The sequence below is a fragment of the Sinohyriopsis cumingii genome, chromosome 13 (genome assembly GCF_028554795.1).
Source record: "Sinohyriopsis cumingii isolate HCF-2022 chromosome 13, ASM2855479v2, whole genome shotgun sequence".
NCBI lineage: Eukaryota > Metazoa > Mollusca > Bivalvia > Unionida > Unionidae > Sinohyriopsis > Sinohyriopsis cumingii.
Window position 1 is genome coordinate 26,559,278 of NC_142973.1, and position 265,125 is coordinate 26,824,402.

Below are 265,125 nucleotides of genomic sequence, written 5' to 3' on the forward strand. Positions count from 1 at the left end.
CTTAAGGAACAGATCTATAGAGCATTGTTCAAGTTCGAACTTAATTAATTCCAACAATTTATTCCACACTATCTGAGGGTCTGTTTTAGCACTAAGAAATGGGGTGGGGCACTCATCTCCATTTGATAAAATGGGGGGGATGTTTCAAAACTTATGAAGAATTTAATGAAGAAATAAAGGTAGCTCACGAAAATATAATTTGCATAATTTGCACATTTTTGGGAAAAATAATGCAAATCTTACAGTTGCATATTTTGGAATAGACACTATCCCCATACAAAATGCTACACTCACATCTACCTACCTACCTGGGGGCCCTGAGTGGCCGAGAGGTCTAAAGTGCTCTCCGTTACGGATCACTGCCATCTCACCTCTGTCTGCGTGGGTTCAAGTCTCGGATTCAGCCTATGTCGGTATGTGATAAAGCTTGCCAGTAGCTTCTCGTGGGTCGGTGGTTCTTTCCGGGGTTTTTCCGGGTTCTTCCTCCACCATTAAAACTGGCCGCCATGTATAGTCTATCGTTTGCAGAAAAATGGCATTAAACCCTAAAACAACAACAACCTACCTACCTTCCTACCTACGCTTTAGATCATTTTCATGTATATAATAGCTTCATATTTAATATACTTTCCTAGTATATGACAGCTATATTTCAGATCAAATTTATTGTATTTTCTTAACAAAGAGACCTGCTGTTATGTAATAATGAAAACAACTGATTGCAATATTATTTAAAGAGGAAGAGTCATCATTCACACACATACACACATCTTAGTCTACAGATGGGAAGACATAGATATCTTCACCAAATGAATTGGTATTTTGTGTTCTATACTGAAGTGACTGTTGAGACAAGGGTAAGATCTCGAGTTTGTGTTTTGCATTCTTTGATCTTACAGGTATGTAAAAGATCTCTGATTTATCGTGATCAGAATGCATCTGTTTGTCTTGCAGAATCTCGGAGTTTTTGGTCCATTAAAATGCAAAGAAATATATGCCTTGGACAAGCTGCAGAAGCAAGCCGATGTTATCGAGAGCCTGATCAAAATAGCCAAGAGTTCTTCAGCTGAATTTGACCTTCTTTCAGGTAAGATCTAGCAAGTTTGTTCTGTGGGTAGATGTTTCACTTTCACTTTCCTATGGGTAGATGTTTCACTTTCACTTTCCTATGGGTAGATGTTTCACTTTTATTCCAATGGGTAGATGTTTCACTTTTATTCCAGACTGTTTATGAACAGGTAAGTTCTTTTCCATATCCATCTGTTTATCTCCTACATGTTGCTTTTTTTTTTTTGGGGGGGTGGCCTGCCTTGTGCCTTGGAAGACCAATATTAACAATGTTATATTGCCAGTCTCCAGTTGTCTGCAGTAAGCTTTAATCTCATCATGGGCTGTTTGTGAATTATTACTTAACTTTACCTTAAATAATAGGCTCTTTGTAGCTTCTGTCTTGGGTAGATTTTCCCTGTATAATGTGTACAAAATGAAATTTTTATTAGGCTAAAGTTGAACATATAAATGCACAATGCCTGTAGTAGTAGTAATAGGGCATTTGAAGTCACCTGTTTGCTACTCTTCCAGATAACATACATGTTCTTTCAATCATTTGGTTCCCAGATTCAGAAATTTAGTGAACAAGCAAGATCTTAAGAAGAAAAAAACAGATGATTGCTGGCAAGTTCCAACAGCCTTCATTTAACAAAGCGTTTAAATTCTATTATCAGTTACTAGTTTCCAAGACAACTTATATTCTGTCCATGAAGCAAAGTTTTGAAAAAAACAAAGACCAAAGAACTTACTTATAAAAACATAAGTGTTACTGGAAGATTTAGACTTGTGTTACCTGTTAGTAAGAAAACAAAAACAGTTAAGAATTATATAACATTACATAAGTGAGAACACTCTAAATCAGCTATATTTTTGTGAGAATGAATTCATTTGCAAGAAAACATTAAATAATTTTTGCATTTGTTTCCTGCAGTGATGTCCAGTCTTAGCAGTGACAAGAGCCTGCGCGAGTTTTGGGTGAAGTGTACAGACCACACATCTCTTTACATTTACCCAGACAGACTGGTTACTGCCTTAGAGCGCAAATATGGAACCATGTTTATGGACAAATATAATCTGGACCCAGTCAGAGGTACATGCACATAAAAGATAACAGTGATATGTGTTTTTAGGAATATGTTCAGATAACTAGAAGGAAAGGAGAGTGGTAGTCGAAGGTATTAATAGGGTACAGAAAATATTTTTGTAGAATCATGTGAAATATACTTTTAGAAGTTTAATAGACTAAGATTTGTATTCTTTGTCTGTGATGTAATGTTTTTTGATATACATATGATGTAATGTTTTTTTCTGACATTTTATAGTCATAAAGAAAGTTTGCATAATTTTATTTTTGCATAGACAAGAAATGGGTGTTGAGAAACTGTTGCAAATTCTAGTATGGCTGGCTTTTATGTAACTGAATTGAGGAGAAATCTTTCATGGAATAACAAAATTTATGCTTCATCATCACATAAGGGTGAAATCCTGTATATTATGAACTCTTTAATGGAATCGTTTTGTCACCATTTATTTTGTCTTAGTTTTGTAGTTTTGTATCAGACCATAAAAATGCCACATAGTGTCTTCTTTACTCCAGTTTGCCAGCACTTGGTTGCACGGATCCTGAACATTCCTGTGTTTAATCCCAATGAGCGTCGTTCAGCCTGGATTGTAACACTTCACCAATTTATACTGTACTTCGAAGAAGAAGGGGGTCTGAAGCATGTGGAAGATGTTGCTGATGAAAGCAAGTTCTATGTCTTTTCCTTACCTCCCAATTTCCTCCTACCCTCTCTCCCTTCTCTTCTCCTTAAAGGTTTAAATAATCTTTGGCTGCCTTGTATATTAGACCAGATATTTGAAGAAAAAAAAGAAATTTGTTTGCTTACATGTGCTCCACAGACATTAATGAAGGTTAAATTTTATCATAAAAATGTATGTTACAGAAACCTAAGGTAACAGTAATTTTATGAAATATTTATACCTGCAGGACTAGGACAAAACTTGATACATTACTTTAGTTTGGTTCATTGGCCTATTTTACACTACTTTCTATATTTTAATGTGTGTTTCATTGGCTTATTTTGTGCAACCTTCTTTTATTTTCAGTGAGATTGATGGATCGGTTGACATCAGGGAACCCTGACAGTGTAATCAAGGCCATCTTGACCCTAAGGGACCAGCTGCCATCTGCCCCTTGTCTAAAAGTAATAGGGACATTGCTGATTGGCAGGGATAAAGATGTGGAGCAGTGTGCAAGTGAGTTTGAAAGTTTCTACATACCTCATTTGGTGGATGATCCATTACCAGTGTTTTTCCTTTCATATGACCATCCATCTTGGAATGGTGATGAACATCACATAGATCTAGTTAATATTTATTAGTCCTTTTAACAACATAATTTCATATATGTGGCCAGTTTTCTTTGGAAGTTTGCTTGTGTATCATACTGTATTAAAAGGGACTTCTATATCTTGCTGTATTAGCAGGGACTTCTATATCTTGCTGTATTAACAGGGACTTCTATATAATGATGTATTAACAGACTTCTATATCATGATGTATTAGCAGAGATCTTATCATGCTGTATTAGCAGGGACTTCTGTATCATGATGTATTATGAGGGACTTGTGTATCATGCTGTATTTGCAGGGACTTGTTTGTCATCTGGATACTTTTGGTTGATTGAGAATACTGTGGATCTAGTTGATTCAAGTTAACCTTATTTAGTGTTGGAAAAAGTTACTTCCCTTTGAAAGCTTGATTTGTCAGTAAAGATGCACAAACAAAATAATGACTTTCAACTGTAACATCAGGATGGAAAAAAAAAAGTTAATGCCTAATCACTAAGTTTATAACACATGTTTTTAGGCAAATTTCTGTGTTGATTGTTCTGGCTTGTTTGTGTCCTTGTTATGCCCCCACCCAAGAAGCATGCAATTATCTATAAGGCTGTCCACATGTGTGTGTATGTGTGCATGCATGCATGTCATTTTACAGCTTTTGGTTAAAGTGTTTTTTCCAGCACTTACTGGTCAGTATGCTCTTACCTGCTTCCAATCATATTTGGAATATAAAATCATTACATACTCCCTATCTCTCAACCCCACACTGGCCCCTGAGTGGGACCATGGGGTCAGTAATTACAATTAGAATACATTTTGATTATAATTTTGTATAAAATTTATTTTTCATCACATTCCTGAATCCCATACCAATGCTATTCCTGCCCTTGGTGTTCACCCCTCAGTGTTCTCATAGAACCAAGAATTATATGTAACAGGGACACATTTTGGATAAGGTTTTCATCATTGCACCTATATCCTTCACTCCATGTCAAGTTCACTTCTTATTTGGAATATAACATTGTTACATATATATATGCCACTCATAATACTGAGTTCTGACCTTGCCAGGGGCCATGGGATAAAAAATTCAAAATAGAGAAACAATTTGGTCAACATGTACATCTCCTTGACCCTTTACCCAATTTATTTAATAGTCGAATTATAATATCACTTTATCCCCTTGTTTTTGTTTACTACTGCCTCTGTGTTCATACATTGGATCAACAATTAAAACAAAGACACAATATTTTGTATACAATTTTTCACAGAATTTTTTTGGGTTACTTGTGCTTCCATAGCTAGTTAACTTCATTCTGAAATGTAAAATCATCACAGCCTACCACTTCTACCACTGTTTCTAGTTGTGGCCACGTGATCTGTATTTAGGACATCTTTTGGTCATACTTTGGATTCCATCTCTTATAGCCCAACCTCGATTGAGGTGTAGATATAGAACCACACTAATGCACGACATCCAAGCTAACCTAACAACTTGCTTACCTCCTACCGCAGAACAGCTCGATAACTGCCTGCGTTCATTGCTTGACAAACATGCCCCAGCTACCAAATGCAGAGTATCAGTTCAAAAGTGTTCTCCATGGTGTAGCAGTGTTAGAGACCTGCTTCGCAATGCTAAAAGAGACCGCCGTAAAGCTGAGAGGCTCTGGCTTTCCACCAGACTCACTATTCATAAGCAAATCTATGAAGCCGCTAAGAAGAATGTTTCAAATATAGTCCATGCGGCGAAATCAGCCCACTACACTACTAAGATCATGGAAAGTTCCAGGTGCAAAGAGCTCTACGAGATTACTAACAAGCTAATGTCAAGGAATAAATCTACACCACTTCCAACTACCTTCTCTCCAGTCGACCTTCCGGACATGTTTGCAAATTTCTTCAGTGACAAAGTACAAACCATTAGAGATAAGCTTGACACCACAATTTCAATTGACTCGTCGTCACCATACAGTTGGGATACAGAATTTGAGCGGCAACCATTAGCAGCATTTGAACCCATCTCCATGGATTTCGTACGTTCAGTCCTGATGAAGAGTGCACCAAAGTCATGTGAACTTGATCCAATTCCAACATCATTGCTGCTTGAGTGCTTAGATCCAGTATTGCCTTCACTAACTGATGTTATTAATACCTCTCTCTCATCTGGGGAATTCCCATCATTTTTCAAAACTGCCATTGTAAAGCCTTTGCTGAAGAAACCAACACTAGACCATAACGATTTAAAGAACTACCGCCCAGTTTCTAATCTCCGATTCATATCAAAAATCTTAGAAAAGGTTGTTCTATCCCAGCTTATATCTCATCTAAATTCAAACAGTCTTTTTAGCAATGTCCAATCTGCATATTGCCCTTGCCACAGTACTGAAACTACTCTGCTAAAAGTAGTTAATGACATTCTCTCTGCATTGGATAGCGGAAAGATTAGTCCTCACCCTCTTTGATTTGTCTGCAGCATTTGACACAACAGACCATGATATATTACTTCACCGTCTCCAGCATGTATTTGGCATTCATGATACAGCCTTACTGTGGTTCAAGTCCTACTTGGTCAACAGGACACAAATTGTATCTGCAAACGGAATACACTCCAGCCCAGTTGATGTATGTTGTGGTGTTCCACAGGGGCCTGTTCTTGGACCTGTTCTCTTCATTCTGTACACTCAGTCGCTCTCAAGTGTCATAGATCATCATCCAGTTTCTCACCAATTGTACGCTGATGACACCCAAATATACAAATCTAGCCACCCAACTGAAGTTGATGCTACCATCCAAGGTGTAGATAGGTGCATTTCTGATGTGAAATCATGGATGACATGTAACAAGCTGCAGATGAATGATGATAAAACTGAGGCCATTCTGATCACAACACAAAGACTTTCTCATTCAAATCCTTTACCTCAAACAATAAATATCAGCAACACCAACATTAAATTCACACAATCAGTACGAAACCTAGGTGTTACTCTGGACAGTACTCTCACGTTGCACCAACATGTCATGAACATATGCAAGGCTGCATATCTTGAGCTGAGACGCATCAGCTCAATTCGCAAATATCTTTCAGTTGATGCCACTAAAACACTTCTGTGTTCATTAATACTTTCAAGACTGGGCTGTTGTAACTCAATTCTGTCTGGTTCATCTCAATATCTGCTCCAGAAACTTCAAAAAGTTCAAAACACAGCTGCTCGGATCATACTTACAGTACCACGATCAGAGCACACCTCCCCGCTGCTCTGTACCCTACACTGGCTATCCATTTGATCCAGAATCAAACACAAAATTTGTTCTCTGTGCTACGTTTCACTGTCGGACTCTAGCCCAACATACCTATCTGACCTCACCCATGTGTACACACCAGCAAGATACTTACGCTCCTCTTCTGACAATCATATACTCATTATTCCCATTTTGAAAACAAAGTCATATGGACAGCGTTCTTTTGCATACCAGGGCCCAGTAATGTGGAATGAATTGCCCATTGAACTTAGACACAAAGACACAGTAATCACATTCAAGAGGGCCCTCAAAACTCAATTATTTTGACTGCAAGAACAAACTTAAAAGACTGAATAATGTTTCCTACCTTAAATATTCTCAGCATGTTTTTTAATGTTTTCTAATTTCATGGTGTTCGTTCTTGTAATCATTACATTATGTTTGTTTTTTTTATCTTATATGCGTTGTCTAATGTTGTAAAGCACTTAGAGCTTCTAAAGATTAGGCGCTATACAAAGTCCTCATTATTATTATTATTATATGAATTAATTGTCTCTGTCCATTCTTCTGTCCAGCACTCATTAGTGCATCTACTTTAGTAGTTCTTGATGGATTGTCATAAAACTTGATAAATATTATGGTTATTACCCACTTATAAGACAGTTTCATTAACGCAACTAATAGACCAGGGTTTCACGGGCCATTTTGTGATATGTATCCCATTAAAATAATTTTTATCATTTTATACAAGTCCTTAATACAATTTCATGATAGTATCATATACACAAATAAACACAGGTAGGTGTATAATGTAATGTTCATAGGACTCTTGTATATCATTTTTTTGCATCCAGTTGATTTTCGTCTAAACAACTTTTCCCATTTTTCAGTCTCCTACTTGAATCTGATACAGAAAAAGAAAGAGAACAGAGAGAAGGTAAACTTTCTGCTATTCCATCTATAAGAATATTTGGATTTTTATGTCATCACTACTTCCATTTGGATTACTTGTTTGGGTCTTGTCTCCCCAGGGAAGTGTGTGTTCATTATACTATAAAACCACTTGACAGAGAAATATAAAACCTAGGCATATCTTTATTTTTGTGTTGATGACATGATGATGATTTTCATTTTACCTGAAGGACATTTACATTTTATCAGAAAACAATTTCTTAAATGCTTTTAGTACAATCATTAAAAAACATTTTGTTATAACGTTGTACAGATAAATTACTTTTCTAAAGTACCAAAGTATAAACAGTTTTGTTTTATTTTATTTATATTAATACATCTACAATATGGCAGAGAATATTATTTTGAGATGTTGTCCAACAAGTTTGTTTCCTCATATTAACTAGAGTCATCTACCATCTACAGTTACCACAATTTCTGGATGGCTTGCACTTGGGGTAAGAAAGAATCCTATCAGTTTGGCATCAAAAGGTCAAAGGACAAGGTCTCTAACTGAAAGTTCAAATGGTTTCTGTACAGTAAGACATTGTGCACCATCTACAGTTACCAGACTGTGCATCTCTTACATTCAGGGTAAGGAAGAGCCTTGTCAATCTGTGGGTTGAAAGATCAGGGTCACAGTGACTAAAATAAGAAAACTGGTTTCCATACAATAACATGAGCCGACCACCATGTACAATTAACAAATTTTGTGGATGACTTGCACTTGTTTTTTTTATATAAAAAAGCAAGCTTATCAATTTCTGAGTAAAAAGGTAAAAAGTCAAACTCAATGACTGAAAGAATAAAAACAGTTTCAGCACAAGAACTCAAGTTCTTCATCATTCACAAGATGGATGGCATGCAGTTGGGTTTGGAAGAAGTCTTTTGATATGGGGATCAAAAAGGTTATAACAACTGTGACTGAAATAAGAAAAATGAGTTTGTCTTGCATAAAAAGTAAGATTAGTTCTACACCACACACCTGGACCAGATTTTTTTGCATGGCTTGTACCTGGGGTAAAGAAGAAGCCTACTGATTTTGTGGTTGAAAGGTCAGATGCCAGGGTCACTTTGAAGGGGAAAAAAGGTTAGTTATACACCACAGGAATGAACCAAACTCTGTGGATGACTTGCACTTGGGCTATTGAAGAAGCCTATTGATTTTTTTATTATTTTATTAAGAAAATAGTTTCTGCACAAAAATATAACTTGTCAACCGTGTACCTTCTCCAAAGTTAGTGGATGACATACATTGGGTAAGAAAGAAGCTTAATAATTTTGAGGTCAAGAGGTCAAAGATAAAGGTCACTGTGATGGAAAGAAAAGATTTTTTCACGTAATACTTAGTCCTGGATCTCATACTTTTTCCAAAGTTTATGGATGTCTTACACTTAGGAATTGGAAGGCCACATGATCTTATGGATAAAATTTCAAAGTTCAGGGTTATGGCTTAAAGAAAAATGGATTTTACAGAACAGTTTTTGTTTTGCTGTAAGGTCCATGATCAGAAGTGTGGATGGCTTACACTTACTGTAATAAAGAAGCCTGTATATTCTGGAGTCTTAATACTAAGTGGTCATGATCATGGCAAGACAAAAAGAAAATAAAGGTTCTACATATTAAGTTTAGAATGATTAGTGTCGATTAAACATAGTGTGGGTTTATTATGTGCCATGCACATTACTCTGTACTGCAGTGTATTAATAGTTTTTCTTTCTTCCTGATTTATGTTCTTAATGTTTAGCTCTACTAGTTATAGACCAGAAGAGCTTATGGGATGGCATGTTGTGTTGTTCATCTTGCATCTGTCCATTAACACAAGTTTGTTATTACTGCATCTCCTAAACCACTTGGAGGATTGTCATGAAACTTTACATGCACATTTATCCCAGTGTCCATTTGGCCATAATTTTTTTAAATGCTGCAGCTTTTGTAGCCAATGTGACTGCCACAGTGGTCATCTTGATAATGTTACTGCTACTGCTTTTGGTCATGTCAAGATGAGGATTTCACTTTTTATTAAAAAAAACACAAGGTCTGCTTGACCATAAATGAAACATGGTACAGTTTGTTGAATAATATGGCCGCCACTGCAGCCATCTGGAAAGTCTCCTTATTGGTGCTCCTTCTGAATAGAAAGTCATGCCAGCATGGCGTTTTCACCAGACAACTTATGATGTCTGCTTGATCCCAAATGGTGTCAATCTAATGTCCATTATGGCTGCCGTGAAAATATTAATGTTACTCCTCCTAGATGGATTGCGAGAGCAAGGTGGGTTTTTCACCTCAAGACTTTCTTATGGTGTCTGGCTGTCCAAAATGAAAATGGCACTGCTTTGATATCCATCAAGGCCTCAACAGCCATCTTGATAATCTTGTTATAGCTAGACGTCCTTGATAGATATTAATGTGGGGTTTTCACCAAAAGAATTTATCATCAAAATTAACTCTAGCACCATTTTCACATCCAATATGGCCACCACATCAGCCATCTTCAAAGTCTCATTATTTCTACTCCTCCTAAATGGAAAGTTATAGATATCAAACATTTTCATCAGGAAACATGGTGTCTGATTGATCCTGAATGAAAATGATTTGACATCTAGTAGGACCATCGTGATGTCCATCTTGGAGATCTTGTTTCGGCTACTCCTCTTGAATATACGGCTATACTAGTGTGTGGTTTTTACAGAAAGACTTCTTAAGATAACTAGTTGGTCCCAAACAAAACTGGTGCATCAGTATATGTTGTCCTCATGGATGTCCAGCTTGAAATTGTTAAAGCTTCTTCTGAATGCGTTGACAATACTGCCAATTTGACATCCAGAATGGCTGCCACAGCAGCCAGTATGAAAGTCTGGTTCATTTTCAGGAATATTAGAGATGATTTCATCACACACCAATTATGCAAAAGAAATGCTCTAACTTGGATTCGTGGAAATTATTTTGGGACAATAGAATGTCAGTGCTTCAAAAAATCTCAATGTGAGAAAGTAGTGGTTAGGTAAAGAGCTCTGTTCATTGTACATTTTGTTACAAATTGCCATTGTAGAATCATCCATTACCATCATTAACTATCTGATTTCCAGTCATGATTGATGCATACTATTCATAATTGATGTGTAACATAATCATTGAATTGCAGGCCTTGGTAGTATAACATAGTGTATTGCAGGCCTTGGTAGTTCAACAAAATCATTTTATTACAGACCTTGGTAGTGTAACATAATCATTGTATTGCAGACCTTGTTAGTGTAACATAGTGTATTGCAGGCCTTGGTAGTGATACATACTCATTGTATTGCAGGCCTTGGTACCATAACATAACCATTGTAACGCAGACCTTGTTTGTGTAATATAATCATTGTATTTCAGGCATTGGTCATGTAACGTAATCATTGTATTGCAGGCCTTGGTTGTGTAACATAATCATTGTATTGCAGGCCTTGGTAGTGTAACATAATCATTGTATTGCAGGCTTTGGTTGTGTAACATAATCATTGTATTGCAGGCCTTGGTAGTGTAACATAATCAGTGTATTTCAGACCTTGTTTGTCTAATATAATCATTGTATTTCAGGCATTGGTAGTGTAACATAATCATTGTATTGCAGGCCTTGGTTGTGTAATATAATCATTGTATTGCAAGCCTTGGTAGTGTAACATAATCGTTGTGTTGCAGGCCTTGGTAGTGTAACATAATCATTGTATTGCAGGCCTTGGTAATGTAACATAATCAGTGTATTTCAGACCTTGTTTGTCTAATATAATCATTGTATTTCAGGCATTGGTAGTGTAACATAATCATTGTATTGCAGGCCTTGGTTGTGTAATATAATCATTGTATTGCAAGCCTTGGTAGTGTAACATAATCGTTGTATTGCAGACACTTGGTAGTGTAACATAATCATTGTATTCAGACCTTGGTATTGTAACATAATCATTGTATTTCAGGCCTTGGTAGTGTTTGTTGAAGGGCTTGAGGACAAATCAGAAGAAATCCGCAGTGGTGCTTGTGCAACTCTGGCAGTTCTGGAGGTAATGCAAGCACTCATTTATCCAAACATTGTTTCTTAATTTATATTAGTAGAAGCATATAATAATAATAATAATAATAATAATAAATAGAGCCATTGGTGATGAAGTAGGCAGAACCCTTTAGTAGTATATTGTCAATCCATCTGGATGTCATATTTTTTACATTTTATCTTTTTTTTTTATTGAAATTTAGAACTGTTCAGGAATAATAACATTTTACCTTTTTATTTATTTATCTTGTAGGATTACATGCTTGTGTTTATTTGGAAGTATTTATCTTCCTAAAATTTTTCTGCAGTTGATTATCTTCACATTTATAATAACTTGTAAAAGTCAGTGTATAACCGTTATGGTGCTAATATAATTTTTAACCCATTACTTAAAGACAGACAGACTGACTGGCTGGCTGTCAGCATTTGGGTTTTTGCAAAGTAACTTTACTGGGAATTGCTTGATTTTAACCAAATTTTGTATGCATCTTTATGGTGATGTACATTCAAAAGAGTTGAATTTCCATCTTCTGTGTCATTATTATGGGGAGTTATGTCCCTTTTGCCTGTCCTTTCATTTCTTTAATGGAACTTTAAGGATTAATAGATGTGAACCAGATATTTTCATCAGCACTATGATGACAAGACCTTGAATGAGTTCAGTTTTCAGTATTCTTTGTGTTTAAAGGAATTATGTCCCCTGATTGCCCATCCTGACTTTGGCATCCACACAGTAATTTTACAAAATGGTTTGTTGGATTTTGGACCAATAGGCAGCTCTGTATTAATGAGACTTGAATGAGTTGGATTTCTAGCATTCATTAATATCATTTACAGTAGTTATGCTCCTTGGTTGCACCTTCTACTTATATTGGTTTCTGCAGCTTAACTTTACCAAGGTTTTGTTAGATTTCAGCCAGAGTCAGTTTGTGGGTTTTCTTTTGTTGATTATAATTTGAATGTGTTCAGTGTCAAGCATTTCATTTCATATTAGTAAAAGTTATGTCTCCTGATTGCCTGTTCTAATTATAGATTTCTGCAGTATAAATTTACCAAAGATTGATGGATTTCAGCCAAGTTTGGTATTTATATTTATGTTGATAAGACCTTGAATGAGTTCAGTTTCCAGCATTCCATGACATTATAGCCAGAAGATATATCTCCTGATAACATATGCCTATCTTTGGACAGGTGCTATGCCCCCTGATAACTTAGGCCTATCTTTGGACAGGTGATATGCCTTCTGATAACATAGGCCCATCTTTGGACAGGTGCTATGCCTCCCGATAACATAGGCCTATCTTTGGACAGGTGCTATGCCTCCTGATAACATAGGCCTATCTTTGGACAGGAGCTATGCCTCCTGATAACATAGGCCTATCTTTGGACAGGTGCTATGCCTTCTGATGACATATGCCTATCTTTGGACAGATGCTATGCCTCCTGATAACATAGGCCTATCTTTGGACAGGTGCTATTTCTCCTGATGACATAAGCCTATCTTTATACATTTATATGGTAAATTTATACTGCGGAAATCTATAAAAATGCCTCCTGATTACTTATGCCCCTGCATTTGATTCCAGTATCTTTTCTTTACTAAGCTTACCTGTAACAGAACCAGGACATGAAACCAGTAGATTTACAAAATTTTAATCTGTAGATTGGCTTCTAAACCAGTAGGTTTTTTGATTGACATATATTTTACATGTTTTTAGGGGACTTGAATAAAAAACAAATCAGCTGCCCTGTAACATTCTTCTAAAATCATCTTGAACAATGCAATAACATTTAAATAATACAAAAACTTGAAATACTAACTCAAATGTTTGTTTCAAAATCAGTCTTTTGGTAGGTCTGTCCATTTTATCTCACCTTTGCCAAAGGTCAGCTGATTTTTATTCAAAGACTCAAAAGCCATCATGGACCAACTTGGATCCCATGGATAATTTAGTCCTGTTGCAGGTAGAATTACATGTATGACAAAGTATTGTTAGATTTCCACCAGATTTAGCATGTCTCTATACAGATGTAATTTTTTATCTTCATTTGACTGATATGTAGCTCAAGGGAACTCTACAAAAACCACTTTTTGCATAACTAAGCAAGAAGAAAGGACTCAAAAATGAAAATTGATTTATTTGAAATCTGCATCTATGATCAGGACTTTTAGGTATTCCAAAGGGATATAAGCAAAATTCTTATTGAAGACTGTTGGTTGGGATCCTGATGGGACATAGACATCAAGGTGAGATCTCACCAGTATCTGGTTGAAATAATGGAAATATAGTGGAGCTGAGAAACTTCGTGTGCTTCGGCTCTTTACTTTTTGTTTTTGGCCGTTAAGGATTGCAATATTGCAAGCAAGAGACAGAACATAATACACAAGTCAGTGTGAGTTCTTTGTATGATGCCAAACGTTAAGATAATATTTGTCCTTATGGACAACAACGTAAGCTCTGGCCTCAGTAGCAGTGATGACGTTTTGGAAAATTATGGATTCTTCCTGAATGCCGTTGTGGTTGTTTTGTTTTTTTCAGGCGTCAGAGAGTTGTGATCTGCTGGTGTATGTGTTCCAGACTGACACCTCTGCCCAGGTTCAGAGCCGAGCTAAGGAAGCTTTGTTATCATTAGGTGAGTTGGATTGATGAGGTAATAAAGTTACCAAAATTTCAACACAAGTGTGTGAATATTATTTTACATGGAAACAGGAAATTAGGATGACATTGAAGCTCATCAGTAAATATGTGTAACGGTTGTACAATTTTGATTCATTCCCTTTGGTCAGAGCTATTTGGGATGGTAAAACAATTTGCATACATGCATCACAAGGGTGGGAGACATCAGTGTTGTATATTTTCCTCCATTATGCTTCAACATAGAAAAATAACTTCACTGTCAACTTGCTTGTTGGATAGACATGTAAATGTGGCTTATAAATTACAGAAGGATTGAGGTTGGTATGGTTCATTCCCAAGGGACCTGCAGTTACATACTAACATGGTAGGACACTGGGACAACAATCCACAGCATATTTATACTGTACCAGTTTGGTCAAAAGGAAAACAAAACTTACTTACTGAATTTACATTTCTCTATCCCAGCATACCTCATGGAAGTGAAGCAGCTGCTAAAACCTGTCTATACATGGAATTTGCTACTATGTATATTTTTTGTCTTACTATTGTGTATATCTTGTGCCTTACTGCTGTCTAGATCTTGTCTCTTACCACTGTGTATATCTTGTGTTTTACTACTGTCTAGATCTCGTGTCTCTTGCTACTATTTATATTTTGTGTCTTACTACTGTGTATATCTTGTGCCTTACTACTGTCTAGATCTCATGTCTTACCAGTGTGTATATCTTGTATCTTACTACTGTGTATATCTTCTATTGTACTGTGCATATCTTGTGTCATACAGCTGCATACATCCCATGTCTTACCACTGTGAAAATCTTGTGTTTTACTACCATGTATATCTTGTGTCTTACCACTGTTTATCTTGTGTTTTACTGCTGTGTATATCTAGTGTCATGTTACAGTGTATATCATCTGTCATATTACTGTGTATATCTTGTCTCTTACTACTGCATATATCTCATGTCTTACTACTGTGTTTATCTTGTGTCTTACTAATATGTATATCTTGTGTTTTACTACTGTGTATATCTTGTTTTGTACTACTACTGTATATATCTTGTGTCTTACTACATCTTATGTCTTAATACTGTGTATATCTCATGGCTTACTACTTTGCACATCTCATGTCTTACTTGTATATCTCTTGTCTTACTGTTGTGTATACATACATGTGACAGAACCAGTATTTCAAGCCAGTAGATTTACAAATTTAATCAATAGATTGGCTTCTAAACCAGTAGATTGTTAACAGCATAAATGTTGCCTTCTTCAAGCGGATGGAAAACAATATGTATTATCTTCATAGTAATACAACAACAAGTTTTGAACGTAACAGTGTTAGAATAACAATTAAGAAGAGCCAATGTATTGTCAATTAATGAAAAAGGAGGAGTTGTTTCTCTTGTAGTTCACTGTAAAGTTTTTTTTAATAACATCCAATAGTATTTTTAGCTTCCCTTACAAGGTTACTGTCTGGTGACGACTGATGACATTCACTTCTATTATTGAGCTTCATACTTAACAGGCTGTCAGGTTCTCTTGTCCAGATTTCCCACTTGAGCACTTTGTATTTTGTGAAGAATGAAGAATATCCTCTCAGTATCAGCATTAGAATGTAGAACATTAGCTGAGCCTGAAACCCACACAGACAGAGGTGGGATGGCAGTGATTGGTAAGGCAAGTGCTTTAAACCCCTTGGCTACCTGGGTCTAATGTTGTAATGGCAGGACAACAAAGTTCAGCCTGTTTGGAAGCTTAAGCTTCATTTTTCCTGTTACTGGGTTTGTATTGCTGCTTACTGATTTCCAATGGTTCTCCAAGTTATTTATGTTCACAGAGGAAGTTCCTAAAATGCATTTAAGATGCATTTCTGAGTCATATCCTCAAGGGCTTCTCTTCATGGCTCTGATCCGGAAATCTTTTGGCAGGTTTCAGTACAGTAAATGAACAAAATTTAGATTGATTTAGACTTGAATAACCAGATCGAAATGCATGATGAATTTATACTTTTATGAATAATTTATCTCAATTTCAAAATTGATTATCTTGTAATATACTATTAACTAGGGGCCCCGAGTTGTCTAAAGCGCTCACTATTATGGATCACTGCCATGTCACCTCCGTCTGCGTGGGTTCGACTCTCAGACTCGGGCAATGTGGGTATATGAAAAAGCCTGCCATTAGCTTCTCGTGGGTCGGTGGTTCTTTCGGGGGTTTTCCCAGGTTCTTCCTCCACCATTTATACTGGCCACCATGTATCGCATATCTTGTGCTGAAAAATAGCATTAAACTCTACAACAACAATAACTACGGTATTTTTTTTTTCTCAATGGATTTAACTTAATTTATATGGAAATACAAAAGATGAATACCTTTGAGATACATAAGGAAACTCGGGACCATTGCAACTCACCTGCACACACTTAAACTCCAATATCCAAGTGCTGTTTAACTTGCAGTATTTCTTAACCAGTGGTTACTTAGCATGGGAGAAGCAAATGTTTCAGCATTTTGCCATGAATTGAAAAAAAAGTTTCAAGAGCTGCTTTAAATATGCCTCTAAAATCATCTTGAACAATACAGTAACAATTACACATGACAGAGGGCTCTGAGTGGCCGAGTGGTCTAAAGCACTCACCATTATGGATCACTGCCATTTCACCTCTGTCTGCATGAGTTCGATCTCAAGTTCAACCAATGTGGGTATGTAAGAAAGCTTGCCAGTAGCTTCTCATGGGTTGGTGGTTCTTTCTGGGGGTTTTCCTGGGTTCTTCCTCCACCATTAATGCTGGCCACAATGTATAACCTATCTTGTGCTGAAAAATGGCGTTTAACCCTACAACAACAATGACTCCAACCTGTATAGGTATGGGGGTTGAACAACTAAACATGACAGACTATCAAACTACTTACGTGTGTCTGCTGAAATAATTACTTATGGTTAATCTCTCAATCAAATTTCCCTTCCAATGGTTGGCCAATTTTTGTCAAAGGCTCAGAAGACTTCATGACTACCTTTTATTCCTTTATTACTTATAACACCTGAAAAGAATCCCACATTTGGCTGTAAACTTCCCATTTTCTAACTACAAGGTAATCATTTAACAGCTTGTTGTGTATACATGTTGGCTGTTATTAAACAATTCTAATCTTATTTCTCTGCCACACATGAAAGATTCACAGAAGCACTTGTATTGGTGGAACATTTCAGGACCCCAGTAGACTGGTCCTTGCTGGTTTCTCTAATGTGTTGATAGAACTTTTGATTTTAACTGTAAAACAGTATGTGCATTAGACTGCCTAAAATGATATCTTTGGCCTACTGGTAATAGAATCTTATGTATGTATATATCTTCTGTCGCACTATCATGCGTATCACATGTGTCACTCATATGTATTTCTTATGTCTTACTACTATGTCTCTGTATTACTATTGTGTGTGTCTTGTCTTACTGCTCTGGATATCTTCTGTGTATATTATGTCTTGCTATTGTGTTTATATTTACTGTCTTGCTATTGTGTATATCTCATGTCATACTACTGTGTACATCTTATATCCTACTACTTTTGTATATCTCATGTCTTGCTGTTGTGTATATCTCATATCTTAGTAAATGTGTTAATTATTCTCAAAATTCAATTGTACATGCACTTTTCAGCATGACTACATTGGAAGAGATAGTTCACCTCCAAAGTGGAAAGCTTCAAACATGAAGAAAGGGAGCTAACTCCTCTGTGTACATTCACTGGGGTTAGAGTAGATTTTTATAATGTCAACAATGGGCATGTTGGTATGAGTTTAAACAGTTCAAAATTCAGCCAGATTAAAAAAAAAATTTATGTACATAGTGTCTGTATTGCATCTAATATGGTGATTGAGATGTAGAACATAATGGATAGGATCTGATAATATCCATCTTTTAGCATTGGGGATATTGTTATTATTTTTGGTTCTCTGTCTTGGAAGAGACCACGTGAATGTCCAAGAATTTCAGTCACTGTGACATTTTTATGCTGATACCATATTCCTTGGAAGGGCATAAATTGTTACCAATGTCCAAGCATTGTATCATCTTTGCCCAGCATTAGTTTTGTTTCATGTCAATAACATTTGAATTTTGTTTCAGATCAATAACTTCTGAATTTGTTTCTGGTCAATACACTTTTGAAGTCCATAATGGATTGAAACTAATTTTTGCCGGAGGATTTATATTTTTTAAAGAAAGTACCACAAATTAAATATATGAAGGAGTTATGACCTGTGTTTTACTTAAAACTGGCCTTTCATATTGAAAAGAGCTTTCTTCATTGTTGGGGGGTTTGATGTTTGATGAGCACATTTCTGGTTTCATATATTTTTGGGATTAGGTATATGCAGTCATATACACAAAACAGAATGCAGATTTTAGAGTATAGCTGAATGACCAGAGTCCAGGAAATCAGGAGTGCAGGGAGTTGTATAAATAATAATCCTGTTTTTCAGTAGGCACTATGAAATGAAAGGCATCAGATTTATGGTGGAACTAAATACTAGACTGGTTTACTTCACAGCCAATTCATGCTAGAGATATCATTATTCACAGATTTAATTGATAAAAGAAAGATAGGAACTGTAACATGTTTAGTACTGCACTGTCAGTTTGCTTTCTTAAGAAGTGCAAGCTATATATAAACAGCTTTAGTCCCAAACAACATACATTAACATAAATTTTAAGTCCAGCCATTCGTCTTGGAAATACTCCTAGATTACTATAATTTGATTAGTAGATTGACATAGATGGTTTTTACTCAGTATAAGAGTTATTTCCCTTTGTAAGCAAAGGATTTGGTCAAAATGGATGACTAATAAAGTTAAGCAGGTTATTTCTGGCAAATTATCTGTTTATAAAAATGTAAACCTTGAATATATTTGACAGACCATTCAGATGGAAAAATCAATAGGATCTTTGGCAATCATTTATGTTCAGATATATAATTGTATATTGCAGTTTACCAGAAGAGCAGTTTTCAATCCTTAACTTAAAGACTGAAGCACAGTAGCATTACCCACACACTTTTCTCATGTATCACTACCTTCCCATATATATATATATATATATATATATATATATATATATATATATATATATATATATATATATATACACACATCAGTATCCTCTCCCACCCCAAGGGTCTGCAACCAGGGATAAAACAATTATGCACATCTGAGACCACTCCCATACATGTAGGATACCTGACTTGTTCTTACCTCCTGAAACATGATTTTCAAATAGAGTGCATACCCCTGCTATTGTCTGTTGACATTGAAATCCATTTTTATCACATGTATTGACTACCTCCCTGTGAGAAACAAGCATTCTATTTCAACCTAATTAAGGACCACTCTGGTGGCCTAGAGGTTAGAGTGTCCGCCTCAGATGCGGGAGGTCGTGGGTTCGAACCCCGGTCGAGTCATACCAAAGACTTACAAAAATGGTACTAACAGCTGCCTCGCTTGGCACTCAGCATTAAGAGGTTAGTGTTAGGACTGGTCAGCCTGGTGTCAGGATAATGTGACTGGGTGGGACATCATGCTACATGTCTGCGGCATGATCCCCAGTGCTAGGCATCACTATAAACTGCCACACTGCAGACATCGTAGCGAAATGACTGAAAAATTGTTAAAGCTACGTTACAAATTCAAATCACACACACTGTTATCAATGGCTAATATGTAGCACTGATATCAATGGTTGATATATGGCACTTATTTCAATGATTTTTGTATGGCGCTGATATTAAAGATTTATATATGGCACTGATATCAGAGGTTAATATATGGTCACAGGGATTTATTTGGAAACTTTATAATTGATTTTTTTAAAAGCATTTGATCTTTATGAATATTCAATTCAAGATGAGCAAAAGTGTATCATTGTAGTGACTTAAAAATAGCTTGCTTCATACTTGAATGACAGATTTCAGAAAGTGACTTTAAATGGACATGTATCTGAAAATAAATTGATAAAACTATTGAATCACAGATATATCTAATCTGATCTCTTCTGTTATTTTCATAAATGACCTTCCCCACAAGATTTGAAATCCTCTATTGACCTTCCCCACAAGATTGGAAATCCTCTAATAACCTTACCCACAAGATTGGAAATCCTCTATTGACCTTTCCCCACAAGATTGGAAATCTTCTAATGACCTTACCCACAAGATTGGAAATCCTCTAATGACCTTCCCCACAAGATTGGAAATCCTCTATTGACCTTCCCCACAAGATTGGAAATCCTCTATTGACCTTCCCCACAAGATTGGAAATCCTCTATTGACCTTCCCCACAAGATTGGAAATCCTCTAATGACCTTCCCCACAAGATTGGAAATCCTCTATTGACCTTCCCCACAAGATTGGAAATCCTCTAATGACCTTCCCCACAAGATTGGAAATCCTCTATCATCCGCTGATGTATAGGCTACTTTCTCAAACACAGCTGCAAAACTGAATTTGAAAAACAAAATTTGAATCACACAAAACAGGCTTGAAATATGGCATAAGGAAAATGGCAAGGTAGTAAATACAGATAAAACTTAGGTTTCAATAATAACAACACAGCCAATATGTTGCCAGTTAAAATACAAGTGAAGTTATCCTTTTCTATGATAATTAAAAACTTTTAGTGGTTTCCAAGGACAAAGTTCTTAATATTCCTATATTAACATTTATACGATTTACATGTGTAGTTTACCAGTCTGAGTCTGTAATTTCTTTGTTCATGTGTGTGTGTGTGTATGCATGCATGCATGCATCTGTGTGTGTGTGCATGCATACAGCTGTGTGTGGTCATTGTTGTGTTTATGGGATATTCAACATTAATACACACACATAATGATATCCAAAAATTTGAAGTCTCTCTCTTAAATGGCATAAGATGAGTTGGACAATGCATACATGTCCATACTGGCAACTTAACATTATTTCCAACATTTCTTCAAAAGGCATGTGGATTATTATTAATATCAAGGCAAGGTTGGGGGTGGGGCAGCCTTAACTGACTTTGTGGACCTAACAGATTACAAAAGCATTTTTTTTTTAATTGTCACCCAATGAGATAATAAAAATTTGCCCTCTGATAAAAAGAATAGAGGAATCAGCAGAAAGAGCAGACTCCAAAAGATAGGTAGGGTACATCCTCAGACTATCGTAAAAGTCATACAGTTCATGTATGCATTCATCACCAGTTATTTCAGTGATGGGTATCATTATATAAAATTTGATGCTACATGATTTTTAAATGGCAATTATTCACGTTATTTGGGTCCTCATGCATATTCCTTTGGAATATCATTTTTCACAAGCCCCAAGAAGTTCCTATGGCAAAATCTGTGTTTATGTACATGGTCATTTTTGGACAATATCAAACTGAAGGTGTGATCTAGTACAATCTGGATTGAATGTCATGCGCTGTGATGTCACAATGAAATTTACTAACGTTGATAAACAAATTCATACTTCCATATATTGTGATGATTGGCTCAACATGCTCTTTTCTTGACCAAGTTTAGTACCTGGCCACCATTGTAGAAGTCCATAGAGACTGATATTTTGGACTGGAAGTTTAGTACCTGGCCGCCATTGTAGAAGTCCATAGAGACGGATATTTTGGACTAGAAGTTTAGTACCTGGCTGCCATTGTAGAAGTCCATAGAGACTGATATTTTGGACTGGAAGTTTAGTACCTGGCCACCATTGTTGAAGTCCATAGAGACTGATATTTTGGACTGGAAGTTTAGTACCTGGCCACCATTGTTGAAGTCCATAGAGACTGATATTTTGGACTAGAAGTTTAGTACCTGGCCACCGTTGTAGAAATCCATAGAGACTGATATTTTGGACTGGAAGTTTAGTACCTGGCCACCATTGTTGAAGTCCATAGAGACTGATATTTTGGACTAGAAGTTTAGTACCTGGCCACCGTCGTAGAAATCCATAGAGATGGATATTTTGGACTGGAAGTTTAGTACCTGGCCACCATTGTAGAAGTCCATAGAGATTGATATTTTGGACTGGAAGTTTAGTACCTGGCCACCATTGTAGAAGTCCATAGACTTTTATTTTAGACTGGAAGTTTAGTACCTGGCCACCATTGTAGAAGTCCATAGAGATTGATATTTTGGACTGGAAGTTTAGTACCTGGCCACCATTGTAGAAGTCCATAGAGACGTATATTTTGGACTGGAAGTTTAGTACCTGGCCACCATTGTAGAAATCCATAGAGACTGATATTTTGGACTGGAAGTTTAGTACCTGGCCACCATTGTAGAAGTCCATAGAGACGGATATTTTGGACTGGAAGTTTAGTACCTGGCCACCATTGTAGAAGTCCATAGAGACGGATATTTTGGACTGGAAGTTTAGTACCTGGCCACCATTGTAGAAGTCCATAGAGATTAATATTTTGGACTGGAAGTTTAGTACCTGGCCACCATTGTAGAAGTCCATAGAGACATATTTTGGACTGGAAGTTTAGTACCTGGCCACCATTGTAGAAGTCCATAGAGATGGATATTTTGGACTGGAAGTTTTGTACCTGGCCACCATTGTAGAAGTCCATAGAGATTGATATTTTGGACTGGAAGTTTATTCATGCAGAGCATTCAGTAATCTAGACTTTTGTTAAACAAAATTAGTGTTATATTTTAAAACAACAATTTATATTTAATTTAAGATGAGTAAATGCTCATACATTGTATGACATTTACTATATACATAGCTCTATATTTGTTTTTAATTTTACCCAAAATATTAAGTCTTGTCTCCACACCTGCAAATTAATCATTTCAAAAAACAGATGTTACAACAGGTTACGTTAGATAAGACACATGTAACGGATAAACGACTTGTCTGTCCCTAACAGACTAGTAACTTGTCCATCCTTTCATCTTTACACAGTTGCATCCTCAACATCACTCCAAGCCATGTGCCTAAAGAGTCACACAAAACCTCCCCTTCTTCTTCCTCCCCACCCCCTTCTCTCTGTCTTTAATTCTCAAATGGTTGGACAAGGTGTTTTATTTTTATTTTTATTTTTTTATACCTTTTACAGGTGCAGAAGGCAGGAGGGCATTTGAAGAGTCTCAACTGAGTCGCCATGGTTTCCAAGGCCTCCAGGTGTATAAGTAATCAACATCCTACAAGTTGTGGACGAGAATGTCAAAGATCAGATGACTTTAAGAGTTGTTGGGTTTTTACCATTTTCAAATTGGACTTTCTGGTTCTGTATTTTTATTACAAGAAGTGGCAGAGGCATGATTGAAATTATTTTGCCTTCACCAGTATCATACAAGCCATGTTACACTCATGAATGCAAAGTTACCCAATTACACTCGACTGTGGGAGCAGTTTCTAGTGAAATAATCCTGTAATTGTTTCTGATAGGATCTGTGCAGAAGGGCATACTTGAATGAAGTCAGGCAATATACATTTATGCTTCATTCTTTATTATTAATGCACTTGTCTAAGAGATAATTGCATAGATCACTTATACATGTATCATGTAATTAACACACCTTGAATGTACATGTGCAACAACTTACAAAATTACTGTGAAATAATCACAAGTAACTGTCAAACTTTCTCTGCTTATTTTATATGTAAGATAATTTAATTATTTAGCAAGTGAAATAACTTTCCCTCTCTTGAATGTTCCTGTATGATATGTGTCATTAAGTAAACTCATTGGATTAGGGCTGTTCTGAAATTAGCTTTTCAGGATAGCCAATGGTATGAGAATATTCAACAGCAAAAAAAAATCGCAAAGGTATTTGCCTATAGTTCCATAAAAAAATTGAATTGAGGCAGGTATTCATGATGTAAAAACAATTCAGAAGGCAGGTATTCAGGATGTATAACAGTTTAAAACCTGTTTTTTTTTATTATTTTAAAAATGAAAAATAAGAAAAGTAAATGAAAATGTGTGTGGATGTTTGGAGTCAAAAATGGTCATTCCTGGTACACTATAAATCTTGATTATAGGGAGACAAGGCTTTTTTATATAGTGTTTGTTAAGACTGCTTATTAGCAAGGATACATCGGTCGCACTCTAAATAGAAATTCAGGGTAAGGAGTTGTGAACCTGCTGGTCTAAAAGCTTGGGAATCAAATTTTAAATGTGAAGGGTCAGACTATAAACATTAGGAGTCAGATACATTAATAACATTTCAGTAATGTTTATATCAAAATATACAGAATAAAAACTATCGGAGAAAAGAATTTAGTATTATTTTATGTAATGCAATATGGGCTTCTTATTCCATATCTGCATGTCATAGGAGCATTTTTAGCAATATTCACTAAACTTGTGCCCTCCCTGTTTTTAGTCAATTCTGCAGGTGTGTGAGATTAAAAGAAACTAAATGAAACACTGTGTATGAATATCAGTGTGTAATGTATGGGGGGGGGGACTTCTCTGCAAATGAAGACTGTCTAGTGAGGGAATCGGGGAGGCTAGAATTGAAATTAACTGTCATTTTATTAACTCTTTGAATTGAATAATAATAAAACAAATACTTCTCAGACTTTGTGAAAATATAAGACTTTTCTCTTTTTTGATGTTCTAAGTTGCTTTGTAACTGCATAAACATCTTAGATACGAAGCTGACAAAATAGATACCTGGAAATCCTCACTTCATAAAGTGGTAAGATGAAATATTGGAAAGAAAACATTTCTCTACTATTAAACCCCACTGAGATTGGTATGTTTGTGTTTGTACAGAAGAAGAACGGAATTCAACTCACTCCTGGAAAGTTGACATGTGATTTATGCAGTATTCTCATTGATGTGTTGATGTAAATAGCTTATAAATAATTGCATTACTGTATATACTTGCTGATAAGTCTAGTCCAGCTTTAAACTGCACAGACCCAGATCTGCCATCACATAATGCACCAGGAGATCTGGGTCTGTGCAGTTTGTTAGGTGTAATTAGTAGATCAAACAACGTAAACCCTGGTCTGCTGGCGCATTATGCTACAGCAGATCAGGATCTTTATTGTTTGCAGTTTGCCTTGGCTTATAAGTGAGTATAGATGGTACTTGGTTTAAAAGCATTGTTACTATTGAGAGACAATATTTTGGATTGCTCTAGATAAATGACATGAATGTTGACTTAGTGTGCAGGAAACCATACAGCGGAGGTAGGGAAAGATAGGTGGCATCCCCAGGCAAGGCAGACTTCACTTGGTATTCTCAGCATATTTAAAGAAAAATTATGCATGTGAGTCACTGTAACCTGAATCTCTTCTTATGGTGGACCTTTAAATTTGACTTATTGCTTGATTGATTAGGTTTCAGGTGCATATACTGTACTAATTGGCTGGTACTCCACCCAATTGCTTTTGTTTAACTCCTCAAGGCACATGTGATCATTGAAGTTTGACATAACATAACATAACCGTGTCACTCATTTGATTTAAATAAACATTCATGGTTTCAGATATAGGCTTAACTCATGATCATCAGTAACCCTTTTTGAATATATGATGTTAAAACAAGCTTTGACAGGTGTATTACATACAGAGTGAAAGCTAAGGCATGTAGTGGATGGTCACCACCTTGAAAATGTGCCTGTCATTGTAGCTCCCTTTTAGAAAAAAATGGGCATCAGACTTGACTTTCATGCCTATTTGATCCAGACTCATAAATTATTGCATTTAACTGAAATTTGAAGTATGCCGTAAAAGGTGTGTACCCAGACATACCAGAACTATGGTCTTGTCTGCATGAGCAGAAAGCTGTGTCTTGATAACACATTCAAAAACAAGATGGTGGTCTGTAGAATAATTGTAGTCACCTAGTAATGAACTGAAGCTCAGATTCCTAAAACTTTGACAGTATGTAACGTTAATAGGAGTAAAGCTCGAATCATAGATCTTTCAGATTAAAATTTGACATGTCGGCTTGACCGCAAAATTTGCATGACATAGGTACACCCTAAATAGGGGCCCCAGGTGGCTAAGTAGCCTCAAGCACTCGCCTTTAACTTTTACTGTTATCTCAACTCTGTCCACCTGGATTTAAGTCCTGGGCTCAGACATATGGATATGTGAGAAAACTGCCAGAAGCTTCCCATGGGTTAGTGGTTCTTACTGGAAAATTTTGTCAGGTTCGTACTGCACCAATTATACTGGCTGACATGTATGGCCTATCTTGTGCTGAGAAATGGCGTTAGATCCCAAAACAACAACATCCAAAGTATGATCTTGGATTTTTCAGATTGAGGTTCCGTTTTGGGCTACAAGATTTTGATGCATTATGATATAGTACTTTGAATTAATAACTGGTTTATGAGCATGCGTTTCTTCCATTCACAAGTTGATTAAATAATGCATTGGAGTTCATATTAATATTGGGAATCAGTTCAAATTTCATGATGTATCAAAACTTTATTAGTAATTGAATAATAATAAATAAAAATAAGAGTTATTTTCCCACATGACTTCTTACCCAGTCTTTCTGCTGATAAGTTTGCATGATACTTCCCAACACAATCTAAATTTTAAAAAAATAAGTTGATACTGTTTAAAACATTGGCAGTATTTTATGGCCTTTGGAGTCATGCTTGCCTAAAGAAATTTTTTTTTTTCAGTAGGAAAATGCAATGCTTGTAACAAAATAGTATATTGGCTGTAAAATTATAGAAATTTCAGTATTTACCAAAATATTTGGTGCTAATACTCTTTTAAAGGATCAGCTTTCACTTCCTTTTCTGCGGCTGACGGCCTAACTGATACATGGGGTGTCACCATATTTGTGGGCTCTTAGTGAAAGCACCAATTGCTTTCACCTGTGGTGTTACTTTGTCCCCTCTGGTTACATGACATATTGATGGTCAGAATGAAGTTTTAGTACATGTAAAAAAGTTTGAACTTTATTTGACACATTCAGATTTCATGTTAAAATGTTCACATCGTAAAAGTATCCTGGAGTATCTTGATAAAATAGTGAGTTTACGTACTGGATCAGTAATAAACTTTACAAAGTAGGGTTGGCAGCCTTGTAAACTGGTTCCTCATGTATCCATAATCTGAATTCATGTTCATTATTTAAAATACAATTTAACATCGCTGTATTTATGATTCTTGTATTCATTGCTTCAAAAGAAAAACATGGCTACAGTGAATCGGTAAACCAATGTGACATGATAGACCAGATGGACCTAGCTAAGTCGGGACTGTATCTAGCATTGTGACTCTCTTAGTCAATACTGATGATGTGAAAGTTTGAAATTAATGAGTCGTATCTTTGTTGTTGTTATTGTAGGGTTTAACGCCATTTTCAACACAAGATAGGCTATACATGGTGGCCAGTATAATTGGTGGAGGAAGAACCCTGGAAAACCCCGGGAAGAACCACCAACCCACGAGAAGCTACTGGCAGGCTTTCTCACATACCAACATTACGTGTCTTTGTAATTGCTAAGTGGATTTAAACAGAATTTTGTGTGTACTTCCATTCACTTGGTATATTATTTCAAGGCACATAAAGACATCATTTTTTTTTTCTTCAGCTTGTAAAAGATTTAAATACATGTAGATATTTCCAAATAATTTTTGCCTGTCTTATAATGAATTTCAAGAAAACTATGCAATTTATTTACTTATAGTTTAGACTTTTGTTCATTTTTGGGACAGGAGAGTTTTTGCTACTACAGGATATGGGTACAACAAAGACATTAAAATTAAATGTTGCATTGAACAAGCCAATACTCGTTTAGAATAAAACTGTAAAAAAAAAAAATACTCCAATACTCCTTTGGAATAATACTGTAAACAAATACAAACCAATACACCTTTAGAATAAAACTACACAAATGCAAGCCAACACACCTTTCAAATAAAACTGAGCAAACACAAGCCAATACTTAAAAAATAATACTGTAAGAAACACAAACCAATACACTTTTAAAATAAAACTGTAGACAAATACAAACCAGTATACCTTCAGAATAAAACTGTAAACAAACACAAACCAATACACCTTTAGAAAAAAAATGGAAACAAAAAAACCAATACACCTTTAGAATAAAGCAGTAAACACACAAACCAAAACAACTTTAGAATAAAAATGGAAACAAACACAAACGAATGCACCTTTAAAATAAAACTGTAAACAAACACATCTTTAGAATAAAACTGTAAACAATACAAGCCAAGACATTTAGTTTTTACTTACTGATATTTCATGTGTTAGCAATGTTATAATGCTATTCAGTACAAGACAAAAGTGAGACTTGATGAAAATTGGGTGCCATTGTTACTAGCACTGATGTTTTTGCAGTGTATTCAGGAGTTGTGTTTTGTGGTTGCCTGATTATGTACAATAATAAGCATGCAGTCTGTTCACATAAATCATTTTTTGGTCAGTATGGTTTTTCTGTGAAGATACAAAATATGGGTTGGAAATATGATTTTTGGTCAGCATGGTTTTTCTTTGAAGAGACAAACATGAGTTGGAAAAGGTAAAACATGGCATGTTTGGTATGTAGCAGTTGATCGCAATAAAAAAGAAGAAAAATTGTAGGCAAATTTGCAATTTTTTTAAAGATCCAGAAATGTTTCATCATCATAAATTTATAAATGCAACCTGTAGCGTTTATTACACTTTTCAAAGCATATTTTCAGAACATGGAGATAATTTGCATATTGAATGGATGAAATTAGTAAAAATTCATTTTAAAAACGTTACCTGGTTTCTTTCAACTTCATTGTAAATATACCAGTATTCTATCATTGTTTTTCATACAAAAGTTTTCCATACTTTTTTTATATAACCTTTTAGCACAAAAATTTTCCATCTTTTTTAATGCCTCACAGATCAAAGGTATCTAGCATTCGGGTAGTCCATTTGTGGGTGTGTCGTGGACAGTGTTGGTTAATGTTTATCCCAGTATTTGTAACTCAGTAACTGCTTACCTGAATTTGTTCATATGTGGATTATGATTCTCATCTCCCCACAGTACCACTCCTGGCCCTGCAATTTGGCCCTGTTTGGGGCCGTGGGGTCAAAAATAGTAATGGGGTCATATTGGTTGAAGTATTTTGCAACACTTGTAGTTCAGTAAACCCTTCCCTGATTCACTTTGTATTTGGCAAATAATTTTATTACATGTTCCTGTTTTCTCAGTACCGCTCTTGCCTCTGACTGGGGTAACAGGGTCAAGAATTATAAGGGTGATAAATTGTGGTTAAAATTTATGGGTGACATTTATATTATTCTTTGCTTATTTTACCTTAACCCCTTACTCAACTCATTTAATATTTTTGGAATATAACATTTTCACGTGTTCCCTTTTTATAAGTATTACAGTATATACTTGAGTCAAGTCAGACTACAGACAACAAAGATTCTGATCTGCCTTTGCATAATTCACCTGCAGACCACATTCAATCTTGTTTGTTCTTCTATTGATTCTAATAAACTGCACAGACCCAGATCTGCCAGTGCATTATGATATTATCACATGGTGCCTAGCCCTCACTACGAGTCCTGCTCCCATGTTCTACCCTTGGGCAAGAACTATTCTGGAGACATTTTTTGGTTTCTTAAAAAGAAATTTACTAGTACTTCCATGTCATTGTTGTTTTCCTAATATTTTAATAAATCTCACACCTATTTCACATTTGGGATTTTATATGATACAATATTTCCTTCTTAACTGATTGTTGCTCCTTGGGTTATGTTCCTGGCTTGGTCCCATGGGTCGAGAGGTGGGACACTTTTTGTTATTAATTTGTGTTATTAGTTTATTTCAATATAGCTTCAACCATTTGAATGCATATTTAGAATATAACATGATCACAAACGTATCTGTCAAAATGTACTACCCAACCTCATGGCTACACATACTTACCTGTCAAATTGTACCACTCCAGCTAATGGACATCATCACATACCTGTCAAATTGTACCACTCCATCTTGTGGACATTATCATCAACCTGTCAAATTGTACCACTCCATTTCATAGACATCACATACCTGTCAAATTGTACCACTCCAGCTCATAGACATCATCACATACCTGTCAAATTGTACCACTCCAGCTCATAGACATCATCACATACCTGTCAAATTGTACCACTCCCGCTCATAGACATCATCACATACCTGTCATATTGTTCCTCACATGCTTATGGACTACATTCTTGGATGGGGCCACAACTTATATTTCATATTTCTTTGTACATTGTGGACTGTATATGGATTATCATAAGAAAATCATAATTGTTTACTCCCAACAGCATTCCTGTCCTCGAGTCAAATCCCTCATCTGAGGCCCAGTCGGTTATGCCTTTGTTGATCAACAGTTCTTCATTTTCTTAAAACACATTTCTTGTTTCTTTTTAAATGTTATGTTACGAGAGTAAAATTGAAAATAAAATGCCAAATAATTTTTCTTGCCCTGGTAGTAGACTTAATAGGATTTTTGTAATTATTTGTTACGTTGTCATTTAATTTACTGAATATTATGCTAGTAAAGCATATTCATCAATCAACCTCAATCAACCATTTTATCAGAGTATTCACAAATATATTCAGTGTGGTCTTCATTCATTCTTTTATATTCACAGAAAGGTCGTATAAGATTATTAATTTCCAATGTGAACATCTTTTTTATTTGAGCATAAATCAAATGGAAACCGGTCATAACTTCATACAGTAGCTTAGTGATTATGCATGTAATGTTTGAATCTTTTTTTGTGCACTAAAAGAAAAAGTTTTGCCCTGTTTATTGTAGTCCAGCCTCATATTTTTCAACTAGAGCTGTTAGTGATAGATGCATTGCAAAGGTTCCCATTCGTTTCAGTTTGCTCAGCTTGACCTTCAGCATTGAAACTTATGCTTTGGAACTAAAGTTAGGAGAAGGGGCAATCGGGGGCAAACTCTTGCATGATGACATTGAATGTTCAAAATGTAGATTATTCAAGGTCATGTCTGTACACAAGGGCATGATACATTTAGTTGAAATCCAGCAGGTAAATTAAAATTATTCAAGGTCATGCTTTTACCAAAGGGCATGATAAATTTAGTTGAAATCCAACATGTAAATTATTAACTGTCATGTCTGTGCTAAGGGCATGATAAATTTAGTTGAAATCCAACAGGTAAATTGTTCAAGGTCATGTCTGTACAACTGAGGACAAGCAGTCAAGGGCCATAACTCTTTCATAATATGGAATGCTGCAAATTAAACCCGTTCAAGGTCTTGTCAGTATAAAACTCAAATACCAGATTTGTTTAAAAACCAAGAAACCATGGTAAAGTTAAGCTGCAGTAACAAAACTCATGAGAACAGGCAGACATGGGGCATGCCTCTTTTAAAATGATGAGGATCAAACTCACCCATGTTCTCAACAATTTAAAGCCAGAATCAAAATTTTGGTTAATAAATACAACTCGTTGGGTAGTTAGGAGTGGTCAGCAGGAAAGGCAATCAGTAACATCGTGAAATGCTGGAGACCTAAATTATTCAGGGTCTCCTCAGTATAAAATCGCTCATCCGATTTGGTTGAAATTTAACTTACATTGTGCTGTAGAAACCAAGGTGATGAGGATAACCAATCATGTGGCACAAGTCCTAAAAATGACATTGTGAAATCAAAGTCTTCCAAGGTCTCATTAATAAAAAAATATTTGACAAGTATTTTCATATTGATGAGAACAAAAATTTCAGCTTTTCATGATATCATTTAAAGGAGCTATGGCTTTGATTTTTCAAACTGCTAAATGGGTTACTGCAGCGAAAGTTAATAATTGTTTAATTTCAAGCAAATTTAGCATGCTATTTTACAATGAGAGGACATTGAATTAAATTGTTTTCTAGCATTTCACAACATATACAGGAGTTGTGCACCCCCTGCCAGTTATCTGTTTCCCTGACGTTGGTTTCTGCACCATTACTTTATATATATAAAAAAATTCTTTTTTATCAAGATTTGGCATGCAGATTTATGGTGATGAGTCCTTGAAAGGAATTAAATTTCCTAGCATTCTATATTAGTTAAAGAGTTATGTCCCTTATTTTACCTCTCCTCTGACTGGTTTCTGCAGCATTAGTTTTGCTTGGATTCCTGGATTTCAGTCATATTTTACCAAGAGCTTTATGCTGATTAGACATTAATTGAGCTGGTTTTTAGCATTTGGCATGATCTTTCAGAGCATTTGCAGCCTATGAATATCCTTTCTTCACACTTAGTTTCCCAACTCAAGTTCCTCCATTTAGGGCGCTTCTAAGCGAATTATTGCTGGTGAACCCTTTGCATTGGACCGATTGCCAGTAGCTGTAGTTTTAAATATCAGCTTAATTTTTTTTAACAGTCCAGAATCATGAATACAGTCAAACCTGTCAATAGCAGCCACCTATATTAAAAGGTCAGTGTCCTTTGTGCACAGTAGACCTCTGAATGCAAGTTCACCTTTTCGAATTGTTCCAAACATCATTATCTTTATTATTATTTTGTCTGTTATTATTATTAGTAAAATTTTCATTATTATTATTATTATTATTATTATTAGGTGATTGACATGAATTCCTGTTCAAAGAATTCACATTATTAAAATGTATAGTTCAGAATGTTTTATATGAAAGATTTGTTGCTGAACCTAAAAGAGTAATCTAATGATTTTGTGCCTGTAAACATTTTCATTTTGTACATGGATCGATATTTAATGAAGATCAGGTATGTACATTGTAATTATCTGTTCATTTTTCTTGGACCACAATGCATTTAGTGCATGCAGATTTATGCAGACTTTTTCATACTATTGTAGACCTTTAGTTCATGGTTTTTTCTATTTTTTTGCGTAACAATAATTACAACCCACTTGTCAGAGATGAGCCATGGTTTCAATTTGAATTTGTGCTTTATAAAGAGAACATACAAAGAGCTTGCCACAATCTTGATCCCCAAATCATTATAATTATATATTGTTGAATAGGTCAAATTTTACAAAGTGAATTCAAGTTAAAAGTTGTTCTCTGTTACTCTTTTAGGACACGTTTAGTACAGTAATGGATAAACACACACCCACACACAAACCTTATCACTTGGGTAGTTATCTCAAGAAAGAATTTCTTGTATTGTTGGGCTTTATTCTAATTCATAAAATAATAACAAGAAGATGGACAATTTAAAGTTATACTGACAGATTGACATGAATGCAGTGAACACAGGAAATAAAGGCATGTCTTCACCAAAGTAATGACCATCTTGGTGTGGAAAAAACCCATTTCATTGCACAGTTAATACCTATGCAGTAAGAAATCACTGATTGGTTTGGAAACACTTGTAAGTGACCTCTAAAAAGCGGGTATCTGTTTAGATGACGTCCGGTTTATTTTGTTGAGATTAAACATTATCTAGCTTAGAGTACTTCAGACTATCAGTAATTCATTTTGTTGGAGATTAAGATGGCAGAAAGGATGCAAAATCACCTTTTAATTTTAAAATTTAACACGTGAACCTTTCTGTTCTTAAAAAGAAGTTGGAACAAGTCTGTTTCCTCACAGACATGGCAACAATTCTGTCAGGAAAATTAAAGATTTTATTACTAGAATGGTTGTGTAAGTTACACACCCTCACAAAAAATGTAATTGTGGCCTTTGGTTAAATTTTACTGGCTTAGGCATTGGTGTTCAGCTTCTGGCCACATAAGCCTTGTACATGCAAGATGTGTATGTGCATGAAGATTATATTGGTGATGTAGTTTGATGAGCACTGCTTCCTGATTACAAAAGTAGATCATCGTTCATATTTTATACTTAAGTGACTTTACTGAAATTTCTGCTTGATGTTCATATTATTGACGTCCGAAATCGAAGTCCTTGACAAACATGCCAAAACTATGCATATTAATTACTTAAGATTTGACAGGAAACGAGCTGCAGTGAACATGGACAATTATACGTTTTGCAAAAGCACGGATTAACATTTCCATGAAAATGTACAACTTTAGTTCAAATCATGGTCAAGACATATTTTAAATTGACTTTAGCAAGTCATCATAATAAAATAAAGCAAAGGGGACACGTGTTTGGAACAGTTTTGCTAGATTCTTAACATGTCCGCCCAGCTGGTTGAAGTAAGTACAGTATCCAAAATTGGGTATGCCTTGTAACAATAGCAAACATTTTGACGGTCAAGGTCACTTTAGTCTGAATTTATGTTCTGCATGATAATTAATGTTTACGCTCGCTGCTGAAGACTCCAAAAAGCTTTGTAGAAGTGAGTCATATTACCACTGATTAGACTCTGTAACAATTGCTTCATACTTCTGTCTTCGCCAGCCATTCATTTGTACTGACTAGTCAATCATTCTGTAAGATATTATGAAACTTTAAAATGTATCTTGTTCGTTATAACAAATGTATTGAACTTTGATTTATTAAACAATTAAAAACAAGGATTGTGACATTTTATTTGTTACATTGATCGAGTACATTTTGTTAATGCAGAATAACTCGTTGTCCACCACTTAACAGTATAAAACTTTGTGTATGGCTTACACTTTGAGTAAGAACGAACTTTATCTACACTGGGGTCAAAAGGGTTTAGGTCAAGGTCACTGAAAGAAGAAATATGGTTTCTGCACAGTAACCAAACTTTGTGGATTCTCAATAATTGCACTTGGAGTTTATCAACGAACAGATAAATATAATTATAGAGGGAAAAAATGACTTATTTTTGCAGGTACATGGAGTTTAGTGTACAAATAATAGCACTTCATCTAATTTGGGTATAGTACTGGGTACACAAAAAATTGGACTTATTAATGTAAGTGTTTGTTACAACCTTGAAAAATATAGGCTGTTTTGATATGAAACTTTTAAAGATTAACTTCCCAATTAATTTGTCTCTCCTCCACCCCGCAGTGAGACACTAATGCTGTAAAATGGATAGGGTGGAATTACAGGTTTTGGACACCTATCCCATCCTATACGGGTTTAGTCATATTACATATAGACGCAAAATTCATTCAGTGTGGTGTAAACTGAGCCGACAAAAACACCTGGAAATACATGGGAAATAATATTGTTGCCATATGTGACTTTTCTCCTTTAACTTCATCCCTTATGTCTTCAGTTTACTTTGTGAAAAGACGTCGTGTGTGAGCACTTGATATACCACCCATCCCGGGCTTCCAGCCTGATTTTGACCGCTCCGGTGGCCAAGTGGTTAGAGCGTCCGCCCCGTATGCCGGAGGTCGCGGGTTCGAACCCCGGTCGAGTCATATCAAAGACTTATAAAAATGGCACTTACAACTGCCTCGCTAGGCGCTCAGCATAAAGAGGTTATTGTTATGACTAGTCGGCCTAGTGTCAGGATAATGTGACTGAGTGGGACATCATGCTACATGTCTGCGGCATGATGCCCCCAGTGCTAGACATCACTATAAACTGCCACACTGCAGACATCGTAGCGATATGACTGAAAAATTGTTTAAACTACGTTAAAAAGCCAAATCACACACACACACACACCAGCCTGATTTTAAACGTGTCGTTTCCCAGAGTGGTGTCGAAATCTAATGATGCGTGTGGATTAACTGGGTTATAAAAATGTAAAAACAACAGTAGTGAAGTGGGATACCCTAGCGTCAATGGGAATTAGCATTACAGAACCCCTTGGGACAATCTGGCGTCAATGGAAAATTAACATGGAGAAAAATCGTGGGACAATCTAGCGTCAAGGGGAATTTAACATGGGAATAAATCGTGGGACAATCTAGCGTCAAGGGAAATTTAACATGGGAATAAATCGTGGGACTGTCTAGCATCAAGGGGAATTGAATATGGGATTTTTTTTTTTTTTAAATTTTTTTAAATTTAAAAATTTAAATTTAAATTTAAAAAAAAAGGGGGGTAGGCAATGGAAAGGCTATCTCTTTTCGAGAAATATGGCTGGCCCTGAAAAGGGCCTTTGGGTTTTCTTCTTCTTCTTCTAATTTCTTCTTTTTCTCCACCAAGTTCTTATTTTATCTCCTACACTCTTCTTCCCTTTCTTTTTTTTCTTCTCCTCCTCTTCTTTCTTCTCTTCCTCCTCTTCTTTCTTCCTCTTTTCATTTTCTTCTTCTTTTTCAATTTTTTCGTTCCATTTGCGTATTCTTATTCTTTCCTCTTCATCCTCCTTCTCCTCCTTTATCTCTTTCATGACACCACTAATCTTGTCCTTTGCTTTTCTTAAGTTATTAATTTCCATCTTTACACGATGGGGACTATAGGAATAATGGTCTTCAACGAGTCTTATTAGCATCTGTTCCATTATTCCTAAGTTGTCTAAAACGTCTTGCAAGGTTTGTATTTTGTCCATTTGGTTTGACGCCATCTTCTTTTTATTCTTTGCAGAATGGTTTGAACAACGAACACTGTGGGTTCTTATAGTGAAAGCGCGGACGTGAAGGAAAACATCCCCTAAAAACATAAAATTCATCTTACCTAGATCATGACCTAACATCGCGCGTACGTGAAGGAAAACATCCCCTACTTTCTCATTTCATATAATATAACCACAACTATACTCTCTACATACGCTAAGAATCAATAAATAAACCCATAATCTACTATTCGCACAAACTTACTTCAGCATTTACAAACACAAACACACAAACTTACTTCAACATTTACAAACACAAACACACAAACACATACACTTCCACTATTAATAAAGAGTTAGTGTTTATATTCACACTACTCTACCTACACACATTGGCAAATCGATCGTTATTTCTTTTCTAGAGTATTGGGTAGCCCTGAAAAGGGCTGTTTTGTTTGGAACTTCATGGACACCTGGTTAATGGTGGCACCTTCCAGGCCTGGCGCCACATACACATCTTATCCCCCAGTTACTTTTTACCTTTTGGGGGGAGAGAGCAGAGGCAGGATATGTCGCTTCAGAATCCCAATTTTCGCTCTCTGGGATTCTGAAATTTTTTCTTCTCTCCTTTTCCTCCTCCTCTTCTTTGTATCTTCTCTCCTCCTCTTTGTATCTTCTTTCCTCTTCTTCTTTATATCTTCTCTCCTCCTCTTCTTTGTTTCTTCTTTCCTCCTCTCTTATCCTTCCCTCCTCGACAATGGCTTCCGCGGCCAGTTCATTTAATATGCGCCTGGCATATTCCAGATGCACATGAAGTTTCAACAGTTTCTCCAGTCTCGTGTTCATTTTTTGGTGTTGATCAATCAACAAGGGTAGCTGGACTGCCGAACGAGTTTCAATTTATACTGAAAGCGCGGACGTGAAGGAAAACATCCCCTAAAAACATAAAATTCATCTTACCTAGATCATGACCAAGAAACAACAACAACGCGCGGACCTAAAAGAAACACTCACTCACTTTTTTATGCTACCCATCACTATTGTAAAATTTTTTATAAATCACTTCAATAGACTATCCACATAAGCAAAGCAATCCAATCTAACCCCAAATATACACCTCAAACACCAAAAAGACATAATTTTAATCTACTATCCACACCAACCTACTTTATCACTTACAAACACAAACACACAAACACACAAACACATACCCTCACATTTTTTAATAATGAGTTTGTGTTTATTTTCTCACTACTCTACCTTCACACATTGGCAAATCGATCGTTATTTCTTTTCTAGAGTATTGTGTAGCCCTGAAAAGGGCTGTTTTTTTTTTGTTTTGCTATGGCATTCTTTTTTAGTTTCTAAGAATGCGATGTCCTCTGAGGATAGACTTTCTGGCGATAGGTCTGCTTCTTCGGAAAGAGAAGAAGAACTCTTTGGTGTCGATACGACAATCGACAAAGCCTCTGTCAGCTTCAGGTTGTTGCTGCTGCTGTTGCTGTTGTTGCTGTTGTTGCTGCTGTTGCTGCTGTCTCTGAAGTCTGTACTTCTCTGTCCATTCTTCTTTTTCCCTGTTCATTTCTTCTCTGAAGAGCTCTTCTATCAGGTCTTCAGTGATTTTTAACATTCTCACATTCTCTATTTCTTCTGGCTTCGGTATCAGACTGTGTCTGACCCTATGCAGATTCACGTAGGCTTCGTTGAGCTTAGCTAGTTTGGAGCACATCTTCGTAGGAGGATGAGTCGACAATGGATGGTTAGACTGGAAACAACCCCGGTTCTTAAAGTCAAAGCGCGGACGTGAAGGAAAACATCCCCACACGGTTTTCGAGCCGCAACGTTTAGTGAGTGTCATGAGAGGGATAGTAAGAAATCAAAGAGCATCAATCCAACATTCTTCTAGCTAAACAAAAGACAAAGACATTTTTTCAAAACACAACATTTTTTATTCAAAAATCACTTAACACTAAACAACAACTCTAACATTTTTTAACAATAATCCAACAATATAACATCAAACAATTTTTTTCAAATCACTAACATTTTTTCTCAATGGACAATCTACTTTAAACAGGGCTGACAACGTTGTGAATTAAATTGTGATTTCCACCGTTGGAAATCATTAGGCCATTGATGGACACTACGTTTCCTAGCTTGAGACAAAAGATAAGCCTAATGGTCACAAAACCATCGATCTACTTTCACAACGTTTCTAGCAGAAGAACGAGGATCAAAATGAGTCACTAAATGTTCTAAGGAATAGCCCAGGCTGCGATGATGCAGAAAATACACACAGTACTGTCCACACACCAAGGAATCTGTGCCTTGTAATTTCACGTTATTGAATCGGGTGGTTTGAGCATTTCTTCCCATAAAGTCGATGATATCGTCTTCCAGAGGGGGCAATCCGTACGAATCGAAATATTCCACACATCCTTCTTGAGGAAAGTAGACGGCTACCCAGTGGGTTCCTGGGAGATGACTGTCGTCCGTGTTGATCACGTAAGCTTGATGGTCTTTAGGTTTGCGATGAGGGAGTTCATCTTTAGCACAGACGACTGGATTCCAAGAAGCCGTATACGAACTGTGGTTCAAAAGGTAATAAAGTTCCCAGGTATCCATTGATTTGTGTGTGCTTTTTTTCTTCTTCACAGGTAATAATATGTCGTCAATTCGATCCTGACTTTTTGCTTGAAAATGTCTGACGAATAAACGGTTATTCGTTCTGTTTCCTCACTCTGATTCAGGAGAGCTTGGATACGATGGATCTCTTGAGTGGTTAATGGTGGACAAGAATGTTCACGCAAGTCTTTATACCACTGGTGCAACACGTCTTTGTTCGAGATGAGACTCCAAGCTTCGTCCAGATACTCGTCCAATTTTTCTTCTTGACTTAACATCAGGCATTTATCGTGTTGAATTTGACTGGGATGATCGTTTTGACATCCATAGCAATTTTTCTTGATCAATTCCGTCATTTTATCGACCAAGTGTTTGGCAAAACAGGAGACTAAATGGGCTTCTTGTTCTGGCCATCTCGACTTCATTATGATCACTTCTTCTTCCACAGTCTCCTCACATTTCATGTCCAAAGTTTCTCCACTAGGTAAAGAGGGATAACAGTCTTCCATGACTTCTAGTAATCTAGAATGACTTCTCTCAAACTGTTGATTTCTATGGTATTGTCAAATTCTGCATACAGGATGACGTTCACTGTGTGATCTGGAGGTGGATTTGCAAACTGAAGTTCCACACGAATCTGGCCTGATTTTATAGGGTGGAAATGTCCCTCGTCGCTGCCTTGGTCTGGAGTGAAATTAAAACCCCACAAAGCATAGCCTCCTGCATAATCGTCGTACGAAATACCGTGACTGGTGTTGGTTCCTAACTGTCCCGTGGCTTCGTACAGGGACAAGTACGATCTCAAATAATTCTTTGCGACACCAAAGTTGGGCTCAAAGGGTCGGGTACACAAGGTCTTGCCGTCGCGACTGACTTCGATCTTGGACACATTGTAATGTTGAAACTCAAAAGGATTTTGATCGTGGGTTCCGTTGAAGGCTGAATTCCTGACGATACCAACAATCAAACGTTTGGGTAACTGTCCTTGGAACAGATGATCTTCGATCATAGATCGCTGTCCAGCAGGAATGGTGAACGTTTTCACTTCTACGCGTCGTATCGGATACTTGGCAGTCGTTCTGCTCAACGTCTGACTGACGTCGTTTCCCACTTTAGGTAACACTTCCACACGACGCACGTAAAGTCGGGCTTCTTGAATGATAGTTTTGTATTCGTTGGCATGGGCCATCAAATGGAAAGTGGCACTGCTACGATTCAGTCTCAGACGGATATCCACCCCGTTGAGCAAATACTTTTCTTGTAACCACATGTCCAAATGCAAACGATCCATCAGTTCTAAACTTCGCCCTTGCAGAATTTTCTTACGACGGTCGTTAAACCCCACATTGTGAGGATTGTCATCTTCTGTCAGGACTGTGTCGCTAAACGTGCCTACACCTGCTGTGTCAGGTTTCCATACCACGCAAGCATCCAGATGAGTATTCTTGGCTTCTTTTCCGTACGTCAAGAGATTTTCCAAGTAGGCACGATATGGGTAAGTATCCATGCTGCTGCTGACCAGTTTGTTATTCAAGTACAAGTCCACTTCGCTAAATAAGGAATGCATGAAATTGTTGACAGGAGCTACTCTAGCATCGCCTCCTGGATTGGTGTTGTCCGTTTTGATCACTTTCACTTTCAAATACAGGTAACTGCTATTCAGATCGATGTAATCTTCGGGTTGTCCTTTGATTTCAAACTCGATGGGAGCTGATTCCGTCAAAGAGGAGACGGGATGAAATTCCACCCACTGGGATTCTTGCATGGTCATCATGGTGGGGGGCATGGCAAACAGGTCCAGTTCCGTCTTGGAACAAGCGCAAGACTCTCGGTGCATCATTTTTTTTCTCTTTCTCAATAATCGAAAACGTCTAAGTCTCGAACGGTTCTTCTTTTCTTGGCCTTTCTCGCTTGAAGTCTGGTGAAAGGGTGTTTTCTTCGTCGTCTCTTTCTGCCTTGTCCTTGCTGAATGCCTGACTCGGTAGCGTGCAGGGCATTTATAGGTGTGTCTCGTCGGCCCAAAATGTCTTTACCCGTTTGCAGCAAGACATTTTTGCCTGCCCTCATGAAGGCTTCTTTAGGGTTTTGTTTGTCGATGATGACATTTTGGAGAAATTCTTTGCCTTGCGTCAGTGCCGCATCTTTCAAGGCGTGCAATCCGCGTGTCACCATCGGTTTCAACACCGGAGCCACCGAACGAAAGGCCGATTTCAGCATGTCTCCTAAACCGTGTCCTCGCTGTCGAGCAACCCCTCGGTACACTGGATACATGACTTACTTACGAATCGTGAGAGAACCGTTTTCGAAAATGGAGTTTCACCGTGACTTTTCCTTTGGTGAATGGAATATTTTGTCCCAAATCTCCTTTTATAGTAATGTTGACCGTGTCCAAATACGACTTGCTGACAGGCAAATAGTGAGGATGGACAAATTCGCGGTGGACGTGATAAGTGTTTCCACCTTCCTCGTCAGCGTTCGTGGCAGAATCCACTTTGAAAGGAATGACACGCAGTAACGGTACAGAGGTGTGTCCCACCACGTTATACTCCACCACATCGGAGTACACAAACATCAAATTCAGTCCTTGGTTCAGTTCTACCGGGGCACGAAATAACTTGCTAAAAGACTCGTTGTCGTAAACGATGGGTGATTCGTTTTTCTTCATCATGGTCATTCTCATGTCCATGTCTCCGCCCAACATGTCAAACAATTCAGGACAAAATAAAATGGACAGGATTTTACTCCCGTCAAATTTCATCAAGAAGCGACGAGCTGTTTTGTGGTATTCCATGGTGACACTTTTTTTGACACTTTCCAAAGCTTTCAGAAACACGACATTAAACCTGGAGGTAATGGTGCTCACCAAATGTTGACCACTAAAATAATACCCTGGGGGAATGAACAAGTGATAGGTGGTGTACTTTTGATTTTTTCTGCCAGGGGTTTTCTTGTCATATTTGCCATAGGTATCCAAGTACTGTTGCAATTGTTCGTCATGAACTTCCACATCAAAAACATTTTGATTGGGAAGGACATTGAGGACTTGGGTCGGGTGAATCATTTCCACTAAAGCCACTTCCCAATGGGCTTCGTGATCTAAGGGGATGGTCTGAGGTAATTTGGCCGTGTAACAGCACAACGTGTTGTGGGGAAACACCTCCATGGAACTGTCACTGGGTAAGGTTAAGTAAAATTGGTTTTGGTGACTCATAATTCCAGAGTTCTGTGGCTGTCCGACGAGGGGTTAGTGGATGTCAGAGGCGTGTCTCCGCCCAAAATGGGGTTCTGGTTGTGGTTGTTGTTGGAGTGGTGACTGGCACTGGCGCTGGACACAACGTTCCCGTTCGAGGAGAATTTCAGGGAGGGATTGGGAAGCAGGTAACCGATGCAACTGCTCAATAAAATGGTCCACAATTGTTTGTCTCCTTGTTGCAAACTCAAATTGGCGATGGCTGCCCCGATGACACAATACACCACGAAGATTTGGCAGAAAAAGACGATTTGCGTTTTAGGCACACGTTCTCCACACCACACCCACAAGGGTTGTTTTTGTAAATCTTGCACAGAAGAACTGGGTCAAGAAGGAGTGGTCGACGTAGCTGCGTCTGTTGAGTGAAAGGGCATGATGGTCACTTCTTCTTTTTATAGTCGATGACTTGCGAAGCGTCGATCCAAGAATCGAAACTGGGTGGATATCCTTTCCAACGTACTTTGACTTCTTTGACACGTCGTTTGCCCACTTTACGGGTTCTGCGTTCGAGAATGCTTTCGATGTCGTACACGTCGTCTTCTTTTTTGGTGACACGTTGTAACTCGGGCAAATAAAACGTTCCTTTGAGTACTTCTCCGTTCATGTCTTCCAATTTATAGACGGCAGGATGACGACCATGCACTCGTCCAGTGACGCGAAACAATTCGGTCGTCCAGTTAGGTAAGTAACCTTTGTCGAAAGTGCGTTTGGTTTTGCCAATGCGCACCCAATCTCCTACGGCCAACTCTCCACTTTTCTTGGGGATAGCCCTCGTCGGGGACGTACCAAACAGGCGCTCAAACACCAACACTTCGTTGTCGGGAGTCACGTCTTGCGGGGCACGTCCATTGCTTCGATGGTAAGATTGGTTGTACGCTTGCACCAGGTGCGGTAAAATGTCGATGTACTTCAGAGTGTGGTGATGCGTAAAATATTTCCACATGCGTTCTTTCAAAGTGCGTTGAAAACGTTCCACGATGCTGGCTTTGGTTTCGGGATTCTCGGTGGTAAAAAAATGAATGTCACGTTTCTTTAATTCTTTTTGGAAAGCTTGGTTCAGAAATTCGGTACCTTTGTCCGTTTGCCATCGAAGAGGGTGACGACCACTTTGTTTCAACACCCGTTGCAGGGCTCGCACTAACTCGCTGCTCGATTTGGAAGTCAAGGGCACGACCCAGGCAAATTTGGAAAAGACGTCGATGACACAAAACAAATATTTGTAGCCACGATTGTAGCTGGCCAAATGTGAGACATCGGCTAAATCGGCTTGCCATTGATGATCGATGCCTTCCACTCGGGTGCGACTTCTGGCAAACTTGCGTCGAATGGGTTTGTGTAAAGTGTAGGTAGCTTGTTCTTGTAACCATCGTTGCACTTGAGGTAAACGGAGACTTTTCAGTCGCGTTTTGGCAGCACGATACAATTTTTGAACTCCTGCGTAACCTGCAGGATGCGAGGGATCGTAGTAAATGCTGGCTAAGACTTTTTCCATTTTTTTGTGTTTGTGTGTTAATAAGGCACCCACTCTTGGAAGAGGCTACTCTTTTTCTCTTGGGGTATTTTCTTGGATTGCAAGGCTTTGCGTGTGCGACCGGCAATAGGTGTTGAAGAGGAGGAGGATGTCTGAGCGGGGGATATCGGTTCTTGTTTCACTTCTGTCTTCACTTCTGTCTTCACTTTCTTTTTCTCTTGTGATGAAGAAGGGGTGGCCATCATCTTTTTAATCCATCCAATTCTGGAGGTAGGTGGTGTTGTTAACTTGCGTACTTTTTCTGGTGGAGTTTGAAACCCTTCTTCTTCTTCTTCTTTTCCTTTTTCTGTCTTGACCACTGGTACTGGTACTGGTACTGGTGATGGTGCTGGACTTTTCATCAAGGTCTTAAAATCTTTCAAAGTGGGTAGAGCTGTTTCGTCTAAAGCTTTCTGGTGAAAGAGTTGCAGTCGTTGCAAGAGTTGACCGTACTTTTGCGATTTTTCTGTTTCGGACAAATCTTGGCGATCCATCAAGGACTGCAATTCGTGTTGTAACTGGGACATCTCGCTCAAATTGGGATTGGGAGGTAAATGCGGGGTGCGTTGTTCTTGCCACCGATGGTATTCCATCCATCGTTTGTAAGGCACTAAAGCTAGTTTTCGTCCTTCCATGGGGTTGTCAGGGGTCGATTCTGAGATCTTGGGACTTCCGAGGGCCTTTTTATCTTGCTCCCACCAGTCCTCCCAACATGGTTCCCAAGACTCCTTTCAGTATGGGGCCTAACAAGAGAGGTAAAATGCCTCCACGTTGGACCAACATCTTCTTTTTTTGACGAATGGGAATTTTCTTTCGAATCATTTGGCGAAGAACGTGACGATGTTTGCCTAAGCATAGTTTCTGGTGTTTGGACAAAGGGATCGTGCCTTTCAAAACGTTCAAACAGCATTCGCACACGGTATCGATGACCTCTTTGGAGGCCGTTTGAATGAGTTTTTTTCGTAGGGGTGGAGAAGCTTTGGACAGGACAGATAACATGTCCCCATGTTTAGCTAAACGTGGTGGCAATCCTTTCCTTTTCTTTCCTTGGGGTTTTCTGGAGGGTGACATTTTTGCTTGTGGGTTCCGGGACATTCACCGAACAGACACTAACGTCGATGACTTAACGCACACCCTTTTATCTTTTTTTTGGGACTATCGCTTTGTTGACGCCTCTTTTTCTTGGAACGACTGTGTCTTTTCTTAGGGTAATGTCGATGCTTGGCTAAGCGCTTTGTCGGATGACGCGTCTGCCTTTGTCTCTTTCTTTTGTGGCTTCTTGGAGGTGACATCTTTTAAAAGTTCACTGATACCCCGACTTGGTCACAGGCTCTTTTTATACTGGAACGCGTCGCCACTGATTGTCTTTACGTTTTATCAGTTTGAGGACAGGCATGACACGTCGTGCAGGGGTACGCAACGGACTAAATCGAGCCAGTTCTTGCTTGGACAAATCCAGTAAACTTTGTAACATGCCCGATCTTTCTTGAACTTTGATTTTGGGAGAAGGTACTTTGTGAGCAGCAGCCACTGCCACTAAATTGGAGGGTCCTGCCACTGGGGAAGTTCTTTTGGGGGTCATCAACGGAGATGTTCTTGGTGTGATCAACGTCTCCAAGTACTCTTCAGTTCTGGGTGTCATCAACGGAGAAGTGGATGAACGTGAGGATGCCGGAGACGCAGTCACTGCCGTGGCAGGTCGTGGTTTGCGAGTGTAAGGTTGCGTCCTGGCCGAAGTGCCTCTCTTGCGACTAGTTTTCTTCTGTGGACTTTTCTTTTTCTGGGGACTTTTTCTCTGTTTCTTTTTCTGGGGGCTTCTTTTCTTTTTCCGGGGTGGTGGTGTCTGGTAAGAGGAAGGTCCTGCCACTGGAGAAGTTATTCTTCTTGGGGACCTGGTCTTTTTCTTTTTCTTCTTGGGGCTTCGTTGGACTTTTGTCTTGGGGATAACTTTGGGGGCATTAGGATCCCATCTTAAGAGTGAGCGAATGATGACCCCTCCTAGAGTACCGCTCCCTCCAGGTTTCAAAATGATTTGTTTTTTGGTTTGAGTGTCGATGCGGGGATCGGCCAGTTGGACCAAAGCGACTTTGTTTCGATCGAAAAAGCGTTTGGTTTGATGAGGAATCTGAATGATTCCTTGGAGTAATTGACGTGCCGTCACCGTGAACCATCGTAAGACTTCTTTGAGACTAGCTTCTAAGACACGGGCTCGTGTTTGTGGATTTTTTTCTCGACTGATGCCATACAAGGCACGAATCAATTTGACGGGAAGATGCGACTGAAGGGACGTCATGTTCACACTGTGTGAGACAGACGAAAAAGGGTCTGAGGTTTTTATAGATTTTTTGATGGGGAGTGAAATGAAGTCGAGGACGGAGACGTGTACAGGACAGGCCCTCCGTCTTGGCACCAGTGGTGAAACAAGTGGGTACGAAATCGCAAATCCTCGGGGGTCGTAGGTTTCAAATCGACGAGTAAATAGGCGTGTGGAATTTGAGTGGCATCGTCGTACGCCTGAGTCAGCCAAGGCGTTCCTAACTGTTTGGCTAAGACTTGCACTTGCGATTTATCTCGAGGGCTTTTAAACAAGACCACGTAATGCGCATTGAGACTGATGGTGCGATGGGCTTTACTTTGTTGAAACAAATTTTGGGTGATGTAAATGACACTGGCATTACAGTGATGCCCTTTGCGCGTGAACCACAATTTAATTTCTTCTTCGTCTTCTCCTAACATGTCGTCGAAAATGACCAAATGGGTTTGACGGGAGTCAGAGACGATGCCGTCGTCTTCTTTAGGAATGCCTTCCACAAACACGATGGAATCGCCTTGACTTTCTCGCAAGAGGCTGTACGCCGATTGCCACTCTTTGTAACACCACACGATCCGTTGAGGTGGCCGATCGATCAAATGATGTTTATGTTCGATCAAACGTTTGACGAATTCGGTTTTGCCTGAACCGCTAGGTCCAGCAATGAGCATGTTAAAGGGATGGCGAAGATACAAAGCCTCCCAACTGGCACGATCTAAGTGTTCGTCGATGACTTTGACAGTAGAGGAAGAGGGAGCAAAGACAGCAGAGGTAGTCATGGTGTGAGAAATGTCACTTGTGACACTAAAACAAACAAGACAAGAGTTTATATACTTTTTCAGAACACGTTTATTGAATGGTTTTTTTTTCAAACATGAATACGAAAGACAAAAATACATAAAAGCCAAAGGCTTAAGTACAGGGATAAAAGGCACATGATAAGTATGAACGTGGAATAAACACAAGTGTCTGTACAACAATCACATCTTTTGGGTAATGTTCTAACCAGTTCAACAGGGGGTAAGGTCACACAAGTGTCCTCCCGAAAGGGTCTTTCAGGCCTGTCCACGACAGTCCTGTCCTGGGTGACGGGTTCTTCTGGCACCGTCACTAACACGGGTTGAAAAGTAACTTTTTTCCTTGAACAACTCTCGTGCATACTGGGCCACTTCTTGGGTCCAAGCCTCAAAATCCCATTCTTTCCAGGCACGGACATCTGTCCAATGGGGATGTAAGTCACAAGCTACACACACATCGTCATACACGTCTTGGGTAGATAAAAGTTGACGAATCTTTTTTTCCTGTTGAGGTCGAGAAGTATCCAGATGAAAACGCAAGGCTTTGAGCAAAAGGAGTTTTTCGTGACCATTTAAGGCCATGGAGGTGGTAAGTACTGATCGTAAAGAGTCCACAAAGAATCGGCTGGTAAACGAAATCCCAGAAAACAAGTCACTAAGACACACACCACTTGTCGTCCCAAATTGAATGGATACAGTTCTTGTAATAATCGATGGTAATGATCCACGGTTTGAATATGGTCATTGAGTTCCTTCCACGGAATCTGTTCAATGACATGTGACATAAACCGTGGCATGGCAGCCTGTTTTTATAGTCTCTTTTTTTTGGATGCAATACACGTACTTTCTAGCCAGAGATCTTCGTTCTCCAGTAGGGAATCTAAATCTTGCATACTGTAACCGAAACGTCAGAGTTCGTTTAGGTGTTTCCTCTTCCGCTAAGCAGATTCCACGTAAAATATGTTGGTAATCCTTTAACTTGTCTTCCTCAATGCGTTGCACTAGGTGAATCTCGAAGTAACCATAATCATGAACATGTCGATCATTAGCGACCTCAAAGTTTTGAACAATGTCTGACCATTGAAAGAATTTCTGACGAATCAGTTCTCTTATACCATTCAGGTACCAGTGGTTAAAGATCTGGTGACGTATCGGATGCAATTGTTCTTTACGTTTGACTTGTATTTTCACCAGCTCTCGGTAAATCCTTTCTCTCAACTCCTCAGGCAAGCCCAAAATGTTCTCTTGTAAAGTATCCATAAGTATATACACTGTTTTTGGAATCGTTGGGTGGTGGCCAATAGCCTCGTTTAACTTTGTGCCTAATGTAATATCCACTCATAATCAGTCTTCTTGTACTTTGGAACAGAGCATAATTTAAAAACGGTTCAATCACTTCGAGTTTGCATTTCACTTGTATTTTGATCAGTTCTCGGTAAATGCGTTCTCTCAACTCCACAGGCAAAGCACGAATGTTCTCTAGCAAAGTATCCATGAATAGGTCATACTAAATCCTCTTTGGTCTGACACAAGAAATGTACTGTTTGCACAAACATGGTTTTAATTCATTGTCGAATCTAAATCGTTTCACCACTAATCTACACATTACAATTCGTTCAGAAGTTTCCTCTTTCACCAAGTTGACATTGCGTGAAAGATGTTGGTAATTCGTTAACTCTTCCTCTGGAATTCGATGCAGTACGTTTACAATGTAGTAGATAGAATCGTCAATACCAAACCATTCCTTTTTATAACCAGGAGGTCGTTGATCAATGTCTGTCCAATGGAACACTTTCAACTCAATCAGTCCTTGTATAGCCTGAAGGTACCAGTGGTTCAAACACCGGTGACGTAACGGATGCAATTGTTCTTTACGTTTCACTTGTATTTTGACCAGCTCTCGATAAATGCGTTCTCTCAACTCCACAGGGAAAGCACGAATGTTCTCTTGTAAAGTATCCATGAACAGATTATTATGGTAAGAAGTTACTTCAATGTCTTGGTCCCACTAAAGGTAAGTAATGACAATTCGGTGACCATCGAGCATGTTCAACGTAGGCCGAATCTTGCGGTTCCCAGTGGTGAAGTGACACACCGCAACTGAAGCACTTGACTTTATCTCCTTCGCCCAAGTAGAAAAATCCGGCTCTGGCTAATTCTTCAGGGGTCGGTCCTCCCAGATACTTTGGCCATTTTCCTTTGAACGATTGAAGACGATTTTCAAAGTCGCAGTATTCCGACAAACGCACAGGAAACGAATATTCGTCTTTCACAGGTTCGTTTCGATGAGGGTTGGGTGACATGAACAGGAGTTTGCTCAGGGCTGGATGACATCCGTAGGGAGGTAAACGTGAAGGTCGACATTCCCCTTTAAACCCGGTAAAATGTCTAAGAGGACGAGCGGCATCGCTTTCGCATCCCTCAGGTTTGACACGCACAGCATCACTTTCCATGATAGGGGCAGTGAGAACAAAGTTCCCATGATGCTTTACGGCATCGCTCAGGTCACAAGGTACAGCATCGTATCCATCGCAAGGCTCACAATCGCACTCGTCTGCAAACTCCGTTACGCAATTACAATGGTAACCACATGGACAATCGCAGTTTCCTTCCGGACATTTTCCGTCGCAATGTCTGGGTCTTATCCATCCAGTATTAGTCACACTAGAGGAGGATACAACTTTTTTACAATCCCCAAACTGGAACGATGTCTCTTTCAAAGTATTCATCTTGTTTGCTCGGTCTTGGTAGTCACAATGAACTATCGATCTTGACCATAGCCCCCTTTTTATACTAGTCTCAATGCAGTCTCCAGCTTGTACATCTTTCCTTTTTTACGTTTTTTATGTCTTGTTCTGGAAGGTACCGTCTCTAAGGTACCGTCAACATTGTACCGTAGTGTGATGGGTGGAAAGGCCATAGAAAGGTAAGGGCAGTGCGGAGACCATCGAGTATGTTCCAGAATAGCTGAATCTTTATAGATACATAGATCCATTCGTAACTTCAGTCCGCAAGCAAAACACTGTACCTCGTATCCCAATCCTGACTCAGGTCCCAAGTAGACAAATCCTGTTCTAGCTAAAACATGCGAAGAAGGTAATCCTTCCCTATCCGTAGGCCATTTCTGAAACGTGTTCAATCGAGGGCACAATCACAATAGTCAGGTAAGAAGACTGGAAAATGGTAAGGCTTGAACTTGGAGTTCTCATCGGGTTTCTCACTCGATTCTTGCTGTGGCGAAGTCATCTTTCTGGTAACTATCCTCTTACAACCAATGTTTTATACCAACATGTCCATACGGAAAGGTGAAATGATTGGGAAGTCGCACTCGCTTCTGGTATACAATTTGATAGACTTTTTCCAAGGGTCGACTGACGATGTGGTGAGTAGGTAAACGTACAATCTTGTTCGGTTGATAGGTGGTCACTTTAAAGTTTCCATCCTCTCCCGATTGCAAGGCTTCTTTCAATACCCCAAAGTTGACCACTCGACTGGTACGATAATTCAGAGTCAGTCCTTTCACTTTGCACGTCGTGTGCACTTCTCCTTGTTTGTCCCGGTATTCGTAGCCGTAATTTTTGGGACCGCCACTAACGAAATTTAGAATCTTGTCGTCGGGATGCTCGTCTGTCCAGGCTCCTAAACGGTCTCCTTCGATGTCAGGGTGCTGTTGAATCGGGTGATGGATGTAAATGCAACTGTCCGTGTCAAAGTACAGGACGCGTTCTTCTAACAGTTCTAAAGCTTCGTACAATTTTAAGCGAGCATGAGCTGTCACGTAAGCCGCAATGATGACATTTCCAAAAGGGTCGTCTTGTACAAAGTCCAGATCTTCTTCGTAATTGACCAAGATCAAATTCTCTCGAACGACGTCCACGTGTTTCATGTATTTGGTTTTGTCGTGAATCATCTGGAAGTAGCGGGAAGGTTCTGTCAAATATTCCGTCTTGGGTAAACACGGTCGTTGTGCCATTTTACCCCACAAGCAATTTAACATCGCTTTGGCAAACGATCGCCTGCCTTCGTTTTTCTCGATGTGGTCTAAAGTGATGCCTTCTTGTTCGTAGTATTTCTCTTTGAATTTTATTTGGTCTTCGGGAGTGTGACACCAGGAAGGATAGCCGCTGGCTTCTTGCTTCAGTTTCAAAAAGGCATCCACGTAGTCAGCGAAAATGCCTTTCTGACTGGGATCACCCTTGTGGTATTGTTGTGTCTTGGGAAAGTGACAAATTTCGTACACTTCTAACAGTTGGTATCCCATGTCCAAAGCTTTGAACAATTCTACGCTGACCCAGGTTCCCGTCAAGGCCCGTTCTTCCTGGCTGTGATGACAAGGCTGGTCTTGGTTGCACGTTTCGGCACAAGTACGGCACAAGGAAAACATCAGTTTGCCTTGACAATGGTGAGGTAAGACGGGATGGTATAGGTTCGTGGGAGGCAAAACTTTACACTTGATCAAGCCTTCGTATTGTCGAATGTTTTTCAGGTCGATGTGTTCCGTTAACAATTGTGGGTGCCCTACAGGAAAGCGACAATATTTGCACACGTAGGGATACAGCGAACACACGTCCAAGTATTTGATTTCTTCTCCTTTCTCTTCGTCGGCTTGGTACAGCAAACAGGTGGCATTGGTCCTTCCTCCGTACAAACTATCCCTCGGGTTCAGCGGGTCCATGAACTGGTAACTTTCCACGAGGCGTTTAAACTCGGGATCGGTTTTCATACGGTGATCGTACTCGTGTTCCCACATTTCCACCACTTGGTATCCTTGCTGTTCTAACTTTAGGCGTCGCTGACAAGTGTCCTGGTACAAGTCTTCCATGGTTCGTTGCAAAAACTGATTTTTAGTGCCACGGTCAGGGTAACAAACAGGACATCCGTGAAATAAGCAACCGTTAAACTCGTACACGATCTTGGGGTTTTCTAAGTCCCAGCCATCGACCGAATACGTTCCGATGGTCTTTTCGCCCCCTCCGTTGCGGGCATGCTGAATCCACTTGTCTTCCTTGTCGCACAAGTAATGTAACCAACGCAGGGCTTTGACCGAGTATTGACGTTTGACAAAGTGGGTCGTTTGAGGGCTGATGACAGCCACGGTGTTTTCAGGCATGAATCGTTGTCGATATACTAGGGAACACGCTTTGGCAATGGTGCAAGCTTCTTTCAAAGGATCCACCCCTCCGTGTTCCATGAACAGTTCTCGAAATTTTCCACAGCAACGCCGTAAAATGTCCACGTCGGAACGACAATACTTTAGCATTTCTTCCTGAAAGTCGAAAGGGTCCGAGGCGTGAGCCTGGTACCAAGCGTAGAAAGCTTCTCGTTGTTCGGTACGCATGTTGTCGGGGTCGTAATAGTGAGCCTCAGGTAAATGGGGTAGAACGGCGTGTTGATTGGCTTCCGTATTGAAAAAGTGTGGAAAGTACCCTTTAGCCATTTCTGTCATTCCAAACGTTTTAGGCATTCGACTCAAAGGCATGGCCAAATAGCTCATCGAATCTTTAAACTGTACTTGTCCCACTTGCATGAAAATGATTTTGGCTCCGTTCAAAGTCACTTTAGGACGCTCGGTGCCTTGTTCCGTATAGTATCTGAGAAGAAACTGTCCATCGTATCCGGAAAAATTGTGAGCCATCACTGTGGCATGACGATGACAATCTCGGTAACGTTCGATGTCCTCTTGGCTCCACGTCTTGTCGACGGGGTCTAAGACCCATTGGGCAAAATCGGCTAACGTGTTCGGTCCCCGAAAGATTTTTTCACGTCCTCCAGGAATCTTGCTGCAGTGAGGGCAATGACTGAAGATAGGTTCTTGAATGCACTTCTCGCACGCTCGATGAGCCACGCAGAAATTAGGGATGTGAATGCCAGTCTCTTGCATGCATTCGAAATCGAAAAAGATGAAATTGCCTTTCTTCTTGTGACCGTCCTCTTTCTCTGGTGGGGGTTGGTATTTTTGCACGTAACATTGGTGTTCCAAGTCCACGATGTGGTGACAAATGTGACATTTTTTCTTTCCTCGACATACGTGTGCCTTGGCATTGTTGGTAAGTATGCCTTGTCCACACGTAGAGCACAATCTCAGGAGTTGACAAGCACATTTCTTCTGTGAACCTTGTGTTTTCAAATGTTGTTGGTAACAGGTAGGGCTGACAAACGTGCGCAGACAAGTTGAACAAGGCACTGGTTCTTCGCTCAGACAGGGTGGAGAGGCCAAACATCCTGGGCATTTCGATCCACAATGCTTGTGTTGCTCTCGATTGTTATAACCATAATCACATTTCTCACAATAATAACCGTATCCTAGGAATCCAGTGATACTGGTAATGGTATCGAAATGGCCATCGTTATAATAGACATGAATGTATTTTCCGTCCTTAAATTCTTGGCCTCGAAACAACAGAGGCCCGCGCATTTCTTGAGGGTGCACTTTCAAGGTGTAGCGTGGAGCTAGGGCATCTTGCAATTTTTGCATTTCAGGAATGCCACAGGGTGTGTCTTTGGACAGGCCAGCTTGTTGTAACAGGAGTTCTGCTTCGTTTCGTTGTTTGGCTCGGTCGGATTGTTGAATAGTTTTCCAGGTTCTTTTCCATTCTACCGTGTCGTTCTTGTTGGCATAGGTTCGTCCCACCACGATGGCACGGGCTAAACACATCTGGTCATGAGGGTTGTTAATTCGGACGAGACTTGTTTTGGTGTTGCGAAGGTCGTCCACCAATAACATCTTTCTGCGTCCTGTCCCTTGAGGAGGAGAGACGTGGGTCATGTCCAGTGTGGCTTTTCCATCGGTGATGTCAAACTGGTCATTAGATTGTTGTACGTGTTGAATCTTGTCCATGACTTTGGAAGCGGTCAATTCTGCAGGGGTGCTAAACTCGATCCAAACAGGGGATTTCAAACCGTCGTGTTGTATGGAAAGTCTCAAGCGATCGTCTTCTTTGGGTTGACATTGTTGCTTGAGTGCAGTGAGCAAAGAATCCCACACCTCAGTGATGAACACTTCTGCTTTCTCTAACGGCACTTCAGCCTTGAAATCTTTAAACTTCACTGTGTATTTGTAAGCCGTGGTTCTAAATTTTCTAGAGGAGCGCTTTTCCGTCTCTCGAATGGAATAGTACTTTTCAGGGTTGACTAAGGGTGGTGAACTTGGTTTAGAGGGTTCGGATTCTGGTTCACTCATGTCCTCTTCAAAATCACTGGCATGAATTTGTGCCAAGATTTCAGCCCTGGTACGAGGCGATAGATCACGTTTCTGCCTCTTACTTTCTTCTTCTTCTTTCTTCTCGAATGAATTAGATCGTTTCATCTTGAAAGCAAAAAGTCAAATGACTCAAGTTCAAACACCATGAGCTACTTTATAGTCATAGCAGACCAGCGTATATAAAAGGGTGTGTGTCTTGTCCTTTCACTATTCATTTCACTCTCAAGCCGAGCACAACGATGGAAGAGACTAACCAGATGGAACGTTTCGTCAGAGCTTTGCGAGGGGTCATTAGAAAATTCTCTTCAGACCAGCCTACGGACTACTCTCCTTCCTTTAGAGATAAAAGTCAAGATACTTGCTATATCTGTCAGAAGAAAGGGCATTGGTCTTCAGAGTGTCCAGACCGTCAGAAAAGAACAAAAACAGGGACTAAAAAAGACAAAAGTCAAGATACCTGTTATTATTGTAAAGAAAAAGGACATTGGTCTCCAGATTGCCCAAAAAAGAAACAAGAGGAGTCAGAAGAAAAGAGAGATTCTTCAGAAGAAGAGAGGGATTCTTCGGAAGAAGAGAGGGATTCTTCAGAGGAAGAAGAGGAAGAAAAAAGACAATTCTATTTACAAGAGGCAAAGAAACAGGAGAAGAAGAAAAGAAGAAGGGAAGAAAATGAGGAAAAGACGGTGAAGAAATTCAAAAAACAGAGAGACTAAACAAGAAGAAAGAAGTCAATGAACTTTTTATTAAAGTGTTGTGTTGTGAATTGTGAATTGGATTGTAAAAAATGGAGAAAAGAATAAATGAATGATATAAGGTAAGAGTCTTTTAGTTTTGATTTTAAAATAAGAACGTACACTCACGCACTCATACACAGACAAGTACTATAAGAGTAAAATGGGTGGGGTTTTTTTTGAGTTATTGGCAAATTGAAATTGTATTTCTTTTCGAGAAATGTGGGTGGCCCTGAAAAGGGCCTTTTTCTCTTTATGGTGTAGGGGTGAGTTTAAGCAATCAACTTTAACTGCCTTATGCCTTTGCCACGGCCAAGGCCTACTTCTGAACTGCGTAATGTTGATGATGATTGGGTTGAAATCACTAAGGGTGGTACGGTAGGCTTAGTCACAGGGTTGACGTGTTTAGCTCGGGAAGGTCGTATTCTCTTCGGTCGTAATAAAGAAGTCTGATACATTTGTTTCAGACTTCTTAACTCCGCTAAAATGTCCAACAGTACCGTGACCGTTTCATTTTCACCCTCTTGTTTCTTTGCTGCTACTTCTTCTTGCTGTTGTTGCTGTTGTTTTTTTCTTACCTCTTCTTCTTGCTGCTGTAGGAGAAAAGCTTGTTCCGCTTCCTTTTGTCGTTGTATAAATTTCTCCAATTCTTCTTTCTGTCTCTGTCTAAAATTCTCCACTTGCGGTAATGAAGAAGGTAACGAAGGTTCCGGAACAAATTCTTGCGAGGAGAGAAAATCCACAAAATCCCAATTCACCTCTTCTGAAAGTAAGTCCGGGTTCCCTTGGGCAGTCTCCCCTGTTGGTGCACCCCATTGGATCGTTTTCTGAGTTTCCGTCATGTTGAATCACTGTCGCATAGATTGACTGCACACAAGCGCTAGCGAATCTATATAGACTACGTGACGTCACAGACTGCTCTCTTCGGATTGGATGGGGGCTGACTGAATTTTGTAACGCGTGTTCGGATTGGTGAATGAACTCAATCCGTTTCAATCCTACCTCTGCCTATAAATAAGCGCATTTCAGTGCATTGATTCACCTGTTCTCGTCGCTTCAAGATGTGGACCACAGTTGAGTCATCCACCCTTGTGTCTTCCATGATGTTTAGGACAGACTTGCTCATGTATGTCCGATCCAAGTGGACCGTTGTCCACAGGACAAACACCAGCCTGTGGATACGTAGGATCTACGTTGAAAGACAAGGATGCCTGAAAAGAGTGCTAATTTACGGACCAACAGTGAGACGCAGCCTAAGAACAAGAAGAAGACCAATGCGGTGTCCTTTATGTTAATGAATACATTAACATAAACCCAAAGGCCCTTTTCAGGGCCAGCCATATTTCTCGAAAAGAGATAGCCTTTCCATTGCCTACCCCCTTTTTTTTTTAAATTTAAATTTAAATTTTTAAATTTAAAAAAAATTTAAAAAAAAAAAAAAATCCCATATTCAATTCCCCTTGACGCTAGACAGTCCCACGATTTATTCCCATGTTAAATTCCCGTTGACGCTAGATTGTCCCACGATTTATTCCCATGTTAAATTCCCCTTGACGCTAGATTGTCCCACGATTTTTCTCCATGTTAATTTTCCATTGACGCCAGATTGTCCCAAGGGGTTCTGTAATGCTAATTCCCATTGACGCTAGGGTATCCCACTTCACTACTAACAACACGCTGCTAAGTGTTTGAGGTTACGGAAGTTCTATAAATCCCGTCTATTTCACATTCATCAACTTTGCATATTTATTAAGAGTAATTGGATACATGTACTTACATTCGCTCACACTTGAACCAAATGTTACCATAATCTCTCTCTCTCTCTCTCTCTCTCTCTCTCTCAATTATGAAGTACTTCCGCCTTTCCTCCTTTGTCGTCATTTTCTTTAGTCATAACTGAGCAACCACGATCTCAGTGGATGTTTCTCTTTCGCGATAACGCTTCATTAAGTTGACGTGGTACAGTTTCTCTCAGTAGTTCTGTCCACCCTTCTTATCCGTTACAACAAACGATCCCCTCCAAGAACTTGGAGTTTGTTTTGCTCCAACAGCAGCACTTTGTCACCCACCTCGAACTATGGTTCCTTCGTCTTTCTATTGTAATACTTGGCTTGACATACAAGTGCATATTGGAGATTCTTATGAACCAAGTTACATACTTCCTCCAGCTTGATACGGAGATCAACAACGTACTTATATGTTGTACGTACTTACTCTAATGTCTATTCATTCGTCTGTCAATACAACTATGGGTCCCCTAACTGTCCTCCCGTAAATTAATTTTAACGGTGAAAATCATAGATTGTGTTACTTCGCGGTACGGGAAAAGTATCGTATGAGGCATCGATCCCAAATCCTGGATTGACCTTCACAAAGCTTTCTCAGGGCTTGCTTCAGGGACTCATTAAAACGCTCTACTAGACCACTGCACTGCAGGTAATAAGGGGTTGTAGTCAGGTGTGTAATGGACAGTACCGGTCTACTTCGTCCATCACCTTACTCACAAAATGCGTACCCTGGTTAATTAATATGTCTTCAGGAACACCAACTCTCGTCCAAACTCCTAACAAGACATCAGCTACTGTACCTGAGTTAATGTTTTGGTTTTTTTAAAGCAATAGCCACCGGGTTTCGGGTGGCATAATCAATTAGGCCTAACGTTAATAAATAACGATTTCCACTCTATGAAGCAGGCTTTATCGGATCAATCAGATCCATGGCCATCCTCGATAAAGGCTCATCAATCAGTGGGGTGGTTCCTATTGGCGCTGGGCGATGGGAGGTCTTAGATCCCCATACATACCTGGCCGATAGAACTTCCTCACTAGCCTATCTCTGGTCTTCGCCGCGTCCATGTGGCTTCCACGTAGACCCTCGTGTGCCAGCCTTAGCGCTTATGCGCCTAGTCCGAGTTTCCTCTGACCCTTGCCACCCCATTTTTTGATATTTGGACATCTATGTTGGGGTGTAGGGTCAGAGCGCATTCCTTATTCGCCGACACCATTTGGTGTCGGCATGGGGTAGCCGCTTACTAGCCGGTCCAGCAAACTTGAACGACCTTTCATCGAGATATACCTGCATGAAATCGATAGGAATATGATTTATTTTCTCAGAAATTGCGATCATAGCATTCGTTATGTCTTTAATCCGCTGATACACGAGACGAAAGCACGTCGTTGCTAAAATTTGACCTGGATCTGGCCGTTTAGTATTCCCAGTCACGTGACTACACAACACTCGAACCGACATTTGAATGACATCAGAGGTCATACAGTCACGTGATATCAACACCTGACCATTTCTAATGTTGCTGTAGGAAAACAAATCGAACATATAAATAAAAGTAATGTAATTTTTATAGAAAAATTAAAAAATGTAAACTTCTCAAAATATTTCTTGTGAAAACAACGACGAAGATCTGTAAATGTTGCAGAAATTTGAAGAAAACCAGATTCACTACGAAGAGCACGTGTAAATGTGTTAGTCACGTGACACCACCAAAAAAACATCGCTGACACGTGCTCGGTACTTCTTGAAAACGGTTTTCTCCACCCTGCTGCGATACCGACAGGTTCCTGTTCGTTGCTGTCAGAATAAATATGTTGAGAATTAAGTATGCATTATATTTATTTACAAACATTAAGTGACTTCTATATAATATGTCCAAATTCTATGTACAACAACTTGGGAAATGTGTTTATTGTCGATATCACGTGACTATATGACCTCTATGTTATTGACATATAGGTTCCGAGATTTGTATAGTCATGTGACTCGGAATGCAAATGGACAGATTCAGGTCAAATTTTCAGCAACGACGTACTTTCGTCTAGTCTGTCAGCGGATTAAAGACAACGAATGCTATGTTCACGATTTTTGAGAAAATAAATCATATTCCTATCGATTACATGCAGGTATATATCGATGAAAGGTCGTTCAAGTGTGCTGGGTCGGCTAGTAAGCGGCTACCCCATGCCGACACCAAATGGTGTCGGCGAATTCCAACTTTTCGATAAGGAATGCGCTCTGACCCTACACCCCAACATAAATGTCCACATATCAAAAAATGGGGTGGCAAGGGTCAGAGGAAACTCGGACTATTATGCACCCTTAGCTCTCGGCATGATAACCTGTTTAAACGTATCTGGCCCTTTCTTGGTGTACCAGTGTACAAGATAGCCCATTTAAATACAAACTTCACTTCGGCGTCTGTCAATTTCCATATGGACCCGTCTTTTGCGTACCTTGTTGAGAGACAAATCTTTCTCTTGAAGTTTTCCCAACTGTTTATAGGTGAAGTTGTGGGTCTCAGCGGCTTCAACAATGAATTTCGCTTCATAGACTGCGCATCCACAGACCCCACGTGCAAGGTCACAGGGTTAGGCTGTGGCAAATGATATTTTCACTCTAGGACCACGTCGTGAGAGAATCCTGACAAACATGCTGATTCAATTCGCACATTCACATACGGCGAGACTAGGTCAATGTTCACGACTGGGAACGTATCTTTAGTCCTGTTGGCAAACTGGGCTTCCACCGTCTCAACTGTGTGATCTCCAGGATTGGCATATTCACTGTCTACCAAGGCCAGATAATTATAGTTACAGTTGTTGTCATTCAGCACGGTTGCCATCTACCGTAGCTACAGCTGTGTTCGTCAACTCCACTGTTTTTCGCTTCTTATGAGTAGGCGGAGTCACTGCATTAATCGTTGTCGGACGAGCCTTTATACGATCCTTAACGACATGGCCTGCCATGTTTCAGCCGTAGCACAGGAGGTCTCCTTTATGCCTGAGGGTACCCTTATCTGCCGCCTGGGTCTTCGCTGTCCCATGGAGATGATCCCGTTTGGGTTTACTCGCCCCTGACCTCCCACCGTTCTGACAATTCTGTCTTTGGGGTGCCTCCTCAATGGTCTTCCTAGGTTCGCTGATGCCGGGTCGGTCCCTGCCATGCCAGGTGATGGGACGCGAGTGCTAGTAACCATCTTCAAAGGTAGAGAACTCACGCTCCGCTAAGAACACGGTTAAATCTTTCCGATACGTAATTAAAACGTGTTATTTCTTCATTTCTTTGTATATACCTCATACGTTAACACCGTACCCGTCATTTTCATCTACTTGTCAAAAAATGCCGTATGCGTGCATGAAATTGCGATTGTTTCGGTCGTTCTTTTCGACAACTCTGAAAAGTTCTCGGAAACTTTCAGCCGACAGCTCATAGTACCGTAACAGTGCTTTCTTCGGGGCATAGTAGTAGTCTACGTCTTTCGTCGTCATATTATGATAAACTTCTTTCGCGCCCCCCCCCCAAGAATGCTGAGAATCTGATAGCTCACTGGCCTTTGGGTATCTGATAAACCAGTACACACTTTTCTAATTACGTCAAAACGTTATCAGTGATTTCGTCCTTGTCGTTGAACATGAGCATGGTGATCTGTATTGGTCGTCTGTCTTCAGATCGCCTAATTGTGGGTCCTGAACGTTCATTCGGGTCTTCACCCTTTCTGGACTCGGCTTCGATCCTCATCTTCACCACTGCTAACATATGTTCGCGTTCCCTTGCCTTTTCCTTGGCTTGCAGTGAGTCTGGACAACTCGAGCTCCACTACTTATCTTTTTCTTTTTCTTGCTCGACTGCTGGTCTTTCTTTCTCTCGATCCGTTGCTTGTCTTTTCTTTCTTTTTCTCGCTTGGCTGCCTGTGCTTCTTTCTCTTGATCCGTTGCTTATCTTTTTTCTTTCTCTCGCTCCGCTACTTGTTCCTTGTGTTCTTTAATACTTCACTCCACAGATTCTGCTAACCTGGCCCTTTGTGACCTAACTCGTCCTTACCAATTGACTGAAATTCTCTGACTGTCTGTCGCCATCCTGATCTAGCTGTCACAAGAACTAAGGTATCTACCCACTCTAGTCTTACTGCCCTATTCAAAACGAGTTTCACGCGCTTTCACATGCTTCTAGTATAGCCCTTTATATGGAGTCGCTCAAACCAGACTATCCCTTGCACAAACAATCAATAAACGGGCAATACACAGCCCGAATTTCTCCCCAAAATTCAGCTTAAAGCTTACACACCAACAAAGGCGTAATTACTATTGCTGGCTTAACTAACCAACCCTTTCTTACGAGAGAATAATAAGGTAATTTTTCCTAAATTTCACAAATTCAGATACGACCCTTTCACCCCAAAGTACCGGATACCAGCAAAGGCACGTCTCAGTCCCGTACAATGATATCATCACAACATGAAAGAAACGGCAAGAAAATTGTATGCACTGAACATATAAAATATACAGGAAATGGTTCAAGTCATTCCAATCGATACTTCTTAACAATTAATACAGATATTAACGCTTTTTGGTTACGTTCTATCCTATATTTGCTCACACTGTTCACTCGAAAACAATATTCAAATCCCGGACAAGCCACCACTTTGTGAGAGAGTGTTATGTGTAATACGCCCCTCCGTTATTGTGCTTTAGTTATCATTATCAAGGAGATGATCAACCACTGTGTTGTTGCCCGGATCGAGCAAACAATAAAATATAACAGGAAATTAATGGATGGAATAACAGAAATCTGAGCAAAGATATATAATGCAACCATACGTACCCACGTATTTAAAATATAACAATTTAGTTATATAAACAAAATAATATTGAGCATGACATTTTAATGATACCGTTTATCACAGAAGTATAATTACAAAATTTATGCAGAATTCAGTTAGCAGTTCTGTTATATCGATAAAACAATTTTCATCATAGAATCTAATGAATGATCGAACTCAAATTACACTGGACAACAAATTTTTACAAAAGTCATGTTACTGAAATAAAATTAGTCAATTCTTATCAATTTTTATGTGCTGAACACGAATATGACAGTCAAATTGCAAAATTGGCTCTAGTTTTTTTGTAATCTGCAAGAAATTAATGTTTACATAACGAAATGCATTCCAATAGTAAAAGGTCAACTGTAATAGCCTACCTATAAAAAATCAAGTCATTGACTACATCTTAGATTTCTTCGCCTGTCTCTTGTACAGCTGTTCGGGAGCATCTCTGAGGAGTGTCCAGCAGTAGTCAGCCAGCATTGTAGTGGACCATTTTCCCTGGTATCTTTGTTCCATTGTTGCGATATCTTGATGAAAACGTTCGCCGTGTTCATCACTAACAATACCACAGTTGCTAGGAAAGAAATCCAAATGGGAATGAAGGAAGTGAATCTTTAGAGACATATTGCAGCCAAGTTTCTTATACTTCATCGACATGTCTTCTACTAGTTCCTTATAGTTTTCTGCCCTAACATTTCCGAGGAAGTTTGTAGAAACTAGGCGAAAAGCATTCCATGCTTGTTTCGCGTCACCTTCCAGCAAGTTGTTGAACCGGTCATCTTTGAAAAGCTCTCGAATCTGAGGACCCACAAAAACTCCCTCTTTAATCTCTGCTTCGCTGAGTCGAGGGAATTTTTCATGCAGGTATCGGAATGCTGGCAAAGTCCGGTCAATGGCTTTCACGAAGTTCTTCATCAAACCTAGTTTGATGTGAAGGGGTGGTAGCAAGATTTTCTGAGCCTCAACCAGAGCTGGGTGTTGGATATTCTTCTCTCCAATGGCTACATTCTGCCTGTGAGTCCATTCCTTCCTCATGTAGTGCATTTCCCTTGCTCGGCTATCCCACTCGCATAAGAAACACATGTATTTTGTATATCCTTGCTGCAGTCCCATTAAAAGGGCAACTACCTTCAAATCACCACAGAGGTGCCAGCTGTACTTGTTATACTCAATGGAATTCAGTAGCTGCCTTAAGTTATCGTATGTCTCTTTCATGTGGACAGCATACGCTACTGGAATAGATGGAAGAATGTTTCCATTGTGCAAAAGCACAGCCTTGAGACTCAGTTTCGAAGAGTCCACAAATAGTCTCCATTCTTGTGGGTCATGAGTGATTTTTAAAGCATTCATGAGGCCCTCAATATCGGAACAGAATATCAGATTACTTTCCTTTCTGAAGAAAGGCTCCAATTGCTGGTGGCGCTTTCGATATGCAGTAATTGTGACATCTTCTTCTAGAAGATTCCATTGTTGGAGTCTTGATCCTAGCAATTCTGCCTTGTTCTTTGATAAGTCCAAATCACGAATCAGGTCATTTAGTTCTTCCTGTGTTATTCTGTGTGGGGTTGATGATGCACCACAGTGAAAATCTGGATCACTGCATGCTGATGGACCAGGAGAAGAACAGGTCGACTCACCTTTGTCTTCGTCAGATGAATCAAGAGAATATTCTGCTGGAGGTTCTGGAATAGGAAGTCCCTCACCATGTGGAACTGGTCTCAATGCAGACGGAATGTTTGGGTAGACTATTCTCGACTTCTTTCGCTTCGTTATTCCGCCGGAAAGAGGAGGAACCAAGCAGAAGTAACAGTCATTTAGGTGGTTGCTTGGCTCTCTCCACACCATTGGGACTGCAAACGGCATTGATGACCTTTTGCAATTCAACCACTGTGAAAGCTGTGTTGTACATGTAGCACAGCATATATGCGGAGCCCAAGGCTTGTCTTGGTCACCAACCTTGCATCCGAAGTAAAGATGATATGCCTTCTTCACTTGAGAATTGATACTTTTCTTCTGGTTGGCAAATGTCACTTCCCCACAAATATAGCAAAAATTGTCCGCGGTATTAACACACTTTCGAGGCATTACTGTTCTTTATTGTACGTAAATGGATAAAATAATAAGTTTTATGTAACAGTAGCTTGAACTGTCTCGCACAACGTCTAAAATATTTTAAATGCTGAACCTATCTGATTGGGCTTTATATAGTACACTGCTTACGTCAGCTTCAGCAGCCGCCTGGCATTAGTATAATAGGCCTACACATGTATAGTACACTGCTGACGTCAACTTACTTCAGCAGCCGCATGGCATTAGTATTGCATTGCATCAGAAAATGATGCAATCAACTGTGGATGATGTGAGCATGATGGTATTATGCAATGTTACATCATTATTCCGGATGTTGCTGCAGTCCTACTGGAGAAATTTACAGTGAAACATAGAAAATGAGGTATATGAATATCTTCAAAACGAGAGCCAATACAAATTTTTCACGGTTATATTCGTGTTCGGCACACCAAAATACTACAGATTAGGGCCTTTTCAAGTCAGTAATGATTTCACTGTTGACCAGTGTTACCGGCATGTCAGCATAACCTTATTGCTTCCGGCCCTTTCCAAACCGCGAAGCCAAAGGACCGAAGTTCAAATACTACCCAGATCAGCATGGTTTGGTTGTTGTGGCGTGTCTCTGTAAAGGCAGTGTCACTTGGAGTAAGGTGTGATTTTATGTCTAAATAATGGTTGGTCAGTAGTAATAGGGGCCACTTTACGTACAATGGGAATTAGCATTACAGACCCCCCTGGGCCACTTTACGTACAATGGAAATTTAACATGGCGAAAAATCGTGGGCCACTTTACGTACAAGGGGAATTAACATGGGAATAAATCGTGGGTCACTTTTACCGACAAGGGGAATTTAACATGGAACTATAGCGTGGGTCTGTTTAGCGACAAGGGAAATTAACATGGGGAATAGAGTTTGGGCTTGTCTAGGGACAAGGGGAATTGAACATGGGATTTTTTTTTTTTTTTAAAAAATTTTTTTTTAAATTTAAATTTAAATTTAAATTTAAAAAAGGGGTAGGCAATTGAAAAGTCATTCTCTTTTCGAGAAATATGGCTGGCCCTGAAAAGGGCCTTTGGGTTTCTTCTGCTTCTTCTTTTATTTCCTCCATTTCCTCATCCACCCCCTAATCTTTCCCAAAATTCCTTTATTCTTCCTCTTTTCTTTTTCTGGTAACCAGTCTGGGTGCCCCATAGCCCTGAACTTCTCTTGTATCTTTATCCAATTGTTGTTGAGTTTTTCAAATGCGTCTTTTTTCTTTAAGTTTTCTTTCTCCTTTCTTTCTTTACTCCACTTGTCTTTGATCTTCATGACCTCTTCCTCCATCACTTTTCTCATAAGTTGTTCCGATTTCTTAATCTGGTCCAGGCCTTTTTTGACAAAGACCACTCTGTCCATTCCATTACTTCTTCCAAAAAACACCTTACTTCTAGCACATTATCCATGGCTTCTTTCAAGTGGCCAATCTTTACATACTCTGGATCTATAAAGCCTCTTAGTCTTTTTACTTCTTCTTCTATCATCTCTGCCACCAGATCCATGGCTGATTTTAGGTTTGTCACTTGCCTTCTTACAAAATCCCTGGTTACTTCATACTTCCATTCACGTTCAATCCTTTCCACTGCATAAGCTCCATCCACCATCCAATACCAAATGTCCTTTAACTGGTTAAACAATTCTGTTACAGCTACCATTTTCTTTCCTTTATTCCTTAGAATGGTGCGAACGACGAACGTTGTGAGTTCTTATACTTAAAGTGCGGACGTGAAGGAAAAAACATCCCCCTAAAACATAAAATTGATCTTACCTAGATCATGACCAAACAACGCGCGGATGTGAAGGAAAACATCCCCTACTTTCTCATTTCATATAGTAAAACCCAAACTATACTCTCCACATACGCTAAGAAACAATAAAGAAACTACTATTCACACAAACTTTTCTTGAGCAGTTACAAACACTAACACAAACACTCGCACTATTAATAAAGAGTTAGTGTTTATATTCACACTACTCTACCTACACACACTGGCAAATTGATAGTTATTTCTTTTCTTGAGTATTGTGTAGCCCTGAAAAGGGCTGTTTTTTTTTTGAACTTCATGGACACCTGGTTAATGGTGGCACCTTCCAGGCCTGGCGCCACATACACATCTTGTTCCCCAGTTACTTTTTAACTTTTTTGGGGGAGAGAGCAGAGGCAGGATATGTGGCTTCAGAATCCCAATTTTCGGTTTCTGGGATTCTGAAATTTCTTCTTCTCTCCTTTTCCTCCTCCTCTTCTTTGTATCTTCTCTCCTCCTCTTTGTATCTTTTTTCCTCCTCTTCTTTATATCTTCTCTCCTCCTCTTCTTTGTTTCTTCTTTCCTCCTCCTCTCTTATCCTTCCCTCTTCCACAATGGCTTCCGCGGCCAGTTCATTTAGTATGCGCCTGGCATATTCCAGATGCACATGAAGTTCCAACAGTTTCGCCAGTCTCGTGTTCATTTTTGGTGTTGATCAATCAACAAGGGTAGCTAGACTGCCGAACGAGTTTCAATTTATAGTGAAAGCGCGGACGTGAAGGAAAACATCCCCTAAAAAACATAAAATTGATCTTACCTAGATCATGACCAAAAACAACAACGCGCGGACCTAAAAGAAACACTCACTCACTTTTGTATGCTACCCATCACTATTTTAAAATCTTTTATAAATCACTTCAATAGACTATTTACATACGCAAAGCAATTCAATCTAACCCCAAATCTACACCTCAAACACCAAAAAAGACATTATTTTAATCTACTAAGCTCACCAACGTACGTGAGCACTTACAAACACACAATCCTATACACAAACACATACCCTCACATTTTTTTAAAAAAGAGTTAGTGTTTATTTTCACACTACTCTACCTACACACTTTGGCAAATTGATGGTTATTTCTTTTCTAGAGTATTGGGGTAGCCCTGAAAAGGGCTGTTTTTCTTGTTTTTTTGTTTGCTATGGCAATCTTTTTTTAGTTTCTAAGAATGCGATGTCCTCTGAGGATAGACTTTCTGGCAATAGGTCTGCTTCTTCGGAAAGAGAAGAAGAACTCTTTGGTGTCGATACGACAATCGACAAAGCCTCTGTCAGCTTCAGGTTGCTGCTGCTGCTGTTGTTGTTGTTGCTGTTGCTGCTGTTGCTGCTGTCTTTGAAGTCTGTACTTCTCTGTCCATTCTTCTTTTCCCCTGTTCACTTCTTCTCTGAAGAGCTCTTCTATCAGGTCTTCAGTAACTTTTAGCATTCTCACATTCTCTATTTCTTCTGGCTTCGGTATCAGACTGTGTCTGACCCTATGCAAATTCACGTAGGCTTCGTTGAGCTTAGCTAGTTTGGAGCACATCTTCGTAGGAGGATGAGTCGACAATGGATGGTTAGACTGGAAACTGCCCCGGTTCTTAAAGTCAAAGCGCGGACGTGAAGGAAAACATCCCCCACGGTTTTCGAGTCGCAACGTTCAATGAGTGTCATGAGAGGGATAGTAAGAAATTAAAGAGCATCAATCCAATATTCTTATAGCTAAACAAAAGACAAAGGCATTCTTTTCAAAACACAACATTTTTTATTCAAAAATCACTTAACACTAAACAACTCTAACATTTTTAACAATAATCCAACAATATAACATCAAACAATTGTTTCAAATCACAAACATTTTTTTCAATTTACAGTCTACTTTAAACAGGGCTGACAACGTTGTGAATGAAATTGTGATTTCCACTGTTGGAAGTCATTAGGCCATTGATGGACACTACGTTTCCTAGCTTGAGACAAAAGATAAGCATAATGGTCACAAAACCATCGATCTACTTTCACATCGTTTCTAGAAGAAGAACGAGGATCAAAATGAATCACTAAATGTTCTAAGGAATAGCCCAGGCTGCGATGATGCAGAAAATACATACAGTACTGTCCACACACCAAGGAATCTGTGCCTTGTAATTTCACATTATTGAATCGGGTGGTTTGAGCATTTCTTCTCATAAAGTCAATGATATCGTCTTCCAAAGGGGGCAATCCATACGAATCGAAATATTCCACACATCCTTCTTGAGGAAAGTAAACGGCTACCCAGTGGGTTCCTGGGAGATGACTGTCGTCCGTGTTGATCACGTAAGCTAGATGGTCTTGAGGTTTGCGATGAGGGAGTTCATCTTTAGCACAGACGACAGGATTCCAAGAAGCCGTATACGAACTGTGGTTCAAAAGGTAATAAAGTTCCCAGGTATCCATTGATTTGTGTGTTTTTTTTTTCTTCACAGGTAATAATAAGTCGTCAATTCGATCCTGACTTTTTGCTTGAAAATGTCTGACAAATAACCGTTTCTTCGTTTCGTCTCCTCACTCTGATTCAGGAGAGCTTCGATACGATGGATCTCTTGAGTGGTTAATGGTGGACAAGAATGTTCACGCAAGTCTTTATACCACTGATGCAACACATCTTCGTCCGAGATGAGACTCCAAGCCTCGTCCAGATACTCGTCCAATTTTTCTTCTTGACTCAGCATCAGGCATTTATCGTGTTGAATTTGACTGGGATGATCGTTTTGACATCCATAGCAATTTTTCTTGATCAATTCCGTCATTTTTTCGACTAAGTGTTTGGCAAAACAGGAGACTAAATGGGCTTCTTGTTCTGGCCATCTTGACTTCATCATGATCACTTCTTCTTTTTCCACAGTTTCCTCACATTCTATCTCCAAAGTTTCTTCACTAGGTAAAGAGGGATAACAGTCTTTCATGGCTTCTAATAGTCTAGAATGACTTCTCTCAAACTGTTGATTTCTATGGTATTATCGAATTCTGCATACAGGATGACGTTCACTGTGTTCCCTGCATCCAGTGGACTCGCAAACTGAATTTCCACACGAATTTGGCCGGATTTTATAGGGTGGAAATGTCCCTCGTCGCTGCCTTGGTCTGGAGTGAAATCGAAAGCCCACAAAGCGTAGCCTCCTGCATAATCGTCGTACGTAATGCCGTGACTGGTGTTGGTTCCTAACTGTCCGGTAGCTTCGTACAGGGACAAGTACGATCTCAAATAATTCTTCGCGGCACCAAAGTTAGGCTCAAAGGGTCTGGTACACAAGGTCTTGCCATCGCGACTGACTTCGATCTTGGACACATTGTAATGATTAAAGTAGAAAGGATTTTCATTGTAGGCTCCATTGAAAGCTGAATTCTTGACGATACCAACAATCAAACGCTTGGGTAACTGTCCTTGGAACAGATGATCTTCGATCATGGATCGCTGTCCAGCAGGAATGGTGAAGGTTTTCACTTCCACGCGACGTATCGGATACTTGGCAGTCGTTCTGCTCAACGTCTGACTGATGTCGTTACCTACTTTAGGCAACACTTCCACACGTCGCACGTAGAGTCTGGCTTCTTCGATTTTGGTTTTGTAAGTGGCATCAGCAGCAGCCATCAAATGGAAAGCGGCACTGCTCCGATTCAGTCTCAGGCGGATATCCACCCCGTTCAGCAAATACTTTTCTTGTAACCACATGTCCAAATGCAAGCGATCCGTTAGTTCTAAACTACGACTTCCAGCAATCTTCTTTTGTCGTTCTACAAATCCCGATAAATTTTGAGCATCCCCAGCAAGTGTAATGCCGTTGAACTTATTCGCTTGGTCAGGTTTCCATACCACGCAAGCATCCAGATGAGTGTTCTTGGCTTCTTTTCCGTACGTCAAGAGATTTTCCAGGTAGGGTCGATAAGGGTAAGTATCCATGCTGCTGCTGACCAGTTTGTTATTCAAGTACAAGTCCACTTCGCTGAACAAGGAATGCATGAAATTATTGACGGGAGCTACTGCTTCATCAGCGTCTATGTTAGCGTTGGGTGGCTCGATCACTTTCACTTTCAAGTATAGGTAACTGCTATTCAGATTGATGTAATCTTCGGGCTGTCCTTTGATTTCAAACTCGATGGGAGCGGAATCGGTCAATGAGGAGACGAGATGAAATTCCACCCACTGGGATTCTTGCATCGTCATCATGGTGGGGGGCATGGCAAACATATCCAGTTCCGACTTGGAACAAGCACATGACTCTCGGTGCATCATTTTTTTCTGTGTCTCAATAATCGAAAACGTCTAAGTCTCGAATTGTTCTTCTTTTCATGGCCTTTCTAGCTTGAAGTCTGGTGAAAGGGTGTTTTCTTCGTCGTCTCTTTCTGCCTTGTCCTTGCTGAATGCCTGACTCGGTAGCGTGCAGGGCATTTATAGGTGTGTCTCGTCGGCCTAAAATGTCTTTACCCGTTTGCAGCAAGACATTTTTGCCAGCCCTCATGAAGGCTTCTTTAGGGTTTTGTTTGTCGATGATGACATTTTGGAGAAATTCTTTGCCTTGCGTCAGTGCCGCATCTTTCAAGGCGTGCAATCCGCGTGTCACCATCGGTTTCAATACCGGGGCCACCGAACGAAAGGCCGATTTTAACATATCTCCTAAACCGTGTCCTCGCTGTCGAGCAACCCCTTGGTACACTGGATACATGACTTAAGAGTCGTGAGAAAACCGTTTTCGAAAATGGAGTTTCACCGTGACTTTTCCTTTGGTGAATGGAATATTTTGTCCCAAATCTCCTTTTATAGCAATGTTGACCGTGTCCAAATACGACTTGCTGATGGGCAAATAGTGAGGATGGACAAATTCGCGGTGGACGTGGTAAGTGTTTCCACCTTCCTCGTCAGCGGTCGTGGCAGAATCCACTTTGAAAGGAATGACACGCAGTAACGGTACAGAGGTGTGTCCCACCACGTTGTACTCCACCACATCGGAATACACGAACATCAAATTCAGTCCTTGATTCAGTTCTACCGGGGTACGAAATAACTTGCTAAAAGACTCGTTGTCGTAAACGATGGGTAATTCGTTTTTCTTCATCATGGCCATTCTCATGTCCGTGTCTCCGCCCAACATGTCAAACAATTCAGGACAAAATAAAATGGACATGATTTTACTCCGTTCAAATTTCATCGAGAAGCGATGAGCTGCTTTGTGGTACTCCATGGTGACACTTTTGTTGACATGCTCCAAAGCTTTCAGAAACACGACATTAAACCTGGAGGCTATGGTGCTGACCAAATGTTGACCACTAAAATAATAGCCTGGGGCAATGAACAAGTGATAGGTGGTGTAATTTTGATTTTGTGTACGGGTTTTCTTGTCATATTTGACATTGCTATCCATCCACTGTTGCATTTGCTCGTCATGAACTTCCACATCAAAAAAGTTTTGATTGGGAAGGACATTGAGGACTTGGGTCGGGTGAATGATATCTACTAAAGCCACTTCCCAATGGGCTTCGTGATCTAAGGGGATGGCCTGAGGTAATTTGGCCGTGTAACAGCACAACGTGTTGTGGGGAAACACCTACATGGAACTGTCACTGGGTAAGGTTAAGTAAAATTGGTTTTGGTGACTCATAATTCCAGAGTTCTGTGGCTGTCCGAGGGGTTACTGGACGTCAGAGGCGTGTCTCCGTCTAAAATGGGGTTCTGATTGTGGTTGGAGTGGTGACTGACACTGGCACTGGACACAAGGTTCCCGTGGTTCCCGTTCGAGGAGAATTTCAGGGAGGGATTGGGAAGCAGGTAACCGATGCTACTGCTCAATAAAATGGTCATTGCTATCCATCCACTGTTGCATTTGCTCGTCATGAACTTCCACATCAAAAAAGTTTTGATTGGGAAGGACATTGAGGACTTGGGTCGGGTGAATGATTTCTACTAAAGCCACTTCCCAATGGGCTTCGTGATCTAAGGGGATGGCCTGAGGTAATTTGGCCGTGTAACAGCACAACGTGTTGTGGGGAAACACCTCCATGGAACTGTCACTGGGTAAGGTTAAGTAAAATTGGTTTTGGTGACTCATAATTCCAGAGTTCTGTGGCTGTCCGAGGGGTTACTGGACGTCAGAGGCGTGTCTCCGTCTAAAATGGGGTTCTGATTGTGGTTGGAGTGGTGACTGACACTGGCACTGGACACAAGGTTCCCGTGGTTCCCGTTCGAGGAGAATTTCAGGGAGGGATTGGGAAGCAGGTAACCGATGCAACTGCTCAATAAAATGGTCCACAATTGTTTGTCTCCTTGTTGCAAACTCAAATTGGCGATGGCTGCCCCGATGACACAATACACCACGAAGATTTGGCAGAAAATGACGATTTGCGTTTTAGGCACACGTTCTCCACACCACACCCACAAGGGTTGTTTTTGTAAATCTTGCACAGAAGAACTGGGTGAAGGAGGAGTGGTCGACGTAGCTGCGTCTGTGTGAAAGGGCATGATGGTCACTTCTTTTTATAGTCGATGACTTGCGAAGCGTCGATCCAAGAATCAAAACTGGGTGGATATCCTTTCCAACGTACTTTGACTTCTTTGACACGTCGTTTGCCCACTTTACGGGTTCTGCGGTCGAGAATGCTTTCGATGTCGTACAAGTCGTCTTCTTTTTTGGTGACATGTTGTAACTCGGGCAAATAAAACGTTCCTTTGAGCACTTCTCCGTTCATGTCTTCCAATTTATAGACGGCAGGATGACGACCATGCACTCGTCCAGTGACGCGAAACAATTCGGTCGTCCAGTTAGGTAAGTAACCTTTGTCGAAAGTGCGTTTGGTTTTGCCAATGCGCACCCAATCTCCTACGGCCAACACTCCACTTTTCTTGAGGACAACCCTCGTCGGGGACGTACCAAACAGGCGCTCAAACACCAGCACTTCGTTCTCGGGAGTCACGTCTTGCGGGGCACGTCCGATGCTTCGATGGTAAGATTGGTTGTACGCTTGCACCAGGTGCGGTAAGATGTCGATGTACTTCAGAGTGTGGTGATGCGTAAAATATTTCCACATGCGTTCTTTCAAAGTGCGTTGAAAACGTTCCACGATGCTGGCTTTGGTTTCGGGATTCTCGGTGGTAAAAAAATGAATGTCACGTTTCTTTAATTCTTTTTGGAAAGCTTGATTCAGAAATTCGGTGCCTTTGTCCGTTTGCCATCGAAGAGGGTGACGACCGCTTTGTTTCAACACCCGTTGCAGGGCTCGCACTAACTCGCTGCTGGATTTGGAAGTCAAAGGTACGACCCAGGCAAATTTGGAAAAGACGTCGATGACACAAAACAAATATTTGTAGCCACGATTATAGCTGGCCAAATGAGAGACATCGGCTAAATCGGCTTGCCATTGATGATCGATGCCTTCCACTCGGGTGCGACTTCTGGCAAACTTGCGTCGAATGGGTTTGTGTAAAGTGTAGGTAGCTTGTTCTTGTAACCATCGTTGCACTTGAGGTAAACGGAGACTTTTCAGGCGCGTTTTGGCAGCACGATACAATTTTTGAACTCCTGCGTAACCTGCAGGATGAGAGGGATCGTAGTAAATGCTGGCTAAGACTTTTTCCATTTTTTTTTTGTCTTCGTATGTTAATAAGGCACCCACTCTTGGAGGATGCTACTCTTTTTCTCTTGGGGTATTTTCTTGGATTGCAATGCTCTGCGTGTGCGACCGGCAATAGGTGTTGAAGAGGAGGATGTTTGAGCGGGGGATATCGGTTCTTGTTTCACTTCTGTCTTCACTTCTGTCTTCACTTTCTTTTTCTCTTGTGATGAAGAAGGGGTGGCCATCATCTTTTTAATCCATCCAATTCTGGAGGTAGGTGGTGTTGTTAACTTGCGTACTTTTTCTGGTGGAGTTTGAAACCCTTCTTCTTCTTCTCCTTTTTCTGTCTTGGTCACTGGTACTGGTACTGGTACTGGTACTGGTGATGGTGCTGGACTTTTCATCAAGGTCTTAAAATCTTTCAGAGTGGGTAGAGCTGTTTCGTCTAAAGCTTTCTGGTGAAAGAGTTGCAGTCGTTGCAAGAGTTGACCGTACTTTTGCGATTTTTCTGTTTCGGACAAATCTTGGCGATCCATCAAGGACTGCAATTCGTGTTGTAACTGGGACATCTCGCTCAAATTGGGATTGGGAGGTAAATGCGGGGTGCGTTGTTCTTGCCAACGATGGTATTCCATCCATCGTTTGTAAGGCAATAAAGCCAGTTTTCGTCCTTCCATGGGGTTGTCAGGGGTCGATTCTGAGATCTTGGGACTTCCGAGGGCCTTTTTATCTTGCTCCCACCAGTCCTCCCAACATGGTTCCCAAGACTCCTTTCAGTATGGGACCTAACAAGAGGGGTAAAATACCTCCACGTTGAACCAACATCTTCTTTTTTTGACGAATGGGAATTTTCTTTTGAACCATTTGGCGAAGAACGTGACGATGTTTGCCTAAGCATTGTTTCTGGTGTTTGGACAAAGGGATCGTGCCTTTCAAGACGTTCAAACAACATTCGCACACGGTATCGATGACCTCTTTGGAGGCCGATTGAATGAGTTTTTTTTTCGTAGAGGTGGAGAAGCTTTGGACAGGACAGATAACATGTCCCCATGTTTGACTAAACGTGGTGGCAGTCCTTTCCTTTTCTTTCCTTGGGGTTTTCTGGAGGGTGACATCTTTGAGTCTTCAGGAGCACCAAAAACACTGATACCCTACTTGGTCACATCCCTTTTTTATACTGGAACGCGTCGCCACTGATTGTCTTTACGTCGTATCAGTTTGAGGACAGGCATGACACGTCGTGCAGGGGTACGTAACGGACTAAATCGAGCCAGTTCTTGCTTGGACAAATCCAGTAAACTTTGTAACATGCCCGATCTTTCTTGAACTTTGATTTTGGGAGAAGGTACTTTGTGAGCAGCAGCCACTGCCACTAAATTGGAGGGTCCTGCCACTGGGGAAGTTCTTTTTGGGGTCATCACCGGAGAAGTTCTTGGTGTGATCAACGTCTCCAAGTACTCTTCAGTTCTTGGTGTCATCAACGGAGAAGTGGATGAACGTGAGGATGCCGGAGACGCAGTCACCGCCGTGGCCGGTCGTGGTTTGCGAGTGTAAGGTTGCGTCCTGGCCGAAGTGCCTCTCTTGCGACTAGTTTTCTTCTGTGGGCTTTTCTTTTTCTGGGGACTTTTTCTCTGTTTCTTTTTCTGGGGGCTTCTTTTCTTTTTCCGGGGTGGTGGTGTCTGGTCAGAGGAGGGTCCCGCCACTGGAGAAGTTCTCCTTGGGGACCTGGTCTTTTTCTTTTTCTTCTTGGGGCTTCGTTGGACTTTTTTCTTGGGTATAACTTTGGGGGCATTAGGATCCCATCTTAAGAGTGAGCGAATGATGACCCCTCCTAGAGTACCGCTCCCTCCAGGTTTCAAAATGATTTGTTTTTTGGTTTGAGTGTCGATGCGGGGATCGGCCAGTTGGACCAAAGCGACTTTGTTTCGATCGAAAAAGCGTTTAGTTTGATGAGGAATCTGAATGATTCCTTGGAGTATTTGACGTGCCGTCACCGTGAACCATCGTAAGACTTCTTTGAGACTAGCTTCTAAGACACGAGCTCGTGTTTGTGGATTTTTTTCTCGACTGATGCCATACAAGGCACGAATCAATTTGACGGGAAGATGCGACTGAAGGGACGTCATGTTGACGTTGTGTGAGACAGACGAAAAAGGGTCTGAGGTTTTTATAGATTTTTTATGTGGAGTGAAATTAAGTCGAGGACGGAGACGTGTACAGGACAGGCCCTCCGTCTTGGTACCAGTGGTGAAACAAGTGGATACGAAATCGCAAATCCTCGGGGGTCGTAGGTTTCAAATCGACGAGTAAATAGGCGTGTGGAATTTGAGTGGCATCGTCGTACGCCTGAGTCAGCCAAGGCGTTCCTAACTGTTTGGCTAAGACTTGCACTTGCGATTTATCTCGAGGGCTTTTAAACAAGACCACGTAATGCGCATTGAGACTGATGGTGCGATGGGCTTTACTTTGTTGAAACAAATTTTGGGTGATGCAAACGACACTGGCATTACGGTGATGCCCTTTGCGCGTGAACCGCTGAGGGGGCCGATCGATCAAATGATGTTTATGTTCGATCAAACGTTTGACGAATTCGGTTTTGCCAGAACCGCTAGGTCCAGCAATGAGCATGTTAAAGGGATGGCGAAGATACAAAGCCTCCCAACTGGTACGATCTAAGTGTTCGTCGATGACTTTGACAGTAGAGGAAGAGGGAGCAGAGACAGCAGAGGTAGCCATAGTGTGAGAAATGTCACTTGTGACACGAAAACAAACAAGACAAGAGTTTATATACTTTTTTCAGAACACGTTTATTGAATGTTTCAAACATGAATAAGAAAGACAAAAATACATAAAACCCAAAGGCTTAAGTACAAGAATAAAAGGCACATGATAACCATTAACGTGGAATAAACACAAGTGTCTGTACAACAACATGTTTTGGGTAATGTTCTAACCAGTTCTATAGTAGGGGGTAAGGTCACACAAGTGTCCTCCCGAAAGGGTCTTTCAGGCCTGTCCACGACAGTCCCGTCCTGGGTGACGGGTTCTACTGGCACCGTCACTAACACGGGTTGAAAAGTAACTTTTTTCCTTGAACAACTCTCGTGCATACTGGGCCACTTCTTGGATCCAAGCCTCAAAATCCCATTCTTTCCAGGCACGAACATCTGTCCATTGGGGATGTAAGTCACAAGCTACACACACATCGTCATACACGTCTTGGGTAGCTAAAAGTTGACGAATCTTTTTTTCCTGTTGAGGTCGAGAAGTATCCAGATGAAACCGCAAGGCTTTGAGCAAAAGGAGTTTTTCGTGACCATTTAAGGCCATTGAGGTGGTAAGTACTGATCGTAAAGAGTCCACAAAGAATCGGCTGGTAAACGAAATCCCAGAAAACAAGTCACTAAGACACACACCACTTGTCGACCCAAATTGAATGGATACAGTTCTTGTAATAATCGATGGTAATGATCCACGGTTTGAATATGGTCATTGAGTTCCTTCCACGGAATCTGTTCAATGACATGTGACATAAGTCGTGGCATGGCAGCCTGTTTTTATATTCTCTTTTTTTCGGATGCAATACACGTACTTTCTAGCCAGAGATCTTCGTTCTCCAGTAGGGAATTTAAATGTTACATACTGTAACCGAAACGTCAGAGTTCGTTTAGAAGTTTCGTCTTCCGCTAAGCAGATTCCACGTAACAAATGTTGGTAATCCTTTAACTCGTCTTCCTCAATACGTTGCAGTAAGTGAATGTCGAAGTAACAAAAATTATGAACATGTACATCATTGGCGACCTCAAAGTTTTGAACAATGTCTGACCACTGAAACAATTTCTGACGAATCAGTTTTCTTATACCATTCAGGTACCAGTGGTTAAAGATCTGGTGACGTAACGGATGCAATTGTTCTTTACGTTTGACTTGTATTTTCACCAGCTCTCGGTAAATCCTTTCTCTCAACTCCTCAGGCAAGCCCAAAATGTTCTCTTGTAAAGTATCCATAAGTATATACACTGTTTTTGGAATCGTTGGGTGGTGGCCAATAGCCTCGTTTAACTTTGTGCCTAATGTAATATCCACTCATAATCAGTCTTCTTGTACTTTGGAACAGAGCATAATTTAAAAACGGTTGAATAACTTTGCGTTTGCGTTTCACTTGTATTTTGATCAGTTCTCGGTAAATGCGTTCTCTCAACTCCACAGGCAAAGCACGAATGTTCTCGTGTAAAGTATCCATGAATAGGTCATACTAAATCCTCTTTGGTCTGACACAAAACATGTACTGTTTGCACAAACATGGTTTCAATTCATTGTCGAATCTAAATCGTTTAGTCACTAATTTACACGTTACAATTCGTTCAGAAGTTTCCTCTTTCACCAAGTTGACATTGTGTACAAGATGTTGGTAATTCGTTAACTCTTCCTCTGGAATTCGATGCAGTACGTTTACAATGTAGTAGATAGAATCGTCAATACCAAACCATTCCTTTTTAAAACCAGGGGGTCGTTGATCAATGTCTGTCCAATGGAACACTTTCAACTCAATCAGTCCTTGCATAGCATTCAGGTACCAGTGGTTCAAACACCGGTGACGTAACGGATGCAATTGTTCTTTATGTTTCACTTGTATTTTGACCAGCTCTCGGTAAATGCGTTCTCTCAACTCCACAGGCAAAGCACGAATGTTCTCTTGTAAAGTATCCATGAACAGATTATGGTAAGTTACTTCAATGTCTCGGTCACACTAAGGGTAAGTAATGACAATTCGGTGACCATCGAGCATGTTCTACGTAAGCCGAATCTTGCGGTTCCCAGTGGTGAAGTGACACACCGCAACTGAAGCACTTGACTTTATCTCCTTCGCCCAAGTAGAAAAATCCGGCTCTGGCTAATTCTTCGGGGGTCGGTCTTCCCAGATACTTAGGCCATTTTCCTTTGAACGATTGAAGACGATTTTCAAAGTCGCAGTATTCCGACAAACGCACAGGGAACGAATATTCGTCTTTCACAGGTTCGTTTTGATGAGGGTTGAGTGACATGGGCAGGAGTTTGCTCAGGGCTGGATGACATCCGTAGGGGTGTAGACGTGAAGGTGAACATTCCCCTTTAAAACGAAACCCAGTAAAATGTCCAAGAGGACGAGCGGCATCACTTTCGCATCCCACAGGTTTCACACGCACAGCATCACTTTCCATGATAGGGGTCGTAAGAACAAAGTTCCCATGATGCTTTACGGCATCGCTAAGGTCACAACGTACAGCATCGTACCCATCGCAAGGCTCACAATCGCATTCCACTTCAGAAGCCTCACACTTGAATTGTGCCTTTCTAAACAAATTGTTCTGTGTTTCTCTGAAAGTATTCATCTTGTTCGCTCGGTCTTGGTAGTCACAATGAACTATCGATCTTGACCATAGCCCCCTTTTTATACTAGTCGCAATGCAGTCTCCAGCTTGTACATCTTTCCTTTTTTACGTTTTTTATGTCTTGTTCTGGAAGGTACCGTCTCTAAGGTACCGTCAACATTGTACCGTAGTGTGATGGGCGGAAAGGTCATAGAAAGGTAAGGGCAGTGCGGAGACCATCGAGTATGTTCCAGAATAGCTGAATCTTTATAGATACATAGATCCATTCGTAACTTCAGTCCGCAAGCGAAACACTGTACCTCGTATCCCAATCCTGACTCAGGTCCCAAGTAGACAAATCCTGTTCTAGCTAAAACATGCGAAGAAGGTAAATCCTTCCTTATCCGTAGGCCATTTCTGAAACGTGTCCAATCGACGGGCACAATCACAATAGTCAGGTAAGAAGACTGGAAAATGGTAGGGTTTGAACTTGGAGTTCTCATCGGGTTTCTCACTCGATTCTTGCTGTGGCGAAGTCATCCTTCTAGCAGGTGACTATCCTCTTACAACCAATGTTTTATACCAACGTGTCCATACGGTAAGGTGAAATGATTGGGAAGTCGCACTCGCTTCTGGTACACGATTTGATAGACTTTTTCCAAGGGCCGACTGACGATGTGGTGAGTGGGTAAACGTACAATCTTGTTCGGTTGATAGGTGGTCACTTTAAAGTTTCCATCCTCTCCCGATCGCAAGGCTTCTTTCAATACCCCAAAGTTGACCACTCGACTGGTACGATAATTCAGAGTCAGTCCTTTCACTTTGCACGTCGTGTGCACTTCTCCTTGTTTGTCACGGTATTCGTAGCCGTAATTTTTGGGACCGCCACTGACGAAACTTAGAATCTTGTCGTCGGGATGCTCGTCTGTCCAGGCTCCTAAACGGTCTCCTTCGATGTCAGGGTGCTGTTGACTCGGGTGATGGATGTAAATGCAACTGTCCGTGTCAAAGTACAGGACGCGTTCTCCTAACAGTTCTAAAGCTTCGTACAATTTTAAGCGAGCATGAGCTGTCACGTAAGCCGCAATGATGACATTTCCAAAAGGGTCGTCTTGTACAAAGTCCAGATCTTCTTCGTAATTGACCAAGATCAAATCCTCGCGAACGACGTCCACGTGTTTCATGTATTTGGTTTTGTCGTGAATCATCTGGAAGTAGCGGGAAGGTTCTGTCAAATATTCCGTCTTGGGTAAACACGGTCGTTGTGCCATTTTACCCCACAAGCAATTTAACATCACTTTGGCAAACGATCGCCTGCCTTCGTTTTTCCCGATGTGGTCTAAAGTGATGCCTTCTTGTTCGTAGTATTTCTCTTTGAATTTTATTTGGTCTTCGGGAGTGTGACACCAGGAAGGATAGCCGCTGGCTTCTTGTTTCAGTTTCAAAAAGGCATCCACGTAGTCGGCGAAAATGCCTTTCTGACTGGGATCACCCTTGTGGTATTGTTGTGTCTTGGGAAAGTGGCAAATTTCGTACACTTCTAACAGTTGGTATCCCATGTCCAGAGCTTTGAACAATTCTACGCTGACCCAGGTTCCCGTCAAGGCCCGTTCTTCCTGGGTGTGCTGACAAGGCTGATCTTGGTTGCACGTTTCGGCACAAGTACGGCATAAGGGAAACATCAGTTTGCCTTGACAATGGTGAGGTAAGACGGGATGGTATAGGTTCGTGGGAGGCAAAACTTTACACTTGATCAAGCCTTCGTATTGTCGAATGTTTTTCAGGTCGATGTGTTCCGTGAACAATTGCGGGTGCCCTACAGGAAAGCGACAATATTTGCACACGTAGGGATACAGCGAACACACGTCCAAGTATTTGATTTCTTCTCCTTTCTCTTCGTCGGCTTGGTACAGCAAACAGGTGGCATTGGTCCTTCCTCCGTACAAACTATCCCTCGGGTTCAGCGGGTCCATGAACTGGTAACTTTCCACGAGGCGTTTAAACTCGGGATCGGTTTTCAAACGGTGATCGTACTCGTGTTCCCACATTTCCACCACTTGGTATCCTTGCTGTTCTAACTTTAGGCGTCGCTGACAAGTGTCCTGGTACAAGTCTTCCATGGTTCGTTGTAAAAACTGATTTTTAGTGCTACGGTCAGGGTAACAGACGGGACATCCGTGAAATAAGCAACCGTTAAACTCGTACACGATCTTGGGGTTTTCCAAGTCACAGTCATCGACTGAATACGTTCTGATGGTCTTTTCGCCCGCTCCGTTGCGGGCATGCTGAATCCACTTGTCTTCCTTGTCGCACAAGTAATGTAACCAACGTAGGGCTTTGACCGAGTATTGACGTTTGACAAAGTGGGTCGTTTGAGGACTGATGACAGCCACGGTGTTTTCAGGCATGAATCTTTGTCGATACACTAAGGAACACGCTTTGGCAATGGTGCAAGCTTCTTTCAAAGGATCGACCCCTCCGTGTTCCATGAACAGTTCTCGAAATTTTCCACAGCAACGCCGTAAAATGTCCACGTCGGAACGACAATACTTCAGCATTTCTTCCTGAAAGTCGAAAGGGTCCGAGGCGTGAGCCTGGTACCAAGCGTAGAAAGCTTCTCGTTGTTCGGAACGCATGTTGTCGGGGTCGTAATAGTGAGCCTCAGGTAAATGGGGTAGAACGGCGTGTTGATTGGCTTCCGTATTGAAAAAGTGTGGAAAGTACCCTTTAGCCATTTCTGTCATTCCAAACGTTTTAGGCATTCGACTCAAAGGCATGGCCAAATAGCTCATCGAATCTTTAAACTGTACTTGTTCCACTTGCATGAAAATGATTTTGGCTCCGTTCAAAGTCACTTTAGGACGCTCGGTGCCTTGTTCCGTATAGTATCTCAAAAGAAACTGTCCATCGTATCCGGAGAAATTGTGAGCCATCACCGTGACATGACGATGACAATCTCCATAACGTTCGATGTCCTCTTGGCTCCACGTCTTGTCGATGGGGTCTAAAACCCATTGGGCAAAATCGGCTAGCGTGTTCGGTCCCCGAAAGATTTTTTCACGTCCTCCGGGAATCTTGCTGCAGAGAGGGCAATGACTGAAGATAGGTTCTTGAATGCACTTCTCGCACGCTCGATGAGCCACGCAGAAATTAGGAATGTGAATGCCGGTCTCTTGCATACATTCGAAATCGAAAAAGATGAAATTGCCTTTCTTCTTGTGACCGTCCTCTTTCTCTGGTGGGGGTTGGTATTTTTGCACGTAGCATTGGTGTTCCAAGTCCACGATGTGGTGACAAATGTGACATTTTTTCTTTCCTGAACATACGTGTGCCTTGGTATTATTGGTACGTAGGCCTTGTCCACACGTAGGGCACAATCTCAGGAGTTGACAAGCACATTTCTGCTGTGAACCTTGCGTCTTCAGATGTTGTTGGTAACAGGTAGGGCTGACAAACGTGCGCAGACAAGTTGAACAAGGCACTGGTTCTTCGCTCAGACAGGGTGGAGAGGCCAAACATCCTGGGCATTTCATTCCACAATGTTTGTGTTGCTCTCGATTATTATAACCATGGTCACATTTCTCACAGTAATATCTGTATCCCAGGAATCCGGTGATACTGGTAATGGTATCGAAATGGTCATCGTGATAATAAACATGAATGTATTTTCCGTCCTTAAAGTCTTGGCCTCGAAACAACAGAGATCCGCGCATTTCTTGAGGGTGCACTTTCAAGGTGTATCGTGGAGCTAGGACATCTTGCAATTTTTGCATTTCAGGAATGCCACAGGCTGTGTCTTTGGACAGGCCAGCTTGTTGCAACAGGAGTTCTGCTTCGTTTCGTTGTTTGGCTCGATCGGAACGTTGAATAGTGTTCCAGGTTCTTTTCCATTCTACCGTGTTGTTCTTGTTGGCATAGGTTCGTCCCACCACGATGGCACGGGCTAAACACATCTGGTCATGAGTGTTGTTAATTCGGACGAGACTCTTTTTGGTGTTGCGAAGGTCGTCCACCAATAACATCTTTCTGCGTCCAGTCCCTTGAGGAGGAGAGACGTGGGTCATGTCCAGTGTGGCTTTTCCATCGGTGATGTCAAACTGATCATTAGATTGTTGTACGTGTTGAATCTTGTCCATGACTTTGGAAGCGGTCAATTCTGCAGGGTTGCTAAACTCGATCCAAACAGGGGATTTCAAACCGTCGTGTTGTATGGAAAGTCTCAAGCGATCGTCTTCTTTGGGTTGACATTGTCGCTTGAGTGCAGTGAGCAAAGAATCCCACACCCCAGTGATGAACACTTCTGCTTTCTCTAACGGCACTTCAGCCTTGAAATCTTTAAACTTCACCGTGTATTTGTAAGCCGTGGTTCTAAATTTTCTAGAGGAGCGCTTTTCCGTCTCTCGAATGGAATAGTATTTTTCAGGGTTGACTAAGGGTGGTGAACTTGGTTTAGAGGGTTCGGATTCTGGTTCACTCATGTCCTCTTCAAAATCACTGGCATGAATTTGTGCCAAGATTTCAGCCCTGGTACGAGGCGATAGATCACGTTTCTGCCTCTTACTTTCTTCTTCTTTCTTCTCAAATGAATAGGATCGTTTCATCTTGAGTGAAAAACGTCAAATGACTCAAGTTTAATCACCATAGACTAATTTATAGTCATGGCAGACCAGCGTATATAAAAGGGTGTGTGTCTTGTCCTTTTCACTATTCATTTCACTCTCAAGCCGAGCACAACGATGGAAGAGACTAACCAAATCGAACGTTTCGTCAGAGCTTTGCGAGGGGTCATTAGAAAATTCTCTTCAGACCAGCCCACGGACTACTCTCCTTCCTTTCGAGATAAAAGTCAAGATACTTGCTATATCTGTCAGAAGAAAGGGCATTGGTCTTCAGAGTGTCCAGACCGTCAAAAAAGAAAAAAACAGGGGCTAAAAAAGACAAAAGTCAAGATACCTGTTATTATTGTCAAGAAAAAGGACATTGGTCTCCAGATTGCCCAAAAAAGAAACAAGAGGAGTCAGAAGAAAAGAGGAATTCTTCAGAAGAAGAGAGGGATTCTTCAGAGGAAGAAGAGGAAGAAAGAAGACAATTCTATTTACAAGAGGCAAAGAAACAGGAGAAGAAAAGAAGAAGGGAAGAAAATGAGGAAAAGACGGTGAAGAAATTCAAAAAACAGAGAGACTAAACAAGGAGAAAGAAGAAGTCAATGAACTTTTTATTAAAGTGTTGTGTTGTGAATTGTGAATTGGATTGTAAGAATGGATAAAAGAATAAATTAATGATATAAGGTAAGTGTCTTTGAGTTTTGATTTTAAAATAAGAAGCTACACTCATGCACTCATACAAAGACACGTACTATAGGGGGTAAAATGGGTTGTTTTTTTGGAGTTATTGGCAAATTAAAAGGCTATCTCTTTTCGAGAGACGTGGGTGGCCCTGAAAAGGGCCTTTTTATTTTGGTGCAGGGGTGAGTTTAAGCAATCAACTTTAACTGCCTTAAGCCTTTGCCACGGCCAAGGCCTACTTCTGGACTGCGTAACGTTGATGATGATGATTGGGTTGAAATCACTAAGGGTGGTACGGTAGGCTTAGTCACAGGGTTGACGTGTTTAGCTCGGGAAGGTCGTATTCTCTTCGGTCGTAATACAGAAGTCTGATACATTTGTTTCAGACTTCTTAACTCCGCTAAAATGTCCAACAGTACCGTGACCGTTTGATTTTCACCCTCTTGTTTCTTTGCTGCTGCTACTTCTTCTTGCTGTTGTTGCTGTTGTTTTTTTCTTACCTCTTCTTCTTGCTGCTGTTGCTGTAGGAGAAAAGCTTGTTCCGCTTCCTTTTGTCGTTGTATAAATTTCTCCAATTCTTCTTTCTGTCTCTGTCTAAAATTCTCCACTTGCGGTAATGAAGAAGGTAACGAAGGTTCCGGAACAAATTCTTGCGAGGAGAGAAAATCCACAAAATCCCAATTCACCTCTTCTGAAAGTAAGTCCGGGTTCCCTTGGGCGGTCTCCACTGCTGGTGCACCCCAATGAATCGTTTTCTGAGTTTCCGTCATGTTGAATCACTGTCGCATAGATTGACTGCACACAGGCGCTAGCGAATCTATATAGACCAACTGACGTCACAGACTACTCTCTTCGGATTGGATGCGAGCTGACTGAATTTTGTAACGCGTGTTTGGATTGGTGAATGAACTCAGTCCGTTTCAATCCTTCCTCTACCTATAAATAAGCGCAGTTCACTGCATTGATTCACCTGTTCTCGTCGCTTCAAGATGTGGACCACAGTCGAATCATCCACCCTTGTGTCTTCCATGATGTTTAGGACGGACATGCTCATGTATGTCCGATCCAAGTGGACCGTTGTACACAGGACAAACACCAGTCTGTGGATACGTAGGATCTACGTAGAAAGACAAGGATGCCTCAAAAGAGTGCTGATTTACGGACCAACAGTGAGACGCAGCCTAAGGACAAGAAGAAGACCAATGCGGTGCCCTTTATGTTAATGGATACATTAACATAATCCCAAAGGCCCTTTTCAGGGCCAGCCATATTTCTCGAAAAGAGAATGACTTTTCAATTGCCTACCCCTTTTTTTAAATTTAAATTTAAATTTAAATTTAAAAAATAAAATTTTATAAAAAAAAATCCCATGTTCAATTCCCCTTGTCCCTAGACAAGCCCAAACTCTATTCCCCATGTTAATTTCCCTTGTCGCTAAACAGACCCACGCTATAGTTCCATGTTAAATTCCCCTTGTCGGTAAAAGTGACCCACGATTTATTCCCATGTTAATTCCCCTTGTACGTAAAGTGGCCCACGATTTTTCGCCATGTTAAATTTCCATTGTACGTAAAGTGGCCCGGGGGGGGGGTCTGTAATGCTAATTCCCACTGTACGTAAAGTGGCCCCTATTACCACTTTGGTCAATATTACTGGAGGAGGGAACAGGGGCAGTGTAATCTGGAAGAAGGTGTGACTTTAGGTCTAAATAACGGAGTGGTTAATATTTACTGGAAGAGGGACGGGGGCAGTGTAATGTGGAGTATGATGTAAGGTCTAAATAATTAGATGGTCAATATTTACTGAAGGAGGGTTAGGGGCAGTGTAGATTGTACTAAAGTGTGTTTCATTCAAACATAAAATAATCTTTAAACAATATTCAGATCTGATTTTCATTGTATAATTTTGTTATACAAAAAATAAATCTATCACAAAATTGTTGACAGTAGGATGTTATTAATTGTCTCCAATAATAGACATCGTGGCTATTCACCTCAATACATCACTTATTCTATCTCATGCATGCTCTCTCTCTCTCTCTCTCTCTCTCTCTCTCTCTCTCTCTCTCATAAATATACTAGTTCTGTCATAGACATTCCCTAGTATCTGGTACATTTTCGTAAACGTCTAATAACACGCGCTGCGGAAAAGGTTCATTGGCAAATTTGAAACCTACATGTCTGCGCATAACCCATTACTGCAATTTTACACTTGTTTTCCTTTTAATTTTTTGCATACTTTGAGCAACTTGTCAAGACCATGTATATTCACCTTGCTACTTGTTTCCATATCTTGTGTGTAAACTTGATCTGCTAAATCTGTATGCAAGTTACCTATTTGTTCCAATAGTGTGTAACCTTTTTCTGCTAATTCGCTGTGTAATGGACATATTTCTTCAAACTACTGTGTAACTTTGATCTGCCAATTCTCTATGCAATTACACATTTCTTCAAACTCCTGTGTAACTTTCGAGTTTCGGCTCGACTACATTGAGTATACGATTCGCTTCCCGTGGGTCGGTAGTTATGCCCGGGTTCTTCCTCTACCATAAATACTGGTCGCCATGTATAGCTTATCATGTGCCTAAAAAAAAGAGCGTTGAACCCCACAAGACCCAAATCCACATTTCTTGGAGCTACATTATTGTCTTCAGCTTCGTATGTAACATGTAACAGCATCATTTCTTCGAATTGTTACATATACTCTGGGTGCCAATAATGTTAAAGGCAACAGCTTCCGCATTCTTCCAAACTGCCATTTAATATCTTGATGCTAATACCGCATACAACAACGACTAAAGACACTTTCAACAGCTACTTCATGGTGTGCTATCTGCCAATTAACTTCTTAACACCAAGCTGCTAATTTTACATGCAACCACCCTAAAATTAAATGGAACAGTCTAATTTCTCTGACTCACTATGTGATGGTTGTGCTGCTGTTGATACAGTTAAACACTAATACCACATGCAACAAGCCACGGTTGCTCCAATGCTATGCGTAGCATTATGGTGTTGATGTTGCATGCAAAAACCGCGGTTCTTGTTTTACCTAGCTTTGAACTGCAAATGTAGTAGTATTGTGCACATTTCTTAAATATCGTCACACGGGACTCTCTCGAGCTTATCAAATGTTATACCCGATATTGTTTGACAAGGTCACTGAGATTAGGTTCGTACTTTCTTGCAAGTTTATACACGTCTTTTCTTGGAAATATATCTCATCTACAATAATAGATTATTGAGGTGACTGAAGTTATAAGTACAACTGTAACAGTGAGCGAAGTGGAGAACAAAACTTATTATCGATTGACTGAGCTACCTTATGTAATAACCACTGACTACATATATGCACACTCAGCAAACAGTACACGTAATAATATACTCAGGAAACTGTACCGCTAAACAATGTCTCGCTTGTCAACAATAACACAGAAAACCAGTCGGGCCTGTGAGTCTGCAAGTCTTAGATAAACTTGCATGTTTCCATACATATGTATGTATGTATGTATGTATGTCTGAAAGTATATAAATAAATAGTTAATGTGTACAAAAATACCCTAGAAACGAAACACTTTGAAACACACACACAGATATGTAGACATTTAAATGCACACACACACACACACACACACACACACACATATATATATATATATATATATATATATATATATATATATATATATATATATATATATATATATATATATATATATATATAATCACATGAGCGAGAAAAATCCTGTAAATGAAAATAAAATGAACAACTATTAAGAATAAAATGCTAAAGTAAATAAAAAAATATCATGGAAAACTTGGAATTAATTACATGTGATTTGATGAGTACACTTTAAATGAATTATCGCGTCGGCACTCCCTCGCAACACTAGGAATCTAATGGGTGTAAATCATACGTATAGTAGTCAAAAATGAAATTGGTCCGTTGACCTAATATAATGTACGCGTATAATGTCAGATATTATATCCAAGATCATTTATTCTTCTGTACATTCATACTAATCCTTCTGTCAACAAACACATACATTTTTGTCGCGTCAGGTCATCCATGAAGTCAAAGTTGTCAACGTATTCAGTTGTATTTCAAAGTCGTTTCACTTAACTTTTTTGCAGTTTTGTCAGTTATATTTATCGTCGCGTGACATTTTAAAATGGCATATGCAAGTGGTAGATAGTGGCCAATTCGAGGTCGATAGTTTCCTTTGGATCTTCCGGTTTCCTTCGCTTTGCAAGACAACATAAAACCAGCATATGCAGTTCTAAACCAAATACTAGTCTAACATCATTATTTTCAAGGTTACAGTGCTTGACAAGTTTCTGGCATCTCTAACTTCAAACTTTTCTTACGCAGAGTTGTTTATTATTATTATTATTATTATTATTATTATTGGTATGTTTGTTTAGCTCTACTGGTCATAGATAAGAGAGCTTATTGGATGGTTTGTTGTCCGTCGTCTGTCGTCCGACGTCCATTTGTCCGTTAGTACAAGTTTCTTATCGCTACTTTGCATAAACTACTAGGAGGATTGCCATGAAACGTAACACACATACTCATCCCACGGTCTAGTTGGTCCTAAATGAAAATGTTCCTGAGCAGACATCCAATATGACCGCTAACACAACCATCTTGAAAATCTTGTTATTGCTACTCCTCCTGAATGGACAGTCAAATCCACATGAGGTTTTCACTATCTTACTTCCTATGATATATTGTTGGTTGTAGTGAAAATAGTGACGCTGTGATGTCCAATATTGCCGCCAGAGCAGCGTCTTGTAAAACTTGTTATCGCTATTTACCCAACTAAAGATATTTTTCTTTGTCTAGCAGTGGCCCTCTTGAAACTTGTATCGCTATTCTACCTGAATGGCTGGTCTTATCAACAATGAGGTTTTCATTAAAATACTTCCTATTATGTCTTCTTGGTTCTAATAAAAACTGTGCCTATATGTGATCCAATACGTCCGTCAGAGCAGCCAATATCATTCTTGAAAATTTTATCGCTACTCCACCTGAATGGATGGTCATATCAATAATGTTATTTTCATTAAAATACTTCTTATTATGTTTTGTGAGTTCTAAATAAAAATTGTGCCGATCTTAAGTTCAACAAGGCCGCCAGAGCAAATCATGTTATTGCTACTCTTCCTAAACAGAAAGTCATATTGGTATAAGTTTTGTTTTTTTACCGGAAGACTTCTTATGGTGTCTAGTTAGTCTTACATAGAGATTGTGCTGATTTGTTATCCAATATTGCCGCCACGTCCATAAATCTTGAAAATCCCATCGCTATTCCTTCTAGATGGAAAGCCATAACAATATTGGGTTTTCACCAGAAGACATTTTATGATGACTACTTATTGAAAATAATGTCAGTGTGACCACCATGGCAGTCAGCTTGAATATCTTGTTATTGTTACTAAACTAAAACTAATATCAAATGGGGTTTCACCGAGAAGACTACGATATCTGCTTGGTCCTGAATGAAAATAATACCGATCTGACCTCAAATATGACCTCATATATGTATGCCACGATGAACATATGGAAACTCTTGTCACACATTCTCCCAAAAAGATTGTTATATCAGCATGGGGTTTCATAAAAATTCATCAAATGATGTCTTGTTTATCCTAAACGAAAATGATACCTATGTTACATACAATATGGTTTCTACATTAGCTAGTATAAAAATCGTATCGCTCAAGGAGACCAGAGATGGTTTCAACACTCGACAGTAAAGAGAAGAAATAGTATCTCGAAATCCTTGACATTCTTTTCGGATAGTAGAGCGACAGTGACTCTTGCTTTTTTTTATCGAAATGTAGTTTGGGTTTGTAAAGGCAAAACGCCAAATTAAGACCACAGAAATAATGGGTCACTCAGACCTAGTATTCTTTTATTTCTATTTCGGAAAATGTATGTACACAGTGTAAACCAGATTCAAACATATCACCGAGTAGTAAAATTCATAACTGGTTTGCTTGATCATAATTACAATAAGTGGCTTACACACAATTATAGGAATAAAACCGATTTCGATGACACGGCAGAATTTGATCGATAGCACATATTGGCGTTTGAAAGAGGTTTCGCTGACGTTTGGGTACTCTAGTCGAACCTCTCGCGTACAGACAAGTCACAGCGGTGCATACCCTAATGCGCCAAAAAGCGACTTCCCATTTTCAGTGCGACGATTTAGACGAACAATAGTGTACTATACAAACAAGTTTACAATCTAAGAAATGAGTGCATACACGCAGTAGGGGTAAAATCTTGTCGAGTTAGTGGATCCTGTTTCCATCTCGACGAACAAGTAGGATGCCGTATGACGACACTAACCGGTCGTACAATGCGGAATGGCCGTACTCGATTTTAATTGGTAGTTGGTTGATAAGTCTTACCAGTCTTGGAAGTGGGGACAGGGTCTTGGAAGTGGGGACGGGTCCACCTGTGGTAGTTCCACGTGAGCACTAGGAAGTCAGGGTCGTAACTGCAAATACGTGTCAGAACGTCACAGGAGATGTCCAACCATACTCCTCTCCCTCATAGTAGAGGATTCCTAACGAAAGGACCAGAAAACTGGAGGAACTATCCTGAAGTACCCTGACACAGCAGGTGCCAGAATAGGCGTGTAGAATGCCAGGGGAGAATACAGATGAAAAAGTGAAAAACAAATTCCTGGAACGACGAGTAACAGACCAGGCCGTGCAGCAAGCTAAGGCAAAAGGTGAAAATAAGTTTCCTCTGAATGCAGCACACAGCTCGACCGAAATTGAATTAACCAGCCCGAGGACTTATAAAAAAAGGAAAAGATATGCTTTAATCCTTGACATAACCATGTACTCAGTGTTACCCTTTCCTCTCTAAGCTATACCTTAAACGGTACGTCCTGCGTCCATTAACCAGTTGCATATGGCCAAATGTCCGCATGCATTCAGGATACAGACGTACATGGCCGATGTACGTTTTTAAACCAAGATAAGTTAAGCAGCCTTGCCACTTATCGTCGATGGTGCGCAGATACAAAAAAAAAAAAATAAAATAAACAATAATAATTCAACACTGCATATTGGGGAAATTGAGAGATGCAATCATTTTGATGCATAGAGTTTAACACTTTTTGTGTCGGGATAAAGAACTAAAGTGTTACATAAGCAAGCGCTATTGAACGAGGGAGACAACTTTAAAAATAGCAAGGGACTTTGTCAAACAACTCATGAACAAAGATAACCAAGGCAGGCTTAGAGGGGAAGGGAACGCAGGAAGAGAAGACTTCGCCGCTTCTCAACTACGATTGGATGGCACGAAAAAATACGGCAGAGAGAAGAAAAAGATTGGATCCCTGAACAGGAAGAGAAAGAAGATTGGGAAAAGGAGACCGATAAGCCTCATTTCATGCTTACTCTCTTTGTCCGCCCTACGACAGAATACTTGTACGAGATGTGCCCTTGCTGTAGAGCCTGGCTCGCGAGGTTTAGTTGTATTGGATATCGATAAACACTCTTTATCCAGGACAAATAACAACCGCCCTTTCTGAGACCACCCACAACTCAATAAGAGAGAGAGAGAGAGAGACACTTCCAAAGAGCACAACCCATCCTAACCTTAAATAATTCCCTCTATTATATTTGTGGGTATAGTGTGTCTATAAACACTACCTACTCTGGCTTGTTTGTGCGTGTGATTGTATGTTAGTTAGTAAAGGTTGTCAATAAACACTCCTACCCTTGATTGTATGTGATAGTGTACATATATTTCATTCCTCTTCTTTCAAAGCATACATATCGTTGGATAATATACGTGGTATAGTATAGTATAATGCTGGGTATTGAATATTAATGAAAACGTATGCGTTGGATAGTACTCAAAACTGGGTGTTGGATAGTAATCAAAATGTGTGTGTACGATAGTACTCAAAAGGCTGGTGCTGAATAGCAATCCAAGCATTTTAACATAACATTTCTGTTGGGACCCATATATTTTTTAATGTGGAGACGGCCGATACCCCCACCCCCATATAAACCTACGGCGTAATGTTAAATTTCTCCTATGACCTATATCGCCAACCGCATGTTAAACCTATGGACATATTTAACATTACGATTCCCCTTATGCCCTACGGTGTTGATTCAGCTTGTGCTGTTTAAGTATTACTACTTAGGCACAACGCACGAAAAATGCATCTGATCATGACGATAGAACGATCAGTACGTATTGACCTCATATCAGTTATATCTGCCAAGTGTCAGGGAAATTCATCAAACGATGTTGACCTGGTTGCAAACAGAAGTATCATAATACAGAAAACTACCAAAATGGGGCATAACTCTTGAACTATGCATCATAAAATCTAACTTTATGTAATACTGTATGCCAAGTGACAAATATTTTGTCATGAATCTATCTGACATAATACACTGGAAAACCGGATACCGCCCTGCAAAGGGGCATACATTTCTTCCTCTATGTAATGATTCAATAGCCTGGTTCAGGTTTTCACGGTACAAGTAGAGATAAGATGAAATCGCAGTATCTACAAGCAGAGCATTGTACGGCACGTAATATGCATATACCCATTTTGTACTTCCTCATCTCACCTTAACAACATTGACACGTTTTTCTTAGAACTCCTACAGCGTGATGTTTTTTATTTAATGATATATAGCAACACGTTTGAACGTCGCTAAGATTTTTATTGAGGCACATACACACCGTGTCGTTAGTGAGATTCGGCCTTGGATTATATATGACATAATATATATGATGTCCTATGATGACTGCTGATAAACTTATGTGTGGACATTCATTCATCTGCCGAGAAGATTTTGAACGGAAATGCAGCGGTAAGACATATGACAAGCTATGCATCTTTTTCTTGCTGTTGTTGTTTTTAAAAGGATTTAGTAGAGTAGCTTCCCATGTTCGCCATCTTGAAGGGTACAACTATTTTTTTTCTCCATATTTTGAGTTTCTTTCGACATAGTTGCCAATTGTCTATTTTCAGATTAATATGAATTTCTGAAAGTATCGTTTTCAGCTGAGCCCAATATTCTCTTTGACCACAAAAGAACTGCGAGTTCCGAAGTAACGCAGAGGGGAATAAGAGTCACGTCTGAGTATATGTATATTTCAAACTTATATATAAGCACCCACATTTGTCTTTCTTTCTGTGTGTCCCCACTGCCAAACAATATATCGCGAGTTTGAAACTCGCGGCGGCATTCCAAGATTTTTTTAATCATTTGTCGAGTATATTTTATGAAACGTTCTTGTAAATTCTCTCATCCCAATTTAAAAACTGGTCTGAGATTTCGATTGTTTTAACTTGCTCGATGTTGCAAACAAAGGAACGTTTTACATCGTAAATGTCTGCCATTTGAGCATTGCTGGGTATTCGAGTAACCGAGCATTTCAATGATTCCGAGTATTCGAGTTATGCAGAGAATTCGAGTGCATGGTGTTGGACAATGTGTGTTTATTTTAGTTTAAACCTAATATTCTGAAATTTGAACAAATAATGAATGTGAAGAATTCGAATAAGTAATAGGTTCGTTATTGTTTTTACAGAACCCCTATCGCCAAATAACTCTGTGATACATGGTTGAAGTATATCCACACACTAGTATTATATATTTTGTAATGTACAAGGAAAGTGAATCACCTCATACTCCGCTATAGAAGCGATCTTGCACCGGTTTCACTCAGCATCTTGAATTGTCTTCCTCAAATTGAGAGTCTTGCACTTTTTTTTCTCATTGTTCGGTTTATGATGACGAATCTTTCTCTGAACATTCAGCGCGTGTCAAGGATTAAAATAGATACAGTCATAATATCCCATCCTTTATTAAATGAGGATTTACTCAAACTTGAAGATTTCCTCATTTTGAAGATCTTATTTAAGAAAAAAATTGCTCCAAGGTGTACAAGTTTCACAACTAAGGAATTATCTTTTGTTCTTTCTAATATATCTAAATTTGAGACAATACCCGTCACCGTCAGAGTACTATACACAAAATCATGTAACATCGTCTGAGTACCATACACAAAATATTGTAACATCATCAGAAGTTAATCACACAAGATGGTGAAACATCGTCAGAAGTACCATACAAAATATGACGTAACATCGTCAGAAGTACCATACAAAATATGAAGTAACATCGTCAGGGTACCAAATACAAGATGATGTAAATCCCATTTTGGAAAGAAATTTCGAGAGTTGTGGTGAAACGTTGTTATTCGGCCACTGTGCCGCTAAAGAACAAGACGAAAATTATATTTTGTTGCATCCAAAAATTAAAACTTTCATCAATACACTTCAAACTTCCACTACATACCTGCAAAATTAGCATCTCACTAGCATGAGCGTTTTCGACTCTTAATGAGTCTTTTTCAAAGGCAAATATAAAACAGAGACTAGACAAACAAATAAAACAGAAAACCACTGTGTTTGCAAAACTTTACATGACTGTTTCTACAGAAATTAAACCTTTAAATGTATTATGATTCAGCTAGTTTATTTCAACTTGTTGAGTATACTGGAAAATATTTTTATTAACCTAGAAATCGATGAGCCAAAACGACATCTGTTATTTTATGTAAAGTTATGTAAGCGCAAACACCGGTCGGGCGTATGATGTACCGATCCCGGTGCTCTTGTTTGCTTTGTTTTATTTATACGATGCGCGTATTTTATTTATTACATTCGCATCATTTTCCTCTTAATCCAGACTTTGAACAAAAAGTTATAAAAATACAGCACCTCTGCAATGCCTAACGTGGCCTAAAGAGAGAAACTGAGAAAGGATTGACACAAATTACAGTTTAACAAGTATAAAGTCTACACGCCATAGGATCATTTAATAAATCATGCTTTTCTACTTCAGAATATAAAAAACTCTCAGACTGGAGAAGTATGTGTGTGTGTGTGTTTATATATATATATATATATATATATATATATATATATATATATATATATATATATATATATATATATATATATATATATATATATATATAATCATGTGTGCCAATTCTGCGCGTCGGGTAATTCTGCGCAACGATACGTCATTTCTGTAAATTTTGTATCAAGAAAGAACGATCGCACTTTAATTTAGAAAAGTGATATTCATAAAGTATACAAACATATCCCACATTTAGACTCGAAATGCACATGAAAATGTGATTTCTAAATGACAACATGTAGACCCACTCCACGACCTTCTTGAACCTGTAGCCCAGAAAATCCGATTTACTATGCATCATTTAGAATCATACAAATAAATACATTATATAAATGATGGAAATGCATAGCTTAAAACAATACTGCATTTTAATCCAAGTTTCCAATTTTGCAAGAAGTTTTCTCACACGTACAAAATCGTCTGCTGCCCAACGTATCAACTTGCCGCTAGAACATAAATTCTCAAGAAATTCCTAGGCGTAAAGTGTTTTTCTAAATTCTGTAGTAACATTTCCCCATCAACAAGACGTTGATTGTTATATTCATTGTTGTTTTTCTTCCACATAATAGCATATTTTCTATTATAAAATGTTGAATTTTACAAACTTTTTTTTTACAAGATCGGTTTAGTTTGCTTAATATCTCTTGCCATTTATTGACATTTTTACGTTGAATTTTGTAAAACTAACTATAAACCTGACGTAATTACTCGACTGAACTGCTGACAGAAACAGTCCAAAGTAACATATTTCATTTCTATAGCAAGATGGATAAACATTACATCCTTTCAAAGCTGTGCGCAGAATAGGCCGACATATCGCGACTCTTAAAAACACGGATGTGGTATCCCTTGTGTCCAAAATTAATATTATTTTGAACAGAATATTCAGGTGACAATTGCCTCTTTTCAAATGGTAAGCATTGCTTTTTTTATTTTCGTCAATCGGTCGAATTCGGTTTTGCTTCAATATTGGAGACGGAAACCTTTGATACGCAGAAATGCCCGACAGCATTGTATTAAGTAATTATTTGACTGAGTGTAGATTTCTTCTATTGGCAAGTATTGATCTATTAAATATAAATAAATAAATGAATATATGAATAAATATATAAATATTAATTTATTAATTAACTAATTTTAATTCAATAGTTAATTGAATGGATGTGGGTTTTTTTTCTATTGTCAAGTATTGGCTTATTTCAATTAAAACTCATCAATATTCTGTCCGGTGTCCATGAAGTTCTCGGATGAATATTTACCAACACGACGAATGTATGTTTTTTGTTGTTGTTGCCATTCTCAGTTTTATTTGGCTGCAACATTGGCCATTGTTGATGAAACATTTGCAGGATTACAAATTTCATCCGACAGAGAATTACTATTTTAAACTGTAGCTCGTTTATTCAATAGAATGATTACGAGAATTCCTAATGAAATACCGTTCGTTACTGTTTATCTATCCGTGATTTATAACCAATGTAATTCCTTGTATTAACCCAAGGAACATACTGTTCATTTCCAAAAGTAAATTATTTGATGTCCAGACTTCAATGAAAAACAATCCTGGACTTTTTCTTTATAGAAATAGTTATTTCATGAGTGGGATGATAATAATAACATATGTCATCAAGAATATTTTAGCTTTATTTAAAATAATACGAAAAAGCCGATTCTGAAAATTTTTAAAAGAAAGGAATGTGGATAGTAAACCGAACGCGTTCATCACAATGAAGATGGTTTTAACACGCTTGTTAAAGTTATGGATTAATCTTTCGATAATCATGCATAAAAAAAAAATAATAAAATAAATAAAACAAAGCAAACAAGAGTACCGGGATCGGTACATCATAAGCCCGCCCGGTACTTGTGCTTTCATAAATTTACATAAAATAAAGATGTCGTTATGGCTCATCGATTTCTAGGTCAATAAAAATATTTTCCAGCATCCTCAGCAAGTTAAAATAACTGGTTGAAACATAATACCTTTAAAGGTTTAAATCCTATAGAAACAGCTAAGTAAAGTTTTGCATACACAACGGTTTTTCTGTTGTATTTATTTGTTTTGTCTATATTTTGTATTTGCCTTTGAAGAAGACTCATTAAGATTCGAATGCGCTCAGGTTAATTAGATACTAGTTTGCACCGTTCGTTGTCAGTTTATTGCATTTATCTTAATCAATCCCTGATACACGTGATCCCTTGCTGGATATATATTATATAAACGATACAAATCATATGGCGAAAAACAGTCCTTTCAAGTGCACTGGATCCAGCTGCTGACTGGTTGTAACTTAGTGAAACGATAATGCCTCCCATCCTGGACATGTGTGACCTATCGTCGTTTAGCAGTTTTAAGAGTAGCATAAGTAAAGGTTATTGTGTAATTATTAGTATTATTCACATTACACAATATAATAATAATAATAATAATAATAATAATAATGATAATAATAATAATAATATTATTATTATTATTACAAAAATTCACACATAAAAATTCAGATATACAGTGTTTAAAGAAACAATATATGTAATAGGCACGTGAGACATCTGCATACTTTTTCCAAAATTTATGAGCATTAGGATCGATTGTTAATTTAAAAATGTGATGATTGCTTGCAACTATTTCCTTATTTCACGCGATGTTGTTTCGTTACTTTAAATTATTTTTTTTCTGGTACTTTAGAAACGTTGAAATTTGTTCTGAAAGTAAGGAACAAAGCAATATGAAATAATAGAATACGCATCCCCATTCCTAAATTCCACGTTTTTGTCCTCGTACTATCTTGAGAAAAGGTGCTGACTACACGCACAGTCTTGTTAGACTGTTAATTTCTTCCTTGGCTTTATGCACTGAAGAACAGTATATCTTTAACACACGAGCGCATAGCTAACCTAAACAAAACCACACAAAATAATTTCCATTTATAAAAGGCACATTTTCTTTAAATGTACGTTTCTTAGACAAATGAGCAGACAAGAAACAACACGTTGTGTGTATTGCCTGCCACTTATAGATATGTGCTGTATATTTACTGTTATTTAAGCAAGATGTACGATAGGCCTTCCAAATCTGGAGAGACGCATACAAATGCTTATGACATCTATAAATAAAAAATGGCAGTTATGCTTTCAAATAGTTATGTCCTCTTCGAGTTAAATTTATATTGGCTTATAAAAGTTATCCATAGTGTATCTCTTGGGTAATCGTTACCGATTGTCATAAATTGTTATTTGCATTCTCTTGCATAATCTTCTCCTGATTATCTTTGGCAGGTCAACTGAGATACTGGTATTTTATTGGTATGCTTGTATCCCAGGGCTTCTGTATTTTCATTTAGTTTAGCGGGTATCTATTTTAGAGAGACACATAAATATCTTTAGATGAACTGCACTTATATAAGATTTTTTTATTTTTAAATTATTACCTTTTATCCCTACAGAATAAGCATACAAAACTGAAGAGACAGACAACTGATTCGATAGCTAGCTTGCTTACAAACCCGCTATATCCCAGTCCATACCCCACCAGGCCAGCCCTGGTCGGCTGTCTCGGTGTGTGTGTCTTGATGATATTTCACCGGCACGAGAGACCCAGTAAAGTGTTAAGAAGTGACGAAAAAACCATTCAAACAAATTGTTACTTGACATAAATATCGAGCTAACAGGTTTGCTACCTAATCAAATAGTGTCAGATAGATAGATAGCCTAAAATCGGCCCATAGATGGGTTTGTACTTAATCTAACATTGAGGCAGATAGGTAAGCTGGTAGGTAGGACGGTAGGCTGCTCGCTAGATAGCTAGTTTTATATACAAACACAAATCTCAACCACGTACAGTAAGACATGATAGTAGACAGAGAAGCATTTCGTCCTGGAGGTAAAGCGTGCATAATTTTTACCTAAAGATCGTAGCATGTATATGGCTCAAGTTACAACCTGACATTGGAATACTGAACTTTGGAATCTTATTAGGCCCGTATTAAAGAAGAACAATATACGCCGATCAACTTCTGGATCTATATTGATCCACTGTCGCCGTCAAATTTAGGTCATCGCTGCGAGAACCATTGGTACGTGTCTAATGCAGATACTTCGCGATGAATTAACATGTAAGTAATCGATTTAGTTTTTAACTTATATCAGTTTTCGCCTTACTGTTGTTCGGTGTTGCAGCTGTTGTAAGGTCCAAATTGCAGTGATGTAAATGCCTTACATAAAACGTATTCAATACGGAGGACGGTAAGTATCAACAAAACGTGATAACGCTGCTTAAAATTCTATACTGACATCTACGTGTATTTTATTTGTTACATTCGAATCATTTTCCTCTTGATCCGGACTTTGACCAAACGACGTATCAAAATACAGCACCTCTGCAATGCCTAACGTGGCCTAAAGAGAGAAATTGAGAAAGGATTGACACAAATTCGAGTTTAACAAGTATAAATCTACATGCCAAAGGATCATTTAACAAATCATGCTTTTCTACTTCAGAATATAAAAAAAACTTTCAGATTGGAGAAGTACGTGTGTGTATGTGTATGTGTTTGTATATATATATATATATATATATATATATATATATATATATATATATATATATATATATATATATAAGTAATTAATTGACTGAGTGTAGATTTTTTCTGTTGGCAAATATTGATCTATACAATATAAATAAATAAATGATTATATAACTAAATATATGAGTAAAATTTATTAATTCACTAATTTTAATTCAATAGTTAATTGAATGATGTGGATTTTTTTTCTATTGGCAAGTATTGGCTTATTTCAATTAAAACTCATCAATATTCTGTCCGGTGTCCGTGAACTTCTCGGATGAATATTTACCAACACGACGAATGTATGTTTTATTTGCCATTCTCAGTTTTATTTGGCTGTAAGATTGGCCTTTAATGACGAGACATTTGCAGACAGGGACGTAAATTGGGGGTGGGGGGGGCAGGGGAGGGGCATTTGCCCCCCCCCCCCCCGCATGTGCTGTAAAATTGCTGTAACCTATATACGAAAATTAACAAGCCCGTCAAGTTCCCCCCCCCCCCAACCGAAAAATTTAAATGACGTCCCTGCTATTACTATCTCTCTAATCTGTTATTCAGCCAGAGACAGCGAGTTGATATTTGCATGAATCAAGTTGTGCCCCCCCCCCAATCAAGTTTTGCCCCACACCCATCAAGTTTCCCACCTACCCCCCTGAAAAAGTTGAAACGACGTCCGTGTTTGCAGGATTAAAAATTTCATCCGACAGAGAATTACTTTTTAAACTGTAGCTCGTTTATTCAATAGAATGATTACGAGAATTCCTAATGAAATACCGTTCGTTACTGTTTATCTATCCGTGATTTATAACCAATGTAATTCCTTGAATTAACCCAAGGGAGATACTATTCATTTCCAAAGGTAAATTATTTGATGTCCAGACTTCATTGAAAAACACAATCCTGGACTTTTTCTTTATATAAATAGTTATTTCATGAGTGGGATGATAATAATAACATACGTCATTAAGAATATTTTAGCTTTATTTAAAATAATACGGAAAAGCCGATCCTGAGAATTTTAAAAAAGGAATGTGGATAGTAAACCGAACGTGTTCATCAGAGTGAATATGGTTTTAACACGCTTGTTAAAGTTATGGATTAATCATTCAATAATCCTACCTTTAAAAATTAATAAAATAAATAAAACAAAGCAAATAAGAGTACCGGGACTGGTACAGCATACGCCCGCCCGGTGTTCTGACCTTTACGTTCAACACTTTTTTTAAAAAGATAATGTACTAAGGTACACATAGATATGCAACTTTGAGACGTGTCTGTGTGCACGAAGTAGAATGTCCTGGAACTAATCCAAAATGAACATTGGTATGTGTCAAAATAGCAGCGTTTGCTTGCATTAGAAGTCTCACGTTCACCAGAGTCGCGATGGACCATTGGCTAGCGTCTTGGATTCGCCACCAGTAGGGTAAACTTAAACAGCTCGAAGCGAAACGGGCAAAACTTGCTGGTCTGAATTTTCGATTGTTTTGACTTGCTCGATGTCGCAAACAAAGGAACGTTTTACATTGTAAATTTATGCCATTTGAGCAATGTTAGGTATTCGAGTAACCGAGCATTTCAATGAATCCGTGTATTCGAGTTATGCAAAGAATTCGAGTACTTGGTGTTGTACACTAATATTTTTATTTTAGTCTAAACCTAATATTTTGAAATTGAACAAATAATGAATGTGAAAAATTTGAATCCGTAATAGATTCGTTATACAGAACTCCTATCGCCAAATAACTCTGTGGTACATGGTTGAAGTATAACCACACACAAGTATTATATATTTTGTAATGTACAAGGATACTGTATCACCTCGTACTCCGCTATAGAGGCGATCATGCTCCGGTTTCACTCAATATCTTGAATCGTCTACCTCAAATTGACAGTCTTGCACTTTTTTCTCATTGTTCGGTTTATGATGACGAATCTTTCACTGAACATTCAGCGCGTGTCAAGGATTAAAATAGATACAGTCAATATATCCCGATCCTTTTTAAATGAGGATTTACTCAAACTTGAAGATTTCCTCAGTTTGAAGATCTTATTTAAGAAAAAAAAATTGATCCAAGGTGTACAAGTTTCACAGCTAAGGAATTATCTTTTGTTCTTTCTAATATATCTAAATTTGAGACAATACCCGTCATCGTCAGAGTACTATACACAGAATCATGTAACATCGTCAGAGCACCATACACAAAATGATGTAACATCATCAGAAGTAAATCACACAAGATGATGCTATATCGTCAGAAGTACCATATAAAATATGATGTAACATCGTCAGAAGTACCATATAAAATATGATGTAACATCGTCAGAAGTACCATATAAAATATGACGTAACATCGTCAGAAGTACCATATAAAATATGATGTAACATCGTCAGAAGTACTAGACACAATACGAAGTAACATAGTCAGGGTACAAACATAACATGATGTAAATCCAATTTTGCAAAGAAGTTTCGAGAGTTGTTGTGAAACCAGGGTCTAAGCGTTGTTATTTGGCCACTGTGCCACTAAAGTATAAGAAGAAAAATGATATGTTATTACATCAATCCACTTTAAGCTTCCGCTACATACCTACAGTAGACTCTTTACGAGTTTTGAACAAAATATATTAATAGTATATGTAATTTGTAATACATACACACATGTATCCATACATACATACATACATACATACATACATACATACACACATACCCGACCCTAGAGCAAGAGAACGAGTCAACCACATTGGGCCTCGCGCATTCAGGAAATCAAATCCGCAATGCAGTTTTTTGCTTGGGACCCCGCTCATCGCTTTTTCTGCCTAGGGCCCCACACATCCTAGGTCCGGGCCTGCATACATACATACATACATACATGCATACATATGCATGACAACACAGAAATGGATTTAAGAGCTCCAAATACTATCCATATGGTCCCAACTGGTTTTCCTTTTTATTTTAAGAACGGACACTCTCTACACGCCAGGTCAGTGTAATACATGCTGCAGTTTAGAATTAAAATCTTTATTTATCATACGTATATTTATCTATATATAGCTATGAGACCTATGTAACAAATGACATTTTTCCTGGTGGTGGTGATCTGTCGTTAGTCTCAAGATGTTTCAAGTTTTATAATCGAATAGTTAAATTCAAAAGCGCTGTTCACAAGCGTGACAGGCTCGGTCGGTACAATTATTTATGTACGGCTTTTGTTAGCTGTGTGAGTGCAGAAGATATGTAAACAGTGGTTATTGCATAATGTAGATCAATCAGTAAATTCATAGTAGAGAGTCTTTATCTGGGCTCAAGGGTAGATGACATGTATTTCCAAGATTATGTATATATATATATATATATATATATATATATATATATATATATATATATATATATATATACGTTTGCACATCCCAGTTCGTAAGTCGTGTATAAACTAAGGTATTAGTACAAGCCACGGTTGCCGCAGGCTAGAGTTAATCTCTTACGCAAGATTACCGTGACCAGAGAGAAGATCCGGCATCTTGAATCGGCAAAGGCGTTAGATAGCGCAACTTCCCACCTAAGTGTTACAGCTTTATCCTAAGATCAGATGAACCCCGAGGGACCGGGACGTGTTCTAAATCCATCCTGACGTGGACAAACAGCGAGAAGGACATTGTCCGCTAAGTTTGATTGGATCGAATCAAAGCGACATCCAATCGGAATTGAGACGGAGGGTGTGATAATAGTTTCGATCCGAATTATAACTTCTAACTAGCAAGCGAAAATTTAGTCTCGCTTAGGAAGATTGGTGAGCAATATAGCATTACTTTGAGAGAGCCACACTTGACTTGGCGGTAAAACTTAGGAGATTCTAAGGAAAGACAAAACTTCGTAAAGGAAGCTTTTTGGGGGACAGAACTTCCGGTTCAATTAAGGCACGAGTCTCTAAGAGGGGAGACGGAAGTGAGATTAGCAGAACAGGCGGAGTCGGCAAGTCTAGTCGGTGGAGAGAGTCGAGGAGGTAGAACAAAAGGAGTCGAGGAGGAGAAAGTGGAGAATGAAGAGGAATATATAGAAGTCGAGGAAGAGAAGGAATTTGGAGAAAGTCGGAAGGAAGAGGAGAAGGAATTGAAGGAATAGGGGAGAAGAATACACAGATGAGTAGAATACAAGGACAGGTGGAAAGCTATCTCACAAATTAAAGCTGAAGCTGAAGGAGAGTACTCGACAGTTAATTTACAAATGTGACGATTGTATGTAACCGTTGCCTCATTTCAAGCAATGTTATTTCGTTACTTTAAATTATTTTATTTTCTGGCACTTTAAAAACGTTGAAATTTGTTCAGAAAATAAGGAACAAAGCAATCTATAATAATAAAATACGTCTCCCCATTCCTAAATTCCACGTTTTTGTCCTCGCACTTTTTTGAGAACAAGTGCTGACTACACACACAGTCTTGTTTAGACTGTTAATTTTAATGTCTTCCTTGGCTTTATGCACTAAAGAACAGTATATTTTTTTACACATGAGCGCATAGCTAACCTAAACAAAACCATACAAAATAATTTCCATTTATAAAAGGTACATTTTCTTACACGTACTTTTCTTAGACAAACGAGCAGACAAGAAACAACACGTTGTGTGTATTGCCTGCCAATTATAATACGTACCGTATATTTACTGTCATTTAAGCAAGATGTACCATAGACCTTCCAAACTGGGAGAGACGCATACAAATGCTTATGACATCTATAAATAAAAAATGGCAGTTATACTTTGAAGTATTTATGTCCTCTTCAAATAAAATTTATATTGGCTTATAAAAGTTATCCATAGTGTATCTCTTGGGTAATCGTTACCGATTATCATAAATTGTTATTTGCATTCGCTTGCATAATCTTCTCCTGATTATCTTTGGCAGGTCAATTGAGATACTGGTATTTTATTGGTATGCTTGTATCCCAGGGCTTCTGTATTTTCATTTAGTTTAGCTGGTATCTATTTTAGAGGGACACATAAATACAATGTCGGTTAACTTCCCACCAATAATCCTAATTCTTTCATTCGTCCATTTTCTCTAGATGAACTGCACTAATACAAGTTTTTGAAAAAAAAAATTATTACCATTTATTCCTACAGAATAAGCGTACAAAACTTTAGAGACAGACAACTGATTCGATAGCTAGCTTGCTTACAAACCCGCTATATCCCAGTCCATACCCCACCAGGTCAGCCCTGGTCGGCTGTCTCTGTGTGTGTGTCTTGATGAAATTTCCCCGGCACGAAATATCCAGTAAAGCGTTAAGAAGTGACGATAAAACCATCCGAACAAATTGTTAATTGACCTAAATATCGAGCTAGCAGGTTTGCAAGCTAGACAAATACTGTCAGATAGATAGACAGATAGCCTAAAATTGGCCCATAGATGGGTTTGTACTTAATTTAACATTGAGGCAGATAGGTAAGCTGGTAGGTAGGACGGTAGGTTACTCGCTAGATAGCAAGTTTTAGGTACAAACATAAATCTCAATCACGTACAGTAGGAAATGATAGTAGACAGAGGCATTTCGTCCTGGAGGTAAAGCGTGCATAATTTTTACCTAGAGATCGTAGCATGTATATGGCTCAAGTTACAACCTGACATTCGAATATTGAACTTTGAAATCTTATTAGGCCCGTATTAAAGAAGAACGGTATACGCCGATTTGATTTCTGGATCTATTTATTGATCCACTGTCGCCCTCAAATTTAGGTCATCGCTGCGAGAACCATTGGTACGTGTCTAATGCAGATACTATGCGATGAATTAACATGTAAGTAATCGATTTAGTTTTTAACTTATATCAGTTTTTACCTGACTGTTGTTCGGTGTTGCAGCTGTTGTAAGGTCCAAATTGCAGTTATATAAATGCCTTACATAAAACGTATTCAATACGGAGGACGGTAAGTATCAACAAAACGCGATAACGCTGCTTAAAATTCAATACTGACATCTACGTGTATTTTATTTATTACGTTCGAATCATTTTCCTCTTGATCATGACTTTGACCAAACAACGTATCAAAATACAGCACCTCTGCAATGTCTAACGTGGCCTAAAGAGAGAAATTGAGAAAGGATTGACACAAACTACAGTTTAACAAGTACAAATCGACATGCCAAAGGATCATTTAATAAATTATGCTTTTCTACTTCGGAATATAAAAAACACTCAGATAGGAGAAGTGTGTGTGTGCATGTGTGAGTGTTTGCATGTATATATATATATATATATATATATATATATATATATATATATATATATATATATATATATATATATATATATATTAAGCAATTAATTGGCTGAGTGTAGATTTTTTTATATTGGGAAGAATTTATCTGTACAAGATAAATGAATGATTATATAAATAAATCAATAAATATTAACGTATTAACTAACTAATTTTTAATTCAATAGTTACAGTTGAGTGGATTTGGATTTTTTCTATTGTCAATATTTATTGCTCATGGTGTTGTTTTATATTGTGGTATAAATGGTGCACTGTTCGCGCCTACGAGAAGAAAGAAAGAAAGAAAAATTTCGACACCTATCTGTAACAATGAATTATACAGGCCTGTACCAGATATTATGTCAGTGTAGATCTCTCAAGGTAACATACGAGTCTGCTCAAACTAGGCATAGAATAATATTGATGCAGAACTATTGAAAAGGTGGACAAATGATGATTTTATGTTGCATTCATTTTTGAAGCTGGGAACCTTCTTTTAATTTTATATTACGTAAAAGTCACACACAGAAGTATATATATATATATATATATATATATATATATATATATATATATATATATATATATATATATATATATATATATGTGTGTGTGTGTGTGTGTGTGTATGTGTGTGTGTGTCTAATATGTGTACCAAGGTACATCTACATCACCAGTCTAATATGTCTACCAAAGCACACCTAAATCAGCAGTCTGATATGTGTAACAAAAACACATCTACATCACCAGTCTAATATATGTACCATGGCACATCTACATCACCAGTCTAATATGTGTACCAAGGCAAATCTACATCAACAGTCTAATATGTGTACCAAAGCACACCTACATCACCAGTCTAATATGTCTACCAAGGCACATCTACATCACCAGTCTAATATGTCTACCAAAGCACACCTAAATCAGCAGTCTGATATGTGTAACAAAAACACATCTACATCACCAGTCTAATATATGTACCAAGGCACATCTACATCACCAGTCTAATATGTGTACCAAGGCAAATCTACATCAACAGTATAATATGTCTACCAAAGCACACCTACATCACCAGTCTAATATGTGTACCAAGGCACATCAACATCACAAGTCTAATCTGTGTATCTAAGCAAATCTACATTACCAGTCTAATATGTGTACCAAAGCACATCTACATCAACAGTCAAATATGTTTACCAAGGCACATATACATCACCAGTCTAATATGTGTACCAAGACACATCTGCATCACCAGTCTAATATGTGTACCAAGGCATATCTACATCACCAGTCTGATATGTATACCAAGGCACATCTACATCACCAGTCTAATATGTGTACCAAGGCACATTTACATCATCAGTCTAATATGTGTACCAAGGTACATCTACATCACCAGTCTAATATGTGTACCAAAGCACATCTATATCACCAGTCTAATATGTGTACCAAGGCACATCTACGTCACTAGTGTAATGTGTGTGCCAAGAAACAGCTACATCTGCAGTCTAATACGCGTAACAAGTCGCATTTATATTACCTGTGTGATATGTGTGCCAAAGCACATCTACATCACCAATGTAATGTATGTATCAAGAAACAGCTACATCAGCAGTCTAATACGTATAATATGTGTATCTGAGCACATCTACATCACCAGTCTAATATGCTTACCAAGTGTTATGTATATTTAATTTGTTTTGTGTGTTTTTTGTGTGCATGATTATATGTTATGTATAATTGGTTTGTATTCTGTGATTGACCTTTATTCGTAAATTAGGGTAGAAGTTTTAGGTTATATTCGTATCGAACTAGTTTTTAGATATACTGTCAATGCACCATCGAAGTTTTTAAAACATAAATTTATTTCAACCGAAGATTCGAAATTGAATCTTCTTGACTATGTTCTGGTTTCAAATATAAGTCATCGAAGGCTTGTGAAGTAGCAAGCACTAAATCTTCCCTCTACTCAGTCAAAAGTGAAATTAAGGTATGACCTAACTATAAAAGAAGAGAGTTTTCATTCTGGCGATAGAGTTCTGGCTCTCTAGCTCATACGTCCAAATCATCTTCAGGCTAAGTTATTGTGGTCCTTAAACGGTTCGAAAGAAAGCAAGTGACTTGATTATGTCATAGACAATTTTGGCTTTAGTTATTTTGATGGAGATACCCCTGTTAATCATTCAGTCAATTTAGATGTACCAGTCCTACACAGTAAGGATTTAAACGATTGCATATGATATCTGACCACCTCCTTATCCTTACTTCCCTTCGTACAGTGACATGTGGGAGAGACTTCAGACAGTCTATGAAGAGAAATAACATAGCTTGGAATAAATTAGACGCTGATATCTTGAAAAACTATCAATCTGAGCTGGACCTTCGCCTGAAAACTTTAGATATAGATACTATTTCGGACAATGTTGATAGATTTTACGGGCACATTGTTAATGCAATACAGCAGTCAAGCGACATCGCGCTTCCGATGTCTAAATTCAATTATCATGCCAAACCATACTGGTCAAATGAACTCAAAGAAGCACATAAACTTCAAAGACAAGCTAGGTATAATTGGATAAATGAGAGAAGACCGAGGGGTAGTCAATATAATTCTTACAGAGAATATAAAGATAAGAAGAGAGACTTTAGAAACGTTCAAAAACTGGCTGTGGAAAAATATATGGGGGAAGTGTATGAAGAAATTGAAAAAGCACATGAATGCGATGTAAGACACTTTTGGAAAATGATCAACGTTAAGAGAGGGAACAATATAAATTTTTGTCAGGAACCATCAACTGATGGATTTTGTGTCCGTGATGATGATTCCATCGCCAATGGCTTTGCCAGATACTATGAGGATATTCACACGCCGAATTTTAGCCATAGTTTTGACGGAAACTTTTATGAATTTATAGAGAGAGAATTAAATCGGGGTCTACAGGATGGAGTATGCCATTTCGAGGCCTTACAGACCAGTATCAGTTTAAACGAAGTAAGAGAAGTCAATAAAAGTCTAAAGAAATCAAAAGCATCGGGCCATGATCAAATTTTCAATGAACATTTGATCTATGGCAGCGACTACCTCATCGAGTGTATGACAATTTTATTTACTCGGATGATTGATCAATCAATACCTGTAGATTGCAAAAAAGGGTTAGTAATACCACTGTACAAAGGTAACAGAAAATCAAAGAACTCCCTCCAAAGTTACAGGAATGTTACTTTATTGCTTGTTATCTACAAAACCTTTGAGAAAATTATTCATGAACGTTTGGTAACTTGGCTCAAAGATACTAATTCTAGTATACCCAGTTCACAACAACATGGTTACCAAAAAGGTTTAGGCTGCACAACAGCGAGTTCTGTGCTGTTGCAATCAGTACAATATAATGTAAACATGGGTTCACGGGTTTTTGCTGCTTTTCTTGGTACAAAAAAGGCATTTGTTATCGTGTGACACAAAGGACTGCTTTTTAAATTATTAATGTTGGGAATTACGGGTAAATCCCTTTTGATATTTTTTAACATGTATACAAATTTACAGAGTAAAGTTCTTGTCAATGGGCAATTTTCAGATTGGTTCTCAATTGGCCAAGGAGTGAGACAAGGGGTGTTTTGTCAACCTTGATGTACACAATATTTATAAATGACTTGCTGCTACAGTTAGAAAATAGTGGATTTGGAGCAAAGATAGGATCCTTAGCTGTGGAAAATCCAACCCTAGCTGATATTTCACTGTTAGATATAGCATACGACTATAGTAATAAGTGGCGATTCGAGCTTAGTGTCACAAAGCCATACATTATCATTTTCGGTCCCCAATACAAGAATTATATCAATATGAAATGGTATCTTAGCCAGTCATGTTTGCCGGTTACTGATTCGGCAACACACCTGTGTCACCGGATTAACTCAAAGCTGACGTCGCATGACGCAATACTTGATGCTGTTGTTGTTGTAGGGTTTAACGCCATTTTTCAGCACATGATAGGCTATACATGGCGGCCAGTATTAATGGTGGAGGAAGAACCCGGAAAAACCCGGAAAGAACCACTGACCCACGAGAAGCTACCGGCAAGCTTTCTCACATAGCAATACTTGATGCATGCAAGAAAGGAAAAAAATCTTTTCACGGTCTGTTTGGTATTGGCATTAAACCGAATGGTTTAAATCCTTTGGTTGCTGCAAATGTAATTAAAAAGGTAATTTTTCCTTCAATATTTTATGGAAGTGAATTATGGTGTAACATTTCAAAAAGTGAACTAGCTTTATTGGATAAAACTCTGAGGTATTTTGCCAAACATTCACAAGGTTTTCCAACACATACAAGATCAGACATCGCCCTGGGAATGACAGGATGGACATCAGCGCAGTCCGAAATTGATAGAAGAAAATTGATGTTTTTACACAGATTGTGTTTGATGCCTAACAATGTACATACTAAATGTGTGTTTAACGTTGCGTTATTTCACTTAATTTTGAGCGGATGCATGTCAAGCTACGGGTTAATTTCCAATTTATATTATACCTCAAAGAAGTTTGACTTGCTCGGGTATCTAACTGATTATTTGCATCATTCTGAAATTAGAGATAAACAAAATTGGAAAGAAATTGTAAGGTTAAAAATTGTTGGTCTTGAAAATAGCCTCTGGAGAGTTCGTATGTCTAATCAAGCAGATTTTGATAGATTCTCTTCGATACACGAATACCTACAACCTGCCTCAGTGTGGCAGTCGGCTAAAACCAGACAATACACTAAAGTATTTACATATGTAGCTAAACTATGGGCTGCTGTTCCTCAAACACAGCTTGATATGTGTACTAGGTGTGGGATTGTTTATACAGACTTGATACTTCATTGTTGTGTTAGTTGTCCTTATATGTCGAATTTTAGAAACTCTTTCTGGGATTTCCTTACTGATAAATTTCCACTGAGCCTGCACATTACGTTATTTAATGCAGAAGATGAGCTGCAACTACAGTACCTTCTAGGTAAAAGGCTACCATCAGGTGTAATCGACATAGAAAACTCCCTGCTATTCGCCCTGTATGTAGCATACTTTGTCATGCAGTGTGCAGCTATCATCTGCAAATAAAGGTACTGAAACCTGCAACTTATGCAGTTGATTAACACTTTGTTGACTGATATAGTGTAAGAATTTGTATTCTAATATTATTATTATTATTATTATTATTATTATTATTATTTTAATACTCATTTATTGATAGTATTCAGATGATTTATTCTTATATCATGTAATCTTCCATGGAAGGAAATAAAGATGATGATGATGACTCTTTGTGATTTTGGTTTAACCAATCTTCGGAATTCATAATATTGAATAATCTGCATCAATGTGTGTGTGTGTGTGTGTGTAAGTGTGTGTGTGTGTGTATATATAATCAGCTATGTAATATGTTCGGGGTGGGGGGTAATGACAGTCAGGTAGAACCAACACCCCCCCCCCTCAATTATGGATAAAGATCAGTCACACAATATATATATATAATTATGGATAAAGATCAGTCACACAATATATATATATATATATATATATATATATATATATATATATATATATATATATATATATATATATATATATTGTGTGACTGATCTTTATCCATAATTGAGGGGGGGGTGTTGGTTCTACCTGACTGTCATTACCCCCCACCCCGAACATATTACATAGCTGATTCTTGTCAATGATTTGAGATTATATAGTAAGATCATTATTATTTAGACGCAAACATATTTATCTGGATCTGAATTCATAACATTGGTAATCCCCTGGGACATGCATGGTCTACCTGCCCTTTTCCAGGTAGCTTGCTAAAATGTAAATGAACAGACCTGACCATGTTTACAAATAGGATGGAAAATTTCGTTAAGTAGTCTCAGACAATGATTATTGTGACGTAAGTCAGATGTAGAGGTATATAAAATTGTTTACTTCAGAATTACTCATTTCATTATCTTAACATCAGCCTTAGTGGAATCAATTTTTGTTGTGGCAGTTAATATTCAAGAGAATTTTAAAAAAAAAGTATTCATTGGAATTACAAAGAGCTCATCATTAAGTTCGAACTATAACACAATTTTGGGATTATTATGAATTTATTTAGAGGCATTTTGGATTATGTCATTGTGATACATCAAGAGTGTTAGCATACCAACATTATTCCAGGCTACTGGATACATCAACATTTTCAAAACTGACGTTCATTTGGAACACCGATGCAATTCTGAACTCAATACATTTGGTCTTATCATGGAACTTTTAAGACTGTTTGTAATGTAATTCACAATAATGTGCGTTCTTTTTAAATTATTTTTTAAATTTTACAAAACTTGTTGTTTTTCGATCTTTTCTGTTACTTAGTTTAAGACCATAGAGCCCTAACACATGGCACATCCACTTCATCAGTCTAATATGTGTACTAAGGCACGTGTGGACTCCAGTCTAACACATGTGCCATAGCAGGTCTTGACCACAAGTCTAACATATGTACCAAATTATACATGTACCACTAGTCTAATATGTGTACCATGACACGTCTGGACCACTAGTCTAATATGTGTACCATGATACGTTTCGACCACTAGTGTAATATGTGTACCATGGTACGTCTACACCACTAGTCAATATGTATACCATGGAAAGTCTACATCATCAGTCTAATGTGTATTTCACAGAGATATCTTGACCACTAGTCTAATATTTGTACCAAGTTTCATATAAACACCTTGAATGACTTTAGAGTTATACACAGGAAATGAAAGTGTTAATGGATGACAATGCTGCAAAATATTGAAACCGAAGAACTGTGAACACCAAAAGGCACATACATGTACATCACACGTGTAACAAGTATCATGTGGATGACTTATATGGCTTTGGAGTTTTGCTGTCGAATCAAAGTATAAATGATGGATAGAAAGAAAAACGGACAAAACAAAAAGTATTGAATAATGAATAGAAAGAAGAAAAAAGAAAAAATGGACCACTAGTGCAGTATGTGTATCACATCACGTTTCTTTGAGATACAGGTAACGGGGTGAGACTTATACTCCGGAAATGAAGAGTGGATAATGAATGGATGGATGGACAGAAGAAGAAAATACAGAAACTGAAATATTGTTAATAGCAAAGTGTACATGCAGACAACTAGTGTAAAATGTGTACCAGGTTTCATAGAGATATCTTGACTTCTAATGCCAAATTTTTACCAGGTTTTAGAGATATCTTGACCACTAATGCCAACCTTTTACCAGGTTTTAGAGATATCTTAAACTATTTGAGAGTTATGCTCCGGAATCGAAAATGGCTGGATACACAGACATACAGTTGGGCGGACATACGGGAAAAGGAGAAACAAATTATGCCACTTGCATTGTAAGTTGGGTATGGGTATGCTGATGACTTTGGTATTGAATGCCCATGGTATGATTGGTCATACAAATTCTATTGTCCGTTAAACCAAGGTCAATTTAAAGTCAAGTTGACTATATCCGACTAGTACACGAATAGCTTTTTACATCAGGGCAAAGAAGGCATGATTAACGAACACAGAAAAAGGAAGTCTTGATCATGTCACGAACAATATATATTAGTAGATAAATATCTATAAATCGATCGTTAAGAACGAGAAAAACAGTAAGTGGTGTTGTCGCTAAGTTTAGTCTTATCAGTGTATAAGCAAGTGATTTATTACTACTAAACTATTTATCGTTTTTCTGTGTAAAATTTATATATAATTCACATCGAGGTTCCTTGCGCACTAGTCAACAGTGTTCTGTCCGCACAACTCTCTGTTTCTCTCTCTCTCTCTCTCTCTCTCTCTCTCTCTCGGATAAGAGTTTACTGATATCGACTTGATGGAGAAAAGTAATTTAAAAGCAAAGCTGTCCACAGACGATGCACAAAAATAGGGACAACCTAAACGCTAGATGCCCCCATCTCGAGGTCATAAACAATTTGAAAATGGTTTATGAATTGGTTCACCTTGGTTCGATTAACTCTAAAATATTCACATATGGGGTTAAATTATCCCGTCATTTCAATGATACGTCATCCAACTCCCCCATAATGCATTGCTGCTAATCGGCGCTTGAGTGGTATTAAAATAAAAAGTATTCACGAACAAAGTTTATATTCATAGTTTACTTATTCACTCTTTAATTTTTCCGGTGATCCAGTTTGTCTCTTTTCCTAAGTCTATTTGCGCGTCCATAACAAAGGAAGGGATCATATTTGTAAAATAAATATTAGCAAACCTTCTAACGGCTTCCGTTTGGAAGCATAAAATTGATTATAAGCATGCATGTATCAAAACTTGTATATGGACGCATGCGCTCAGGAAGAGCATTCGTGTGCTATTTCTAGTGTGCAAGTTGTGTAACAGACGGAATCATCATTGTTTCTTTTCCATTAGAGTTTTGATTTGTTTTTATTAGTTTTTATTGCACTTTTAAGTACCTTAGACGAGGACTCTGTGGCAACGGGTTTTTCTAAATGTATTCTTTGAACAAATCTTTCAATAATTAAAACAAAATCGACAAATATTGCAGACAATATATGCAGATTTATGCCGTAACTGGCCCTGCACTGTACACATTCAGATTCGGATGCACTGTATAACCACTGCAATCACGCACTGAGATAGGGGGATCGATGTGTTAAACTTCTTTCTAAGGTTGCTTATTGACAAATATAATAAATTAGTTTCAGGAGATCAATAATAGCCAAGTTTATTACTTTTATATAGTTTCCAACAAATGTCGAATCTGTAAAGGAAGGACCAACGACCCATTCGAAGCTACCTAGCAAGCTTTCTCATGTACCTACGTTGATCCAGACGAAACTCACTCGGACAGAGGTGAGACGTATGAATGATTGTAATGGCGAGCGCCTTAGTCCACTCGGGGCTCAAAAAAATACTGATACATGAAAGGGGAGCCTTCTAATTCTGGATGCGGCTATGGGATAGGTTTGACCAGCTAAAAATAGTATCAGAAAATGATCTATAAAGTGGGAGAGCTGTCCTTCAAAGGGTTTGAGACTTTGTGCAAGGACGGATCCATAAACATTCTGTCGTATCATTTAGAGGAGGCGGTGGGGCATAAACAAGATGGGGAAGGTTCTGTGAGACAGAACTTCTCTTGGGGGCCCTATGATACCACCCCCTCCCCCTCCCAGTTCGCCCTTGTTCGAGTAATTAATCCGATTGCTGCTTGGGTGCACTTTTTTTTCATCTTCGGAATACGTGTTTAAAGTAAGGCTGAAGTAATTCACAATTCTCTCAGCTACCATTCTAAGCTACTGTGTAAGTAAACAATACAAACTATTTCAAACGAGTCCTTTTTTAGTATTTCAATAGAAATGCACAATGCAGTTGTAATGAAACACGCAAGTACGATGACACATGCAGTTTACCTTGAAATGGCGTAAACAAAATCTGGACGCGAGACAGATCAAAGAGATATTATGAACCAGGTCAAAATTCGCTATCGATCTTGGCACGGTTTCTAGTTTGATGTATTTTGATTATATATAAAAAAATCAACCCCCCAAAAATATATTCGTATCACGAGAAAAACATGGTTACGTATGTTGTGTTAATGACCTCTTTTTCAAATGAAGTGTAGATTTCGTGAATATCCATACAAGATACACTTGTAAGAACTGTAAACACGAATAATCTCTTTTTACGCCTTGTATATTGTGTTGCCAGAGGTGTAGGGTTAAGGTTGAGACTAGGGTTCGTGTGGAAGGGAGATAACTAAGAGAAATATGTAGCAAACTGGTTTGAAAAGGTGAGTTCCATATCATAAAATAATGGTATCCTGCTGAGAAGCAGGCCTTGACAATTCTCAGGCTGGTGGTGGGAAAGCATCTATAATTTCGAACATGTTAAAAACAAGTTGGACTTCTGTCAGTGCCCTAATTGGGGGTTGAAAACGGATCGTACATTTTGGGGGGAGTTTTTTGTACAGCTGTTCAAAACTCGTGCATAAATCCAAACTCATGCTGATACAGTTCTACTTGTCTAAGTATTTTTAAGGAAAGGGGGATAATTAAAAGGCACACATAAATGCATGTATTCGCACTCCCACTACCATCCTCCTCCATAAAAGTCGTCACTGATGGATGTTACATACCGCGTTTAAACATGTGTTTTACTATGAAATGTGTTTTCACCAGGAAATAATATCACACTCAGATTTCCGAGTTCAAACGCTTGTCGAAACGATATGGCGGAGTTTAAACGTGGCGGAAAAGCATCATGGTTCCGAATATTACAGCAATTTTAAAAATTATTAACCACACACGCATTTTTATATTGGCGCATAAAAATTGCCATGAAACATGCAGCATAATAGTAATGTAATTTCGACTTTGATAACGGCGGCACTCTTTTCGAAAAGTTAAATCAATTAGAACAGGCAAGGACTACATTATCACATGTTTAGTTTGGTCACTAGTCCATCATAATCAATCCTTAAATTTCCCTCCGTTAACTTCATTTCATGGTAATATGTAAAAGAGAGTATTTGTGTACAAGTGTTTTATATTTATTTCTTGTCGTTTAAGTGTTTTATAGTTATTTCTTGTCGCCGGAAAACGATTAACATCAGTTACACGCGTGTGATATAGTACAAATTACAGGATATTTACTTCCTGCTGATATTGAACAACTGCAGGTAGGAACATGTCTTAAGTATGACAAACATTCTAGGAATTAATGTCCCCTACGAATTCCGTAGATGTAGGAGAGTGTAGGTTTATAGTGGAAAGTGTTGAGCGACAATGACAGTAATAGAGTGTAGGTTTGTAGTGGAAAGTGTTGAGCGACAATGACAGTAATAGAGTGTAGGTTTGTAGTGGAAAGTGTTGAGCGACAATGGCAGTAATAGAGTGTAGGTTTGCAGAGCAAAATGCCAGGTGACGATATAGGTTTAAAGAGCAAAATGCCGCGTCACAGTGGCGTATATTAGATAAAGTACATTTGCAGAAGAAAATGCTAGTTGACAATAAAAGTAGATTACTCAGCGTATAATTATCATGGAAGATGCTTATCAATTTTTACTTATTCAGTTACATATTGATAGTACTTTGGCGGACTTTTATTATCAAGTTCCTTCTATTTAGCACGGATATATATATATATATATATATATATATATATATATATATATATATATATATATATATATATATATATATATATATATATTGATGTGCGGAAACAAACGTGGGTGGGTCAAGCAACCAAGGGCCACAGCACTGCCAAAGTGTGATGCAGATCAAAAGCTGAAAGGTAAAACTAAGCCAACATGTCACTGATATAAAGTTGAATCCCAGAGTTATTACGCAAGAAGAAACGTTGGAGAGACTACTGGAAGGGTCATAACTCCGCTAAAAGATGAAGTTACTTGATGAGCATTTACTTAAACCGTATACACTTACTCTCAAACTCAGTAATGTAGAGATACCTATTACATTTGTTAAAAATCCAGTAAGGATATCATTCCGATGCAGGAACGTTTCTCGGTGGTTCTGACAATCATGCGCCGTTAATCCATTTAAATGACGCAGAATGATGACACGTAAACTCAGGTCTCGTCAATATCAAGCTACCTAACAAAGTTGGTCGAAATCTAGCAACAATTTAACAAGCTATTGTGCAGAAATGAAAGTGAATAGGTCAGACAATCAGGGATTGTAACATCACTAACTTTATCATTGTTAAATATTGAGAAAAAAACTCAAAAATATTTTATTATACATTTTCTTATCTAGGAATACTTTTTACCAATGTTTTGATGCGAACATGTCTTCTAGTTTTATACAAGTCGAGAAAAAGAAAAAATAATATCAATATCTGTTACATATACCGACTATTATGTTTAATGTTTTAATTAACCAAATGTGTGAATGATAAGTTCTACATTTCCACAATTTAAACCAACTGCAACTGCTAAACATGTCGATAGCAAGCTACTAGTCACGTCAATATCAAAGTAGCCATGTCGACACCAAACTACTAGTCATGTGAATACCAGACTAGCCCTGTCGACACCAAACTAGTAGTCATGTGAATACCAGACTAGTCCTGTCGACATCAAACTATTAGTCATGTTAATACCAAACTAGCCATGTCGATGTCAAATTACTAGCCATGTTAAGACCAAACTATTACAAAATGTCGATACCAAACTAGTAGCCATGTCAATAGCCAGTTCGATAGCATACTACTAGCCATGACGATACCAAACTACTAGGCTTGTCAATACCAAACAACTTGCCATGACGATACTAAACTACGAACCATGCCCATACCAAACTAGCAGGCATGTCAATAGCCATGACGATGCCAAACTAGTAGCCTTGTCAACAGCCATGTCGATGCCAAACTAGCAGCCATGTAATAGCCATGACGATACCAAACTAGTAGCCATGTTAACAACCATGTCAAAACAAAACTAGTAGCCATGTAAACAGCCATGTCGATACCAAACTAATAGCCATGTCAACAGTCATGACGAAGCCAAACTAGTAGCCATGTCAACGGTCATGTCGATACTAAACTAGTAGCCACGTCAGTATCCATGTCGATACCAAACTAATATCTATGTCAACAGTCATGACGATGCCAAACTAGTAGCCATATCAACAGCCATGTCGATACTAAACTAGTAGCCATGTCAACAGCCATTTCGATACCAAACTAGTAGCCATGTCAACAACCATTTCGATACCAAACTAGTAGCCATGTCAACAGCAATGTCGATACCAAACTAGTAGCCATGTCAACAGTCATGACGATGCCAAACTGGTAGGCTTGTCAGTACCAGAAAACTAGCTTTGTCGATACCAAACTACAAGCTGAGACGATGTCACACTTCTAGCCATGATGACACCAAGTGCTTCCAAAGATATGATTTAACTGTTAGTTAAAGTTCTTTTACAATAGCGTGATGGTTTTTACACTTGAAAAAATTTAAAAACTCGAAAGCAAACACATATTCATCCATGCAATCTTAAGGCTGGTCGGTCATATAACCACCGGTAGCGTAGTGGAAATTGTTCTCTTTAAAGTATAATGGTAATGGATGTTCAAATTATATGTTTGTTGTTCTTGAAGACAAAATCCGTGGAGTCTCAATGTAGATACAAATTGTCAAATATCAGAGGAAGTGACCAATTGGCATTATGTGCATGACACCAGAAACATGCATTTTTGTGGTTCTTCCAATAAGAAGGTTATTTGATAAATATGTTTAGCTTTTCAGGATATTTTATGTGTCTCCTCAGCTGCTTCGGCACATGCTTGGCTTCGTCTACATGGTTTCCGATGGGGGTGGGGGGGACTTACCAGTCTGACTCTTGCAATTAAGTCTGTCAAGTTTATGGCTTGATTTTCTGCTCAATCTGTTAGTCTTGTTACAAATAGGGTGTCAGTTTATTTTACGTGTCTTTCACATTGATTTATTCAGGGATAATTAATTCAAATTAAGTTTTAACATGTGTGCAAAATGTTATTTGTTAGCTTTTAAACATTATACCAAACACCTTAAATGACAACGGGCTTTTTTGATTATCATTCCACAAAGTAGCCCTACCATGGACTTGAGCTCCTTTTCATATAAAAGAGAAGTCAATCCACTGCAGCATACCAATTAAGTTTTGATAGGTTATACTGTAGATATACTGGGTTCTTCTGCTGGCTTAAGTTGTTTATCCATTTATTTACAGCAGTGGTTTTTCAACATTTTCGTCTCGCAGGTAAGATGTCATAACGTAAATTAAAATAGAACACATATGTATCTTTCGTTTTCCTGATTAAATCGTTTACTCATTGGAGAACATTTCGTGACGGTACTAATATTTCATAAAAAAAGAAGCAAATTTATCAAATTGCTGCTCCACTCCTGACATGAAAGTTACTGACATAGCTGTTTACCATAATATTGTAGACTGAATAATAGATATGGTACAGACAATATCCAGTATTTACGAAACTTTGCTGTTCTCGTGTTAATATATTCACTGTGAAAAGTAGTGTCAGCCAAAGTCTACGACCTTGACCTCGAAGATAAGACCTCAAAAGTGGCAGTCTTTATATTGTTTAGTGTAGAATTAATGCACGCACAATTCGTATCTTCACATTTCAAGCTTTATCGGAGAAAAAGATCGATAATTTATCGAACAGATTAACAAGTAAAAGGATGGATGAACGGGATGGATGGAGGGATAAAATATTTTATGTTTCCCTGCTTTTTCAGAAAGACTTTGGGCTATGGATGAATGAAGTAGAATCAGTTTATATTTTCTCCAACCCATTTTGCGTTTGATTGCAGAGTTGTTTGCTGATAAACATACCAAAATCAAGGCAGGTATTTATGGAAACGAAAGAGAAACACAGAAAATAATGAAATATAGAAAAAGAAATGCACATTGCTTTCTAGGTAAAAGGTAAAGGTCATAAATCAGTTTCAGGAGAGAGATAAAGCTTATATGATCAATTGTTTATAATTTTAAAAAAAAAACACAAGATCCCCCAACAATAAATAACAGATTAAAAAAACAACAGCAAAACAACACATAATGTGTTTACTGTAAGCTTTAGACTTGGAGCTCGACTCACCACCGAATTCTTGTGGGTCACGCTCTTAATGGTCAAAGGTGAATTAAGCAGGATGATATGTTGTAGATAATATAACAAATTATTTAATGCTTTATGAAGGGTATATTGCAATAAACTTATTTATAAGGGGTAAAAACTTATTATTATCGGATTTGGTCTATAACTTGTTAAGGAAGAGATTATTGTCATCAAAATAGATAGGGCAAATCGCTAAGGATCAAGGTCTCAGCCAAAGCTTGCTAATTATTACTAAAGCCATGGGTTCGACTACAAACCTTCATATTTGTGGTGAGTATAGTATCTTATTACAAGAAAAAGAAGAGTTACATAATGCACTAAAGGTCTCAAATATCATGTAATTGGACTTCTAGAAGTACTTGGCTGACATCTGTTACTCGTAGTATCGATTAATGTATTTATTTTAGAGAGGAAACAGTTGGCGCAAAATTAGCACGAGTCTATTTTTCCATTTTTAGCAAACAAATGATAATTATGAAAATCCGCCCCTGGATTAAAAGGTTTTACCAAAGTCGTGTGTTCCACATACAAATTGGATGTTTTACACTGGTTTAGTTTGAATATATATGCTTTGAAATAGTCATAAATATGAAACATAAATATTTGTTTTTTATATATTTATTCCAGATATCAGCTGTTGCATTTCATTATAGTGATATCTAGCCATTGATATCAAAGAGTTTAAATAGCGACTCTTAAAGTTGGTTAAGATAAGGTGGGAATCATATTTAAGTGGATGAATATTTGTAATTTTGGACAAATGTCTTTATTTTCATAATTTAATATGTTAATGAAACCAGAGATACCTTATATTTCTTCATTATGTTCACTGCCCGTGGACCGTATGTTTAAGAATGACTTGCGACTGGTTTGGCAGGTATTTAAACTTAGCAAACCGCGTATTATCAGTTTTCCGGCTGGTGTTTTAACATAGGAAACCACGTATTATCTCTTTCTCGGCAGGTGTTTAAACTTAGCAAACCGTGCATTATCGGTGTTTTAGCAAGTGCTTAAACTTAGGAAACCGTGTATTATCGATATTCGTTTTCAAGTATTAACTACACGATTACTCAAAGGGGTACTTATAAGTTAACATTATCAAGAGGTTATTATGTTCTACTTGTGGTCAAGCACGGTAATTAATCGGCACGTGAAATTTAAAGTGTTTAAAACTGCCCGACATATCTGATCGTTACTCTTTAAACCGGCTGAAAACGGTCTGATTATATCAAATCTTTATTTCAATTCATTGATATCGTTGGGGGTAATCACAAGTTACAAGTTACAGCGCAAAGTACATATTTAAACTGTGATACCATAAAATGGACATTTAAGTATGATTTAGATTAAACCTCAGCCTTGTAACTGAGTCTTAAATCTAGATTTGCTTTCTGCTCTTGAGGCCAGAAGGTTGGAAAAGAAAAAATGCCTGCCTCGTTAGGTTGTCCGCTCTACATAACTCAAACGCTCTACAAGTTTGTGTTCAAAGTCAAGCTTCGTGGTTATTAAACTGACGGACACGAAACATCTGTCGTAGTCTCAAAACTGAAGAAATTAGAAACCATGTGCAACTGATATCTGCACAACTGTGAAAAGACATGCAGCAAGCTGAACTGAGTACATTCAAAAATCTGCAGTTACTAAAATCTGGTTTTCTGCTTTAGTTCCACTTTAACAAAGTTTATCAATTTATAATATATTCAGCAAAGAAGCGCGTCAGTTCTAAGCATTGAAAACACACGTTTAACTAATTTCTTCTTTAGTGGTTAGCGGGTTAGTGTACTGTCTCGTAACGTAACCTTCTCAAAATTCTTCGTAAGGTTACCGCCTCGTCTTTGTAACTATTTCAGTCATTGTTGTACATTATCATTTTTGCATCCTTTCAAGCGTTGCAAAAGAAGTTATAAGTACCGTATACGCAAAACTGTACTTTCTCTCTAAGTCTGTGAATATCTTCAATTTCCACCCACCATCCGACCCCTCACTATCATATCCCAAAGTCTGAACTCACTATCTTGACATATGCAGGAGTAACGCGACATCACACAACTCATGATCTTTATACTTTGCATACTGTTTCATTGGACTTTGCATACTGTTACATTGGATTTCGCGTTCTGTTAGTTCTGTTACATTATACTCTTTTTGCCATTATCATTTTGTACCATTGTGCACTTACTAAGAACATTTATAAATTTTAATATATTTATACTATATGTACACTATCGTTTAATAACCTTGAACGCGTTGGTGTGCTTTTATAACTTGGTCAAGTCAACTCACTGAATATTTTATAAACAGTTGCATGTATCCAAGTGTCCCTACCTTCATGCCCACAGCCAGAAGTTTGAAAATCCGACACTGCTGGTTATATATAACAACCTAGAGTGTTATGCAGCTATGTTAAAGCTATGTCGGAGCTGTTGCGCCACATAACGCATATTCACACACGTTAAAGGATAGGACCAGAATTCCTACCCCCCCCCCCTTTTTCTTTTCTCTCGGAAAAGTGCGTGAATCCTACAGACCGTTGATTTTTAAGCCAGAACACAAGGCGTTTTATAAACACAGGATCTAGCTCTATGATGCACGGAACGATGACGAGGTTATGAGGTCATGCGGAAGAGAGTACTTGTTTAAAATTCATTTCTTAAGTTTCGTTATGATAGTCACGGGAAAAGCCGAGTAGTCTTCGCTTTGATTATGCAGTCTCTCTGCTAACTACATGTTGCATCAACTCTGTATGCACATTTGAATGTCAACAACAGTTTATCCTCCTAACAGGTCGGATGGTATCAATTCATAATTAACAAATGGTTCCACATAGGAAATATTTCTTTCGGTGTCGGATGTAATCGAAGTGATATTTCTCTTATTGGGAAATTTTTGTCCGGGAACATCGGGTTAGTTGAGCGAAGAACAGTCTTACAGCATAGTAGGTCATGAAGATGACACACGACGAAGCTTCAACAATCAATGATATGTGTGCACATTTTATTTTGAATGCAGTTCCTGCAAGTTTATAACGAAAAACGGTAGAAATCGTTTGGTTTTAGATGTGCGCAACTCTCGCCTACGTTGCTATTAGTGATGATAACACATCTATTTATTGTGACGTTAAAGTGTTATTGAGGGATAATAAAAACCATGGGTTTGACGACAGTCCAGGATGGCCATTATTTATATTCGAGGTTTTTGTTTATAGCATGCGATGTAAAAGGGCAAGGATGATGCGATTCAGGAAACTTTGTGCAAGATTTCATCTGATTGGCTGATAATATTAGCGATTTTGGTAATAACATGAGTCACCAGAACATGACCCTTAAGTGGTCGCTCCCAGAGCTTCACTTAGCACAGTGGAGATTTGATTGTAATCAGATTGCACCTGCGGCTACTATTACAGTACCAATTTTTAAATTTATTTTTAAATGTAAAGTGTGAGCGTCAATTCCCTAGTGAGCTAGGGGTTAACTTCAGAGACATGATATTGTAGGGTCGAATCTACGTGATCAGAATGCTTCTCTTTCCATGTCTTTTTTTAACAAATGAGTTCCCAAAACAGCAACATCATAACAAACCCTGGTTATCAGAAACCATCGTAGACTCAGGTAAAAAGTATTATTCATCTCCTCGTCTTTAGCAGATTAGTATTGCTCAAGTTAAGGTTACAATAACAACAACAACCAAAACAAAAATGAACATACACGTTTTATCTCATTCAACTAAATTATTACGCGTATCCTCCATACATATCACTAAGTCAAGAACAAACTGTACAGACTCTCTGCAGCATCTGCTTCCATGTTAATAGTATACAATATTGTTTGAATAATGCAGTTTATGGGTTATGGGGAGATCCTCGATGTTTTTCTTTGGTGGTTCATTTTCAGAAGAAGTATTCTTTTGCTCAAAATGGACAACCGTAGCAGATTTTGTACGTGTGTGTGCGTGGTTATTGCCATTTTGATTTTCATACCTTACTGCAAAATTCCTCCCATATCGAATAAACAAAGGATAGGAATAACTTCCGTTGGTTCTCATTTTGTGGTTGCATGTACTAATTGTTGATTTTGGTTTCAACGCCATTCCTTACCGCAAGATAGGCTATATTAGGCGGCTAGTATAAGTAGTGGATGAAGAACCCGTCAAAACAACGGTCAGAACCACCGATCCACCGGAAGCTATTGGCAGCTTTCTCATATATCCACATTGGCCGAGCCTGAGACTCAAACCCACGCTGACAAAGGTGTGGTGGCAGTGATCGGTAAAAGATGAGCTCTTTTGATCACGCAGTCACCCGGGGCCTTCTGCATGTAATAAGCACCACAAGTCATATAATCAAGGCCTGTAATAAGCACTACAAAAGATAGAATCAAAGCATGTAATAAGCACTGTAAGTCATATAATCAAGGCCTGTAATAAGCACTACAAGTCATATAATCAAGGCCTGTAATAAGCACTACAAAAGATAGAATCAAAGCATGTAATAAGCACTGTAAGTCATATAATCAAGGCCTGTAATAAGCACTACAAGTCATATAATCAAGGCCTGTAATAAGCACTACAAGTCATATAATCAAGGCCTGTAATAAGCACTACAAGTCATATAATCAAGGCCTGTAATAAGCACTACAAAAGATAGAATCAAAGCATGTAATAAGCACTGTAAGTCATATAATCAAGGCCTTTAATAAGCACTACAAGCCATATAATCAAACCCCGTAATAAGCACTAAAAGACATACAATTAAATCATATAAAAGCATTACAAGCCATTTCATTAAGGCCTGTAATAAGCACTACAAGCCACATAATAAGGCCTGTAATAAGCGCTTCAGTCTAAGTAATCAAGGCTTGTAATAAGCACTAAAATCCATACAATTGAGGCATGTAATAAGCACTACAATGCATATAATCAAAGACGTAATAAGCACTGCAAGCCATATAACCAAGGCCTGTAATAAATCAAAGCAGTTACTGATAACCCCTTTCTTTGTGTATGAAGATTTTCAAGTACATATAGACAACACAACTAGTCTATAGGCTGTTATTTTAAAACAGAGGAACAAATAAACGTATCGTCCCGTTACATGGGTTTCAGTATTTAACATTTGCTCCGCTTTATTATGCGTGACTTCGAAAACGAACTAAATAATGCAGGTAGTAACTACTTTACAAAGGATTCCGATATACGCCCTGCTATATCTGAACCAAACGTAATCCAGTAGATCCCTTCTCATTTGCTGTATTAATTTGTTTACTGGACTGGCACTTCCAAGAAAATGTTCAGTATCAGTAATGACACGGCTTGTACAAGGAATGCGTAAGACCGAATAGTAATGCTAACACGCGTCATAGGTTGGGTGGGTGTGATACAGTCAAGTACCATGTATAGAACGTAATAAGTCGAAAATGCTACATTATTTACTTAAAATTTGTGAATGGAAATTGCAAGTACAACCTGTTTTGAGGTAAAGATATTTATGAGAATTTAAATATGCGGTTTGATATTGTATTATATCGACCGTTCCGGTGGCCAAAGTGGTTAGAGCGTCCGCCTCGAATGCGGGAGGCCATTGGTTCGAACCCCGGCCGAGTCATACCAAAGACTTATAAAAATGGTACTTAAGCTCCCTCGCTTGGCGTTCAGCATTAAGAGGTTAGTGTTAGGACTGGTCGGCCTGGTGTCAGGATAATGTGACTGGGTGGGACATCATGCTACATGATGCCCCAGTGCTAGACATCACTATAAAATGCCACACTGCAGACATCGTAACGATAGGACTAAAAATTGTTAAAGCTACGTTAAAAATCCAAATCACACAAAGGCACACACACACACACACACACACACACACAATGTTACACAAAGACTAGACAAGATACAACAAGTAATCCATTCTGCATACTCGTTTGGCCTTACAGGCACCAAATGTGGTAAACATAATGCTACGTATCGATACAGTTCCATAATCGGGAGCATTATCACACGCATATATGTATCAGAGTTTCGATGTATGAATAAAACTTATATGATACATGTGTGAAATTTATACTATAAAAGAGTTATTCCATTGTTTTCATTTCATTTGCTCGTCCTCTGGCGATTCACCCATATAGTTCTGTAAATATTAATTCTCCAAACTTGATATCTTCCAGTCTTTTCTTTTCTTGTTAAATTTTTAAAAAATCTTAAATATTCATTATATTTCTTAGTAAAATCTACATGTATTGATTTTGCTTTGCCACTATAGAGCTATTATAGTGGTAGAACGTATTTCCCCTTATGAGTAAGAGGCAATTTCAAGAAAAGCATACAGTGGGGTTGAGTAGAAGAAAGTTGTTAATTATACGACACTGAAAATCGATCTGGTAAGAGATACGAGACATTCCATACTTTATAAGGTCTTTCCGAAGATCTGTTGGGTGTTAAGAGTATCACTAATTATGAATGTTAAACGAAGTGTAGCGTAACATGATCAGTACGTACTATTTACTCGTTACGAGTGCGACTTAGAAAATATACCCGAAAGGATGTCTACAGACGTGCATAGTATCACATCACCAATAGATATGTTTATAACTGCACGAAATCGAACGTGTTCTTGATGCAGGAAATATAGACTTTGTGTCAGCTTGATCGCATTACGTCGGGGTTCTCCGAAATGTGCCAATGCCGCTGGTAATAGACATGATGAACGTAATAGGGCTTTATGTATACATTCATATGTTCTCAAGGTCATCTGCAGCGGAATATACGTGTGTCAATATAACGAACTACAGGGAAAGAGTTGACAATTAATTTTCTATTTACTTAAATACATTGTGGTGATTTATTCACATTTCGTGCATTCTTGTTAAGTATTAATTGGTTTTGTGTTTTGTGACTTTTGAAAACTTTCAGTTTGTATCGTGCTACAGCAGTGGTTCTCAACCCCCAGGCCGCAACCCAAATCTACATCGCTAGGACGTTCTCGCCAGGATTATTATTTTTATTTTATTTTTTTGAGGTCTGCAAAACTTATCAAAATGTGGAAACGGATTTGTGAGACTCAGAAAAAATATTTTGTTAGGGTCGCGGTCATAAAAGGTTGGAAACTACTGTTGTATAATATTCGCCTACCCTACCTCGACAATTTCTACCCTCATTGCGATTCTTGAAACGAAAAGCATGAAAGACATATAAAGTGCACATAACTTAGTCGTTTCATTCATTAATTTATAATTTGCAACCCGATTGTCGCCAGGGGTCCCTAATACTATCATCTTGTTCGCGTTTCAGACCAAACGTGTTTTTTTGTATAAATAATAAGCCTGCTTAATGCCCTTTTCAGGTTCCTTGAAAAGTTTCAATTTAAACAAAGGGGTGACGCTTATAGGACGACACATGCAAAATGGTAGAAACTGTGTCGTCTGCATCCAATATTTACAAGACCTAATTTTAACATTTTTCCCCAACAAAGAACAAAATTAAAAAGGCATGCGGTATACTGCTTATGTCAGTCAGTTCATAGCATGTAACTTACAAAGTCTGGAAAAATTAAGGAATTATTGGAGCTTATTGAAGACTCTTGTTGACTGAAAACGAACTCGCACACGCAAATATGGCGGCTGAGTTAGTAAAGAAACTCTTGATTTTTGTTTAAAAACGAACAATATGTCAATATTGTAGAACTCCAAGCGACAAACACCTTGAAGTTATAGACTGATCAATGAAATGACTAGGTTGTTTTTTTTTGCATTAAGATAATACACTTGATATTCCCAACAAATCGTTGGGGTGGGGGTGGAGTGGTGATTACAAACTGACGGATACTAACTAATACTATCGGCATAGTCATTTGCAAAGACATTGGCTGCCTTACACAAAAGTATAAGAACATGTGAATGCCACTGAAGGTCGACATTATTACATTATATTTCTTAGTAAAATCTACATGTCTTGATTTTGCTTTGCCACTATAGAGCTATTATAGTGGTAGAACGTATTTCCCCTTATGAGTAAGAGGCAATTTCAAGAAAAGCATACAGTGGGGTTGAGTAGAAGAAAGTTGTTAATTATACGACACTGAAAATCGATCTGGTAAGAGATACGAGACATTCCATACTTTATAAGGTCTTTCCGAAGATCTGTTGGGTGTTAAGAGTATCACTAATTATGAATGTTAAACGAAGTGTAGCGTAACATGATCAGTACGTACTATTTACTCGTTACGAGTGCGACTTAGAAAATATACCCGAAAGGATGTCTACAGACGTGCATAGTATCACATCACCAATAGATATGTTTATAACTGCACGAAATCGAACGTGTTCTTGATGCAGGGAAATATAGACTTTGTGTCAGCTTGATCGCATTACGTCGGGGTTCTCCGAAATGTGCCAATGCCGCTGGTAATAGACATGATGAACGTAATAGGGCTTTATGTATACATTCATATGTTCTCAAGGTCATCTGCAGCGGAATATACGTGTGTCAATATAACGAACTACAGGGAAAGAGTTGACAATTAATTTTCTATTTACTTAAATACATTGTGGTGATTTATTCACATTTCGTGCATTCTTGTTAAGTATTAATTGGTTTTGTGTTTTGTGACTTTTGAAAACTTTCAGTTTGTATCGTGCTACAGCAGTGGTTCTCAACCCCCAGGCCGCAACCCAAATCTACATCGCTAGGACGTTCTCGCCAGGATTATTATTTTTATTTTATTTTTTTGAGGTCTGCAAAACTTATCAAAATGTGGAAACGGATTTGTGGGACTCAGAAAAAATATTTTTTTAGGGTCGAGGTCATAAAAGGTTGGAAACTACTGTTGTATAATATTCGCCTACCCTACCTCGACAATTTCTACCCTCATTGCGATTCTTGAAACAAAAAGCATGAAAGACATATAAAGTGCACATAACTTAGTCGTTTCATTCATTAATTTATAATTTGCAACCCGACTGTCGCCAGGGGTCCCTAATACTATCATCTTGTTCGCGTTTCAGACCAAACGTGTTTTTTGTATAAATAATAAGCCTGCTTAATGCCCTTTTCAGGTTCCTTGAAAAGTTTCAATTTAAACAAAGGGGTGACGCTTATAGGACGACACATGCAAAATGGTAAAAACTGTGTCGTCTGCATCCAATATTTACAAGACCTAATTTTAATATTTTTCCCCAACAAAGAACAAAATTAAAAAGGCATGCGGTATACTGCTTATGTCAGTCAGTTCATAGCATGTAACTTACAAAGTCTGGAAAAATTAAGGAATTATTGGAGCTTATTGAAGACTCTTGTTGACTGAAAACGAACTCGCACACGCAAATATGGCGGCTGAGTTAGTAAAGAAACTCTTGATTTTTGTTTAAAAACGAACAATATGTCAATATTGTAGAACTCCAAGCGACAAACACCTTGAAGTTATAGACTGATCAATGAAATGACTAGTTTTTTTGTTGTTTTTTTTGCATTAAGATAATACACTTGATATTCCCAACAAATCGGTGGGGTGGGGGTGGAGTGGTGATTACAAACTGACGGATACTAACTAATACTATCGGCATAGTCATTTGCAAAGACATTGGCTGCCTTACACAAAAGTATAAGAACATGTGAATGCCACTGAAGGTCGACATTATTACAAAAAATATAGAAAAGCTATAATATATCAAGAGAGGAGAAGATGGATCATTGTCGTAGTGCCTAGATTAGGTGTCCACTATATGAGATAACAAAGCTGAAAGGGATATCCGATGAAGAGAAAGTTACTTTTCACAGTTGTGCACCGCATTTCATTTCAGCGTAATAGAAGGCTGCGTGTGTTTCGTCACGATAGTAACAATGCTACAATTCAGATAGATATTTTGGATGGTTACATGACGATAAACTTGAATGTCTGAAAGAGCATGTCATTATCATCTCAACTTAGGTTTTATATGAAAAAGCCCGGATGACTGTAGGCTATAGTGGCAGTCCTGTAACCTTAGATACTGAAAGTCATATATGGGGACTAGTGAGAATTTTATGGGGTGTTTATGATATAAAATTTAATTTGAATACAGCAAGGCAGGAACCTAGATAAACAAATAGACAGACAGACAGATAGGCGTACAGCATTTTACAGAAAGACATAGAACAAAGATTATTAAAATATTCCAAACTGATCATGTTGGAGATCACCACTGACATTATTCTTATTATTTTTATTTCCAGAGAATATGTATCTGATACGATGCTGTTATTGGCCAATACAAACCCGATACGATGTTGTATTGGCCAGTACAAACTTGACACGATGCTGTTATTGGCCAATACAAACCCGATACGATGTTGTATTGGCCAGTACAAACTTGACACGATGATGTTATTGGCCAGTACAAACCTAAATGCCTTTTATTAGACTCTATTTTCCATTTTTTCTAGACTGACTAAAATATATTTTATTTGAAAAACAATATTGCAGATCAAACAGCTTATGATCTATATTTCTCAAAATGTGAATCAAAATCCACTTTTCTTGCCATTTTCCATTTATTGATTAGCGACAGGTTTCTATTTTATTGCAAACAGACTCCATATTGATGTACACTGCTTCAAAGTCTGTGGACAAAAGGGTAGTGATTTTTTAATTGCAAAATTTGAGATGTTCGCTGCCATGCGATACAGAATACAATATTTAACAAAATAAGGCACTCAGCATTAGGAGGTCAGTGTTACGAGTGGTCGGCCTGGTTTCAGGATAATATGACTGGGTGGGACATGATGCTACATGTCTGCGGCATATTTGCCTCAGTGCTAGACATAACTATAAACTTCCACACTGCAGACACCGTAGCAATACGAATTATTTTTTTTAAAGCTACGTTACAAATCCAAATCACACACCCACACCCCCCCCCCCCAATATTTCTTAAACGGTACATAGAAAGTTCATTGCCTCTAGTGATAGCAACATTTCTTCTCCTGATTACTGTATACACGATTTCATTCCATTAAAATATTGTCATACATATGGTATGTGATCTTGGTATTTACGTCTCCGTTTAAAACTTTGTTTTTTTTTTATCGATTATTTATTTATTATGAGGAGTAATTAATCAATGTCTAGAAGCAAATGTCATAATACACAGTCTTTACTAAATTCAAATGAAGTATGGATTAGTTTCATGAAAAGGACCCTCCCTGATTTCTTAACAGAAGGAATTATCGGGATATTTTCTCGTATAAATGTTTAGTAAGTCCAGATAGGAATAATTCTCTGTATTAGGTTTTTGGAGCATGATTACTGGTGCATGGCGTAAAGAACCAATCTTCGGTTTGGAAAGTCTTACTATCTTATACAACTGTGAAGCAAAAACAAAAAATCAGAGAGTGGTGATGTGTGGTCATTAGGTGACAAGAAAAATTGTTAATTTCCCCCTCAGCTGGCGAAGACTGTTGTTGTAAAGTCTTTGGAAATAGGGGAAACATATACCTCAAGCTAGACTCACGCATGCGTTGTCGGATTTGCTCGGCATTGAGAATCACTTGCCAAAAATGTGTGTGTGCGTGTGTGTGTGTGTGTGTGTGTGTGTGTGTGTGAGAGAGAGAGAGAGAGAGAGAGAGAGAGAGAACACAAATAAGATAGCAAACCGTGAACTTGGTCGATAGTTCTTTACGGAGACAAAATAATAAAATGGGATTTGACCACAAAATGACGCTTAACGTCACTGACGCCTGATGGCATTATTGTTTTATAAGCAAGACGTTTATATGGCGTTGACTGTGTGCACTTTCCCATCATTCTTACCCACTTAGGAAAGGGTCTATTTCGCACACAATAAAGCAACTCCTATTAATGTGATTGCTGATTTTGTTGTTGTTGCTTTTGCTGTTATTATTATTATTATTATTGGGCTAGGTAACTGAACTCGGAATTAATTTAAAGCAGAAATATATTCTTGGTTACTTAATAAGGGCAGTCATTTTTAATGCTCCTCCACGAACGTTGAAGGGTCAATTACTGCAACCATTGTCCGTCCGTTCTGCCAGTCTGTGCGTAGAAACCGTTAGGTATAATTTTGTCTTACACTGTGAATGGGCATTTTTATTCCAGGGACAAGTTTTAAGATTAGGCGTGTCTGTTTTTGGCTATGTTTTACGTTCATCCAAAATTTTAAATGGTACCAGAAAGCAAGGGAAATAAAACGTAAACACAAACACACACACATACACATGCACGCAAACAAAATAAATTTGACATAAGTATTTCAAAGCCAACAAATATATATATATATATATATATATATATATATATATATATATATATATATATATATATATATATATATATATATCTGGCAGGTAATGGCACATAGAAACAAATGCAAAAACAAATGGGTGTCCATGATACAAAAACAAAACGTAAAGAGTCTTTTAAATACTATAGTATTTAACATTGTCTCTGTTCATAAAAATATAACAGGCTTAAATATTTAAGTGTCACATAATGGTAGCATTCAATGTCACTTCTTCAGCTTCTTTCCCCGACTTTACTCTTGTTCCTTGTTCTTGATAAATATACCTTCAATCCGTACATAGGGCAAAGCTGATGAACATTTGCAAACTGATTCTACTTTTCTTCACTGTCCTTTTCATATCCCGGAGAACACATTCATAACAAATCATGGGAAAAGACCGTTGAACTGATGGATATATAACCCTTTTCAGTGGCGTCAAAGGGGGAGTGCGAAAGGTACGGACCGCACCGGGTGACACAATCAGAGGGGTGACACCAAAATGACTGTCCATAACATTTGTTTGAATTTTTGTGCAGGAAGGAGTTCCATGGGGTTGACACCATGAGTTACCGCACTGTGTGACACCAACCGCAGTGACGCCACTGACCCTGTGATCGGGTCCACCATCAGAGCACAGGATGCGGGTGGACCATTATAGGACCAAATTTATTCCCAAAAGACTTAGAATCTCTGCAGCATGTCTAAACGGGGAAGATGGCAGAAAATTGTGTAGTGCATACTTGACCTCTGTAAAATGACCCAACAACGCTGACTGGAATGTCACAAATGAGTAGAATAGATGGGGTCATTTTACATTTGCTATCAGTATCATCATCTGCTGCCATAAGTGGACAATCTGTCTGAAAAACTGTTCTTTTCCCCCGGGCAACATATGCCAATGGAACACCACCTGGTTCTCCAATAGGATTATTTGCTTTATCATGAATAAAAATCAGCAAAGAATAACCCCTTTGTCTAATAGCAAATTATTTGGTAAACTTAAAAACTACAGCTGCATAATGACTTCCAGGATAATCAGTATTGTACTGACATTTCTGAACTTTCAATTTCAAGTTTAACTTTCAGTGTATTCTATTGCTGAATGAAAGTACATATTCATAGGGGCACACTGAGCATATACCCACTGCACTAAAGAATCCAAAATGTCAGGACCAACTCGATCTTTCACCTCATTAATCAAATGCTGCCTTGACACATGGTTCCTTGTATCCTGTCGTCCACAGCCCGAGCTGCATGTTCATTGAAAAACTAATCTGCAGCATCCCCAAAACTCCTCTGATTTCGGAGGTCTACCTTCATTATTATGACACACATAAAAAACAACATCAAGAGATGGGTTTTCAAGCAACAACTTGATTCTATGTTGAACATCCTTGGCTACTGCATTATGCATAGATGAAGAATCGGAGGTGAGAAAATGAAAAACAGCATGGAAGACAGAAGGTTGCAACTTAGCAAATGATCAAATACTGACTTGAAACTCTTTGTGCATGGCATGAGTCTGATAATGTGGAATATTTTTGTCGATTTCTCAGATGGCTTGGGTAGCTTTGACCAGGTCAGGAGCACTACACATGTAAGCAAATCAGAAAGTTAGTATAAGCCCACCCGGGTGGAATGACTACAACTCTCAATTAAAAGGGATGGACAATTCAATAATGAAATGAGAACGATCATTTCGGTCAAGTGGCAAATGTTGTTCATTCAAACAACAACTTCAAACTCTGGTCTAGAAACAAGATCGTTTTCAAGATCTTTATAGCGATCAATAATATTACTTGTCCGTACCTGACACTTCAAAAACTTGACATCTGCGGACTTACCATCCGAGTAAAACGTAAAACCTTGCTGATTGCATGGAAGATTGCGTCACATTCACATTTATTAGAGTATTCTCAAGGTGAGCGACATCTTCCTTAAGACTGGTGACCAGGTCCTGAGTGGCTATGGCCAATAAACTCATTCTTTGCAACCAAAAAACTGGGTGCATCAAAATTGTTTAAAAATTTTGGACACGAGCTCGTAATTTGTCCATTTGGAAACGTAGCACATGTTTTTATTTGCCTGGGTTGTTGTACTTTTGTGTAAAGTCTGACTTGTTATTGGGATTATCGAGAAATGTTTTCTCTGAATAAATCAGAGATGATTACATACATTGTGCTCATAGCAGAGAGGTTGGGAAGTATGTAAAATAATGCTGCACCTATTTTACTATTTCTTTCCCAATAGTATTTTCCAGGCCAGCTTCAAACCCCATTTTGTGACTGATAACTGAGTCAGTCAGGTAATTTCTCAGTAGCCAGTCTCCCATCCTTACATTTATTTGGGTCTAAGCCTATTTTGTCAGCATAGCGTAATTCCAAACGGCTTGTGGCAATTAGGATCTTATATGCGTTTAATTTTTTTGATCCTCTGATGGGTTAAATATTCTTTATGTGAAATTTTATAAACGACCCGAATTTTCTCAACATCGTTATCGCCGGTAAATAGAGGCACCCACAAGTGGTTTTCATCACTAACCTTAGATGAATCCTGCATGAAGCAAGACATAACGCACTCTTTCTGAATCGTTATTGCCCTCCTAAATATAAACACCTCTGGAGGGACAACTGGCATAATAGCATTGCATCGGGCGCTCGTGATGCACATGCATTCTAATAATTGAGAGATTGTCTGGCGCTCCTCCTCTTGTAAAGCATAATTTTCTAAGATAAGCTCATTATCCCCTTGTAAACTAACACAAAGAATCTCTCTTTTCCAGCAATCTTCCCGATTCAACATGCTTAGAGTAAAATATTAAAAACACCGGTTGTGATGGAGCCACCGTCGTCAATTGGCAAGCGTTTGACTGATTGTGATCTTTCTTTTTTAATACTTTTTAATACAGCAAAAACTTCCATCACGCTGAACTGAAAGAGAAACAAACACAGAAGTGACCTTATCTGATAATATGGATCGGCCACGGCACCAAATAAGGATGGAGAAAATACAAATATGACTGAAGTCCACAATCAAATCTATGATTTCTCATTTCAAATGCATGGTCAAATATCATAGGATCAGATCAGATTTAAAAATTATAAAAGTCCGAGGTTCAGTTTTAGCCTTAAATCTTAACCAATGAAAAGCGACCTTTCGAAGTATAACCATTTATGACTGGCTGAATACAAATCAGAAATACCGTAAAGAAGATTCGGATTTAAAAGTTATATTTAATGATAATAACTTTGAAATAAGTATTACCAGTTCTGAGAGTAAGACAATTAAAACTGTGTAATATGAACAAAGAATAAATTACGTATGTGATGAGAGTAACTAAGCAAATTGATATTTGTTAAGTTACCTTATAACTTTGAGATCTCGCAAACTTTACACGGTCAGTCTAAAAAGTGTCAAGAAAAACGGAGACATACTTTACGGGGAAGACAGATTTACAATCGTATGAAAGATACACTGATGGAGAAAAGTCGATCGATTGATCGATCGATCGATCGATCGATCGATCGAGAGAGGTTTTTCTGTTTACGCAGACAAAATAGCATATGTAGTACAAGTTTTAAAATGGTCATAAAGCCTAAAATTTGGAAGCATTTAATTCAGAATGAAACGAAAAAACGTTCGATGTCTTCCAAAGCTTAAATCACGAATATATCGACATGAGTTCAACGGAAGCACGGAAGGAGGAAAACATCTATTTAGTTACGTAACAACAGCGAAAGAGAATATCGAAAAACAAAACACTGTTTGCAAAGGGTTACCTTCCTGCATTTACAGAGGAAATAATCGAAGTCGTAAACAAACTGGGAAGCTTGAAGGAAAAGGATCTGGATGGTATGTTTTATGTACACCAGGCCGACCAGTCCTCTGGATGGCATGTTTTATGTACACCAGGCCGACCAGTCCTCTGGATGGTATGTTATATGTACACAGGCCGACCAGTCCACTGGATGGCATGTGTTGTGTACACCAGTCCGACCAGTCCGCTGGAGGGCATGTTTAATGTACACCAGGCCGACCAGTCCTCTGGATGGCATGTTTAATGTACACCAGGCCGACCAGTCCTCTGGAGGGCACGTTTTATGTACATCAGGCCGACCAGTCCTCTGGATGGCATTTTTTATGTACACCAGGCCGACCAGTCCTCTGGATGGCATTTTTTATGTACACCAGGCCAACCAGTCCTCTGGATGGCATGTTTTATGTACACTAGGCCGACCAGTCCTAACATTAATCTCTTAATGCTGAGCGCCAAGCAAGGCATCTGAAAGTACAAATTTTGTAAGTCTCGGCCGGGGTTCGAACCCGCGACCTCCCGCATCTGAGGCAGACGCTCTAACCACTTGGCCACCGGAGCGGTCACATGTCATGCAAGCTTCGTCACTGTCAATGTGTATGATTTATTATGTCGAAAACTAATTAGAAAAAAAATAATACTTGTAACCTGCTTTTTGTTGTTAGGAATCATTTTTCGCAATTTTGACAGCGACTTTTCGTTGATTACATACACGAGGCTGTCAATTTGCATGCATAAATTCAGAAAAGGTGCATCTCCTTTGTAGACGAAATTGACGGCTTATAATAGTCTTAATTTTATTCTATCAAAATTAGCGAGATTAAAATGAGAAAACAAGATCGTTATAGGGATATTAGAAATAAACAAAAATATCATACAAAGTTATGATCATGGTGGAGATTTACATGGCAACGGTTTCATGTGTTATACATATAACAGTAACAGGATTTGGTGTCGCGGGAGTAGCTACCGTTGTAGTTGTTTCCTTGAATTTTCATAGGGCTTCCAAAAATCCAATTGGAACGGAAATGGTGGTTTCTCTATATTCTTGGAAAGCGTAGATTTTGTTGTTGTTGTGTAGTACACTAGTTCCGATGTATTAAAAGATCAACATATTCAGTAATGCCAGTGACAAAAGGGAACGAATACTCTTTAAATTCTTTTGAGATGGATATGAAAAAGGCCAGTGTGCATGACAGCAAATGTAGAAAATGAAGAAGGAATGCATAGTTCCACTTGAATGGTTTTCGATGTTCCCTCACCCGGACCGCTACCTGACTATACGTGTCAGCTCTTAATCACTTATTTGCCTGGCCCGATAAAGACTTGATAAAATGTGACAATGCAAACATTCCTATTTTTCATTAATTGCTTTGAATAAGCTTTATTTCAGGATACATTTTCAATATAAAGCTCAAGAAAAAGTCAATTACAGGAAAGATATATAGTGGCAAAGTTACTTCACATAGGAAGCAAAGTCCAAGTAGAGTTGAACTTGGAAGACAAATTGTACAACGTTGGGATGAACTGAAACAAAAAAAGCAGAAATGTTGACAACGAGCACAAATTACCTTTTTAAAAAGTAGCGATTAAAAGCGATCAAAGGGAACAAGTTCTTGCGAACAAGTTCGAAGATAAACAATCGACTAAAATTATATAGGTGGATTACTTGGTGGTATTGAATTATCTTATTTAATTGATTCAAGAGAGAACAAGTCAGTTAGCAAAACTAGTGAGACAGTTGAACAAGTTCATAAGAAGTTTGACAAGAGTTAGCAAAGAGTCTCAAGTTCGTGAGAACAAGGTAAGTCTATTACAAGAAATGTAAAATTTATGTTTGACTATTTGTTTTTAAAAATGCAGTTTTACATTAACCATTATGAAAAAATATGCTAATTTTAGTAAAGTATTTAAATAATTGATTTAGAAAAGGAATGTAAAGTTTATGTTTCACTATTTTTTTAAAATGTAGTTTTACATTAACCAATATGACAAAAATATGTTAATTTTAGTAATATATATATATAGTTGTTCATAGTGAGTGTACTGAATATATTTTTAAGAGAAGTATATAATCTGAGTATAGTATGTTGCCATGTAAAACAAAATTTAAAATAGTTAATTTAAATTTAATTATTTATGTTTTATTTTCTATTTCTATTTGATTATTGTTCAGTTTAATCTCAATCAATGACAACTGAGACAAACAGTATTATTAATACTTTTTATAACACGTCGTTACATTCTGGTTTTACTGTTGGTTCAAGCATGCAGTGGCGTCACTAAGGTTGGTGCCACCCAGAGCGGTAACTCATGGTGTCACTCCCATGGACCTACTTCCTGCACAAAAATTAAAATATTTTATTGACAGTCATTTTGGTGTCACCCCCTCTCATGGTGTCACCCGGTTCGTTCCGCACCCACGCACACCCCACCCCCCAGTGACGCCACTGCAGGCATGCTTTTAAAAATGATCGTACAATTTAAAATAACATTACCAGCTGACATTAGTCTTGAAGAAGCTAGCAAGTAATTATTTAATCCAATATCCATAACTTACTTTAGTATTGATTATCTCGTTGCAAAACAAATATTGACCGAAAATAACAGAAATAAAAATAAAAAAGCATATCAAAATTTATAATAAAATAAATAAAATAAAATAAATAAATAAGCCTTAGTGTACCTAGTGTATTTAAGTTTCTATAGATTAAGAGGCAAAGCAAAGACATCCAGGGAGCAAAATGATCTCGTTAGCGATAATGGAGGCGAAGAGAAATCCGCTAGATTTAGAGTACAGGTCAGGAAGCAAAGTGAGGAAGCCAGTTTTCAAAGACAGACTAGGAGAGAAGAAAAAAATGAACAAGTTCCAAATTCAGATAATAATCTATCATTAAAAGAGATAACAGTTAAAGTTGTTTCATACATTTTGGTGGGAGAAGAGAAAATCAACGCTAATAGAAATGAATTTGCGATAGCGAGTGATGTGATTCAGCAAAGTGAACAAATTCCACGAGACCTCAGATAATTGTAGATTGCACTTTTTTGTTTAATTTGGTAGAGGTGGCGATAAGTACGGGAGATAATGACTCCTTACATATAAAAAAAAACACTATAAGGTGTAAAATATTATTTTATCCTAGTCATCATTGCATTACGGACATTCCAAATAGTACCAAACGTAAACTACGTTTGCAGGTTTCGATACCTAGATTCGAACCTAATGTAATACTTGTATCAGGTAGTATAGAAGTTTGCCTGGTTTCTTGGTGGAGAGGGTAGTTCAGCATGAAGGTAAAAGGAGATGCAAAAGATTCAAATATGAACGATAGAGAAGAGAACAAGTTTACGTTTTTAATCAGGAAATACATGTGCTGAAAATAACCTATAATATGATTTATATGTGTTGTTACAAATCGTTTAAAGATACTATTCTGGATATGATTCAAAATGGAATATGAAAACTTTTTCTATTTTATCTTTAGTATATATCCAGAACCTACAACATAAACTGGATATAGAGAATAATAGATAACGGTGATAAATTAGATGAGTACTTAAAAGTTCTTATTAGTCTATATACTGAGCCTAATGTTTTGTTTTAAATAAACGATTATGCGACTTTAAATGATGCTTAAAAAAGCAAACAGTCTGACAATGATAGCAATTAATGGTAGACATTATGAAATATCTAAATGAGTTTTAGTGAAAACTATGATTATTTAACTAAAACGATCTTAGTGGAAATGTTCAGATTCGAAGATTATATTGCTCAAAAGAAAAATAGATTTGTAGCAAATTACACTGTACACGTAACAATGAGATGCAATAATTGAAAACGTTATATAAAAACAAACAAACGTTTAATGAAATTTGAAAATCTTCCGACAACTGTAATGGACGAATATGCACCAATCAAGGAAAAAACATCAACTTACACCAATAATAGACAAACACGCACTACTTAAAGAACGAAAATCTGCTGCAAAACTGCATTATTTATGAATAACCTATTTATGAAGATTGTTCTGACTATCAAACCAAGATGATATATAGCTGATATAAGCAAAACGGTAACAAGTTTACCGATTATGTTTTAATGGCAAGCAAGCTAATAAGGAAACAAAAATTAAAAGGCAATCTATTAGCTCCGCCTTCCTTGACATATTTGGGGAGTGGTCCTAAAGCAAAGAATATTTGGCAATCTATTAAACCTTTTTTGACCAGTAGTGGACCACTAGTACAGAAAGCCATCATGCGGTTCGAAGACAATAAATTAACATATAACTCTAAAAAGACTTATGTGAATTGTCTAACAACTTCTTTGTGCATGTAGCTAATGATATTGTCGAAAAGGTTTCACTCAAGTCAAAACATAACATCCGTCATGAAGACATTTTGTTACAATCAGATTATTATTTATGCGTAACGTGAATCATTGCTATTTTTTCTCTCAAGTTTCAAAATCCCTTGAGGTCTGAAATTTTTCGTAAAATCTAAAAGGAACTGGATTCAACGTTAACATATCTACTAAAGCATCTTTTAATTTTTCTCTTTTCTTGTTTAATTACGAATACACCATGTCTCTTACATGTTATATTAGTCTCTAAACGTACAATTTATAATAGCAATCGCCTAAGTGCGTATTTTGGGTGTGTGTGTTTTGTATATCATCTTGATGTTTATTTTATGTGTTTGTATAACATATGTACGTTGTTTTATACTACAACTACCACATTTAACAATCGTATTTAGTCATGTGACCGAGTCTTGTATCGGTCGAAAGTGAGCGTCCCTTAAATATGGTGAAACTTAGCGTCTTTGTGTTGCCAGTCTGCAGAGTTTTATTCGTGTGTTTCCCGTTGGAATTGTACGCCAGCTTTGTTAATATACCCGACTTAAATCGAAATTTATCTGACTTGAATCGACTTAATTTGATTGATCGTACACAAAAAGTCGAATACCAGCACTCTAGAATGAAAAGTCAATTACAATTATATGAAGTGTTTCGTCGCCGTTGGGTAATTAACTTTTCTGGATGGGGATGAATTTGTGAAATAAATGGAACGACCTTAAGTTAAAATATTTACAATTTTCTAAATACAGGATCAGCCAAGGCCGCCATCGTCAACCCATTTCTGAAGCCATTGTTATTTGCCTAGCGACTACGACTAAAAAACATCTGAAAGCTTCAATATTACATTTCAGTTTTATTATGAATGAAATAACAAAGGTCCAAAAGGAACATTTCAATTTAAGTATGACTCTAAACTTTTGTAGTCAAGAAGTTAGTGCACCACAAAATCATCCTCTGCCCACAGAGTAATTATATATCTTCTGAAAATCGTACCTATTCCGGTGCAAGTGGTTGGGTTTATATAATCCCCTTCATGTTGGACAGTGGACACAATAGGCCAGTTGGCAATGCGCACATTAGATCTTTGGACAGTGGACATATTAGGTAGTGGATTCGTGAGACATTTTGACAGTAACATGTTTAGACATGACATATTGCGCGTCAGAAGTATGTTGCGAACAGACACTTCTATTGGAAGCATGCTGTTAAAGTTGATGCGACATATATCACAACAAAATGAAAACGTTCAAAGTCACTGGAATATCGTTTCCCAAAGCTCTCTCGGTCACCCCCTGCAAACTTCTCTACCTCACCCTACATTAACCACGATATACATTCTGTATCATTCCAGGAATCTACGACTTCAAAATCAAAATGAAAGAGAGTTATCTTTGAATGAATCAGCAGTGGTAAGTAATACTAATATCTCGACCAACCATTATTTGAGCATATGCTGGTGATGTCATACTATACAAATTATACAAATGGGCATACTGTTGACACACATGATTAATAACGGACTTTTCGTTATCAGTATGTATCATTAAAATAATCAATAAGTAAATAAAAACATTATATGTTATATCTGTATTCTATATACCAGAGCTTGAGATCTCGTACCCTAATTATAGCTTAGGGTCTCGTATCCTAACTCTAGCTTAGGTTTCGTATCCTAACCCTAGCTTAGGTCTCGTATCCTAACCCTAGCTTGAGACTCGTATCCTAACCCTAGCTTAGGTCTCTTATCCTAACCCTAGCTTATGTCTTGTATCCTAACCCTAGCTTGAGACTCGTATCCTAACCCTAGCTTGAGCTCGTATCCTAACCCTAGCTTAGGTCTCGTATCCTAACCATAGCTTGGGTCTCGTATCTTAACCCTAGCTTAGGTCTCGTATCCTAACTCTAGCTTAGGTCTCGCATCATAACCCTAGCTAAGGTCTCTTATCCTAGCCATAGCATACGGTATCGAATCCTAACTTTCACATAAGGATCATGTACAGCTATGTTTCCGGTAAGGGAAAATATGTGGTTCCAGTTCTTATCCCCAGACACTTGGGTGGCACTCTACATTTTTGTACTTTGTATACATTTTCAAAAAGAAAGGAATTTTGCAGGTTTTCATCACTGGTTATACTAGATGTTTAAAATAGACCTTGAACGTTTAACGTATTGTTCAAAGAACTTTAAATTCCATTTATTTTTGTGTATGATTGATGGGTGTAATTTGGATTATAAAGTATACAACTTGGCTCTAGTTCAGATGTGTACCTATAAATAAAACCTGCTAGTTTCGCTTGGTGATTTTCACTTACTGGACTTCAAAGGTAAATTGTTAAACAAAGAGCCGATAACTGCTTTTACTATTTATATTTTTCAATTAATTTATTTCACGCTTAGAGGCTTGTATTGTCTAGTGTGGAAAAATTCGTTTTCCCCGTGTATTTATATATATGCTATCAAACGAATGCGGCATAATCAATTCGCATTGAGTATTGTATACAATCTGTGGAACGTGTTATTCTATACAGGCACAAAAATAAAATTATAGTGTCTGAAAATAGATTATTTTTTTCTTCGCGATTCCCCAGCGGGAAAAATACACCAAAATATTTTGGTTCCAATGTTTTGAACAACAGAATGATAAAATTATCGAAACATTCTGATGATGATGATGATGATGATGACGATGATGACATATCAACCTGCAAAAGCATCTGTTTGACAAGGATTTTTTCAATCAATTTATATACACGTCCAAACTGTGTATAAAATGAACAACCTAATTAACATGACAAGAGTTTGCTTTTCTCGTGGAATCTTTAATTTCAAAAAGGCTTACTGTATAACTATATGTTTTTACAAATATCACACTATTATTATGCAAAATGTACTAATTTAGTACTATCACAATGGTCGTTTTAAATTTTGTTTATGACCAAGATCGACGCCTTCTATACCCCATAACTTTAGATTTTGTTTATGATCAAGATTGACGCCCTCTATACCCCATAACTTTACTAACCTTACCCCTCGCGTCACACGCGAACGTTCGCGGTGTTGCAAAATATGTATGTTGTGAAACCTAATTCTAACACTAGCGCGAACGATTTTGCTCAGGAAAAGAAACTAGCTTGTTAATGGAACAATTACTAATTCTTTGGAAATACAATTAAATAATTCTTTGGAAATTCGAACGGTAACACCGTCAGCAGCGACAAAAAAAGCTGCCACCACAGATGCAGACAATTCTGCCTTTATATCTGCTGCCAAAAGCAGTGTCATTGTGGATAATCATTACAAAAACACCGGAAACTCTTTGCAATCATGAACGATTTAGCTCATCAAATTCCACTAGTGTAAACGGTTTTACCCTTCGGAAACGTAAATGATTTTGCAAAGCAAACTCTGTTAGAGCAAATGGTCAGCCTTGTATGATATAATCCCCTAAGCATAGTTAATCAGTTACTATTGAATGCAATTATGTCCCCGGTTCTAGTCGAAGTGGTTGATTGTTTTTCACTTCCGTTAACTATGTCTCCACCATTCTAGTCATGTATCCTCTATAGCTAGCGAGTAGAGTTTACAAATCGGACTGAGATTGATTTGCGCTGCCAGAGAAAGTTCCGATTAGACACGTATTCGTGAATATAATTATGTTACTAGCACAGCCTGCGTCTCCGGTTGCTATCGATGTAACTCAGACAACAAATCCGATTGGTATTGCTATGATGGTCATTGTGATTGTGATTCCCATCACACCCATACCAACGGTGGTTGACTGGATGATTCCAAAAATTACATCTGCGACGACACGCGTACGTTTGCATTTGTATTACATGAGTAATCTGAACGATTCCAAGTTGGCTTCGAATTGGTATTAGTACAATCAGGTGGGTCCCAAATGCTGATATTTGTTTGACCCTTATCAAGATTATAGTTTAATGTATACGAGGTTTGGTTAGCACCATTCTGTCGCAAATATTTGTCTACATGTGGCACAAAATCGCCACCGATGTTAGCACCCCTTACAGCTGATTCAGAACCCCACCGGAACATTCCTCAACCTCATCACCACATTCAGGATCCATCACTTATATGTAATGACAAATCGAATTAAATCTAATGGCAAACACAGACACCAAAGACGACCAAGGATCCAACAGGATAGCTACTGAATCCGTTGAAATGGATTTTTATTCGGCGATAAACAATACCGATAACGTATTTGTAAACTTGTATTAAGTTTTGTCTTCTGTAATACGTGCTAATCCACTAAGCAGAGAATTATTTATAACTATTGTCATTTCACCTCACATGTTTCCATATAAATGTATATTAGACAAATACTATCTAGAGTCGCATACCTTTAAGATGTGTTAGGTTTATCAAAACCAACCCCAAACAGAAGTGAAAATAAGTCGATCATATGATTTATTATCATAATATTTTTTAATCTTTCTTTGGTTAATATTCCTCTGAAGACGCGCAATGGAGTTAATGCGCGTGATGGAGAGGGAAGCCATGCAATACTTGTATCTTCGTATTGCTTCGCGGCAGCCTAAAAAATACCACAAATGTAAGCCCTTGATTAAAGCCATTAATGCGAAAGTCTATGAAATGTTCCAACGTCTTGAGACTAATTTTAAACCATTTAGTCATTTTCGTGATTAGTAACCTCGGTGTCTTTCTGGTTTAAGGTCAATCAGGTATCGCAATAAATCCGCGTGATAGCAATGTTTGACGCATCCGTGTCAGATGTCTTACGAATCAAAAGCATAATCAACCTCACACCGAGAACAATGTCCACCTTAATCTTGGAGATGCCGGTGTGCTGCAATGTTGGTGTGATTCATAGGCGCATTTTCGACAGAAATTTTCTGGCTTCTGTCTTTGCTTGGTGTGTAAGCGTACAGAATAATCCTATCGTAATCCTCTAAAATCTAACTCACGTTTTTGTGATTGTAATTCCGGAACTTGCGTTCGTTGGTGTACATACTTGACTGCTTCTTTAGCAACAACTCGTGTGGTACAGCGACAATTTTCAACATCATCAAATATACCTATTATTTTGGCTCGCATGACCACTGGATGAATTCGAATTAAAAACTGCGTAACTCTTGCTCAAAGCTCTCTTACAGTCTGACGTGTTTCCACTCTGAGAACAAATAGCTCAAGTATATTTGCTTTTCTTGCGTTTCTTTGTATTGTCACACACACACACACACACACACACACACACACACACACACACACGCATGCATGCATACATACATACATACATACATACATACATACATACATACATGCATACATTATTTTATATTGTGTTTCATATTAAAGAGTACAATCCGCGTTTTCTTTAAGCCGATATTTGGTGAAAGTTGAAATCACTACACATTTACCATTGAGATAATGCACGACACCAATTCCCACCACTCCGGTGTCCTAAGTGGTTGGAGCATCCGCCTCGTGATGTGGTTGGTTCGAACTCTGACTAAGTCATAACAAAGACTAATAAAAATGGTGCTAGCAGCTGCCTCACTTGGAGCTCAGCATTAGAACATCATTATAAACTGCCACACTGCAGACATCATAGCGAGGTTAAAAAAAAATTAAAATCACACATAAGACTCCCACACAACTGGAAATTAACCTTATGGTGTGCGCTCACGTGCGAGAATTGCAAGCTTGTTGTAGCGCACGTGCAAACCAGTGCTTATGTATGATTACCATGCAGTATTTTAGTATTGACTGTATTGGTTCTGTATCTTTAAGTCCAAATAGTTCTTCACAAACGCCACCATTTCATAGCGTTTTGTAACATTTCCTCATATTATTTAATTGTTTAAAAAATTAATTATTGTTATGCATACACGTGTCATTACCGTTTTATATATTATGCTAAAACATTTCTCTAATTAACTTGTTTCTTGATAATGTTTGCCGACGCAATTGTCTGCATTATCAATATCTTCACCAATCATACCAATATCTTTCTTGGGTGATCTAATCAACAACGTCAGCGACATACGTTTTCTTGCACATGATTATACAATGATTGTCACGCTTTTTTCATAAGCTTCACATAGTTTACTACGTTATTTTCCCAATATAACTCCTAATTCGATTAATTTATCAAGATTTATGATATGTATTGAAAAACGCATGCAGCATTAGAGCGTCTTTAACAAATCTGTACGACGAATTTAAGCGAAATAGAGATTTATCTCGTTTCTGTGACGTTACACTCCATTGCTCAAGTAATGTGAATCTCTCATTAGATAAATTCATAAATCCTTTGAAAATACTATACATATCAATCGGTGACGTTTTTGCCACTAATATAATATAATTATGCTTCTAACTGTAATAGCGCATTGGCCTGACTAGGACACATAGCAGTAACTTACATTGTGGAGCTTGCGCGCGGGGGAGGCTAGCCGTTTGTGTGCTAGCAGATTTAGGTTAGCAAAATCGTTTCCGTTTCCGTACGGTAAAAACAGTTACGCTAGCTGATTTTGCTTCAGAAAATTGTTCATGTTTGCGAAGAGCATACAGAATGTTTGCGAAGAGTATCCACAATGACACCGCTGTTTGCAGCATATATAAAAACGGAATCGTATGCACATGCAGAGGCTGTGTTTTTATCGCTGTTGATGGTGTCGCCGTTTATATTTTTTAAGAATTAATCCCTGTATTTCCAAAGAATCTATAATCTATAATTAACTACATCGTTCACGCTAGCCGACTTTGCTGCTCAAAATAGTTCGCGCTAGAATTAGTAAAGTCATGAGGTATAGAAGGCGTCGACCAAAAGCAGTAACTGAAATGCCAGTTGTGACGCTCTTAGTTTTGTGAAACTCGGTTGAGGTCTTTCTCTTAGTCTTTTAATTTTAGGTGTCCACGTGGATATTTATGTATTACTGTCTAAATAATTGGCGTTGATATATAGTTTAGTTGGCTGGAATGCGATGGGAGCCGGTGAATGCCGAAGTCGGTTAAAGATGAAGCATATTTCTTTAACGAAACGCATAAAAAGTATACTAATACTGACAAAAGAGATTAGAAGGCGTCCCTTTAACTGATTTCAGCATTCCCTGGCGGCCATAACATTCCAGCCAACTGAAATGTATGTTGAAAACACGTTTATTTGCTTGTGTCAGAATTTGAATCCATTAGGAAAAAGACAACCAGAGTAAGTAAAGTCCGACTATGGCAATTCTACTTTAATTTGTGAAAAAAGTGTCTCTTTGGACTGATATATTCCTGAAAATTTGGCCTCACGTTCCCCTCTCAGTTGACCGGGGAACACGCTATACACAACGCTGTTATTTTGGCAGTTAAACATAGAAAATCAGGGTAGACGTCTCACATTGTAGAACTAGTCTTTCTCTAGTCCTACATGTAAGACCTCGACGCTGATATTTATGTTTTGGGCGTCCACGTCTTACGGCCGAAATAACTGCGCTGTATTGTTTGTTCCAATGTCGTTTATCATCGCAAATTGTTAGGAATATCTCACACACTTGGCAGCCCATATCGGCGCTTTTCTACAAATTAAAGTTATACTGTTTTAGTCGGGCTCTACTTACTCTGGTGTCTTTTTCCTATTTAACTGAAATTCCCATAAGTGCAAATGAACATGTTTTCAAGTTTCGTTGGCCTACATTTCAGTTGGCTGGAATGCGGTGGGAGCCAGGAATACCGAAATCGGTTTAAAGGCTGATAAGAATCTTCAACAAAACGAATCTATCTAAATATGTTCTTCAAAATATTGGTATACTTTTGTTCGTTTCGTTAAAGAAGTATACTTCAACTTAACCCGATTTCGGCATTACCGACTTTCATCCCATTCCAGCCAACTGAAATGTAGGCCTATGAAACTTGAAACACTCCCATTTCTTTTGTGAGAATTTGAATTTATTAGAGAAAGACATCAGAGTAAGTAAAGTCTAACTAAAACATTATGACTTTCCTTTTTTTGAGAAGCGTCGTTATCGGCTGCCAGTTGTGTGAGATTTTCCTGAAAATGTGACTTTCATTACGATGTTGAGAATCAAAATACGCAAGGCAGCGTCGTTATTTAGGCAGTAAGGTCTAGACGCCCAAAACATAAATATCAGCGTCGAGGTCTTACAGGTAGGACTAGTCTTTCCCTTTCCATAAGTCTATCTGGGTCACATCAGGGAGCCTGGATAACTTATTAGCTAAGGCGCTGGACTAGTGACCAGTAAATGCACTTTTGACTCCCACAATTGAAATATCACTGATCTATGGAGGGGGATTACCGCCTTAATTCTATGCATGTATTTTCTGTTCTTGCTTGATGCATTATTATAAATGGCTGCTTTCAAGTGCTACTTTCATAATTCTGTCCATGTATATTGATTGTATTCTTCATTGATGCAAATAGTACGTGGCAGTTTGCAAGTGCTACTTTCCTTCTGCATTATTGTCAGTGGCCACTTGCAAGTGATACATTCGTAATTCTAGTCATGAAGTTTCTATTCTTCATTGATGCAGGCTGTAAATGACTGCTTGCAAGTGCTTAGATCTACTTTCCTTCTGCGTCATTTTATCTTGCAATTTGCCAACTACTGAATTGATTCTGTAGTTTGTCGTATGGAAATGCCATGTCAGTTATTACAAGTTTTAAATGTTCTATTTATAAACTTGCTACATCACAAGTTACACAGATCACACCTTCTAAAATCATGATTATAATATAGTATCAAGCACGTTGCAAATTAGCATCACGGACTTTAGCATAAAATAATGCCTCATTATGACAACAGATGGCGCTGTATCTCCAATTTCATTTTAAATCTACAATTCCAATACAATAGCAAGAGGGAAATGACTTGAAACAAGTACATCACATACAATGTATATACTGTATCATAGCTATATGCTACAAAAATATGAACTTATTTCATTATATATGAAAATAAATACTAATACAGTAGTATGAAATACATTTTCTATATATAAACATAAAGAACATGTCCATACTATTATGAGAAACTTTATTTCCATATATATCAAACTGGAAACAACATTTGTTTATTATTTATAATCGTATTCATCCATTAATGAAGCGATATTTGTAGTACATATACGATGAATGAGTGTAAGGTACTTCATTGCTAAAACATCAAACTCCTTTGGTAGCAGTTATAAAAATATAATATTTTGAATATCAATAACGTTGATACCGCTATCAGTTACCAATTCAATTTGTTTTGATTATTACTGCTACAACACAGTGCCAAACTTGCCTGATACATTTGGATATGAAATTAATGTAGTAGTTTAAAAGATTAATACAAATTTTTACATGTATCCTCTACAGATGTGATTGTTTTCTGTTAGAAAAGTAAGTATGGGGGGAGGGGGCAATAATAAAAAAAAAACTTTAAAGTTTTTAAGGCTACTCACAGCTCAGACAGGCTGTTGTTGAATCCACACACACACACCCAGCATAAACATCTTAATTTGTCTGTGATTTTATCATTATTTCATCCTGTTTAAAATATAAGTTAATATTGTCATGTCACAAAAATGTCAGCACAATACAAATATGCAATAAAGCAAAATAAATAAATAAAACTATAAACAATCCTGTGTTTAACGTTTCATAGGAAATATTTAAGAAAAATAAATATTTAATGTAAACAGGCATTCATAAAAACAATATTATTAGATGAATTTGTCGAAACAAAAATTATCACACTGGTAGGCAATAATAAGGAAAAAATATATGGATTCTCTTATTGCATTGTGCAGATTTATTTGCCAGTCCCTTTTGTTTTTAACTCTCACACGAATAAAACATGAATAAAGGCATGCTTTTCACACAATGAGGCTTTTTGAATCTGACATACATTCATAATTGCAAATTCTGAGGAATTAAATTTGTAAATTCTGGATTGGCCGAGACACATTTCCTGTTAAAAGTTATGCCTCAAGAACAGTTTGGTTATATTCCCAGGTGACTTTTTTCAAGAATTAATCAAAAAAAAAAAACATTCCATTACTTGATCTTTATTCAGTATATATTGTAAAAATAAAATAAGTTGTTTGCACTTGCTATGAACAAACAACCATGAAAAGGATTATATTTTATTTGATAACATTTTTTAAATTATTTCTGATGTTCTGACCTTCACAAAACTATTATATTTATGAATATGAGATGAAATTGTAAATTTGGCCTGTTATCCCTAATATATGTGCCTTGGAACAATGGATTAGGTAAATTCCAAAATTTAAATGACTTAATCACTCAGGAGAGAGAGAGAGAGAGAGAGAGATTCATAAGCAAGTTAGTTTCTTCACAGAATAATAGAAACCACTAGCCAATTTCTGACTGCAGTTGGAAGAAGTTTTAGCAGAAAGTAACAGCTACTTTATAAGCATGCAAGTCATTTTAATGTGAGATATAGGCCCCCCAAGAACTATTCCTCAGAGAAGACCCAAGATTGGGTTTCACAAATTGAAACCACACAAGTACCAGTTTGTTACTTTGTGAAAAATGGGGTCATTATGAGAAAACAGAGACCAGCTGATGTACCTGCTGGTGATGAGTAATCAGTGAGCAATCAAACTGTTGTTCCCAAGTCGTATAGACAAGAAATTCATAGTCTAGCCAATAAAACTCCATAAGCTGGTCATTTTGGTGTAGGTAAGACTTATCACAAGATTCTGAATCATTTTTATTTGCCGAAAATTAAAAGTGATGTTTGTAAGTACCATAGATCTTGTCACACCTGTCAGCTGGTAGGAAATCCCAATCAGAAGATATATATGACACATCTGCAACCTATTCCTGCATTTGACCATTTCACAAGCCATTTTGCAAAAAAATAGTAGACTGTCAGTTCCTTACCTAATACAAAGTCAAGCAACCAGTGCTTGTTGACCATAATGTGTGCGTCCTCGAGATTTCCATTGGCTATTCCTTTGAAGAATATTAAATCAAAAACTGTTCTAAAAATTTAGGCTATGTTTTTTAACACTTGTTTGCCCCCCCCCCCGCCCGCCCCCCATCTATCCAGCAATTTTATGTTTGATTATGTACAACAACTTATGCGTGAATTAGACATCCAACAGTTTAATTTAATTTGACAGTTTAATTTTTCTGCCAATCACCCTGAACGTCATGGCGCGAGGACAAGACTGTCCGAAAATACTCTCACCTACCGTTGATACATGTATACAATTATATTGAATCAAACCTTAAAAAAGACAGTGAGCAGTAAAATCCTTCATTGCATAATTATCACAAAATGAAAGACCCCCATGACTACCCTAAAACAGCAAAAGACTGTCCCAAAACACCCTAATCTACCCAGGATACGTGTAGGCAATTAAATAAAATCAAATCAAATAAAAAAACAATGATCAGTAAAAAATCTACCCTGTATAATTATCGAGTAGGATCAGTTTTTTTCCCTTGTTGAATACTTGCTGAAGGAAAGACCCTAAGACTAAAACACGCTCATCGAGCCTGGATACATGTATACAATTACAATAACTTAATGAAATATGCAGTTTTTGGTACATTCTCTCTGTCTTTGATCATAGGTAATTCACTAACTACTTTTATATTGCGATGAGCAGCACACTTAGTAAGTCGGAATAATGCGTCACAACATTCATATTTCAAATATTCTTTAATTTGTTTTTGGTAATCTTTATTGTGACAAAGAGCAGCTGAATAATTAGCACCTAAGGGTGCTATATTTATATTTGTAAAATTCTTGAACCAATTTATTATTATGTAAGCAGCCACTGACAATATTGCAGAAGGAAAGTAGCACTTGCAAACTGCCACGTACAATTTGCATCAATGAAGAGATACAATATACGTGGATAGAATTATGAAAGTAGCGCTTGCAAGCAGCCATTTGCAATAATGCATCAAGGAAGATTAGAAAAATACACGCATAGAATTATGGCGGTAATCAACCCTCCATACTGAGATACTTCGGCAAGGCATCATACTAGTATCGGCATGATGTAACATTCGAATGTTACTGTGCAGAAAACCAACCAAACCAAATCCAGGTCACGGTCTGTAGGCTCGGAAAAACCCAGTCTTTAGTAATCAACTTTCGATTTGGTAAGGGCGTGCCATATACTTTAGTAGCTGGAGCTATGTGAATCGCGAGTTTTATCTAACAGCCTTTGTTTCTTTTATGTCCGCCAATCAGATTGCAAGTTTGTTTATACCTGTGTAAAATTCCAGGTATTCGATTCTACCCGGGCATCGTTAGTTCCTCATACTTGTCACCGCACAGTCGTCTTTTCTGATAAGCGCGCCAAAGACCTAGTTAGTGAAACTAACATTTTTCCGGAATTGGGACTCTTCAGTATGGAGGAATCTTTAGGCATAGTGGAACATGCTGGGATTCAGAAAGCCCTTAAGGAGTCAGACTTCCTGAATCGCGAGGTTAGCAAGGACAGTGGTGAAGGGTCCATGACTTCAGATAACGGTAAGTTCGCATGTATTACATGTTTACATGTATATCACAGTCACCATTTGCAAGCAAGAAAGTCACTTTGTTGCATGTATAAATGTACATACTTTCAAATATACATTCATGCATGTTTATAGGTAGCTAGGTAGAGGTACAGTTGTAATGAAGACATGCATCCGTGTGTGTGTGTGTGTGTGTGTGTGTGTGTGTGTGTGTGTATATATATATATATATATATATATATATATATATATATATATATATATATATATATATATATATATATATATATATATATATATATAAGTGTGTGTGTGTGTGTGTGCCACACCGGGATAAATTCAGTAGACATCAGCAGAGAGAGTGAAAAAGGAAAATTTAGTTTTTCTACATTTCTTTAAAAAAAGTTTGCCAAAGATACACTATAACATGGGTCACAAAACTCAAACCACTTTGAGGGCCGCATGAGGGCAATTTCGATGGCCCAAGTGCCGTACCACCTTTGTTATCTCTTATGACACCTTGTGACGCCAATCATTTTGGGGGCCAAAGGATACGGATTGCGTGCCGCGTGTTTGAGACCCCTGCGTTATACTGTGCACATACATACATACATGCATGCATGCATACATACATACATACATGTATGAGTGGCTTTTAAAACGATCTTCATGAGTTCAAAATATCGTACTAAGGTCTCACTTTATCTTACTCGATATATATATATATATATATATATATATATATATATATATATATATATATATATATATATATATATATATATATATATTCAGTGTATCTCTGATTGTAAAATGATATTCTCAGCGCATAATCAAACACTAGAGCTGTTCGTAAAAGTAATTCTTCCGCAGATATGATAGCACTTGTTGTGTCATGCAATATGTCATGTATCCAACTTCATGCCATATTACCAAACAGAAAATCCCATCTAACTGACTAAAAATAATAATGTACACATACTGGGAATCCTTCACATCGAGTTGTCGTGACCTAAAATGTATTGACTGGCCTGTTGTTTAACTTTCATTTTCAGTGGGTTTTTGTGATGTACTATTGGGAACATGCCAGTGTTGTATAGGGTTTTCTACCTATTCCGTCCACTTTTTGTTTAGCATTTAACTCGGAATTAACTGATTGTGTGTGTTTGCCAAATTGCTTTAAATCGGCGGGTTGTATTGAGGTTTTGGAGAAAATGAAAGTGCGTGCATAGCAATTGTGATATGCATTATTGCATCTGCACACCCATCTTTCTGTTGTTTTTTTTTTCTTCATTTTTCTTATTTATCTCATACCCCCCCCCCCCCCCAAAAAAAAAAACAAATATACTGTTATTTTCTGCACTATAACACTAAAAGTGTTGTGTGCATATCTATATAAATGCACTGTGCAAACACGAGCCATTGTTGACGTCACGTAACCTAGCCTTTTTTAAACGATTACCTGGAATAACACCTTGATGGCTATATTTACCTGGAAATTTTATGAAATTGGATTCTGTTTATTATAAAGAAACTAAGTCCTGGTGACCCTGGCTTGAAGCAAAAGGTTCTGCCCTACATTTAATAACAATGGATATTCACATATCTCGGATATACCTGTAATATTACGAGTCATAATGTGTCAGGGAAATAGTTTTGTAGTGGTTATTAAACTGTATAGTTGTTTGACGATGGATGTAATTCTTATCGTATTGATTGGCTGAATAATATTTAAGGCACGTCAGAACCCTTTGGTGCCAAAGTGAAATAAAACACACACACACACACACACACACACACACACACACACACACGCACACACGGATAGTTTTTTTTTAATATTTGGAAATTGACAAAAAATATTACAGAAATGGCGAGTGTGATACAAAGTTACCAATTTAACTGCTACGCAATCAACTACCTACTTATTTTTCTAGCTACCTACAGTGTTTACCGCCCACCATCCTTGTTTGCACAATTAAAACTTTAAACTATATTTATGTTACATTCATTGCACAAGTCATGACAACGTATCCAACATTACCTTGACGAGTCATCTATCAACAGAATGTAGAGAAAACGGAAGAATCCGAAGGAGATCACCGATCTTTGACGGTCGGCAAAGCAGGTTAGAACCTGGTAACAAATGGGAGACTGCATGGGAGCAACCGGTGTTACCGCTGTGCTGTCCATGTGATCTATCAACCTAGAATACCTATTCTAATACAATACCGAGATGGGGAGAAAGATTAAGGTTTAAATGTACTACAATTACACATGTTTTTGTTAGCTGAAATACAAATTATGGTTAGTCGATAAACAACAGAATTTCCCTATCTGTATACATTTTATTTTTCATTACATCATTGCAAGTATTAAGCTAGTCAGAAGCTTTAGTTTGAATTTATTTGGTTCTTATCCATTCCTATTCTTTGAAAAAATAATAGAATCCGTCAACAAAGACGGTTTCCTCCCCCTCCACACCATTCCTATTCCCCCCCCCAAAAAAAAAAGGCATCACTAATATCCTATGGACATTTAACCCAAATTAGCTGCAGTTAACGACAAGATTTAAAACGAATAGACCGATCATTTGCCAAAGGCATGGGGTTATTTATTTGTACAAACATCAGGTAAAATTATGACCAACACAATTCAGTATATCGGTTGATATTTAGGTGAGTGGTCATTCGTGGGTAAAATAAACGACTTTTTGATTCAGAAAAGAACTATATAACAAAATTTTGTCTCAGTTTTGCAGTATACATAAGTGTCCACACAACCTACCTAATAGCTAAATTAGAATGAAATGTTAGGTTACCAGATCCATCACAAACGGTTCATATTATCGCTCAATATCCACGTGGACCGATAGCGGAAGTGCGCAGACGAGGAATGGCATCTTTAAAACAGGGGCACGAACAAACACATACTTTTTGCAACCCAGGTAAACCGTATGCTGAGCGAAACATCACAATCAATAGTCACAAACTGAACGCAGTGAGTAGGTTCACCTATTTTGTCAGCGCTATGTCCTGAACGTCGTCATCGATGACGAAGTTGATGTCAGGATTACAAAGGCCACTGTAGCCTTCGGCAGACTCCTCGCCAATATCTGGAACAGAAGAGGAATTAGCCTACAGACAAAGCTGTCGGTGTACAGAGCGATAGTACTCCCTACGCTACCATACGCCTGCGAAACCAGGACAGTGTACCAGCGTCATGCAAAGAAGTTGAACCACTTCGACACGACTTGCCTCAGAAGACTCATCAACATCAAATGTCAAGGCAGAATCCCGGATACTGAGGTCCTCGCCCAAGCAGGCCTGTCCAGTATCTACACCATCTTGATACAGTCACAGTTGCAGTAGGCAGGCCATGTAGCTTGCATACCAAACCACCGGCTTCTGAAGAACTCTTTTATGGCGAGCTAGAACAAGGAAAACGCTCCAAATGAGGTCAGAGAAAACGCTACAAGGACACCTTGAAGAAAGCTTTTCAAGGATATTGGTATAAACACGGACACATGTGGGCAGACTGCTCAAGACAGGGGTGTGTGGCGTTCCTCCATCGGAAAAGGCGCTGCAGTTTGCGAGGCCAACAAGACATCCGCAACAGAACAACGGAGGCTGGCTAGGAAAGCCCGAGCCATTAATCCCACGATTTGCGTTGCTGCCATCCCCTGTCCACACTGCCATAGAACATTCAGGGCACACATCGGTTTCTTCAGCCATCTTCACACCCACAGACCTATCGATTTCCCTCATACACTGGACGGACGAACTCTTTCACTTTTTATGACCTGCTAATGTTTTTGTTTTTTTTTAAATAAAAAAAAACAATTTTCAGTTTTGTGTGTTAAATTGAGCGTGTTAGATTGTAATACTTGCAGTTGAATTGGTATCAGGTATACGAATTTAACTTGTACGACTTGAATTGTTGTCAGGTATATGAGTTTAACTAGTTATCGGGTATACGAGTTGGATTGTTATCAGGTATATGGGTTGAATTGTTATCAGTTGTACGAGTTTAATTTGTTATCAGGTATATGGGTTGAATTGTTATCAGGCATAAGAGTTGAACTTGTTATTAGGTATAGGAGTTAGGTTGTAATCAGGTAAATGCGATTTTAAGGAGATTTATTAGTCTCATACAAAACTATTCTGAATTTTGATTGACTTGCAAGGTCAAATGCACTCAACAGTATAAAAGCCTATTGCAGTACTGGTAGCGATTTCGGCTCCTCAATACACCGTATTGGCGTAGATAGTTTTTAATCGCCGTAAGAAAGCAATAATACAAGCTTTTGTTCTGCTTTTTATTGAGCGGTGAAATATATAAATTGGCCAGAGCTTTTGTAAATCTACCAATATTATATTATCACAGCTTTTACATACGTCAAATCAGCAGGTTTACTTCTGCATAATAATATTTTGCTAATGGCGTCGCCTGTCTGGAAAAAAATACGAGACACAGAGATCATAATGGTGTCCATCGTTTGTCGTAATCGGCTCCATAACCAACTCACGGTTGGATCCGGAAATATGTCTGGGATGGGGGAGTGGAAATAAACAAGTACGCAATGGGTCTTCAAGTTCAGACAAGAATTGTAGAACAAGATTTCGCCACGCAACATACCTAAAGTCTAATTTGTAATAAAATTCATCACAACTTTATCTCTCATTAACCATATGGACTGATAGCGGAAATGCGCAGACAATGAATGCCATCAGTACAATAGGGACATGATTACGTTTTACGACCTGTAGAATGTTGTTTTTTGTCGTTGTTTTAAAAAGTTTTCATCCACACGGACTATACGAAAAGACCAGAAATCTGTGCTTCATTCATGATTAAGTTGAATGATTAGGCTCGATAAAAGAGTAATTTTACCTGCAACTATTTGTCTCAGAAATAACCGAGGACGGTCGATACTTGGGATAAACGTGTGCGTAATGGGTCTGTTTGATGGATCATCGGTAGGCTGTTTTGTTTGTTGGGGGTGTGGGATGCGCCAACTCCGCCCTCCCCCTTTTCCCCTGCACCTGTAGAAGTCTGAAGAAACTTGCTTCACCAAATGTTTATTTAGCGTATAATGTCCAACTCAGTAATAAAAAGGGTTTTGAAGGTCAAAGGTCACCCCATATTTCTACATAATTTGATATGATATAATTCAAGGCCCATTTGATATGATGTATGAGTCTGTCTTTATATTTACCTGAGGAATATTGTATGAGTAGACCGTACATTTTGTTTTAAACCATCATTGCTAGTTGAAGCATAGGTACACTTACTTGGAATTATGAGAGATTAATCTGGACAGTCAGTCCCTTATTTAAATTACACTTGCAAAATAACTCTTATCAATTTTCAACTGTTAAAAGTATTTTAAATGAATACTAATAAAATTTATTTTCTGTACTTTTTGAATTTATTGACAGTCCTTTTTGCTTTTTTTGTGCTCATTTTCGTTTTTTGTGTAATGTAGACAGGGCGTGGAGAAGTTCAGCAATATGGCTGGTAGCTGCTATTATTAGATGATATGTTTAATAATGATAATGACAACTAATTCAGAATAAGTCAAAATGTTTTTACTTACAATACTTATTGTACTGTTTTCTCAAGCACAAAGTTGGAAACTTCTGGAATATGAATTTACACTCCAATTTTTGCCACATGAAACCTTTCGGTGATGAAGGGAAGGGAGGCTCGTTATGATGTTATACCAGTAATTTATGAAACGGGATCCTCGTTATGATGTTGCTGTTGTTGTTATTATTGTTGTATGGTTAAACGCCATTGTTTAGCTCAAGATAGGCTATACATGGCGGCCAGTAAAATGAAGGAAGATGAACCTGGGAAAAACCCGGAAAGAACCACCGACCCATGAGAAGCTACTGGCAAGCTTTCTCACATACCCACATTTGCCAAATCCGAGACTCGAACCCACGCCGACAGAAGTGAGATGGCAGTGATCCGTAACGGTGAGCGCTTTAGACCACTCGTTCTCGTTATGATGATGTATCAGTAATTTATTGAAGTAAGTGCCTCTTCTATCTGTCGATTCACCGTCAAATTTTGGATAGTATGTCGACCAGCTTAAAGGACAAATGCGCATTATTTGATCAGGTAAACAGTTTTTCATTGCTCTTTTAAGTTCACTCTGTTGAATCATTAACTGTTGTTTTCAAGTATAATTTAAGAGGAATAGTTTGGTTATTCATTAGGATTAACAAGTGTTTATTGACGTTTGGGACTAAAATACTACTTTGGGATTATTGTGAATTGATTCAAAAACATCCATGGATTATACCGTTGTGATATATCAAGACTGTTGGTACATCGGCACATTCAAGATTATTGGAATTGTGCTAGAACATTTAGGATTATTATGGATTTAATTCAAAATATTTTAAGTGTTTTTTGAAAGTTCACTTTTTATTCTAGGGAAATAAATTATTTATCGATTTTACTAAACGTGTTGGTTTCGCTTCTTTTATGTTACTTGGTCTAAGACCATAAAGTTGTAACATAAGAGTAACACAACATTTCCAAGAACTTTACCTTTTATTTCGACGACGCGCTAAGTTTATTCTAATATCTATCTCGATTGTAATTTAACTTACCTTATTGTTAATTTTAGCACTTCCGTTGTCAAATCTTCTTCATCTTCTTTACCACAGAAGGTGTATACGGTTTGTTATGGAACCTTAACCAACAGTTGACCGCTAGGACCCATACAGATCGAGCAGAAGAATGTGCACCATACTTGTGCCATATTTACTAGAAGTGACTCTCGACAGGATCGATTCCTGATTATGGACAACAGCAGTTGTCACGGTTATCTTCAAAAAAGGGGAAAGATAGGATGTGTCATCTGCACCACTTCAGTATCCTAACAGACTGCTGGGACGCTTTCCGTTCCAGACTAATCTGTGAAACAGAATTTTAAACCTTTCTGGATGACCTTACAAGATCCTTACACAGATGAAAGCAGTGCGATCTTGAAGTCCGCGACTTTAGTAAGGCTTTTGATCGTGTCTGCCATACAGTACTTCTTTGTAAGTTGGATCATTATGCCATCAGATGCAATGCTTTGAAATAGATCAGATATTTTCTAACGGTCAGATACCAGTGGGTTAGCGTAGGTGAAGCAACATCAGACTCAGCGCCTGTTATTAGCGATGTGTTTCAAGGCAGTGTTTTAGGTCCCATCCTCTTCCATCTAGGGTTATATCCAACATAATGCTATATTGCAGGCGAATTTATGCCTACCGGGATAGTATCGCCCAAGGACTGCAACATCCTACATGTAAGACCAAAACAAATGTAGCATCCTTAGAGTTTACTTGAAGAAGTTTGCAATTCTGTCCGACTATAACCACAAGGGCACAAGCTAGTCACTGAGGATGCAACGAAGTATCTCTTTGTAGAACTCTCTACAAACCTCTCTTTAAAATGCTATGCAGACACGATAGTGCAACAATGGAACATCACCTTTAGTTTCTGGAGGCGTGACCTGCTACTCATTAACGAGGAAGTAAAAAAATAGGTATGCCTCTCATTTGTGCGATCTTGCCTTCAGTACTGCTCGACCGTGTGGAACCCGTGGAATCAGGTTCAGATGAATACCATAGAGATGGTTCAGAGGAGGGCTGCTAGATACATTACCAACATATATAGGAACATTAGCAGCATCAGAGCCATGCTGGATCATATCTAGTTGGAGTCGCTATTGTTCAGGCAAACTAAGGACCAGTTGACCATGATGTTTAAGATCGTAGCCAACCTAGTAGCCTTAAACGCTGACAAATATCTGACTCCGGTATCTAGTTGAACCAGGGCTGAAAAGTTCAGACGCGTATCTACAGCTATAAATTTATATATGTTCAGCTTATTCCGTGTATGATAAGACATGGATCAGCTTACCAGGCATCCTTCAGAAGCTTCTGACTTGGTAGTGTACAAGCAGGAGCAATCCGCCATCACATTATAACACAATCATCTGTTATAAGTAATCCCTGGTGATTATCAGGACTATACTAGCTGGGGTGCGCTTACCAATGCGCCACCACGGTGGCCGCAATGGTTTGGGTATGAAGAGAACAAAATGTTGCGTGACAAACCTTCACTTATTCTACGTTTTTAATTGTCACTCTCATACCTGTCCTATTGCTACCATATTTACAGTTAGCTTGTTAGCTTGACCGAACACCAGCCGTTATTTAATAGTCCAGCGTGCCGTTATTTAATAGTCCAGCGTGACTGTGTCAACGTATGATGTAGACCTTGTAGATTAGACCAACCAAACTATAAATAGTGCCACTTGTCTCTGGTTAGTACGTATAATTAAAATAGCGCAGGAGCTTCGCCGTTGGCGTGCAAGACTCCTTAATTTGGAGGACAGGGTTCGATTCTCAGACCAGATCAGATCAGTTACCTTGTTGTGTTCATTACACTTTACTGCCATTGCCCTGCAAAACCTAACCAAAGTCACTAACCTAAACCTGAGCCAAAGTTGAAGTTTAAAGCAGGTGGAGCGAGTAGAGCCCAACCAAACCTTTATGTACGCCTCTGAATCTTTCCTCAGATGTACACCATTCGTTTTAAATGAGCATTGTTCTTATTTAATTACCTTCAGCAGTTAACGTACCAAACTCCAATACAGGAATACCGGTATAGACTTTCATGTTGAGTGCAGTTTTGTGTTCTTAGACAAGATCCTTTACGGCCGAATAAAACTAACTTAAACCTTATGATAAAATATCTTAAAGCTGTCTTAACCCAGCGAAATAAAAATCAGTGTCTGACTGGCCCATCTGAAACTCGGCTCTCGGGCAGATGGCCACTAGGATTTAGGTAAAGATTAAAAGGGGAGTACCGCAATGGTCTGCGCATTGATGGTGGGTCGTCTGATCCATGGGCAAATAAGCATTTTATCCTAATCAAACACACACCAAATTATTATTTTGCTCCGTTGCATAGAAGTCATTGTAATCAAACCATTGTATGTGCAATTTCTATTTACGTCTCCTTCTGCCGCTTTGTTAGATTTTTGTGACTATTTGTTTGATTATGGTGAGTCAATGTTGGGAAGATAATATTTCTCAAGCTGAGAAATTACCAATGACACTTTATGATAGCATGGATTAATTTCGTAACAAGGAATTCTCGGGATATTATAACGTATACTTGTTTTATAACTTTAGATGAAAATAATTCTGTTTATTTGGTGTTTTGGTCGTGAAGCACTAATCTTTGGCATACTAATGAGTCATACTAATATGAAAAGAAAAAGAAAACACACCACTGTGAAATTAATGTTTCGTGGCGTGTGATCCTTAAGTAAGTAAAGAAATATTTGTGTCCTTAATAACCCTTTATTTGACAACGACTGTTGTCTTGAGGTCCTTAGAGATGGAGAAACTGCACGCCTCAAGCCAGACTCACACAAATGATGGTTAAATCGCTCGGTCGTGAGACGCCTGGCGTGTAACAGTATAATAGTTTCTTTAGCAATTAAATATGTTTTAGATAATAAAAAACGTAAGTATTTATATCCCTGAACAGTAATTTGTATGTTGAACAACTTGAAAGATCGCTCCATGCATACCACTTCAGCAGAATTTAAAACTAAAGTATGGGAACAATCCTACTGATATATGATTCTTAATGAAAACTTTGTTCTGTCACATTTTTCTGAGTGCGCATGTTAAAAATGAGTTTGCTTATTTATAAAAGAAACACTCCAGCATTTTTTAAATATATTTGGAAGGAACCAATCTACATATAAATACTCATTTTCGCATGTTAAGGTTCCGACAACCCTATCTACACTTTGGCGTATCGAACAGACATGTTATGTGCTTCGAGTCTGTGAAATTTGAACACTGTCCCTACGTGACTGAAACAAGAGGAGCACACAGCTTGAATGGACTGATAAATAAGTACTTTTCCAGCGTCGGTCTGTGTTTTCAAAATTACATTTACACTCAAATAGACCAGTTTTGGCTTCCCTCAGGTACATAGTCATATTTTCGATAGCAAACTTACAAAGTATCATTTATATGTCAATTGCCAGCACCGTTTTCGGCCGATGGTTAGCTAGAATTACATACTAAGGGATGCAACACACGAAATCCAAAGATGTCACTAGGACAAAGCACCGATGTAGCTGCTCGATCCGTCAAGGTGTAGATGGGGTTATCGGAACCTTGACTAGCGAAGATGACAAATGCTGAAAATCGTATTTGATTCGTACGTTTGTTTCAGATCATTTAATAATCAGCAGATATTTGATTAAAATGTCACGTACACACTGCATTGTTACGACATCATAACTTTGAAAAGTTGGCTCCAACATGTAACAGCATAATTAGAAAATGTTTGAATTCTAATGATTTCGTTTATCGCGTCGTATTTGTTTGAACTCCGATAATTTTTGGTTATCGTCGTTCAAAGGAATAAATTATCGCCTCAAGGTTGAAACACTACAGTATACTCTTGAAAAAGATCGGTGATAGTCTATGTATCTGTAGTTAGAGAAATGAGAGACGAATGAAGAGGGCAATATTTGAAAGAAAGAAACTTTTTGTTGAGACACCAATGTTTCATTATATAGAAATAGTCTGCATTGCATCATTTTCTTGCAGACGATGGGTTTCAGGAATTAACCAGCCCTGGAGATTTGCTTATACCAATGTGGTCCGAAATCGACACGGAACATCCCGAATTTATGGTGGAAGTTGAGGTTATTTCCTCGTGGGCTGATGAGATAGATGGAGAGGACGAGCAAATTGGAGATGAATTTATGCTGACTGAAGAATCGTGTCCCAGTCCGGGTTCAACGGGAGAATATTCTGACTATGGTTCAGGTTAGTCTCGTTCTATTCTCGACGGAGTAAAACAAAACCGTAGCTATACCGATAAAACCAGTCTTACAGGCTGGTACCAGACAAATGTTTATGTTGTTATTCGTTAAGTCTGTCTGATGACCCTTGACATACTCTAACATTCTATTAAAACTGCATGACTATTATGTAAGCTTTACATATTCTACGTATACAAGCATTGATGCAAACTCTGGTATGTTTATCTCGGTACTTGTAAATTTAAATTACATTTTATTGTTCTTTATAATCGCTTTTTCGTCATGCGGTGTGTAAAATAAAATCCTATCAATATCAGCAATAAGTTTTTCCAAACAACGGTTCATAGACTAAACATTTCACGATAGTCTGGTTCTCTACCACATTTTCTCATACTAAACTTAGGCTCCAGCTTAACTTAAAAAGGGGAGCTAACTCTAAATTCACAAATCTGGGGGCAGGGGCCAGCTTTTATGTACAAATTTAATACCGCAATCAGCGACCTAGTATAAAAAGTCGCAAAAAATCAAATACACAAGTGAGGTCAAAAAGGTAAATATTTTTAGATACCTATATTAAAACAATGCATAAGAATATTATTCACTTTACCAGAGAAGTCAATTGCAGTTCATAGTAGAAGTTTATGCACCCCAACCCCTATTTTATACATGCATTTTTCACATCCAAAGGCCATTTTTGACACCATGTGGTGCTCAAATTGCAAACGCAAGCCCTTTCCCTGGATGAAAATTTTGAAAAACATTGTCTACTAAATAGTTTGATGCAATTCAGAATAATTGTCATCCAAGCCGTTTTTGAGATACTCTACCTGCCTTGAAAAACACATGTCTACCGCTATGGGGGGCTAGCTCTTCTTCCTAGCCGACTATTAGTATTTCACTATCAACATACTGCAGAGCAACTATGGAAGGTGTACATGTCTGACATCAGTTTCAAGAACAACACAAGCCTGAAACACCTAGTTCACAAATATATCAATATCTATAAATAAAAAAACAATAATAGCTGAAAAAGTCACACCATGCCACCTGAACTTAACAAGGGGAGCTAACTCTAACTTCACAAATCTTATCTTGTTACCATTTCGTAAGACCGTATTAAAATAAAACTTCATTTCAATATCTTAACAACTTGCATCAACATAAAAGATTAGTTTTAAAATAAGTCTAAATTATGTATGCTTTTCAGACCATCAATTTTGCTTAATCAGGACTGAGTTGTTCATCTAAGTTGATGTGTTTGTATAAATATACAAATAGCCTTTTTGAATCTAGAAAACAGTTTTCGTCTTTTCTAGAACCAAAAGAATGTTGATTCACATATCACTCACCTACAGATGAAATCGATGCATACTTAAGAGAAATGACTTTGTTATCAAACTTCATCAACTTTACAATAGATAGTTTTGAATATTCTCCTACAAAATACCCTCCTAAACGACGAGCGTCAGTAGCTCACTTGGTTGTAATTCAAGGTAGGTGGGTTCGACCCAGGTCAGCATGGGTCAGCGTCTTCGGTGTGACCTTATGGAGGGCTCTTAGCTTCATGCCCTAGGCATGATATAGTCAATAATGTGTTAAATTTACCGTTAAAATCAAACCCCCCAATAACCTCCCCTAAAAAAACTCCCAAATCACGCACATACTCACAAAAAGCCTTCCTGAAAATAAAGATTTCAACAAAGAAAGTGCTATCAAAAACATATTTGGTGTTACTAAGAAATCATTCTTATATTTTGCACACTGCCGACATTACAAATGAAACAACACATACGTGGGGAATAAAAACAAAATTACTGTAATAAAAAATTTGGTTGCCCCCACTGCCGTTTCACTCCCACCACGCGTATCAATCACTATTGTATTGACACCCGTATTTATTTCCCCATCTCCTTGTATGGGGATTTATCATATTGTCAAAGTATAAATAAATTTACTTTCTTGGCAAGGGTAAGTTTGAATGCACAAATCTGATGCTTCGTCAACCTGCCTAATATCCGCATTCATCAAACATAGAATACACCTGTGAGGTCAAAAAGGTACATATTTTTGGATAGCTATAATAAGTCAAAATTTAACGATATCATTTACCATGACAAGTCAATGAAGCTCATGCATAAAATAATTTTAAGTACCCCCAGCTCCAAATTCACACGCGCCTTTTTCATGTCCGACTGTTATTTTTTTGAAATACAGTGGTACTCACTGTGCAAAGGCAAGCCCTTTCCCTATGTGATAGTTGTTTTTTAAAAAAAGCACACACAAATATTATGTACTAAACAGCTGGATGGAATTTAAAATAGTTGCCATCCAGGTCAACTATTTTAAATTAGGAATAGATATTCTAGATCTTGTCCACTGCTATGGGTGGCTAGCTCTACCTCTCTGCCGAAAATTGGTATTTCACTGTCTGGATACTGTGAAGTAACAATAGGAGGTGTACATACCTCACATCAGTTTCAAGAAACACACACACACACACACACACACACACACACACACACTTATTTAATAAAGGGGAATAATTTGTTGTTGTTGTTGTTGTTGTGGGATGTAACGCCATTTTCAGCACAAAGTAGGCTTTGCATGGCGGCCAGTATAACTGGTGGAGGAAGAACCCTGGAAAACCTCGGGAAGAACCACCGACCCACGAGAAGCTTCTGGCAAGCTTTCTCACGTACTCACATGAGCCAGAGACTCGAACCCGCGCTGACAGAAGTGAGATGTTAGTGATCCGGAACGGTGAGCGCTTTAGACAACTTAGCCATTCGGGGGAATAATTTGTAATTCTGGTTTGGTATTGAATACTAGCCAGTGCAGTACATCTGTAAGTATATAGTTACTCATTTTTGAAAAGATTATTTTTCCGTCTGTTCTGATACCTTCGGGCAAGGCACAGGCAGTGTGCCGTCAATGCGCTGATCAAATTGACAACAACAACAAAATTGTTGAAGAAGATCGACTTAAATTACCACAGTCGATAGACTTAATAAATCATTTGTAGACCAATTTTATGGATCCATTATCTCCCATATTTAACTGTGCTCTACTACATTTACCTCTGTCCTTGTGTCGCTGTTTTACACGATTCAAGTACCCACCCACCCCCAAAAATAAAACAAACAAACAACACAACTACATGTACATTAACAATGACTGGTATTTCATACTAAATGCATCCTCCACATGTACTGTTTGTATTCGTAGTAAAAATTAAACAGTGAAAGATTGCCCTGACTGAAAATCACTTGATATTAAATCTACTATTTTGCAACTTTAGAAATAACATTGTTTAGGTCAACCTTTTTGCCATGTTTTTATATGGTGATAAACAGGGCCGACAAGAGGGGGGTAGCCGGGGTTATATCCCCGTGGCCCGGGCCCATAAGGGGGCCAGGGCCGAACAACACGTTTTCATATTATAAAAGAAAAATTTGTTTGAACAAGAACTAGGAGAGGCCCAGGTGTTTCTTACCCCAGGGCCCGTGATCGCTCTTTACGGCCCTGGTGATAAATCTCAGGCAACAGCTCAAAGACTACACGCATAGATAGGGGTGTGATTTGGCGGTGCTTTATTTCACCTTTTTCAGGTGTGAGTGTGACTTCCGTTATGATATGAAAAGCTAGGTCTCGTGTTTAGAATAGACTGAGTTAAGGTTACCAAAACATCTGAGTTGTAATTTAGGACAAACTATATTTCTTGCGGTGACCCCCGGAGTATACCCTGGTACTGGGAACTTTTACAAAGTACATGGGCATTTAGAACTCCTCGTCTCTTTCTTGAGCGAATCAAAATAACATCGACTATCTGAAAGAGACTGGGAGGTAATAGTTGTGTAACCTCCCATATTGGTAAGTTTTGTTTCTGACGAACTAGCTAGATGTACAAAGAGAACCTTATTGCATAATAGTTCTTAAAAATCACACTGGACGACGTTGCAATAATCAGCGAAATACCTGCATATTTAATTTTTATTGTTATTCCTCCAACTTTGTAATGAAAGAATTTAATAAGTGATTCACTTTCAGTTGTTTGAAACTATTGCCTGCGTTGTTTTTTGTGGTGATGACATATCATCTATTCATTGTAACGTCATAAAGTTATTATGATGTATAACCAACCACTGGTTTGAGGGTAGTTGAAAATGGTAATTGATGTTAGTTCAAAATGGCGGTGTTTACGTCCTATGCGTTTTCTAGCATGCGATGGGGAAAATGCTAGGATGTTTCGAATGAAGACATGGGTTAAAATACAGTTGAAATACCTCGTGGCTTTTCATATTATTTGTTGTGAGAAATACTTCGATGGAGCTATAGAGGGTAATAAAAGCAGTTTCACACTATTATGGAATTATGTATTTAAGTTCAATAAAATAAAGTTTTCTAGTGAATTTATAATTGATTAAAGAGATTTTGGACTGTTTCGGCCAGTCAATTCTCGAATAATGAACGATATAAGGTGTATGATGCGTACATGACGTCAGTTGGTAGACAGACTACATTTTTGCTTTGTTCCGAGTATGCGGAAAGAGCGAGTTTGATATCGCATAGGAATATGTATAGGCCGTCAGGCGAGACGTATGTTCCTACGTCGTATCAAACGAGTTCTCTCCCCCGACTGGGAACAAAGTATTCATGTGGTTTTCTATTTATTTCATATCCCTTTTTTACTCACACATTGTTTTGAATTCTTTTAATTTATACTTTTAAAAAAAATGAACTAGGCATTTGGCGTTTTATGAAACATATTGCACAACAAAGAAAAATGCCACTGTGACGTACCTGACCGGGGCTAGGCCTAAATATATACTGTGCAGTTACGTCATCAGTATTTTCTGCATTGCTGATACTATGATTTGTACTTTTTGGCCTTGAATTTTTAAAATATTTTTGTATGAGACATATGAATGCATTTAAGTTCCAGTCATCATCTTTGCTGGCCAAGGTTCCGATGTGTTAACCCTATCTACACATTGGCAGATCGTCCATATATTTCGGTGCTTCGGGTCCTTGAATTTCATTCGACGTGGCGGCAAGCCATCATACCCAATCAAAAGCAAGTTGTCCAAATCTGAACACTGTTCCTACAAGATCGAGACAAGCGGAGCGCACAACAGGAATAGACCATAAATAAGTACTTTTCCACTGCAGTCCATGTTTGTACAAATACACCCTTTCCCTCAAATACATATGCAATGGTTTCTCTCTGGTATATAGTCATACTTTCGATATTAAACTTACAAAGTATCCTTTTGAAGTCAGTTGCCTCCACCATTTTTGGCAGACGTACAACCCACCGCTGATACACGGTTTTGGTGAGTTGGCATTACATACTAACTGAGATAACTCATGAAATCCAATAGATGTCACTAGGACAAAGCTCTCAAATAATTGTATGATCCGCCAAGGTGTAGGTAGGATTAACACATCGGAACCTTGGCTAGTGAAGATGTGCATTCATATGCAAGTGGATTTTCCCTTACATAGGTTTTGGATCAGTAAGTGGCCCTTTTTCTTAGACCCTTCTTACTGAATAAGACCTCTCCAGTGGCCTAGTGGTTAGAGCGTCCGCCTTGGATGCGGGTTCAAACCCCAGCCGAGTCATACCAAAGACTTATAAAAATGATACTAACAGCTGTCTCGCTGAGCACTCAGCATTAGGAAGTTAGTGTTAGGACTGGTCGGCTTTGTATCAGGATAAAGTGACTGGGTGGGGCATGATGCTGTATGTCTGCGGCATGATGCCTCAGTGCTAGACATCACCATAAACGGACACACTGCATAGATCGTAGCGATATGACTGGAAAAATTGTTAAAGCTACGTTAGAGATCCAAATCACACACACACACACACACACACACACACACACACACACTACTTCCAAGCAAATTTCAGGTCAAATTTCACAGATCAGCAGTTCTTAAATAAATTAAATTTATACTCATTAATTTACAGTACTTTCAAAATCTTTATTTTTATCTTGTCATTCAATACAAGAAATTATTGATGCCTTGAACTTAAAGGTGATCACTTAAGCATATACTTTTAAGTAAACGAACATTCGGTCTGTTTTTTACATGCAGACGTGATTTTATTCAGCATTTAGATTTTAACACGAAAGTGAACCGCTCCGATGGCCTAGTGGTTAGAGCGTCCGCCTCGGATGCGGGAGGTCGTGGGTTAGATCCCCGGCCGAGTCATACCAAAGACTTACAAAAACGGTACTAACAGCTGCCTCGCTTGGCGCTCAGCATTAAGAGGTTAGGGTTAGGACTGGTCGGCCCGGTGTCAGGATAATGTGACTGGGTGGGACATCATGCTACATGTCTGCGGCATGACGCCCCAGTGCTAGACATCACTATAAACTGCCACATTGCAGACATCGTAGCGATATGACTGAAAAATTGTTAAAGCTACGTTAAAAATCCAAATCACATCACATCACATCACATTAACACGAAAGTTCTAAACATTTTGCTGTCGTCTTCTCTTTGTTTTGTACTTGAACAGTCGCAAGAATTTAACACGTGAACATACTACATTTTAGTAAGATATAATTATTCTAAGAGGGCAGGGGCCAGTTTTTATGTACAAATTTAATACCGCAGTCAGCGACCTAGTATAAAAAAATCATAAAAAATTAAATACACAAGTGAGGTAGAAAAGGTCCATATTTTTAGATACCTATATTAAAACAAAACATAAGAATAGTATTCACTTGACCAGAGAAGTCAATGACAGTTCATAGCAGAAGAAGTTTATGCACCCCAACCCCTATTTTATACATGCATTTTTCACATCCAAATGCCATTTTTGACAGCATGTGGCGCTCACAGTGCAAACGCAAGCTCTTTCCCTGGATGAAAATTTTGAAAAACATTGTCTACTAAATAGTTTGATGCAATTCAGAATAGTTGTCATCCAAGCCGTTTTTGAGATACTCTACTTGCCTTGAACCCACGTGTCTACTGCTATGGGAGGCTAGCTCTTCTTCCTAGCCGACTATTGGTATTTAACTATCAACATACTGCAGAGCAACTATGGAAGGTGTACATGCCTGACATCAGTTTCAAGAACAACACAAGCCCGAAACACCTAGTTCACAAATATATCCATATCTATAAATAATAAACAATAATAGCTGAAAAAGTCACACCATAGCTTTAAGTTAAGAAATTTGCCAGAGGCCAATTTACGAAACTGGACCCTGCCACCTAAATTCGTGTCCTAGTCAAAACAGCTGCTGCCCTCTGTGGTACGTCTAACTTTATGTCGCAAATGTTTGTCAGTTTCATCCTCAGATTTGCTATACAAATTTGATTCCTCAGTAATATTAATTGCCAAATTGAAACTTTCTTCACTTAAACTTGCTCCTTAATAATAAGAAAAGAACATAAAAAAGCAATTCCGCAAACCGTAATTTTGAAATTGTGAAGCTGAAATGCTATTTGGGTGAGTTTGGTACTTTCGGTGATTTACAATGTGGAATGTATTTTCTCTGTGCCATCAGTGCGGCAGCTGGGAACGAGATCAACGGGTGCAAACTCATTTGAAGATGCACCTTTTCTGCAGATACGTTGTAACCATTGAGAGTATCTGGTTTATAGTACAAGCCATCCGGTTTAATCAAAGTAACCATGCAGGCATCAATTTAAGTTTCTTTTTAAGCAGAGGTAACGTTTTCTCCGAGCATGAGTGCATTTCTAACCATGCCTTGAATCTTGACTTGACTTCCTGAGTCTTTCTTACTTTATCTGGACTTTTAAAACTTTCAAAACAAGATTTCAGCGGCAAGGTACTTGTCTGAAATGTCATGGCGTGAATGTGGACACTCATCTGAGAACTCACTGTCGAACATTCCGTTCAAAATATTGTTGTCAGCCTCAGCTGAGTCTAAATAGATAACGTGAAATGCCCATCAGTCAGATGTATTTTCAGCAGACATGTAAGCGGGGTGGCATGCGACAAAACTAACATGTCCAGCCTGGGCATTCAGCTGAGTCAGAATAATATGTGCATATGATGAGAAGAGCATGATGAGCCAGTCACTGTAACCTAATTTTGACTTCTGTAAGCTTTCATTCTAAAGCAAATCCTACTAAAATATGTTCATATGATAATAAGAGCATGATAAACCAGTCACTGTAACCTAATTTTGACTGTAATAAGATCTTATTTTAAAGCAAAATCCCACACATGCAAGGCAATACCAAAACTATTCCCGTTTTTAATAGACTTTCTGACATACTTCTCCTGCCCATTGCCATTTTATATGTATTTTTTCTCTCTTTCCAAACCAAACAATGTATTACACATAACGGTACCTTCAAGCTTAGTTGGAGGATTAATGTCTGTGCGTTGACAAGTCCCGAGTCACTACTGGTCGAAGACCACATGCATGTATGGTGACAAATCCCGAATCACTGGTCAAATATCACATTCTTAAAACAGAGCTGCGAACAGGGTAGAAAAACTAGGGCGAAATTCCGGGTTCCTGCAACGGTAAATGGGCCCACCGCCGTCACAATCTGTAATTCATAGGGGCCTAGTGGAGAATTTCAATGAACCAAAAGTAAGATTTGTCAACTTAGAATACAAAAATATATCTACAGTTCATTAGAACAAATGCTGATGTACATCTTTAATGATGATAAGAGTGAAATAAGCATCATCAGTCATTATAACAAGGTGGATAAGTATGAGGAAGAAATAAATTATGTATTTTACGTGGGTAAAATGTACAAATTTGTATTTGGCTAAATTAACAGTACAGTACAGATTTGAGATCTCATGAATGAAATTAAAGGTCATTCAGGGCTAAAATGGCGAGAAACTTTTAATCGCGCTCCCAGTTATTAGTTAAGCTGAATTATCCAATATTCATGAAATAACGCAGAAATATCAGCACAGGGCGCCAAGTCAAAACTTCTTAAATTACAGTGTTTTTCAAAACCATTCACTGCCATTTAGGCGTTATGGAATTAGGGATTACATGCAAGATTTAATGGAAGGGTTTGACAACATGCAAAACTCCTCTCATCTGAAGACATGACAAAGGAAGTGCTCCAGCGAGCATCGGTAATTTTAGGTTTTGCAAAACACCTGTTAACGCACTTTTAAGAAGAATTTGACTTAGTTCAAATTACAACGAAGACATAAAATAGACTGACCTTTGCAAGTCTTCAGAAGAAGAAGAAAAAAACCAACAACAAAGGAATAATGCTGAGTGTTTGGCGTTTTTTTAAAATAGATTCTTTACGCTCATATATGTTCGCTGAACTGGTCAGCGTAGGGATAGTATCCACAATTGTCTAGTAAATCGCCAGATAGAAGAGGCGCTTACATAGCAGCGATGATGCAGCGTGGCAACAATGGATGAAAAGGGAGCGTAGCGGATTGTCGGGTGTGGCATGCGATCATGGTATAGTGCCGTGTATTAGCATTGTTTTGATGTCTCTTTTGCTCGAGATTTGAACTGTCTTACTATATGGTTTTACAATACAGAGGTGTTTGTTATTTAAGTTTTGGTTGTCCTGTAATTCATTCATGCCACGGCTTCCCTTTATGTGGTCCTTGTACAAGTTGAGAACATGGTTTGAAAGTCTAGAATCTCCACTTGATGTGACATAATTTTACTTCCAATAATTTACTTCGCAAATTAAATAGCAGAACTTGCAGTGTATGCAGCAAATAATTGATTTTGGGCATCTACATCATCATCGTCATTTACATAATCATCAACATCATCTTCATAATCATCATCATCTACATAATCATCGTCATGCAAAGGAATTTCAAATGAGTAATAACACTTATCACCCTTATTAGCCATTCTTGATTTATTTAAATAGAAAAAAGATTAAAAGGTCGTGTCTTAGACAAGGTGTGTGAAAGGCACCGTCAGCTGGGAAAAAATGGAATTTCGTAATGAGAGCGTAACAGATCAATTATCAGCATAGCTAGATAGGTACACAGTGGAAGTGAAGATTTTCAGTTAGAAAATACAAAAAAGAGCTGAAATTTTAACTTAGAAAAGTGTTTGAACAGACGGATGAAAAAGACATGAAGGAGATGGACAATGACAGCACATACAGATATAGCAACATTAATATTTTATACATAATTTACAAACGTATCACATAGAAAGCATAGACACATTACGTTACATTGACACAAAAGTATCAGATATAAAGCATAGATACGTTATATTACATTGATATAAATATATGATATAGAAAGCATAGATACATTATGCTACACTGATACAAGCATATATGTATTACCTTACACGAATACAAACCTATCACATAGAAAGAATACACACATTACATTGGACTGATACAAACATATGTAGAAACCATATATAAATTACCATACACTGATACAAACATATGACATAGAAAAAAGATACATTACCTTGCACTGAAACAAACATATATAGAAACCATAGATAGTTATCTTACACTGATACAAACATGTCGCATAGAAAACATTGATACATTATCTTAAACTGATACAAACATGTCACATAGAAAACACAAATACATCACCTTAAATCGTCACAAACATTAAATAAAAAGATAGATACACTACCTTACAGGGATACATACCACACAGAAAACGGAGATATATTACCTTACACTGATACAAACATGTCTCAGATAAAACATGGAAACATTAGCTTATACTGATACAACCATATCACATGGAAAACAGATATATTACCTTACACTGATACAAACATGTCTAAAAAAAAGTCATGGATACATTACATTACACTGATACAAACATGTCTAAAAAGGTCATGGATACATTACATTACACAGATATAGCACATATATTTTAAAAGAAAAAATTAAAGAGGACTTAAAGTGTTATATTAAGACCCAAGTTAACGAGAAGATTTAATTTGGAAGATAGATATTGCATACTCGTATGTTCACCATAAAAGACATACACGTATGCACGTACATGCTTGCATTCATTCATACATGAGTTCATACACACAAACATAATTTTATTGACAAGTCTAAAATTACAAGGAATGTAAGCTGGGGTAAGAAAAAAAATAAAAGACACAATTTCATGCCATGCTGAAAAGAATGGTCACTTAAAAGCTAAATGAAATGCAAAAAACCCACAAAAATAAACAGAACAAAAATGATCACAAAAAACATTAAAAGGATACTACACGAAAGCCGAACCATTCCTCTCCTCACCCAGTTGATCTCGGGAGACAACTTCTAAGCTTTCAGACAAAAAGATTTATGAAAAGAACCCGAAATTTGAATGTTTGAGGAAAGAATAAGCGTACACTAAAAATAATGACAAGACACTGCTATCACGTGACATGTAATAAATGAGACTAATTCACTTAAATCAAATAGCATTGTCTATTATTTAACTGGTTGTGGTGAAGCTGTTTTAAGCACTTTGTTATTTTAATCTAAGAGCAACTTTCTGTTTCTCAAAGCTGACATAGCGAAACCTGTACAAAACATAATACTAGAGAATACATAATTCAACACAGCTATAAAACAACAGATAAGTCTATGCAGAAGAATGAGATAAAGAGACAAGACTTTGTTTATATACAACCCGATAACGACGACTTTTGGGGAATGTGGTCAAATATTTCATAAAATAAAGAAAAATCAAACCTAGACGATTTCATTACATTTATTCAACTACGTCGTTATGCAAATGCACAAAATGTCGTACAAATTTGGTTTTCTGACAGTATAAGAATATGCTAATGAATGCTAAACAAGTGTTTTTAATACTTTTGCAAAAATAAACAAAGAACAACAATTCAATTATTATTATTATTATTATTATTATTATTATTATTATTATTATTGTTGTTGTTGTTGTTGTTATTATTAATTTTCCACTATCATCAAAAGACTCGTGCAGTGTTATTAAATCAATGCTGGATACGTGTTTCATATTTTCTTCTTGTTTCAACGTGAGAAAATGTGCTTTCTAAGGGGGCAGGGTCCAGTTTTTATGTACAAATTTAATGCCGCAATCAGCGACCTGGTATAAAAAATCATAAAAAATCGAATACACAAGTGAGGTCAAAAAGGTCCATATTTTTAGATACCTATATTAAAACAAAGCATAAGAACAGTATTCACTTGACCAGAGAAGTCAATGGCAGTTCATAGCAGAAGAGGTTTATGTACCCCAACCCCTATTTTATACCTGCATTTTTCACATCCAAATGCCATTTTTGACAACATATAGTGCTCACAGTGCAAACGCAAGCCCTTTCCCTGGATGAAAATTTTGAAAAACATTGTCTACTAAATAGTTTGATGCAATTCAGAATAGTTGTCATCCAAGCCGTTTTTGAGATACTCGGCTTGCCTTGAACCCACGTGTCTACTGCTATGGGAGGCTAGCTCTTCTTCCTAGCCAACTATTGGTATTTCACTATCAACATACTGCAGAGCAACTATGGAAGGTGTACATGTCTGACATCAATTTCAAGAACAACACAAGCCCAAAACACCTAGTTCACAAATATATCCATATCTATAAATAGTAAACAATAATAGCTGAAAAAGTCACACCACAGCCTGAAGTTAAGAAATTTGCCAGAGGCCAATATACGAAACTGGACCCTGCCACCTAAATGAAATAGATAAATATAATGAGAAGGGGTATAACTCTTCAGTTACTGGTGCAACTGGTTTAATACGGATGTAACTAAAAGGGGTATAACTCTTCAGTTACTGGTGCAACTGGCATAATACGGGTATAGGTGGCGCTATACAGTTTCGCATTTTGCATAGGTTAAGATTTTTTTAAAAAAAGAATTTCCCCGGCTTTCCTCACTGGTTATACTGGCTATTTAAAAAAGACCTTGTATATCTTAGGTATAATTAAAAGAACCTTTAATTCCCTTTAGTTTGATGTATGATTGATGGGTGTACTATGGGTTACAGAGTATACAGCTTGGCCTTACTTCAGATGTGAATCTTTCAAAAAAGTACTAGCTCTACTTGGTCATTTTCACTTCCTGAACTTCAGAGGTAAATTGTATAAAAAAAGAGCCGATAACTTTTTTTACATTTTACATATTTGGTAATTCATTCATTGTACTTTCAGAAGCTGGTTTTGTCTAGTCTGGCAAAATTCATTTTCCCTATTTTAATAGCTGCTATATATAGTGTACTTTAGACTAATTCAGGCTGATTTTTTAACACAAGGGAGCAGTCATTTTAGTTAGCAGTGGGCTTAAATCATGTAAAATTTCCAAAAGTACAATATCCAAAGAAATATCATCCACATTACATTACTGTATAGGTATGCCAATATTCTCTCCATTGTGCATGTTTTAAATGCAAACTACTTCACCTTACATACGTCACTCTCTCTAAAGTACATATTAATTGGTGAGCGCCCCCATAACTCAAAGGGGTATAACTCTTCAGTTACTGGTGCAAGTGGTATAATACGGGTATAACTAAAAGGGGTATAACTCTTCAGTTACTGGTGCAACTGTTATAAGGGGTCGTCCATTAATTATGTCAACAAAATGGGAGGGAGGGGGTTTGAAGAAGTTTGACAATTGTTGACATGGGGGAGGGGGGAGTTCAAGATAAATTGACGTCAACAATGTTATTTTTTACAAAAAATCAGCCACTATGCCCATTATAACAATTGAGGAACATTTGGCTTCCCTATGGGAAGATGATAGAAGCTAGAATATAAACTCTCGATTTTTTCATGAATTCAAAGTGCTATAGTCAATTAGAAATCTGTTAAACAAGTGAAAAAAATGTATTAAAATTTATTTGTAGACCTTTTAATTTCCATAATTCTATTTTTAGCATATTTTTAGCATAAAAGCCAGCCGTATAAAATATTGTTAGTTTGTAAGGGGGGGGGGGATAAAATTTTATTAGGGGGGTCACTGAAAGTTTGACAGTTGTTGACAAGGGGGGGAGGGGGGTAAAAAAAAATTGCCTAAAAATTGTTGACATAATTAACGGACGTCCCCTAATACGGGTATAACGAAAAGGGGTATAGCTCTTCAGCTATTGGGGCAACTGGTATAATACGGGTATAACTAAAAGGGTTATAACTGTTCGGTTACTTGTGTAGTTGATATAACGCTGGTATAACTCTGTATTTACTGTTAGCAATCAAAATCCATGAAACCTCATACTGATGTGCATTTGTGTGCTTACGTGTACGTGTGTACGAGAGAAAGAAAGCTGTTAATAATGTACAGTGTATGCACTCACACATTATTATTATTATTATTATTATTATTATTATTATTACTATTATTATTAATATTACTTCTGTCAAGATCCTTCATTATGATATAACGTATTTTGATGCTATAAAAATTATTGTTATCTGATAAGGTTAAATACATTCAGTACATGTTCTAATAAAATTTAAGGTACTTGTTACAAAAATCAATCATTTACTATCATTTTTGTTTAATAAGGTACTAGTTGTTATGAAATTTAATGTCGTTTACTTTGGTTATTTTTATTTTTACACGGTACTTGTTATAAAAATGAGTAATTTACTTAAGTTTTTCAATTTTTATAAGATACACGTTCTTATGTAATTCACTGTCCTTTACTTTAGTTACTTTAGTTTATGCAACAACGAAAACGGTAACTTACCTGTACTATATTTTAACGAAATCAAGTGTTTACTTTTATTATCTTTAAACGAAACAGGCAATTTATTTGACAGGTAATTATTGCTTGTTACGAATGGGTGTGCATGTTTTCTGAAACACATCCTTGTTAGTCAGGATCCTGTTACCTAAGGTCACTTACGTCAGGGAGAATACTTACCGACTTTAGTGAGGAATATCAACATACCTGTCGTCTGTCTATTTATCTATCTCTTCCCAAATTTATGGGTGGAATCATCCCAAGTTTGGTACATATGTTGCCAATTTGACAACCATCTGTGAACGTGGTATAGTTTTATATATATCCCAAGGTCCCTGGGAGGGGTCGGAGCTCAAATATACAAAAATTGCAACTGCACGTAGATTTTGTTTCAAAATTTCTTTTCAAAAACTTGTATACATGTATTCATAGGCAGCTGACGTTTATCTTATGTGAGTATCGAATTTGGGGTTACGATCTCTTGGTGACAGTCTGGAAGTGGGGATTGGGATCAGAAATGTGTGGAACATGTACATGTAAATAATCATGAGAAATTGCCATGGATAGCAACTTAAGTAACGGTATGTACAGGCCAGGGCCGGCGCCAGACCCGGCCAGACTATCTGGCGCCCTAGGCAAGGTTAGAATCTGGCGCCCCCCCTCCCCGGAAAATATCAATTTCAAAATTTATAAACAATAAAAAAAATTTTAAAATGCGCCCCCCCCCCCCCAAATCAGCGCCCTAGGCGGCTGCCTAGTTTGCCTATATGGTAGCGCCGGCCCTGGTACAGGCTACAAACTATTACACAAATATAAATACAAATGCAAACACATGCAAACGCAAATATTATGTGTGATGTTTAATAAGTAAATTTAAAAATTCCTTATTGTTTTTAAACTTTCTTTTACAAAAGCTTTTCGTTTTCATTTAGTGTAGGGTATTTAAAAAGTGCACGACGTCAAAGTGCAAATATATTAAACAAAACAATACAAAATAAAAACAAAACAAAACTGTATCTAAATACGTGTGACACTGTAAGGTTGCTTTTGGAGAAGCAAAAAACCGTTCTGCGCAAAACTATAAGACGAACAAAAACACTTGAACACAAATTACTTATGTTTCTTGCATAATATTATCATTACCTGTATAACATAACTCCTTTTGCAGGTAAATTTGTTTAGTAAAATAAATAAATAAATAATTAAATGTACTGAAAAAAGTGCAAGAGGTCCATTAGAGAAAACTGAATTAGGACTTTCTCTGTTGTACAAATACCCACAACAAACAAACAAACAAACAAACAACAACAACAACAAAAACCAAAACATAAATCAAGGTAGATAATTCATGGCTGGTAAACGAAAATGGAGTAGTCGTTTCAACTGTGTATATGTGTCCTGAAGCTGGTTCAATCTCTTGTAAGCGGTTGAATTAGTTTACATGTACTTTATGTAAGACAAAGAAAGAAGAGAAAGAGAAAGAAAAACGTAAAGCTAATAGAAATATTTCTTACTTACTTCACTATTGATGTCTGCATTAATTTATTTAAAAGCAGCAACGATTAAGTTATAGTTGTTAAAGGGGTTAACGCCATTTTCCAGCACAAGATAGGCTATACATGGAGGCCAGTATAAATGGTGGAGAAAGAACCCGGGTAAATCCCGGAAAGAACCACCGACCCACGAGAAGCTATTGGCAAGCTTTCTCACATTACCCACATTGGCCGAATCAGAGACTCGAAACCACGCAGAGGTGAGATGACAGCGATCAGTAACAGTGGGCGCTTTAGACAACGTAGCCACTCGGGGCCCCCAACAGCGGTTAAGGTCTTACATTAGATATATGTAAGGCACCGGAAAATAATTTCCAATAAAAAGGACATCCAGACTCTGTGATTCTATTATTGTTGTTGTTGTGGGGCTTAACGCCATTTTCAGCACATGATAGGCTGTGCATGGCTGTCAGTATTAATGGTGGAGGAAGAACCCGGGAAAACCCCGGGAGGAACCACCGACCTACGAGAAGCTACTGGCAGACTTTCTCACATACCCACATTGGCCGAATCCAAGACTGGAAACCACGCAGACAGAAGTGAGATGGCAGTGATCCTCAACGGAGAGCGCTTTATACCACTCTGCCACTCGGGGCCCCCTGTGATTCTATAGCAACCTGTTGTTTTTCTTTTCTTCTTCTAATGTGTGCGTCCGAGTTGTCTTATTTTTCTAAATCTTGTGAGATATTTGGGAGTTATTTCTTTTTCATAAAAGAATGTACTATCATATGTTTAAGAATTTTCTTAAAATCGGCAGAAAGTTGCACAAACTTCAATACATGTTAGATAATAGATGCTTCAGCTCCAATTATGTGATGCATAACCTGCAGCCATCTGGAGTACGAACTGCACAAGTGAGACGTATTTTATTACGCCACGTATAGTTCTTGCATTGTCAGTCCAAATATGTATACATAATCTCAAAATGCAGTGGTCTGTATTGTCAGTCCAAATATGTATACATAATCTCAAAATGCAATGGTCTGTATTGTCAGTCCAGATATGTATACATAATCTCAAAATGCAGTGGTCTGTATTGTCAGTCCAAATATGTATACATAATCTCAAAATGCAATGGTCTGTATTGTCAGTCCAAATATGTATACATAATCTCAAAATGCAATGGTCTGTATTGTCAGTCCAGATATGTATACATAATCTCAAAATGCAATGGTCTGTATTGTCAGTCCAAATATGTATACATAATCTCAAAATGCAGTGGTCTGTATTGTCAGTCCAAATATGTATACATAATTGCAAAATGCAGTGGTCTGTATTGTCAGTCCAAATATGTATACATAATCTCAAAATGCAGTGGTCTGTATTGTCAGTCCAAATATGTATACATAATCTCAAAATGCAGTGGTCTGTATTGTCAGTCCAAATATGTATACATAATCTCAAAATGCAATGGTCTGTATTGTCAGTCCAGATATGTATACATAATCTCAAAATGCAGTGGTCTGTATTGTCAGTCCAAATATGTATACATAATTGCAAAATGCAGTGGTCTGTATTGTCAGTCCAAATATGCATACATAATCTCAAAATGCAATGGTCTGTATTGTCAGTCCAGATATGTATACATAATCTCAAAATGCAGTGGTCTGTATTGTCAGTCCAAATATGTATACATAATTGCAAAATGCAGTGGTCTGTATTGTCAGTCCAAATATGCATACATAATCTCAAAATGCAGTGGTCTGTATTGTCAGTCCAAATATGCATACATAATCTCAAAATGCAGTGGTCTGTATCGTCAGTCCAAATATGCATACATAATCTCAAAATGCAGTGGTCTGTATTGTCAGTCCAAATATGCATACATAATCTCAAAATGCAGTGGTCTGTATTGTCAGTCCAGATATGTATACATAATTGCAAAATGCAGTGGTCTGTATTGTCAGTCCAAATATGCATACATAATCTCAAAATGCAATGGTCTGTATTGTCAGTCCAAATATGTATACATAATCTCAAAATGTAGTGGTCTGTATTGTCAGTCCAAATATGCATACATAATCTCAAAATGCAATGGTCTGTATTGTCAGTCCAAATATGTATACATAATCTCAAAATGCAATGGTCTGTATTGTCAGTCCAAATATGCATACATAATCTCAAAATGCAGTGGTCTGTATTGTCAGTCCAAATATGCATACATAATCTCAAAAATGCAGTGGCCTGTATTGTCAGTCCAAATATGCATACATAATCTCAAAATACAATGGCCTGCGCTCATTTATCATCAATACATGTTTGTTTTTGGTATAGGATGTAATTTGAGCTGGCGAATTGGGATGTGTCAGTCCGAAAAGCCAGGCGATCTCTAGGTCACACATTTATTTTGCAACTGTTTGCAGGCGATTTAAATCTTCCGTTAATCATACAGTCTCAGTTTATTTCATTTATCGCTCTTTCTTTGTTCCATCCTTCTTTTCGTCAGTTCTCCTATTCCTTCTTTTTAAGGTGTTTGCATCACGTGCCATTATAAAATATGAAAGTAAATATTAGGGCGCTGTTTTGCCAGTTGTACATCAATGTTAAGTAGCACAGACCTAAAATTTGGGGATCTATCCAGGGATCTTGATTTAGCCTTATCCCTGTCGCTGATGTTGTACTTGATGTTGTGGTAGGTATTCTTCTTCTTCTTATTATTATTACTACTACTACTAAAAACAATACAGAGCAGCACCACCGTCGACAACAACAACATCAACAACAATAGCACCAATAACAAGAACACAGTATTTAGCTGAGAGAGTGGACGGGCTATTTTTTATTTATTTTTTTTTTAATACTGCAAAATTGTTAATACCTTCAATTGATAGCACAATAGTTAAAGACGTGTATACATGCAAGCTCATTTATACCGCGTACGTTTTCGGTAAGGTTGGGTCGCATTTGCTGTACTGTGTATTTCGTATCGTCTTGTATTGACCTTTATACCTGCATTCTTTGTTTGAAAAATCACACGCATGAGAGAGCGTATTTTAAACCGTATTCTGTCTTGAAAGAGTCAAGGATTTGTACTTGTCTTTTCCTTTAACCATCGACAATTAACCAAGCACAACGTAGAAAAGGTTAGCCGTGGCGGAAACGCTAAACTGGTTATGTACAATTGCCTCCAGGCCACTAAACTATTTTCTTTTTAAAAGCCTACGCCGGAGATCCTGTTCCACTATTAGCATAAAACGACTCGGAAATGTATTATATTACGCGACTAACATATGAACAGGTTATCTTGTAACTTGTTTGTGCTTGAAGCTAACTCACAACCCCGTGGAGGGCCCCTTTGACAAGGAAGTAAAAACTTCCCTTTACGAACCTATTTATTTTTTAGTGTAGAGATAGTCCATTGCTTTTGGTGTGTGAAGCCTATTACAACCATTTATAGCAAAATTCAAACACATGTATATGACAGCGGAAGGTAATAGTATTAGGCGGTAACTGCACTGCCAGTGACATTATCAGGGATTTTATTGACCGACTACACAGCTATGTTTGCCGTCAGGTGTATGCTTACACCAGGAAGGAATATGTAACTTCGAAGGAGGACTTTCTAGCAACCGGGAACAAATTTGAACTCATCAAGCCAGTGGGAAATACTTATCTTCTACCTATGAAAAAGAGGATTTTAAAGAAGTACCTTCCGACGGTTACCTCGCCAGGTAGATATACATATATAAACATAATGTGGACAATGTACGGTATAGGGGTATACACTTGTCATATCGATATAACATGATTTGTACACAGAGCAAATATACATGTACGTAAAGAAAGGATTGTCATGAATTCACACCTTTGCTCATTTAGCGAACACTTATTAGCAAAATAGCTCACATATAGATATATATAGGATATCGTGAGAATTTAAGGTAAACGAAACCATTACTGATAAATATGGGGTGGGTTGGGGTTATGTTCTAGTGTTCCAACACCCGTTGATTTAAAGTCACGTGTTATACCTTACGACCGTGGGCATTTTAGCCAAAATGGGAGAAGGTTATGCAGGGAGTGGGTGGGTGGGATGGTCCAGATTTATAAGGTTTTAAGTAGGTTAAACCAGTGTATTGGGACAAAAAAGGGACAGGGCAATAAACTATCCTTAAAAATAGGTGTTTTTCATAAACAGGTAAATCTGTATTGGTTACTGTCTAAATGGTATTCGACCTCTGTCCATATTTGCCTGTTCTATGCGGGCGTTTGCAATAGCAAGTTTTTACTGTATATTATTAAAATCAAGACACAATAATTAGTGTAATACACCGCAATAAATATATTAGCATGCGCCATTCCCAAAAAAAGCCTATTGGGGAGAAATCGCTGTTACTTAGTAAAGAGTTATTTGTAAATTTTGACATGAACGGAAGTGAAGTTTTGGGGTATGTATGCATGCACGTGCGTGCGTACGTACACACACACAGAGAGAGAGAGAGAGAGAGAGAGAGAGAGAGAGAGAGAGAGTTCAACCCATTCCGTAAAGGGATGGAATTTTATGTTCCAGGCACAGGGAAATCTGTATATACCTGGGTAGGGACTAAAAGCTTTCAAAAAGACTTTTCGAGATAAATGTCGTCTTTTTGCGTATTATATTAATTTTGCAAGATTGTACATATCACGACACGAATTCAGATTGTATGTATCAATATACGAATTCTTAAAACAAAAATCCATAACATATTGATCGAATATATGCGTGTCTTCTTTTGTTGCGTCATCAGCTAACTGCATGGGTTGTTAAAGTGGTTGTAATGCTTATTAAAACCTGTCATTACCGGGGTAAGGGACTATAATCTGTCTGTGTCGGGGTAAGGGGTTAAAATCTGTCTATACCTGGGTAGGGACTAAAACCTGTCTGTACCAGAGTAAGGGACTAAAATCTCTCTGTACCGGGGTAATGGAGTAAAACAAGTCATTACCGGGGTAAGGGACGAAAGCTTGGCTGCACCAAGGTAAGGAACTAAAACCTATCTTTACCAGTGTAATGGACTAAAACCTGTCTGTACCCAGGGTAAGGGACTAAACATGCCATTACCGGGTCAAGTTCATTAAACCTCTAGCGATCATTATCCATTACATTCACAATATGTGTCCTCTACCCACTAACACCTACCGCTATCCCCTACCCACATCTTCGGAGAAGATACATTTTATTGTTGACCATCCGACCGCTCCGGTGGCATAATTTGTTAGAGTATCAGCCTCGGATGCGGAAGATTGCGGGTTCGAACCCCGGCCGAATCATACCAAGACTTACAAAAATGTTAATGCAGTTACTAGCGCTCAGCATTAAGGGGTTAATGTTAGGACAGGTCAGCCTGGTGTCAGGATAATGTGACTGGGTGGGACATGATGCTACATGTCTGCGGCATGATGCCCCAGTGCTAGATATCACTATAAACTGCCACACTGCAGGCATCGTAGCGATTTGACTGAAAAAATTGTTAAAGCTACGTTAAGAATTCAAATCTCTCTCTATACCCCCCCCCAACCCTTTTATAGACCCTGGGCCTTTACTCATTAACCTGCACCTCGCTACATGACTGTACACGAAATATATATAATATTGCATGTCGTTGAACTCTCTGTGCACAGATCAATAGGGGGCGCTCACCAGTTATGATGTACTTTTGAAAGAGTGGCGTATGTAAGGTGAAGTTGTTTGCATTTAAAACATGCACAGTAGAGAGAATGTTGGCATACCTCTATGCTACTTTAATGTGATGTGGTTGACATTTCTTTGGATATTGTACTTTTGGAAATCGTGCATGATTTAAGCACACTGCTAACTAAAATGACTGCTCCCTTGTGCTAAAAAAATCAGCCTGAATTAGTCTAAAGTACACTATCCGTAGCTGCTATTAAAATAGAGAAAATGAATGTTGCCAGACTAAACAATAACAGTTTCTGAAAGTGCAATGAATGAATTACCAGATATATAAAATGTATAAAAAAATGTGTCTGCTTTTTGTTTTGTTGATATAATTTACCTCTGAAGTTCACGAAGTGAAAATTACCAAGTGGAGCTAGCCCTTTTTTGAAAGGTGCAAGTCTGGAGTGAGACCAAGCTGTATGCTTTATAACCCATATTACACCCATCAATCATACACCAAAATAAAGAGAATTAAAGGTTATTTGAACTATACATAAGATATACAAGGTCTTTTTTAAATAGCCAGTATAACCAGTGAGGAAGCCCTGGGAAATTCTTTTACTTTAAAAATCTAACCTATGCAAAAATACGAAACTGTAGAGTGCCACTATAACCGTGTTTGGTTTTCGTCTTGAGTTCACTCTTTCATCAGCATGCATATTGTAAGACTAGTGGCGGGACCCTTTTTGTTCCGGTAGGAGTCGATTGTTGATGTTCATTCTGAGGTCTTGGACTTCTAAAAAGAGCCAGGTTCCTATGAAAACTGAAACAACTTTGTATTTGAAGGATTTTACGCGATTTTTTAATAACTTTATCTTTGTTTTGTCTGACTTCTTGGGGATCCAAAACCTGCTTGGCATAATATAGCCATGAGTGGACTGATGTGCCGTACATACATACATACATACATACATACATACATACATACATACATTTAAGGCATAATCCGCACAGGTATATCTTTGGAGTATATATGATTGCTCACTTGCTATGCCAAGAGTTTGCTGTTTGTTTCTAGTATCGTATTTCAAACGTGTCTAGATCAGGAAGTCGCTATTGTTTCCGTTTGACATTTTATTTCATGATTGTTTTAGAACCATGCAGACGATAACAAATATAATGAACCAGGAAACATTTCCTGCTTAGGAAGCCAATAGCTTAGAAAGAGGAAAAATCATGTACATATGTATCTTGGATCTTTTTGTTGTGTTGACTATCATACTACCGTCCGTCTGTCTTCCCGACCGTCTAGAACATTACAGTTCCTCCGTTTCCTTTAATATCTGTCTGTCTGTGTCTCTCAACTGCGTTTACGATTCGTTTCCCATCAATGAACATGCTTATCTATGCAATATTATTTGTATTAGTTTCGTTGTACATGCATTTAAAATTCCAATGAGACCCACAAAAACATGTTTCTATTTGGTGGAGGCTTATACAGTTATTTTTGTGGAACCCACATTAATAAGAAGCAAGGCATATTAGTCACTATTTAGCGGGCGGCGGGGGCGTAAACATAGAAAATTTGTGTTCAGGTTTTGTTAAAGTTGTTATGCGGGCGACGGGGGCGTAAACAGAAAATTCGCGTTCAGGTTTTGTTACAGTTGTTATTTTTTTGTCTTGTTTTTCTTTACTCGTATTTCATAAAGCACTTGATCGATTTTCGTCATGCTCTCCGTTTAGGACATTCAATCTGCGACATACTCGTTGAAATTTGATGTTATAGTTAAAGTCACAGGTTTAAATCTAGTGTGAGTTCGACATGCAGGTTTTTGCCTTCTTGCATAGAAAATGATCAGTTGGGATTTTTTAATACACATGATGAGAGAGAGAGAGAGAGAGAGAGAGAGAGAGAGAGAGAGAGAGAGAGAGTTGAATATTGATTCATCTATTGTTTCAATTTATTGATTGATAGATTTAGTATTAAAATATCAAGGTCAAGAGTGAAGGTCAAGCCTAGATTATGGTGTAAAGAGAAAGTTGTTTGGGATCTCATGTAGTAGATAAGAATCATATACATGGAATCAGGCATGTTAAGGCTTGATTTAAAACAAAAGAATCGTCTAATGTATCGTGCATTTAAAGCATGATTTTAAAAAGAATTAAATGTATATGGAATAAGGCATTTTTAAGGATGATTTAAAGCAAAAGTAAAGAGATGTTCTAAAATGGATTAATTTATTGCACAATGACAGTTTGTTCCACGAGCATAGTTTTGAAACTTTTGTATTTACATCTTTCCTTAATGCATGAGCAATCGATTTTATGCGGAAGTGACAACCTTATTGTGAATATCTTGGAAAAGGTTACTACAGCATGATCATTCATTTCTTTCAGTTACACATTTTACACAAAATAGGCAGCGTAATAGCGAGTCAATCCTTATTAATAATAAAAGATTTCAGATGATAACAGTTTCAATACCTAGAGCTCTCAGCGTATCGGGTTTGTGACCAAAAGGGTGCGGGTTCGAATCCCGTGACAGACCGAGTTGGCGTCTTTCATGTGTATTTCAGTACGTGTTGATGTATTTTTAAACATGAATGAGTCAGTTCGGTACATGTGGTCTAGTAACATATCTACCTCAAATAATTTATCTTAGAAGAAAGTTATATATATATATATATATATATATATATATATATATATATATATATATATATATATATATATATATATATATATATATATATGAAAGAGAGAGACGGAGACATAGAGCTTGGCCACTTCCGTCGGGTCATGCAGTAACCTCTGAAGTAACTGCAGAAATACACATCAATTTGATGTTTTGGTGATTAGCCTCTGGCGAAGAGAACCACATAACATATTATGACAGCAAAGGTAGAGATTGTTTTAATTGTGACTTTGTCTCTTTCCGCCGCATTATTATTCAGTGTGAACGAAAGTATTTCAGAATAAAGTTCTCAAATGGCGACGATTCACATCTGAGGTTTCTTTCTTGACTTGACGGAAAAGGCCGATTTTGCTCCACTTGTGTGTGTGAGTGTGTGTGTGTGTGTGTGTGTGTGTGTGTGAGAGAGAGAGAGAGAGAGAGAGAGAGAGTATGCTTCTGTTTAGGCAAATGCATATGAGGCGCGACATTTTAAAAACCTGCAGATACTTGAAACTTGTGTAATGTTTTCCCACCGAAGGAATGAACCGCTACTTTCATTGCTTTGATTTTTAAACCAGTTTCGTACATTCATACAGTAACCGACAGATAGTGAGTAGAACGTAATCACCATCCCATTTCAGTTACTGATAGGGTCGGTTTTGAAAGTCTTTTGAAAAGATACATAAAAAAAGAGAGAAAAAATCCCAATCCTTCTCATGATCACCAGTGGTGACCGCCAGAACCCGTTATCTTCTTATTTTTATATTAATCTATACTGGTTCGATCTCGCGTGTATAATTAGTAAAACGACTCCTACGTACATTAGATTTTCAGAAGTTTGAACTTAAATATTTCCGAAGGCACGAGTTTTACCGAACTTTGTTTACATATAAATTATTTTTTATGCTATTATGCAAGTTTCTCATTTCAGCTAGGAAAGCGTACATTACGCATACTTCTCTGACCCCAGATATCCTTACGATAGTGAATAAGTATGTGTTATCCCACTGATAGTGATCAAATTTGTGTTATTCCTGTGACAGTGATCAAGTATGTTTTATGCCTATGACAGTGATCTAGTGTGTTATTTCTGATACAAGTGATCCCATGTTATCTCAGTGATAGTGATCAAGTATTTGTTATGCCTATGACAGTGATTTAGTGTGTTCTCCCTAATACTAGTGACTTGACGCTTCGCATTTCGTGATCCCTATTTCCCATCGCTGACAACTCGACGTGATCTAACAGTCAAGATCGCATTACTATGATAAACAGTAATGTACACGTTTATTATATGCTCATATTTTTTCTCTGTTAACTTCACATGTTCAGAACCGTGTAGCATCTTTCCATACTGCACGGCTTCATACTGCACAATACGTGTATAAAAGTAGTATATTGGGAATTACTTAGTAAACAATGGACTCATGTAGTTTACGCTTTAGCTTTAGGTTTAGATTTGTTTGTGAATGAACAAAACAAGCAACCACTCCGATGGTCTAGTGGTTAGATCGTCCGCCTCGGATGCGGCAGGTCGTGGGTTCAATCCCCGGCCGAGTCATACCAAAGACTTATAAAAATGGTACTAACAGCTGCCTCCCATGGCGCTCAGCATTAAGATAATAGTGTTAGGACTGGTCGGCCTGGTGTCAGGATAATGTGACTGGGTGGGACATCATGCTACATGTCTCGGCATGATGCCCCAGTGCTCGACATCACTATAAACTGCTACACTGCAGACATCGTAGTGATATGACTGAAAAATTGTTAAAGCTTCGTTAAAAATCCAAATATCACACAGACATACACCCCCCCCCACACACAACAAGTTGTTTCGTCCATTTGAAAGCAGAGATGATAAAGTTAACGATTTGGACGAGTTCACTGAATCACAAATGAAACTTTCAAACAAGTAAATGAAAGAACGTGATATTCACAGTGGCAACAACAAACGTGAGAGACGCAGTAGTTGAAAATACAATTCTGATAATTTAAATAGTTATTTAGGAGAAATATTCGTAGCTTTTCGCAGATAGAATGATTCAGTCGATGATCAGTGCTCTCTGTGGTCTAAAAACAGAGCACAGAAAAACACATTGAGGCGAAGCGCTATCACGTATCTATCAGAGACGTGCTTTCTTACAAGTCATTCAAAACATTAAGTTGGAGAGAAAAAATGCAACTGAATTTTGGTTGTTGTTGTTGTCGTGGGGTTTAACGCCATTTTTCAGCACAAGATAGGCTATACATGGCGGCCAGTATTAATGGTGGAGGAAGAACCCGGGAAAACCCCGGAAAGAACCACCGACCCTCGAGAAGCTACTGGCAAGCTTTCTCACATACCCACATTGGCTGAATCTTAGACTCGAACCGCCGCAGAAAGAGGTGAGATGGCAGTGATCCGTAACGAAGAGCGCTTTAGACCACTCGGCCACTCGGGGCCCCCTGAATTTTGGTAGGAAACTAAGTGCATCAGAGCCAAGAAGACAAGACGATGAAAAAGTATTATTTCCTCCAGCTAAATGTACTGTCACACACCAGATGCTTCGCAATTTTCGCAATTTTCCACGTTAACCTTTTTTAGTACAATGCTTGAGACTTAGGCTAGCGATAAAAGCCATACCTCTGTAGAAGTCATGACATAGCTGGGGGTTCCTACAAAAAGCATGCAAGTGACAAGTCATAGACATGTCTTCTTTAGCTGCTAATAAGAATGGCAAAAAATATACTTACATATTTGTATCTTGAATTTCCTGAAAATGCACTTTCTTAGTTTTACAAATTGCACGAGTTATGTCATTGGTTCGAAAACTTAATTACACACCACTCAATTATACTGTAATTTCAGCTACATTTCCAACTGTAATCGCATTCCCCTTACTGCATATAAAATGAAATGAACGTGATATTCCAAAGCGTCTTTCTGATAACTTCAGATGAAAGAGTTCATGTTTTTTAAAAACCTAAGTATGATTATAACAGTCAATGCCAGAACAGAAACACACATGCATGAGATTCAAGGTGGGTCCCTCCCTGCTCAAATCACATTTACCTCGTGCGAAATTGACACGGCTAATTAATCCAGGCCATCACAAGCAGAAAAGCAGAATTGAGTAGAATCAACAAAAATTCCATCCATTCCAGACCAACTGGGAAAGCTGTTGCAGTGCGTATTCATTCACAATATGAATCTAAATTTGAACTTTAAATAGTCCAAAACGACAATTATTTTTGAAACTAATGACGAGCGCACGACAAAGTTCAAGGCTCGCTGGGCGGTGCTATGTGCGCATTAATATTGTTACTTTGTATTGATGAACATACGGTTGTGTAATTATTTCGGAATACATAATAAATTCAATTAATTTGTTTCTTTTAGTGTATTTTGTATAATTAAGCCTTAGGTAGAAAAACAAACTTAGTATATAACTAAAAGGTTACTGCATTGTATGGGAAAACATGGCCTTTTTTTTTTCTCGGAATAATATTGTACTCCCAAGGTCGTGCAGTGTTACTCTGAAAAATTCATTTATATTTTTTCCATACAAATGCATTGAAACGGGATCCGGCTTTCGTCCTTATTACTTGTAGCCCCTTTGTCATAGTTCGAAAATTATAAATTTTTCTACCATATTACATTGCTCTTTACTGAAATACAAACTCAAATACCCAACAGGTATTTACCAACATGGACACATACAAGAGGTTCGAAGTTCAGACTTTGTGTCAAAACATGGAAGCACAGGCATACTTGTTTTTGAAATACAGAATTATAGTTTTTCGTGTTTTTATATATATAAAAATGCACAATTCCACAGTCATAGTTCAAGATAGAGATTTCAGACTTTCGTTAGGATATTATTGGAGGTGGGCTGTAGTTTCACACTGGTTTTAGAATTTGGATACAGTATGTATGTATGTATGTATGTATGTATGTATGTATGTATGTATGTATGTATGTATGTATGCATGCATGAAGAAATAAACCTAGACTTCGTGATCACCACCTTCAGCTTGGCAATAATAGGCACGGCCAGCGAGATCCTTGGCAAGCATGGTAAGATAAGGAAGCAATGAGTCACAGCAGATATCCTCGACCTCTGTAATGTGATGAGAAAACTGAGGAGGATGCGAGAAGGCCATGAAGGAGTAGATAAATACAGTGAGATTAATAACAGGATTAAGAAGAGCTTAAAGAAAGCGAAGGAGAGCTGGATAAAGAACCAGTGTAAGGAAATAGAGAAAAGTCTGAAGAAGAATAACGGTAAAGGCATACCATTTGGTGGAAGACCTGACAACAGAGAAAAAGAGATCCAGAATAAGGCTGGTAATAGTCCTACAAAAGATAAAATTATTTTTAACAGATGGATGGAACACTGTTCGGAACTTTACGACAAGAGGCTCAGAGAAGACGCAGAGGCTGCAGAAAAACTATGTAATAATGCGAAGTCAGTTGGGTAGATAGTATACCAGCAGAACTTGTTCAGGCAGGAGGAGCTTCCATGATAAATGTCGTCGCAACAATCTGCAACAAAATTTGACAAACAGAAGAACGGCCTACTCCATGGACCCAGCCTCTGATCATCACTTTTCCTAAGAAAGGGAATCTGAGCTGTGTCAGAGATACCGAACAATCGGCCTCATCAGTCACCAAAAAAATGGTATGCTTATGATCATCCTTACAAAATGAAAAAACAAGCAGAGCATATCATTGCTGCAGAAGATGCAGGTTTTAGCAGGGCGTAGCACAATAGAATAAGATACTTCAATCTTAGAATCCTCAGTGTAAAGTGTCTGCAGCATCAGCAGGACCTCAATCATGTCATCATTGACTTCAAGAAGGCTTTCGACAGGGTATGGCATGCAGCCTTGTGGGACACCATCCGCATATATAACATAAACACAAAACTAAGCAGTACCATATAAAACCTTCATAATAAGGCGACTAGCGCAGTTCTTGTCAGTGGCAACATAGAAGATTGGTTCAGAACAACAGCCGGAGTCAGACAGGGGTGCCTTCTCTCACCCACTCTCTTCAGCTAAGGTGTGGGATAGAGACCATCGCTGAAAAGACTAAGCTAATGATAAACAACCCTAGTGGCACCAAAAGGAAAATAAGATTGAATGGACAGAACTGAACACAGTGACAAGCTTGGAGTATATAGGTGCTATAATCTCAGATGAAGATTCAAAACATAAGGTTCTTTCCAGGAATGCGCAGACAACAACTGCACTGGATAGGATGAAGCATATTTGGAAGTACAACAACATCACCTTTGGTTCCAAGATCAAGCCTATGCTCTCTCTCATCATATTCATGTTCCTATATGCATGTGAGGAATGGATCCTTGGCGTGTGTGATCACTGACTCAAACCTTAAACAGTTCAGATTGAGTAGGAGTAGAATAAGATGCTTGAGTCATTCCCCGGGGACATTAAATTGTGACCAATGGATTATAACTTGGGAACTATTAAGTTCCCAACCCTACGCAGAGCCCAGTTTTGCTTCATTAACTCCTCGTTCCTGCTCAATACTGGTATATCTAGAACTAAAATTGGCCTTGCATCTACTCTTACCCCTTGAGGCAAAGATTTGTAGGCGGGTAGGGCAAAGCCGGAAATCGTGGAGACGTTTACAAATACTGGTTATATGTTTAGATTTATTTTTTTTGTGGTTATGTTTTTTTTTGCTTAGCTTAATTGGATTTTTAGTGCTGAGGAAGTTCCCATATCGTAAAATATCAGTGCATGAACTTGACTCCATAGCAAGAACATAATTTCGCGGAGTACATGTACATGTAGCCCAGTTCTAGTCTAGTACATCCACTAATGCAATGCGGTTATCTTGTGACCGTCAAGACATGGTTGACATACATTAGTGCTTGTATTTCTTTATATAGCATACCACACAAGATAGACTGATACTAACTGATAAAGGTGTACCTCAGGGCAGCGTATTATTCGCCAGCCTTTTCAACATGAAAATTATCGACGTAGTGAAATGCCTTAACCCATGAACTGACAGTTCATTACATGACGATTGTTGATATGCTATACACGTTGAACTGTTGATGTTATTTAGCGTCAGCTGCATATATGTGCTTAAAAAGAGTGTAGAAAAAGGCATTAAAAAACGAATTTAAATTTCCCATAATCTTAAACTACTGGTATGCACTTTTGCGCTTTACGCAGATTTAATGATGACCACACACATTGTCTTGACGGTTTTCTTATCCCTGATGTGGAAGAGACCACAAGTGTAGAGATTAGTTTGTACCGTAAACTATTTTCGCATGCTAGTATTAGGTACATCCGTGATAGATGTCCAAATCCTCGGATTAGGGAGCAGAACGGGAGGTCTAACAGTGCTTTGGTAAGAATTAATCTTGACTTTGCCCGATTGCGTACTGATCAGCTTGTAAGGATCAGCTTGTAAATCTTGTATGCATATGCTTTATCCGGTTCACAATCATGGTCTTCGGCTTGGCGAGTATTTAGAACCTTCTCTTTAGAAAACCTCTATGTTGAGGTTAATAAAGCATCACACTATTGCCAATGAACGAAATTTACTCTTCAGTATGCCACCAGGTTGTCCTCTATTTCACCTTATCCCGTATATAATATCGATTTTAGACCCAAATACCCAATAAAGTGCACTGAGAAACTGATTTTTATTCCACATTTTCATATAGGAATTCGTCCTAACCAAAGCAGTAAAAATTAATGTTGCACTTATTTTTGAAATCCTGTATTCTCAAATCGCCACGGTTATCAAGAGTGTCCAAAACGATATTTGACCTTTGCGGATTCAGAATTCCTCCAAAAAATCCTCTCGTGTTTAAAATATAATGGCTATACCTCCCTATATAGAGACGATTTAAAAAAATGGAGACAAAGCTGCTCTTGTTGACCATTTCTAGTCGGTTTGAAGATACAACTTTTGCTTTTTTTTACCCCTGACATTAGAACAATTCTCCTACAAACAAATTTTGTCATATTTTCAGATTTCCTTTCCACACTAAAAACCTTGCAAAACCTGAAATTTGACAATCCGTTAATATCTGAAATCTGATAGAAACATGATTTTCTCATGCAGTCTGGAAGAAGTATTGATTACTGTTGGTACGTAGTCACAGTGGTATTAAGGTTTAGGTTAACGTGACAGCAAATAAACAACGAAAGTTGCCTTGCATGATCCCGTTTCCGAATGGAAATTCCATATACTAAATGTAGGCATTATATAAAGCAGCATGTTGTTCACCCTTGGTAAATCTGTGGAATAAAAACACCATAAACAAACTTAAGAACACCAAACCCACCATTGTAGATCGGCTTCTTTCACATAGAATACATTGCAAAGATGAGGTTAGTATTGTGCAAAGCGTGTGTCGGGTCGGTCTGCCTAAGAGGTTAGAGGATCCGTCTCGGATGCGGGAAGTTGCGGGTTCGAACCCCGGCCGAGTCATACCAACAGTTTTATGATGAGGTTTCTTCACCAGAAAATCTTATGACTTTTTGTGGGATTGCTATTTATATAACAAATTGTGACCATATTTTTTAAGCATTTTAAAGCATTGTGTTGGCGTATTGTTAACCCCACAAATACAACTGTGTGCTTTTTTCTTGCATAAATTTCTGGTGCTCATTTGCATCAAAATGGCCGAAATACCTTTCGAAGTTAATATATTCGCACCTTGACACTGGGAAATAAGGTTTAATAGCTAGGGATTTAAACAATCCCTTTTTCAGATTGATGGATTCCCTAAATCACCCTGAGAGCGGTTTTACATTTATGGAATCAATATTTGTATCCCTAACAACCTTGAAGAAAACGAAGAGTAACTTTTATTTTAACCAACATTTTGTTTGGTATTATCGCTTTGATAGTTCTTTCAAAACTTGCAGTTTTATTTGCATAGCTGTTCAGAATTAGACAGTATTTATTGTACTTCAGTTGGGTATACAAGAAGTTCTAGCAACGTGTGTCGCGTCCTTTTGAATAAATAAGTGGTAGCATGGGGTGCATGTAATTAATTCATCACTTTGCACCATCGCCGCTAAGCAAGTACCTGTGCTATCTGGCGATTTACTATCCGATTTTGGATATTATCCTTACGGCTAACTAGCATGGCGCACATGTATGCGTGTTCTTTGTCTTGCAGAATAGTTCACATTATATAGTTCGCGCACCCCCAAAATATTTCACTTAATAGTTTATTTGGCCCCATTACAGTTCACTTTTTCTGTGATGACTTTTCTGAGGTCATTAAAATATGTCTTGATTGTAATTTCAAAAAAAGTAAACTTCTTCGTCAAAAATGTGTTGACATTTTTTTGACATAGGTAAAAAATTTCCCACGCTCATTGAAGCAATTTCTTTGTCAGATCTTCAGTTTAGCTGGTTCTTAGTTTTTGCACGTTGTCACTCTCTTCAATTGTGGCGGTAAATAAATCTTTAATGTAATCTTCAATCCATACTGCATAAAAGGCAGTGATCGGTTTTAAAAATTAAAAAAACACTAACAGACAAACAACAACAACAAGAAAAACCCATCGAAACGTATGAAAGTTGCATATTATCAATGTCGTTAGTTTTGGAGGTCAGTAAATCTTGGATGCAGTCTACAATCCTATAATGTCTAAATAGAAATGATCGGTTTTTGAAAATCGCTGGAACATTGTCTATTTTTTTAAAAATTTTATTTTAAAAATACTATCTGCTCAAACCTTGTGACTCCGTGATTAGCCGAATTTTGAGTTTGCAAACTTTTAAAATATTTATGAGATATTTTTCATACTGGAAAAAGTATGCATGCAAATTATCCATATCGATGGGATTAACACATGATATTGACTTTTGAACATCAGCAAACAATAATTTTTGCGATGTTATCAACATTTTCTATAAAAGAAAAACGTGCAAACATCCAAATACCTTTCTAAATTGCACACCAGAAACGAAACTTTCCGCAATTTGCGGAAATATCTGCGGTTTGCGTCAGCTTTCGAGAGCAAGAACGGGTAATTAGAATCGGAGGAAAACTTAAAGCTGAGTGTATTGATCATAAAGAGTGTGGTTTTTAAATATGTAAATAAGCCAGTCTACATTCGCATAGACCGAATGTAACATTGCTTCGTAATCATCTGCACAATACATTTGTGCGAACATGACGATACAGGAAATTAATATCATGCACGAGAAAGGAAGAAACTTGTGTTAAAATACTGCACGGAATTTTTTTTTATCTCTTACTGCTGTCCCTTGCACGCCGTTTTGCACTCCTAGTGAGTCTGTACGTATAAATTATCAATTGGCCGTATTGCGCCTTAAAAGAAAAGGTGGGATAAAAAAAATATTCGTACGGCGTACATATATAAGAACATAACACTTTTTTCCACTTGTTCAATACGGATTAGAAACTTGCCTTTGACCGGAATGGTGTCCATTGCAGTTACATCCGATCTAATTAAATATGATACAGAAATGAGAAACTATAATCCACCATAGGCTTATGGTGTGGATTACGATAATCCGACCCTCAGGTGTGGTTTCTTTATCCCACAACAGTGTATTATGTTGATTCTTAGCACTTTAGCCGAAAAATGGGGTGTTAGTGTATATACTTGGCATTTATTCCAATCGTTACCAACATCCGAGGCGTACAATTTAAGATGGAGTGATTGTGTATAGCCTTATGTTTTGTTTAGGCATGCGGATGAAGGTGTCCCATGTTAGTGCCGAACAGTGACAAAACATGTAAAATTATGTCATGTACATCATTTAGCAAAAAATGTGTTTGAAAAAAGGATGCTTCGTGAAAGATTGTCATCTGCAGATTACATGTAAAGCACAACAACTGTTTCAGCTTCAGCACATAAAATTACACGATAAATTTTATTCACATTGTGGTTATGAATCTCTGACGTTATATTACATGTGTATGATTGGGTTTTCTTGTTTAGAATGCCGGTGAGAACTTGTTTTCACCACGTGACTTTTCTTCTGTTATCAGCATCTTATCATAGCGCACACAAACTGGCAAACGCTCCGTGGCTTCCTTCAGTTCTTTTTTTTTTTTTGTTTACACTCTGAGAGTAGAAACACATAAAATCAAGTGTCAGATTTAGGCAAAAATTTGAGAAAATAATATTCTTTCATTATGCATCAGTGTTGGATAGGAAAGCTCCACCAGTGGGCCAGTCCTTGTGTCTGGCACCAAATTGATCCCGAAGCGGAATTTCCTATTCTACATTGATTCATTTGACTGATTTGATTGTTCGGAGATTTGCGTGAAGAATGTAACTTTATAAGTGTTGTATATTGATGTTTAAGAAATGGTGGAGAAGTATGAATTGGTATTAGCTATGGAGGGTCACTTTGGACGTCTTCCCTCGTTACTGTTTGAACTATTCTTTTTTTGTCATAAAGCTGCTGTATGACGTAATATTATTCAAAATAGTTGCTAAGGACCTCCGACTTTTATTAATGTCGTTATTTTTCATTCGTATTATTATTAGTAATAATTTTATTGAAGAAACGTGAACATGCAACAAAATGGGAATTATGAAATCCTTAATTGATAATACATGCGTTAAACGTGTCATTGATTTGCGCAAAATACAGAACAATATAGCCTTTAAAATATATCACCCCACGCTGGATTGTAAAGGGTTTGTTTACCTGGAAGAAATTGGAGTAATAACATCCCCTGTTCTGGCCTCCTCTTTGCGTGCGATTTTGCTTCCTGTTTCATTGGCCCTGTGTTTGATAAGTTTAGCCATTTGTTGTAATGTTGGATAAATCGCACCAGGATAACATGATTGCTCTGGACTTATCATATAAAAGTTCGTATTATTCTCGGTTTTGAAGTTTTGATTTTGATTTAAAGAAAAACTTGGTATAGTTTATGGTAGCCAAGTCTCAAACTTTCATAGCGGAGTTAAAAATATCCTCAGTTAACATGTAGGAAATGGATCTAGCGTTTACATTAGAAGGTCATTTATGCCTGTGAATGTTATTCCATATTTACAAGATGGTTATTTTTGTTGTTGTGATTCACACTTTGTTTTAATCTTTCTTTTATTGACTTTAAGTCTAAAGATACGCTGATACTATTTGTATTTCATATCTTGGATACGAAAAAATTTAGCTGCAGGGAAATATTTAGTGTGAAGTGAACCGTTCTTCCCTACAGATGATGACAACACGTGGTGAACATATGTTTACATTCTTGCCTTTTAGTATATGAACTACGTTTGCGATAATTTACTATGGGAAAGTCTTCAGTATTTTTCTTTTGCAGAGATTGTGATTATTTGTCATGTTTTCGTAACATAATATTAGCAGTAATTTTCCTATTTCAAATAATGACGAGTGTTTGTAATTTTTTAAACCTGTTTTCGTAATTTACATTATTGTATTTTGGAAGAAATTTGATAATAAGGTTACACAGACACCGATGTATATTTTTTCAGAGAGCGGGAATGAAACCGTCGCCAATCTTGGTGAAAGTATACTATCTTCACTTCCTCCGGTGAAGGCGGATTACTCTGCAGAGAATCTGATTCCTACGGCTCCCGTGAGGGTGGAGAGAACCTTTGCATACCCTGATACTGTTCAAACAGAGCCTGTGAACTTGATACGTGAATTTGTCCCAGAAAATCAAGTGCCATCCATAGAATCCAACACATTGAATTGCCAAGATATTCCACCACAGAACTGCAATAACATTCCAAAATTAGAACTGACGGATGACAGTGGAAGTGAAAAGAGTTATTCTAATGATGGCGACTCGGAAGGAAGTAGTTCAGGAAAATCTGAGCGGAAAAGGCCGGGCAGAAAGAAGGGGCAAGGTAACACTTATTTTTGTCTTTCTGACTGTCTTCTACCTGTTATCTCTGAGTGTCTGTGCTAATATATGCTTGTTTGTAACTGTTAGTCTTTCCGTCTCTTAACCACGTCTGTCTCGGTTTTAATCTACACAGTATAGGCTTGATAACATATTCATGTCATGTATGAATAAATATAACTGTTGAAGAATGAAAACTCTTTACATTTTGCCACGGTCATAAAGATGTTACTATTTTATTTTAATTCTATCTGATCAGCCATTTCATAATATGTTTCTATAAATAAATATACTAATAAGTTACTGATATTTGATTTTACAGGTTGTTATTGCCCCTTCAGAAAAACTTCTTTGTTGGATTATACCAACAGATTTTATTCTTTCAAATAATAAAATGTTTTTTCATTTTTAATAAATCTTTGTTTTACCTTACTGGCACACTTCAGGCAAAATTACTGATTTTTATCATGAATTTTGAAGAAAACTAAGTTTGTGCAAAACTGTTGTAAATAGAAAATTTGGGTTAACTTTATTTTGGAGTTAGATTAAATTTGGATTAAATTTAAACTTAATTTGGATATGGATTACCTTTATTTCATCCACTATTGTGTTGTATATATTTTTATTTATATCCGGTGTATCTAATTAAATTATATTATATTGGAGAAATCTCAATGTAATTTATTTATTTCAGTTGAAATTTTGTTTTGCCAGCACCTTTGGCCTTACAAATTTTTGTCGCTTTGATAACGTCGTTATACAAACAAACAACAACAAAAATGTATTCTGTCTTTGCAGTTTCACGTGTTTATCATTTGTGGGAGTTTATCCGGGATCTCCTTAATGATCCACAGTGCTGTCCTTCACTTATCCGATGGGAAAACGAAGCAGAGGGTATTTTCCGGGTTGTCCGATCTGAAGATGTGGCTAAATTATGGGGACAAAAGAAAAAGAACCGGACCGCCATGACATATGAGAAAATGAGCCGGTCGATTAGGTAAGCTTTCAGTTTTTTTTTTAATTTCTTAGTTTTTGAGAGGAAAAAATTGGTTACAAAGAATTTTTGATCTTTTTATAATATTCACTATTTTAAAATTAAATTTTGACCAAAGTTAAAAATAAATAAATTTGTCTGATGCTACGTTCACTATAGATTACAATCAACACTTGGACTTATCTTAAACAGATGTTGCTATTGTTGAAATGAAACCAAGCTAAATTGAATAGAATTCAAAGAAAATTATAGAAACATAGAAATGGAATTAAATAATATAAAAGTTTAAAGAAAAAAATAAAATAATCTCGATATCAGGATATAAAAGAAAAAGTATGCTGAATAATAGCTAATCAAAAGAAGACCAGAGAGGTAGAATATATATATATATAATTATCTTTCTAGCTTTCTGGTCTTCTTTTGAATAGCTTTCTGGTTCCCTCTTCATCAAGTTGTGTTCATGAGCACCATGTACAAATCCTTTCTAAAACACAGAACCAGTCAAAAAATTATATTGTACAATGAAATACAATGAAAAACAAGAGTGATGGATGTGTTCCAGTGTTATTTCAAAAACTCCATTCCACGTGCACATACTTAGTTTTGCTTATGGCTCTTGGGCTTTGTTGATTGTCGTACTTGTCAAAAAAATTAAGAGCAGTTAAAATGTAATTTTATTTCGACATATATCTCGTTGAAAGTAGTTCGCTTCACCTGCCCCCTTTTTCCAGTAAGAATTTATTAGTAAAACACACACACACACACACACACACACACACACATTCACTTATAACTTGCTTTTCAAGGAATTAAATGATTATATTTTAAAAAAAGTATTATATTGAATCCTTTATACAATGGATTCGATATGAGACCCATGTAAAATGAAATAGGTATGAAATAATTTGCATATAAAATTAATGGTAACATTATTAATTAATAATAATTAATTTAAGAAAACTGATTATCAGACTTGTTTAAGGCAAGCAGTATGTTAAGTTGTGTTCCCGAAAATGTAGAAAACAAGATGACATTATATATAATCAGATTTATAAGTTGTTTCTACATCTTTTCTTCTCCTTCTTCTTCTTCTTCTTCTTCTTGAGTTGTGAGAAAGTTTCTTCGTGTATTGTTTTTCTTTTTCACTGTCGAAAATGCAAGTTTTTCTCCAGCCAACATTCCGAAATGTTCGTATTGGGAGAAATCACTTTGGTAAGAATCAATTCATTGTTCAGTATTTTGTTTATGAATGAATAGTTTTACATACTCTACAATGTGTTTTGTGTTCAAAATCTCATTAAAAACACATTATTAGCCGCACTTTCCTGCCCCCCCCCCCCAAAAAAAATACGCTAGAAGAATAAATATAGTATGAATAGTACATGGTTTTAACGGCAAGGTCTCAGAAACTTCAACATGCCTCTCTTATTCGTTCCTGTGAATACCGTCATTACTTGCTTATAAGACGAATCTAACTGCTAACTGCACAGACCCTGATCTGCTACCGCATAATGCGTCGGCAGATCTGGGTCTGTACATATTTTTGGAGTAATCAGTAGAACAAAGCAGGATCTTTGTTGTCTGCAGTTTGACTCGATTTAAAAGCGAGTACAGACGATAAGTTTTAACTTTATCATCGTTATGAAAATACAATATCCTATCTTTTGTAACGATGTCATGCTTTTCACATGTAAAAGCTATTAATAGACGAGATCATGAATTACTACAGCCGGTACATAGCATCTTGCCTGATTGTTCGTGTCATTGTTAAACGAGATCATGAACTACTGCAGCCGGTACATAGCATCTTGCCTGACTGTTCGTGTCATTTGGTGAAAACAGCTTCCTGTTTTGAAAGTTGCTATTGTGATGGTAACAACACCATAGTTTGTATCTGAATACCAATAGTTAGGCCCCTCAGTCTCTAATCTCCCGTTTCCCTCCCTGTCTGTATCTCTCAATATAAACAATGACAACTTAAAAAATAACGAAGTTTACAAAATTCCACAAACTTGTCATATGATGGAATTTTAAGTAAGGATTCGTTGAAAATGCAACCTCCAGAGTTAAGTATCTAGCACAGCATAATACACTCCCCTCCACATTTCAAGTAGCGAAAGGGTTTCGATTCGGTTTTTGTTCCAATCGATATATATTTGGTTAGGAAGTCAGCTTTCCGATAAATAGTGAAGTCCAAGGTATTTTAGAGAGAATCAGGTTTATCTGTTTTGCACCTGTTGGCATCAGATTATGTTTGAAATGAATACAGTCACTAACAAGAAAAGAAATGGACGAAAGCCGGAGAAATACCGGGATAAAATGTGAAGAGTTCGGTAGTTTTGTTAGCAAGGTAGCCGTGACATAACACGTAAATTGCAAAACCATGTACACAGCATATTAAGGCAGGTAGCTTTTCCAACTAATGACTCATTCGCTTATTCAAATACTTCATTCTGAAGGGCATAACCTGTTAATCGAATTTTCTTCCGTGTTCCTCTCCTCTGAAAAATAAAGCTCGATATCAGGAAGTCAAATCGAAACATAAACTCAGGGGATCTTTATAAGAACAGGACAGATGGAATCGAAGCTTTATCATTAAAATAGCAATAAAAAAGAGACGATATTTTCCTCAAATCAGACAAATTCTGTCAACAATGAATTATTCTTAAGCCGAACTGAAAAGAACACAATCTTGTTTAACTATGCATATACCTTTTTTAGACCCGTTGAAATGAGGCATGCGAAGAAGATACATATAGACTAAGGGAGGTAACTCATCATTAAATAACATGTTAGTGTTTAGATATATCCATTGTTTTAGGTTCTCACTAAAAACGTATACTAGCCCGTATTAGGTCGTTAAGCTTGATATTTTGTGTAATCATAAAACATGTTATATTTTGCAATGGGCAGAAAGGGAAATATTAGCCAAATGGAATAATTCAATCATTTTCTTAGCCATCTCGGAAAAGTTATACGATTTGACTATTGTAGGTACCTTTATTGGAAACGAACATACTGAAAGGAAGGAGAGTGAGGAAAAACAAGATACAAAGTTTGGGGTCGCAGGGTATAAAAAATATAATTTGATAATCCTATAATATCATTTCGGAAAAATCTGCTAAAATGAAAATAGGTATTTAAAACAAGCGTTACGAAACCAAAACTGGTGAATGAAATGTTGATGCAATAAAATTGTTTAATACCTAGACAAATTTCTTTAAAAAAACATTAAAATTTTTACATATTTGTTATATTGCCTACGTCATTACTGTTGAAAATTTTAAGAACTTTATTTACCAGTCTGTTGATGTGTTGGGTTTATTTCATCGATGATAAAATGAAACGTACTTGTGTTTCGTAAAAATATCCGAAAATATTACTACAAATGGGAACACTTTCACTGAAAAATTATGCAACTACTTTGCATGTTTGTTCAACTATCCACGTAGTTTCTGTTGATAAGCTTCAACATTTATTTAAGGAAGACTTACTTGATTGGGCACGACATGGATTGCGCATGACATAGCCGTAAAAACCACACTATTTGCTGAAACCGGTCTTTTAGTGCAGTGAGAGTAAAGTATATGTAGGTCATAGTCACGAAGGGCGAACAAACACCATATTTACTGAACGCAGTTGTCAATATTTTGCATACTTGTTCATTTACCTGTGTAGTTACATGTACTCAGTGGCGTCACTAAGGGGGGTGCGGAGAGTGCGGACCGCACCGGGTGACACAAGAAATGACTGTCTATAAAAATTTTGAATTTTTGTGCAGGAGGGAGGTCCATGGGGGTGACACCATGAGTTACCGCACATGACTGTCTATAACAGTTCTGAATGTTCGTGCAGGAAGGATGTTCATGGGGGTGACACAACGAGTTACCGCACTGGGTGATACCAACCCAAGTGACGCCACTACATGTACTAATCAAGTTTCAATTTTACCTACCGGAGCCGGTAGTTAGTTTGTTAATTAATTGAAGCTACAGCCAGGTAAAGCACTTCCGTTCCATACAGGATACACCCTGCCATTGCATAATTAAGGTGCATGCATTACGCCAATCAGTGGCATTATGTGTAAATAATGAGTCACGATACGCCTATAAATAGAAATATGATTCATAACAAAAAATGGCCAGTACTTTTTATTCTTGTAGTATGTCAGAGTAACAAATAAAAAAAACCCCAGGTTAACTAACACACACACACACACACACACACTTGCGCGCGCGCACGCCCAAGCATAGTAATTTCATTGTGTCAAATAGTAGTAATATTATAGTGTTAACGGGGCCCCGAGTGGCCGAGTGGTCTAAAGCGCTCTCTGTTACGGATCACTGCCATCTCACCTCTGTCTGCGTGGGTTCGAGTCTCGGATTCGGCCAGTGTGGATACATGAGAAAGCTTGCTAGTAGCTTCTCGTGGGTCGGTGGTTCTTTCCGGGGTTTTCCCGGGTTCTTCCCCCACCATTAATACTGGCCGCCATGTATAGCCTATCTTGTGCTGAAAAATGGCGTTAAACCCCGCAACAACAACATAGTGTCAACAGTTTTGACAAATAAATAGGTTAGCACATAAACACAAGCGTAGTAATTTCTTAGTCAACAAGTGATCAAATGCATAGGAGATGGAAATGAGTGTTTTCCTGAAATTGTACCATTTTTAGCGTATGTTCCTCTCCTTTACCCGCATACACACACACACACACACACACACACACACACATGCATACAGGGACCCCGAGTGGTCGAGTGGTCTAAAGCGCTCTCCGTTACGGATCACTGCCATCTCACCTCTGTCTGCGTGGGTTCGAGTCACAGATTCGGCCAATGTGGATATGTGAGAAAGCCTGCCAATAGCTTTTCGTGGGTTGGTGGTTCTTTCCGGGGGTTTTTCCGGGTTATTCCTCCACCATTAATACTGGCCGTCATGTATAACCTATCTTGTTAAACCCTACAGCAACAACAACAACAACAACAACAACAGCAACATACACCCTACCCGAACTTGTAAACATGTACTATACCAAAACATGTATACAAAAAATTCCACTAAAACATGTATGTATGTATGTATGTATGTATGTTGTTGTAGGGTTTAACGCCATTTTTCAGCACACGATAGACTATACATGGCGGCCAGTATTAATGGTGGAGGAAGAACCCAGGAAAACCCCCGGAAAGAACCACCAACCCACGAAAAGCTATTGGCAGGCTTTCTCACATATGTGTACATGTCTTAGTTGAGTGTATGTGTACATGTCTTAGTTGAGTGTATGTGTACATGTCTTAGTTGAGTGTATGAATAGATATTTTCGTGGAGTGTTTGTGTACATATTTTAGTGGAGTTTATGTGTGCCCGCTTTAGCTGAGTGTATGTGTATACGTTTCATTTGAGAGTTTGTGTACATATTTTTGTAGAGTACATGTTCATAAGTTAGGAGGAAAGTACGTGTTCATGTTTTAGAGCAGTTTTTGTGTTCATATTTTAGCGGAGTACATGTTTACAAGTTTGGGCGGTGTACTTGTTTTAGATTTAGTGTTTGTTTACTATTTTAATGGAGTGTTTGTGTACATACTTTAGTGGAGTATATGTTTACATGTTGGGGGAAGTTGATGTGCAGATGCTTGCATGCTTGCATGTTTAGGTGGAGTGTATGTTTGCATATTTGGGTGGAGTGTGTGTGTGTGTACATGTTTGGGTGGAGTGTGTGTACATGTTTGGGTGGTGTGTGTGTGTACATGTTTGGGTGGAGTGTATGTTTGCATGTTTAGGTGGAGTGTGTGTGCATGTTTGGGTGGAGTGTGTGCTTTCATATTTGGTGGAGTGTATGTTTACATGTTTGGGTGGAGTGTGTGTGTACATGTTTGGGTGGAGTGTATGTTTGCATGTTTGGGTGGAGTGTGTGTGTGCATGTTTGGGTGGAGTGTATGCCTACATATTTGGTGGAGTGTATGTTTACATGTTTGGGTGGAGTATATGTTTGCAAGTGTGGGTGAATATATATTAACATGTTTGGGTGGAGTGTATGTGTACATGTTTTAGTGTGTGTAGATGTACATTTCTTAGTGAAGTGCATGTGTACATATTTTAGTGGAGTGTATGTTTGCATGTTTGGGCGGGATATATGTGTACATGTTTGGGTAAAGTGTATGTTCACATGTTTTAGTGGATTGTATGTATAAATATTCTAGTGCCGTAATTGTGTACATGTTTGGGTGGTGTGTATGTGTACATGGTTTAGTAGAGTGTATGTGTACATGTACATTTTTTTGATTTTCATTGTACATATGGAGTGTCTGTGTAAATGTTTTAGTAGAGTGTTATGTGTACATATACATATTTTTTGGATTGTCTGTGTTGCATGAAGTGTATGTGTAAATGTATTAGCTGAGTGTGTCTGTGTACATGTTTCAGTGGAGTGTTTGAATGGAGTGTATGTGTACATGTTTTAGTGCCTGAACTTGTAATCCTTTACAAACTACTCGTCATTAGTTTTTGTTTCTCATTAAATGTTAAACCTTACCTAGATTAGGACAGACTTATCGCATGGTTTGTCTGTCTGTCTCTCTGTATTATAAAATGACAGTATTGAAGTCCTTTTCGATGTAATAGTTGCCACTCATGTACTATTAGTATAGTTATATTTTTGTTCTTCAGATATTCACGGAAAGAGGGCTACTTTGCCGACCTACCAAAAGACAAAGGTTATCCCAAGAAACTGTGCTTTAAATTTGGTGAAAAATCATCCGGTTGGAATACTACAGTGAAAACCTCAAAAACTGCTCTATTGAACTAAAATCATTTGGGAAATGGTCTCCACATCTTGTGCCATTCTTGCAAATACGCCTGAAGGACTGAATAAATTCCCGTTCAAGCGTGGAACAGTTTCAGCAGTTTTTCGAGCGATTTATAATAGTATATCCTAGCACACCAATAACGGTCTAGGTTATAAACTGTTTTTGCTATGTTATAAAGAATCGTGTAACAGGGATCGAATGTGGGGTCGTGGCGCTAGTCGTGATTTGTTATACACAAAGCGATACTGGTACCACAGTGTGACATGAAAAGCGATACTTGTTCCACAGTGTTATAAAAAGAGGCGCAAGTGACGCTAGTGTTCCTTTTTGATAAGTTTGAATTACAACAATTCTACGATATAACATAAAAAACGTTACTTGCGTATTACACAACGCGTCGATACTAAAACAGTTAAAGGAAATTCATGACTGGATTTGTTATTTTTATGAGATTTCTTTGGGCCTAGTTTGAGGATTTTTTTATATGATAGTCTATTATAAATGATAACACTGGCGGTTGTTAAACATTTATTAAGAAACAAACAACTATGCCATTTCAACTGTCATCCCAAAATAAAACCTTTGTAAAATGCATTTAATTTTGGTATATGACTTCAAAGAAGTGAAGATGGTTACATTTGTTTTTTTATTGTATGGGAGTAGATGTCTCCTCTCTTTCGTAATGAGTCTTGTACGTGTCGATGAAATACGATATGAACACATTTACTTTAATTTTGTCGTATTTAAATCTTATGTGACGCGTTATTAGAGTCTTACCTAATCCTCCAAATGAAGTCGGCACAGTTGTTCTAAATTTAGCATTTGTATGTCCGAATTGACATTTTTAATTGGCATCAAGAATAAATTATGTATGAATAGAACCTTGTATGAGAAGGTATTAATTCGTATTCTTTATAGCGGAAAATTAATGATCCAAAGAGACCAGTTTACCTCCAGTATTCGTTTTCAACCAAATGCCACCGTTTGCCGCGTGTGCGGTCAGACGCATGTGTATTAATTATTACGATCCATGGATATATCAGCTATGCAAACCACGGAAGTGCCTTGTACGAGGAAATATCACTTAATTCTAATCTACTCAACAACATTCCGACATTCTTTTGTTATCATTCATCATTCCTTTGTACATACTCGCTAATTCATGGGCTGAGTTTAGCTTAAAGTATCATCACTAAGTTGGAGTCTGCTTGTATCTGAACTATTGACATTTGGTTTATTGCAGCGCAAGGTTGCATAGTACTTCATTAGGAGTTTCAAAAGATTAGATATATGCTGAACGAATTTTTATTCCTAAGGTATAGTACAGTACATTATCAACTATAAAGTTTTTAAAAGTTAAATAATGATTGTCAGATGTTATTTTTTGATGTGTTTTAATCACGCTGAGTTATAACAAAAGCTTCCTTTCACCGGAGTCAAAAACGGAAGTTTGAATGTTATGCCAAGTTTCATGTAGTTTTATTCGTTTCATGAAATTCTGTCTTTATGTGTGATTATTAGAATTGTTAGAAGATAACTTTATGCACATGAATTCATGTAGAGAGAGAGAGAGAGAGAGAGAGAGAGAGAGAGAATGTGTGCGAGAGATTTATCTCGAGAGAGACAGTAAGAGAGAGATTTATCGAGAGAGATTTATCGATCGATCGATTGGGAGAGAGCATGCATGAGATGGAATAAGTGATGCATTGAGTATTGAGGTGAATAACCACGATGTATATTATTGGATACAATTAATAACATCCTACTGTCAACAGTTTCGTGATAGATTTATTTTTGTATAACAAAAGTTGTATAATAAAATTCAAATCTGAATATTGTTTGATAATATTTTTATGTTTGAAAGAAAACACTTTAGTACAATCTACACTGCCCCTACCCCATCTCAAGTAAATATTGACCATTTCATTATTTAGACCTACAATCGTACTTTACTCCACCTTACACTGCCCCCGTCCCTCCTCCAGTAAATATTGACCACTCCGTTATTTAGACCTAAAGTCACGCCTTACTTAGCTTATACTGCCCCCGTCCCTCCTCCAGTAATATTGACTACTCCATTATTTAGACTTGAAATCACACCATCCTCCAAGTGACACTACCTATATTGTTTTAAATTTCATGAAGTGTTCTCCACAGTCTAGGCATCCGATGGCCTTTGAGGTTTCGAGAACTGGAAAGCCTGAAGGATATCACACACCTTTCACGAACTTTTTACTTCTCATTCCGAGGGATCAAACCCGGGACTATAGATATGCAAGGAAAATTTTATAACAATACACTATCTCGTTCCTAATCAATACATCCCCACCCCCGTTGCTTAGCTGACATTGCTCATAATTCAAAGGACAATAATTGGAAATCCGAATATATTTTTACTATGTCCTCGCATACAAAGACTGAAAAAGAGGCGGACGGAGAAAGAAAGAACCAAGTATAGATAAATAAAGACACATGTAAGTAAAAAACACACCGGGAATAATAAATAAATAAATAAATAAACAAACAAACAAACAAACAAACAAATCAAATAAAGAAACAAACAAAGAAACAAAGAAAGAAAGAAACAAAGAAAGAAAGAAACAAAGAAAGAAAGAAAGAAAGAAAGAAACAAACAAACAAACAAACATGAATCCAAAAAAATGAATATGAGATTGAAGGTCTATGCACGAAATGTTTTAAAATAAAAATAATATCTTGCAAATAATTGTTCAGTTATTTCAATTTCAGACCCGTCTCAAAGAGGAAACTCTCTTAATGATATGTCAGTATTTCTTCAAAAGTAAATAACAAATTGGCGAGAATAAACACATTTGAATAATTTTAATATATTGATGAAACCTTGTATGGAAAATTCTTGTGCATACCCAGAAAGCAAGAAAGCTTTGTTTATATGGTGTTTAAAGGCACATAATTATGGAGACACGTCACAATAACCAAACAGTACTGATCTGAGCAGTATTTGAACTTCGGTCCTTTGTCTTAGGAGTCCGTCACGTCACCGAGACTCCGCGACTCTCTTAGTCGAATGGAATTAATATAAAGCCACTGAAGCTACTAATGTGTAATTCAGCAAAAAGTGGAGTACATCGATATAATTTGTATTAGAGTACGTCGATTTAACTTTTATTGGAGTACATCGATGTAATTTGTATTGGAGTATATCGCTGTAATATTTAGTGGATTATATCAATGTAATTTTTAGAGGAGAACATTGAGTAATTTTTAGTGGAGTACATCGATGAAAGTTTTTAGAGGAATACATCTATGTAATTTTTTATTGGAGTATGTTGATATAATTTTTAGTTTAGTACATTGATATATTTTTTGAATGGAGCGATACATGTTTGTTTTTGTTATACTGTATTGTATCTATTGGAAAGCATGATGGTTCAAGGAAAATATTGTAAATAATGGTCCCACCCAATTAAACGTGAAAGGAAAGACTATCTTTCAAACACTTTACTTTATCTTCAGGTTTACCTCCCCTGACACATTTGTGATCCATCGGAAGAGTGAATCAGCATGTCACAAGGTCTAATGTGCAAATGTGTGCGTGCGTGTGTGTGTCCTTCCAATCAAGAACTTATACAACGTAGCAATGATGACAGTACCAAAGAACACAATATATACCAAATTTAAACAGTAGGTCCTCAGTTGTGTTTCTGGATTTATTTTAGTGTATACGAGAATCTGAGAGCAATAAACCGATTAGGGGACATCTAGGATGTCTTGAGTCGAAACGTGTAAAATCGTGTGTGCGTGCGTACGTGTGTGTCTCTTTAAAGATAAACATATGCTTGACATTCTTCCGCAAGGTGTGACAAAAAGGAAAAAAATCTCAATCTTCCTTTCTTTCTCAAGGTTAAACTCTTGAATGCAAATAAGGAGTATTATGTTTAAACAGTTTTCTTTACATTTATGTTATACCCTTAATTATTTATTTTTCCCCCTGATAAAACAGAATTTGATTCTTGAGCAATTTTTTAATTGGGTCCGTGTTTTAAAGGTTATCACACAATTTAGTTTGGTTCGTTTCGGTTATATTTGAATAAAATATAACACAAATAACTTTTGCGATTGAGATGTGAAAAGTTGCACATTTATTTTCAATGAGGTGTACTTGTACTGGTCAGATAGTCATAACTTACATTCATGCTGTCGAAGATAAAGATGACAGAGGTTTCGTCTTTAGCATGAATGACGAATGAAAGAAATCAATAATTTACAAAAATAAGTAAAAGACACATTCACACAAGCGAATTAGTATCGTTTAAAAACTACTTGAAAAAAAAAACTGAACAAACTGACATTAGTTTGTTTGTATATCATCGTTGTGAGAAAATAATCGTCTTTGTTACTCGAAGAAGGCGTTCTTTTGGATGAAGAGATCTTGTAATGAACCTAGGGTATGCTGTTTGTATTTATGTCTCTGGTAATGTAGTCGTTAGATTTTAGTGAATATTTGTTGAATATATGGAGTCACTGTTGGGAAGATATTTCATAACTTGAGTAATTAACCAGTTTCTAGAAGCAGACGTGATAATGTACAACAGTCTCGAAACTTTATGACAGCATGGCTTAATGTTGTAAAATGGACCTATCCTAATTTCTTAACATATGAAATTCTCTGGATATTTTTTTGAGTATACGTGTTTAGAACTTTGAGATAGGAATACTTCTTTGTATTGGGTGTTTGTGTAGGCGTTTTGTGTTTCATGGCATGAATTATTAATATTCTGCTTGGAAACGCTTGCTGTGGAGTCAAAAATAATGTGGAACAAGAAAAACCATACCATGCAAGTTCGAAATTAGTGTTTCGTGATGTGTGGTCAGTATGTGAGTAGAAAAAATACTATAGCATTTTGGCATTAAAGAAAATTTCGGTTGACAACGACTGTTCTTTGGATATAGGAGCAAACATTTGCTATCAAGCCACGTTCATGCAGGTGTTTCATTCGCTTGCTATGAGGCCCCTTGCGCGGAACACCATTTTCCCAACGACTAAGATAGGTTCTATATAGAGAACTTTATGTTCAGTGTGGTATATTACTTTAGCAACCATTCTGTATATACATCACATAGTAAATTTTTCTGTATTACTTTTTAAAGTACTTTTTAAAATCGATTGAACTGATCAACCGTTTTGAATTTTAGCCCCCCAAAAATCAACAAGGGAACATATTCCTGATGGATAAAACAATGAGTTACCAGCATGGATCTGGAATTCAGGGATCTTCGATAACAGTAGAGAACAAAAAAAAAAAAGAGAATTAAAGTGAGTCTTAAACATAACGTTTAATATTCATATGTACGGTGCCTGTTTTCAAGATAAGGAAATTGTTTTACGCCATAGATTTGTCTAAAGAATGAGGTTTCAGACAATCAAGACAAACAAGTAATTTGGACGCTTAATGGACTTTATATATATATATATATATATATATATATATATATATATATATATATATATATATATATATATATATATATATATATTCTTTAACGTTTGGTCCATGACAGTAGATTGTAATGAACCATTTTTCTAATTTTTTTCCTAATTTCATGGTGTTTGTTTTTGTAATAATATTATATGTTTTTTATCTTATAGGTGTTGTCTAATGTTGTAAAGCGCTTAGAGCTTCTAAAGATTAGGCGCTATACAAAGTCCTCATTATTATTATTATTATTATTATTATTATTATTAATCCTTCTTGACAAGTTTTAAAATCGATCTTAATAATGAACATGTTTACAAGTTTGGGGTAATTACCCATCGTATGATTAATTCAGGTGGGTTTTGTTGCGACGTGGGTATTTATTGTGAAATATATCATGTAGGAGCTATTGCGATCGAGGGGGACACTTTTGTGATATAGATCGAGTAGGACACTATTGCAACGTAGCGAACCGTTGGATCTATAAAAGTACGAAGAAGTGAAAAATTATTTCATATCTAAATCCTATTTCCTGTCTTCTTGTTTTAGAAATCAGTCTGCAGATGTATTTATGCCGTGTTTAGATATAATTTGAGAGGACTCGTTTGTTTCGTTTATTCATTGGAGTTACAAAGTGCTTATTGACTTTGGGATAATATGTTATTCTGGAATTATTTGTACTTTATTCAAATGAGTTCCGGGAATGCGATTGTGATACATCAAGACGGTTGGTACATCAGTACATTCAGGAACTGGAATTCATTCAAAACAGTCAATTCTTCTGGACTTGTGATATAATTTATTAAGAATATTTTGGATTTAATTTATAATAAAAGTAAGTTCCTCTTAATTTTCATTATTTAACCTTGAGAATTAAATTATTTGTTAAGTTTTACAAAACTTGTTGGTTTTGCTGCTTTCTGTTTTTTAGTTTAGGACCATAAACTCGTAGCAAAATACAAAATGGATTTTGAATGTGGAAGCCTTTCCAACTTTACTTAGCAAATACTTAAGAGCAGGCAATTAATTTTAGATGATACAGTATTCTACAAACCGGAACACTTAAATGGAGATTATATTGAGGCCATGTTTTAAGTGGACGAGTCATCTTCATGATGATAGCACTCTGAAGACCAAAGAATGAACGGTAAAATCTATACACTTATGAAATGAAAAGGATATAACGAATAGTTTAAATGGTGAAACAATATTATGCAGTTAGATAAATAACACCTCTCCTTGATGGTTTTTGAATAAAAGTTCATACAGAGAGCTTCCAAGGAAAGTGACAACTTTGAGATTTTGAAAAATAGAGAGTTTATAGAATGTGACAAACGAAGAGAAACACCCCCACCCTCAAATCTCCCCCCACACAAGGCAACAACATTAACAACATATCATTAGTTTACGAAGAAAATAAATCATGCTGATCACCAAAGAAGCAGGAAACATAAAATGCATCCAAAATATCAGTAACAAATAATACGATTGAATAACTTAATAAGGAGACAAAGACGTTAAAGAAGAAATTAAAAAATGAAAATGAAACTGATTCAAGCAAATCTAAATTAAACAGAAGAAAATACAATGTAAAAGATTGCAAGCGTTTGTGATTTTGAACAAATTACAATGTAACGAAAATTGCCTAAGTGGTGCTGCAATCATGAGGACATTCGGATTCTATCGAATTTCATTCAAAGAAACTATACAACTGGTGGCAGCTATAACACAAATGTTATAGCGAATATTCATTGGATGCCTAAGGAACATTGTGTAACTTGAAATTCTCATAGAACTGGGTGATATGGACAACAGCTGATTGTGGCATACCATATTGGCATTTAACAAATCAACGTATTTCATGAACTTGTTAATTTTTCAAAAAGATTTATATTTATTTCCAGATGAGAAAACGTAAATTAAGCAAGATTAATTCTAGCTTCAATATTACTCAGAATTAGTGTATAATCTCGATTATGAAGTGAACTATTTTGTTGTATCTAGGGTTTTGAAAACAGCGCCTTATATAACCCAGCAGTTATATACACGCCACTTATCTTATACAACCTGCAGTCGTTCACAAACGGTCCGTTTAACGATTGTCAGGGAACACACGAACCAATGAAAGTTTTGTTAGGTCGCCAGGAAATTGTAACCAACCGTTAGAAATTCTAACAGTGTTTTAAATGAGTTATTTAATCGTGAATTAAGTATTTATACTGACATCTGCCAGCTTCAAAATAAAACGTTGACAAAACGTAGGTCTTTTAATACAGGTTTAAGATAACAAAACAACCAATACCAAGTTCTATTTCGTACACCGTTACACTACAGCTTTGACAGGTAAGCAGGGTTTTAACTTTGAATAGCGTTTTTCTATGTAAGTCGGCACTACCCTTCATTTAGCATGTCTTACCGAGATTTGTTTTGCACAATTAAACACTTCATAAACGTCATTCATACCACACTTATTATGGAAATATAACCAGCTAATTAGGTATTAAAATACACTTTCTTCCACCTTCAATGTCATGACCTCTCAGATAGAATTTTCCATCAGTAACAGCGATTAAATTTACATATTATAATAATTATATGTAAAACCATGCACTCTTACCAATACGTGAAAAACTAAAACAATTATTCTTGCTAGACCGTGTGTGTGTGCAATGTTTGTTACATTATGAAATAATTTACATCACTTGTGTTTTCTGTCGTCTCACTAACTGCATTAAATTTAAAACATCTTTATCTTCTGTAGTGTTTATGTTGTTAATTCCAAAGCTTTTTTGGATGGGGGATATGGTTTCAGTGCCCGGATTTCGCTGCGAGTTTGCTCTCCTGTTCTGCGGCTAGTTCGTCAGTTCCAGGTAGACAAAACTAGTTGTTTTTATGAAGCAGTTCGAAATGAGAATAATTTTTAAAATCTGCTTGGATGTTTAGCTGACTAATTTGGATGCCATGCAGGACTCTTCTTATTATTATATCCTGCCTGGATGGGTTGTAAGCCTCTCCTGGCATTGTCTTGGGTCTCATGTTCTATTCCTGATCTTCAAAATCAGGTGCAAAATAGTTTACCGATTTAATGGATTGAATATGGTCACTCTTGTGAGACTTTCGTCCCTTATTCCATTCTTTCCTCCATATGCACGTAGCACTGACTTGCATAATCCACTCAGACTGAGCTTATATGCGGTATCAAGTAAACAGGAATTCCTTAAAGATGGCGGACTGCTCTAATGTAATCGTCTGAGTGGAGGTCCTTCCAAAACACCTTTGCGTCGCTAACAAGTGTTTCAGGTAGATTTGTATTGTGTCAGGATGGTTGTACTTTGAGTGACCCTTAAACTCGAAGGTTTTGTTGAGCATACTTTTACTCTTGTGGAATCGCGCTCTGATTACTTAGTTTTGACTGATGGACTTATATATATGGTCGTGTTTTACTTGAACGACGTTGGGCACACGCAATACTACTCACCGTATGCCATCAGAAAAGCTAATATGGCGCCGTCAAAGCCATGTTCATAGCTTTAACATACCAATAATCAACAGACCTGATCATTTTTACAACCTTAACTTTAACCGTCTAATTCTTAACTAATTCAGCATGTCACTGTATTCCGCTATACAACTCGTAAAGTTCCATACAGTAACAAATCCAATTTAAAATTTCAAAACATTTGTTCAACACAACAATAAAATTTAAAAAAATTCAATTAAAAACACAAGTTCTTAATTCTTAAGTAAAAACACATAACTCTTAACTGTAACTCTTCCTCTTTACATTCTCCAAACGAATCCAACACATACTGTCTCCATTCATGCCTGTTAATGCAATCCAAACAAATGCTACACAACAAACTTCTCAATTTACTCTCCACATAAAAATAAAAAAAAACACAACATATAACTCACAGCCATCTGATGATCTTCAGCCACTTGTTCTTTCCAATCACCCTTTGCATCTCATGCTACAATCTCTGCATTTAAATTATCTCTAGTCACTAACTCCGTCACTACTAGGCCACTGTCATTTACGCAAAGTTCTACAGTCTCAATTGGAGACCTTTTCAAATATCGTTTCTCCTTCAGCATTTTCCTCACATGAACTTCGTCAGTTTCCGTCACTCCTTCGCTCATCTCCGTAAAACTCCGTTTCTCGCCTTTCATATCTAATCTTCACCCCATTATAATGCTGCCTTCTCTTCTTCTGTTAAGTCAAATTCCAAATCAAAGTTAGCCCAAATCTGTAGTAACAAATTCTTCTTTCTGTCTCTCAATTGTTTCGCCACACATTCTTCAATCACTTGAAAATGTAGATCTATTACGCTCAATTATCTTCTCACACAAATTCTGTAGCGCATTTCTAGCCAACTTTGACAATTTCTCTTCAAGTAATTCTAAAAGCTTGTACAAAGTGTCTAACACCAAGTACTTGTAAATCAATTTATTGCCTTCAACCTGAGGCATCTGCTTCTCCATCGTGCTTACAGTCTCATTAAATCTCATTGTCACATAACGCAGCAACAATGTAGCCCTCTTAACTTCAAAGTCTTCGTCTTTCATATTTCTCCATTCTCCCTTTGACGATGGATTGGACTTACTAGAGGGTTTAAAATTAAAAGTAAATGACGAATTAGAATGATTCGACATTGTGTGTTAATAAAGTTATGAGATGAGGACAGTTGGACGGAGTGGCTTGATGAGAATGACGGTAACGGAAATGAACGGAAAGACACGAACGGACAAGTGGACGAAAGTTAAGGTTGGTTGAAAAAAGATGCGCAGTGGTTTCAGGATTGTCATGCGCATGCTTTTATGGGAGAGAACTAAAAAGGGCAGATAACTATGGCTTGACTATGGTTGTATAGAATTATAAAGCAACTATAGGAAAGACAGGGTTATTGGCCTTTGGAGGAATTCTTGAACTGGCAGCGCGTATAAGCGTGACAGAAGATTAGAACGGTCGCAGTTTGAGCAACAAGAGGTTTCCAAAGTTAACTACGAATTGAAAGATTAAGTTTTATGATTATATTATTTTATAAGAGAATTATATTGTCCTAAGGCTGTATGTGTTATTACATTGCGTGCTCGACAAGAGTTGTCTTTTATCGATCAAGACACATTAGATGCTGATAGGGACATATGTTTATTTATAGCATTTATGTATATTATTTATATATAGTATTTATGGCATAAGAGTGATATTTTAGTGATATAGAATTGTCACTAGATTGATATTTGTTTGATAATTGGTTGCGTAGTCGAAATTTGCATGTGTTGCAGCGGTATAGCAGTTGAAAACTGGACCGTTTCGACTTGTCCGATGAAATTAATATAAAAAGGACTGACGAACACGAATGTGTTAGTTTATTTAGATTTTAATAGGTTGGAAGTAGAAGGTTATGTATAGAATTATATGGTTATATAGTAATAGTATAGGTATGACGAATAACGAACTAGCTACAGCGAATAAAATTAAGATAGAAAGATTTACTTTCGTATTCGACATATAGTTGTTTGTAAGAATTATTTATGGAATATTTAGTACGTACGAATAATATGATGACACTATTTTTACTCCCTGTCCCGGCGCAAAAAAAGTGTATATTTATTTTTGCTTAGACTGAACTGACCTGTTGTTGTTGATGTAGGGTTTAACGCCATTTTTCAGCACACGATAGGCTATACATGGCAGCCAGTATTAATGGTGCAAGAAGAACCAGGGAAAACCCCGGAAAGAACCACCGACCCACGAGAAACTACTGGCAAGCTTTCTCACATACCCACATTAGCCGAATCCGAAACTCGAACCCACGTAGACATAGGTGAGATGGCAGTGATCTGTAACGGAGAGCGCTTTAGACCACTCGGCCACTCGGGGCCCCTGGATTGACCTGAAAGAAAAACTAGTGGCATCATTATTATGAAGTACGTAGTGTAGAAACGAATGAGTAAAGTATATACGGACGACATAAGTTCAGCCCGTCGAGCGCAACTGCCATGCTTACTTAACGTACTGGACAGGACGCTTGCTGAAAGGAGGGAGTATATACTGACACGAATAAGTGACGAAGCGAAGACGAATAATAATCAGAAACCATCTGATCAGAGAAAAATTCCAGAATAATTTTCCTAGATAACAAGAAAGGAGAGCATTAGGATTCATGACACAATGACTGTAAGTTATCTATGTTGACAAATTAGATAAATGTAAACATTTTCATTGTCATCGGACGGGTAATAACCACAGCTGAAATAGACGCAGAGTTTAAACACGGAAGTTGACATACCAGTAAAAAGCCGATAGGCCTACATATTGAAACGACTTTCCTAAAGATGATAAATTAAGTATTCTCATTAATAAGTTTTGGTGCAAGATCTCTCTGGGATGCTGGAATATTGATTCACTGCAGCATTGACATCACAAATATTCATACGGGCAGCAAATCCTTAACCAACTTGATTTTATACGGGTTTATAAACAACAGCTCGTTATCAACAGGAACGAATATACTGTTTTGGTGCATTTTATTCAGTTGGATCTGTATGGTTCAACACCTGCTATATAGTATTAGCAACCAGGATATACTCATTTGATTTTCAGCTGAAGACCAGTGGTCAATATCAGCTGAATTCACTTTGCAAACTTAAACTGAAAAAACCCCCATGAAATATGAATAGCTAACACCAATTACGATAGTTCCAGCTTGTATTATTCATTTTTGCTTAGCTAGTGGGGTGATCTAGTCTAGCTTTTGGAATCTTCCAGGTTGGTAGAGCTACACATTTAGGCTTCTATACATTGCAGGTGTGTACATGTACAACTTTCAGTCAGATTAAAAGAACGACGTCTCTGCATTTAGCCGCGCTGCTGCTAAACACATCATTACACAGTAGTTTTATTTCCCATTGGACATATTCAACCTGTTTTATCCACAATCCATTTTACAGCAGCAATTAGTAACAACTCAAACAGCCCGATTTACTATATCCAGACCAAACAGTCTTTATTTCAATGAGAAGTGACTCGAGATGAGGAACTTTTACGAAGATACGGAAGTAGCCAATATATGTGAAAGGTTTTGGATGACATTCGCCTTTTTAACGAAATAAGTTGTACCATCAGTCTTTTGGGTTGATAATATGATACGTTCTATTGTGCCAAAAGCTTGTAACAATTACCCTCGTGTTCGTGATGACTCATGGAGCTAAGCAACTTTGTATTCCGGACCCAACTGACTGAGACATTATCCGTTCTCAACAACACCCTCTGTCCTTTGTGGTATGAATACAATGTTCTCAAGGCAAATACAAATGCACATACTTCCTTCTTTGTTATAAAAGACGACGACTGTTCATGTTTGGTCAGAAGTTTGATCATGTAAGCACTTGGCTTTTCTGCACCATCTTTGCACTTGAAACAATAATGTTCCTTCTGCCTTGGTGCTAGCACAATTGTTCAGGATATCAGGAAACCCCAGTTTTTTTTATATGATTGTAATGGAGTTGAAACCGGGGCTTGTTTTAGATAATCATATGAGTGTTGGCATTTATTATTCCATATCAGTGTGGGATGTTTTCTAACAGATTTAGTATAGAGCGAGAAATGTTCGCAAATCCCTTCCTCAACCTCATATAAGTGAGCACAAACCAATGCAGCTGATTTGCGTCTTTTGGTACTAGTCAATCTTCCACTGCATCACTTTTGTCGGTGCTAGTACCGTCTACTGAGACAAGATGGCCCAAAATGTTTTACACATTTCTGAAATAGTATACGTGCGCAGATGTTGACTACTTCAGTTTCAAGTTTGATTTCAGCAATCACTGAAACACATTTTCGAATCTTTCGGGGTATTGTGAAAGGTCATCGTTGGTCTGCATGCGTATGAACTCACCAATAGTTCTCCACGAGGAGCATAAACGTACAAGGATTATATGGCAAAGTGGCATACTTTTTGATTGGTTAAATCCACTGCTGGCGGCCGTCTCTTTATTATCTGGATATACTCATATATGACAGATACCTGGCTTAGATCAAGGACATGTTACTAATAGGCACCACTTTGTAAATGAAGATAGTCACCAATAGTTTGAATAGGATAGTAGCATTCTAGTTCAACGCACAATACCCGAGTTGAGTCATCGATCTAAGAAAATGGAACTATAGCAGATGACAATGAAGTAATCGAGGGTTGGATAACGTCTCTCTGTAGCATCTTACTGAAAACTTTTTATGTTTCTTTTTTTCTCACAGAGTGTCATCTCGATGGTTGCCTAATAAGATGATTGATATATAACCTGCGTTTATATGGTGATACCCTCAGTTAGTTGGATTGTTGAACTTTGTGAAAACACATCTTGATATTTAACCAGCAGCATGGCCAGTGTCTTTGCTTCCTCACTATTCAATTTTTGAAGTGCCTCTTTCTAAAATTCTCTGGAGATGATCAGGATTTTGTTTGGAGACAGGCAGATCATCGCTTAGAGATCTTGAAGCACATGTTTCGTCTTGAGTTGAGATACATAATACCGCGAAATTAATCACGGTGTTAACTTTATTGTGAGATGGTATCAGTGATGCCACCAATGACTTTAACATTCTTTATTTATCAATGATTTTCATTGGTATTTTGAGTCCAAACAGCCTGAAGAAGGAAGTTCTTCCCCAATATTTCATCAGGAGCGATAATTTCGTTTGAAAGATAATACCTGTATCTGCATACCCATAGGTTTCCAGATCCATGCCGTCAACACGCAAAATATTCATTGTCTTAATATACAGATTTGGTCTTAAACCTACCTTATCATACGCGGTTTATGAGACAGCTGTAGCAGTGTATCCAGTAGCAACTAAAAAGTTTATATACTTCTGTCTTATAATTGCGTCGGTATATAAGCCATTGCCTCGTCTTTACTTGATCTTGCCAACGTGCCCTATATGTTTTAAAGACATCTGCTCTTTCAGCAAACCGTATTTAGACAGTTCACTTTCTAGACTACAAAATTGATAGGCGATCGTTTCCTGCTCCTCTTGTCGCTTTTGAGCGTTTACCCTGTCTGCCAGTTCCACTTGTTCACGCTTGATATTCTGATGCAGAGGGCATTATTTAAAGAAATTATTAATAGACTGCCATATGCGGCAATCTTTCCCAGACTTATCTATTTTTGTGGCCAGCCATTTTGAAACTGACAACGCACATTTTGCATTAATATTTAGAATCGGTTTATAACTTCTTATAGTCTTTTTTTGTTTGAAGGGCGCATTCTCTTGTTTGACATTGGATTTGTTTATCACTTTGATTGCTATAATTAAAAGCAGCAACACCCTTGCAGTAGATTTCATTGTTTTGTTGTTTGCACCACTCATATCTTTGAATGACATCAACTACCTCAGTTAAAATTTGGCGGTCTGGATCTCTGCAACGACATTACCTTTCCTAGTGAAATGATCTTGCGTGGTTATTGGCGATCAATGATCTCCTGGGCAGTTGTACTACGATTTGAGTTGGATTTGTCTCAGTTTTTATCTACAGTCGTGCAGACCACATACTTTGCTGACGTGAGTTGCCATATGAATTTTAATAACCAAATCTTTGTATAAATGTTTCTTGCTTGCAGACAGGACTATATGAATTATACGGGACTGAGCCATGAGACTCGTTGCAAGAAAAGGCCGGGTCTTTTTTAGTTTCGTTCGATCCTCGGCACAGTCATAAAAATGAGCAGAATGCTTTCTAATCATCAACGCAGCTCTAGACTTTGACTTCATATTTAGAAAGTGACGGGAAGCTGGTTAATTGTTGTTGTACTCATAATGGTACACACGTTCGTGGGTCGTCGCCTCTTTCCGACGATGTGGTCACTTGATAGTGCTGGGACCATGTCCAGTGGAATGGGTATCTATTTAATTATTTAGATTCATGAGTTGACATACTATTATTTTCTGGAGAAGGATACACAGGATTGCCTTCATGAAGGATCTCTCACTAGGCCGTTTTGTTTTCAGAGTGGAACGTATCTTAAAACCTATTCTCGTTAAAATTTGTTTAGCCTGTAGTATTATGCATGGACTCGTTTTGATGTTTGCCAAAGTGACGACTCTTGAAATTTTAAATGTCTCTGCCCATCCTAATTTTCAAGTAAAATTTATTATCAACATGTTTAGTTAATACCAAAAGCACACATTTTCCAAGCAGACAAAGCATAAGCAACACAATCTGCCATGCTACATTTAAAGCTATGCATACGGTGGTAGCATACAAGATGGTTTTCACGAGTCCGTTACGGAATTAAGATTGGTCCACCATTATGTGTTGATACTGAAGTACACTAACTGCAGTCAGCAAGAAAATAAGCAAAACAGCAACATAGATATGGAGGAACTGAAACAATTATTTTAGAAGATGAGAATAAATTGAAAAAGAAAGAGACACAAGAAACATCAGAAATAGCTGTTTTGCTCCAAGTCAGTGGTCACGAACACGCCGTTTCCAACTAAATATATATTACAAAGGATGTTCTCTATGAAGAACGCTACAAGCACACTACGTGGCGGTCTCTATCAATATATTCTTACTATCAACATAAATTCTTAACTATCCAATTCATTGCAATGAATAGATTCTTGTCTTTAGATGTTACAGTGCTTCCGATAAACTCAAGGACGTTACCGTTTACTATATAAAGAACAATAATGAAGCCAGGACTGTAAACAAAATTGATAGTTTTATAACCCCGAGATGCATAATAATAAAGGCAAAAAGGGGACTGTTACCAATGGGCACCGCAAAGAAAGTATTTGTCATGGAGTTGTGTGCACAAAGTTGCAACGGTTCAATCATATGAGTTTGAATGTTTCAGTATCGTCACTTAATTTGAAGCCTCATCAAGATGCTGACGTGTTTGCGATATATATCTTTCAGCCATAGAGATACGTAATAATTGCATACGTTCCTCTTTTCTCTCTATCATCTGTGTTTGATTAATTACAATTGAGTCAGACAACTTTTACACAAACCAATACTGCAAGATTTAATAGCTTCTTTTTCATCTGACAGTCGTATTTTAATCGGATTTTACAGGCTGGATTAATTATTTTTATTCTATGGAAAATGATGAGAAGGGGACTACATTTGTATAACCTCTTTTTGATTATTTTTGTTGTAGATGTGCTGAAAAATGGCGTTAAGCTCACACCAATGACAACAACTTCGTTAAATATCCAGCTAATCGCTTCCAACATTTTCCAACAGTTCGTGCAGTACAATTTATTTCACTAAGTCCGTTTCTTTTATTATCGTGATTTTTAAATCGCCACTCTGGTTTTAATACATGTCAACCTCATATATTATGGATTCTGTGTTCTAGGCATTAAACAGATTACGTACAAGACAAGAAGAAAGCACATAGTGCAAGGATTTATCCATTATTGGAAGATGAAAGGGATATCCCGAAGAAACACTGCTAAAGGTTATCCCTTAATGACAGACCACGGGGCTATAGCTTTAATGCAGGTGGAAGTTTCCCCACTTTGAATTTTTCCTTGGCATTCATCAATTTTAGTCTAGGTTCTCTGACCTTTTTTAAAACCCTTTATTTCTGTCTATTGTTTTGATCTCATTATCCTTCGGAATCCGTGCTGCTGACTTTGTACACTATGAGATTCTGGAGGATATTTGGGTTGTGTCATCAGGCTCTGCACTGATCCTGTATCTTAGTCTCTTTAACATATCATGGTGTTCATCTATTAGAGTAGAAGTAGGAATATATATTTTTACCCTACCCTTAGCTGAACTAACTCTTACTGCACCAAAAGGATCGATATGGGACTTCATCAAATGCTGTCTTCTAATACTTTGTAAATATCACAAAGTACCGTTTTGAAGTTTTAATTATTCCCATAATAAACTCCATACAATCATATTCACACAAATCTTTCACAAACTAATCGTTTCATATGGTTTTAATATGAAATTTGTTATATATATATATATATATATATATATATATATATATATATATATATATATATATATATATATATATATATATATATGTATAAACGACACAGGTATTAGTTAAAGGTATTAATTTTTCCTACTAAAAACTATAAGTAGAAATTGTATTTTCTTCCAACAGTTGATGTGAGCCACCCTGTGCATAACAAGTGTCAAATTCCTGAACTCTAACCCTTTGATGTGCAGGTGGACGAGGGAAAACTTTCGTTTTGCGCATTTGCTATTCAGCCATATCATAGTGAAGATATTCTCTGTTGCTGTGATGAAAACAACCTTGCTTTCATATCAAGATTACAGGTACGTTGTTACTATATAGTTCATGGCAACAAATACTGTTTAATTAATAGCTATTATTGCAAATTTGATGAAGTTATATTTCCCAATATGTGGTTTTGTAATATTTATTTTATATCCATCTCTAGTGATTGTCGTATGAAAATTGTTGCGTCTAGGGGCTTAAAGTTAAGTTACAAAATTAGGTAGAACCCAAACAAACATCAAAGGTTTCCAAAATATAAATTTCATCAAATTAAAATATAAAAAAACCAAAGTGAAAAAAAATTACAATTAACTTGCAATGTATGAATTCCTAATATTTAATCTTTATAATCCTAACCGTACTATCAATTCGTCACTAATCCGGAAAATGTTCCAAGGTATTTCGAACGAAGCCCCTAAAGTACGTATGTGTTACTATATAAAACCACTGAATTTAACATAATTATTAATCCAAATAATTTTACTTCAATGCTATCTCGTGAACGAAGAATATCACTGAAGTCATTGAAAATTTCACATATCCGACGTAATTAAATAAAATATTCAAGTCATTGAATATAATCACATAATCCCAAAGTATTGACTGTTAAATCAATGATTGTCTATTCGACTATATCTAAGGAACGTATATTTATAAATCACTATTTCCCTCGCAATAACTCCTACAAACACTCGCTTAACTGCACAATAATAAAATAAATGGTGCGTATGGTTATTATATAGTGTCCATTTGCATTTCAGATCAACACTATCTGATTCAGAATAATTTCTTGATTAGTTTGAATCATATTATTCAATTTCACAATAGCCTTGTCGTCAACATACAAAAACAGTCCTAGTCTGACCTTTAACTCTTATTGAGCCAATCAAATGCTACAGCGCGCGAGGTAGCTTCTTAAGGACATTTGCACTTTTAATCACTTGCTTCGTTTACGGGGGCCCCGAGTGGCCGAGTGGTCTAAAGCGCTCTTCGTTACGGATCACTGCCATCTCACCTCTGTCTGCGGCGGTTCGAGTCTAAGATTCAGCCAATGTGGGCATGTGAGAAAGCTTGCCAGTAGCTTCTCGTGGGTCGGTGGTTCTTTCCGGGGTTTTCCGGGTTCTTCCTCCACCATTAATACTGGCCGCCATGTATAGCCTACCGTGCTGAAAAATGGCGTTAAACCCCACAACAACAACAACAACAACAAAGCTTCGTTTACGTGACCCCCATTCATACTCGCTTGTCATTCTAGACCTGCTTAGTTGTTGATTTCACCATAGCGATCGGCCTTGTCATTAATTAACATTAATTACTTCTTATGACGAAGAGTACATGTACTTTTGCTATAGTACTTGCCATTGAAGTAAAGGATTTAAAATATAACTGTCAGTCTCAATCGACCTAAAAGAATTATATTATTTCAAAAAAATGATACATACTTCCTTAAAAATATCAATCGCATTTTGAATACTTATCAAAGTGAACACGCATGTATTTAAAGGACATTGTTTCAGGCTGTACTTACATTGCTTAACAGATAAGTCCATAATTCTAATTGAATTTTCGCTCTTTTATTATTCATCATATATTTTTCTCTCTACAAGTATGCACCATACTTTTCCATTCAGCCATGTTGTAGTAATTATGTCATTTTCAGCTGTCATGAAAACTGGTTTTGTTTCATATCTATATTGCAGATCAAGTCATTTAATACAAGTAGTCAACCGAAGTTTTTTGACTTTATTTCGAATTATGTGATATAAAATTACCTGCTCTTGAAAATGACGTATTCGAATAAAAGACTGTTATCAACCTAACTAACTAACTAACTAACTAACTAACTAACTATATATATATATATATATATATATATATATATATATATATATATATATATATATATATATATATATATATATATATATATATATATATATATATATATATATATATATGTGTGTGTGTGTGTGTGTGTGTGTATGTATGTGTGTGTGTGTGCGTGCGTGTGTGTGTAACTTTGAATATGTCAGACATATGCGTATTATAGTTGAAAGCGGGGGTCCACATCTCTTGACATCATCTTATCTTTCACGTGAAGAAATTCTTTTTTTTTTTGGGAAACCTGTTGGGGCAATGATCCGTATGTAATACAAATTAACGATGGAATTAACTATGACAGTGTCAAGAAGATCAGCATGGGCCCTAATAATACACACCATGTTGTCCAATATTTGCTAAGATTATGTTATTTTGGAAGATCCACTTTCGCATATTTAATCAAGACCTAATTACCATATTTATGTTACTTATAGGAAGTAGCGTTAATTATGCTTGTATATGTATATATTAGAACAATCAACGGTGGTTCACATCTCAATAACATAACTTAAATATGCCATATATGTGCATATTAGAACCAGTAACGGTAGTTCACATCTCTTGGCAATAGCCTGGTTTAGATATGCCATATTTGTGCACACTAGAACCACTATCATCAGATCACATCTCTTGTAAATAGCGTGATTTAGTTCTGCCATATATGTTCTTATTATAGTCATCAACGGGGGTGGGGTGGGGGTGTCACATCTCGTGGCAATAACATGATTTAATAATTCCATCTTTGCGCATAATTAGAACCAGCAGTGGGGGTCAAAGTTTCTTGGCAATGACGTGATACTTATATCAGACAATCTAATGTCTCAATAAGTGTTGGGGCAAAGTTCCATTATCGACACAATTAAGCGATATTCTGACCATTCCATCAGCAGAAATAGCTAAGATTGTGCCAACATTTCCATCACTAAAAGTGGTGGTCTAAATCTCTTGGCAGCAACGTGCCTCGTGTAAGAAAATTCATTTCCTCAACAAGTTCGCGGACATATTTCCCTCATTGGATCAACTGAGGAATATTTGTGTCCCTTTTTGGGGAACCATCTTACTCTGCGATAAGAAGGACGGTATGGGACTTCAGTTTTTGTCTCTAAACACTTAATAATATTTTGGGAAAATTCGTTTTCTCATATGTATGTATGTGTGTGTGTGTGTGTGTTTGTGTGTGTGTGTGTGTGTGTGTGTGTGTGTGTGTGTGTGTATGTATGTATGTATGTATGTATGTATGTACGTCTACTTGCCTGTTTGGCTGCCTATCTATCTATAAACGGACGTTAAAATAACGTTTTTTTCTCTAAAGTTTTGGTATGAATAAATTTGATATACGAATATTGTTAGCATATTAACCATGTTTGAATTTCCTCTTTCGGTTCGTGAATTTGCTTAGACCTTTTAATACATTTGCAGGTGAGTGAATGACTTTGCCTGCTGTGTCCAAGAAGCTAACCATGAAGTGTTTGTAATGTACTACCTTCATCATTTTAAATAATTTCTCATATTTAAATCATAACTGTCTCTTATTTATGTAATCCCTGAGAATTAAAAAAGAAGCTAAAAAAGGCAACTTATCAATTTGCAAAGAGGATTATGAATAGCTACAATTGGTACAGAACTATATTTTGTGGCGTACGCTCAGAGCAGGGATGTGAAGAGTTTACTCACCCTATCAGTACACAGTTTAATGTAGTCAATCTTAACTCCGTTGGAAATGCAAGTAACTGAAATTGTATGTAGTATAAATAACATATATGTACATTATTTACGCTGTATCTTTGTAAAACTAATTTTTGTCTGAATGTTTCATTAATAGTAACAGGAAAGTAGGCAAGCTTCTTTTCCTTTTAATGAGATATCTTTACATCTCGTGGTCCAGCAATAATACAACACACACACACACACACACACACACAGATATATATATATATATATATATATATATATATATATATATATATATATATATATATATATATATATATATATATATATATATATATATATATATATATATAATCTTCTCTGGGCAGAAACTTCCTCTGATTTTCTACCTTTTTTGTTTTAAATGAGGTAGGGGCAAAATTGCAGAAGACGTTTATACGATTATGCTGTATTTGTATTAAGTCTTTTCTGTGGCAATTAGCTGTTGAGGTATGTATTAATTTTATAATTACTTTTGAGGTCTTGTATCATAGATTTACGGATTATCGAAGTACCTGTTGAAGTGGATTTAATATCGAAGTTATTTTGGACTACTTTAAGCACTACCCACATACACTCATTGTTAAAGCCTACATCAGTTGGCGTGATGAAATAAGAAAGAGGGAAGACTAATATTTCAGGCTCGAGCCGGACACCTTAAGAATGAGTATTACGCAATATGTCCACCTTAAAGGCGCATGTTCGCCAGGAAACACTTTGGCAAAATATTGTTACAAGTAAGGGATCTCACTCCCGAGCGAATCCAACAACTCTGCTTGAATCTGGCTCTGACCGTCTATGATTCCCCTCGGACAGTCCATGTTTCCCCTCGGACAGTCTATGTTTCCCCTAGGGCAGTCCATGTTTCCCCTCGGACAGTCTATGTTTCCCCTAGGACAGTCTATGTTCCCCTATTTCCAAGGACCTCAAGACAACAGTCTTTGTTAACTGAAAAGTTCTTAAATGCACAAACAGTAGAATTTGTTTTCTTTAATCACCTAATGACCACACTTCATAAATCTTTAATAATTTCACACTTGCATGTGTTTTTTCACATTTTACATTTGTAGGATTTACCATTAAGCCCGACTAAGTCGAATATCAGTGATCCACACCACGCAATACAAAACACGAACCAAACAACCACTTCAAGGAATTATTCCTCAGATTACCAAATACATACACATAAAATATCCCGACGATTCCTTATGTTAAGATGTTAGGGAGGGTCCATTTTACGAAAATAATCCATGCTGTCAAAAAGTCTTGCGAATGCTGTACATATGAAGGCTGCTCCTATAACTGGCTAAATACTTGAGATGAGAAATATCTTCTGTATTACTGTATCAGTTTTCCAATCCGATTATTATGTGAACATGTCATTCTGCCAACAGAACAATAAAGAAGTTCTACTTCTGAACAATAATTCAGGAAGAAAACTTAAGATATTCACTGAAAAAGATACAAGAGCTTAGATTCGGTATCTACCTCAGCTGGATACGTTTGTGACCTGTAGGAAGTATGTGGCCTCTTAATTGGTGAAGATGTGGTGTTCTATGGAGAGGAGTCTCTCAAAATGCATTTATAGCTCTAATCCGATTAATATAGACGCATGTCATATCGTAACCACAGTTTAATGAATGTTCGTGAATGCGCCCTCATAATAGCGCCATGTTTATGCGCGTATAGGCTTTTCATCATTCGTAATTTTATTTATTAGTTTGTACCCTTTGCTACCGACACTTTAATTTGCTCTCCATCCTATTCTTGCATGTACTTGACATTGCAATAAGGTAAATTTGGCCATTAATACTTTCAAACATTCAGTTGGAAATATCAAACATCGTGAGATTAGCTAAGATAATAAGTTAAGATGAGTTTGGATGATTTAATCACGGTGTTTGGTCCACCAGGTGGTTCTTTGTACGGCAGCTTGTACGGCAGCTTGCCCGGTACGATTTGACACGTCGCTTTTCTCCCCCATGAGTGGTAGGTGTAGCGGTCGCCAAATTTCTGGGATAGTGCGTTACTCATCGGGTACTGTTGGAACGGTATACTTATACATGATCTTATTTATAAACATATAAATTTTTGTCGCGTTTGTGTGTTTTTATTTGCATTTTATATTTGCCATTGTACCGTCATGTCATCGTCATTCTTATATATTTATGATATCTGCGTATGTTAACACAAATCTTCTAAAGGGTGCACCAAAGATGAATGAATGCATGACGATGTTAGATATCCATTTGATATAGACCAGGTCTTGGCCTATAATATTTGATATAATGATGGTTGACGGAAAATGTCAAAACCAAATCCCCTTGGAAACGTCTTCATTTTTTGCTGCCATAACAGACAGAGTCTGTCGGCTTTAATTTCGTTGACTGGTTCCATATAAATGATAAAATTTCACACTTGATGATTAATTATCAATCAAAAGTTCTCGAGCAAGTGCGCATTTCATTTCAACTCAGTCATTTAGAGTCTGTTAAGCTTTTTTCTCAGCAATGATGTCTCCAATTTTATAACTATTGATATAGGTTAGAGCAGAGGTGAGAAAGAAGAAACAAAGTATAACAAAAACAACAACAAGCAAACCAAAAATAAGAAGAAATAAAAAAGAAGAGAAAAACAGCAAATAGACCAGAGATTAAAGGAACGAGGTGGCAGAAAATAGCAACTTACGTATATAAATATTTATGGTTATTGCTCTTTGCAATATCCTCATTTCCACGGATCCTGGTTTGCAACACTGTAACCAGTAAACGCCGTCCGTTACATGCGGCGTTAAAATATATACGCCTTTAAAGAGCGTTGACTCTGGCGTGATCTCCAGTCCCAAAATTGTACGTAGATCCCGTAAGTGACGTCAGTAATTCGGAATAACAATATATATTCGTCAGTAATTGAACTAAAACAAATTAAATACTCATACTGAGTTGAATCTGGGTATGAACAAAACGTTGTTCTTTTTATTCTAGTAATCTCAGAATCTATTGTGCAAATGTAAATTACCGGTTATTGAAGATTATGGATTTTGATGAAAATTGTGTCATCAGATACAGGTGTAGACAGATCTGATGGACATGAGATCGACTGAGCTTCTACAGAGCGCACGAAAAACTCGTAATGCAGTCGTAATGCAGATCTGTTCGTAACCACCAGCTGAATTATTATAGTGATATTTCTTTCGTAACCCGAATACTCTGTCGATTATTATACTCGAAATCGACTTTATTATTCAAAAGTGATATATGATTCATCTAGGACTTCAATGGGGTCTCTTACACTTGTTAGTTTTCACCGATTTATATTTCTCTTATTTGAACATGCTGTCTTGTTTCTTCCGATTTTAGCTTAAGAATGTTTATCAAAGTATCTAATGCATTTCGAGGCTTTTGACATTTCTTCTCAGTTTCTTATCACGTGGTCATTGTTTCAAGTATCTATTTTATTTAAATATTTTAATTTAATTTAAAAGTCTAATTTATTTATTTAGCTGTAGTGATGCATATAACTTTTTTTGTATAGACAATAAGGTATTGTCACGGAGACTTATGCCGTATAAAGATACATTATTTAAAACACAATATGCACCATTACATTCAAGACTATTAAAGGACAAAAATTCCACAATTTGCAAAAATACACTTTGTGATCAGTTTTCAAAATATAAATATCTAAAAATCTTATTGGTCAGGATATACAGGATTTTTTTCTTTTCCTTTAAGATAACAAAAAGGAGAAGAAATGAACAATTTTGAACTTTTATTGTCTATTCAGTGAAAATTACAATTTGATGTTGAACATCAAGGTCAAGGCTGAAAGGATCAAGAAGGTCGAGAAACAAAGTCGGTCTGAGACCATTGCCAGACGATACCACTCTTGCGAATCTTTTTCCCGCTCATATTTCTCCTCGATAACTCCGCGAAGTAGATTCACGAGACTGTAGTTGGTGTCTCCCGGAGCGCCCCCTAACATGTAGCTGGAATTGTGGTGAATTGCATGGGTTAGGGAATTGTCACGAACGCCCAGAAGCTGTCCTAGTCCAGAGAGGCATGCCTGCAAATCATCGTACAATTTCTAAGATAGCTTTATATAAAACGTGACTATGATACAAGACAGAGACAACAATAAAAATGGTTTTATTAGTAATAATTGCCAACGCCGAAAATAAAAATAACAGAACTAAAGTTTAAAAAATTAAACCATGATGACTTTTAGCAAGTATGCCTCTTATTCGCTCACCATCCCGTTGTTTGTACCCCATACCGATATTAAAAACAAAAATCATCATGGCTATAACAAATGCCCAAAACTTGATCAAAATATTCGCTGATTTATAATTTTTAATGTGACTGTGCCAAGGGGTCCCCAACATTGTCGCCTTATTTAAGTCTCAACGCATAAAGAATCTCTCGATGTAAACAACCAAACAAAACTGATCACTTTTCTTTTCTGGTTTCTCGAACAGTTCATTAAAAAACAGCGACGTCTGAGTCCAAAATTTGCAATTTCTAATTTTAATATTTTAAAAACAAATTGAACAAATAGAAAAAAGAAACTCTTGTATTTATGTGTTCATAGAGACCTAACTCCATAATTTACCGAATTACTGAGATTATCAAAGACAGTGAACTACATTACATCTGTTGCTCGAAAACATACAGCGACCCATGCAAATATGGCGACGGTGTGACTAAAGAAACTCCCGTTGGATTCGAAACGCCAACAATTTGACAATGTCTGGTTTCCCTGGCGGCAGTCAGGTTAGAATCTGTAAATCAATGAATGAAATAACTAAGATATGTTTATTTTGTGTGTATCCTTAATGTCTTTTGATATTAAAATCGGAAGGGGAGATACAAACAAACGAGAGTGCGTGATAATACTACGATAACATGTTGCACACTTTTTCATAGTTTTGCCATTTAATTTATATGACTACTTAACAATGGAGTTTGGCCAATTATTATTTGCCCGAACAAACACCGTCCTTTTTTTTTTAGTCAAGGTCACCTAAACGGCCGACTCCACGAAACTTGGGAAACTGTAAACCTTGTACGTACAGATCAGGGGAGAAAACTCGTAGATCTAGAAATATCACTTCAGTAGTCGGACCGATCCGGTGGCTTAAGTGGTTAGAGCGTCCACCTTGGATGAGGAAGGTCGCAGGTTCGAGCCCCGGCCGAGTTGTACAAAAGACTTATTAAAACTGGTACTAGCAGTACCCTCGCTTGGCGCACAGCAATAAGAGGTTATGGTTAGTGTGTGTGTGTGTGTGTGTGTGTGTGATTAGGTGTTTTAACATAGCTTTAACAATTTTTCAGTCATATCGCTGCGATGTCTGCAGTGTGGCAGTTTATAGTGATGTCTAGCACTGGGGCATCATGATGTCCCACCCAGTCACATTATCCTGACACCAGGCCGACCAGACCAAACACTAACCTCTTAATGCCGAGCGCCTAGCGAGGCAACTGTTAGTACCATTTTTGTAAGTCTTTGATATGACTCTGCCGGGGATAGAACCCACGACCTTCCGCTTCCGAGGCGGACGCTCTAACCACTAGGCCACCTGAGCGGTAGTTAGGGTTAGGACTGGTCAATATGACTCCAATTGTTATAACTACCTTGATGATCCCACCCCCCAAAAAAAAGAAAGAAAAAAAAAATTAAATAAAATAAAAAAGAAAACCACACATATCAGTGGATTAACCGTATTTTTAATATCAAATCCACACAGTCTCCAGTTGACTGCATGCGAAAGAACAGCCTAAGTCATTGCAAATACATTCGACAGAATTTTCTCATAGCTCAATAAAAAAACCGCAAAACAACACATTTTATTGAAATATTAATTAGTATGAAAAGTTACCTTTCGGATGCAGCTTGAAACTCTACCTCTCTCTTGTCGTCTCAAGAAGATATGGCAGGTCAGAATCGAAAGCAGTATTGACAAAACTATCAGGCATAAGGACCACATAGACCAGTCACCTGGAGACAGCAAAATATAGAGTATTAGATAAAGACAAGACAAGAAGTAAAATAAAATCAAACCAAATAAATGATATATATATATATATATATATATATATATATATATATATATATATATATATATATATATATAGTTAACAACTGAATGTACTTGTATATTGATACTTTGTTCCAGACGTCCTTTCTAGTTAAGTTTACACGTAAGCTAGGATATACTGGAGACACGTAAAGAAAATGATATTCAGAGCATATACTGTCTTTCACTCCTATCAATATACTGGTGGGGGTGGGTATTGACATCTCGACCTTCCTTAGAACAACTAAATGGCTATATTTTGTTATTTTATTGCATAGAGTGCACATCTTCTGAAGAGAGCTCCCTCTTTAAATTGATGGCCTTATCAAGCTAACATATTGTCAGACGAGTCATGACAGAAATCGAGTGGAATCGATCATTGTTATGAAAATCGCCAGATCAGTTAATTAAATTCTAAATACGTACGTGACGAGAACATAATGGTTTGCGATTAGCTGTCTTCATTTGACCACGCACATTTCATGCCTTGCCGCTGCATTTTGGTACAACGTGTATCATATAATTTTCAAACAAACCTCCGGGTATTCCAAGCGAAAATCGTCTGGTTGAAGAGTGCCAGAAACGGGCGCAAAATAGAAACGCTATACTAGTCTTACTAGATTTACTTTGAAAATCATTTACATTATTTAATGACACAACGTATGGACTAAAATATCTGCCTACATTGAATTTGCACGACAACATTGTTTTAAAGTTTTTTTTTTATTTTGCACTGTGAGCAGATCTTCAGAAACTACTATCTCTTCAAGTATGTATGAATGTATGTATGTATGTATGTATGTATGTATGTATATATGCAATCAAGAACAACAGGGTTTTGTGATAGCGATAATTGGATGATTAGTGGGGAAACCACGAAGGGGAACCCGAGGCTGTGTTGGTAGCTGGAGGAGGCAGTGAAAACAGTTTGTGGGGCATTTCGTACTGGAGGATGAGCTATGCTTCATAACTAGAAAGAAGCATGAACAGATCATTAGCGAGTGTCTCAAGTACAAAGAGTCGTTAAATCTGCCAAAGAACTAGCAGTAGACATTTTCAGAGAATTGTCTGCAGCAGTCAGAGGAGCGAGAGGTCTGAATGGCTGGAAGCTCACGCCTACAACCATGTTAAAGGATGCTCAGCGGGCATGCGTTGAGTTCGGTCATGATGGAGTTTGGAATCATCTTGATGGCAACAGCTCAAATAGGTTATAAGTCTCGACGGGCAGCTTCTTTTCAGGGCAGATTTATATGAATGTGAGAGTGTAAAATGTATTTAGAGCGATTTGGTCATCCACAAAAGTAGTTGACTGGTTAGACCGTGTGGATACTTACTACTTTGACGACCATTTCTGTCTTGGATGCGCTGTCCTCCAGTGCAGCGACAAGAGCCATGAAGAGTTTGACAATTGTGAACGAGGGCAGTGGCGTGCAATGCAGTAAAATCTCTTCGTGAAAAACGATAACGCTGCGTCCATGCCCAAGCCAAAATACCCGGAGGACACCAGATCCTCCGCGGAGTTATCGGAGGCCCCAAGCGCGAGCGATTGTCTGGTTATGAAAAGGATTTTTTTTTTTATCTGAGGAGAGGCGGAAGCTATGGACAAATCACCCGTGCGATAAACCTTTTCAGCGGATACAAACATTTACGAGTTCTTGGTACCACGCACATGATAGCAAACGGGATGCATGACATATGTATCTGAGCGGAGACATTTAAACTTTCTTTCGCTGGAATGGATGCCCAATAGCATAATGGGACCCTGAGTGCACGGGGCAGATATTTATTCCGCAGGTTATTGTTTGGGACGAGATGTGCACATTGTGCGTTCTCGAAACATTCATCGGCTGGCTCTATGAAGTCTACGTTATTTCTTGTGGTCATCAGAGCCAGCTGCCGCCAATCGAAAGAGAACCGTCGCATGATTTGCCGAAAGAGCACACTGAATACTACATCGATGTAATAGAGGACTACCGTTCTATTAAGCAGGAATTGAAAAGCAAAGAAAAAAAGAGACTGCGTCTCAAATCCGAAAACATCTAGTGTAATCAAAGCACAAAAAAATTGTATTGCGTTTCTTTAGCGATGAAATCCTGAAGAACTGTTGATTATTTAGTGTAAAGAGGTACGAGACGGGACCCAAAACTCCTGTTCAAGTATCATAAGGAGAGATTTACAAATACATCGGTTCCTCTGGTAAACCACTCTCAGGACAGCAGGTACCAGCCCCCAACTCCCGTAATGACTTCAAGCACCAAATAAGACCAATCCTTGTAAAAGACAACACTGGAGAGGTAACCATCGCAGATGCAAACAAATCCACTGCAAGCAACGTTCCCTCTAAGCGAATGGTAGATGTGCGCTCGATGCTCGCTACATTGTGCAATCATTACGGCGACATGAGCATAATTTTTAGATCTTCGTCGATTGCGATGCGCGGAGATGTCTGAGCAGCTGAGCGGCCTCGCTCGCGCAGCTTAGAGGGAATGTTGATTGCGAGTGGTTACCTAGCTTGCGAAAGAATACGTTTGAAATAATCCCAAATATGATACTGTTACACGAGCGAATCAAACACATGAGTGAGCGTGGCTTGAAGTAAGTGTTTTCCACTGTTTCTAAGAACCTCATAACAACAACAATATCTCTAATCACCTCATGGCCGCGCATCACGAAATTCTAATTTCACACTTTGCATTGTCCATTTTACGAAACTTATTCATGCTGTTATAAAGTCGCGGAAAACCTATACATTATGACGTCTGCTCATACAAATTGAATAATAGCTCAAATTGATAAATATTTCTCTATAATCAGCAAATATCACTTAAATCTAGCAAATGTATAAACATATATAAAAATAGCACATACCCTAGGTTTATTACCGTATTTTGGGTACGACATCACAATTCATCGCAGCCAGGGGTTAACCATAAAAAATGCATGTGAGATATGGATTGCTGATGACAACTAACAATAGTAAAAATCTGGAACTGGTAGTGACCGTTGTGGATAACTTGTCCCAGTTTGAACGTGTCGCTGAGCCACCGGTTGTGGGGGCTGAGGCGAAGCGCCTGGCAAAGCAACTATTGCTACCAAAAGTGTTAATGTGGTCAGGGGCACAAGCGAACTCATTAGAACCATGGAATACATATTTCGCTTTTCTTATGCTAAATAATGCACGTTTCAATCATAACGAATGTAATGTGTCTTTAATTAGTGGGAATATCATAGCATTAATAAATTTCTGTCCTAATAGTATTCTGTTTAGTGATTGTATCGGATATTAAATCACCTTTTATTTTTTTAATCACACAATCTTCGACAAAATTTAATTCAAGCTTCCTTTGTGAGTCGGCGGCGGTACAATGGACACCAAATCCAGTCTGATCCGATACTTTATTAATCACATAAGACTACAATATTAAGGTGATGCATTCAGATCTGCTTTATGTCGTGATGTTCTGTCTTAAACTGAATAGGAATATCGGTCTTTCTAGCCACACTTGTGGCTATTTTGTCCGAACGTGATATCTATGATCGAATTATGATTGGGTTTGATTAACAGAAGGTAAGACATTTTATTCCTTCAGTCGTTATTCAGGTAAAACAATTTGTTTATGACAAAAGTTGCTGAAACAAGTTTCATGTTAATTTATTTTATTACCTTTAAAATTCATTCGGAAGCGCCATAGCAATAAAAAGGTTAAAACCGCTGTTAATAGGATTTCACGCTTGGCAAAGCACATTCACCTGTTGATAAATATTGATTTATTTCAGTCAGCTGTTAAGGTATAATCAAGTATAAGTACACGTGGCCAAGAGGATACATAACTGGCAAGATGCACCATTTACAACCATAGCAAACATTATATAGGCATAATGGCTGGCGAAAAAATGGTACGGATATTTTAAATAAAAATAATTTTAGGATATTTTATAAACCGTCGTTTTTGCTATACCTGTTCACGATATGAATGCTTTTAGTGATTGGAGTAGTTCAGAGTGTGTGTCTGTGTGTGTTACATCTTTGGCGGGAGGGTGTATGTCTTGCAAACAATTGTATGGTGAGATAGCATTATAGAACCTTTCTGACTCGCGATGATCTGTTTTGCTCAGATCCTCTGCTTCAGTAATAGTTATATACTCCCTTATTTCGGCACTTTGAAATCCGCATTATTAATAATTCCACTTATATGGTACCAATACAATAAGAAAAAATAAAGATTCGGTCTAAAAATTTGTCCAGGAAAACCGATTTTAGATACAAGTTATTTTTTGTTACCCCCTCCCCCCAATTTTTCACTTTCAAAATACTTCTGGCACTGGAATCGGAGTTTTGAAACATAGTTTAGGTTTTGTCATTATATATAAAACTGAATATTTGCATATTTGCCCCCACCCCCGCCGGTCAGAAGATAGAAATTATGGTTCCGAAAGAATGTCACCCCTCTATGAAATGAAACAGCTAGCTCTAGAGACGTCGACAACTATATTTAATGGATTTGTTCTATGGGCAACTAGTTTTCAAAGAACTGCTCTATCGGCAACAAGAGTTCATAGAATTGCTTTGTTAGTAGAGAAAAGCAAAGAAAATATAAATGTACTGTTTTACCCACGTATCCTCAGATGGAAACCCTTAGAATAATTAAGTACTACAGGGATTGATATAAAAAAAACTTCGACAAACGAATAAATAAAAATCAGCGTGGGTTTTAGACCGATGTTTTACGATTCCTTAATATAGTAATTAGGAAATAAAGGTCATATTCTTTGATCCAACGATCTGATTTGGAATTGGATACTGAAGTCATTCAAGCTTAAGTAAATACAAAACCTGTCCTAACCGCGGTGCCTAGAGAGAATCACGTTGTCTCAAAAATAACTAAATTCAATATGCACAAAATAAACTTATGATTAATTCAAACCCAGAACCATATCCATTTTAACCGAGTAACACGTTTACTATTTTCTGTCCGACGTCTTTAATTGTCTCAAATTTAAAAAAACAACAGCTATAAATATTGATTCGGCAGATGGTTACATTTTGTACAACGTTATGATTGAAAATGTGTAGGTATATTCGTCAACTCTGGATCGACGGAACATTTTTGGGCAAGTATTCATTAGTATCAGTACTTGTATCAGTACCTACCCCACTTAGTATCCTTTGAATAAAACGCAACATGTACTGTCATTAGGAAACCTCCTGAAATAAATAAGAAATATAACTAACCGAGTAACTAAGTAACTAAGTAATTAAGTAATTAACTAACTAACTAACTAACTAACTAACTAACTAACTAACTAACTAAATCAATAACTCAATAAATCAACTTGTCATAACCTAATTATGAAGCAGGTCAGTAATGTCTCCACTCAATCATTAATGTCTTCAGGTGACGAATAAATATGGTAACGGCTAAAACCAAGAACATGACCAATTTTACACTTTGTTTTGAAATTGTTTAGCTTGTAATTTGAGATTAAAATAATTACATGATATCTAAAATAAGAGTACAGTGTGTGCGTTTGTGTTTGTTTGATAAATGTGCTGGAGAACAGACAAGGGCGAGGAATGCGCGCGCGCGCGTGTGTGTGTGTTATTTAGATGTTTAACACATCTTAACAATTTTAGCCATATCGCTACGACGTCTGCAGTGTGGTAGTTTATGGTGATATCTAGCACTGGGTCATCATGCAGCAGACACGTAGCATCATGTCCCACCCAGTCACATTATCCTGACACCAGGCCGACTAGTCCTAAATAATCTTTTAATGCTGCGCATCTAGAGAGGCAGTTGTTAGTATTATTTTTATAAATTTCTGGTATGACTCAGCCGGGGATCGAACCCGTCACCTCCGCATCCGAGGCGGACGCTCTAACCAGTTAGGTTACCGGAACGGTCCAAGGAGGAGGACAGAATATTTACTTAAGAGTCATAAAAACAGCGAATGCAAAACACCTTCGTCAGTTTAATCAATCAGTTCCCTATAGTGGTTATAACTTTTGTAAATGCGATGAATGTAAATCACCCATTGTTCTTTTCTTTTGCTGGATAGCGTGAGGTCAGTATCAAAGTCTCTGGACCAAATGTGTTTTCGAAGGCTTTTTTCATAAGCAGAATTTCTGAAAGTGGGAACTAAATGGCCGATGGGACGCATGCACCATCTGGAGAAGTAATGCATGGGTTAGTTCCACTACTTTCTTCTGAGATAGAAATCCTACATTTCAACAGAGGAACCAGTCGCCTCTTTGATGATAAAATGTCAAGCAGGAAAAACGGAAAAACAGAGATGTGACTGTCGATTCAGATGCATACCAACTTAATATTTAACACGCCAGCTCCGTCAAACCGGATCGTGAAGGTGCAAGAATGAATGCGTTACCACAACCCTATTTGTTCAAGCCAGTTAGGTAGGCCAAATAATCTCGATGTTTTTTTTTTTTCTTCTTCTTGGAGACTCTCTAGAATAAGGATTTTACCTAATGTAATTCTTTGATTTGATTCTGGCGGCAAAAGGAACTGAAAAGGCACCAACAGCAACAGGGCGGCAATGCTTAACGGCATGCTGAAAAGTAACACAAAAGAAAACAAAGTAATTTCACCATGAAGTGGTACAAACGGATTTTTGATCAAGATTAAAATTGATTGGTCAGTCTATTTAATGTTTAATTTTGTTTTAAAAATAATATCAAAGCGCAGTTAAGCGGACATTATGAGATGAATTCGGCGTAATTCGTTTTAAATGTTATCGGATGTCTGGGTGAATAACAATTTGTCGTCATTCAATTTAAGATTTCACATGGTTTTATGCATAGCTGAATCTCTTTTATTGAAACTATTAGGCTGTTTTACACCTAGGTTTAATTTCTCAGGTTACTTTGTTTCAAAGTCTGAACTGAATATAATTTTATCATAGCCACAATCAGAACATGGTGGTGCTGCCTGTCTGATAGGTACTGATGAGGTATTTTGGCCAAGTAGAGACCAGTCATGGTTATTGAATATTCTATCATCACAAGCATACCCAGGTACTGGCTGTGACAATCTTTCCTGGATAGCCATTACTAGACAAAGTCACCAGCCAGCCAGACACAAACCACTTCTCCACCTCAAGTAAGTATTTTACCTACCCCTTTGACTACCAAAACCTGTTATTGTGATTTGTTTCCTATTATAACCAGTCCACACAGGGCCGGCGCCAGACTATCTGGCGCCCTAGGCAAGGTTAAATTCTGGTGCCCCCCTCCCCCGGAAAATATCAATTTCAAAATTTATAAACAATACATTTTTAAATTTTTTTCTTCAACATTTGAAAGTTTCGTATACGGGCAATTTTCACTCACTCATTTTGCTTGTTCCGGTCAGCCTTCTGTTTCGGTCAGACTTAATCTACCCGTTTATTTGTCTCTGTATGAAATAAACCAGGATAAAAACGACCCTCAATAAAACTGAAATGTATTTATTTATTTTTCAAAACTGCTGTTGATTTGGAGAAACGCGCCCCCTGAAATCAGCGCCCTAGGCGACTGCCTAGTTTGCCTATATGGTAGCGCCGGCCCTGAGTCCACAGTACCAAAACCAGAGAATTCCGTCATAACACAGAATACTGGACTAGTGCCATCACTGTGAGACAAACCACCCGAATCAATCCTGTATATTCCATCCCCTTATATAGAACCCAGTATTGAGTATGGTGATAATTCCTTCAATAACCAGTACTAGACTTGGATACCAAAAGTCAGCTGTCCCCAGACTAAGTCTCCAGCTAAAGCAAAGTCTGAAACTATATCAACTTCCACCAGAAACAGGTAGAGTGATTCATCTTCCTGGTATATATAGTATAGGTCACAAGACACGTTTTTGTGAGGGTGTGAAAGCCAATCGGGCATTCCTTGAATGAAACATTTTAAATTCGAATGAATTACAAACGTTAGCTTCGGTATTCAGGTGATGATTTGATTTAAATGAATAATGACATTGTTGGTCACATCCTATTACTTTTTTGTGAAGTTGGTACCATAACCGGAATTCAAGGAAACTGATTGTCTTTTATTCATTAATTTTAGTGGAAGTGTTGAAATAGAATTACATATTTCATACATAAACTTTAATTGAAGGTATATCTCTTGCTGCCTAATTTTACAATTACCAGACTACTAACCACTTGCTATGAGTTTTTACAATTACCAGACTGTTTACTATTACCTAGGAGTTTTTACAATTATAAGGCTGTTTAAAACTTGCTAGGAGTTTTTACAAATACCAGGCTGTTTAACACGTGCTAGGAGTTTTTACAAATATCAGGCTGTTTAACATTTGCTATGAGTTTTTACAATGAACAGGCTGTTTAACACTTGCTAGAAGTTATTTCAATCACCAGGTTGTTTACCACTGGTTATGAGTTTTTACAATTACCAGGCTGTTTACCACTTGCTAAGATTTATTACAATTACCAGGCTGTTTAACACTTGCTAGGAGTTATTATAATTACCAGGCTGTTTAACACTTGTTTATTCACAGGGTAGAATTATAGGATTTTTTTTGTTGTTATAAATTTGAGTGGGTCTGTGTAATGATTGAATTAAAAGTTATTGGACACTATTCTAATTAAATGTTGTATGCGTGAACTTTAAAGGTTTTTCTCACTTGCTGCATTATTTTTATAAATACTTGGACGGCTTGTATTTGGTGTTATTAAAGAGTATTGTAAGATTTTATACACTAATCTGTACTGGATTTGTATGTAAAATTTGTTAATAAGTAGTTTGTTAATATGTAGCTTGTTACTTAGTCAATTATTATTCAGTCATTTGCTATTAAGGTTCCTTTCTTTTTAAATTCACAACTGCCATGATTTTAATTTTGATTCATTTTTCTTTAGATTAAGTTGCTTTTTTAAATTTTAGCAAGAATTTTATTTATGGGGCCACACTAGTAGTGTGTGAACAAATGTTTGTTGTTCTTGGTGTTTCCTTTAGATCTTGAAGTCCATTTTATTTATTAAGGTATAGGAAAAATCACAGTCGCTATGTTAATGTAAATTTACAACTTCAAGATTCGCAGGCCACCGCGATTACCCTTTTGTATGGGCGATTAATCTCTTAAAACGGAAATATTTGGTACTTTCGATATGAATGTAATTGTTGCAGGGTATGGATGTATATATTTGCATTCATCGGGCAGAGTTATCGGACATGAATGTGATCCTTTATTGATCTGATTTCTAAGGAACATGTTTCATTGTATCATCAAATTATTGCCACTTACAGTTTATGAATATTAAACAGACTGAAAGGGTTATGTTCTTTGCTACTTGTTATGATCCAAGAAGGCTATGTTTTCATTCATGTATAATTAGGATGTTTTTACTTTATTTTAATTAAAGTTGAGATTGAAGACTTTTGCGAAATTTCACATATTGTTTCAATCATAAAAATAACTCAGCAGATTGACTAGTTGTCTGCACGTTTTGCACCCATTTTATATTCATAAAACAAGTCAGTTTCATTCAGTGATGCATAAGGAAAACGTTCATGTTCGTCGTCAAAACTGTATTTCCTTTAAATATATTTTGGGGGCCCCGAGCGGCCGAGTGGTCTAAAGCGCTCTCCGTCACGGATCACTGCCATCTCACCTCTGTCTGCGTGGGTTCGAGTCTCGGGCTCGGCCAATGTGGGTATGTGAGAAAGCTTGCCAGTAGCTTCTCGTGGGTCGGTGGTTCTTTCCGGAGTTTTCCCGGGTTCTTTTTCCACCATTTATACTGGCTGCCATGTATAGCCTATCTTGTGCTGAAAAATGGCGTTAAACCCTACAACAGCAACAACAATTATATTTTGTTAAGCTGTTCATCATTAATTAAATCTAACTCTTAACTCAACTGTTTCAACGTGGCAGTAGAAAAGCCTAATTTCTTCCTGTTTCAATTACCAGAAATATCAGTTCCTCTTGTTTTAATTTACATAAACATCCATTTCTTCTATGTACTAGGACGAACTGGTAACGGATAAAATGATACGGACAAAAGTTTATGAGGATACAATATCACCGAATAAAAATGTCCCGGACAAGATGGTATGGACAAAATTGTATGGACAAAACTGTGTTTATTAATAGATGTTAGGCATGACACAAATTGTATAAACATAAGTAGTGAAAGGGGGCACTTTACGGACAATGGGAATTAGCATTACAGGGACCCCTGGGTCAGATTACGGACAATGGAAATTTAACATGGCGAAAAATCGTGGGTCAGATTACGGACAAGGGGAATTAACATGGCAAAAAATCGTGGGTTACTTTACGGACAAGGGGAATTTAACATGGGGAATAGAGTTTGGGCTTGTTTAGGGACAAGGGGAATTTAACATGGGATTTTTTTTTTTTAAATTTAAAAAAAAATTTTTTTAAAAAAAAGGGGTAGGCAATTCAAAGGCTATCTCTTTTCGAGAAATATGGCTGGCCCTGAAAAGGGCCTTTGGTTTATGTTAATATGCCCTTAACATAAAGGGCATTTGCGACATCTTCTTTTCCTCAAACTTCGTCTTACAGCAGGGCCATACATCAGAGTCCTCTTGAGGCAACCTTGTCTCTCTATATAGACTCTTCTTATCCACAGACTGCTGTTGGTCCTGTAGACAACGGTCCACTTGGATCGGACATACATGAGCATGTCCGTCCTGAACATCATTGTTGACACAAGGGTTGAAGATTCAACGTCGGTCCACATGTTGAGGCTCCGAGAATAGGTGAATCAATGCAGTGAACTGCGCTTATTTATAGGGACAGAAAGGATTGAAACGGATTGAGTTCATTCACCAATCCGAACACGCGTTACAGAATTCAGTCAGCCCGCATCCAATCCGAAGAGAGCAGTCTGTGACGTCACGTAGTCAATATAGATTCGCTAGCGCTTGTGTGCAGTCAATCTATGCGATAGTGATTCAACATGACGGAAACTCAGAAAACGATCCAGTGGGGTGCACCAGCAGGGGAGACCGCCCAAGGGAACCCGGACTTACTTTCAGAAGAGGTGAATTGGGATTTTGTGGATTTTCTCTCCTCGCAAGAATTTGTTCCGGAACCTTCGTTACCTTCTTCATTACCGCAAGTGGAGAATTTTAGACAGAGACAGAAAGAAGAATTGGAGAAATTTATACAACGACAAAAGGAAGCGGAACAGGCTTTTCTCCTACAGCAACAGCAACAAGAAGAAGAGGTAAGAAAAAAACAACAGCAAGAAGAAGTAGCAGCAAAGAAACAAGAGGGTGAAAATCAAACGGTCACGGTACTGTTGGACATTTTAGCTGAGTTAAGAAGTCTGAAACAAATGTATCAGACTTCTTTATCACGACCGAAGAGAATACGACCTTCCCGAGCCAAACATGTCAACCCTGTGACTAAGCCTACCGTACCACCCTTAGTGATTTCAACCCAATCATTATCATCATTACGCAGTCCAGAAGTAGGCCTTGGCCGTGGCAAAGGCTTAAGGCAGTTAAAATTGATTGCTTAAAATTACCCCTGCACCATAAAGAAAAAAGGCCCTTTTCAGGGCCACCCACATTTCTCGAAAAGAAATACAATTTCAATTTGCCAATAACTCAAAAAAACTCACCCATTTTACCCTTATATTACGTGTCTGTGTATGAGTGCGTGAGTGTAGCTTCTTATTTTAAAATCAAAACTCAAAGACTCTTACCTTATATCATTCATTTATTCTTTTCTCCATTTTTTACAATCCAATTCACAATTCACAACACAACACTTTAATAAAAAGTTCATTTATTTCTTCTTTTCTCCTTTTTTAGTCTCTCTGTTTTTTGAATTTCTTCACCGTCACACTCTTTTCCTCTTCTTCTTCCTCCTCGCTTTCTTCCCTTCTTCTTTTTTTCTCCTGTTTCTTTTTCTTCACCTGTCTTCTTTCTTCCTCAGAAGAATCCCTCTCTTCCTCTGAAGAATCCCTCTCTTCTTCTGAAGAATTCCTCTTTTCTTCTGACTCCTCTTGTTTCTTTTTTGGGCAATCTGGAGACCAATGTCCTTTTTCTTTACAATAATAACAGGTATCTTGACTTTTGTCTTTTTTATCCCCTGTTTTTTTTTCTTTCTTGACGGTCTGGACACTCTGAAGACCAATGCCCTTTCTTCTGACAGATATAGCAAGTATCTTGACTTTTATCTCTAAAGGAAGGAGAGTAGTCCGTAGGCTGGTCTGAAGAGAATTTTCTAATGACCCCTCGCAAAGCTCTGACGAAACGTTCCATCTGGTTAGTCTCTTCCATCGTTGTGCTCGGCTTGAGAGTGAAATGAATAGTGAAAGGACAAGACACACACCCTTTTATATACGCTGGTCTGCTATGACTATAAAGTAGTTTATGGTGTTTGAACTTGAGTCATTTGACTTTTTGCTTTCAAGATGAAACGATCCCATTCATTCGAGAAGAAAGAAGAAGAAAGAAGTAAGAGGCAGAAACGTGATCTATCGCCTCGTACCAGGGCTGAAATCTTGGCACAAATTCATGCCAGTGATTTTGAAGAGGACATGAGTGAACCAGAATCCGAACCCTCTAAACCAAGTTCACCTCCCTTAGTCAACCCTGAAAAGTACTATTCCATTCGAGAGACGGAAAAGCGCTCCTCTAGAAAATTTAGAACCACGGCTTACAAATACACGGTGAAGTTTAAAGATTTCAAGGCTGAAGTGCCGTTAGAGAAAGCAGAAGTGTTCATCACTGAGGTGTGGGATTCTTTGCTCACTGCACTCAAGCGACAATGTCAACCCAAAGAAGACGATCGCTTGAGACTTTCCATACAACACGACGGTTTGAAATCCCCTGTTTGGATCGAGTATAGCACCCCTGCAGAATTAACTGCTTCCAAAGTCATGGAGAAGATTCAACACGTGCAACAATCTAATGATCAGTTTGACATCACCGATGGTAAAGCCACACTGGACATGACCCACGTCTCTCCTCCTCAAGGGCTAGGACGCAAAAAGATGTTATTGGTGGACGACCTTCGCAACACCAAAAAGAGTCTCGTCCGAATTAACAACCCTCATGACCAGATGTGTTTAGCTCGTGCCATCGTGGTGGGACGAACCTATGCCAACAAGAACGACACGGTAGAATGGAAAAGAACCTGGGACACTATTCAACGTTCCGACCGAGCCAAACAACGAAACGAAGCAGAACTCCTGTTGCAACAAGCCGGACTGCCCAAAGACACACCCTGTGGCATTCCTGAGATGCAAAAATTGCAAGATGCCCTAGCTCCACGCTACACCTTGAAAGTGCACCCTCAAGAAGTGCGCGGACCTCTGTTGTTTCGAGGCCAAGATTTTAAGGACGGAAAATACATTCACCTTTATCATCACGATGACCATTTCGATACCATTACCAGTATCACTGGATTCCTGGGATATGCTTATTATTGTGAGAAATGTGACTATGGTTATAATAATCGAGAGCAACACAAACATTGTGGATGGAAATGCTCAGGATGTTTGGCCTCTCCACCCTGTCTGAGCGAAGAACCAGTGCCTTGTTCCACTTGTCTGCGCACGTTTGTCAGCCCTACCTGTTACCAACAACATTTGAAGACGCAAGGTTCACAGAAGAAATGCGCTTGTCAACTCCTGAGATTGTACCCTACGTGTGGACAAGGCATACGTACCAATAATACCAAGGCACACGTATGTTCAGGAAAGAAAAAATGTCACATTTGTCACCACATCGTGGACTTGGAACACGAATGTTACGTGCAAAAATACCAACCCCCACCAGAGAAAGAGGACGGTCACAAGAAGAAAGGCAATTTCATCTTTTTCGATTTCGAATGCATGCAAGAGACCGGCATTCACATTCCTAATTTCTGCGTGGCTCATCGAGCGTGCGAGAAGTGCATTCAAGAGCCTATCTTCACTCATTGCCCTCACTGTAGCAAGATTCCCGGAGGGCGTGAAAAAATCTTTCGGGGACCAAACACGTTAGCCGATTTTGCCCAATGGGTCTTAGACCCCGTCGACAAGACGTGGAGCCAAGAGGACATCGAACGTTACGGAGATTGTCATCGCCATGCCACAGTGATGGCTCACAATTTCTCCGGATACGATGGACAGTTTCTTCTCAGATACTATACGGAACAAGGCACCGAGCGTCCTAAAGTGACTTTGAACGGAGCCAAAATCATTTTCATGCAAGTGGGACAAGTACAGTTTAAAGATTCGATGAGCTATTTGGCCATGCCTTTGAGTCGAATGCCTAAAACGTTTGGAATGACAGAAATGGCTAAAGGGTACTTTCCACACTTTTTCAATACGGAAGCCAATCAACACGCCGTTCTACCCCATTTACCTGAGGCTCACTATTACGACCCCGACAACATGCGTACCGAACAACGAGAAGCTTTCTACGCTTGGTACCAGATTCACGCCTCGGACCCTTTCGACTTTCAGGAAGAAATGCTGAAGTATTGTCGTTCCGACGTGGACATTTTACGACGTTGCTGTGGAAAATTTCGAGAACTGTTCATGGAACACGGAGGGGTCGATCCTTTGAAAGAAGCTTGCACCATTGCCAAAGCGTGTTCCTTAGTGTATCGACAACGATTCATGCCTGAAAAGACCGTGGCTGTCATCAGTCCTCAAACGACCCACTTTGTCAAACGTCAATACTCGGTCAAAGCCCTACGTTGGTTACATTACTTGTGCGACAAGGAAGACAAGTGGATTCAGCATGCCCGCAACGGAGGGGGCGAAAAGACCATCGGAACGTATTCGGTCGATGGCTGGGACTTAGAAAACCCCAAGATCGTGTACGAGTTTAACGGTTGCTTATTTCACGGATATCCCGTCTGTTACCCTGACCGTGGCACTAAAAATCAGTTTTTGCAACGAACCATGGAAGACTTGTACCAGGACACTTGTCAGCGACGCCTAAAGTTAGAACAGGAAGGATACCAAGTGGTGGAAATGTGGGAACACGAGTACGATCACCGTATGAGAACCGATCCCGAGTTTAAACGCCTCGTGGAAAGTTACCAGTTCATGGACCCGCTGAACCCGAGGGATAGTTTGTACGGAGGAAGGACCAATGCCACCTGTTTGCTGTACCAAGCCGACGAAGAGAAAGGAGAAGAAATCAAATACTTGGATGTGTGTTCGCTGTATCCCTACGTGTGCAAATATTGTCGCTTTCCTGTATGGCACCCGCAATTGCTGACGGAACACATCGACCTGGTCAACATTCGACAATACGAAGGCTTGATCAAGTGCAAAGTTTTGCCTCCCACGAACCTATACCATCCCGTCTTACCTCACCATTGTCAAGGCAAACTGATGTTTCCCTTGTGCCGTACTTGTGCCGAAACGTGCAACCAAGACCAACCTTGTCAGCACACCCAGGAAGAACGGGCCTTGACGGGAACCTGGGTCAGCGTAGAATTGTTCAAAGCTCTGGACATGGGATACCAACTGTTAGAAGTGTACGAAATTTGCCACTTTCCCAAGACACAACAGTACCGCAAGGGTGATCCCAGTCAGAAAGGCATTTTCGCAGACTACGTGGATGCCTTTTTGAAACTGAAGCAAGAAGCCAGCGGCTATCCTTCCTGGTGTCACACTCCCGAAGACCGAATAAAATTCAAAGAGAAATACTACGAACAAGAAGGCATCACTTTAGACCACATCGAGAAAAACGAAGGCAGGCGATCGTTTGCCAAAGTGATGTTAAATTGCTTGTGGGGTAAAATGGCACAACGACCGTGTTTACCGAAGACGGAATATTTGACAGAACCTTCCCGCTACTTCCAGATGATTCACGACAAAACCAAATACATGAAACACGTGGACGTCGTTCGAGAGAATTTGATCTTGGTCAATTACGAAGAAGATCTGGACTTTGTACAAGACGACCCTTTTGGAAATGTCATCATTGCGGCTTACGTGACAGCCCATACTCGCTTAAAATTGTACGAAGCTTTAGAACTGTTAGGGGAACGCGTCCTGTACTTTGACACGGACAGTTGCATTTACATCCATCACCCGATTCAACATCACCCTAACATCGAAGGAGACCGTTTAGGAGCCTGGACAGACGAGCATCCCGACGACAAGATTCTAAGTTTCGTCACTGGCGGTCCCAAAAATTACGGCTGCGAATACCGGGACAAACAAGGAGAAGTGCACACGACGTGCAAAGTGAAAGGACTGACTCTGTATTATCGTACCAGTCGAGTGGTCAACTTTGGGGTATTGAAAGAAGCCTTGCAATCGGGAGAGGATGGAAATTTAAAGTGACCACTCACCAACCGAACAAGATTGTACGTTTACCCACTCACCACATCGTCAGTCGACCCCTGGAAAAAGTCTATCAAATCGTGTACCAGAAGCGAGTTCGACTTCCCAATCATTTCACCTTACCGTACGGTCACGTCGGTATTGGTCTGTATATAAAAAAGGAACCCTAGGCAAGATCGATAGTTCATTGTGACTACCAAGACCGAGCGAACAAGATGAATACTTTGAAAGAGACATCGTTCCAGTTTGGGGATTGTAAAAAAGCTGTATCTTTCTCTAGTGTGACTAATACTGGATGGATAAGACCCAGACATTGCGACGGAAAATGTCCGGAAGGAAACTGCGATTGTCCATGTGGTTACCATTGTAATTGCGTAACGGAGTTTGCAGACGAGTGCGATTGTGAGCCTTGCGATGGGACCGATGCTGTACCTTGTGACCTGAGCGATGCCGTAAAGCATCATGGGAACTTTAGTGCCCCTACCCCTGTCATGGAAAGTGATGCTGTGCGTGTCAAACCTGTGGGATGCGAAAGCGATGCTGCTCGTCCTCTTGGACACTTTACTGGGTTTCGTTTTAAAGGGGAATGTCGACCTTCACGTTTACCTCCCTACGGATGTCATCCAGCCCTGAGCAAACTCCTGCCCATTTCACTCAACCCTCATCGAAACGAACCTGTGAAAAACGAATATTCGTTTCCTGTGCGTTTGTCGGAATACTGCGACTTTGAAAATCATCTTCAATCGTTCAAAGGAAAATGGCCTAAGTATCTGGGAGGACCGACCCCCGAAGAATTAGCCAGAGCCGGATTTTTCTACTTGGGCGAAGGAGATAAAGTCAAGTGCTTCAGTTGCGGTGTGTCACTTCACCACTGGGAACCGCAAGATTCGGCCTACGTTGAACATGCTCGATGGTCACCGAATTGTCATTACTTACCCTTAGTGGGACCGAGACATTGAAGTAACTTCTTACCATAATAATTTGTTCATGGATACTTTACAAGAGAACATTCGTGCTTTGCCTGTGGAGTTGAGAGAACGCATTTACCGAGAGCTGGTCAAAATACAAGTGAAACGTAAAGAACAATTGCATCCGTTACGTCACCGGTGTTTGAACCACTGGTACCTGAAGGCTATACAAGGACTGATTCATTTGAAAGTGTTCCATTGGACAGACATTGATCAACGATCCTCTAGTTTTAAAAAGGATTGGTTTGGTATGGACGATTGTAGTTACATCATTGTAAACGTACTGCATCGAATTCCAGAGGAAGAGTTAACGAATTACCAACATCTTAAACACAATGTCAACTTGGTGAAAGAGGAAACTTCTGAACGAATTGTAATGTGTAGATTAGTGACTCAACGATTTAAATTCGACACTGAAGTGAAACCATGTTTGTGCAAAGAGTACATTTCTTGTGTCAGACCAAAGAGGATTTAGTATGACCTATTCATGGATACTTTACAAGAGAACATTCGTGCTTTGCCTGTGGAGTTGAGAGAACGCATTTACCGAGAGCTGGTCAAAATACAAGTGAAACGTAAACTCAAAGTGATTCATCCGTTTTTAAATTATGCTCTGTTCCAAAGTACAAGAAGACTGATTATGAGTGGATATTACATTAGGCACATAGTTAAACGAGGCTATTGGCTACCACCCAACGATTCCAAAAACAGTGTATATACTTATGGATACTTTACAAGAGTACATTTTGGGCTTGCCTGTGGAGTTGAGAGAACGCATTTACCGAGAGCTGGTGAAAATACAAGTGAAACGTAAAGAACAATTGCATCCGTTACGTCACCAGATCTTTAACCACTGGTACCTGAAGGGTATAAGAGAACTGATTCGTCAGAAATTGTTTCAGTGGTCAGACCTTGTTCAATACTTCCAGGCCCCCGATGATTCACGTGTTGATCATTTTGGTTACTTCGAGATTCACCTAGAGCAACCCATTGAGGAAGACGAGGTAAAGGATTACCAACATATTTTACGTGGAATCTACTTAGCGGAAGAGGAAACTTCTAATCGAACTCTGACGTTTCGGTTACAGTATGCAAGATTTACATTCCCAACTGGAGAACGAAGATCACTGGCTAGAAAGTACGTGTATTCTTTTCTAAACAAAGAGACTATAAAAACAGGCTGCTATGCCACGACTTATGTCGTATGTCATCCAACAGATTCCGTGGAAGGAACTCAATGACCATATTCAAACCGTGGATAGAAGAAGGGAGAAATGAGGCTGTGAGCGCACTCCATAAATCCAGGCTTATTTTTTCAAAAATAAGCCCTCTATTACGTAAAATTATCAATTCAGACATAAAAATATAATTTGAGCATAACAAATTGTGCGCTTGTAACCATTATTCTTGCAAAATAAGCCTAATTTTTTTTGTGAAATTTTGAGCGCACTATGAAATGTTAAAAATATAACTCGAACAAAGTATCATTGATGTGTGAGCGCAACCTCGTATTTATAAATTGTGACCTTGTACTGGGTTATAAATTATGAGCGCACTCCGTAAACAATGGTTTATTTTGAAAAATAAGCCCTCTACGATATGGGATTATGAGCGCAGAATTAATATAGTATGATAAATATTTTTTAATGCAGTAATGATATGAATTATGAGCGCAACTCAGTATTTACAAATACGACCTTATACAGCATGAGATTATGAGCGCAGAATTAATTTAGTATGATAAATACGTTTTAATGCTAATGAATTAATCCCATGATTTATTATGGATGATAAATATGTTTTAATGTTAATAAATTATGAGTAAAGTATAATGCTGGATTGCGTAGGAGTATTACTATCGGCGAGTCTGTACACACGTGAATACCGTGCTGGGAAATATGATAATAAACCGGAATATGGTAACTCCAATTATAATACGGGCATTAGGACGACTTGTTTTTGTTTTTCCAATATTGGTATACTAGAATGTTGGTCACGGGCTATTGCCGCGCGGGCATTACTGCGCCCACTGTCCATACTGAACGAAAACAAGAATGGATCCAATATTATTAAAGCGCACGATGGTTCAATTTGGGTTATTTATGATACCCATAATGAAAAATTACGGAAATGGGTTCATGAGGATGAGCCTAATTTATTTAAGCGGTTATATGATGATTTACCAGAACGCGTTAGATTGAGGTTGAGAAAGCTTGGGTATACACTGACGGAACGCTATCGACTAATATTACACGGGGACAAATCGGGAATTGTGTTTAGATAGTGACCAATTGCATAAGTGTTAATGTTGTCGGTGCAATATCGTTTATCATCGAAATTGATTAAACCAGCCTTAATAATTCTTGTGGTGGTTAGTTGATGCAGTTTGGACTGTATAACAGTCATCGTCGCTGTATGATCGGTTAATTCTCCAGCGTGAACCGCACGATACATTTCATGTGTGAACGTCTTTTTTACCACCGATTTTTTAACCCCTTTCGACTTAATCATGTTTTGACTAGGGTCTGCAGCGAGCACCGAGTACATTTTTGGTCGGAGTCCGATGAATTCTTTAATGGGTTTAAAACATAATTCGTCTTTGAATTTACCAAGCACCTTTTTGTTGGTGACATCGTTGAATCCATCACGTTCTACATCTGACAGATCAAATAGTTCTCGTCGTTGATACAAACTTGTGTATAAATCATTGTTACAATCGCGTCCTGGTATGTGATACAACAGCGAGTCTGTGTCGGAGAAACATAATTGCGCATTCGGATACTCTTTTTTAATGAATCCATAATGGAAATCATACATGAGCCATTTTGATATGTCTAACACAGACACGCCAACGAAGATCGGCTTTGACAGTACAACATTGGTTTTATGTTTTTTCACGAACACTAGGTTGTCTTTGATGACAATTCTGCCGTTGTAGTCGTTAGACGCTACTAATTTTGCAAATCGTTTCGTATTATTGTTGACCAGTTCGATGTTACAACGGTTACGAACATTTTCCATGGTTTTGCCGAATACGGAATTGTTCATTAGTTTGAAAAAGTCTTTTTGAAAATCATTAGTGGCTCCAGCTCTCATTTCTGTATTGTATGAAACGTATTTTGCAAGCCACCGCGACTGTTTAAACCGCAGCGCACGATGAACCCTGACAACGATTAGACCAGCTGCAACAGCTTGATGAAGAGCACGATAATGACAAATATAGTTGCGCTTTGACAATAAATTTGGAACCAATTTTTCATGTGATGGTGATCCATTAGTTGATTTACGAGCGGCTAATTGCTGCGGCGACAACAACGAGTCGCTCACAGTCATTCTTTCAGCGAGGAACGGATAATCATTATGAGCCGCATGAAGTTCACGCGGATAGTCCACATCACATTCGACGAAGAAGGAATAGTCCGCGTCAGATAAATCAACGGTGCAATTTTTCGTAACCGCATTGAAATGATCCTCAGAATACCATGATTCACATTGATACGGCATTGATTCTGACATAGCCCATCCATAAAGGTTGTTCGCGTCGAGGTATATTAGATATGATATGGGATCATCGGCGCGAAAATTCGGTAGGTACTTGTTGTTCGCGGTGGCTTTCTTCTTGGTTATCACGCTGATACCACCGCGCATTGATTTTTCAATGAATTGATATTTATTAGGATCAGTAATTAGTCCTAGTTCGATTTTAGTATTTTTCAGCATAGAATCCCATGCAAGTCCCGGTGATGAAACATACCAGCATGGATCAAGTTGATACGCCGTCATCGATGACGCTCTGAATTCTTCAAAGACGTCACACAACAACAATACATCTTGACGTAAATACTCATCGAAATAATCGCCGATGGTATGACAACCTAGTGTGGAAAATGCTTGTAAAGCCCTATTATAATCCTCCGCGGATATGTTTCCACCGTTTACCGATGAATAGAATTTACCATGATCCGGTAATTTATTTTCCTCGAGTCGTGAATAATTTGATATGTATTCGTACGGAAATATTCCCTTATTACGCATCATTGATGATTTATCACCGTAGTGTTTATCCAACAATGGAAACGCAGAACAATTTTTCACGAGCTGTTCCACCGATGTATTCATAAATTGCATACTATCGATGAACTTGAGCTGTTGTCGGATCGTCAGCGACATGAATTTTTCAGTGTTTGTTGGAATCCCCTCAATGGTGTGTTTTCCGATTAATTGTTGTATTCGCGGATCCGCCAGCGCGCTGATAATGAAATGACTATCATATCCGCGGAAATTATGAGCGATTACCGGTATGACAGTTTGTTGATATTTTCTAGCGCATTCGAAGTGCGCTGCGCCTCTGTAAACCCCGGTAATATTGCAATGTGATTTGACGGCGCGGTCATTTATTTCACATTTGCATACATGACAGTTTGTTGCAGCCGCGAAATCTGCTAACTGTTCTCGAGTCAGTGGAATAGCAGCATGTTTTTTCAATAGTATCCGGTCGGCATCTGATAGTAAATTTCGTAATAACCAAACCGCGGGATCCTCATCAGAGTCACTACGCCTGCGATATAATTTCACCGGTGAGGATAAATTATTATCAACGCTGACAATTTTGTATGCGACGGACACTGGTACATGCTTGTTTATCACCGTAGTGGTTCTAGACGGAGCAACAACCAGACTGTCTGATTCCGGTACGCGCAGAAGCGCTTCAAAGTCGTAACATATGACAACAGGATTGTATAGTCCATGACGCAGGTTCTTGAATTTCAAAACATTATTATCAGGTTCTGGATATGTAGTCCGCTGGTCATGAATGCAATACCGTTGATGAATAATTAAATCCTGATGTTCCATAAATCCGGCTAAACACTTCACGCAGAAGTGTTGTTTGGATCGATGCTTGGAAAACTGTTTCCGCGCGAGTCCATTTAAATTTTTTATCCATGAAAAGTGGTTTTTATACAACAATAAATTTACTGTAGCGTCATTAGGTGTTTTCGATAGTTTTCTAGGGAATAATTTATCGGAGTTGTCCAAACCGAATACATTGATACCACCCGGAAGCAACCTACGATTATTTTCCACAAATGTATCAATCTGTTTTATTTCCACCGGGAATCTTATTCCCGTGGTATTTATTTCGTTGACGTATTTTAGGTATTTTCCAACTCGATTAGGATCCTTATTAGCAGGATGAATCGCAGCTAGAACACTCCATAATAAACATTTATCATCATTTGATTTTACATTAACACAGCATTGAGACGCTTTCACGCTCTCGGGCAACTCAACAAATGTTCCGACACGAAGCGGATTATATCTGAATGCATCGAACTTGAATGATACGAGATGATCAAATGTCCATCCGGATCCAACGCCAGTATATTCTTCAACATCATACAGGTATTTATTGGTTATTTCCGCGGCAACAACATCGAGATCATCATCGACTAATATGACGCGAGGTGGTTGTATCAAATCCGCGGTTATCTCTTTTTGAGGATCGATCGCGGATTTGAAATTAACGATCGCGGTGACAATTAATTTTACACTAGGAACATCAGTGATAATGATCTTAAGAAGGTGTGGCATGGCAACGCTGACGGCGCCATCGGGTTTCCAAGTGTACACTATATCATGATCGTCTATCGCGGATCTGACTTTGGTCAGTCGATATTGTTGTTGAGTTGATTCAACTAACTTGCGGAGCCTTTCCAACTCGATGTTGGACCGAGGGTACTTGAACGTTCTTCCAGTTTGCTCATGATAGCGTTTCATTAGCTCTCTCGCAATGATACTACGACGGCGACGACCATCAGTGACCAACGGTGGTGCGATTGGAACATCGGGTGGTTTTGGATCATTCTCAGCGATTAATTTACGGAGCCTTTCCAACTCATTGTTGGATCGAGGGTACCTGAACTCAATTCCAGTTTGCTCCTTATAGCGTTTTAGCAGTTCTGTTACAACATTGTGGCGGTTTTGACGGGCCATTGTTGTACTATTATTAATACTATTCTTTAATTGAAATCAAAAATATAATTTGTCGCTATGATGAGTATTATAATTAAAAAATGAATTAGATGTAAATTAATTGTATATTACAATGCCGATTAAACCCGGATCAAACAGTTGTAAATGGTTACCAGTTGGCTCGATTACTTCGTGCGGAAAAAGCTGTCGTGAAGAATACTGTGGAATTCACGCGCATGCGATTAAGAAAAATCCTCTATCAGGACCAAGACCGTGTTTAGTATGCTCTCGCGGTGTTAAGGGACCATATAGAATTTGTGGTGGATGCGGTGGACACGAATACAGGTCACTGATGTGTTATTACAATAAACGCGCGCCGAAGTATTATCACCGATCGGATCCACCAACAGTGGAAGAATTTATTGAAACCAGGAAAATCGGTAATGAATTGATAAAACAAGTGAGTTAAGTATTAAATCATGGAAATACCTCGCGTTGTTGCAACATTGATGAATAATGGTGTTCCGAGCATAATTGTTGTTGGCTCCGATGGCACCTTATTCATTGATAATATAACACCGCACTGTGATCCCAGCAAGAACCCGGTAAGAATAGAAATTTTCAATGATAATCATTTTACTATCGAACCGATTTCATCGCGACACAATCGCGCTGGTCGCGCAACGCCCTATCGATACTAGTTACGAATTTAATATCATCAGGAGATATCACACCGGGAATTACATCGATGGTGAATTTATTTCGACGTGATTTATCCGCCCGAGATTTATTCTCGGGAGAATTATCCTCGGAGGATTTCCCCATGACTCTGTCATGGACACCATTGTGGACACCATTGTGGACACCATTGTGGACACCATTGTGAACACCATTGTGGATGACTCTGTCATGGTTGGACTCAATAATTGCCGGTGTTTGCATAGTAATTCTTTGAATCAACCGCGCATTATCATACCGCGCTTCATCTAATTCTTGCTTGATGTTTTTTAATTCATGTTGAAGCCTGTCAATGGTTCGCAGTGAGCCATCTCGATGCTGCAGTGCATCATCACGACGTCGTTGTGCTTCATCGTAACGCCGCTGTGTTTCATCATACCGCCGTTGCAGGTCATCATGTCGCCGCTGCAACAAATCATAATCACGCTGAATGCGACTATGCATAGTTGAGTTACCACGTTGTTGTGCTAGTTGCTGCTGTAGCGATTTATTCTCATTGGATAAATTATTTAGCCGCCACTGTAAATCCCGTATGGTCTGTTTATCTGCAATTGAATTAAGTGGACCATCATTTAGTTCTTCAGGTGAATCAATAATCCGATTTATTTCATCGTCGATCTCATTATCAATCACCGCGATGGTGTCATTGATGACTCTGTCATTGACACCATTGTTGATGACTCTGTCACCATGACTTGTCATGGTGATTTTATCATTGATGACTCTGTCATCCATAACGGAGTTATGAAGTTCGTTTTTCCATATTTTGTAAATACGCTGGTAACTAATTTTGTATTGATCTGCTATTTCCGATATGGGAGTATTTCCACGTAGGCTTATTATCCTGCTAACATCATCGCTCGTCAGTACTTTACGATAGGGCATTATTACAGTGAAGGAAAAAAAAAAACAATAACAATAATAATAAGAAAAAAAAAATTTATTATCGTTTTGGTCATTTTTTTACTGTTTTCAGTCATTTTTTTACTGTTTTCAGTCATTTTTCGACTGTTTTCAGTCATTTTTTTACTGTTTTCAGTCATTTTTTTACCATTTGTGAGGGCAAAAACCCAAGGAAATCATTTAGAGAAAATCGATGTTTTTCTGAAAAATCGAGAAAAAAACGACTATAGTTGTCAAAAAACGATCAAAAATCAAGAAAAAACCAGAAAAAATCAAGAAAAAACAGGATTTTTATCGAGGGTAAAAACCCAAGGAAATTTTGATAAATTCATTATGGTTTTTCACCCATGACGGAGTTATCCATGACTCATCATCAATGACTCGTCATCAATGACAATCATGGGGAAAGTGTCATAATTATTATTATAGTAAATATGACAGTTTCCCCAACGGAATAAAAATTTGAAATTGCAGCACTATAATTATTGTTACCATGCATATATACTTGTTGATTTTACTGGTTGCTACAACCGCATATGCGGGGTTATATTTGCCAGGAACCCCGCATAGTTGGTATGGTAGAGCAGGTCGAAATTATGAAAGACGTCGAGACCGAGATTGTCCTACATGTTCCGCATGCAATTGTCCTACGTGTCCCGTATACAATTGCCCTACATGCAAGCAGGTAAATGGTGAAAGCGTTTATTATTATATCAGCAGGGACTGGCTTGTAAAAAACTGTGATTGTGGCATGAATATCAAAAAAAAAAATCGCGGGAAATAAATTAAATTAATTTTTTTTTTCATGGTAAAATATATCAGTTGTTTTTTATTGTTATTGTTATAGCAAGGTCACTATTAATAGTAACTACTTAGGGGTCAATAACAATAACAATAAAAAACAACTGATATATTTTACCATGAAAAAAAAAATTAATTTAATTTATTTCCCGCGATTTTTTTTTTTTGATATTCATGCCACAATCACAGTTTTTTACAAGCCAGTCCCTGCTGATATAATAATAAACGCTTTCACCATTTACCTGCTTGCATGTAGGGCAATTGTATACGGGACACGTAGGACAATTGCATGCGGAACATGTAGGACAATCTCGGTCTCGACGTCTTTCATAATTTCGACCTGCTCTACCATACCAACTATGCGGGGTTCCTGGCAAATATAACCCCGCATATGCGGTTGTAGCAACCAGTAAAATCAACAAGTATATATGCATGGTAACAATAATTATAGTGCTGCAATTTCAAATTTTTATTCCGTTGGGGAAACTGTCATATTTACTATAATAATAATTATGACACTTTCCCCATGATTGTCATTGATGACGAGTCATTGATGATGAGTCATGGATAACTCCGTCATGGGTGAAAAACCATAATGAATTTATCAAAATTTCCTTGGGTTTTTACCCTCGATAAAAATCCTGTTTTTTCTTGATTTTTTCTGGTTTTTTCTTGATTTTTGATCGTTTTTTGACAACTATAGTCGTTTTTTTCTCGATTTTTCAGAAAAACATCGATTTTCTCTAAATGATTTCCTTGGGTTTTTGCCCTCACAAATGGTAAAAAAATGACTGAAAACAGTAAAAAAATGACTGAAAACAGTCGAAAAATGACTGAAAACAGTAAAAAAATGACTGAAAACAGTAAAAAAATGACCAAAACGATAATAAATTTTTTTTTTCTTATTATTATTGTTATTGTTTTTTTTTTTCCTTCACTGTAATAATGCCCTATCGTAAAGTACTGACCAGCGATGATGTTAGCAGGATAATAAGCCTACGTGGAAATACTCCCATATCGGAAATAGCAGATCAATACAAAATTAGTTACCAGCGTATTTACAAAATATGGAAAAACGAACTTCATAACTCCGTTATGGATGACAGAGTCATCAATGATAAAATCACCATGACAAGTCATGGTGACAGAGTCATCAACAATGGTGTCAATGACAGAGTCATCAATGACACCATCGCGGTGATTGATAATGAGATCGACGATGAAATAAATCGGATTATTGATTCACCTGAAGAACTAAATGATGGTCCACTTAATTCAATTGCAGATAAACAGACCATACGGGATTTACAGTGGCGGCTAAATAATTTATCCAATGAGAATAAATCGCTACAGCAGCAACTAGCACAACAACGTGGTAACTCAACTATGCATAGTCGCATTCAGCGTGATTATGATTTGTTGCAGCGGCGACATGATGACCTGCAACGGCGGTATGATGAAACACAGCGGCGTTACGATGAAGCACAACGACGTCGTGATGATGCACTGCAGCATCGAGATGGCTCACTGCGAACCATTGACAGGCTTCAACATGAATTAAAAAACATCAAGCAAGAATTAGATGAAGCGCGGTATGATAATGCGCGGTTGATTCAAAGAATTACTATGCAAACACCGGCAATTATTGAGTCCAACCATGACAGAGTCATCCACAATGGTGTTCACAATGGTGTCCACAATGGTGTCCACAATGGTGTCCACAATGGTGTCCATGACAGAGTCATGGGGAAATCCTCCGAGGATAATTCTCCCGAGAATAAATCTCGGGCGGATAAATCACGTCGAAATAAATTCACCATCGATGTAATTCCCGGTGTGATATCTCCTGATGATATTAAATTCGTAACTAGTATCGATAGGGCGTTGCGCGACCAGCGCGATTGTGTCGCGATGAAATCGGTTCGATAGTAAAATGATTATCATTGAAAATTTCTATTCTTACCGGGTTCTTGCTGGGATCACAGTGCGGTGTTATATTATCAATGAATAAGGTGCCATCGGAGCCAACAACAATTATGCTCGGAACACCATTATTCATCAATGTTGCAACAACGCGAGGTATTTCCATGATTTAATACTTAACTCACTTGTTTTATCAATTCATTACCGATTTTCCTGGTTTCAATAAATTCTTCCACTGTTGGTGGATCCGATCGGTGATAATACTTCGGCGCGCGTTTATTGTAATAACACATCAGTGACCTGTATTCGTGTCCACCGCATCCACCACAAATTCTATATGGTCCCTTAACACCGCGAGAGCATACTAAACACGGTCTTGGTCCTGATAGAGGATTTTTCTTAATCGCATGCGCGTGAATTCCACAGTATTCTTCACGACAGCTTTTTCCGCACGAAGTAATCGAGCCAACTGGTAACCATTTACAACTGTTTGATCCGGGTTTAATCGGCATTGTAATATACAATTAATTTACATCTAATTCATTTTTTAATTATAATACTCATCATAGCGACAAATTATATTTTTGATTTCAATTAAAGAATAGTATTAATAATAGTACAACAATGGCCCGTCAAAACCGCCACAATGTTGTAACAGAACTGCTAAAACGCTATAAGGAGCAAACTGGAATTGAGTTCAGGTACCCTCGATCCAACAATGAGTTGGAAAGGCTCCGTAAATTAATCGCTGAGAATGATCCAAAACCACCCGATGTTCCAATCGCACCACCGTTGGTCACTGATGGTCGTCGCCGTCGTAGTATCATTGCGAGAGAGCTAATGAAACGCTATCATGAGCAAACTGGAAGAACGTTCAAGTACCCTCGGTCCAACATCGAGTTGGAAAGGCTCCGCAAGTTAGTTGAATCAACTCAACAACAATATCGACTGACCAAAGTCAGATCCGCGATAGACGATCATGATATAGTGTACACTTGGAAACCCGATGGCGCCGTCAGCGTTGCCATGCCACACCTTCTTAAGATCATTATCACTGATGTTCCTAGTGTAAAATTAATTGTCACCGCGATCGTTAATTTCAAATCCGCGATCGATCCTCAAAAAGAGATAACCGCGGATTTGATACAACCACCTCGCGTCATATTAGTCGATGATGATCTCGATGTTGTTGCCGCGGAAATAACCAATAAATACCTGTATGATGTTGAAGAATATACTGGCGTTGGATCCGGATGGACATTTGATCATCTCGTATCATTCAAGTTCGATGCATTCAGATATAATCCGCTTCGTGTCGGAACATTTGTTGAGTTGCCCGAGAGCGTGAAAGCGTCTCAATGCTGTGTTAATGTAAAATCAAATGATGATAAATGTTTATTATGGAGTGTTCTAGCTGCGATTCATCCTGCTAATAAGGATCCTAATCGAGTTGGAAAATACCTAAAATACGTCAACGAAATAAATACCACGGGAATAAGATTCCCGGTGGAAATAAAACAGATTGATACATTTGTGGAAAATAATCGTAGGTTGCTTCCGGGTGGTATCAATGTATTCGGTTTGGACAACTCCGATAAATTATTCCCTAGAAAACTATCGAAAACACCTAATGACGCTACAGTAAATTTATTGTTGTATAAAAACCACTTTTCATGGATAAAAAATTTAAATGGACTCGCGCGGAAACAGTTTTCCAAGCATCGATCCAAACAACACTTCTGCGTGAAGTGTTTAGCCGGATTTATGGAACATCAGGATTTAATTATTCATCAACGGTATTGCATTCATGACCAGCGGACTACATATCCAGAACCTGATAATAATGTTTTGAAATTCAAGAACCTGCGTCATGGACTATACAATCCTGTTGTCATATGTTACGACTTTGAAGCGCTTCTGA

The 265,125-nt window shown here is 37.9% G+C and overlaps 3 protein-coding genes across 6 annotated transcripts in view; 2 read left to right on the forward strand and 1 right to left on the reverse strand.

Annotated features, from left to right (window-relative positions):
* The window catches only part of LOC149785086 (rho family-interacting cell polarization regulator 2-like), a 186,409-nt gene extending 151,698 nt beyond the window's left edge, over window positions 1-34,711 (forward strand). Inside the window, exons 16-23 of the mRNA XM_089978830.1 lie at window positions 955-1,087; window positions 1,982-2,140; window positions 2,648-2,801; window positions 3,164-3,309; window positions 7,526-7,572; window positions 11,543-11,626; window positions 14,157-14,250; window positions 23,356-34,711. Coding sequence (XP_089834956.1) covers window positions 955-1,087; window positions 1,982-2,140; window positions 2,648-2,801; window positions 3,164-3,309; window positions 7,526-7,572; window positions 11,543-11,626; window positions 14,157-14,250; window positions 23,356-23,432 — 894 coding nt within the window. The 3' untranslated portion in view covers window positions 23,433-34,711. The remainder of the gene's footprint in view (window positions 1-954; window positions 1,088-1,981; window positions 2,141-2,647; window positions 2,802-3,163; window positions 3,310-7,525; window positions 7,573-11,542; window positions 11,627-14,156; window positions 14,251-23,355) is intronic.
* A 57,610-nt stretch (window positions 34,712-92,321) lies between these two features.
* LOC149785087 (uncharacterized) lies at window positions 92,322-210,030 on the forward strand. 4 transcript variants are annotated; one of them, XR_016425361.1, is made up of 8 exons: window positions 92,322-92,639; window positions 142,050-142,107; window positions 152,949-153,195; window positions 163,835-164,056; window positions 200,024-200,401; window positions 201,196-201,394; window positions 205,173-205,390; window positions 208,058-208,193. XR_016425361.1 is itself a non-coding variant. In XM_089978831.1 (7 exons), the coding sequence occupies exons 1-7, from the start codon at window positions 92,632-92,634 to the stop codon at window positions 208,194-208,196; spliced, it is 1,251 nt and encodes a 416-aa protein (XP_089834957.1). In that variant the 5' UTR covers window positions 92,331-92,631; the 3' UTR covers window positions 208,197-210,030. The 4 variants fall into 4 exon arrangements, 3 of the variants coding, with proteins under 3 accessions (XP_089834957.1, XP_089834959.1, XP_089834958.1); XM_089978831.1 differs by lacking the exon at window positions 205,173-205,390 and having other exon boundaries at window positions 92,331-92,639; window positions 208,058-210,030; XM_089978833.1 differs by lacking the exons at window positions 92,322-92,639; window positions 205,173-205,390 and adding an exon at window positions 98,859-98,875 and having other exon boundaries at window positions 208,058-210,030.
* A 23,251-nt stretch (window positions 210,031-233,281) lies between these two features.
* On the reverse strand, window positions 233,282-242,196 carry LOC149785088 (uncharacterized). The gene is made up of 4 exons (XM_089978835.1): window positions 242,084-242,196; window positions 240,752-240,805; window positions 235,402-235,520; window positions 233,282-233,588 (listed from the first exon to the last, which is right to left on the reverse strand). Exons 1-4 carry the CDS (start codon window positions 242,166-242,168, stop codon window positions 233,316-233,318), a joined length of 531 nt encoding a protein of 176 aa, XP_089834961.1. The 5' UTR covers window positions 242,169-242,196; the 3' UTR covers window positions 233,282-233,315.
* Between the last annotated feature and the right edge of the window lie 22,929 nt (window positions 242,197-265,125).

Excerpts from the sequence above, each read along its gene's own strand:
- LOC149785087 (XM_089978831.1), top strand. Across the intron at positions 153,196-163,834 it reads GTCCATGACTTCAGATAACG|ACGATGGGTTTCAGGAATTA; the intron begins GTAAGTTCGCAT and ends ATTTTCTTGCAG. Across the intron at positions 201,395-208,057 it reads AAAATGAGCCGGTCGATTAG|ATATTCACGGAAAGAGGGCT; the intron begins GTAAGCTTTCAG and ends TTTGTTCTTCAG.
- LOC149785088 (XM_089978835.1), bottom strand. The coding sequence starts at position 242,168 with ATGCCGTTAAGCATTGCCGCCCTGTTGCTGTTGGTGCCTTTTCAGTTC. Across the intron at positions 235,521-240,751 it reads TTCAAAGGATACTAAGTGGG|GTGACTGGTCTATGTGGTCC; the intron begins GTAGGTACTGAT and ends TGCTGTCTCCAG. Across the intron at positions 233,589-235,401 it reads TTTCAAGCTGCATCCGAAAG|GCATGCCTCTCTGGACTAGG; the intron begins GTAACTTTTCAT and ends GATGATTTGCAG.